General features: G+C 44.6%; 1 protein-coding gene across 2 annotated transcripts; it reads left to right on the top strand.

Moving 5' to 3' along the window:
- Positions 1 to 66,216: 66,216 nt before the first annotated feature.
- Positions 66,217 to 235,699, top strand: LOC141117017 (SLAM family member 9-like). 2 transcript variants are annotated; one of them, XR_012237082.1, is made up of 7 exons: positions 66,217 to 66,371; positions 74,915 to 75,223; positions 119,815 to 120,123; positions 142,810 to 143,115; positions 147,826 to 148,043; positions 221,570 to 221,674; positions 234,792 to 235,699. XR_012237082.1 is itself a non-coding variant. In XM_073609587.1 (6 exons), the coding sequence occupies exons 1-5, from the start codon at positions 66,308 to 66,310 to the stop codon at positions 221,671 to 221,673; spliced, it is 1,092 nt and encodes a 363-aa protein (XP_073465688.1). In that variant the 5' UTR covers positions 66,223 to 66,307; the 3' UTR covers position 221,674; positions 234,792 to 235,699. The 2 variants fall into 2 exon arrangements, 1 of the variants encoding a protein (XP_073465688.1); XM_073609587.1 differs by lacking the exon at positions 147,826 to 148,043 and having other exon boundaries at positions 66,223 to 66,371.
- The last annotated feature ends 7,100 nt before the right edge of the window (positions 235,700 to 242,799 follow it).

A 242,799-nucleotide genomic window follows, 5' to 3' on the forward strand; every position in this document is an offset into this window, starting at 1 on the left:
GGAAAACGAAATAAAAAATGATAATATAATAAATAACTGTAAATAATTATAACAAATAATAATATAATAATAATACAAATTATTCAATAATGTAATCAAATCAAAAACACTGAAATTTGCTCAGTTGCAGAATTGTCGCTGTCATTACTTTTAGTGTTTGATGACGAATTTCCCATCGATTCACTATCGCTCAATTCTGCAAGTGATTCTAATTTATTATCGCTGTTTTCTAGCTGGTCTAAAAGCACTTTTGACGTAAACGGACATTTTTTGGTTGCTATGGACAATCTCCAGTTTCCTGGCAGAAAGAATAGTATTTATAATATAAAACTGCATGCAGGACACTGGACAAACCACTAGGGACAAAGGGGGTGTGTAATTATTTGATACAGTACTGTAATCTGTAAGATTACAGTATACTGTATCTATACTGTGTTTTTTTTTAATTTGGCGCCGAACTCCGTCCCCGTGCGTCGCAACGCTCGCAGGAAACGGAGCTCGGCACTGTGAATCGAGCAAGACACGGCGGCTCGCAGATCACAGCGGGGAGACATCGCAGGATCCAGGGGACAAGGTAAGCAACCTCTACATGGATCCTGCGATGTGATCCCGAGTCTGGCTCGGGGTTACTGCTTTTGGTACTGAAACCCCCCCCCCGAGCCAGACTCAGAAATACCGCCAGGGAGGTTAATGTGCACACAGCACCCCATATTGACAGAAAAACACAGAATTGTTGACATTTTTGCAGATTTATTAAAAAAGAAAAACTGAAATATCACATGGTCCTAAGTATTCAGACCCTTTGCTGTGACACTCATATATTTAACTCAGGTGCTGTCCATTTCTTCTGATCATCCTTGAGATTGTTCTACACCTTCATTTGAGTCCAGCTGTGTTTGATTATACTGACTGGACTTGTTTAGGAAAGCCACACACCTGTCTATATAAGACCTTACAGCTCACAGTGCATGTCAGAGCAAATGAGAATCATACGGTCAAAGGAACTGCCTAAAGACCTCAGAGACAGAATTGTGGCAAGGCACAGATCTGGCCAAGGTTACAAAAAAAATTCTGCTGCACGTCCGGCCAAACCGAGCTATCGGGGGAGAAGAGCCTTGGTGAGTGAGATAAGAACTCAAGGATCACTGTGGCTGAGCTCCAGAGATGTAGTCGGGAGATGGGAGAAAGTTGTAGGAAGTCAACCATCACTGCAGCCCACCACCAGTCGGGGCTTTATGGCAGAGTGGCCCGACGGAAGCCTCTCCTCAGTGCAAGACACATGAAAGCCTGCATGGAGTTTTCATCACCTGTCCAATACAGTCCCAACAGTGAAGCATGGTGGTGGCAGCATCATGCTGTGGGGGTGTTTTTCAGCTGCAGGGACAGGACGACTGGTTGCAATCGAGGGAAAGATGAATGCGGCCAAGTACAGGGATATCCTGGACGAAAACCTTCTCCAGAGTGCTCAGGACCTCAGACTGGGCCGAAGGTTTACTTTCCAACAAGACAATGACCCTAAGCACACAGCTAAAATAACGAAGGAGTGGCTTTACAACATGACTGTTCTTGAATGGCCCAGACAGAGCCCTGACTTAAACCCAATTGAGGATCTCTGGAGAGACCTAAAAATGCCTGTCCAAAAACGTTTACCATCCAACCTGACAGAACTGGAGAGGATCTGCAAGAAGGAATGGCAGAGGATCCCCAAATCCAGGTGTGAAAAACTTGTTGCATCTTTCCCAAAAAGACTCATGGCTGTATTAGATCAAAAGGGTGCTTCTACTAAATACTGAGCAAAGGGTCTGAATACTCAGGACCATGTGATATTTCAGTTTTTCTTTTTTAATAAATCTGCAAAAATGTCAACAATTCTGTGTTTTTCTGTCAATATGGGGTGCTGTGTGTACATTAATGAGGAAAAAAAAAATAGCAAATGACTGCAATATAACAAAGAGTGAAAAATTTAAGGGGGTCTGAATACTTTCCGTCCCCACTGTACATTTAAAAATCAGTATTTTTATTTTTTTTACTAGAAAATTACTTAGAACCTCCAAACATTATCATTGCAATTTTTTATGTAACGTGGTGTTTGCGCAGCGGTTTTCCAAAGGAACTTTTTTTGAAAAAATTACACTTTAACCACTTCAGTCCTGGAAGGATTTACCCACTTCTTGACCAGGCCATTTTTTGCCATACGGCACTGCGTCACTTTAACTGACAATTGCGGGGCCATGCGATGCTATACCCAACAAAATTGACATCCTTTTTTTCCCCCACAAATAGAGCTTTCCTTTGGTGGTATTTGATCACCTTTGCGGTTATTTTTTGCGCTATAAACAAAAAAAGAGTGACAATTGTGAAAAAAAATTATTTTTTACTTTCTGCTATAATACATATCCAAAAAAAAAAATGTATTCATCAGTTCAGGCCTACATATTTTTGGTAAAAAAAAATCACGATAGACGTATATTGATTGTTTTGCACAAAAGTTATTTCTACACACTATGGGGTAGATTTAGGGACTTTTATTTTTTTTATTGTTTTTATTGGTAATGGCGGCTATCTGCGATTTTTAGCAGAACTTGGACATTGCGGCGGACAAATCTGACCCCAAATGACACTTTTTGGGGACCAATGCCATTATTACATTGATCAGTGCTAAAAAAATGCACTGATTAATGTATAAATGACACTGGAAAGGGAAGGGGTTAACAGTAGGGGGCGATTAAGGGGTTAACTGTGTTCTCTAGGTGTATTCTAACTGTAGGGGGGATGGGCTGCCTGGAACACCACAGAGATCGCTGTTCCTGATGACTGGAAACAGCAGATCTCCATCATGTTCCCTGTCAGAACGGGGATCCACATTGTTTACATAAGCAGGTCCCCATTCTGCCTCTGTATACCGCGATCGCGGGTCATGGCGGACATCGAGTCCGCCGGAGCCGCAGGTGTCCTCCTGCAGTGCGCAGCAGGTCTATTAGACCCCAGATGTCTCCTCTGCCCTTAAAAGCATTTGATCACACCAAGATCAAATGCTTTTGTAGCACCCTCTAGTGTGCAACAAGTGTAGATAAATGTATTTTGTGACTTATGGTAATTGTATGAGTTTGTTAAATGGGTCAGGGTTCAGATTCAGGTCAGGCTGGAAGCCTCTGCAGACCAGTTCTCTATTGCCTCCCCCTGTTTCTGGAGGTCCCTGGAAAGTTCTAGAAGCTAGTGGGGCGGAGGTAAAGAGGCTTGGTCTGAATGTTGATGAGAGTTTGGCACAGTCCCCAGACAGGAGGCCTGGCAGGGTGGCTGAACCAGCCAATAAATAGTGATTGGCTGAACACGCCCCCCCCCCCCCCCCCCCCCCCCGTTTGGTTTGCACCAGTATTCCCGAACATGGAAAAAGTTTCGGACCCGAACCGCAAAACCCTTTTAAAATCTATGGGAACCTAACTTATAAAGTCAAAAGTCCCAATTTTGAAGGCTTACAGTATATGCAAGTTATTGGCCATAAAAAGGGTATGGGGGCCCGGGAACTGCTCTGGGGGACATGTATCAATGCAAACATTTTTTTAAAAAAGATCGTTTTTGAAGAAACAGTGATTTTAATGATGCTTAAACTGAAACAATAAAAATGAAAAATTCCTTTAAATATAGTGCCTGGGGAGTCCCCTTAGTCTGCCTGTAAAGTGACCTGCTGCAGCAAAACTGACATTTGTAAAGAAAAAAAAGGTTGTAAACAGACATTTAAGACATTGATTTTTCCCGCTGCAAGCTTTCTTGGAAAAAAAAAACAAAAAAACATTGCCGGCAATACAAAAATGTGAAAAAAAAAAATGGTGAAAAAAACCCTGATATGGTTTTTGAGGGAAACCCTCACGCCAAAATGTAAAAAAAATGGTGTGGGCCCTCCCTAAAACCCATACCATACCCTTATCCGAGCATGCAGCGGGCAGGGGGCTTATCGGAATCTAGAAGCCCCTTTTAACAAGGGGGCCCCCAGATCCCACCCCCGCCCCCTATTATGTGAATGATTATGTACCTCTACTCATTCACCAAAAAAAGTGTCAAAATGAAATAAAAGCACACACAGTTTTTGACAATTCCTTTATTAAAAATTTAAAAAGTGGGAGTACCCATTCCAATATCTCGTAGCAACTAGAGACAGATTGAACACTTCACACAAAATGACGTACCCATACATCAGTACTTTGGCGCTAAATACCGGGGTAGCTGCTGCCATAACCCTGGTATTTTTGGGAATGCCGTGCGTTTCTCTTTAAGATAAATCCGCTGCGGATTTGTCGCAAGATCACTTTTATCGGCGGCAGGAGAGATGCCCCCCCCTCCCGCCGCTTACTGGTCATCTCCGCCGCTTACCGAACCCACTGGTAGCGGCGGAGACGATTGCGTCCTCTCCCGTGGATGCCTGGCTGCCGACTGAGGGGAAGATGGCCCCTGCTCGGCTCCATGGCATGGGAGGTCGGAAGCAACATCAAACGTCACCTCCACCCATCGCTCCTAAAGGAGAATTTTTTTTTAGTGTAAATATGAGATCTGAGATCTTTTTGACCCCAGATCTCATTTAAGAGGTCCTGTCATGCTTTTTTCCTATTACAAGGGATGTTTACATTCCTTGTAATAGGAATAAAAGTGACCCAAATTTTTTTTTTTTTAAAACTGTGTCAAAAAAAAAAAGTAAAAGTAAAATAAATAAGAAAAAAAAAATGTTTTAAAGCGTCCCGTCCCAAAGAGCTCGCGCGCAGAAGCAAACGCATATGTGAGTAGCGCCCACATATGAAAACGATGTTCAAATCACACATGTGAGGTATAGCCACGATCGTTAGAGTGAGAGCAATAATTCTAGCCCTAGACCTCCTCTGTAACTCAAAATTGGTAACCTGCAAAAATTTTTAAACATCGCCTATTCAGATTTTGAAGGACAAATGTTTGTCGCCATTCCACGAGCGGGTGCAATTTTGAAGCGTGATATGTTTGGTATCAATTTACTCAGTGTAACATTATCTTTCACAATATAAAAAAAAAAATTGGGCTAACTTTACTGATGTCTTATTTTTTAATTCAAAAAGGTGTATTTTTTCCAAAAAAAGTGCGCTTGTAAGACCGCTGCCCAAATACGATGTGACAGAAAGTATTGCAACAACCGCTATTTTATTCTCTAGGGTGTTAGGGGAAAAAAATATAATGTTTCGGGTTCTAAGTAATTTTCTAGCAAAAAAAAAAATGATTTTAACTTGTAAACAACAAGCGTAAAAAAAGAGGCTCGGGACTGAAGTGGTTAATTAAATTCAAAATACTACATAGAAGTTATTTTAAACCACAAAGGCTACATCGCATTTACCCTACTACCCCCTCTTGCTGTTGGGGATGCCCCACTGACCTTGCAGGTTTTTTCCATGTATTCAGCAAATGCCCGTTGATTTAATCCTATTGCAGAGGAGGTGACCCAATTTGTAATCACTCTGACAACAATACCATTAAAACTCGGGGTATGTCTACTAGTCATAGTTGACCCTCTGGCTTTTGCCAGGGCCACCCGCATCCTATTGGGTATTCTGATATATTATGCCAGGAAGGCTATTGTCCTCAAATGGAAGTCAGACAGGCCTCCTAACTTATCCTTTTGGAAACATCTAGTTAACTCAGTTGTTCCTCTTTATAATTTATAAATTACTTTTCCTGGGGCTGCCCCAAAAAATTTGAGAAGGTTTGAGACCTATGGATAAATTCAGAATCCACTGTCGATGATCAAACTACTGATAGCTAAACCCTCTTAACGTATGGTGGTCATAAATTGATCCCTGGCATACGCAGCCTATTGCATTAGGGTGTGCACCCGAAAGCTCAAGCACACATATGTGTGTATATGTATGTATATATATATAAATTTATATATATATATATATATATATATATATATATATATATATATATATATATATATAGTAAGTAAGTATTGGGACACCTGCCTTTACACGCACATTAACTTTAATGCCATCTCAGTCTTAGTCCGTAGGGTTCAATATTGAGTTGGTCGACCCTTTGCAGCTATCAAAGCTTCAACTCTTCTGGGAAGGCCGTCCACAAGGTTTAGGAGTGTGTCTGTGGGAATGTTTGACCATTCTTCCAGAAGGGCATTTGTGAGGTCAGGCGCTGATGTTGGATAAGAAGGCCTGGCTCGCAGTCTCCACTCAAATTCATCCCAAAGGTGTTCTATCGGGTTGAGGTCAGGACTCTGTGCAGGTCAGTCAAGTTCCTCCACCCCAAACTCGCTCATCCATGTCTTTATGGACCTTGCTTTGTGCACTGGTCCAAATCATTTGATGGAGGGGCGATTATGGTGTGGGGTTGTTTTTCAGGGGTTGGGCTTGGCCCCTTATTTCCAGTGAAGGGAACTCTTAAGGCATCAGCATACCAAGACATTTTGGGCAATTTCATGCTCCCAACTTTGTGGGAACAGTTTGGGGATGGCCCCTTTCTGTTCCAACATGACTGCACACCAGTGCACAAAGCAAGGTCCATAAGGGCATGGACTTAGCAGGGGTGGTGGTAAATTAACTTCAAGTGCAATAATTCACATTATAGCCGTAACTAAAACATATACAATTAAGTGTAAATAAAAATTCCAAAGTTCTATAATGGTGTGAACCTCCCAACTAAAAAGTTGTTGCACTTGAAGGTAATTTGTATTGCAATTATCTGTAGAGGGGTTTCCACCATCCCTTCTAAGGCAGCACTGATGGGCACTAATAAGCTGCACTGATTGACAGCGTTGATGGGCACTAATTGGTAGCACTGATGTGCACTGATAGGCAGCACTGATTGGCACTGATAGGTGGCACTGATGGGCGGCACTGATGAGTACTGATTGTCAGCACCGATTGGCACTGATAGGTGGCACTGATGGGCACTGATATGCATCACTGATGGGCTCTGATTGGTAGCACTTAAGGGCACTGATAGGCTTTGATTCGCAGCACTGATTGGCAGCACTGATGGACACTGATTGGAAGCACTGATGGGCACTGATAGGCAGCAGTGATGGGCACTGATTGGCACTGATAGGTGGCGCTGATAGGCAGCACTGATGGGCACTAATTGTCAGCACTCATAGGCAGCACTGGTGGGCACTAATATGCAGCACTGGTGGGCACTGATATGCAGCACTGATGGGCACTGATTGGCAGCACTGATGGGCACTGATATGCAGCACTGATAGGCAGCATTGGTTGGCACTGATTGACAGCATTGGCTGGCACTGATTTACAGCATTGGTTGGCACTGATACGCAGCACTGACTGGCACTGGTTGGCACTGATAGGCAGCATTGGTTGGCACTGATAAACAGCAATGGCACTGATAGGCAGCATTGGCTGGCACTGATAAGCAGCACTGGCACTGATAGGCAGCATTGGTTGGCACTGATAGGCAGCACTGGTTTGTACTGATAGGCATCACTGGTTGGCACTGATAGGCAGAATTGGTTGGCACTGATAAGCAGCACTGGCACTGATAGGCAGCATTGGTTGGCACTGATAGGCAGCATTGGTTGGCACTGATAGGCAGTATTGGGTGGCACAGATAGGGGAGAGGGGGAGTTTCACATTCAGGAGATCGTGAGAATTGCCAGAGCTGTTCAGTGTATGAAACTGTCAGATAATGACCCTGCATGCAAGGAGAGAGACCAGCTGTTAAAAGTCAGTGGTGATGTCGGTGGTGCGTGGCACTGAACAGTTACCAAACACCAGCCAATAGGATGGGTCTGGGCAGGCCGCTACATTTCTCTGGCTCCGCCCCCTCTCTGAAGCAGCCCAATCATTGGCTGGTGTTGGCGCTGGGTCCCGCCCACCCCCAACATCGCGGCTGAGTTGTTATGACTTACAACTCAGCCGCGATGTTGGGGGTGGGCGGAACCAAGCGCTATAAACACCAGCCAATGTTTGAGCTGCTTCAGAGAGGGGGCGGAGCTACATAAATGTAGCGGCCCGCCCAGACCCCATCCCATTGGCTGGTGTTTAATGGCCGTTCAGTCCCACCCACCCCCGACATCACCACTGACTTTTGACATCTAGTGTCTCTCCCTACATGCAGTGTCATTATCTGACAGTTTCATACACTGAACAGCTCTAGCAATTCTCACGATCTGCCTGTGAAACTGTTTCACAGGCAGCGTGGACCACACACTCTCTTGGATGCAGCAATGCAGCATTTTGGAGCAAATCTCTGGAGACAGCACGGGGTGATTAGGATGTGCCCAGGCACACCCGGCACACCCTGTGCGCACGCCTATGATCCCTGGTTCATTGTAGATGTTCACTGAACACTGTAGCGTGCTTTAGTAGATATGAAAATGGTTGGGGAATTAACAATATTATTGCCAATTGCCCTGGCACATCAGGAGGAGCACCACGCTGTTAAATCGAATTAAGCTTGTGATTCGCTCCTTTTCAACTGGACCCTGAGCAATAAGTGTTGGTTTTTAGGTTAGAAACGTTGTACATAGTTTTTTTGTATACCTGTTAGCTGGAGTATGCCCCAAGGCTATGTTTTGTACTACACTCTCGAAAACTCTTCAATAAAGAGAGGGTGGGTTCAGGGCACAGTGCCCACCCTTTTTGAAGCCAATTAGAGCCTCCACATTGAAATACATGCGCCTGGCACCCTGCATGTAGATTAGGGGCCGGGCCCATGGATTAGGGGGTGCGGCACCCCCGCGCCCCTAATGGATGGGCCTCCACTACAAGTTATTACCCCTAATAAGACAACAAAACCAAGCTCAGAGACTGATTTCTTGTGTCCGGATGCGGGAGTCAGTTACCAGCAGCCCTTGCGGTGGTAGTGCTACACTTTTAAGATTTAAAAATGGCACTATTTACATCAGGGAAAACTGAAAGTGACAATAGCACTCGTTGCTTCCAGTTTCCTAAATCACAGAGCCCATCGGACACCTTCCAGTCCTCCATGGGCACTGCAATAAACCGGTGGAAACACTGGCTTCAGTTCCCGGAATCTCCGGTGGCAGAGAGATCCCAGGAGGCACCAGCAGGCGGCGGAAGGGGGAAGCGACCCCTCCTGCCGCCTATAAAAACAATCCAGCAGCTAAGTAGCCGCTCAGATGGCTACCGGCAGAAAAGTTGCAGCTGCAGGCATCATCCCGGTTTACCGTTTGATAATCGCAACATAAATGTATGTTCAGCTGTCTTCAAGTGGTTCAGCTAGTACATGCTAGGTACATGAAAACAAAAAGGTGTGCAAAGTCCCGTTTGTTTCTTTAGAAAGCCTTGTACCTGCCTGCATGATACAGAGAAGGACCCTCGCTCTGTGTGTGGAAATAGTAGTTTCTCTGCAGAAGTCTGACACTTCTGAGTCAGAGCTAGAGTCATCAGCAATGCTCTCTCTCTCTCTTTGCTCATTGGAGTGCTTTAGCTTTGACTTACAGGGTGTTGTACCCCTGGCATATTGGACCTCTACTGAGAGACCACTGCTTCCACAGAGAGCAAGGGTTTTTCTTTGCATTGTGCTGCCAATGAACAGGCTTTTCTACATAGGCTGTGGCTGCTATTTAAAGAAAATCAACCGTAATGCTGACCACACACTATACAATTTGACTGTACAATCTCCTTTTGATATACCATCTACTATGTAGTGCAAGGACCTGGCTGATTGAATACAAATTAAATGGATTGTTTAGGTCTGTTCTCATAGTCCATAGTTTTGGTAAATCTAAAGTATTGGGAAAACAGATTGGGGTTGATTTACTAAAGGCAAATTGACTGTACACTTTGCAAAGTGCAGTTGCATGCAAGAGCAAGTGCTTCAGAGCTTAGTAAATGAGCAAAAGTTTCTCCTGACTTCCATCATCCAATCATGTGCAGGCAAAAATGCTGTTTTTTTAAATTTTTCTTGCATGTGATTGGGCATTCTTTGCAAAGTGAAGCCTTACCTCATTTACTAAGCTCTGGAGCAATTGCACTTGCAGAGTGCAACTGCACTTTGCAAAGTGCACAGTCTAGTTGCCTTTAGTAAATCAACCCCATTGTGTACTTTTTGGCTAGCTTCGACTTTGCATACCTTTTGCTGTGGTGCACTTGGAATGTTTTACATTGATTTGAACTAAAAGTACATAGAAACCTAGAAGAGTCATGGCAGAAAAGAACCAAATGGCCCATTGAGTCCTCCCTTTTTTTGGAGCTTTCAATTATTTAAAGCCAGACTCAGGTCAAGTAGCTAGATGCACCAGTGAAATACATATGCCACCTTTCTTATGTAGCACGGTCCCTTTGAGGACTGCTTGGATTTACCTGTTCATCGGCATCACCATGACCCTGTGAACCTTCCAACCCACCTGACACTCTGGGTTCAGACATCTTTCCACAAGCACCTTTAAATTATACGTCACACAAGTCAATATATTTATGGTATCTCAGCTTTTACTGGAGTAACAAAATAATATTGGTTTGTAAAGGAGGGCAATAGATCAACTGAGTCCTGAATAACAGCACGGACTCAGTAGAGGAATTTCCTCAAAGACAGCTTAAGAACAGTAACAGCAAAAAGTTACAATATACATATATCTACAATGGTATACCACTTGTAGCATGTCCTGAAGGACAATGAAAGGTGAAGTGCTTAATGCAAGTAGTTACACTCTAAGGGGAACCCCAGGCTGGCCTATTCAACCTTAATCCTAATGAGAGATCAGACAGAATATGGATAGTGTAGGGCCCTTTAATTAGTGACAACAGCAATGTCCTTGGTGCAGGCCTGATAGTCTTCACCGGCAGTTGGAGCTCCTTAGACTATATCCAATAATGCACAGTGATGAATGAACGGACTGACTGACTTAAACAGGCTAATGGTATTCCTTGAAGTTGTTGTAGGTAAGAGTGTCTTTGTAAAGTGTTCAAATAGAAGTGCAGTAAAGTGTTCCCAAGGTAAAGGTATCTGTATACAGTGTTCCAATAAAGTAACCAAGAAAATAATGCAGGAGGTGGGCGGTTGCCCTCTCAGCAACTACTGACCTGAACTAGATGGCTTGATGTCAGCGTTTGAAGTCAGTGTGAACAGGGTTTCCAGCTGCTGAGTTGGTGCCGTGGAGATGTCTGGCTCACAGCCGCAAAGATGGGCCCTACAAGGCCAGGCTGGAGTTTCTTGACACCGCACAGTAGGCCACAGCCTCTCTCTCCCCTTCACGGAGAGGTGTGCATTACACAAGGCCCAGGAAGAATAGAGCGTGAGGCGAAACTCCTGGATTATAGTCTCTCCCAGAAGCCTCTTGGATGGTAGCAAGGATCCCTGGGATATGTAGTCCTGTTGTAAAGTTATGCAATGGGACCACCAGTCACAAAGACTACTAGTCCCACAATCCAGTGGGTTGGCTCACAAATATGATGACAGTCACTAGCGTTCAGCATTAAAGGGGATACAACTATAGATGATGAATGATGGTAAGAGCACTCTGTTACACTTATAGTCCACCATCGCTACATCTACTTCTACATCATATTAAAATATTTAAACATTTGTCGGCACAATGTATGGAGAGGAAAGTGACACCACTATTATGTGCCGCAGGTTTGCAACTTTCTACCTTACATCAAATGAACCCTTCACACTGTTGAGGTCCTCCTTGTGCTTCCCCCTCCTTGAAGCTGCCTGCTTTTAATGCTTTGAAAATATTATAGGCTGGCCTCAGATGTAATAGGACCCTGCCGCTTAACCATGAAACAGGAAGCTAATATAAAGACAGATTTTGTACAATTATACTAGCTATTTTTTAAAATATCAGAAAATAAAGAAAAATAAATTCAGCGCTGACACAGAAGGACACACCTAAAAAAATAAACTGCTAGCTAGCACTCAAGGCTAATTCAAACAGAGAAAGCACGAATCGCTACTGGATGCGGTGACACACAAAAAATGTTGAAAAGTCCGGTGATTGTCATCCCTCCACCACATATATAGATGGCCTCTCACCTCCAGAACTCGACCTGAAACAGGTCACCAAGCGATACACAAATCCCCAGGTAAACACTTCCCAAGTCTCCACTCCGGTATTTAGCCTCAGATCCACACTCAATAGGGAAATCAGACATGTATATAAAAAAGAACAAAGCAATCTAGTGCTCTCTGTAAACCACGTTTATTAGTACAATAAAGGATATAAAATGTGCACTTACATGGGGCCGCACTCGGATCTGAGTGGCGGCACATAAGCGTGTGGTATTATCAAACGATCGAGATGGGCGTGGGTGACGTCATGCGTGACACCTGACCCCCATACGCGCTACGTCTGTAGGCGGGACTTTCTCAGCGTGGGGCAGGTTACACGCAGACAGCCCGCTTTGTATATATATATATATATATATATATATATATATATATATATATATATTGTCATGGTAACCTATAATCAGCGAATCAATGCCAGGAAACAGCGGTCGAATCACCACTTGTATCACAAAAGCTGCCTCTAATGGCAGCTATCAAGGATACCAAGAAAAATGCAAAGTGTCCACATAAATGCATAGAAATAGCACTATTCATTTAAAAAAATATTACATGAAGGGAACCATCATTCCTCACATGTGTATAGAACAATTAAAAAAGAAAAAAGAAAAAGAAAACAATTGAGCCTCCATCTACATTCAGATATGGACAGGGGGAAAATATCCCATAATAAAACACTCCACTAATAATTACCAGGATGTATCTAAAAATCTAAAAAATATTGACATCAATCCGCAAGCATCTCGGTAATCAAAGACCACACATACAAAGTTAAAACTTACATACTAAAAAGCCATAAAGATAAAATAGCACCAAAATACCAAAAATATAAATAAGAAAAATATAAATAAGAGAATTAAAAAAAAAAAAAAGGGGGAGGAAAAATAAAAATAAAATTAAAAAATAAAAAGAAAGAATAATGACGGAAAAAGTATTAACAGAAAAAATATTAAGACCACCTATCTATTGGAGATAAAACAGTTAAGGCCAAAGTCCACATTCATCCCTGCAGGAGACATCACCTTGGTCTCATAAATCCAGAAAGATTCTCTCCGACTCAACTGTCGAATATAATAGCCCCCTCTCCAATGTCGAGGGACCTTATCAACACCCCAAAACTTCAAACATTCGGGGTCCCTCTGATGACACATTCTAAAATGTCTGGATACACTATGAGTCTTAACTCCCCTTTTAATATTACTGATATGCTCGCCCACCCGTACATGAAGTGCTCTCAAAGTGCGACCAACATTCAAAAATGGTTTACACTCCTTAATTAAAGATGGCAAAATGAAAGGGATTTTGAATCCTAAAGAGGCATCTTATTTGGATCCTTTTTATTGCAGGACTCCGATCATTTATTTTCTACCTAAAATGCATAAAAATCCTGATCAACTCACCTGTTTATCCAATTGTGAACGGAATTGCTTCTGTGACGTCAAGGTTAGGCCAATATTTGGATTTTTTTCTGCAACCTCTAGCAGCCACAGATCTCTTTAGAGATCATATAGTATTTTTGTTAGAGAGTCTCAAGTTTTGTTTACTGAATAATTATTTTTGGTTCAATAGGAACTATTTTTTACAGATACGTGGCGTAGCCATGGGCGCGCGTTTTGCTCCCAGTGTGGCCAACTTTTTTATGGCCCACTGGGAGGAGGATGTTATATTTCACAATATTTCACCCCAACTGTTATGTTACAAGAGGTACCTTGACGATTTAATAATGATTTGGGAAGGAGACATGTCTAGTCTTCAGTGCTTTATGGACAAATTGAACAGTAATAATAAAAATATACAGCTTACCTGAAACATAGAACAACAGCAGATTACTTTTTTAGACCTAGAAATTTTTAAGAGTGATGTTGGTTTTCAAATTAGAAACCATTTTAAAGCCAGTGACCTTAATGCATATATTCCATTAAACAGTTGTCATCATAGGTCATGGTTGTGCAATATTCCCAGAGGTCAATTCATCCGGCTACGACGTAATTGTAAGTCGGAGGATGAGTTTTTATACCAATCCCAGATTTTAGCGAACCGGTTCAAACAGAAAGGATATGCACAATCCATGATCGATTCAGAAATTGAGAAAGTTAGGCTTACTGATAGAAGTATTATTGTGGCTGATAAAACTGTGAAAAGTATAATTCTGCTGGTTTTAGAATTGTGTTGGATTACAGCATTCAGTATAAGAAGTTTGAGAGAATTATAGCCAAACATTGGCCGATTTTGAAGAATGATCAGACTTTGGGCCCAGTACTTCCTGATCGTCCTGAGTTCATCTACCGCAAAGCACCCTCACTTCGTGATCGTTTGGCACCTGGAGTGGTGGATCCACCCAAAACGATGAATAACACTCTATTTAAGTTTTTGTTGGGTTTTTATGCATGTGGCAATTGTGCCACTTGCAGGAAGGCCAGCAAAAATATTAGAAGGTGGAAAGATTTTATTTCTACTGTCACACGAAAACGTTATCAGATAGAGGGTCTCATCACATGCACATCAGTAGGAGTAGTGTACATGCTCGAGTGCGACTGTAGTTTACAGTATGTTGGACGCACTTCGAGAGCACTTCATGTACGGGTGGGCGAGCATATCAGTAATATTAAAAGGGGAGTTAAGACTCATAGTGTATCCAGAGTTTTTAGAATGTGTCAGTAGAGGGACCCCAAATGTTTGAAGTTTTGGGGTGTTAAGAAGGTCCCTTGACAATGGAGAGGGGGCCATTTATATCCGACAGTTGAGTCGGAGAGAATCTTTCTGGATTTTTGAGACCAAGGTGATGTCTCCTGCGGGGATGAATGTGGACTTTGACCTTAACTCTTTTATCTCCAATAGATAGGTGGTCTTAAAATGTTTTCTGTTAATACTTTTTCCGTCATTATTCTTTCTTTTTTTTTTCTTATTTCTCTTATTTTTATTATTCTTATTTATATTTTTGGTATTTTTGTGCTATTTTAACTTTATGGCTTTTTAGTATGTAATTTTTAACTTTGTATGTGTGGTCTTTGATTATCAAGATGGTTGCATGGTTGCGGATTGACGTCAATATTTTTTAGAATTTTAGATACATCCTGGTAATTATTAGTGAAGTGTTTTATTATGGGATATTTTCCCCTTGTTCATATCTGAATGTAGATGGAGGCGCACATTTTTTCTTTTTCTTTTTTTTTTTTTCATTGTTATATACACATATGAGGAATGATGGTTCCCTTCATGTAATATTTTTTAAATAAATAACACCATGTCTATGCATTTATGTGGACACTTTGCATTTTTCTTGGTATCCTTGATAGCTGCCGTTAGAGGCAGCTTTTGTGATACATGTGGTGATTCGACCGCTGTTTCCTGGCATCCGATTCGCTGATTATAGGTTACCATGACAATATATATACAAAGCGGGCCGTCTGCATGTAACCTGCCCCGCGCTGAGGAAGTCCCGCCTACGGACGTAACGCGTACGGGGGTCAGGTGTCACACATGACGTCACCCGCGGCCATCTCGATCGTTTAATAATACCACAAGCTTATGTGCCGGCACTCGGATATGAGTGCGGCCCCATGTAAGTGCACATTTTATATTCTTGTACTAATAAACGTGGTTTACAGAGAGCACTAGATTGCTTTGTTCTTTTTTATATACATGTCTGATTTCCCTATTGAGTGTGGTTCTGAGGATAAATACAGGAGTGGAGACTTGGGAAGTGTTTACCTGGGGATTTGTGTATCGCTTTGTGACCTGTTTCAGGTCGAGTTCTGGAGGTGAGAGGCCATCTACTGTATATATGTGGTGGAGGGATCACAATCATTTTTTGTGTGTCACCGCACCCAGTAGCGATTCATGCTGTCTCCACATGCACCTGTTGGGACTTTTCTGATATATTTTTATATATAATTTTATATATATATTTATTTATGGACATTTATGAATTGCACAGCACTATTTCTCTATGATGTATTTTAAAAATATTCTGAGACTTGTATATTTTAATTTAATAGATTTTTTGGGGTGATTTTAAATGACATAAATAGGGTATCTTACATTTTCCAGAGTGATGCTTTAATTGTTCAATACATTAACAATACCTGAAATCAGAGTTTTAGTGGTTGATGTCTTCACACCTGATGTATGTAATCACTCAGCATCCCAGGAAGTGGTTGCTGCAGACTCAGAGACACCGACTTACTATCTCTTTGTGTATGGTTTTACTCTCACTTGAACTTCTGTCATACTTTCTTGCGGGAGCACTCAGCCTAATCGATGTGCCAATTACTCCTGTGTTATCAAGAGAGATAGAGCAGCAGCTTCCAGTCTTGTTTTTTTTGGCTCTTTTTGATTTTCAATACCAAGGAGGATTTTATAGTTAAATACAGTTCCACAACAGTGAGCCAAACATTGACCTAAATGGGTGAGTTTGAAAGGTGGTACTGCCAGTCAGATTTGGCAAGCCAAGTTAAATTTGCTGCAACCATGTCATATGTAGAGACCCATTTGGCTGCCATGTCCACTTTGGAGGTGTGTGGGGGGGGGGGGTAAAAAAGGTGGAACAACTGTCTGTTTTTACTTTCCCCTGGCCACCCATGGGAAAAAGGCCTAATGGTTTTTGGGTAATATATATTTTATATTTTGTTAAGTTCAAGTATTGGTATGTAGTTCTATCTGATCTGCTTGGATACATGCTTCCCTGGCTGTATCAGCCAGGAAAAGACCACTCTGAAATCAGAAGTGACAAAATCATTGTTTCTGGTTTCATTTCGGGAACAGATCGAAGAACAGGTGTTCGGCAGTCTACTCCCTTCTGCCATGTTGAAGCCCTCTGATACAGTCTCAGGCTCCTGGAAAGAGTGGTAGAGCCCCAGAACAACGCAGGGGAGGTCTCGCAGGGGGGACTAAGCCGCCTACATTGTGAAAATGATCAACGGCTATATAGCCGCCGGATCACTTTCACTTTACAGCCGAGAGTTGGCTGGGGAAAATGGAAACAATTGCAGGCATCAACTTGTGCTTAACCCTTCACTCTTTGGACATATGTAGTACATCAAAAGAGCTGAACTGGATATGGCTGTTTTTAATGTTCATAGAGTAATTCTAGGGTGAACTTCCACTTTTAGGGCCTAAGTTAGCACAAGGAATATTTAAGTGTCCCTCGTGCTAGTGCCAGCTGACCTAGTCTCTTCTCCCCCTTCCCAAAGCCATAATCCTATGGCGCTGTGGGGTTTAATACAATTGCTGGACCTGTCATAGGCACTCAGCAATAGTGCTGATAATTCCTGTCCTTTTCTGCCCCCTGCTCCATGCATAGAAGTTGTACTATATCTTCCATGAATGAAAAGCACGATATGAGTGGAGAAGGCAGACCTTTACCCAACAGTGAAGGTCATACAAGCATTTTATGTGAGGATCAATGAGCACTCCACTTTTACTCCTGCAGCTCAAGTCTTCAACTTCTCAGCCCAGAGACACAGCATAGGAACATATATATGTGAGGCAAAAAGAAGATCCAATAGTGTAGATCGCTCAAGATATACATTTATTGAAGTAAAAACAGACTCACATTTCAGCAGTATCAAAACAGCATGTCAATAGCATCGAGACACAGCGTCCTTAGCTCCACCTAGCGTGATACCATCATCGCCCACCTCACATGTTGTGCCTCCCAGGCTTCCTCAAAGGTGTAGGCTCCTACACCCCTACAGAGTGATCTACATGATTGGATCTTCTTTTTCCCTTCCATATATATGTTCCTATGCTGTGTCCCTGGGCTGAGGAGTTGAAGACTTGAGCTGCAGGAGTAAAAGTGGAGTGCTCATTGATCCTCACATAAAATGCCTGTATGACCTTTCCTGTTTTATGTGAGATCCAAGATCCATTCTAAAGCCTCGTACGCTAATGCCCCGTACACACGGTCGGATTTTCCGATGGAAAATGTCAGATCGGAGCGCGTTGTCGGAAATTCCGACCGTGTGTGGGCTCCATCGGACATTTTCCATCGGATTTTCCGACACACAAAGTTGGAGAGCAGGAGATAAAATTTTCCGACAACAAAATCCGTTGTCGGAAATTCCGATCGTGTGTACACAAATCTGACGGACAAAGTGCCACGCATGCTCAGAATAAATAAAGAGATGAAAGCTATTGGCCACTGCCCCGTTTATAGCCCCGACGTACGTGTTTTACGTCACCGCGTTTAGAACGATCGGATTTTCCGACAACTTTGTGCGACCGTGTGTATGCAAGACAAGTTTGAGCCAACATCCGTCGGAAAAAATCCTAGGATTTTGTTGTCGGAATGTCCGAACAAAGTCCGACCGTGTGTACGCCCTATTAGATTTTCGGACGACCGAACATCCATTTTTTGTGGCATGCTAGTCTCATGTCGAAAGAGGTTACTCACAATACGAAAATTTTTGTACAACAGAATACAATTTCAGAAGTGATGTAATGTATTGAATAGTTTTGTATGTATTCTTTTGTTTCTGAGCATGCGTAGTCTTGCTCTTATGATTTTTTTCATACGAAAACCGTATTATTGAAACAAAAAAGACGTTGAGTTCACATCCGACACAATTTTATAGCCTGCACATCCAGCTTTTGTCTGATGAAAAAGAAACAAAATCGTCTGTCGAAAGCACCGTACTAACAATCTGAAAATCGCCAGACAGCTCGTCGTACTAATTTTTCCATCTGATTTTCGGATCGTGTGTACAGGCCTTAACTTAACGGGTGAGAGGACACCCAAAAGGGGATTGTTGAGCACCGAGGTGGATTAATGAAGAGGCTGTGTGGTGTCTGGGATTATACAAACAACTACCATTTCTGATGGGAATTTAAATGAACACACCTTATAAATTTATTGCATGAACTGGACTGTATATGGATGCACTTTATATGTTCTTTGCATGAATTGGACTTTTTTTGCACTCTATATACATATATTGATCTTGCACTGGATTGATTGATTATATATAATTTTTATTTATTTGCTTTGTTGCACATATTATTTGTTTACATATTTGTATATTTGCACAAATTGATACACTGAGGTTATGTGTTCATAATAATTAGTGATAGCTGTGGGTTATGCACTAGTTTTAATATATTTGAAGAATTTTGATTTATGTACCTTATTAATAGGTAGCGCTTTACCAATTTTTGGTTTATAAAGTCGTACCAAAGTTGCACTCCAAAGTTGGCGCAACTTTGGAGTCATACAAGTGTGAATGGAGCCTAAACAAGCAAATCAAAGCCCAACTCCAGCTAATATTTTGTAGGTAGTTACAGCAAGAGGTTTTCCATTACTTTTGGGATAAAAAAATGTTTAAACCGTATGAACAAAATGAAATAAATAAAACAGGCTTTAGAGGGGTGGTCAGCGGTATTCAGTAGCACAGACAGCGGGAAAGGTTGGTATATACAGTCTTCTTTTACAGGTATATATTTGCTGGGTAACTTTGCTATAGTGACAGTTGTATAGTGATAGTGACTTGTGTATATGCATTAAGCATATTTTTTGTGGTGTAAGACTTTTGCAGAGCACTGAATAATTGTATTTTATAGAAATGTTTTATGTAGCTTGTATCGATTATTAGCATTATTCATACATTGATTATCAATTTTTTTTGCATGGCATGAAGAAAAATGATGGTGCTATACAAGTAAATAATAGTGGCACACATACTCAGGTACAGACTATTATAGAAAAAAAGAAAAGAACAGTAAATGCACTGTGGTTTTAATGTACCTTAAATGCTGATTGTGTTACATATACTAACATTGCCACAATGAAGACCTTACTTTGTCATAAGCCTGCTGTTAACAGAACAGTATTTTGCCTTTTTGTAACTTGGTTAACACCTACAAACCCAGAATGATGTAGGAGGTGTGGGTGATAGAGAAGCTGACCGTAACTTAGCTGTGCAAAGAAGTTTTTTTTAAAAATATGGTTAGACCACAACTCATTTTTGCAGAGGCGTGTAAGGTAGCTGTTCCATGTGGGCTAGGAAACTTTTACACAATAAAGTATGTCACATGTGTGGTCAGGGCCCGAAGTTAAAGAAAAGGTTGAATACTTAAAAAAAATCTTTTTCATTTTTAAATACTTTTGCAGCTATTGTCAAGAAATTAGCAGTGGTGGTTTTGGCATTTTAATTTAAAGTGTTACTCCAACCAAAATGGTTTCTCTTTAATTGTGGATAGAATAGGGAAGCATTAGAACCTCTGTCAGGCTTTTATAGATGTCGGATTGCTACTTATTACTCACCTGAGCAGTGTATACATTATCGACTTGTAGCTGCTAAGCATAGACTCCCTGCTTTTTAAAATCACTGTCAATCATGGACTCTGTCTCTACTGGCCTTCAAGGACTCTGCTGTTATTCAGGTATGATTACCTTATGGGCACTAGAACACCTCTGTACAGGAATCTATGTAATAAGCTGCTTTACAAGAACTGTTCATGTATGTTTGCCTTTCTTCGGTAAAGTAAAGCTCTAGGCTCCCCCCAAAAAATTAAAAGAAAGTAGGTGCAAATACTTTAGCTGCTGACGTTTAAGGACTGGTTCTTCAATTGGCTTTGGGTCCATGCACCAGCATAGCAAGTAAGGGAAACAGGAAGTGAATTCTTGCCGCTTTACAGCCGGTTTCCTACTGCGCATGCGCGAGCTGCGCTGCGCCTTGTGAATGGTCCCGTAGTCTTCTGGCACATGTGATGTGTCCCAGAATAGTGCAGGGGAAGGAGGGGGGCTGCACTGAGCTGGAAGTGGGAGCAGGTACCTGTCAAAACCAAGTAAACAAGCCTTTTGGGTGAAGCTCTGCTTTAACTGCTAATTGCCTGTTCTCAAGTATGTCAAAGGGGTGCATGCACAGTGTATCTAAAGAACAGGGCTTGCAACACAACAAGGGGAATGAGCTAAAGGAAGATACAGTGTGTAAGCTGGTTGAAATGCTGGTTAGTAAGATAGCTGCTGCCCCAGCCAGGAAGTAAACATTTAACCTGTTTCCTGCACTTTTTGCTCACCTCTGCCTCTGCCCAGAGACACAGTCTGCAGCATGGGAGAGAAGACACAGCCAAGCCACAGCATGTAATCACCAGCTGCTTATAGAGAAAAGAGGAGGAACAGTTTCACCTCACAGAGCAAGCCTGTCTGCTGTCACATCCACCATGTAGGGGGGCTTGAGAATGAGAGAAAGAGGTTGCTGCTATTGGCTGTCATTGCTATGTTTCTGTGCACAGTATATTGAAGAGGAAGAGTTAAGCCCCGGTTCACACAGGGGCGGCACGACTTGCAGGTCGCCTCACTGAGGCGACCTGCACACGACTTCCACGGCGACTTGCAAAACGACTTCTGTCTCCTCAAGTCGCCCCCAAAGTAGTACAGGAACCTTTTCCTAAGTCGGAGCGACTCGCGTCGCTCCTATTAGAATGGTTCCGTAGTACAGAACGGGAGGCGACTTGTCAGGCGGCTAGGTCGCCTGACAAGTCGCCCCTGTGTGAACCGGCACTTAGGAGTGAATGCAGGGATTCCACTTTCTTGGTGCACCGCAGGACCCCATATTGTCACTGAGCGGAGATATGCTGGAGAGGTGGAGAGGGCAAGGGCTCTGCTGTGTCCCACCTATAAGCAACAGTGACTGTGGTGGTGTATATTGGATCAAAAGAGTTTACTAGAGTTTAGTTGTCTGTTCAAGTAAAGGTACCCCATGTGTAATGCAGTGACCCAATTCGAAAGCCTAGCGTAGCCCAGAAGAATCCACCAGGGGTAGGTCTCTTATGTGACCCTTGCTTGGTGCCCAATGAGGTAGGAAACATGGAGGATGTGACAACCACCCCATCCCCCTACCACAATACAAGTACATGTGTTTAATACACAGAGTGCTATCCAGAAGATTATGTGTTGCTGTAAAGGACTATAGTGTCTGTTTCACATGCGAGGCAGCCAATCGACCAGAAGATGGATGACATGGCAAAGGTGGTGGTCACTCTGGTAGTGGAGGGGGTTAAGTGCTTGGCATCTCCACTAGCAGCTGGTTCCCCACTCTTTGAGACCGAACTCACAGTATAGAGTGTCTAGGGACCCAGCCTGGAGTTATGGAAGAAAGTGATGTAGAGGGGCCCCAGGAGAAGAGAGCAAGCCTGGAGGTTGGAGAAAGAGGGAGAGAGCTTTCCCTGTATCCCATAGCAATCATGGAATGGGTCACTAGGAGAGAGGTAACCTGTATTGCTGGATTGGTGGAGCCTGGCACAGGCTCAGCTGTACTGGCCTCAAAATGTTGCACACCTGGGAAGTGGCGTCCTCTATACCAGCCCTCATAATTTCCACTTGTCTGCCTTTTGGTGAGTGGAAACTAGCTGAGGGTGAGTGTGGAGCCACATTGGCAGATGAGGTTGAATGGGAGCCAATTCTCCTCCCAGTAACTGGCCAGGAAACAGTGGGGAAGGGAGAGGAAAGGAAGAGGAGCGCCGACCAGATCACACAGAGAGGGGAACTCCTGTGACACAGCTTGGGTCTGAAACACTGGCCACTGTCAAACAAAGACCTGCCTTCTGGACGGGCTCCTATGATAGACAGCACACTGGTCCAATGCCATGAAACTGAAATAGTGTGCTGTCTATCATAGAAGCCGGTCCAGGAGGCGAGACATTGTTTGACATTGGCGTTACAGACCCAAGCTGTTCCTCTCTCTGAGTGATCCGGCCGGCTCTCCTTCCGATTCCTCTCTGTGATCCGTGTGCAGTAATAGGCAATGATAGGCTGCACTGATGGGCACAGTTGAGGCTGCACTGATGGGCACTGATGAGGCTGCATTGATGGGCACTGATGAGGCTGCAGTGATGGGCACTAATAGGCTGCACTAATGGGCAATGATGAGGCTGCATTGATGGGCACTAATAGGCTGCGCTGATGGACACTGGTGAGGCTGCACTGATGGCCACTGATGAGGCTGCACTGATGGCCACTGATGAGGCTGCACTGATGGGCACTGATAGGCTGCACTGACAGGCTGCATTGATGGTAAATAAAGAGGCTGCACTGATGGGCACTAATAAAGTTGTTGTTGTTAATATTTATTTTTGTAACTTAATTCTGCATAAAACATTTAAACCTCTGAAAATACTTAGGGCATCAAGCCTCTACACAATAAATCTCAGATGAATTAAACATAAAATACATAATAAACCACAATCCAGTAAATATACATATCTAGTAAGGACATAAATGACAGTGAATACACACACATATATATATATATATATATATATATATATACACAGTTTAAACTATATATATATATATATATATACTGTATATATATATATATATATATATATATATATATATACACACATATATATATGTACTGGATTGTGGTTTAGCCCTGCTCTATGCATTAAAGTGGAGGTCTACCGCTGCAAAAATTAAAAGCCAGCAGCTACACATACTGCAGCTTCTGACCTTTAATAAAGGACACTTACCTGTCCGGGAGTCCAGCGATGTTGGCAACGCAGCTAATGTTTTCATCAGATGTCGGGTGCTGCCACCACCATTGCGGGTAAGGGAACCCGTCAGTATAGCCTTACAGCTTCACACTGGGAACCCTACTGTGCATGCACGCAGTTCATTGGCCCGGTGGTGGGGAAAGGAGGAGGGAGCCAATCGGTGATGTCAGTGGCCATGGCCGTGGCTCCCGAGAGTGGGGACAGGATACCTGTCAAAGACAGGTATGCTCTCTTCCCTAACAGAAAAAAATAGATGGCCAAAGTGCCAAAGATAAATAATAATAACAATAATCCAGTTATCAGCTGCATTGAAAACTTGCTGTGCAAATGTACTAGTGAAAATCAATACGCTGTGCTAAGTGATAAAGTATACAATATTTTAGATAAATAAATTAATAAACAGATTTCATAACATTGTACAGTATTACTGCAACCGCATTTATAACAGTCCCATCTTTTGTGATGAACAGTGCTCCTGCTCAAAAGTAACAAATCATGCTGCTTGGTGCTCAGACAAGGTGCCCCAACATGGGTGTAAACTTACCCCTCCGTATGGACCAACTATCTCTAGTATGGTCAAACAGGCATCGTTTCACCCTCCCGCAGGGCATCATCAAGGAGGACCTAATTTCTGGTTAACTGAGACATCTTTAAATAGAGAGGGAGCGACACCTCCCTCTTGTTACACCAATCAGATTTGCATTGTGGCCATTTTGTCGGTGGGACAAATATGTCGCTTCTATGGTCAGAGCAAAAACCACAGAAGGGACAAGACCCCCATATTATTGGTTAAATAAAATTTGTTATGAATCCTATAACACATTTTTTCATTTATTTTTATATTTATTTTTACTTTATTTTATTTTTATTTTTTATTTGTATTTTTATTTGTATTTTATTTTCATTTTATTTTCATTTTATTATTTTTTTGGTTATGTTAGTCATTATTTTGAATACTTTTATCATTTATTATTTAAATTTAAGTTTTTAGAATGATTGAATTTGTTACATGTTCTATGGCGATAGAACCTGGACTGACGTCAATTATTTTAGTGTTATAGGATTCATAACAAATTTTATCTAACCAATAATATGGCAGTCTTGTCCCTTCTGTGGTTTTTGCTTTGACCATAGAGGCGACATATTTGTCCCACCGACAAAATGGCCACAATGCAAATCTTATTGGTGTAACAAGAGGGAGGTGTCGCTCCCTCTCTATTTAAAGACGGCTCAGTTAACCGGAAATGAGGTCCTTCATGACGCCCTGTGGGAGGGTGAAACGCGTAGATGTAATTTCCGGTTCCTATTGACGTCACTGCCGGCATCGTGGAACGCACGCCATGAACGGCGTTTTTGTACTCACAGCTCCATGTTTTTAATGCCTGGTTTTATCTTGCTTCTTGTAAGTATTCATTTTTATGCGCAATAAATCCTTTACCTAAGCGGTACTTCACTATCAGTCCCTTCCTTTCATTTTGGGTACCTTTTATCCTGGCTGAATATACTTAATAAGGGAGGTTTACTTGATGATCTGATGTTCAAGCTGCCATTTCTGGCCACCACTATTAAGCCTGAAGTGACCCCTAGTGTCATGGACATACTACTTCCAGACCTGCAACAGGGCTCAGGCGCATCCCCTCCAACAGATCCCCAGTAGCGAACAGGCGTGCGCCAATGCGCATGCGCGTGCTCCGATCGCGGAGATTGTGCGCGCGTGCACAGTGACGCTGCTTTGGTGCCCAGTGGCCTTTAGGAGGGGCTCCCACCGTTCAGCTCTTGCTGTCTGATCTGCAGCTTCACCTGTGACTTGTTCCTGTAAACCTGCATCCGATCACCTTCTGACCTGGCTCCCTGACTATGCTGCTGTCTCCAATCCTGAACCTTGGCTTTCCTTGACCTTGATCCTGTTTACCTGCCTGCCTGATCTCCTGTTACCGGAAACAGCCTGAACTTGACCATTCCTTGCTGCGGATTCTGTTGAACTGATCCGCTGTGTATTACCCGGCTTGTCTGACCTTGCTTCTGCCTGCTGTGCGCACCCACGTGCGCTTGTTGATGTTGTTGCTGACCAGCATCCAGCTTACCTGCACCCTGTTGATCTGCATCCAGCTCACCTGCAGCCCGCTGACCTGCATCCAGCTTACCTGCACCCTGCTGACCTGCATCTAGCTTGCCTGCACCCTGCTGACCTGCATCCAGTTTACCTGCACCTGGCACTCCTGCCGGTTCCGTTACCTCCCAGTGGTCATCGTCTCCAGTTCCATAGAATCCACCAGGCACTCTTACCCCACTGTGCTCCTACAGTCACTGTCCTCAACTCCAGTGACCCAGGAACCAGGGCTGTACGAGAGGTCTCCCTCTGCACGTCAGGCTCACATACGAGGTACGTGTCACCTAGACTGAGAAGCTGGGGGTCCATTACATCCGGTGAGTGGGGACACAGGAGGGGGTGTTGTGGTACACCTTGAAAACTCTGGAGTACTTTTGCACTTTTGTTGGATTGGAGCACATCAGTCACTTTATATGGACTTTCACTTTTCTAATGAATTGTTTCCATTTTTACTAATGTCGTGTTTGCTAGCACTGTAATTCATATATTTATTATATTTGGTCAAGTGATTAGCACATTGTGTACAGCTGCTGCACCTGATATTTTATTTTCACTTTATTTAATGTTTTGATATATTTTCTTACACTATCATTTGTTACACCATCAGCGTGACTTTATATATTTAGAATATATTTGTATTGTGTAAAACTTGGCACAAAATCTCCCAAGATGGTGCGCAGGACCCAAGGCACAAGACACATTGGTTTTATGCTGGCCTTCCCCTAGTACCAGTAGTAAACGGCAGTCCTATGACCACTTTGCTTAAGACTGAAAGAACAAAGAGATTTAGCGATTGTAGGATTACTATCCCTAATGACACTGGTATTTGTCCCCATCTACAGTGCCTGCCTGTCCCTAACAAACATGTGGGCAGGGTCATGGGATGGTTGTCATGTGCTAAATGTTTCCTTCCTTGTTGGGTGCCAAGCAAGGGTCACATCAGAGGCCTACCCTGAGTGTGTCTTCTGGCTATGCTAGGCACCTTGTACAGGGTCACTGTTATACACATGGGCTACTTTGCTTTGTGCTATTTTCATCAATACACTGAAACAAGGGGTTTTTGCCTTCCTCTGGATCAACTGTGGATATAGGATTGTGTATATAGAATTGAGTACATGTTTTCCCCTTTTTTTGGTTGAACTGGATGGACTTGTGTCTTTTTTCAACCAGACTAACTATGTAAAAAGGCAGAGGTTGCCGTGGAGGAATACTCGACCTTATGGCAGGCCTCTACTCTTAGAGATGAATGTACACCATGTACACTTGCACTGCAACTGTTCTCCAGTTAACTCTTGATTTCCTGTGACAATGTACACCTTCACAGTAACTTGTATTTATAGGGGGCACCCTGAAACTTGCCCACATCCACCTGTCCAATGTTTTCCACTACCATTCCCCAGTAGTGAAGTGGGCCCCGCCGTGCACCATGCATGGGCTCCACAAGTGCACTTAACTCTTGAACTAGCATACCTCTATACAGGATGGGAACCTCTGCAGTGCGAATCTGCTTTCATTGCACAGGGAGATAAACCGCTGGCAGAAGGAGTGCCAACAACATCTCCCTCGCTGCTAGAGGCCATTCCACCTATAACAGGTACATGCTACCAACAGGCTGATGTAAAACTTACATTACCACAGGTAACTACTTGTGTCTGCACACTTCATACTGATGTCTTCATACCCCAGTGAATTTAAGACCCACTCAGTAGACTATGTGTGCCGGTTACTTGCATTACTTGCATTACACCCCTTGAGTATTTTCAGATCAGGCAGGGACAACTTTTTATAAGGCTTTACTCAGAAAAGTACAAAAGGCAATTACAAAGGCCAACGTTCAAAGACATAATTTTTCCCTTCTTCCCCAATCCTAACTACAGGCTGTGTGCTGCCCCAGCGTACCTGCAGAGCTAGTGTCCATGCAAGGCAGAGTCTATCAGAGGCATTCTTCCAGTGACTGGTGTCTTTGGGGCAAACCCCAGGTTCTGATGACTTTACCTCCAGGTAGTGATAAGTGACATCCTTCTGCTCCTCGCGTGTGTTGTTCTCCATCTCAGTCCCTTACAGGCATCAAGCTTCTGCTTGAGGGACCCTTCTTAGCTCTTCACTAGGCCTCTTTTGGGAACCTTCTGTTAAAGGGAACCCCCTCTGTTAAGGACCACTGACCCTATTTATATCACAGGATTAGTGGGCTGGGCCCCCCTATTTATATCACAGGATTAGTGGGCTGGGCCCAGAGAAGAACCCTTCAAAATACCAAACAACTGGGAAATTCATTAACTATTGAAATATGAAGGAACTTAGTAATTGTAGGATTTCGGAATCACTTCCTAGCACCACTAACCTGAAGGAGTGGCAGCAACCCTCTTTGGTTAAACCATGGCTGCTGCAAACCACATACATGGGATAGATGGAAAAGAACTTTCCACTTTCTAGGCAAACAGGAGCAGTACAGTGGCCCACACTGGTCTTCCAGGACACGGGAAGTTCTCTTCCATCTACCCAAGAATAATGCAGAGGAAGCTGTGGATTCCATTGTAGCCATGTTACTTTGCTTTTTTGATCCAATTGGCTCTTTATCAGCTTGGCCATTGACATGCTTAGTACCCCTTTTATTACATGTGTGAACAATTGTTTTAAGTAATGAAGTGCTTTTTAGTGATAATGCCCTAGACTGGTCCTCTTACTTTTTGTTTTTCAGTTCTGGATTAAGTACACCCTAGGCTTTCGGAGAGATGCAAAACCTGAGTTACACTGGACACAGACTGAATGCAGTTGTCTCCAAAAATATCATGCTTTTATTTAATTATTGTAAATGTATAAAATGCAGGTACCATTTTATAACAATACATTGAATCCCACATCTATTTAGTGATTGAAATCTTGTACAAGGCACCTAGTGTCACTAAAACGTAGGCTTCATTTACACTTATGTTGGCTACTGAAGAGTGACCTGTGTGTCATTTTGCCTCCTCACTGCCTGTTTTAACCCCCTACAACCCCACATTAGTGTGCAGCAACTGCGTGAATTACATCTGGCCACCCCCATAACTTTTTTCATGTTGCAGGTGCGGCATACAGTGGGGAAAACAATTATTTGACCCCTTGCAGATTTTGTAAGTTTGCCCTCTTACAAAAAAAGAAGGGTCTATAATTTTTATCATAGATGTATTTTAAATGATAGAGACAGAAAATCAACCAAATATAAAAAAAACACAAAACAAATGCTATAAATTGCAGTTCTGTAAATAAAAAAAAAGTATTTGATCCCCAAGCAAAACATGACTTAGTACTTGGTGGAAAAACTCTTGTTGGCAAGCACAGAGGTAAGACGTTTCTTGTAATTAGTGACCAGGTTTGCACACATCTCAGGAGGGATTTGGTCCACTCTTCTTTACAGATCTTCTATAAATCCCTAAGGTTTCTTGGCTGTCTCTTGGCAACTCGAAGTTTCAGCTCCCTCCATACATTTTCTATAGGATTAAGTTCTGGAGACTGACTAGGCAACTCCATCACCTTAAAGTGTTTGTAAAGGTACGTTCTTCTTTTTTGTCAAATAACAAACATGTTATACTTACCTTGCTCTGTGCAAGGGTTTAGCACAGAGCAGCCCCGATCCTCCTCTTCTGGGTGCCCCCAGGGAGAGCGGCCTTCCATGGGGGTACCCATGTGGGCATGCTCACGAGTCCGGCTGCTGCGTCTATTGAAAACAGGCAATGTCACAGACATGTCACTGGATTTGATTGACACCAATGGGAGCCAATGGCTCCAGCTGCTATCAATCTATTCAATGAGGACAGAGACAGCTCGTGTCTCTGGGCTCGTGCTGGGCGCTGGAACCATCGGGTTTAGGTAACAAAAAGGGGGGGCTCTGGGGGGCAGCTGCAGCACAGAAGGTTTTTCACCTTGATCAATAGAATGCGTTAAGGTGAAAAACCTTGAGACCTTACAACCCCTTTAATGTGTTTCTTCTTGAGCTACTCCTTTGTTGCCTTGGTGGTATGTTTTGGGTCATTGTCATGCTGGAAGACCCATTCACGACCCATCTTCAGTGTTCTGGCTGATGGAAGAAGGTTCACTTCTCATCCAAGATTTCACAATAGTGTAAACACGGCCTTATGCCCCATACACACGGTCAGATTTTCCGACGGAAAATGTGTGATAGGACCTTGTAGTCGGAAATTCCGACCGTGTGTGGGCTCCATCACACATTTTCCATCGGATTTTCCGACACACAAAGTTTGAGAGCAGGCTATAAAATTTTCCGACAACAAAATCCGTTGTCGGAATTTCCGATTGTGTGTACACAAATCCGACGCACAAAGTGCCACGCATGCTCAGAATAAATAAAGAGATGAAAGCTATTGGCTACTGCCCCGTTTATAATCCCGACGTACGTGTTTTACGTCACCGCGTTCAGAATGATCGGATTTTCCGACAACGTTGTGTGACCGTGTGTATGCAAGACAAGTTTGAGCCAACATCCGTCGGAAAAAATCCTAGGATTTAGTTGTCGGAATGTCTGATCAATGTCCGACCGTGTGTACGGGGCATAACAGTATAAGACAGCTCAACAAACCACAATTGCTGTTATGACTATTCTCCTTACATTCACTACAAGTTACTCCAAATAACATGTGTGGGTGGGGTCTAACCAGTGTACCAAAGAATTGAGTAAACAATTTCAATGCTTAAACTTTGTTTATATTATAGAAATTGTTCACAGAAATAAGGCAATTTACAGCATTAGAACCACATATGTTACAGGTAATACACATCTTCAGGCAGTAGAGGGCATTGTTCATCGACAAGAGATATGTTGCAGGTCATACAGTTCAGGCAGAAGGGGGCAGTGTTTATCCACAATGCACTTTCCAATAGTAATATTGACCCTTGAAGTTCATACTGCGGCATGGTGCTGTTCATCCATTGTCTATGCAAATATATGACATCTGGACGTCTCTGTGGTCATTGTCTTTTTAATGTTATTTACAGGGTGGGTAATTAGGTGGAACTAAAGTACTGGATACATCTATATCACACAAATTTGTATTTATGTGGATGTGCTTTAGACATTTTAACCCCTTCACAATAACGCAAATATGCGGCCTTCGGCTTGAAGTGGTTGTACCGGGGGGTGATGCCTGCAGCTGCAGACATCACTCACTTTTTTTAGTGCCAGCTTTCTTGTAATAACAACGCTCAGCTGTTATCCCAAGCATCGGCAGGGGACTCCCCCCTCCCCGCCTTCCGCAGCTCGCCCGGGCTCTCCCGTCCCACCGGGAGGCACTGTTATCCCAAGCAGCGGAAGGGGACGTCCCCCCCCTTCCCGTCTCTTTTCCACGGCTTGTCTGGGCTCTCCCATCCCACTGGGAGGCCCGAGCAACCAGTCCGCACGTCCGCCAGCTGGCCAGAGACCTGGAATCTGCTTCGATGGGGTCTCGGATCTAGTAACCTGGAAGTGACATCACTTCTGATTTACTGAAGACTTAAAGGCACCAAATTTTAAAAAATTACAGCATTCAAAACTGCCAAACTTAGCGTTTTGAATGCTTTTAAGTGCAAACAAGGAATTTGAGGTCTTAGACCCCCGATCCCTCTATAAACAGTAGCTGTCACTGCCTATTACTGTCACAAGGGATGTTTACATTACTTGTGACAGCAATAAATTTGATCAGATTTTTTTTTTTTTAAAGGGACAGTGTAAAAATAAAAAAATAAATTAAATAAGAAAAAAATGAATAAATTTAAAGCACCCCATCCCTCCACGTTTGTGCGCAGAAGCGAACACATACGTAAGTCGCGCCCGCAAAATGTTAACAGTGTTCAAACCACACATGTGATGTATCGCTGCGATTGTTAGAGCTAAAGCAATAATTTTAGCACAAGATCTCCTCTGTAACTCTAAACTCTTACTTGACATAACATCATCTTTCACATTGTAAAAAAAACATTGGGCTAACTTTACTGTTTGTGTTTTTTTTTTTTTTAATTCATGAAAGTATTACTTCCAAAAAAAGTGCATTTGAAAGACCACTGTGCAAATACAGTGTGACATAAAATATTGCAACGATCGCCACTTTATTCTCTAGTGTCTCTGCTAAAAAAATATATATAATGTTTGGTGGTTCTAAGTAATTTTCTAGCAAAAAATAAGGATTTTAACCACTTCAATACCAGGCACTTATACACCTTCCTGCCCAGACCAATTTTCAGCTTTCAGCACTGTCGCAGTTTGAATGACAATTGCGCGGTCATCCAACACTGTACCCAAATGAAATTTTTATCATTTTGTTCCCACAAACAGAGCTTTCTTTTGGTGGTATTTGATCACCTCTGCGATTTTTATTTTTTGCTAAACAAATAAAAAAAGACCGAAAATGTTGAAAAAAATTAAAATTTTGCTTTTGTTTCTGTTAAATTTTTTTGTAAATAAGTAAGTTTTCTCTTTCACTGATGGGCACTGATAAGGCGGCACTGACAGGCACTGATAAGGCGGCACCGATGAGGTGGCACCAATGAGCGGGCACTGACGGGCACTGACGATGGGCACTGATATGCGGCACTGATGGGCACTGGTAGGCGGCACTGATGGATGGCACTGATATGCAGCACTGATGGGCATTGATAGGCGGCACTAAAGGGGACTCATGGGTGGCACTGGGTGGCATTGGTGGGCACTGATAGGCGACACTGATGGGCACTGAAAGGCTACAAAGATGGGTTCTTATGGGTGGCACTGATAGGCGACACTGATGGGCACTGATAGGCAGCACTAATGGGCACTGATAGGCAGCACTAATGGGCACTGATACATGGCACTGATGGGCACTGATACGTGGCACTGATATGAGGCACTGATAGGCATCCCTGGTGGCACTGGCAGTGGTAGGCATTGTGAGTCGGCACTGATTGGCAGCTGCCTGGGCATTGATTGGCAGCTGCCTGGGCACAGATTAGTATTTCCCTGGGGGTCTAGGGGGGCATACCTGGTGGTCCAGTGTGGATGGCCATCCTGGTGGTCCCCTTGGTGGTCCTGGGCGGTTTCCCTGGTGGTCCTGGGTGGGATCTGAGGGGGGGGCTGTGCAGATAAACAATCAACACAGACCCCCCCTGTCAGGAGAGCAGCCGATCGGCTCTCCTCTACTCGCGTCTGTCAGACGCGAGTGAGGAAAAGCCGATCACCGGCTCTTCTTATTTACATCGTGATCAGCCGTGATTGGACACAGCTGATCATGTGGTAAAGAGTCTCCGTCAGAGACTCTTTACCTAGATCAGAGTTGCGGTGTGACAGAGTGACACACCGCAACAACGATCGCCGCGATGTGCACCCCCGGGAGCGCGCAGCGGCTTAATATCCTGATCACGTCATATGACGTCCGGTCAGGATATTGAAACCACTTTGCAACCGTCATTTTGCTATATGGCGGGCGGCAAGTGGTTAACTTCTAAGCAAAATGTGTCACGAAAGGCTTAGACATGAAGGGGTTAAAGCATTTGTTAACCCCCCAAAAAATGTAGATTCTGGTCCCTTAAAGCAGATTACACAGCACAGCACTTGTGCTGTGTAATATGCCCCCCTCTAAACTGTAAAAAAAAAAAAAATACTAAACCTACCACTTCCTGTATGCCCTCTCCAAACAGACCACAATAACCAGGGCTGCTCCGCCCTGATCACCGTGGTCAAAGTGCCTCCCTCTGTGATTGGCTGCCTGCTCCGCTCTCCTCTCTCCCTCCTCCTTCCTGCCTGTCATTCCCCTCTGTGTTTTTCTTGGCCCGCCCTCCGCCGCTATTCTTGTAAAATAAATTAGCAAAATTGTCACTGCCAGCCTCTCTATATTAGAGGCTGGCATAGCACACTGTGTCATTTGTTTTAAAAAATGAGCGCTGTAAATACCTAATTTCAGGCCGGTCATGAAACTCGCGGACGCTTTACAGCTACGATACAGAGCTTCTGCAGAGGAGACGTGATCTCCCCAGCTGACGTCAGAGGGAGATCATGGCCCCTCCCTCAGAATCAATGTATCAAAGCTGGAAAGCGGCTACGAGTGATGTGACCGGCCTAAAGACCTGCCTGCCCATTCCTCAGGCTTTGCTGGTGGCCATCGTTGTTAAGGGAACCTATACCATAAGGCAGGGTAGGGAGTGTGAGTTGGCCTTATGTCAATATTTGTGAGCCCCATACATATTTTGTTTAGCTATCTTGGAGAAGACAGCAATCCTATTGGATACTGAAAGCCTGTGAGATTTGGGTGGCCATCTTGATTAGGAATTCCATAAACAGTGGGATTCTGTATCATTTTGGGTGCTTACCATTTGGGAGTAAGATAGGGATGGAGCCCCCTGCTGGGTAGGGAGAGAATAGGAACAGTATTGGGGAGGCCAACCATCTCTCTCCTCCGTGTGTGTACTTTGGCTGCATTTATGGATATATTTTGCTACAAATGCAGACGATGTTCTGAAGATTGTAGGAGTGCAGCTGTCCAGATTTTTCATTTGTGTAATGTAGTGACTGGCTGGGCTAGCACAGTTTCATGCTGGTAATAGGAGTCCTGTAGTTCGGGCTTACCTGGATCAGCGGGTATATGTTTATATTGGGGGTACAGGTCAAGGAGGGTAAAGCCTCGTACACACGATCCAATTGTTGGCCAACCGAGTGTCAGATTTTTGTCTTAAGGGCGTGTGCATACTAACGGTACACAACTGACAGCCAACAAACATGAACGTAGTGACGTACTATGAGGAATTTCAGCTCTTGAGCGCCACCCTTTGGGCCCCTTCTGCTAATTTTGTGTATGGTGAGCATTGATTCCGAGCATGCGTGTTTGTACTTTCAACTTTTGTGTGACGGACTTGTATACTGACCATCAGAAGATCTGACAACCAACCAATGTCCACCGAAAATTTACTAGCATGTTATCCAACATTTGTTGGCAGAAAGTTGGACAACAATTGTCAAAAGGACAATGGTTAGATTTTAGGACAACAGTCTGTCAACAGACAATCCCCTGCCAACAATTGGATCGTGTGTATGAGGCTTAAGAGTACGTCCCCCTTACAAGGTGTCTCCTCTGTCAGCCTTCTGGAACAGTCTCCCACTGGCAGCTGAATATCTGCATGGACATTTGCCCTGGGTTCACACTGATGCGATGCGGGAACCAGCGCGATTACAGCGCCTGTTCCCGCATCGCTCCTTTCCCGCAGGCAGTTCACACTGCCTTGTGCGAACCGCTGCGAGTGTCATTAACAAAGTTAATGACAAAGTTAATGACACCCCCAGTTTTGTTCACAGATCGCAGTGCAAACTGTGAACTCGCACAGGAATCGGATCGCATAGGTGAGAACACCAATGCGATTTGATTCTAGCGCGGGGAAAAACAAGTCCCTGCACTATTTTCTGTGCAGATGAATGTGAGTTCAGCAATACAACTGTATGGCTGAACTTGCATTGCTCAGAGATTGCATGTGATCGGCGCCTGCAGTGCGGGTCTGAATCACATGCGATCTCTGAGATCGCAGAAGTGTGAACCCAGGCTCGAGGATCTTAGTGTGAACTAGATATATCATACCCCCCTCCTAGGGAAGTGCTCCCAGGCATTCTGTGATATGTAAGTGCTTGATATATTACTATTTGAAAGTCCCTTATGGATGAACAGTGCCCTCTTCTGTCTTAAGAATTGTATGACCTGCAACCTAGGCAGTACTAGTGCTGTAATAGCATTGGAAAATCCCTTGGGGGTACACAGTGCCCTCTACTGCCTGAAGAAGTGTATGCAGGGGCATGAACGTTGTAAATGGGCTACTGGATATCCATGAGAATGTAATCTTCTCTTGGATATGATCCATCAATAGGTGACTTATTCCAATTTTTTATGATGTTTTTTTAGAACATGTCATTTCTGGAAAATTCTTTTTTTAAACATGAGAGACAATTGCGGTTTTGGTCCGTTGTTAAGCTAAGTACCCTTATCAATTACAGGTATACCAGCTGCTTTGTATAAAACAGAAGCAGTGTGTATTTTATACCTTTATGACACTTCATACAATGAACTCCTGTAAGTAGTAGGATATTTTTTTACATGCTTATCTAGGAAGCAGTTAATATTTTTTCTCCAGAAATCTGAGGACTGAATGAGATAAGAATTCACATCTGAACACGTGTTTGACTATAAGGGGATTTCCATGTAAACTGAAAATAACCCCAAGAAAAGACTGCATGAGCACACCACAGGTCAAATAAAGTGCAATACATTAAATTCATTACATTCAGTGTTGCACTCTGAGCAATGGTGCCAATCAAAGGCCCCTCTACCTGTAATCCAAACACTAAACTCTCCTGGAGCCTCAGTCCGAACGCTAAGCCTTAATTTAGGTCTCCGTGTAATTCTCACACTAACCTTTCCTGTAATACTAACTCACACATTTAATTTCCTAATAACCAACACTAACCCTCCCTGTACACCTAACACTAACTTTCCTTGTAACCCTAATGCAAACCCTCACACGAACCCTCCCTGTGCTATTAAAACTAACACTTCCTATAACACTTTCACTATCCTTTACATTAATTCACTCTGTGAACAAAACCTCCCTGTAACCCCAACCCTCACACTAACCGTTCCTGTCACCCTAACATTAGCCATTTCCTGTTACTCTAATGCCGCGTACATGCGATCGGACTTTCCGCCAACAAAACCGTGGATTTTTGTTCGGGGGTTGTTGGCTCAAACTTGGGTTGCATACACACGGTCACACAAATGTTGGACAACAATTACGAACGTGGGAACGCGGTGACGTACAACATGTACGACGAGCAGAGAAAAAGGAAGTTCAATAGCCAGTGCGGCTCCTTCTGCTTGATTCCGAGCATGCGTGAACTTTTGTGCGACGGACTTGTGTACACACGATCGGACTTTCCGACAATAACGTTTTGTTGGCGGAAAATTTGAGAACCTGCTATCAAACATTTGTTGGTGGAAAGTCCGACAGCAAATGTTCGATGGAACATACACACGGTCGGACTTTCCGACAACATGCTCACATCCAACATTTGCCGTCGGAAAATCCGATCATGTGTACGCGGCATAACACTAACCCTGTCTGTATCCTTAACAAAAACCCTTCCTGTAACCCCAATACAGCCTCCCTACAACTCAAACATTAAGTTCCTTGCAAATCCCACTCTAACCTATCTTTCAAACTTAGCAATAAGCCAACCTGTGTCCCTTACACTTGTCCTAATTTTAACCACCACTTTAACCCCAAAGCTGCATGTAGTCCCCAACACTAATCTTCCCTGTAACCCTAAAACGAAACCCTCCTATAACCAAAACACTAAGTTCCCTGCAACTAGGGATGAGCCGAACACCCCTCGGTTGGGTTCGCATCCAGAACATGCGAACGGACCGAAAGTTTGTGCAAATTTTCAAACACCATTAAAGTCTATGGGACTTGAACATGAGAAATCAAAAGTGCAAATTTTAAAGGCTAATTTGCAAGTCATTGTCCTAAAAAGGGTTTGGGGACCCGGGTCCTGCCCCAGGGGACATGTATCAATGCAAAAAAAGTTTTAAAAACTGACATTTTTCCGGGAGCAGTGATTTTAATAATGCTTCAAGTAAAAAAATAAAAGTGAAATATTCCTTTAAATATCGTACCTGGGGGGTGTCTACAGTATGCCTGTAAAGTGGCGCATGTTTCCCGTGTTTAGAACAGTCCCTGCACAAAATTTCATTTCTAAAGGAATAAAAGTCATTTAAAACTGCTTGCTGGTTTAATGTAATGTCCGGTCCCGGCAATATGGATGAAAATTATTGAGAAAAACGGCATGGGTGCCCCCCAGTCCATTTGGGTCTTGTATGGATATTAAGGGGAACCCCGCACCCAAATTAAAAAAAGAAAAGGCGTGGGGCCCCCAGGCCCTATATACTCTGAACAGCAGTATACAGGCGGTCCCAAGAAAGACAGGGACTGTAGGTTTGTTCTTAAGTTGAATCTGGTTGTAATTTGGGACAGGTACATTTTGTAAGTGTAGCTCCAGCCAAAAAATGTATTTTTAAGCTTTTTGGAAAATATAGGAAATGGTTATCACCCCTGTAAAATTTGTTTTGCTGTCTGTGCACCTCTTCAGAAGATTTTACCTCAGTTTTTAGGGAAACGAGGATTGGTGATAAACCATCAGTGGAGGAGACACCTTTTTCCCATATTAACACTTACAGGAGAGAATTTCCCTTCCTAGGGGTAGATTTCATCTCACTTCCTGTTGTTCCCTTCCGTTTGCAAGTAGGAGTCGTTTGTAAGTCGGATGTTTGAAAGTAGGGGCCTGCCCTATATACTCTGCAGAAATTTGGGCCTTGGGTCATGCCCAGATTTACTCCCTTTGCCGCCCCAAGGCCGGGTCCTTCAATGCCGCCCCCCCACACACACCACCATTCTCATCCTTTATCGATGACTGCTACAATAGATCAATTAAAAACATATCTCCACACACGAGAACACTGAAAGTAACCAACTTTAATTGTACAGACTGAAAATACTTCAGGGTAGGCGAGCAGGGTAAGGATTTTTCGTGGGCAATTTTTCAGGGCAATGGCTGGTGTTAGTGCTTGAATCATCCCCGGCACCATGGTTGGTATGGTGTCAGGATGATTGAAACACATTATTTCTATTTCTTATTTGTACGTCACTATTTCATTTTATCATTACATTGTAATGTAAAATGAAATAGTTCAACTCACCATAATGCAGAATCATTGGGAGCCCTGAGCGTGTCACTTGCCACCATCGCTTGTCACTTGCCACTATGCCTGCCACCAGATGGAGATGTCACTTGCCACGCTGCCTGCCACCAGATGGAGATGTCACTTGCAATGCTGCCACCAGATGGGGATGTCAATTGCCACGCTGCCACCAGATGGAGATGTCACTTGCCACTCTGCCACCAGATGGAGATGTCACTTGCCACGCTGCCAGCCACCAGATGGAGATGTCACTTGTCACGCTGCCTGCCACCAGATGGGGATGTCACTTGCCATGCTGCCACCAGATGGGGATGTCACTTGCCACGCTGCCACCAGATGGAAATGTCACTTGCCACGCTGCCACCAGATGGAGATGTCACTTGCCACGCTGCCTGCCACCAGATGGAGATGTCACTTGCCACACTGCCTGGCTGCCACCAGATGGAGATGTCACTTGCCACGCTGCCACCAGATGGAGATGTCACGCTACTGCGCATGCGCCGCCTGGCCGAGCACGTACGAGCCTTCCCAAGCCCGGCCGCTTTGGAACGGCGCATGCGCAGTAGTGGGTGGCTTGCGGCCATCTTTTCTAAGGGCACCGGTGCCCTTAATCGACTTTAACGGGCAGCCCGAAAGGGGGGGGCAGCTGCGAAGTCGCCGCAGGAGCGGCGCCGCCCCTGCACCACTGCCGCCCCGAGGCCTGGCCTCGGTGGCCTTGTGGCAAATCCAGCCCTGCTTTGGGTGTTGGTGGTACCAGAACACTGTAAGCCCTCACAGTTACTCTTGGTGGGCGCTGGAACAGGCCCTGCTGTGAAATATTATATCAAGAATTGTAATTACATGCCCCTGTTGAACAGGGTCAGAAAAATTGGGCCTTTGGTGGTGGTGTGGGGGTGTTGCCACAACACTGTAAGCCCTCACAGTTACTCTTGGTGGGCGCAGGAACGTGCCCTGCTGTGAAATATTAGATCAAAAATTGTAATTGTACGCCCCTGTTGAACAGGGGCAGAAAAATTGGGCCTTAGGCACTGGTGGTGGTGCCACAATACTGCAACCCCTCACAGATACTCTAGTTGAGTGCAGGAACAAGCCCTGCTGCAAAATATTACAGCAAAAATTGTAATCACACGTCCCTGTTGAACAGGGGCAGAAAAATTGGGCTTTAGGCACTGGTGCTGGTGCCACAACACTGCAACCCCTCACAGATACTCTAGTTGAGCGCTGGAACAAGCCCCCAGGGGCAGAAAAATTGGGCTTTAGCCACTGGTGATGGTGCCCAGAAACAAAAATGTTCTTACAAGCTATCAACATGAACATTGAGGAGGAGTAGGATAGTCACTCAGCATAACAGGATAGTCACTCAGCATCAGCATAGGCAGTCTTCAAGGGATCTCACATTCATAAAAAAAAAAATTAATTGGTTACATCAGCATCAGGTGCTTGGTAGCTGGTGATCCAAGACTGATTAATTTTTATGAAGGTGAGCCGATCAACCAAGTCGGTGGACAGGCGCACTCTGTGATCAGTTACAAAGCCTCCAGCAGCACTGAATGTGTGTTTCGAAAGAACGCTGGATGCAGGACAGGCCAGTATAGTGATTCATCCTCAAGACCCAGTAACCCAGAGGATTTTCAGTTGGAAAGGTCTCCAAATCTGATCTTGCCCCTAGGTACTTCTGCACCATGTAAATCAGACGCTGGCGATGGTTGCTGGAACTGATCAGACCTTGGGGCTGCGGACTAAAAAATTGAACGCATTTGTCAGACGGCCACCTTCTCCACCACTCCTTCTATGACTGACCGAAGCCTCAGCAACACGTTGTCCAGGACCAGGAATTTGTAACCTCCCAGGCCCTGGAAATGCATTGCACAAACCTTTCTGCAAGACCTCCTCTTCCTCCCTCTGTTCTGCCTCAAGTGTCCTGTCCATTATTCGATGCAGCGTGTGCTCCAACAGGTAGACAAGTGGGACAGTATTATTGATACATGCACTGTCACTGCTCACCATCCTCTTGGCCTCCTCAAATGGTGACAGGACAGTGCATGCATCCTTGATCATGAGTCACTGGCGTGGCGAAAAAAAGCCAAGCTTTCCTGACCCTGTCCTGGTGCCATAGTCACACAGGTACTCATTGATGGCCCTCTGCTGTGTGTGCAGCCACTCCAGCATGGCCAACGTTGAGTTCCATCTGGTGGGCATGTCACAGATTAGGCGGTTCTTGGGCAGGTTGTATTCCTTTTGGAGGTCAGCCAGCCGAGCACTGGCATTATATGACCAGCGGAAATGCACACAGACTTTCCTGGCCTGCCTCAGGAGATCCTGTAAGCCTGGGTACCTGAACAAGAACCGCTGCACCACCAAATTAAGGATGTGAGCCAAACAGGGAACACGGGTGAAGTGTACCTGTTGGAGGGCGGAGAGGAGGTTGGTGCCATTGTCGCAAACCACCATTCCTGCCTGAAGCTGGCATGGCATCAATCACCTCTGAGCCTGCCCCTTCAGAGCTGAGAGAATCTCTGCCTCAGTGTGGCTCCTGTCCCCTAAGCACACCAGCTCAAGCACCGCATGGCATATTTTTGCCTGAGTGCTTGCATAGCCCCTTGAATGCCTACGGAGCACCGCTGGTTCCGAGGACAAATCTATAGAGGAAGAGGCCATGGAGGAAGAAGAAGAGGAGGGGGTGGAGGAGAGAGGTGTGTCAGAATCACCACTAGTAGCATTTTGGAGACGTGGTGGCGGAACAAGCTTCAACAATACTGCACCCTGTCCTGCATCCTTCTCAGCTGCCAGCAGGGTCACCCAGTGTGCCGTGAAAGATAGATAACATCCCTGTCCATGCCTGCTGGACCATGAGTTACCGGTAATATGCACCTTATCGCTGACCAACCCTTTCCAGCGAGGCCAAGACATTGCCTTCCACATGCCGGTAGAGAGCCGTGGCGTTTGGGAACCTGCCACTGAGGTACCGCACATTCCACAAATTCACGAAAGGGGGCAGAGTCTACCAGCTGAAAAGGCAGCAGTTGGAGTGCTAGCAATTAAGCCAAGCTAGCATTCAGCTGGGCATGTGGATGGCTGGGACCGAATTTCTTTCGCAACTGGGGGTAGGGGTTTCTTTGTTTAGCAACTGGGGTAGGGAAATTTGCCTGCTACAATTGGACGTTGGTGTAGCAATAGCAGATTGCCCACAAGTACTTGGCACATCTAATTCTACACCTTCATTCCTCATTGCAGGTTTCTGAGAGAACTGAAGGTACAGTGGGGTTGGAGTTCCCAGCTGATGAGTAGCAAGGAGAGGTCTGCCTTATTTTTTGGTGTGGGTCTTTTAAGTACGCTTGCCAATGGACTTCATGGGAGTTCGACATATGTCTGGTCAAGCATGTGGTGCCCAAGCAGCTGCTGTTTTGGCCACGCTTGATATGCTTCAGACATATGTTGCAAACAGCAATGGTGCGATCTGCTGCACACGTCTCAAAAAAGGCCCACACCAAAGTACTTTTGGAAAAACGTGCAGCACCCAGTACATGCGGAGCTCTGCGGTGTGATGCAGTCAGTTGGCTGCCCTTAAGCTGGCCCCTGGAGGGCATCCTGCCTCATTGGAGATGTGCCTCCTCCTCTCTCCTATCAGGCACCCACGTAGAGTCAGTGACCTCATCATCCCCTCCCTCCTCGTCACTGGAGCAAACCTGACAGTTTGCTGCAGCTGGCGGAACATGACTGCCAGTTTGTTGTCCTTCTTGGGCACCCTCTCTCTCTGGGCTCATGTTACTGCCTTCCTCAATCTGGGTACTATCATCGGAGCCTTAAAAATGCTGCGCATCCTCCTGCAGCATGTACCCAACACTTATGGTAGAACAGTTCGTGGGACTCCTCAGGGCATGATGGTGGGGCTAGGGAAGGAGTGACTGATGACATTGAGCCGATGAGTACTCTGAGCCTGGGTGACAGAGGATGAGGAGGATGAAGACGGCTTGGTCATCCACTCTACCAACTCTTCTGCATGTTGTGGCTCAACACGGCCAGCTGACGAAAAAAGGGACAAGCGTGCCCCACAGTCCACGACCAGCAATGTTGGCTGTAGACACAGAGCCTGCTTGCCCTTATTTAGTGGCCTGTGAGCGTCTGCCTATCCTTGTTGGCCTTCCAGACATACTGTATTTGATGTATTTGTAATGTATTTGAATAGGTACACCAGGAAAGGCCTGCAGTGAGATGTAGCTGCACAAAGCTGGGATGTATATATATATATATATATATATATATATATATATATATATATACACTGAATATACTGCAGCTAACTGAATGAACTGCCTGCCTGAGTATATTAGGAAGAGAATAACAGGAACGGTCTGCAGCGAGAACTAGCTGCACAGGATACAGTACTGAATATACTGCAGCTAACTAAATGAACTGCCTGTCTGTAGTATATTAGGAAGAGAACAACAGGAACGGTCTGCAGCGAGATCTAGCTGCACAGGATACAGTACTGAATATACTGCAGCTAACTGAATGAACTGCCTGCCTGTAGTATATTAGGAACAGAACAGTGAGATGTGCAGTGAGATCTAGCTAAACTGGATACACAATATATATATATATCTATATATATATATATATATATATAGATATATATATATAGATATATATATATAGATATATAGATATAGATACAAAGCCTGGAATGTGTGTGTATATATATATAAATATATATATATATATATATATATATATATATATATATATATATATATATATATATATATACTAAATATACTGGAGCTAACTAAATCAACTGTCTGCTCAATCTATCTAAATGGAATTATATGACACACTCTATCTCTCTCTCTCTCTCTCTCTGAACGCCGGAACACACTACACACGGCCGACGTTCAGGCGGCCTTATATAGTGTGGGGTGGTGTACTTGCTGTAATCCCCTGAGCCATAATTGGTCAAAGGCGCCCTACCTTTGGCCAATTATGGCTCTGTTTGCTTACGGCACTGTGATTGGCCAAAGCATGCGGGTCATAGTGCATGCTTGGCCAGTCATCAGCCAGCAAACCACAGCGATGACGCAGTGCATTATGGGCCGTGATGCCCAATTGGGCGTCACGGCCCATAATGTTCGATCTTCGTCAAACGATTGAACAGCCAACGTTCGAGTCGAATTCATGTTCCACTCGAACTCGAAGCTCATCCCTACCTGCAACCCTCAAACTAACCCTACATGCAACCCTAACACTAATCCTTACACTAACCATCCCTTATGTAAACTCCTTGTTTGCATACTCACCTGTCCTGCTTTAGGTTCCTCTTCCCCTAAAAAACACCCCTTCCCACCATTGGGATCCTGGCACCAGATTCTCCTGTTTCCAATAAAGTCATATGTTTTCATTTGGCTGAATCCTAAAACACAAGCTTTATCTGTAGTTTAACCTTAAAGCCCAAATCTGGGCAAATTTTGTTTCCCACACAGTGGGGCTGTACCCACACTGCATGGGTTACCTGCTCATTTTGTCTAGGGGTGAACGCAGTGCTTATACTTACCTGATCCTTTGGAAAACAATGCTCCCCCATGTCAAGCAGTGGACTATTTCTGAGGTTTTCACATCCAGAGCTGATCTATGGGCGTGATGACGTCAGAAACAGTCCACTGCACAAGACCTCTAGACCCGGGGGGGGGGGGGGGGGGCAGGAGCCACAAGGACTGGTCTTGTGCTGGGAGGATCAGAGGATTAGGTGAGTATATCTCAGCTCTCCAATCCCGTAGACAAAAACAAGCAGTTAACCCATGCAGAGTGGGTACAGCCCCACCGTATGGCAGGAAAAAATTCTGTTTAGCTTTAAAAGAGATGAAAATATACATTAAGCAGACACTGGATATTGGAGTATTGGCTCCTGTTAGGTCTGCTAGATATTAGATGTGTTATAAGGGGCCATGACTGCAACATTTCAGTTGCACTTCCACCTAAGGACCTCCTAGGTTGGGTTCACAGAGAAATCTAGAACATAGACGAGATTCTACCTGAGCAAGTTGGGTGGTGTGCAATCCATCAAGCTGTGGGTTACCAAAGAAACCTGGTGTGTATAAATTTTTTTCTCCCTCCATACTTTACTAGACTTACCAATGATATGAGTATAATACTACTATAGACTGACTAGTACTAGTGGGTACCTTCCATTCATATGTTTAGCATCTAGGTGCATTACCTAACATTTTTCAATATTAAACCTCATCTGCCATCTGCCCACTTCTCTAATTTATCAAGGATTTATTGTAAAGTTGCTATATCTTATTCTGAAGTTATATTTGTATCATCAGCAAGCACTGAGAGTGAAGTAAAGTTAAACAGAATTGGTCCCAGGACAGAACCCTGGGGTACCCTACTCACCACTCCAGACCACTCAGAAAATATACCATTAATCAGCAACCCCTGGACGCGCTCCTGCAACCAGTTTTCTATACATGCAATATCATTAATGCCAAAAGACCTTAATGTGTAAATGAAGTGTTTATGAGATACTGTATGAAATGCCTTAGCAAAATCTAGATACACTGTGTCCACAGACCTTTCTTTATTCAAATTACAGCTCACCTCTTAATAGAATGTTAGGATTGTTTGGCAAGATAGGTTTTCCATAAATCCATGTCGGGTACTACTAATGATACTATTCTCATCAGCAAATTCTTGCTGTTAGAGTGACTGGCCTGTAGTTCCTAGTTATACATCTTAGCCTTTTTTTGAATATCGGTACCATGTTTGCTTTCCTCCAATCAGCTGGTACCATTCCAGTCAGTAAGCTGTCCTTAAAAATTAGGAACAGTGGTCTGGTTATAACATAGCTAAGTTCTATGAGAACTCTCGGGTGTAAGCCATCGAGTCCTGGAGATGAATTCATTATGTTTTTCCAGTCTTTTTCAACACTGGTTTCTGTCGGCCACAAGGGTACATTCAATATTAGGGATGAGCCTGATGTTCGAGTCGAATGTAAGTTCAACTCGAACATCGGGTGTTCCCCTGTTCGCCGAATAGCGAACAATTTGGGGTGTTCGCGGCAAATTCAAAAGCCGCAGAACACCCTTTAAAAGTCTATGGGTGAAATCAAAAGTGCTAATTTTAAAGGCTTATATGCATGGTATTGTCATAAAAAGTGTTTGGGGACCTGGGTTCTGCCCCAGGGGACATGTATCAATGCAAAAAAAGTTTTAAAAACGGATGTTTTTTCGAGAGCAGTGATTTTAATAATACTTAAAGTGAAACAATAAAAGTGAAATATTCCTTTAAATTTTGTACCTGGGGTGTGTTTATAGTATGCCTGTAAAGTGGCACATGTTTCACCGTGTTTAGAACAGTCCGAGAGCAAATGACATTTCTAAAGGAAAAAAGTCATTTAAAAGTACTTGCGGGGGGGCGTGTCCAAGATGTCGGCCTGAGCAGACGTGCTTCCCGGAGCTCTGCTGGAGAGGAATCCTTATATATCATCCTGCCTGGAGTAATCACCCCTGTTTTGGGCGTCTGGACTCCCGAATGCCGTCCAGATCATCTGCCGGTTCGAAGAGCGGCAGGAGGCTCCGTTTCCCCCTGAATATACCGGAGGCTACTGTGCCCGCAGTGCCTGGGGAGAAAAGCCAGCGCAGCCATTCCAATATGGCCACTCAGACGGCGGTGGAGGAGAGCCCCTCGGCCTCCCTTCCCGGAATACCTGAGGTGATGGCGGCGATCTCGGCATGCCAGGCCACTTTAGCAGGGAAAATGGAGGCTGTTCAGACCGATGTGGGACTGATTAGACAAGACCTGGAGAAATTTCGGAGCCGTCTCGGGGTGGTGGAGCAGGTGGAGGATGTAGCAGAGGAACACTCGGTGGCCATTCGGACCTTGCAAAATAAGGTAAAGGTCCTGGAATACCGTGCCGAGGACGCCGAGAATCGCAGCAGGCGAAATAATTTGCGAATAGTAGGCCTCGCAGAGGGAGCAGAGGGACAGAACCCGACCACCTTTGTGGAAGACCTCCTGAGATCCTTGTTCCCTGGGGCCCAGCTGTCCCCCTACTTTACTGTGGAGAGAGCGCATAGGGTTCCACCGCAGCGAGGCCCGCCTGGCTCCCCACCTCGTACGCTGATCCTGCGCCTGTTAAACTTTAGGGACAGAGATGAACTTCTGCGGGCTGCAAGAACGACGAAGGACATTTCTTACCAGAATAATAAGCTACTACTCTTCCCGGATTATACCATAGAGACCCAGAAGCAGCGTAGGTCTTTCGACGCGGTCAAGGCTGCCATGAGGGCAAAGGGAATTAAATATAGTATTCTCTTTCCTGCGAAGCTGAGAGTGGTAGATGGCGAGACGATCCGTTTCTTTACCAACCCCAGGGATGCTTCCTCGTGGCTGGAATCGCTGCCTGCTCTGAAGTGAATGGATCGGTAACTGTATACATATTTCAACCCCTTTTTTGTTGACTACACTGATCTTAATCGTTTTTTGAGATAAGGAGCAGCTTTACAGATGTTGGACCTTACAGTTGATGGGCTTTTGGTGATCCCTCCTGGGGTCAGTTGCCGCCCTTTCTTGTCTCGCTTGGCTAAGGCCCTAAGAGATCAGTCCTGTTAAATCTGCTGGATGGGGGATTTGGGCTCTGCACCTTGGTCCTGGGACTGTGTTTATCCCAATCCTGAAGGAGAGACTCCGATTACCTGACATTCTTACAAATATGGAAGATTTCCTTATCTTAAGTGTTGTGCCCCTGGATACTCCAGGTGAACTATGAGTGATCGTATCAGTTTTGAACTCTATGACTCTCTAGCATCTCTTGTTGGGAAGTAAGAAGGCCCCCTGGTTGGTTCGGAGTGTGGTTACCCCTCTGTATAATTAAGGTGGAGGGGTGATTAACTCTCTGTGTGTTTGACTGGGGCGCGCCTCCCTGAGTAAGTTACTCTGAAGGACTCGGGGTGTTTTTTGGGGAAATATGCATGATTGCAGTTTCCGGGGTCTGCGGGGCGGGGGGTGGGGAGGGCAGCCGTTGCTGACCCTAGTTTTTTTTAGTTTGTTGTTTTTTTTGTTTTTCACGGTACTTTTATCTCACAAGAATCTGACAATTATAAAATGATACCTTAGGTATGGTGCAAAAATTAATGATAAGTTAACCTGGTGGTTCATGTGGCGGTGGTTGCTGATGCCTGTCTCTCCGCCTGGGTGGTCGATCCTGTTCCCGGAGACTGATTGTGGACACGGACTCCGAGGGCCCATTAATTTTTATCACACAAATTATGGCTAGTCTCTCCATTCTCTCCTGGAATGTCCGGGGAATGAACTCGGCGATTAAGCGCTCGCTGGTTTTCAAATATCTAAAAACCTATGCCCCTCACATTTGTATACTACAAGAGACCCACCTGGTGGGCTCGAGGATTCTTAGCCTAAAAAGGGCCTGGGTGGGATCTCAATATCATGCCACTTATTCCAGCTATTCTCGTGGAGTAAGCATTTTAGTCCACCGGTCCCTTCCGTTTCAGCTTCAAGAGATTAGAACTGACCCAGGCGGAAGATATGTAATTATTTACGCGACAATCGCCAATATGACATTTGCGATTGTGGAACTTTACCTCCCCCCTCCTGCAGATGTGTCCCTGCTGTATGATATCATGCGAATGGTTGTGCAGTTCAGTACTCCGAATGTCATGTTGCTGGGGGATTATAATTTGGTTCCATGTCCGCAGGTCGACAGGTTCCACCAGTCTACTAGGGGGTCTCCTGGTCTCATGCAGTGGGCTGACACATTTGAACTTATTGATGTGTGGCGACATTTCAATCCATCTGAGAGAATGTTTACGTGTCATTCATCCACCTTCCGTACCCTTTCCCGCATTGACCTGGGGTTTGTTACGCGGGCGATGCTGCAGAGGGTTGCGAAGGTGCAGATCCTCCCTAGAGGAGTCTCAGACCACGCCCCCCTTATGCTGTCGCTACGGATGGGGCCCGCTGCTGGTAGGAGACTGTGGAGATTATCGGGATACTGGATCGCAGACCCTAAAATCCAAGAAGATATGTCAGAGGCCCTATGTCACTATTGGATAGAAAACAATGACTCAGTGGGAGCTTTGGTGGGCTGGGACGCATTTAAGAGCTGGTTGAGGGGTGAATATATTTCCTGCATTGCCCATACCCAGAGACAGTCTGTGCGATCGCTGAGGGATCTGGAGGAGGAACTGAGGGACAAAGAGGCTTGTTATGTGGCTGATCCTACACCCCTTAACCACGGAAATTGGCAGTTTGCGCTGCGGGCGGTTGAACTTTTCAGGTTGGAGATGACAAAGAAGTCAATGCTTGATACTGCTCAAAGGGTTTTTGAATACGGTGACAAAAACGGCAAAATGTTGTCGTGGCTGTCCCGGGGTCAAAATCCCAGCACTCATATTGGGAGTATCAGAGATGAGGGTGGAGTTCCTCTTAAGAACCCTGATGAAATCCTTGCTAGATTTATGAGATATTACAAATTACTTTACTCGACCAAAGTGAATTATGTTTGGTCCGAACTTGAGACTTATCTGGATAGAGTGGACTTTCCTGCCCTGTCTAGGGAAGCCAGAGACATGCTGGAAAGGGATATTACCCTGGAGGAGGTCCAGATCGCTATGACCCAAATGCAGCCTGGGAAAACTCCTGGTGCAGATGGCATCCCGATCGAGTTCTACTCTACCTATCAGGAATTCCTGGCCCCTAGGCTTACAAAATTATTTGCCCAGTTTGCCGAACTTGGCTCCCTACCGGAGTCCATGTCGGAGGCTGTGATTGTGTTGGTGCCCAAAGCGGATAAGGACCCCGAAGAGTGTGCGTCGTATCGACCGATTTCCTTAATAAATGTCGATGCAAAGTTGTTGGCAAAGATACTGGCCAATCGCCTGACGCAGGTCCTGGATGAACTGATTCACGAGGATCAGACGGGGTTCATGCCCGGCAAGGGCACCGACATCAATTTGCGTAGACTGCAGCTTAACCTGTCTGCCTCTCATGACAATGCTGGTTCCAGAGTCATTGCCTCACTCGACGCCGAGAAGGCGTTCGACTCGGTCGAGTGGGGCTATCTTTGGGAAGTTTTGGGTAGGTTTGGGTTTGGCCCTCACTTTTTGCGCTGGCTACAGTTGCTCTATGCCAAGCCCTCGGCCTGTGTTAGGACCAGTGGTGGGATCTCTGAAGGTTTTTTGTTACAGCGGGGTACGAGGCAGGGTTGCCCCCTTTCCCCTTCCCTGTTCGCCTTGGCGTTGGAGCCTCTGGCCATCCTCCTCAGGGCGTCCCGGGAGGTGGAGGGGCTGCGGATCGGTCCTTTGGAAGAGAAGGTGTCGTTGTACGCCGACGATGCGCTTTTATATTTACGGAATGCGGGTTCCTCCCTGCGGGCTGCCCTGGAGTTATTCAACGAATTTGGCCGGTTCTCGGGGGTCCGGATAAATTGGTCCAAATCAGTACTGTTCCCTCTTGACCCCTTGGCGCGGGTGACGGCGGCTCCCACTCAGTTGCAATGGGTCTCGGGCTTTAAATATCTTGGCATTCGAATAAGTCATGATCCCTTGGAGTTTCATGAACTCAATATCCGCCCGGTTTTGTCACAACTTAGAGCTCGTTGTGCCGCCTGGGGTAACCTTCCACTTAATCTGCTAGGGCGTATTAATTTGATAAAGATGGTTTTTCTCCCAAAATTCAATTATCTGTTTAGGAACTCCCCGGTGTGCTTACCGAATATATTTTTTAAAGAGCTGGACAGTTGTATTGGATCCTTTATTTGGAGGGGGTCTACCCCTCGGCTAGCGCGGTTTACCCTATCTCTTCCTCCTCGGTGCGGGGGCTTGGCGTTGCCCAATTTTCGGGTCTATTACTGGGCGGTCATATTGGTCTCGGTCCGTTGGTGGTTTCTCCGATCTAGAGCTAATGCGGCGGTGTGCCTGGAGGCGACTCTTCTGGGTTCCCTAGGGGATCTCGCAAATCTGGTATATCGAGGATTGGGGCCTATGCTGATCTCCCGCTCCCAACTAGAACGACACTTAGGGTGTGGGCGGTAGCCAGGAAGAGGTTTCTTAAAATAGGTCACTGGTCACCATTCCAACCTCTGTGGGGTAATACTAATTTCCCGCATTTTAGTACGATTCCTGATCAGCAGGTTTGGGCAAAATTTGGAATAAAGCCCCTTCGGGATATTATGCCCGCAGGGCATTTACTGACATACAAAGATCTCTCTACTAAGTTTAAATTACCTGGGTGGATGTACTTCAGGTACCAACAGCTGCGCCATGCTGTGCGCGCGCAGTTTTCGGGCCCTGTGGTCCTGTCCATGGACCCAATAGAGGAACTACTGGCCCAGGAATCTCTTTCTAAACCTCTCTCTTCCCTTTATCTGGCATTGCTTAGTCTGGAATCTCCTGGTTTGGAGAAGCTGTGGGAATCCTGGAAAGCCGACATTCCCACCTTAGAGAGAGAGGAGTGGAATGACTGCTTTGAGGTGGGATTTGGGTTGGTCATTTCTTCCAGAGATAAGGTAATCCAGGCCAAGTTTCTTCAGAGTGTACTACACTCCGCAGCGATTGCACAGACTGTACCCCTCGAGGGACCCTATCTGTGGTAAATGTAGGAGAGATATAGGGACATATCTTCATATGTTCTGGACCTGCCCGGTGGTGACTGGGTTCTGGGCTGCGGTGTTTGAGGCCATTAATGAGCGCCTTGGGTTGTCACTGATACAGACACCGGAGTTGGCATTATTGGGAGTGCTAGGAGAAGAACAGATGCCAAGGTATACTAAACTTCTAATCGGCTTTTTATTGTATTATGCTAAAAAGACTATTCTGCTTAGATGGATGTCTGCGTCCCCCCCCCACCTTGACGTTATGGGAAGATACCATTAACAAAGCTCTACCACTGTATAAAATAACGTACCTAAATAGGAAGTGCCCCAAGAAATTTGAGGGTATTTGGTCACCTTGGACAGCGTAAGGTTAATAATGTTTGTCCATTGACCAGATGATGGTGCTAGTGCTCGCTGGTGATCTGGACTGCTTGGGCTTCCCTTCCCTCTCCTCCCCCCCCCCCCCCTCCCGTTGCCTCCTTCTGCCTCCCCCCCCCTCTCTCCCCTTTCCTCCCTTTTTCCCTCCCCCCCCATCCATCCATCTTGGTCATTTCAATTGTTCTGATTTGTGAAGCAATGTAATGGGGATTCCCTCCTAAGCTATCAATAAGCGTGTACTACTGCGGAGTTGCATTGATTTAATGTCATGATTTGATTGTAGTTTGAAGTTTTTGGTGTTTTTTTTTCACTATTACCTCTTGTAGATGAAACGTGTAAGATGCTTCATATTATATGTCTGATTTCTTTTCCCTTGACTGGATTGTAAAATGCTGATTCTCTATCAATAAAGTGAGATTTAAACCGTGAAAAGTACTTGCGGCTATAATGAATTGTCGGTCCCGGCAATACACATAAAAATCATTGAAAAAAACGGCATGGGATTCCCCCACAGTCCATTCATACCATTACCCTTTGGGTCTGGTATGAATATTAAGGGGAACCCCGAACCAAAATTTAAAAAAAAATGCATGGGGGTCCCCCAAATTCCATACCAGGCCCTTCAGGTCTGGTATGGATATTAAGGGGAACCCCGCGCCAAAATGTAAAAAAAAAATGGCGTGGGGTTCCCTGCAAAAATCCATACCAGACCCTTATCCGAGCACACAACCTGGTAGGCCGCAGGAAAAGAGGGGGGGACGAGAGCGCGCCCTCCCTCCTGAACCATACCAGGCCACATGCCCTCAACATGGGGAGGGTGCTTTGGGGTAGCGCCCCCCCCAAAGCACCTTGTCCCCATGTTGATGAGAACAAGGGCCTCATCCCAACAACCCTTGCCCGGTGGTTGTGGGGGTCAGCGGGCAGGGGGCTTATCGGTATCTGAAAGCCCCCTTTAACAAGGGGGCCCCCAGATCCCAGCCCCCCCTGTGTGAAATGGTAACGGGGTACAGATGTACCCCTACCATTTCACAAAAAATGTGTGAAAATGGTAAAAATAACACAAGACACGGCTTGGGACAAGTCCTTTATTAAAAAATAACAAAAATAAAAGTGTCCCACGAAGTCCATTCATCTTCTTCTCTCACTCTGATGGACCGAAAAAAAAAAAAGCCACACGCCGCCACCGATCTGCCTCCATGGGAGGCACCCACTGTAATGACCGGCCTCTCAGGTGACCGCTCTTTTATAACTTAGGGCCACACAATGACGTCGCCGGGTGACTACGCCCCCCTCTGATGCATGGGGACATCCCTATGGCTTTCCCATAGCGTCAGAGGGGGTGGGGCCACTCAGTTACGTAACCGAGTGACCCCGCCCCCTCTGACGCTACGGGAAAGCCATAGGGATGTCCCCGTGTGTCAGAGGGGGGCGGGGTCACTCGGTTATGTAACTGGGTGGCCCCGCCCCTCTCTGACGCTACAGGAAAGCCATAGGGATGTCCCCATGTGCCAGAGGGGGGTGGGATCACCCGGCGACGTCATCGTGTGGCCCCGCCCTCAGTTATAAAAGAGCTGTCACCTGAGAGGCCGGTCATTACGGAGAGTGCCTCCCATGGAGGCAGATCGGTGGCGGCGTGCAGCTTTTTTTTTTTCGGTCTGTGGGAGCGAGAGAAGAAGAAGATGAATGGACTTCGTGGGACACTTTTATTTTTTTTATTTTTTAATAAAGGACTTGTCTCAAGCCGTGTCTTGTGTTTTTTTACCATTTTCACACATTTTTTGTGAAATGGTAGGGATACATCTGTACCCCATTACCATTTCACACGGGGGGGTCGGGATCTGGGGGTCCCCTTGTTAAGGGGGGCTTCCAGATTCCGATAAGCCCCCTGCCCACAGACCCCCACAACCACCAGGCAAGGGTTGTGGGGATGAGGCCCTTGTCCCCATCAACATGGGGACAAGGTGCTTTGGGGGGCCGCTACCCCAAAGCACCCTCCCCATGTTACATAGTTACATAATTACATAGTTACATAGTTAGTCAGGTTGAAAAAAGACACAAGTCCATCCAGTTCAACCTTAAAAACAATAAATAAATAAAATAAAAAATATCGTACAATCCAGTATACCCAATTTTATACCCTCAGTTGATCCAGAGGAAGGCAAAAAACCCCAGCAGAGCATGCTCCAATTTGCTACAGCAGGGGAAAAAAATTCCTTCCTGATCCCCCAAAAGGGAATCGGATTTTCCCTGGATCAACTTTACCTATAAATGTTAGTACCCAGTTATATTATGTACATTTAGGAAAGTATCCAGGCCTTTCTTAAAGCAATCTACTGAGCTAGCCAGAACCACCTCTGGCGGGAGTCTATTCCACATTTTCACAGCTCTTACTGTGAAAAAACCTTTGCGTATTTGGAGATGAAATGAAATAGAAATAGACGTAAAGAGTGCCCCCTTGTCCTCTGGGTTAACCGTAAAGAGAATAACTCAACACCAAGTTCACTATATGGACCCCTTATACATTTGAACATGTTTATCATATCCCCCCTTATTCTCCTCTTCTCAAGAGTGAATAAATTCAGTTCCTCTAATCTTTCCTCATAGCTGAGCTCCTCCATGCCTCTCATCAGTTTGGTTGCCCTTCTCTGCACTTTCTCCAGTTCCCCGATATCCTTTTTGAGGTGCCCAAAACTGAACTGCATATTCCAGATGAGGTCTTACTAATGATTTGAACAGGGGCAAAATTATATCTCTCTCTCTAGAGTCCATACCTCTCTTAATACAAGAAAGGACTTTGCTTGCTTTGGAAACCGCAGCTTGGCATTGCATGCTATTTTTGAGCTTATGATCTACCAAAACCCCCAGATCCTTCTCCGCCACGGATTCCCCCAGTTGTACTCCCCCTAGCATGTATGATGCATGCATATTCTTAGCCCCCAAGTGCATAACTTTACATTTCTCAACATTAAACCTCATCTGCCACATAGTCGCCCGATTAGACAGTGCATTGAGGTTGGCTTGTAAATTGGAGACATCCTGTAAGGACGTTATTCCACTGCATAGCTTGGTGTCATCTGCAAAGACAGAAATGTTACTTTTGATCCCAGACCCAATAATATTTATAAAGATATTAAAAAGTAAGGGTCCCAGCCCTGAACCTTGGGGTACACCACTGATAACCTTAGACCAATCAGAGTAAGAATCATTAACCACAACTCTCTGAATTCTGTCTTTTAGCCAGTTTTCTATCCATTTACAAACTGATATTTCCAAGCCTGTAGACTTTACCTTACACATGAGCCGCGTGTGGGGAACTGTGTCGAACGCTTTTGCAAAATCCAAGTATACCACGTCCACAGCCACCCCTCTGTCCAAGATTTTACTTACCTCTTCATAAAAAGAAATCAGGTTTGTCTGACAACTTCTGTCTTTCATGAATCCATGCTGTCGGTTGCTTAAAATGTTTTTTTCCAGCAAGAACTCGTCTATGTGGTCTTTTATTAAATGCTCCAGTATCTTCCCGACTATAGAAGTTAAACTAACAGGTCTATAGTTACTTGGTAAAGACTTTGATCCCTTTTTAAATATAGGCACCACGTTCGCCAATCCAGTGGTACTATTCCCATCATTAATGAGTCCCTAAAAATTAGATACAATGGCTTTGAAACTACAGAGCTCAATTCTTTTAGGATCCGTGGCTGGATGCCATCAGGTCCAGGTGCTTTATCCACCTTTATTCTGTCTAAATAATTCTGGGCTGTATCACTTTTGAGCCATTGTGGATCATTCGGGGCTTTGTCACTACCACCCCCATTATGGACATGAACTCCCCCATGCTCTTTTGTATACACAGAGCTGAATAAAGTATTTAAGTATTTAATAAATGTTAAGGGCATTTGGCCTGGTACAGTTCAGGAAGGGGGGGGGGGCGTTCTCTCATCCCTCCTCTTTTCCTGCGGCCTGCCAGGTTGCGTGCTCGGATAAGGGTCTGGTATAGATTTTTGGGGGTACCCCACGCCATTTTTTGAAAAAATTTTGGCGTGGGATTCCCCTTAAAATCTATACCAGACCTGAAGGGTATGGTATGGATTTTAAGGGGGACCCCCGCGTCATTTTTTTTTTTTTATTTTGGTGTGGGGTTCCCCTTAATATCCATACCAGACCTGAAGGGCCTGGTATGGAATTTGGGGGGACCCCCACGCATTTTTTTTTACATTTTGGTTCGGGGTTCCCTTTGATATTCATACCAGACCCAAAGGGTCTGGTAATGGACTGTGGGGCAATCCCATGCCGTTTTTTTCAATGACTTTTATCTGTATTGCTGGGGCCCAACAATTCATTATAGCCATTCATTTTTGAAAAATTGGATTACGCTACGTGCAACCTTTTTTTCTGCTTGTAACGAGCAATATATAGATGGAAAGATGCAGTGATTGCTGATTATAGCCACCTGACATCCATACACCTACCTACCAATATTGGATGAAGATTCACAGAGCCTTGCTGACAACACACCCAAAGATATGCAGGATATCCAGTAATATCTGGTAAGTGAACTTCCTTTGGGGGATTTTCATACAAGTGTCGTGGAGATGGTTAATCGTCTGGATCAATGAATTATAACTTGCCTCTAATTCTTTTCTTCTGGAGTGGATCACCTTTAATCTCTTTTTTGCATTTTTGCATTTTATTTTATTAAAAGTGGACTTTGCATTTGCAAGTCTAAAAACTCTTTGATTTTATAAGCGCTATTAGTGTTTTAAATTTTTATATTTGGACACATTTTTTGATATACTGTTTTCCTATTATAGTAGCAACTTTGTAGATATTGTATGTTTACCATGAGTGCTGAGTAGGGATGAGCCGAACACCCCCCTGTTCGGTTCGCACCAGAACATGCGAACAGGAAAAAAGTTTGTTCGAACACGCGAACATCGTTAAAGTCTATGGGACACGAACATGAATAAACAAAAGTGCTAATTTTAAAGGCTTATATGCAAGTTATTGTCATAAAAAGTGTTTGGGGACCTGGGTCCTGCCCCAGGGGACATGGATCAATGCAAAAAAAAGTTTTAAAAACGGCCGTTTTTTCAGGAGCAGTGATTTTAATAATGCTTAAAGTCAAACAATAAAAGTGTAATATCCCTTTAAATTTCGTACCTGGGGGGTGTCTATAGTATGCCTGTAAAGGGGCGCATGTTTCCTGTGTTTAGAACAGTCTGACAGCAAAATGACATTTTGAAGGAAAAAACTTATTTAAAACTACCCGCGGCTATTGCATTGCCGACAATACACATAGAAGTTCATTGATAAAAACGGCATGGGAATTCCCCAAAGGGGAACCCCAAACCAAAATTAAAAAAAAAAAAATGATGTGGGAGTCCTCCTAAATTCCATACCAGGCCCTTCAGGTCTGGTATGGATATTAAGGGGAACCCCGGCCAAAATTAAAAAAAAAAAAATGACGTGGGGTTCCCCCTAAATTCCATACCAGACCCTTCAGGTCTGGTATGGATTTTAAGGGGAACCCCGCGCCAAAAAAAAAAAAAAAAACGGCGTGGGGTCCCCCCAAAAATCCATACCAGACCCTTATCCGAGCACGCAACCTGGCAGGCCGCAGGAAAAGAGGGGGGGACAAGAGTGCGGCCCCCCCTCCCTCCTGAACCGTACCAGGCCACATGCCCTCAACATTGGGAGGGTGCTTTGGGGTAGCCCCCCAAAACACCTTGTCCCCATGTTGATGAGGACAAGGGCCTCATCCCCACAACCCTGGCCGGTGGTTGTGGGGGTCTGCGGGCGGGGGGCTTATCGGAATCTGGAAGCCCCCTTTAACAAGGTGACCCCCAGATCCCGGCCCCCCCCTGTGTGAAATGGTAAGGGGGTACATAAGTACCCCTACCATTTCACGAAAACAGTGTCAAAAATGTTAAAAATGACGAGACAGTTTTTGACAATTCCTTTATTTAAATGCTTCTTCTTTCTTCTATCTTCCTTCATCTTCTGGTTCTTCTGTTTCTTCTGGCTCTTCTGCTTCTTCCTCCGGCGTTCTCGTCCAGCATCTCCTCCGCGGCGTCTTCTATCTTCTTCTCCTCGGGCCAATCCGCACCCATGGCATGGGGGGGAGGCTCCCGCTCTTCTCTTCTTCTTTTCTTCTCTTCTTCTCTTCTTCATTTTCTTCTCCGGGCCGCTCCGCAATCCATGCTGGCATGGAGGGAGGCTCCCGCTGTGTGACGGCGCTCCTCGTCTGACAGTTCTTAAATAACGGGGGGGCGGGGCCACCCGGTGACCCCGCCCCACTCTGACGCACGGTGACTTGACGGGACTTCCCTGTGACGTCACGGGGAATGCCACAGGGAAGTCCCATCATGTCCCGTGCGTCAGAGGGGGGCGGGGTCACCGGGTGGCCCCGCCCCCCCGTTATTTAAGAACTGTCAGACGAGGAGCGCCGTCACACAGCGGGAGCCTCCCTCCATGCCAGCATGGATTGCGGAGCGGTCCGGAGAAGAAAATGAAGAAGAGAAGAAGAGAAGAAAAGAAGAAGAGAAGAGCGGGAGCCTCCCCCCCATGCCATGGGTGCGGAGCGGCCCGAGGAGAAGAAGATAGAAGACGCCGCGGAGGAGATGCTGGACGAGAACGCCGGAGGAAGAACCAGAAGAGCCAGAAGAACCAGAAGATGAAGGAAGATAGAAGAAAGAAGAAGCATTTAAATAAAGGAATTGTCAAAAACTGTCTCTTGTCATTTTTAACATTTTTGACACTTTTTTCGTGAAATAGTAGGGGTATAAGTACCCCCTTACCATTTCACACAGGGGGGGGGCCGGGATCTGGGGGTCACCTTGTTAAAGGGGGCTTCCAGATTCTGATAAGCCCCCCGCCCGCAGACCCCCACAACCACCGGCCAGGGTTGTGGGGATGAGGCCCTTGTCCTCATCAACATGGGGACAAGGTGTTTTGGGGGGCTACCCCAAAGCACCCTCTCAATGTTGAGGGCATGTGGCCTGGTACGGTTCAGGAGGGAGGGGGGGCCGCACTCTCGTCCCCCCCTCTTTTCCTGCGGCCTGCCAGGTTTCGTGCTCGGATAAGGGTCTGGTATGGATTTTTGGGGGGACCCCACGCCGTTTTTTTTTTTTTTTGGCGCGGGGTTCCCCTTAAAATCCATACCAGACCTGAAGGGTCTGGTATGGAATTTAGGGGGAACCCCACGTCATTTTTTTTTTTAAATTTTGGCCGGGGTTCCCCTTAATATCCATATCAGACCTGAAGGGCCTGGTATGGAATTTAGGGGGACTCCCACGTCTTTTTTTTTTTTTTAATTTTGGTTCGGGGTTCCCCTTTGGGGAATTCCCATGCCGTTTTTATCAATGAACTTCTATGTGTATTGTCGGCAATGCAATAGCCGCGGGTAGTTTTAAATGAGTTTTTTCCTTCGAAATGTCATTTTGCTGTCAGATTGTTCTAAACACGGGAAACATGCGCCCCTTTACAGGCATACTATAGACACCCCCCAGGTACCAAAATTTAAAGGGATATTACACTTTTATTGATTGACTTTAAGCATTATTAAAATCACTGCTCCTGAAAAAATGGCCGTTTTTAAAACTTTTTTTTGCATTGATCCATGTCCCCTGGGGCAGGACCCAGGTCCCCAAACACTTTTTATGACAATAACTTGCATATTAGCCTTTAAAATTAGCACTTTTGATTTCTCCCATAGACTTTTAAAGGGTGTTCCGCGGCATTCGAATTTGCCGCGAACACCCCAAATTGTTCGCTGTTCGGCGATCTTGCGAACAGCCAATGTTCGAGTCGAACATGAGTTCGACTCGAACTCGAAGCTCATCCCTAGTGCTGAGGAAGAGATATCTACCATTGTTTGATCATTTCTCATTTGTTTGTCAACTTGTATATAAGCCTTTAAAATTAGCACTTTTGATTTTTATGTTCGTTTCCCATAGACTTTAACGGTGTTCGCGTGTTCGAACAAATTTTTTGCCTGTTCACATGTTCTGCTGCCGTGTTCGGCTCATCCCTATTCAATATACTGTTCTTAACATTATTGTCTTTTGTATTATACCCCTCCTTTTCTTTTGTAAAAACTGACCTTCTCCCTGTCACTTGTGATCAACTTTCCCTGGTCAACTTTTATGGGGTCAGTATCTTCTGACCTAGATTTGTTACTATAAATATATTTTTAAACACTTTTTCTTTTTTTTTTTGTTCTCCTCAGCAGTGTGTCTCTCATAATCTAATTTAGCTGCCCTGATTGCTTTCTTGCATTTCTTTCTTGTATTCTTTGTAGCTTAGAATGTTGATGGCGACCCATTGGTCTTATATTTTTTAAGTGTGTATATGAAGTGCAGTGCTAAATAATCAAAAAATAATTTCCATTATTGAAACAGTGGTATATAATAGTCAAATATATACTGAGAATCAATATTCCCAAATAGATAATTATTTCACACCCATCTTCCTCTTGACCAGTGTAAATTAATCCATCATATAGAAACCACACCACTGTGCACCTCCATCGCATGCTAAATAAACATGCTTACAAGATTGTTTTGACTCAGTTTTATAGAAGTCAAAAGACGCTTGCATATGTATGGGATTCCACCCAGCACAATACATCTATCCTCCCTTACAGGTCTCCTATTATTCCAAATATCAAATCTCCACTGTATCCATGTAAAGAGAAGCAAGGTAAAAAAAAAAATCAAGCCATGAAAGCCATAAATCATATGTAATCTAAAACATAACAACACGGAAGCATCAATTATCAAAAGTTTACTGGGCTGTGGATGTCCTAATGAAAAACAAAAAATTTGGTATGTATAAAAAAAAAGTTTTTTACATAGAGGCTTGGTTTCAGCATTAGCTGTTTATTGAGGCTTGGATCAGTGTTGGTTCTTGCCTTGCTTCCTTTTTCCCATATAGTTGAGATCAAGGCTTGGATCCCTGGTTGTTCATGTCTCATTTCATTTTTGGTTTCCTCCTGTTAATTTCCTGTATATATAGCATGATGACCAGATGTGGCCTCCATGCCCCGGAAGACGTCACATATGATGAAACGCGTAGGACAGAGCCTACGTCCATGACATCATCACGCATCCTGATACCTAGAAGTGGCCCACCTGAATACTGAGACCAGCTTTGTTACCATACATGCGCTATTGTTCGCTTTTATTATTATGAGTATTTCAACCATTTTAATAAAATTAGTAGTGTACATTGGTAGTTTACATAATTACACAATTATATACAGTGGATTCATTTACACTGGTCAAGAGGAAGGTTGATGTGAAATAATAAGTCTATTTGAGACTGTTGATTTTCATTATATTTTGGACTTGTACATACCACTTTTTCACTTAAACTAATCATGTTTTGATTATTTAGAGCTGCACTTTATATACACATTTTGTTCATCAACTTATATTGGTTGATGTGCTAGCAACTACATATATTCCTTAAAGCGTGATTTCTATTTTGTATCATATATTTTTTAAATACAGTTTTTTCTCAGTAATATGCCTTTAGCCACCCAGGTTTAACATTTGTTCATTAATATTTGTTGCCCAATGGAAGAATTCACAGACGAATGCCGTTGTTTAATATGTCCTTAAAACACTCCTACTTTTTTTCAGTATTCTTAGTTGCAAGAATTGTATCCTATTTAGTATCATGAAGCTTGGAGTGGAACTTTTTAATTTTTTTTTTTTAAATAACAAACATGTTATACTTACCTGCTCTGTGCAATGGTTTTGCACAGAGCAGCCCCGATCTTCCTCTTTTTGGGTCCTGTTGCTCCTGGCCCCTCCTCTTCTCCAAGTTGCTTGCTATGGGGACACTTATGCATGCTCGCTTTTGGGTTTGGACCCACTGTTCTGTTCTCCCCCCCACCCCGCTCCCTCCTCACTGGCTGTGAGCTGTGATTGACAGCAGCTTAGCTGCTGTCTCTCATCCAATCAGGAGGTATATTGTTGATGGTGATCAGGCTCAGGTAAGTAAGTATTAGAGGAGTTGTGGGGGGAGCTGCATACTGAAGGTTTTTTACTTTCATGGATAGAATGCATGAAGGTAAAAAAACCTTCAGCCCTTCACAAGCATTTGACCTTAAAATTTAAAATGTATTATATGTTTTATTTTCAGTTAATACACATTGTCGCTCCTGAAGAGTGGATATGAATACTCCACGAAACGCGTAGAGCTTCTGTATATACAATGTGTAGTACCAATGTAACACAGATATATTTATTATAGATGAACCACTAACCCTAGTACATGCAATGTGTAATACAGATATAATATAAATATATGTAATAAATGATGAATTTTTGTGACCCATGTACCTATCTGTATGGAATATTTATCATGTTTTATACAATAATATCCCTTTTTTGACCCTTCTCTATCGACTGCGCGCTTCATTTAAAGTCCTGCCTTCTCCCCTTTATCGAAAAAACCTTCAGCCTTTAGAACCACTTTAAGTGTACTTTTCCCTCCATCGTCTCCCTTTTCTATAATTTACAGCAAACTTAATAACTGTGATTGCTATTGCCTAAATTGCCCCTTATTTCCAAATTTGCAATCAGAATTGTTTGTAATTAGTAGGTCCAGCAGAGCATTATTTTCAGTAGGGGCTTTCACCATTTGACTCATAAAAATGTCCTGCATTATGTTATTGAAATGGCAACCCATACTTGAGTGTGCAGTTCCGTTTGCCCAATCAATATTAGGATAATTAAGGTCCCCCATAATTATAACATTGCCCTGCCTCCCAGCTATTTCTAACTGTGAAAGGAGATGGGCCGCCTCCTCCCAAAGGTTAGGGGGCCTATAACATAAAACACAATTCATTTACTATTTGTTTGGTCCCTTTGATGCTCCAACCACAAAGACTCCACCTTCTCATTAGCCCCTTTGGCAATGTCAACCCACATATTCACCATCAATTAACTCTTGACAAACAGACACACCCCTCCCCTCTTCTACCTACCCTGTCCCTCTGATACAGATATTAACCTTGTATATTTGCAAGCCAATCATGTGAATTATCAAACCAGTTTTTTCGATATTCCCACAAAGTCAAAGTCCTGCTCAGGTTTCAGAAGTTCTAGTTCTTCCATTTTAATAATCAGTCTTCTGGTATTTGTGTATATACCCTTTAAATGTCTAAAAGCATATATGACCTTTTTCTTCACTTTTGGATAACAGTTAGATTCAAAAAGCCTACTAGCATTGGTCTTGGATACTTTAGTTGTATCATCTGGTTTGAGACCTCCTTCCCCCCTAACTTTGCCCACATCTGCACACCTTGACCCTTGTTCACAGTGTAGCACCCTCTACCTTAGGTAGGTGCTAAGTATAAGGTTTTTTGGTGTAAGCTGCCAGCGCAGGTAAATTTAAGCAGGCCTATGCTGTGAGCTAGGCCTGTTTGTTTTGATCTGGGGGCAAGGGAGTGGTTTAGTGTAGCAGTAGGTGTCTGACATGTACTTCAACTCTTGGTCTCCTCCTCTGTTTCCAGGGAGAATGTTCTGGAAAAGGGGCAGGGCAGAGAGCTGGAGTGACATGGGGTACATGTGAGGAGCTCTGACCAATCCCCAACTAGGATTGCCAGGATGCAAGCCTCCTACATATGCCCATGGTCAGCCTGCTGGGGGAGGAGTTGTTGGCTGGGTGAACTGGATGATGGGGTGTTAGACTGTCGTGTCTGAGGGAACCCCCTTTCTGGGGGGGAGTGTACCTCAGGCGGGGAGCTCGGGAGCTAGGAAGGAGCCTCTCCTTACACAGTCATGGAGAGGTGTCCTGGAACAGGAGCTGGAGGAGACGGTTGGTATGCACTTCCGGAGTGAAGTCATTCAGGAAGGATCCAGGGCAGGTGTCGGTGAGTGGAAAGCACAGTGGAAAGCTCTGGAAGAGGCATGCCAGGGGAGCTGGATGTAGAGCCAGAGGGAGAGACTGTGGGAGTTTGTGTCAAATCGATGCAGCCATGAGGACGGGCCGGATTTGAAAGTCGGACTTGCTGGGATCAGTAGTCCATCAAGTACATTTATTCTTCTCAAGTAAATCGGTTGCTACCACAAAGGGGTACTGCAGGCCCTACAAAGGGCCATCAAGTAAAGACACTGGGACTTATTCAGAGTGAGGCCTAGTCATGTTTTGATGGTGTGACAGGATTACTAAAATTGGATAGCGAAGTAGTGTGCTGGAGTAAGGGAGCTGGAAGAAGTGTTCTGAGATCTATCAAGTTTAGGGTCAGTCATCTTGTTTTTCTTGAGAAGTGTGACTTTTATTCTACAAAGTACAATTTATCCTATGGGCATCCCATGTCCCTTTTCCCCAACCAACTTCAATCCCCTAATAAAACAACAAAAACAAGCAAAAGACTGTTCATTGACTGAGAAGTGTGTCTAATGGATGTCTGGCAGCAAGATGAAATGTGTGGATACTTGGATACTGTAACACGTAGCAACACCGTGGGGCCATCGCTACAACTGCATGGTATACCTCTCACTGATTCCACCCCCTCCTCATAGTTTAAAAAGTTCCTACAACCTTCTGGCCATCAGACCTGCACCCTCCACATTTGGGTCCAGCTTTGCTGTAGATCCGGTAGCCGACCGCAAAGTCAGCCCATTTCTGCATGAACCCAAAAACCTACTTCTTATACCAGTTTCTCAACCACTTTTGCACATTTGTTCAGTGCGTTTTTTTAATCCAGACATACAGTCGTATGCAAAAGTTTAGGAACCCCTGACAATTTCCATGATTGTCATTTATAAATATTTGGGTGTTTGGATCAGCAATTTCATTTTGATCTATCAAATAACTGAAGCACACAGTAATATTTCCGTAGTGAAATGAGGTTTATTGGATTAACAAAAAATGCGCAATATGCATCAAAACAAAATTAGATGGGTGCATACATTTGGGCACCCTTGTCATTCTGTTGATTTGAATACCTGTAGCTACTTAGCACTGATTAATTGGAACACACAATTGGTTTGGTGAGCTCATTAAGCCTTGAACTTCATAGACTGGTGCATCCAATCATGAGAAAAGGTATTTAAGGTGGCGAATTGCAAGTTGTTCTCTTTGACTCTCCTCTGAAGAGTTGCAACATGGGGGCCTCAAAACAAATCTTAAATGACCTGAAAACAAAGATTGTTCTACATTATGGTTTAGGGGAAAGCTACAAAAAGTTATCGCAGAGATATAAGCTGTCAGTGTCCACTGTGAGGAACATAGTGAGGAAATGGAAGACCGTAGGCACAGTTCTTCTTAAGGCCAGAAGTGGCAGGCCACATAAAATATTGGAGAGGTAAAGGTGAAGGATGGTGAGAATGGCTCAAAAACAGCCCACGGACCACCTCCAAAGACCTACAACATCCACTTACTGCAGATGGTGTCACTGTGCATCCTTCAACAACTCAGTGCACTTTGCACAGGGAGAAGCTGTATGGGAGAGTGATGCGAAAGAAGCCTTTTTGCACACACGCCACAAACGGAGTCACTTGAGGTATGCAAATGCACATTTGGACAAGCCAGCTTCATTTTGGAATAAGGTGCTATGGACTGATGAAACAAAGATTGAGTTATTTGGTCATAACAAGGGGCGTTATGCATGGCGGCAAAAGAACATAGCATTCCAAGAAAAACACTTGCTACCCACAGTAAAATTTGGTAGAGGTTCCATCATGCTGTGGGGCTGTGTGACCAGTGCTGGCACTGGGAATCTGGTTAAAGTTGAAGGTTGCATGGATTCCACTCAATATCAGCAGATTCTTGAGACTAATGTTGAAGAATCAGTCACAAAGTTGAAGTTACGCCGGGGCTGGATATTTCAACAAGACAACGACCCAAAACACTGTTTAAAATCTACTCAGGCATTTATGCAGAGGAACAAGTACAATGTTCTGGAATGGTCATCCCAGTCCCCAGGCCTGAATATCATTGAACATCTGTGGGGTGATTTGAAGCGGGCTGTCCATGCTCGGCAACCATCCAACTTAACTGAACTGGAGATGTTTTGTAAGGAGGAATTGTCCAAAATACATTCATTCAGAGTCCAAACACTCATTACAGGCTATAGGAAGCGTCTAGAGGCTGTTATTTCTGCTAAAGGAGGCTCTACTAAATATTGATGTGATTTTTCTGTTGGGGTGCCCAAATTTATGCACCTGTCTAATTTCGTTTTGATGCATATTGTGCATTTTCTGTTAATCCAATAAATCTCATTTCACTACTGAAATATTACTGTGTCCTTCAGTTATTTGATAGATAAAAATGAAATTGCTGATCCAAACACCAAAATATTTATAAATGACAATCATGGAAATTGTCAGGGGTTCCTAAACTTTTGCATACGACTGTACCTGTTGAACTATACAGCCAGGTTCTGACCTCTTTTGTCTACTGCATGTAAATCACTACAGCTTTGTCAAGAATGGCCCCAGCATTTTATTTAAATAGTGAAGGAGCAGCGACACGCTCCCCTATTATCGACCAGCCCCCTGTGTAATGGGGCCTGTTACTACTGGTTTGCAGTAGTAAAATTATTTTAAAAAATGTATTTAAGATTATTTTTTAATGAATACATAACTGGTGTTAAATGGCCATTTTCTTTGTTACTTTTTCTTTATTTTCTTACATTTATACTTTAAAAGCCCATCGCCAGCCAAACTTAGATTACAGTTGGCATTTTCAGACTATAAGAAAATGTTGAAATCTGAAGAATTAGAGACTGCATCTTGTCAAATGAGTTCTGTTGATTACTGATTAAAATATCTGTTTATAAAACATGCAGTCCACTCCTCTTAAGACATCAGGAGTTGTGGTTTCACACTTCTTCTAAAATAATTTCATCTGTGCAGAAGCTGCGGTTTCCATGCACGACTAAATTTTGCAGTCATTTCTTTTGTTTTCTGTCCTTCAGTATCACACTCCATTCTACAGACAATGATGAAACATCTACCTGAATGCTTCTTCGTCCTTTCGATATTTCCTTCCCTACTTCCTACAGGTCAGTACACCTTATAGAGCTCTTCACTCAACCCTGACCCCCCTTTCTCACTAAAGTTCACCTCCCCTTTAGTACAGAGCATCCCTTCCACCCCTCAGTACACAGAGTTTCCCCCACCTCCCTCTTCCCCCAGTACACAGAGCCCCCCTTCTATCCCCCCCCCCAGTACAGAGCTCCCCCTGTATATAGTGCCCCTAGTAGATAGAGCTCCCCCAGTACACAGAGTCCCCCTTCTACCTCCCCCCCAGTACAGAGCGCCCCCAGTAGATAGAGCTCCCCCAGTAGATAGAGCTCCCCCAGTACACAGAGCTCCTCCAGTACTCAAACCCACAGTACATAGATAAGTAAAAAGAATTGAAAGGACAAAGGAATGTCCGCAAAAAGATAGCAGTAAGAAGGATCAACAACGGTCTATCAAAAATTAGTAAATACTTTATTGAGAGTAGAAATATCAATTAATAGCTCCACCATAGGTATAATATTACCATGATAGTGGAACCCCCTCCAGTGCACCCAATTTAAAACACAAACAAAAAATGACAACGTTGTCACAATATGGCACCACACCACGGGCCCCACACATACACTTTCATACAAGGCCTACTAGGAAGGAATTGGTGGTGCTTTCCAAAATAAGTCCAGTGTGTAATACTAGTCATGAATCTTCCAAAGTACCACACTACATACCTTGCATGTCCATGGTTGGGACTTAAATAAATAGAGGTATTCGAGATTAATTATGCAGCATTCACATACCAGCATTTAGCAAACACAACTTGGAAAGTTAACTCCAGCAGTTCCTGTCCTCTATTCAGCGCTGCTCACTGTCTCTCTTCACTGCTGTGTCAATCCGGCGGCTGGCCCTGGGTGTCAGTCACCTGGGTACAGTCCACATCCGGGCACTCCCGCACACTGTCACAGCTCGCCAATCCCTGCCCTGTCACAGCACCGCTGCCTGAGCCTGGCGCCCCACTGTCACTGCTTCACCCACCTGCCTGACACCCCCCAATGTGTGGGACCCGGGGCGGAATGCCCCCCCCCCCCCGCCCCCCTGTTGATATGCCACTGGCTCTGTGTGTCTTATGGACACATAGAGCAGGGCTCCTTGTAATGAGGATCCCCTCACCCACCCCCCCTTTATACCAACTTGAGTCCAGCAATGTGAATGAGAGCAGCGTCTCTCTGTCCTCACTGGACTGAGAGGCAACAGCAGGAGCCATGGGCTCCTGCTGCTGTAAATCACAGCCAGTGAGAAAGGAGGGGGAGTGGGGCCAAGCCATGCTCTGTGTATCAATGGACACACAGAGGCGTCTCAGGAGCGAGCATGCATGCGTGCCCCCATACCAAGCGGCTTGCTTTGGGGGCACTCAGCAGGGAGGAGGATCAAGAAGCACCAGGGGGAGACCCCAGAAGAGGAGGATCAGGGCTGCTCTGTGCAAATCCATTACACAGAGTGGGTGAATATAACATGTTTGTTATTAAAAAAAATGTGAAGCTTTACAATCACTTCAATGCTGTAAAGGAAATGTGTTAATTCTGTATATTATTGACTTCTATTTTGTATGTATTGCAGACTGGACTAATAATGTTTTCATTACATGTTGCATTCTTTTGGGTCCTGATTAGAAATTAGCCTACCTATGTTACGCCCCTTGTTACCATAAAAGTACAATTGTAATAATAATGTGACAGTAATCTTGTGTATAAAAAAACTTCAACAGAACAGTTATTTTGGAAAGATGCTGTGTGGATCTTTTGTGTCTGTTCCCTACTGCAGCAAAAATGTCCAGTGCATATATAATATAATGCATTAGTGAAGCAAACTATTTATCTTCCACGCTTTCAACTCCACCATTAATCTTTAGTGATGTACTCCACCCAAAACTACAACTTCTTTATGCACCTCTCTGCTGATTTGCTCTCACAGGTAGGAATGGGACCTACTAACTGACTGGTCCAAAAAACACTCTTTCCCATCAGGGATTAATCTCAAATTCCCTTAATGCAACTTAATGTCATTGGTGCAAATGAGCCCCAAAATAAACATCAGAGATACTCATACCACTTTCTGTTTAAAAAAGTATTTATTAGGACACAAGATTAAAAGCACTTACATGATATTATATCTATCCAAGTTCAAAGGAAACATAACACTTCTGCTACTTGCTGTTATGGAAATGGGATCACTCATCGTTCTACTCTCTTCTCCTCTCACCTCTGGAGGCCGACACCACCGGTAGCGTTGTGACATCACCTGTTGCTCATCCCTACACTTTACATCATGTGACTTTGTCAGGGGCTTTGATGGACAGGCAGACAGGAGGAGAAAACCAAAGTAAAAAAACTTATTAGTATGTTGCTTCTTCTTCATTGTCCAGTCACCAGGCTGTAGGTGAGAAGGTGACCTTGGTGTATCCCAAAAGATACCCTTTAAACACTAATGTCCTGTACACACGGTCGGATTTTCAGACGGAAAATGTGTGATGGGACCTTGTTGTCGAAAATTCCGACCATGTGTAGGCTCCATCACACATTTTTCATTGGATTTTCCAACACACAAAGTTTGAGAGCAGGCTGTAAAATTTTTCGACCACAAAATCCTTTGTCGGAATTTCCGATCGTGTGTACACAAATCCGACGCACAAAGTGCCACGCATGCTCAGAATAAATAAAGAGATGAAAGCTATTGGCTACTGCCCTGTTTATAGTCCCGACGTACGTGTTTTATGTCACCGCGTTCAGAATGATCGGATTTTCCGACAACTTTGTGTGACCGTGTGTATGCAAGACAAGTTTGAGCCAACATCCGTCGGAAAAAATCCTAGGATTTTGTTGTCGGAATGTCCGAACAAAGTCCGACCGTGTGTACGGGGCATTACTCACATACAGTAAAAGAAACCCCTCCATATGTACCTTCCTATCAGCTTGTATCTGCAAATGCCTCCATTTTCACTGCTTCTCAGTCGCTGCAGACATTTAACTTATCCAGCTAGTTTAACCCCTTCATGCTTAAGCCTTTTTCTGACATTTGTTGCCATATTTTTTGCTAGAAAATGACCTAGAACCCCCACAAATGATATATATATATATATATATATATATATATATATATTTAGCAGAGATCGTAGAGAATAAAATGGTGGTCGTTGCAATATTTTATATCTCACTGTATTTGCGCAGCTGTCAAACACAATTTTTTGGGGAAAAAAAGACACTTTCATGCATAAAACAAAAAACAAAACAGTAAAGTTAGCCCAATTGTTTTGTATAGTGTGAAAGATATTATGCCGAGTAAATAGATACCTAACATTTTTTTTTTTTAAACAAAAAGCTTTTATTAATGTTTGAAAATAACATTAGTACAATCATATTAACATTTGTACATAAGTTTCATTTAACAGTGAATAATTGACTTCAATAATAGAGTACTTACTGGTAAGGCCACCAAGGTGGTTACGCATCCGACCTATTGTTATATTGATAAATTATTTGGAAATACTCTAGCTTTGTATAGAAAAAATCTGTTATTTATTTTAAAAGGGAGAATAAATTTGTGGACCCCTGAGAGGTGTCCTTAGATATAGATATAGTAATAGTAATGAGGAGTAAAGAGGAGAAAAGAAAATAAATAAAAATAAAATAAAATAAATATATTATAGGAAAAATATTGGTCTATGTATAAAAGGTTTATCTTTATGTGAAAGTGGTATATGAATCGGAATATTTAAAAGTAATCCACGGTTGCCATATTTTATTAAAATCTTCTATATTCCCTTGTGTTGTTGCTCTGATCTCTTCCATTCCTTAAAGGAGATGTATTTCTTCCAGCCATTCCTTAATTGTAGGGGCGGTGGTGCTTCTCCAGTGTCTTGGTATCACTGTTTTAGCTGATGTGATTAAGAATCTGGTCAAAAAGTTTTTGTATTTTCTCAGAGTGCAATTGGGGATATTTATGAGGCAGCAAGCATCGTCTAGATGAATTGTCGTTTTTGTGATATGTTTTATGATCTTTATTACTTGATTCCTTAGGCTCGGTTCACACAGGGACGACTTGTCAGGCGACCTAGTCGCCTGACAAGTCGCCTCCCGTTCTGTGCTATGGAACCGTTCTAAGGGGAGCGACGCAAGTCGCTCCGACTTAGAAAAAGGTTCCTGTACTACCTTGGGGGCGACTTTGGGCGACTTGCATAGACTTCTATACAGAAGTCGTTTTGCAAGTCGCCCGGGCAGTCGTGTGCAGGTCGCCTCGGTGAGGCGACCTGCAAGTCGTGCCGCCTCTGGTGTGAACCGAGGCTAAAGGGTTTTATCAGGCCACACTCCCACCAGATATGATATAGAGTACCCTCTTCTTGGTTGCAGTGCCAACAATGTCCAGGTACTGCCGGAAACCATTTGTGTATTTTATTTGGTGTTATGTACCAATTTGTTAAAATTTTAAATGATGTTTCTTGCAATCTTACACTGATTGCACATTTGTGTGCGAACACACATGCATGTAACCATTGGTCTTTTGTAAAGGATTTATTTAAAGTTGATTCCCAGAAAGTTTTGTGTCTATTTGGTTCCTGTGCATCGCTGGACTGCAACCATGTGTATGTTAAGGAAACACTCTTATGCCGCGTACACACGGTCGGACTTTTCGGCTACAAAAGTCCGACAGCCTGTCCAACAGCCTTTCGACGGACTTTTGTCAGACTTTTGGCGGACTTGCGGCAGACTTTCTTACGAACGGACTTGCCTACATACGATCACACAAAAGTCCGACGGATTCGTACGTGATGACGTACACCGGACTAAAATAAGGAAGTTGATAGCCAGTGGCCAATAGCTGCCCTAGCGTGGGTTTTTGTCCGTCGGACTAGCACACAGACGAGCGGATTTCTGGGTCCGGCGTAATTACCACGTAAAGATTTGAAGCATGTTTCAAATCTAAAGTCCGTCAGATTTGCGGCTGGAAAAGTCCGCTGAAAGTCTACTGAAAGTCCAGGGAAGCTCACACACGATCGGATTGTCAGCCAGCTTTAGTCCGTTGGCGTCCGTCGGACTTTTGTAGACGAAAAGTCCGACCGTGTGTACGCGGCATTAGTGGTTGTAGTAGCTGAAAGACAAATAGTTTTGAAGGGTGTTAGTGGTCTAAAGAAATGTTTTTGTTTTTGAGTGTTCATAATGGATTCATGTATTTGTTGATATTCTCTGGGTTGTAGAGTTGTTTTTCCTATTTCTTTTTGTAATTCTGATAGAGATTTGATTTTGTTTTTCTGTAAACAGTGTGCCACTAAAAGTGGTGTGTTTCTGTTGTAAAGCGATTGGATAGAACCATCCATTCCCGGTGAGAAATCAGGGTTTGTTGTCAGAGGTGTTAATGGTTCCAGTGATGAGGTGAGGAAATGCCTCTGATTGATTGTTTGTAAGTTTTTTAAAGTGGCCCCAATGAGAGGAAGTTGTTTTAATTGTTTTGGGCATAGGTTCCAGGGTATCCATGGTGTATGTGATGTCGGAATAGATCCCATATTGTTCTCCAATCCCACCTAATCTTTATTCTCTTTGTGGCATGTCCAATCTATGATTCTCGTTAGGTGTGCGGCTAGATAATAATTTTTAAAATTAGGAAAACCCATGCCTCCCTTTTGTTTATTCATAGTTAGTAGGTTTAAACTAATTCTGGGTTTTTTGGCGGCCCAAAGGATTTTTCTTAGTATAGTGTGTAAAGATTTAAAGAAGCTTGAAGGTAGTAATATGGGTATTGTTTGGAAAAAGTATAGTATTCTGGGTAAGACTGTCATTTTAATTATAGCTGCCCTACCGAACCATGAAAAATATTTCAATGTCCACTTCTCTAGGTCTTTGGTGATCTTTGATACCTAACATTTAATGCTTTGAAATTGCACACGCTCGTGGAATGGCGACAAACTACTTAAAAATCTCCATAGAAAAAAATTCTACAGGTTACTAGTTTAGAGTTACAGAGAAGGTCCTGTGCTAGAATTATTACTCTTGCTCTAACGATTGCGACAATACCTCATATGTGTGGTTTGAACACTGTTTACATTTTGCGGGCGCGACTTACGTATGTGTTCACTTCAGGTTTAAATTTTATTTTATTTTTTTCTTATTTATTTAATTTATTTTACACTGTCTCTTTAAAAAAAAAAAATTCGGATGATTTTTAGTGCTGTCACAAGGAATGTAAACATCCCTTGTGACAGTAATAGGCAGTGACAGGTACTCTTTATGGAGAGATCTGTGGTCTATAAGACCCCCCGATCCCTCCTTTGCACTTAAAAGCATTCAAAACGCCAAGTTTGGCTGTTTTGAATGCTGTAATCTTTTTAAATTTGGTGCCTTTATCCACTTCAGCCCCGGAAGATTTTACCCCCTTCCTGACCAAAGCACTTTTTGCAATTCAGCAGTGGGTCGCTTTAACTGACAATTGAACAGTCATGCGACGTTGTACCCAAACAAAATTGACGTCCTTTTTTCCCCACAAATAGAGCTTTCTTTTGGTGGTATTTGATCACCTCTGTGGTTTTTATTTTTTGCACTATGAACAAAAAAAGAGCGACAGTTTTGAAATAAAAGCAATACTTTGTACTTTTTGCTATAATAAATATCCCCATTTTTTTTTTAAAAAAGCTCATTTTTTCTCAGTTTAGGCCGATATGTATTCTTCTACATATTTTTGGTAAAAAAAAAACGCAATAAGCGTATATTGATTGGTTTGCGCAAAAGTTATAGTGTCTACAAAATATGGGATAGATTTATAGCATTTTTATTATTATTTTTTTCTTACTGGTAATGGCGGCGATCTGTGATTTTTATCATGACTGCGACATTATGGGGGACACATCGGATAATTTTGACACATTTTTGGGACCATTGGCATTAATACAGCGATCAGAGCTATAAAAATGCATTGATTACTGTAAAAATGTCACTGGCAGTGAAGGGGTTAACACTAGGGGGCGATCAAGGGGTTAACTGTGTTCCCTCTAGTATGTTCTAACTGAAGGGGGGAGGGGACTGACTAGGGGAGATGACAGATCGCTGTACATACTTTGTATAAACAGACGATCTGTCACTTCTCCCCTCAAAGAACTGGGATCTCTGTGTTTACACAGAGATCACACAGAGATTACACAGAGATTACACAGAGATCCCGGTTCTCGCTGTGTCACGAGCGATCGCGGGAGCTCGACGGTCATCGGGACCGCCAGGCACTCTCATCGGCTCTGGGGGCAAGCAGCGGGCGCACGCGCCCTTGGTGGTTGCCTAAGGAAGCGACGTAACATGACGTAGATTCGCCTGCCCGTGCCATTCTGCTGCAGTAAAATTGCAGTGGCTGGTCGGGAACAGGTTAAGTCACCTGTAAACCAGAAGTGATGTCATGTAATGGCTTCCAGGTTACTAGATCCGAGACCCAATCAAAACCGATTTTGGCTTCGTTCGGGTCCCCGGCTGGTCGCTCGGGCCTCCCAGTGGGGCGGGAGATTCCGGGCAAGCCGCGGAAGGTGGGAGGCTTTAAGCCGCATCGGTTGTTAGCCCAAGAAAGACGACCATTTGCTCTAAAATAACGCTACCAGGGTGATGTGTGCAGCTGCATGCATCACTCCAGTACAACCCCTTCAAGCTGAGGCCGCATATTTGCATTCGGTCGGCGTGAAGGGGTTAAATAACTGCTCCTCCTGCCTAATGTAAAGGTTATTCCCACCAGCTCATACATTCTGTAGTGATTGGCACTTTGTGCTGTTTCTCCCTCTCCCAGTTTGAGCTCTACTGTACCATGGATTATAAAAACCTGAAACCAAGTCCAATTCAGGTACCAACATTTCTTGCATTTAAAAAAAAATTATACTTCATGTGTTTATGAATAAAAAGCCACATTAATTTGTGTCTTTTATATCTGCCTGGAGTTCAGCTTAAAAAACGAGAAAGTATCCACACACCCAGTGGTTATCTGTGGTTGTGATGAATGAGCTACACTGGACAAAGACAGATGCATCCAGGCTACTACAAGTCTGTTATTTAGGCACTTCTGTGCCAAGATGGCATCCCAAATCTTACAGGATTTCTGCATCCAGTATTACACGCTGCCCTCCCCCACCATTATGGCTGCAGGGAGCCCATATTAGAGGACAGTTTAGTTTAATGGCACAATGCCACCTTCAGGTCGGCAGACAAACTGCAGCCCCAAACCTGCCTACATGTGTCCTCTTTGGGGAGCTTTCCCCTCACTTTCAGACAACAGTGTAGAAAGTGATGGGTAAAAGGAAAATCTACTAATGGGACATCAGAAAATTACACTCACATTAAGGAGATTTAATCTTGTCTACACTTTTGTTTCAAGAGCAGGAAGTGAGGGGAAATCTCAAAGGGGTCACACATAGCAATAGAAGCCTGACAGTGGTTCTTACACTCATGGGTTATGGCAGGGGATTTACGTTTTACATTTTCTAGTTTTAATTAGTGGAGCCTGTTGTCTTCTACCATCCAAGATCCAGGATAGAATGATCACCTTTACACTTCTACCCTTATTGTGTATACAGGAGGAGAGGATGTCCCTGTCATACTGAATGGTCTTATAAACCAATCCATCCCAATGTCACTAAGTGGAGGTCCATCAGGCCCTGTACATCTAGTAATCTGGAACTTCAAAACAAAACCATTTGTGACTTACACAAATAATCAGCTTAATGTTATAGAAGAAAATTTTAAAGGAAGACTGGAGATCCTGGATGATGGAAGAGTGCTGAAGATTGGATATCTGAGACTGGAGGACAGTGGACTGTATACTGGAACTATAACTGTTACCAACAACACAAACTATAAGAAAGTCTACAACCTCACTGTGTATGGTAAGTGGTCATCTGTGCATTCTTTAGTTTAACTGGCTGAAATATTATCACTGGTTTCCAATCTCTTTATGGAGAACACAGAACATCATCAACATATTTAAAAGCTCCCATCTGTTTAATAAGACCACAAGTATTTAAGATAGCCCCATTTAGTCTGTGTATTTACCCATTACCCTATAGGAAGATGGACAAATTATCAGGAACCAATGTTTCCTGAAAATTATTTGTATTCTTTACATTTTGCGGAAATTATTTGCAGTTTTTTTTTTGTTATTCTTTTTTTATTTATGGTAAACATCTACAGTATGTATTGATGTTTTTATTTCTTTTTCTTTAGTTTAATTTTTAATATTTTTTTATTTGTTTTTTAATTATATTTCCTAAAATTTCATTGACTATGGGTAATTTTTACTAAATTATTGCAATGGGCAACATTCTTAGTATATGTAAAATGTATTTGTTTTTACATATTATATTCATTTGTAATATTGACCAGAGGGTGTACATGTGTGTAGGTGAATTCTGTCCTTTCTCTCAACCCACTGCAAGTGAAACAAGCTTCTGTATTTTTTTTTTGATGCTATGCTTTTGGTTGTCTGCAATGTGGTTGATGCTAAACATGTATGTCTCACCAATAGTGTAAAAAAGTTCAGCTTGCAAAACCTCTACATATTTTGGGGAACAAATGTTCTACATTGCATACATTTTCATTTTTGCTTAACCATACTTATTTAATAGGAAGTTTGCTCCCCTCCCCCCCAAAAAAATAAATAAATCCTGAGCTCTCTACATATGGTACTGTTTCCATTCTGGATAAATATACTTATCAGCCCAGCAGATCCAGCTTTGTCCTCTTTTCCCACACTGCTCTCCTTGTGCAAGTCTGTTCCATCATCTTCCTTTTGTATGCCATCAGGGGGTCGGCTGTCACCAGTGGCGTACCAACTAGGGGGGCAGTCCGCCCTGGGTGCCACACATTGGAGGGGGTGTCAGGCCGGTGTTCCGTCAAAATAGCCAATTCATCAAGATCTCCAATTACGTCACTAAACCGCCAGTAATTGGAGGACACCGCCAACCGCATACACTCCAGTACACGGTATTATCAGAGGATATTGGTAGTTCGCTCGGATACTAACCAACAAAATGACCGCGTGTCAAAACAGAAAAGTCTTCGTGTACCGGAGTGTACACGCTTACCGGTGCTGTGTCAAAACTTTTACTGACGGTTTACAGTAACCGGAAGTGACGTAATTGGAGATCTTGATGAATTGGTTATTTTGACAGAACACCGGCGCCACTTAGGGGTGTCAGCGCCGCTCTGCCTCCAGCCTGATACACCGGCCAATCCTCCATTGACGTCCGACTCCAGCGATGCCCCAAAACCCGGACAGATCTGCCCAGCGGCCTCCCAAGCGCCCCCTGTAGCACGTCTAGTGCAGGACTTCACCCAGCAGGCAGGAATGTGTGTGAGAGGTGCTCGGAGGATCTGCCTGTGCCTAACCTGCCTCTTGCTGCTCCTACCCCTGGGACTGGCCTGGACCTACAGGGAGGAGGTGGAGAGTGACAAGTGAGTTCCTGATCTCTGACTGGCCACATTGTAGAAGCTCCAGGTGGGGGGGCCCTGTGGGCCTTACCCGTCATCTTCATCTTCACCTCCCCTGCTGATTATAACACAGGGCTGATGGCTTTATAGGTCTAGATGAGAGCTCCTTCACACAGTACAGATAATACAGAACACATTTCCAGGGTTCTACAGCTGTCCGATATCCATGATATCACCCCTACAGTGCAGGGATCTGTCATAGATGTAGATGAGGAACACACAATACAGAACTTCCAGAGGCTGTGATAGAACTGAAAAAGTGGTATCAGACAGCTGCAGAGCCCTGGGAATGTGTTCTGTGCTGTGTGCTCCTCATCTACACCTATGATAGAACTCCTACAGTGCAGGAACCTATCACAGCCCTTAGCTGCAGACAGGGTGGCTATAAATCAATGATTTAAAAAAAAAAAAAATCGGGTTTTTGTTATTTAAATCAGATTTTTTTTATTTTTATAAAATTTATTTTAATAAAATGCTTTTGGAGTAAAAGTCAATCTAAAAATAGTTTTCTATTTAAGATACATGAATAATTTAGTTTATTCAGCAGAAGGGATCCGAGACCCAATCACAGCCGATTCTGGCTTTGTTCGGGTCCCCGGCTTAGTTATGTAGCATGAGGCTGTATATTCTGCAATATTTACATTTTTTGGTAAACTCATTCAGTGAATCCAAGCTCTGCAAGCTGAGATAACATGCACTGTATTGAGGCATTCACACAATTTTTCAGTAACCATGAGATAAAACAAGGTTCAGGAATATCCCTTTATCCCATTGTTTTGCAAATTTATGTACACTACAAACTGTATGATTGAATTGGTTCGGATATCGCTGTTTTACTAACCTGACAGCCTATTATTCTAAAAAGGAAACCTTCATTTTGTTTGCAAATATTTAAGATTCTAACTATCAGTAAGATTGAGTCCTTACATTTAAAGAGCACCTGTCATTTCAGATCCATCATGGCACGCCTGTTAGCGGGCATTCACTCATCTGCTGCCGCCACATCCCTCACCTTGTTGTGTCACTGCCAGATTACCGGCTGTCCTATTAAAGTGAATGAGACTGTAGGTGAGCCAACAGCAGGTCAGAGGAGGAGCCGCTGTGGGACAGAGATGACAGTTGCTCTTAAAAAATTATGATTTAAAATTGAGTTGATTTAAATCAAGCCTTTTACTAGTGATTTAAATCATGATTTATATCGACTTGATTTAAATCAAATCCACCCCGGCTGCAGACCCCTGGAAATGTTTTCTGTATTATCTGTACTGTGTGTTCCTCACCTACACCTATAGAAGGTTCCTCAAAATCGTGCAACTTCATCTGAAATTGCACAATTTCAAATCCACATGTCAGTGCGACTTCAAAGACATCTGTGCGGCTTCATGCACAGATGTCTATGCAAGTCTCACCCAAAATCGGCAAAAGTAGTGCAGGAACTACTTTTTCAAATCGGTGCAGCACCGCAAAGTCGGCGTTGCACCAATTTGAGCAACAGGATGGGACTTATCATGTGATTTGACCTGTTCAACCCGCTCCAATATGAACGAGGGCTGAAAGCTTCATTCGCAGGACTGTAAAATATTTACTGATGGTATTACAAATGTGTTTTCTAGTAGAAATGTTCCTGGGTAATGAGAATGATGATAATGAGGAGAATGGAGTTATAGGTAGCTGCTGCAGGGCGTCCCCAGGTGGGGGCGCGCTGAGAGCGGAGTAGGGATGGAGGAGCTGCTAGGATGTATTCCTGGATAAAGATCTTCATCATGGAGTTGGTGTCGAGCTGCTGTGACCGGGAAACACAGAACTTGTACACAGGAGAAGATCGGTGAAGGAGAAGCAAAAGTAGGACTGAGGAGAGTAGCACAAAGTTCTGTGACCGAGGAATACAGAACTTGCACACAGGAGAAGGTCAGTGTGTAAGAAGCAAAAGGAGAATAGTTGTATAATAGCTGTGTAGTGCAGAATGCTGTGGCCGGGGAATGCAGCCTTTGCAGTTATGGACTGGCTGGGAACAGTAGTCCGACTATTACCATGTGCTAGGCCCTTGGGGAGAGGTACCGAGTATCTCTAGCCTGGTAAAGCACTCCGGTAATACCTTTCAAGAGACAGTGTAGCTACCAATTCACTAAGCCACCGGGGAGAGGTATTGCATGCCTCTGGCTTGCTGATTTTGTCATGGTAGTGCAATAGAGTTTGTGGATCGGCTTACCTGTCTCCATGTGTTCATCTCTAGAGACCAGCTGACCCTCACCTGACTGCTTTTGTAACCTCTCCTCTAAGCATGGCCCCACCCCAGGACCTATCAGGGAACCCTATATTAACCTGTGCACTGCAAGCCAGCAGGGCTGATCAACCATTGTGTGTTAGCCTCCGTGTGTACTTGCTGTGTTTCCTACGTCTGATTCCTGTTAGCGACTTTGGCCTGTTCTTACTATTCCTGTCTGCTCGTGACCCTGACCTTTGGCGTGTTCCCGACCATCCCTGTTTGCCTGTGACCCTGAACCTTGGCGTGAACTCTGTTGTCCTTGTCTGCTTGTGGCCCCGACCTTGGCTTGTCCCTTACTTTCCTTGTTGTTCCAGCCTGCTGCCTCCTTCCTCTTCTCCTGTAGTCTACCGTGAGCGTGAGCTGTGAGACCCTGGGGGCCGCGACCTGGAGCCAGACTGCAGCGCAGTTCATCCTTATCACTAAAGCCTCAAGGTGACCTGACAGATTTGCTGAAGCAACACCATTCAAGTACAGCCAGCAAACTGGGGTTATTCAGAGTGATCCCTTTTTGTATTACTGGAAGTGATGATACAGGAGTCGAACAGTTTTGCAGTAGAGGATTTGTACAAGAAGAGAGGAATAAAGAGGAGTGATAATCTGCAGGAGTGAGTGCCGAGGAATGGAGCAATAGTCTGCAGAGGAGATATGCAGAGTAATAGACTGTGAATGTTAGAAGTGCATCATTTTCAGGGCTAAAGCTGCTAATCAATGTTCTACAAATGTGATGACAATTCAATGAGTGCTATGGGCATCCCATATCTTCCTTTACCCCAACCAAGTTGTATCCCACAATAAACGCAACAAAACTACGCAAATGACTGCTCATTGTCTCAGAGGTGATAGATGGGGGTCTGGCAGCAGGGTGATTTGGTAGATGCTAGTAACTAGTGGTAACCAACCGCTACATCAGTAAAATACTTGCGTTTAAACACATAAAGACGCGTTTGTGCACAAATTTGTGCAATAAATATTCTTGAAAATATTACAAATTTTTGTGGGTGCTTTTACATTTTAAAGTTGGAGGGTGTGCCAGATATAGGATCTACCCCGGGTGCAAAGTGCTCTAGGTACACCCCTGGCTGTCACTTCTGGGTTCTTGCAGCCAGTTCCTTGATGATGTGGTGTCCCATGAATCATCTTGCCTGCAGCCTTCCGGGATATGTGAAGTCTGTAATAAATAAAACCATTTTTTCTAATTTTAGTTATTTAAAATTATTTAACCACTTTGCGCCCGCACTATGGCCGAAAGACAGCTACAGAGCGGGCTTAAAATGCCGGGAGGGCGTAAATAGACATCCTTCCGTTCTCGCGCTGCCCGTGTGTCCCATGGGGGCTGCGTGGCACGCTCTGTGATCGCCGAGTCCTTGGGACTCGTCTGATCACAGTGCAGGGTAAAGGGCCAATCAAGGCGGGCCCTTTATCATATGATCAGCTGTCAGCCAATGACAGCTGATCACAGAAGTAAACAGAAAGTAAACTCTGTCAGCATGAAGAAAAGAAGAAAGCCGTTAACCGGCTTCTGGTAGAGGGACATTGGTCCCTTAGTGATCACCAGTGCTACAAACCAGTGCCCTTCAGTGGGTACAGTGTTGCATGACTGCGCAATTGTCATTCAAAATGTCAGAATAGAACATGGGTTGAATCAGTTTGAGCTTCAGGCACTTCCTTGGTTAAACTTATCTTCCTGTGGTACTCAACAAGACATGCTCTCTTCTTTACCTTTTCTTACATCTCATTTATTGAGCATCTGGTATAAAATGATTTTGCGGTTAGGGCTTTCTTCGCAAGTAGGACCTATGACACTCTTATTTGGCAATCCTCAATTTCCACCTGCAGTAGATCGGTTACAGTTTTTATTATGGAACAAAGAGTCTCACCAAAGAGTGAGCCACATTCTCTGTCAGGGCAAACTTCCATCCATAACGAATGTAATTTCTACACAACAGCCCTCACTTATGCAATGGTTGGAATATCAGCAAGTAATGTCATTCCTACCCTCTACTCCCTTAAACCAATCTTTTAATAGAGATCTAAATTTGTTTGAGTCTATTTTGTTACAAAGTACTAAACCAAAACATGTTCTATCAGCAATATATAAGCTATGAGCGTGTTTCTCGTTGGTATTGATGTCCAGCATCCCTGCAGCGTATATACCCAGATGCATCTGACATATGTTGGCGGTGTCATTCTGCTAAGCGTTCGTTGATACACATTAGGTGGGAATGCCCCAAATTCCTAATTTTTGGGACAGGATCATGCAGCTGCACACTACTGTTACAGGAGAGCTAGTCCCCAATACACCACAAATTACTCTGCTATGCATTCTCCCAGGCTACTATAAAAAATATTAAAAAGGGTCTACTTAGACACTGGTTAACAGCGGCAAGATTGGTTATCCCGCGACATTGGCGATCAATACAATCGCCATCAGTGAAGGAATGGATAATGGAAATGGATTACATTGAGAGGACGGAGACCCTCCTGGCACACAAATTGGATACATATGAAAAATGCCGTCAGGTATGGGCCCCCTGGAGGACTTATAGGGAGTCATCAGGAAATTAGTATGATTTATGGGAATTTGAGCAGAATCTAAATAAGACATAATAATCTTTCAAAACATGATCTTTATGTGTTGCCATCATTTTCCCCCATCTTTTTTTTTGTTTTGTTTTGTTGTTGTTTTTTTTATTGTCATGTAAGCTTGTATAATGTATTCGTAAATTGACTGATGGTATGATTATGCCATTAACCGCTTGACATCCGGAGGACGTCATATGACGTCCTCGACTTTCAGGGCTTATATCTGAATGATGTCTGAGGCTACAGACATCATTCAGATACCGGCATTTTCAGCCGGCGATTCCGTACACCATAAGAATGATCATAGCGGCTGTTCCGCCGCTTGATCGTTCTTACGGGCGGCGGGAGGGGACGTCCCCCCCCTCCCGCCGCCCTCCGGTGCTACTACCGACTCACCTCAGCGATCGGTGAGTCGGATAGCGGATCCGCCGGCGCCGGATGTTCACCATAGAGATTTCCGGCGGACCAGATGGTCGCCGGAGTCTCTATGATCGTTCGGAAGCCGGGCGCGATGTTATGACGTCACGCCCGGCCTCTGCATTCAAAAAAACGGCGCCGCTTCGGCTGTGAAGCGGCGATCGTTTTATTTTTTTTTTTTATTTTAGGCTTCCCAGCCTAGAGGTGAGATGTGGGGTCTTATTGAGTACCAAAGTTTGGCGCCATTCCACGAGCGTGTGCAATTTTGAAGCGTGACATGTTAGGTATCTATTTACTCGGCGTAACTTCATCTTTCACACAATGCAAAAAAATTTGGCTAACTTTGCTGTTTTGTTTTTTTTTAAAGCATGAAACTGTTTTTTTTTTTTAAAAAAAACGCGTTTGAAAAATTGCTGCGCAAATACCGTGCAAGATAAAAAGTTGCAATGACTGCCATTGTATTCTCTAGGGTCTCTGCTAAAAAAACATATATAATGTTTGGGGGTTCTATCTAATTTTATAGCAAAGAAATGATGATTTTTGACATGTAGTAGCGAAGTGTCAGAAATGGCCTGGATGCCAAGTGGTTAATGTATGCATATTTGTCTATTTGTATAATTTTCTAATAAAATTAACCACTTCAATACAAGGCATTTTCACCCCCTTCCTGCCCAGACTAATTTTTAGTTTTCATCGCTGTCGCACATTGAATGACAATTGCGTGGCCGTGTGACGTTGTACCCAAACAAAATTGATGTCTTTTTTTCCCCTACAAATAGAGCTTTCTTTTGGTGGTATTTGATCACCTCTGTGGTTTTTATTTTTTGCGCTATAAACAAACGAAGAGCGTCAATTTTGAAAGAAAAACACAATATTTTTTACTTTTTGCTATAATAAATATCCCAATGTTTTTTAAAAAAACTAATTTTTTCCTCAGTTTAGGCAGATATGTATTCTTCTACATATTTTTGGTAAAAAAAAAAATCACAAAAAGGGTATATTGATTGGTTTGCGCAAAAGTTATAGCGTCTACAAAATACGGGATAGATTTATGGCATTTTTTTTTCTACTAGTAATGGCGGCGATCTGCGATTTTTTTTCGTGGCTGCGACATTATGGCAGACACATCGGACACTTTTGACACATTTTTGGGACCATTTACATTTATACAGCAATCAGTGCTATAAAAATGCACTGATTACTGTGTAAATGTGACAGGCAGGGAAGGGGTTAACACTAGGGGTGATCGAGGGGTTAAATAGGTTTCCTAGGGACTGATTCTAACTGTAGAGGGAGGGGACTCACAAGGGGAGGAGACCGATTGGTGTTCCTCTGTACTGGGAACACAGATCGGTCTCACTGTCACCTGACAGGACATGGATCTGTGTGTTTACACACACAGATCCACGGTCCTGCTGTGTTACTGGGCAATCGCGGGTACCCGGCGGACATCTCGCCAGTGCCCCCTAGGCGGCCGGGAAGCCCAGGACGTCATATGATGCCCACCCAGGATGGGAGATCCCATCTGCAGGCGTCATATTACTATGGGCGGGTACTGAAGTGGTTAAGATTGACAAAATGTGAGAATATTGGCAGGAAGGGGCTATAAGTGCCCAGTAAGCAAGTGGTTAAAGGGTACCTCCATTTTTGTGAGAAAAAAATTAGCAAATAAAAAAAGTAATATAGTGTATACAATTACTACATAAATCATATTGTAATTGAATCTTATTAAAAAATAAAACATTTTCAATCTGCAGTGCTGTAATTTTTTGTAAAATCCAGTGCAATATGGCTACCTGTAGGCGTTCTGTACACAAAATGTGTACAGAACGCCCCCCCAAAAAAATATAATTTCATGCTTGTGTGATTGGCTCACTGAGTTTCCCAGAAGTCTGCACTAAGATACAAGTCAGATTTTTGGCATCCCCTGCAACAAAAACGTCATTTTTGGCGAGATACTCTCAAAGGGAAATCACATCTAAATGGATGTAGACCCTGCCACTTTCCTCATCAGAACACTGCATGTGAAGCAGCTGATTGATATGTAATCATAAAAACACTCCCATACAGCCTTTCTCAACCTTTGAGAGGAACCTCATCAACTAACAATAGTGGATCTGACTGTAATAATGCTTTGAACAGCCTCCTAGCACAAAAGAAGTTCATTGTTTAGGAAGCACCGAGGTCAACTGATTTAGCTTCTTGACTTTGACCATCTCTTTGTCCAAAATGTAATTCCCAGAACTTCACCTGGCTTCTGAAGGAGAAAGTCTTTGAAAAGAGGTACTGTTTCAAAGAAGGATTAAACCTACTTATACTAACCCTATTACCCTAGTGTTATACACACACTGCTAAGGTGCACAAAGATCCAACCCAACCGCTGGGTAGAAAAAACATACTGGGGATTGGATCTTTGTTACAACTGGTACTTTATTTGACAGAGTTTTGTCCTCTTTCTTGCAGAACAATAAAGCTTACATTACAGATAGGGCTGATTGTTTTTAAAAAAAAAACAAAAACAAAAAAAAAACAAACCAAACTCTCCCTCATATATTCTGAAATCTGTTTAGTAAGTTGTGATGTAGTTAGCTTAAGCTTATATACCTCAATCACTCGCACTCACATGCTTGTAAACTACTGTTGTGGCTTGTATATAGAGTTACCACCTCGTCCCTTTAAACCCGGACACATATTAATTACACAGGTTCTGTGGCTGATTAAGGTGGTAATTAAACTCACTTGTTGCCTTATCTGCATTTATTTAGCCTCAGAACCTGTGTAATTCATATGTGTTTGGGTTTAAAGGGATGAGGTGGCAACCCTACTTGTATACCGAATTAGAAATTGACTTTCTTGTAAAACTCTCTTGGAGTTTAACTTACATAACAATTACTTCTCATTTAACCACATGCCGACCGGGCCATAGCCGAAAGACGGCTACAGCGCGGTCGGCTTATCCCGGGAGGGCGTCCATGGACGTCCTCCCAGAATCCTGCTCTCGCACGCCTCCTGGGGCGAGCACCCGAGAACATCCGTGACCGCCGGGTCCCGGACCCGACGGATCAGGGTAAACGGCCGTGATGCCGGAGCGATCACATTTAAACAAACCAACGTCATATCATGACGCCGGTTCCTCCCTCCCCTCTGTGTACCGGTCGGTACAGTGTGAGAGGAGAGGGGGAGGGATCGGATGGCAGCAGCGCTGTGGGCTGCATGTGTAGTGCCCACAGCGCTGCTCTGTGACAAATGCAGTCACATCCATCCATCCATCCATCCATGCTCAGCCATCCCTCCATACACCAATGCCCTGCACTACTCTGCAATACCCAGCAATACCGTGCAATACTCTGCAATGCCCTGCACTACTCTGCAATACCCCGCAATACTCTGCAATACTCTGCAATACCCCGCAATACCCTGCAATACTCTGTAATACCCCGCAATACCCCGCAATACCCCGCAATACCCTGCAATACCCTGCAATACCCTGCAATACTCTGCAATACTCCGCAATACCCCGCAATACCCAGCAATACCCCGCAATACCCCACAATACTCTGCAATACCCTACAATACTCTGCAATATTCTGCAATACCCCGCAATACTCCACAATACTCTGCAATACCCTGCACTACTCTGCAATACTCTGCAATACCCCGCCATACTCTGCAATACCCCGCCATACTCTGCAATACCCAGCAATACTCTGCAATACGCAACCATACTCTGCAATACCCCGCCATACTCTGCAATACCCAGCAATACTCTGCAATACGCAACCATACTCTGCAATACCCAGCCATACTCTGCAATACCCAGCCATACTCTGCAATACGCAACCATACTGTGCAATACCCAGCCATACTCGGCTATACTCGGCTATACTCTGCCATACTCGGCTATACTCTGCCATACCCAGCCATGCCCAGCTACGCTCGGCCATACTCTGCCATGCTCAGCCATACTCGGCTGTACTCGGCCTCTGTATGTGGCCAGGCTGTGGAAGTCTCACACATGTGGTATCGCCGTACTCAGGAGGAGTAGGAGAATAGGAGAATCTATTTTGGGGTGTAATTTTTGGTATGTACATGTTATGTGTTAGAAATATTGTATAAATGGACAACTTTGTGTAAAAAAAAAATGTGTTTTAACCACTTCCCGCCCACTGTCATATGACGTCCTTGACTTTGTGTGGGGATATCTGAATGATGCCTGCAGCTACAGGCATCATTCAGATATCAGCTTTCTCAGCCACCAATTCCCTACACCATAAGAATGATCATAGCGGCTGTTCCCCTGCTTGATCGTTCTTATGGGAGGCGAGAGGGGACGTCCCCCCTTCCTGCCGCCCTCCGGTGCTTCTACCGACTCACCGCTACGATCGAAGCCAGGATCATTTTTTTTTTAATTATTTCAGGCTTCCCAGCCTAAAGGTGAGATGTGGGGTCTTATTGACCCCATATCTCACTGTAAAGAGGACCTGTCATGCCATATTCCTATTACAAGGGATGTTTACATTCCTTGTAATAGGAATAAAAGTGATCAATTTTTTTTTTTTTTGGAAAAAAGTGTCAAACTAAAATAAATAAAGTAAAATGAACAATAAAAAAAAAAACAATTTTAAAGTGCCCCTGTCCCTGTGTGCTCGCATGCAGAAGCGAATGCACACGTAAGTCCCGCCCACATATGAAAACAGTGTTCAAAGCACACATGTGAGGTATTGTGCGAACGTTAGAGCGAGAGCAATAATTCTGGCCCTAGACCTCCTCTGTAACTCAAAACATGTAACCAGTAAAAAATTTTAAAGCGTCGCCTTTGGGGATTTTTAAGTAGTGAAGTTTGGCGCCATTCCACGAGCGTGTGCAATTTTGAAGGGTGACATGTTAGGTATCTATTTACTCGGCGTAACTTCATCTTTCACATTATGCAAAAACATTGGGCAAACTTTACTGTTTTGTTTTTTTTTAAAGCACAAAACAGTTTTTTTTTCCCAAAAAAAAGCGTTAAAAAAATTGCTGCACAAATACCGTGCGAGATAAAAAGTTGCAACAACTGCCATTATTCTCTAGGGTCTTTGCTAAAAAAATATATATGTTTTGGGGTTCTATGTAATATTCTAGCAAATAAATGATGATTTTTACATGTAGGAGAGAAATGTCAGAATTGGCCTGGGTGCTCCACCTGAAGCCTGAAGGTGCTCCCTTCATGTTGGGCCTCTGTATGTGGCCGCGCTGTGTAAAAGTCTCACACATGTGGTATCGCCATACTTGGGAGTAATAGCAGAATGTGTTTTGGGGTGTAATTTGTGGTATGCATATGCTGTGTGTGAGAAATAACCTGCTAATATGACAATTTTGTGAAAAAAAAAAAAGAAAAAAAAAATCTTGATTTTGCAAAGAATTGTGGGAAAAAATGACAACTGCAAAAAACTCATCATGCATCTTTCTAAATACCTTGGAATGTCTTCTTTCCAAAAAGGGGTCATTTGGGGGGTATTTGTACTTTTCTGGCATGTTAGGGTCTCAAGTAGGCCGTCAGTACTTCAGGTGTGATCAATTTTCAGATATTGGCACCATAGCTTTTGGACTCTAAAACTTTCACAAAGACCAAATAATATACACAAATTTGTACTTATTTTTACCAAAGATATGTAGCAGTATAAATTGTGGCCAAAATTTACGAAGAAAAATTACTAATTTGCTAAATTTTATAACAGAAACAAAGAATTTCATTTTTTTACCGAATGTTCAGTCTTTTTTCTTTTATAGCACAAAAAATAAAAAACCCAACGGTGATTAAATACCATCAAAAGAAAGCTCTATTTGTGTGAAACAAAGGACAAAAATTTCATATGGGTACAGTGTTGCATGACTGAGTAATTGCCATTCAAAATGTGAGAGCACCGAAAGCTGAAAACTGGTCTGGTTAGGAAGGGGGTTTAAGTGCCCAGTTGTCAAGTGGTTAAAGGAACCTATAAAGCACAATGGTGTGGTACAGCTATGGGTTCACTTGTTGCATCATCATGAACAAACTTGAAAAATTGTCTGTTTTTCCCACTATAGCGTTCACCCCATATTGTTTGGCATGGTGGTGTCCTCTGTGTGGTGGGGCAACACTGGATCCCTTCTGACCTTTAATGAGTACAATAATGAGGCTCACATACAAATACATTTTAATATTGTGCATAAGCATTTATTCTGGATTAGTGACAGATTTTTATGTGAAACCATCACTTTGTGATCAATTACTGGCTTTCAAAAGCTTTCACCCACCTTCTGTTTGTGGATCGATTGTAAAGTGTCAGCTCATCAGATTGGATAGGATTGTGTGGATGTCCTAGATAGTCTTGAGATGAGGAGACAGGAAATTAGAAAAAAAAATAGCTGGAGGTGATCCAGAATCCACCCCCCCCCCCCTTCCCTTCTTCCTTTTTCCCCCTATTTTTCTTTTTTACTCTTTAACCGGTTCCCAGCCAGCTCACGCAGATATATTGTGGCACTATGGCTCTCCTGGGTGAAAAACCGTACGGGGACCTGATGCGCATGGCCCGCGGTCACGACCGCTGCTGGCCACACATGATCTCGTGCACGAGAGCCGCCACAGGGATTTGTGTGTGTAAACACACAAATACCTGCTCTGTCAGGGGAGAGGAAGCATGTTGTTTGTTTCTACTAAGTAGGAACAATGATATGTCTCCTCCCCTAGTCAGTCCTATCCCCATACAGTTAGAACACACCCAGGGAACACACATTTAACCCCTTGATCGCCCCCTAGTGTTAACCCTTTCCCTGCCAGTGACATTTACACAGTAATCAGTGCATATTTTTTAGCACTGATCGCTGAAAAAGATTTGGTCCCAAAATAGTGTCAAAAGTGTCCGATCTGTCCATCGCAATGTCGCAGTACAACTAAAAATCGCAGATCACCGCCATTACTAGTAAAAAAAATAAATAATAAAAATGCCATAAATCTTTCCCATAGTTTGTAGACGCTATAACTTTTTGCACAAACCAATCAATATACGCTTATTGCAAATTTTTTTTTTTTTACCAACAATATGTAGAAGAATACATATTGGCCTAAACTGATGAAGAAATTTGTTTTTTTTTTTTTAATTGGGGATATTTATAATATAACAAAAAGTAAAAAATTTTTTTTTTCTTCAAAAATGTTGCTCTTTTTTTTGTTCATATCACAAAAAATAAAAACCGCAGAGGTGATCAAATACCATCAAAAGAAAGCTATATTTGTGGGAAAAAACGCAAATTTAGTTTGGGTACAACGTCGCACGACCGCGCGATTGTCAGTTAAAGCGACGCAGTGCCAAATTGTAAAAAGTGTTCTGGTCAGAAAGGTGGGAAAATCTTCCGGGGGGTGAAGTGGTTAATACTCTCTTTTGCTCATCCCTTGCCACTACTTGACCTCTTTCACCTAAGCAATGATTTATTACAGATAGTCATACTCTTACTCGCACTTTTTATTCTTCGCTTTTTTGGGTGGTGTACTAGTCCGCATGCCCACTCTATGCCCCCTGTGTCCGCCATGGGGGAGACTTGTAGGTGTTTCTGCCTCAGCCGTTCTTGAATACTGGTCCTCATTGGTAAGCAATTTTGTGACTACCCCCCTGTACCACTGTTGCTGTAACATCCATCAACTATGTATTTTCAGTAGACTGTTATTGTTTTTGTTACAGATAGTGTCACGGAACGTCCCACACTCCGCTTGAGTGCTTCCGTCATATACCACTTCCTCCCAGTCTGTATACAGATATCAGATATTCCAGCCTCTCTGAGCACAAAACAAGGCGACACTTGCTTGTTGCTACCATGAACTGTTTATTTAGAATCAAAGTTACAAGACTTTATATGCCGTTGGAACCTCCTCTAACAATACAACTGTAACCTAATTAACATAATTAACATGAGCTAATTAACTAAAAAATTTACCCAGACCAGATGACAGACTTGTGGGCACCGAGTTTCACACAGTAGTGTAAACACAATAGCTGCAGCTCCAATAGGACTCATCCGGTCTTCTACATTGTATAGAGGACAATGTGATCAGCTCATTCAATTAACATAAACACAGGTAGTTGGAGCTGATGACACCAGTATCTCCTCACAGGATGTGTCCCAACAGAATGAATCAGTCTTATCAGCAGGGGGCTGCTGGAGGAATCCCCCCTCCCTCTTCAGGGACACAAATCCACAGCAAAGAGTCCCCAACAGAATCAAACAACATACAATATATACATATATATACGACTGAGTCCGATTAGTACAGTTCAGACTGGATTTCTCATTCACCTCACAAAGAGTATTGTTCCATTGAAAATCCAGGGCCCATAATTAAAAGGCAACAGGCTTGCATTCAGTCCTCTCCAACAGCCTCTGTCCCGGCTAGGTCTGTCACAGATAGTATTTAATATTAATCCTCCTGAAGAAGCGGAATTGTCTGTGAAACATGTTCACTGAGGATTAACTACATCCTATACTCTCTGTATATCTCTGAAGGTATCACATTACCAGTGAAATATGTTTTTATATGCCTAACACATGGTTTGCATATGAGATCATTGTCTTTATTTCTTTATCCGGATACTTGATTTTTATATTTTTGTACCAATAAAAATAAAAATGTATGTTTTATTATAACTTTGTAATTGCTGGGTACCGAGATAGTCCATTTACTTCATCTTTATCTGGGGACACAGTGGGGGTTGTCTCCAGTTTCTTTTATTTATTATTGCTAGGATGATGGTACACCTTACTTTCTAATTAACTTTACCCATCAGAGGCCCATCTTTCTTTTTCTAAAAGAGTTTAGGATGTTGCCAATGAACATTGTTGGCAATCTCACAACTTGCAGCCAAGACTTCAACACAAAGTATAAAGTAGTTATTTATCTAGGTCATAGTTTATATTGTTGCACTTTGTCACTAGAGATGAGCCAATTAACATCCAAACATTTGCCTGTTTGCCCCCCTGTTCAGGGGGAGCTGAAAATCTCATATAGACGTGGTAATTCTACCACTTCTGTATAGAACCGTGTCAGGAATCAGCAACAGGGATGGCCAGATCTGCATGGCTACACTCAAGAAACTGGGACCAGATTTTGTATGCTAAAGCAGGGAATAGCAACCTTATTCCACTTAAGGGCTGGATTCAACGTATGTGACTGCATGGAGGGCCACATTCACCTGCTAATAAATGAAAATAATAATCTGGACCCCTTTACTTTACACAGCCCCCGCACCTTCTTTGGACCCCTTTACATTACACAGCCCACCTACTTCTGGACCCCTTTACATTACACAGCCCCCCAGCACATCACACAGCCCCCCTACCCAGCCCCCACTGCATATTACACAGCCCCTCCCCCAGGTTATGCTTTAAAATTGCGCACACTCGTAGAACGTACAAACTACGGCACTTTAAAATCTCCATATGCGACAAAATCTATAGGTTACCAATTTAGAGTTACAGAGAAGGTCTTGTGCTAGAATTATTACTCTCGCTCTAAGGATCGCTGTGATACCTAACATGTGTGGTGTGAACATTGTTTACATTTGCAGGTCGCAGCTTACGAATGCGTTCATTCTGCGCGCGAGCACGGAGGGATGGGGCCCTTTAAAAAAAATTTTTTTTTTATTTTTTACACTGTCTCTTTAAAAAATCCCTTTTATTGCTGTCAGAAGGAATGTAAACATCCCTTGTGATAGTAATAGGCAGTGTGATAGTAATAAGACCCCAAATCCCTCCTTTGCACTTAAAAGCATTCATGTTTTGAATACCGTAATTTTTTAAAAATTTGGCACCTTTAAGTCTTCTTTAAACCGGAAGTGATGTCATGACATCGCTTCCGGGATATTAGATCCAAGACCCCATCAAAGTAGATTCTGGCTTTGTTCAGGTCTCCGGCCAGCTTCTTAGCCACATCGGTTGTTATCCCAAAAAAGCTGACCGCCAGCTCTAAAAAAAACTGTACAGGTTGGCGTGAAAGAGTTAAAATGTCATCATGTGCACTGATGGGCCGGACATTTAGCGGTGGTGGGCACAGGTGCAGCCTGAAGCCATTAGGTTGCCAACCCCTGCTTTTACCGCTTGCCGACCAGCGCACGACGATGTACATCGGCCCAATGGCATGGCTGCGCAAATGGGCGTACCTGTACGTCCCCTTTAGGAAACGGCATTGTGAGAGCGTGTGCGCCCGCCGCATACTCAGTGACCGTGACTCGATATCCGCCGGTGTCCCGCGATCATGTCACAAAGGGGCAGAAAGGGGAGATGCCTATGTAAACAAGGCATTTCCCCGTTCTGCCTAGCAACATGAGAGAGATCTACTGCTCCCTGTCATCGGGAGCAGTGATCTCTGTCATGTTGTAGTGAGCCCATCCCCCCTACAGTTAGAATCACTCCCTAGAACACACTTAACCCCTTGATCATCCCCTAGTGTTTAACCCCTTCCCTGCCAGTGTCATTTACACAGTAATCAGTGCATTTTTATAGCATTGATCGCTGTATAAATGACAATGGTCCCAAAATAGTGTCCGATGTGTCCGCCATAATGTCGCAGTCACAATAAAAATCGCAGATCACCGCCATCACTGCCATTACTAAATGTCATAAATCTATCCCCTATTTTGTAGACACTAACTTTTGCACAAATCAATCAATATACGCTTATTGCGATTTTTTTTTTTTTTTACCAAAAATATGTAGAAGAATACATAATGGCCTAAACTGAGAAAGAAATTTGTTTTTTTATATATTATTTGGGGATTTTTATTATAGCAAAAAGTAAAAAATATAGCTTTTCTTTCAAAATGTTTTTGTTTATAGCGCAAAAAATAAAAACCGCAGAGGTGATCAAATACCACCAAAAGAAACTCTATTTGTGGGAAAAAAAAGGACGTCAATTTTGTTTGGGTGCAATGTCGCACGACCGCACAATTGTCAGTTAAAGCGACGCAGTGCCGAATCGGAAAAAGTGCTCTGGTCAGGAAGGGAGTAAATTCTTCCAGGGCTGAAGTGGTTAAAGGATAAGTTTACCGTTGGTCCTCTCCCCAGGCAGAAAGCTGCAGGACTTGTATACAGGAGCCTGATATAACCAACGCGATCCACTGATTGCAGGTGTGGTGCTTTGCAGGCGTCTTGGGTGGAAAAAAAATAAATGCAATGATTTTTCTGCAAAAATATGTGCATTTATTATTTTTTCCACAAGGGGGAACTTAGCCTTTAGGTGAGTTTTATATACAGTGAAGCAAAATCCATCCAAACACCAGCACACAACATATATGAAAATATAAGTGAACCAATAAAGCCAGTGACAGAATACTTGACTAATAACTAGCAAACAGCCTAACAACTAACTATATACAATATATACAAAATGGCAAACACGGTAAAGCAGGGGAAAACTGGAGGTGCAGGGAGCAGATGGGAAGGGGTAGAGCTGCACGATTAAAATATTGTGATCTTGATTCAACCCCCCTCACAATCTTAATCCAGCATTTCCACGATTAATGTATAGAGTGTAGAGCAGTTCCCTTCTCATAGCTGTCAAAAAAAAGCAGACAGTGTTCTATCGAATAGTGTCCTCTGTTGGAAAGTGCCCATGAATGCGCAGTATAGAAGGCCACTCCAGCTGATTTCCCAATCAGCTGGCGTGACGTCACCGTAGCGCATGCGCACATTGTAGGAGGCATTTTTCGATGGGAGATGCCATTTGACGGGCAGAATTGACAGTTATGCAAACAGCAGAGGGAGATCTCAGATTGTGCCTCGCTGTTGCAGGGCGGGTTTTGTCTGTGTTGCCAGCCGTCGTTCAACACATCAAATCCGCCCTGCAACACAGACAAAAGCCGACCTTGAGCATACTATAAACCCGCCCCGCAACAGCGAGGCACAATCTTACAACTACAGTCTCCCTCCGCTGTTTGCAAAGCTTTCAATTGTGCCCGTGAAATGGTATCTCCTGTCGAAAAATGCCTTCTACGATGTGCGCATGCGCTATGGTGACGTCACGCCAGCTGATTGGGAAATCTGCTGGAGTGGCCTTCCGTACTGCGCATGTGCGGGCATTTTTCGACGGAGGGCACTATTCAATAGAACACCGGCAATGTTTATCAACAACATTGCTCAACACTGAAAGAGAGATAAAAAGAAACATTGTATCTTTCTATTCATTTACAGATCAAAGGGATGAACTTCGGTCTGTAAATTAAGTCAGTTTAAAGCAACCTTTCAAGTAAAAAATACTTTTTTTTTTTTAAATTAAATTGTTCCTCTGTTTAATCCCTTATTAACCCTTAACTTACCCTAATCAGCCTTATGAACTCCTTATTCTCCTTCTCCATTTAATTATTGATTTCCTGCTGATTTTTTAATTTACTTCTATGTTATAAACTATTAATAATTAAAACTTTTTTTTGGTTGCTTTATTCATTAATATTTTTTCACCTCTAACATATATTTACACGTTTCACATTGAAAAAAGCACAACATTAAACAAAAAAGATGAATTTAATTTGTAAAATAACATTTTATAATGCTTTGTACCATTGCTGACAGTTGAAGTGTATACAAACAAGTTGTGATAGGTATCGGTAATCAGTCTCAGCGAGTACTAAAAAAAAAAAAAAGACCTTAATATAACTTAATGATAATTTTTCTTTACACATTACATTATTTGTCATTACATTTCTTTAAATTTGATTGACGCAAAGCGTATTATGTCTTATTTTATTGCCATCTTGTTTGATAACCTAATGTTCAGGGGTTGTAAATCTTTAAAATAAAAAAGTTCTTCATAATCGTGAGAAAATCGTGATCTTTGTTCTAAGCAAAAAAATTGCGATTCTCATTTTATCCAGAATTGTGCAGCTTTAGGAAGGGGGAAACAAAACTTGGATCAGGAACAAGGGGGAGCCGGTACAAGGCAGTAGGATACAGGGTACAGCCAAGAGAGCAGGAGCAAGATCAGGATCATGGCTACCAGAATCTGACAGCAAATAAAACACTGCAGCAAGCGGTACTTAGGTGAGAACCTAAATACCCTCCCGAGAGCCAGCATCACATGGAAACTGATTACTGAGGTCTGACAGGGTGCTTGGAGACTCTGCTGGTGGACAGTAGAATCACAACCCTCCACTCAGGGAACCACAGTGCCACCAACAGAAAATCCAGGTCCTGACAAACAGCTTTCCACTATTTTAAATGGTAGTTAAAGCGGAGCTCCACACAAAAATGGAACTTCTGCTTTTCGGACTCATCCCCCTCTGCGGTGTCACATTTGGCACCTTTCAGGTGGGAGGGGGGAGCAGATACCTGTATAATCCAGGTATTTGCTCCCACTTACGGGCAAAGATCGCCGCAGTATCCACGGCTATCTACGCAATGTCTGGCCCCTCCTCCCCCCCTGCTGTCTTCTGGGAGACACACAGGTCCCAGAAGACAGCAGGGACACTGAGACCGCGCAGAGCGACTCGCACATACGCAGTAGGGCAACAGGTTGTTAAGCCGCAAAGCTTCACTTCCTAATTCCCTTACCGAAAATGCCGGCGCCTCCACCTGGGAGCCGAGGGACAGGTCGGCTTCGGGTGAGGACATCCCGGGCGCCCTGGGCAGGTAAGTGTCCATATATTAAAAGTCAGCAGCTGCAGTATTTGTAGCTGCTGACTTTTAATTTTTTTTTTTTTCGGCGGAACTCCACTTTAACCAGTTCTAGGGGCAGCCATCACAGCCACATCCTGGTATTGACAAGAACACATGGAAAGGAGATTGACTCCCGTAAAAAGTAAGACTTTAGAGGATGTGATTTTAACCATGTTTGTACAATAATAAATACAATTCTTTAACCATACTTTTTGTGTACTCACCTCAGTGACAATCTCATATCCTCTAAAGTCCTACTTTAGTCAATCTCCTTTCCGTGTGTTCTAGACAGCTTCCCACTGTCACTTGTTTCTTAAGAAGCTGTAGGTGCTTCCACCCGCTGCATCCCTATAAACTACTGACATCACTTAAAATCACTGCCATGTAAGCAAAGGGGTGGGGATAGTAGTGACATCTCTGCCAAAATATGGCCACAGGCCATATTTGGTTATGTGATGTCACTACCATCCCTGCCCCTTCCGGAGAGCTATCATTTGGCTAGTGGTACTGTCAGAATCAGTTTTATGCACTAGGTTAAACTGTTTTTTTTTTGTTTGTTTTTTTTTGGGCAATTTGACGGGCAGTAGGCATCATGATTGATGATGGATTTACAATGAGGGCCTTTTTGGGGATTTGTATTTTTTATGAATGAATAGGGGTACTAGGTACACTCTTTCACGTAGGGGGGTGTTATCTGGGGCTCCCTTATTAAAGGGGGGCTTTCAGATTCTGATGACCCCCACCCACAGGCTCCCACAACCACTGGACCAGGGTTGTGGGGAAAAGGCCCTTGTCCTCTTCAACATAGGGATAAAGTTCTTTGCCAGGTGAGTCCCCCTGGCAATCCACCCCCCATGTTGAGGAAATGTGGTCTTGTATGGTTCAAGAGGGAAGGAGGTGCACACTCACCCTTCTCCCCTTTTCTGGACAGCCAGGCTACATGCTTGCATTAATAGTCTAGTATGGATTTTTTGGGGACCTCATGCATTTTTTTTTTTTTAGTTTGCATGAGGTACCTCTTAAAATCTATAACATACTAAAAAGATCTGGTATGCACTGAATGCAATTTGTTTTTCCATTCATGCTGTAGGATGTGCTACGGCAAAGGAGATATTTACAATGGAATAAAATAATAGTTTTAATTGCCTGTAAAGAAAAAAACAGCACTTCCTCCTCTAAAGGCCCCCAAAATACATGGACCTTTAAAAAATTTACATTTGCCAAGACTAATAAAACAGTGCTGCAGCACTTTCTGTACATCACAAAGATGCACCACTTCACAGGTAGCATTAAGGCACCCCCAGCAGGAGCGGCTGGTCCATAAGGGGCATAAGGCGCAGCGCCCCCCTAGTTTGCACGCAGGATTGCATGCGGGCACCGGACATTTTTTCTATGAGTTTTTTTTTTTTCAAGCACATGATTAATCTCTAATCTTTAATTGATAAAGGCTGGGCTCAGGGCACAGAGCACTGCAGCATGAAGCCACCCACTTGTGACACTAGCGAATCAATATTTGCTATTAGTTTCCAGCTTCTCCTCCCGGCCTTTCAGGACAGGAGGCAGATCTAAAGAAGACCGGGTTGGCCGGGAGAAGAAGCTGGGGAAGCCGGGGCACCGTGACCCTGGTGGGGTGATTGCAGACCTGGAGGGGTTTGTTTGCCGCCCCCGCAAAAAAGTTTATCATCAGCTGCCACTGACCCCCAGACATGTTTTTTTAACCACCTCAGCTCCAGAAGGTTTTACCCCCTTCGTGACAAGACCATTTTTGCTACTTAGCACTGTCCTATTTTAACTGATAATTGCAAAAATTGCACGGGCACCCAAATTAAATTCATATATTTTTATACAGACAAATAGAGCTTTTTTGGTGGTATGTGATCACCACTGGGTTTTTTTCTTTTTTTCAATATAAATGAAAAAAGACTCAAAAAAAAATTCTACTTTCTGCTATAGAACATATTTAAAAAAATTAGATTTCTTCACAACTTCATAGTATAGCCAGGTTCTGACCTATTTTTTCTACTAAAGTTAAATCACTACATCAAGGACTGCTCCAGCCTCTAATTTTAATAGTGAAAATGCAGTAACAAGTTCCCCTCTTATTGACCAGCTCTCTGTGTAATGTAACAAAATCCTGGCTGGCTTTCAGCAGTAAAATTATTTTTAAAAATTTATTTACGATTTATTTTATTTTTAATGAGTACATAATTGGTGTTAAATATGTGTACAGTTTCTATTCTTCTTACACTTTTAAAAGCCCATCTCCAGGCAAACTTTTAGTACAGCTGACATCTTCAGAACATATGAAAATAGTTGAATTCTGAAGAATTAAAGAGCTCATTTTGTTGTGATTAACAGATCTGTTTGAGATATGTACAGTCCTCTCCTCCTAGAATATCAGTAGTTGTGGTTTCACACTTCTTTTAAGATAATTACATCTGCGCAAGTGACTGCGGTTTACAAACACAACTGTAAATTTAGCAGTCATTGATTTTGCTTCTCTTGCTGTCTGTCCTTCAGTATCACACTCCATTCTACAGACAATGATGAAACATCTACCGGAATGCTTCTTGGTCCTTTCAATATTTCCTTCTCTATTTTTTACAGGTCAGTACACTGTATAGAGCGCTCTGTATTATTTCATAATTTGGAAATAACGTGATTATAGAATAGGGTCGAAACCAAACTTTCTGCATCAATTAAAATACATTTAGAGTTTTTAAAGTTAAAGTGTATCTAAACCCAAAAGTTAAAAAAATGTATTTCAACTTGCCAATCCATCTCCCTTTTTCAGGCATTTATTCCCATGATCCCACCAGTTACACACTTCCTATCCTAGGGTGACAACGATCACTATAATGTTTCTGTGGAGGAGCAGTGTTGTCACCCTAGGCTGTTTTTGGCTACAAACACCTCCCCTGCTTTGTAGTTCACAGAAGGTAGCCGGGAAAGCTGATAATGTTGCTTGATAGATCAGATCAGTGCACTGAGAGTTATAAGGACACAAGATTTCTGCAGAATAAACAAGTGTTATTTTGTACTTCCTGAAGATGTACTTGGATGTGGTGGCTGTATTAGTTTTCTTTTTCAGGTAAAGAACTACTAAGCTGCAATATATTACATTATTATTATTATCATTATTCAGGATTTATATAGCGCCAACAGTTTACGCAAAGCTTTACAATATAAAAGGGAGACAATACAGTTATAATACAATAAAATACAAGAGGATTAAGAAGCTCAGAAGAGCTTACAATCTAATAGGGTGGGGTAGGTGGTACAAAAGGTTGTAACTGTGGGGAATGAGCTGATGGAAGTGGTAAAAGATTAGTTGGAGACATGAAAGGCTTCCCTGAAGAGATGAGTTTTCAGGGATCGCCTGAAGGTAGCAAGAGTAGGGGATAGCTGGACAGGTTGAGGTAGCGAGTTCCAGAGGATGGGAGAGGCTCTGCAGAAATCCTGGAGACGAGCATGGGAGGAGGAGACAAGAGAGCTTGAGAGCAGGAGGTCTTGAGAAGAGCTGAGAGGACAATTTGGGTGATATTTGGAGACAAGATTGGTGATGTAGCTCGGGGCAGAGTTGTGAATGGCTTTGTATGTTGTGGTTAGTATTTTGATTTTAATCCGCTGGGTGATTGGGAGCCAGTGGAGAGCATAGTTACCAACTGTCCCGGATTTCCCGGGACTTGGACTCCATTCCCGAATTAGTGGTGTCCCGGGAAATGTCCCGAGAAATCCGGTTCTTCAAGATTTTTGCCGCCGCTAGAGGTCTGCGGCCAGCGGAGACATTGTCTCCACCGGCCCCCATCTTAAAGAAGTTCAGGAAGACTGGCAGCGGGGCGGGGGGCTAGATGGAGCTCCTGCGTCGCCGCCCACCCTACGCCCCTCTCCGCCTCGCCCCGCCTACCCCCCGTCCCGCTGTCAGTCTGCTATGGAAAGGGGCGGGGGTTCTAGCCATGCGGCCGGTGTTGTGCCGAGCATGGTTTTCCCGTCGAAATCTCTTCCCCCTGTCTCTCGGCTGAGATCGGAACTCCGCCTCTCCAGCCCTCTGCACTGCCGCTCCTCCCACTCTCCCCGGACACACTAGGACACCTCTGAGGTAGGGGGGGGCGCACCGCACTGCTGTGGGAATCTGATGTAAGGGGGGGCTCCACTGGGGACACCTGATGTAAGGGGGGCTCCACTGGGGACACCTGATGTGAGGGGGGGCTCCACTGGGGACACCTGATGTAAGGGGGGCTCCACTGGGGACACCTAATGTGAGGGGGGGCTCCACTGGGGACACGTAATGTGAGGGGGGCTCCACTGGGGACACCTAATGTGAGGGGGGCTCTGCCGGGGACACCTGATGTGAGGGGGGCTCTGCTGGGGACACCTGATGTGAGGGGGGGCTCCGCTGGGGACTCCTGATGTGAGGGGGGGCTCCACCGCAGACACCTAATGTGAGGGGGAGCTCCGCTGGGTACACCTGATGTGAGGGGGGGCTCCGCCGGGGACTCCTGATGTGAGGGGGGGCTCCGCCGGGGACACCTGATGTGAGGGGGGGCTCCGCCGGGGACTCCTGATGTGAGAGGGGGCTCCACTGGGGACACCTGATGTGAGGGGGGGCTCTGCCGGGGACACCTGATGTGAGGGGGGGCTCTGCCGGGGACACCTGATGTGAGGGGGCTCCACTGGGGACTCCTGATGTGAGGGGGGCTCCACTGGGGACTCCTGATGTGAGGGGGGCTCCACTGGGGACTCCTGATGTGAGGGGGGGCTCCATCAGGGACACCTGATGTGAGGGGGGGCTCCGCCGAGGACTCCTGATGTGAGGGGGGCTCCACTGGGGACACCTAATGTGAGGGGGAGCTCTGCTGGGAACACCTAATGTGAGAGGGGCTCCGCCGGGGACTCCTGGTGTGAGGGGGGGCTCCGCCGGGGACTCCTGGTGTGAGGGGGGCTCCGCTGGGGACATCTGATGTAAAGGGGGCTCCGCTGGGGGCACCTGATGCAAGGACGGACTCTGCTGGGACACCTGATGCAAGGACGGACTCTGCTGGGACATCTGACGGCTGGTGGCAGGTGACGTGGCTAGTGACACGCTCAGGGATCCCACTGATTCTGCATTATGGTGAGTTGAATGATTTCATTTTATATTACAATGTAATAATAGAAATAATGCACTTCAATCATCCTGACACCATAACAACCATGGTGCCGGGATGATTGAAGTGCTAACATCAAGTGTTTGGAGTATCTTTATCTGCTGATTGTTAAACTTTCTAGAATACACATTTTTATTGTGTAGGATCTGGGGCTGCTGTCCCGTCATTTCCCTCTCCCCCTCTCCCCCTTTCCCCCTTTCCCTCTCCATCCCTCATTCATCTCAGACTCTAACCACACCCTCTTGAGCCACGGCCATTTAAGCCACGCCCACTATGTCGCGTCGCGCGCCACGCGTGTATATTTTTCCTAAGCCACGCCTACAAGTGAATGCCCCGCCCCCTAATTATTGTACAGCTCCGCCTACAGCCACAAAAGTGTCCCACATTTTTTTTTTTACAATGTTGGCAACTATGGGAGAGGCAGGCCAATGAGAAGGGAGTTGCAATAGTCAAGGCGAGAGATAACAAGGGAGTGGATAAGGAGCTTGGTGGTTTCATTTGCTAAAAAGGGGCAAATTTTATAGATGTTACGGAGGTGAATTCTACAAACATGTTACATGTTGGTTCTTGGGTATAGATATACTTTAATTGTATTGTAAATACCTGAATCTGTCTTGATATCAATCTCCTATCATCCTGCACACAGCAGTACTCAAACTGGGACATAGAGCGGCAACACTATCTGCCAATCAGGATATGGTGCATGCACATGTACTTACAGGGAGCAGTCAGACAGGAGGGGAAAGCAGAGCTGATCACTTATTGGTGTGTTGCTTCTTTTTGTCCAATGACCAGGCTGTGGGTGGTGTTCTGTCCTCGCAACACGTTTCCCTGTGTGTAACTCTACATGCAACTAAACCCTCCTATTTTGCAATAAGACAGACTGGATGTCATTTTGAAGCTTTATTCACAAAACAGGATGAGGTTAAACTATTAATAAAAAAACAAATAAAGATACATATAATCAGTATATGAAATATGCAGAAAATAATACAATGAATAAGCTAGGCTGTAGATGGCGATAAGGAATTCTCACCATGCTGCTTTAGGGGATTCAAACGGCAAGTTTTAGTCCAACCTGTGCTTTGATAGCTGGTTCCTTCTTTCAGTCTCTAAGATCTCTAAGTCCCAGAAAGCACCTGTTTCCTTTTCTTAGACTGAAGGATAATGGGAACTTTTGTTAAAGCTGAACAGTTTCTAGTTTCTGCAATACAGCAAATTCGCCACCTGCTCCATCTTGTGGTCAAATCTGATATTGCAGGCAAAACAACTCATTGGACATCCTGCTGGAGGCAGAACAGGTGGGGAGCTGACCTTGTTTTAGAGATCTAAATGTACCCTGTAAACACTGACTCACATATATTGTACTGGTGACCCCACAATAAGGATAAAACTTTTTCGCGAAAGCGAGTTTAACAAGACTCGTGGCCACTCATTAAAATTAGAAAAAAAGAGGTTTAACCTTAAACTACGTAGAGGGTTCTTTACTATAAGAGTAGCAAGGATGTGGAATTCCCTTCCACAGGCGGTGGTCTCAGCGGGGGGCATCGATAGTTTAAAAAAACTATTAGACAAGCACCTGAACGACCACAACATACAGGGATATACAATGTAATACTGACATATAATCACACACATAGGTTGAACTTGATGGAGTTGTGTCTTTTTTCAACTTCACCTACTATGTAACTATATAGAAGTAGCCAAGCCTGTAAAAGAAGGCCATCCATAGTTATCATTCCAGTGGCTCGTATTAACAAGTACCTCTTTTTCAATGCTCCCCAGTCGCTGCAGGCATTCAACTCATCCGGCTGGTTTAAATATCTTCTCCTCCCGCCTAATGTATTAGTTCCTCCAAACAGCTCATACACTCTGTAGTGACTGGCACCTTGTGCTGTTTTTCTCTCTTCCAGTCTGAGCTCTATTGTACCACATAACATAATTTACAGCATGCTGAGTTTGTTACAAGCTACAAGCTAAGGCTCCATGCACATTGTGCTTAAAAGAAAACCCAGTTCCCTTGGCAGAAAAAAAAACACTTATATAGAGCGTGTTTGTACAGGAGTTTAGGAGAGCTTAGGAGTGTTTAGCGTTTTTCCTGCCAGAAAACACCAATCAAAAACACAGAAGGGTTTTTTCTCCTGCCTCTAAATGCTGAATTTAAAATATGCCTGTAATCGTCCTAATGGGCATGGACACATAGGATAGCACTGAGATGCTTCTACAGGCAAAACACACAACTCCTGTAAAAGTAGCGATTTTAAAGCCAGTGTGCATGGAGCCTTACAGTAACATTCCAATTCCCAATGATGTTACATTTATTGGGACCTAGGGATTAGTAGGGAGAGCGGATATTTTGGTGATTCCATTATATTTGGTTTTATTTTCTTCATAGTAACACTACACATGTGTATCATAACTACATCATAACATCTGCCCCTGCATTTTTCAAACATACAGTACCAACATGTGTACATGTAGCTATTACTGTTCATATAATTTACACATCATAGAAATAAGCCATATGATTTTTCTCATATTGACATAGAACAATTATGATTATTATTATTATTTTCATATACTAAATATTTCTTTATTGTCGACTTAATGTAAGTAAATGTTTCATTATGTGTTAAAACGATAGTAAACTCGTAAAAAAATGCATCGCATACTGGCACATTATGTGAAACTTACCTTAAAGGAGAAGTACAGCCAAAGCTTGTTTGTTTTGCACTCCTGTGACCCATTTTCAGCAGACAGCGGGCTGAAGTCCACTGTCTGCTTACGTTACAGTACTGGTCCAGGCTGGGGCAAGATCACAACACTAAGTTTGGGGTCTGCCCACATGCCTGGATTGGCACCCAGCTCATCCTCTCAGCGCGCTGCTGAGAGCCTGAGCTGGCTGATCCTACCTCCTCCACAGCCCAGCGCTCCAGTGAACCAGGAGGGAACAGAGCAGAGAGAGGTGACTAACAGTCACCAGCTCTCTGCTTGGAAAGCTGTGAGAACCGAGCAATCAGCGGTGTTAGATCGCTCGGTTCTCAGTGTTAGAGGCGGCGGGGGACAGATGCAGCATCCACCTAGGTAAGTATAAATCTGCAAAAAAAAACATACTTCTCTTTTAAAACAAAGCCCTCCAGCTGTCAGCTCTGACAAGGTTTCCATCTTCACCCGCTCTTCCTTCTGGGTTTGCAGGCTCCAGTCCTCTGAATGGACCAGCCACAATGACATCACTCCCGGGCATGCATGCAGGAGTCGCTGTTTACGGCACAGGGCTCTGAAGGAACGGCAGAGGCGGCTCTCTAATTGGGCGGTCGCCTAAGGCCTCACACTCACAGGGGCCTCGCGGCCGCCGAATTTGCCTACTGTGTGTGGGAGTGAATGACCCCTCTACCAGCTTCCTACCACCCCTGTCACGTTCATCCCCCCTGCCAGCTTCCTACCACCCCACCCCATCATCTTCATCCCCTCCGCGCCCTTCTGCCAGCTTCCTACCACCCCACCCCTGTCATCTTAATCTCCCTGTACCCCTCTGCAAGTTTCCTACCACCCAACCTCCTGTCATCATCATCCCCCTGCACCCTTCTGCCAGCTTCCTACCACCTCACCCCGTGTCATCTTCATCCCCCTGCACACCTCTGCCAGCTTCCTACGACCCCCTATCATCTTCATACCCCCTGCACCCCTCTGCCAGCTTCCTACCACCCACCATGTCATCTTCATCCCCTCTGCACCCTTCTTCCAGCTTCCTATCACCCCACCCCTGTCATCTTCATCCCTCTGTACCCCTCTACCATCTTCCTACCACCCCACCCCTGTCATCTTCATCCCCCTGCACCCCTCTGCCAGCTTCCTACCCCCCCACCCCCTGTCATCTTCATCCCCTCTACACCCTTCTGCCAGCTTCCTACCACCCCACCCCCTGTCATCTTCATCCCCCCTGCACCCCCCTGTCATCTTCATCCCCCTGTACCCCTCTGCCAGCTTCCTACCAACCCACCCCTTTCATCTTCATCCCCCTGTACCCCTCTGCCAGTTTCCTACCACCCAACTCCCTGTCATCATCATCCCCCTCCTCATCACAATCCCCCTGTCCCTGGTATCCTACCACCCCACCCGCATGTCATCTTCAACCCCCCTTTACCCTACCTCTGACATCCTAACAACCTCCCTCCTGTCATTAACATCCCCATGCGACCCACCTCTAACCCTACCCCCGTTATCTTCATCCTTATCTTCACCCCCCTGTACCCCTCTGCCAGCTTCTTACTACCCCACCCCCTGTCATCATGACCCCCCTCCTCATCACAATCCCCCTGTCCCTGGTATTATCAGGATATCTAATTGACCAGACTGTGTGGACTACACAGAGGAAACCCAAAACACATATAAGTGAAATAATGGTGTTTATTAACAAGTGATAAGTGAAAGGAATATAAACAGTGCAAACCCACACAACAACCCACTACAAACAACAATATATATATGTAAATGGAGATACCGTAATCAAAGCCAAGCCAAGGTCATACACAGGGAAGTCAGCAGAAGGGTAAGGACGGGAAACTGAACAGGACAAGGAGAGGATGGATGGATGGGGTTCAGGGCAGGGATCCAAGGGAGCCAGGAACAGAAGGGACAGGACTAGGAAGGCCTCAGGATAGGGATGGGATCAGATCAGGACAAGGCAGATAGCAGGCTCAAGGTCAAACAGGCAGCAAGGTCAGAACGCAGGGAGAGAGAGAGATACCAAGGCAAGCCTATGAGGGCTTGCCGGGTATTTGTAAGGCTGTGGTAATTGACCTCATGTCACAGCTGAGCGCAGTGTGAGCTGTTTGCTCCACACTGCCAGAGTGCACCCGCTGGTTGACGCCGGTACTACGGCCCGAGGATGCAACAGTGCCACCAGCAGGAAAGACCTCTTACTGCAGGTCCTAGGTGTTGGAAGACACCTGCTGATGGACACTGGTACTGCGATCCAAGAGACCGATAGCGCCACCAATGGGTAGACCTTCTCATGACAGTACCCCCCCCTAAAGGAGCGGCCTCCGGACGCTCCAACAAGGTGCATCTGTTCAAAGTTCATGGCCTCCAACTGAACAGATGAGGGCACATCAGGCCGGGCATCGGGTACATCAACCTGGACAGTGGGTACTGCTGGCATGTCAGAGTCATTGAGCTGGGCAGCAGACGACAGGAACCACTTGAGCTGGGCAGCAGACGGCAGGAACCACTTGAGCTGGGCAGCAGACGGCAGGAACCACTTGAGCTGGGCAGCAGACGACAGGAACCACTTGAGCTGGGCAGCAGACGACAGGAACCACTTGAGCTGGGCAGCAGACGACAGGAACCACTTGAGCTGGGCAGCAGACGACAGGAACCACTTGAGCTGGGCAGCAGACGACAGGAACCACTTGAGCTGGGCAGCAGACGACAGGAACCACTTGAGCTGGGCAGCAGACGACAGGAACCACTTGAGCTGGGCAGCAGACGACAGGAACCACTTGAGCTGGGCAGCAGACGACAGGAACCACTTGAGCTGGGCAGCAGACGACAGGAACCACTTGAGCTGGGCAGCAGACGACAGGAACCGCTTGAGCTGGGCAGCAGACGACAGGAACCGCTTGAGCTGGGCAGCAGACGACAGGAACCGCTTGAGCTGGGCAGCAGACGACAGGAACCGCTTGAGCTGGGCAGCAGACGACAGGAACCGCTTGAGCTGGGCAGCAGACGACAGGAACCGCTTGAGCTGGGCAGCAGACGACAGGAACCGCTTGAGCTGGGCAGCAGACGACAGGAACCGCTTGAGCTGGGCAGCAGACGACAGGAACCGCTTGAGCTGGGCAGCAGACGACAGGAACCGCTTGAGCTGGGCAGCAGACGACAGGAACCGCTTGAGCTGGGCAGCAGACGACAGGAACCGCTTGAGCTGGGCAGCAGACGACAGGAACCGCTTGAGCTGGGCAGCAGACGACAGGAACCGCTTGAGCTGGGCAGCAGACGACAGGAACCGCTTGAGCTGGGCAGCAGACGACAGGAACCGCTTGAGCTGGGCAGCAGACGACAGAAACCGCTTGAGCTGGGCAGCAGACGACAGGAACCGCTTGAGCTGGGCAGCAGACGGCAGGAACCGCTTGAGCTGGGCAGCAGACGACAGGAACCGCTTGAGCTGGGCAGCAGACGACAGGAACCGCTTGAGCTGGGCAGCAGACAGGAACCACTTGAGCTGGAGGGCAGACACTCGAACATCAGGCTGGAGGGCTGGAACATCAGACTGGAAAGCTGGAACATCCGACTTGGAAGCTGGCACATCAGACTGAGAAGCAATCTTCGAGACATCAGGCTGGAAGGCAAGCTGCAAGACATCAGGCTGGGGAGCTGGTACAGCAAACTGGGAAGCTGGCACATCAATCTGGGAAGCTGGCACATCAATCTGGGAAGCTGGCACATCAATCTGGGAAGCTGGCACATCAATCTGGGAAGCTGGCACATCAATCTGGGAAGCTGGCACATCAATCTGGGAAGCTGGCACATCAGACTGGGAAGCTGGCACATCAGACTGGGAAGCTGGCACATCAGACTGGGAAGCTGGCACATCAGACTGGGAAGCTGGCACATCAGACTGGTAGGTAGGCATCAAGACATCAGGCTGGAAGACAAGCTGCAAGGCATCAGGCTGGGAAGCTGGCACATCAATCTGGGAAGCTGGCACATCAATCTGGGAGGCTGGCACATCAATCTGGGAGGCTGGCACATCAGACTGGGAAGCTGGCACATCAGACTGGGAAGCTGGCACATCAGACTGGGAAGCTGGCACATCAGACTGGGAAGCTGGCACATCAGACTGGTAGGTAGGCATCAAGACATCAGGCTGGAAGACAAGCTGCAAGACATCAGGCTGGGAAGCTGGTACAGCAAACTGGGAAGCTGGCACATCAATCTGGGAAGCTGGCACATCAATCTGGGAAGCTGGCACATCAATCTGGGAAGCTGGCACATCAGACTGGTAGGTAGGCATCAAGACATCAGGCTGGAAGGCAAGCTGCAAGACATCAGGCTGGGAAGCTGGCACATCAGACTGGGAAGCTGGCACATCAGACTGGGAAGCTGGCACATCAGACTGGTAGGTAGGCATCAAGACATCAGGCTGGAAGGCAAGCTGCAAGACATCAGGCTGGGGAGCTGGTACAGCAAACTGGGAAGCTGGCACATCAATCTGGGAAGCTGGCACATCAATCTGGGAAGCTGGCACATCAGACTGGGAAGCTGGCACATCAGACTGGGAAGCTGGCACATCAGACTGGGAAGCTGGCACATCAGACTGGTAGGTAGGCATCAAGACATCAGGCTGGAAGACAAGCTGCAAGGCATCAGGCTGGGAAGCTGGCACATCAATCTGGGAGGCTGGCACATCAATCTGGGAGGCTGGCACATCAATCTGGGAGGCTGGCACATCAATCTGGGAGGCTGGCACATCAGACTGGGAAGCTGGCACATCAGACTGGTAGGTAGGCATCAAGACATCAGGCTGGAAGGCAAGCTGCAAGACATCAGGCTGGGAAGCTGGCACAGCAAACTGGGAAGCTGGCACATCAATCTGGGAAGCTGGCACATCAATCTGGGAAGCTGGCACATCAATCTGGGAAGCTGGCACATCAGACTGGTAGGTAGGCATCAAGACATCAGGCTGGAAGGCAAGCTGCAAGACATCAGGCTGGGAAGCTGGTACAGCAAACTGGGAAGCTGGCACATCAATCTGGGAAGCTGGCACATCAATCTGGGAAGCTGGCACATCAATCTGGGAAGCTGGCACATCAGACTGGTAGGTAGGCATCAAGACATCGGGCTGGAAGGCAAGCTGCAAGACATCCGGCTGGAAGGCAGGGACATCGAGCTGGAAGGCAGGCATCGGGACGACAGACTGGGAGGCAGGCACATCAGACTGTAAGGCTGGAACATCAGACTGCAAAGCTGGAACATCAGACTGCAAAGCTGGAACATCAGACTGCAAAGCTGGAACATCAGACTGCAAAGCTGGAACATCAGACTGCAAAGCTGGAACATCAGACTGCAAAGCTGGAACATCAGACTGCAAGGCTGGAACATCAGACTGCAAGGCTGGAACATCAGACTGCAAGGCTGGAACATCAGACTGCAAGGCTGGAACATCAGACTGCAAGGCTGGAACATCAGACTGCAAGGCTGGAACTTCAGACTGCAAAGCTGGAACATCAGACTGCAAAGCTGGAACATCAGACTGCAAAGCTGGAACATCAGACTGCAAAGCTGGAACATCAGACTGGAAGGCTGGAACATCAGACTGGAAGGCTGGAACATCAGACTGGAAGGTTGGAACATCAGACTGGAAGGTTGGAACATCAGACTGGAAGGCTGAAACATCAGACTGGAAGGCTGGAACATCAGACTGGAAGGCTGGAACATCAGACTGGAAGGCTGGAACAGGTTGGGTTACTGGCAAGATGGTGTGGGTCGGGAAGAATTTTTGCTTCTTCTTTGGTTTAGCCCGTGCAGTTTTGTATGTAGGTGCAGGGCTGTAAGAAAATAAAGTAGCTGGGCAGAAGGAAGACCAAGGAACTGTAGCTAGAGAGGGGTTTTGTGGGACTGTTACAGGTGGAGGAGAAGAGACAGGTGAATTGAAGGCAGGATGGGTGCGACACTTGGAGACTGGGTGGTAGTATTTGGTAGGGAGCTGATTAAACTGGGTTGTAGCTGAGGTTGCCATAGGTGACGGGGAAATAGGTCTTTTGGAAAGCAGATGATTAATGGCAGGGCTGGAATAGTGTGGCTTAGCTAAAGACAGGAGGTCTGACCATGCCTGCAGCAAAGGTTGAACAAACGCTGATTCACATACAGCCTGACTAACCAAAGATTGTACTGAATAAATGCAATCGGATAACACCTGCTGGGAACAAGCGGAATAGTGTTCATCAAAGGAAGCCGGATCATCCTCTAACAACCATACCAGGGATTCAACCTGGTCACAACTGAAAGGAGGGGAGAAATCGTCTCTACCTTCGGGAATGCATGACAAGGCTGACTTTGTACATAATTGGATCAAAGGCTGAACATCCTCAAATAACACATGACCTTGATCTACAAGTAAATGGGCGGTTTGTATCGTTTCCAGCAGTTGGTCTCGGGTCCAATCTTTAAGAGTCTGACAACAATATTCATTATCCTCTGCCGCCAGCAGAGAATAATAGACAATTTCATCAAAGTCCATTTTGCGCGCCCACCGTAACAGGACGGTTTCTCAGTGCAGCCACGTCTGGTCAGGGATGGCCTTGGTATGCTATCAGGATATCTAATTGACAAGACTGTGTGGACTACACAGAGGAAACCCAAAACACATATAAGTGAAATAATGGTGTTTATTAACAAGTGATAAGTGAAAGGAATATAAACAGTGCAAACCCACACAACAACCCACTACAAACAACAATATATATATGTAAATGGAGATACCGTAATCGTAATCAAAGCCAAGCCAAGGTCATACACAGGGAAGTCAGCAGAAGGGTAAGGACGGGAAACTGAACAGGACAAGGAGAGGATGGATGGATGGGGTTCAGGGCAGGGATCCAAGGGAGCCAGGAACAGAAGGGACAGGACTAGGAAGGCCTCAGGATAGGGATGGGATCAGATCAGGACAAGGCAGATAGCAGGCTCAAGGTCAAACAGGCAGCAAGGTCAGAACGCAGGGAGAGAGAGAGATACCAAGGCAAGCCTATGAGGGCTTGCCGGGTATTTGTAAGGCTGTGGTAATTGACCTCATGTCACAGCTGAGCGCAGTGTGAGCTGTTTGCTCCACACTGCCAGAGTGCACCCGCTGGTTGACGCCGGTACTACGGCCCGAGGATGCAACAGTGCCACCAGCAGGAAAGACCTCTTACTGCAGGTCCTAGGTGTTGGAAGACACCTGCTGATGGACACTGGTACTGCGATCCAAGAGACCGATAGCGCCACCAACGGGTAGACCTTCTCATGACAGGTATCCTACCACTCCACCCCCTGTCATCTTCAACCTCCCCCAGTACCCCTATGCTAGCTTCCTACCACCCCACCCCCTGTCATCTTCATCCCCCTGTACTCCTCTTCCAGCTTCCTGCCACCCCACCTACTATAATCATCATCATCCCCATACCCAACCTCTGACATCCTACCACCCTGCCCCTGTCATCCACATCCCCATCACCCTGTACCCCACCTCTAGCATCCAACCATCCTATCCCCATCATCATCATCCTTATCTTCATCCCCCTGTTCCCCACTGCCACCTTCTTACCACCACATCCACTGTCATCATCATCCCCATCTGCTGACATCCTACCACCCCACCCCCTGTTATCATCATCCCCCTGCACCCCACCTCTGGCATCTTACCACCCTGCCTCCTGTCATTATCATCCACATCCCTCCTGTACCCCACCTCTGGCATCCTATCACCCTACTCCCTATCATTATAGGGGAGATATGATCTCAGCCTCTCACCCCAATGTTGCCACCATCACCCTAAACGGTATCCTGTCATCCAACCAACAGTAGCATCACACACCACAATACTGCTCTGCCACCCAGTAAGCGGTAATGATGTGCTGTAACCCCTAGCAAACAATCAGTGAGCAGTAATAATGAGCAGTAACCTCTAGCAACCAATCAGAGAGTGATAATGATAAGCAGTAACCTATAGCAACCTATAGCAACCAATCAGTGAGCAGTAATGATGTGCAGTAACCTATACCAACCAATGGGTAAGCAGTAATGATGCAGTAACCTCTAGCAACCAACCATTGAGTGGTAATATTGTGCAGTAACCTCTAGCAACCAGTGAGCATGAAGCAATCAGTGAGTGTGAACCAGATCTTTATGTTTACATTATAAACTTTTTTTAAAAATAATTTTATGTGTGTGTTTTTTGGGATGTTGGGGTGGATAGCGAAATTGCTGTTGTGGGGGGCCCAGGAAAATGTTTGCCCAGGGTTCAATCAATAATAAAGATGGCCCACACTTGGGTAAAGCCATGGAGGTTCCAGCCAGCTGTAACACCCCCCCCCCCCCTCACACAGAGAACATCTCATCAGCTGCAGGCAATAGCAGGCTCTACCGCTATCCTAGCCTTCACCCAAAGCCGGTGTTGTGTCGATATGTGCCCGCTGTCGAAATGTGCCTGCGCATACGCAGAACAGAAGGGCGCTCCTGCTGAGTTGCCGATCAGCTGGAGTGACGTCCCATAGCGCAGGCGCACATCGTAGAAGCCTTTTTTCGACGGGCGATACCATTTCTCGGCCACAATTTAATGCTATGCAAACAGCGGAGGGACACCGTATTTGTCATATTGTGCCTTGCTGTTGCGCCGCGGGTTTACAGTGAGGCACAATCTCCACTGTTTGTATAGCATTAAATTGTGGCCGACAAATGGTATCGCCCGTCGAAAAAAACCTCCTACGATGTGTGAATGCGTCAAGTCCCCATGCGTCAAAGGGGGGCAGGGTCACCGGGTGGCCCCGCCCTCCGTTATTTAAGAACCGTCAGAAGACGAGAAGCGTCACACAGCGGGAGCCTCCCATTATGGATGTGGAGCGGCCCGAGATTGAAGAAGGGAAGAAGACGCCGCGGAGGAAGATGCCGGACGAGAACACCGGAGCAAGAAGCAGAGGCGCAGAGGAAAAACCAGAGGAAGAAGAAGATGGAGGAAGAAACCAAAGTAAGATAGAAGAATGAAGCTAGAAGAAAGAAGATGGAAAGAAGAAGCATTTAAATATAGGAATTGTCAAAAACTGTCTCTTGTCATTTTTAACATTTTTGACAGTTTTTTAGTGAAATGGTAGGGGTACAAAAGTACCCCCTTACCATTTTACACAGGGGGGCCGGGATCTGGGGGTCCCCTTGTTAAAGGGGGCTTCCGAATTCCGATAAGCCCCCCGCCCGCCGACCCCCACAACCACTGGGCAAGGGTTGTGGGGATGAGGCCCTTGTCCCCATCAACATGGGGACAAGGTGCTTTGGGGGGGACCCCAAAGCACCCTCCCAAAGTTGAGGGCATGTGGCCTGGTACGGTTCAGGAGGGGGGGTGCTCTCTCATCCCCCCATCTTTTCCTGCGGCCTGCCAGGTTGCGTGCTTGGATAAGGTTCTGGTATGTAGTTTTAGGGGGACCCCACGCCATTTTTTAAAAAATTTTGGCATGGGGTTCCCCTTAAAATCCATACCAGACCTGAAGGGTCTGGTGTGGATTTTGAGGGGGACCCCCACACCTTTTTTTTAAAAAAATGTTGGCGCGGGGTTCCCCTTAATATCCATACCAGACCTGAAGGGCCTGGTATGGAATTTAGGGGGACCCCCACGCAATTTTTTAAAAATTTTGGTTTCGGGTTTCCCTGTGGGGAAATCCCATGCCGTTTTTTTTTTTCAATGAACTTTTATGTGTATTGTCGGACCGACAATTCATTAATAGCGGCGAGTAGTTTTAAATGACTTTTTTTCCTTTGAAATGTCATTTTGCTCTCAGACTGTTCTAAACACGGGAAACATGCGCCCCTTTACAGGCATACTATAGACACCCCCCAGGTACAAAATTTAAAGGAATATTACACTTTTATTGTTTCACTTTAAGCATTATTAAAATCACTGCTCCCGAAAAAAACGGCCGTTTTTAAAACTTTTTTTTGCATTGATCCATGTCCCCTGGGGCAGGACCCAGGTCCCCGAACACTTTTTATGACAATAACTTGCATATAAGCCTTTAAAATTAGTACTTTTGATTATTCATGTTCGAGTCCTATAGACTTTAACGGTGTTCGCGTGTTCGAACAAATTTTTTGCCAGTTCGCATGTCTGGTGCGAACCAAACAGGGGGGTGTTCGGCTCATAGTAATGAACAAACATGGATGTTGTAACGAAACGTCCCACACTCCGCTTGAGTACTTTCATCATATACCGCTTCCTCCCAGTCTGAATATAGATATCACATATTCCAACCGCTGACAACCATAAACAAGACTGTGACGAACGCGGGTGTCAGATCCCTGCCCTCCTCGCTAACTTGCAATGAAGGACCTGCCAACCTCACACCACGCTGTCACTTACGTAACAATGCCACTCTCAGCTGCGCCCAGCACAAAGATTTTCCAGCTTGCGGGACCACAATCTAGATGCGAACAGCCTGAGAGTGATTGTCACTGGGCTAATTACACAATTAACCCTTTAACTGCCACCACCCCCGTTTAAAAGACCGAGCCGGGGGAGACTCGTAATTTTAGCAATACCAATTATAATTTTAGAATAAGCGTCTGCCACACACACTGCCACCACAGACAGGTCTGCTCAGAGTCTTACTCTACAACAGTAGCGCCCTTCAAGAGGCAGGTTCATTTACAGCTTGCATTAAGAGCTTTAGAGACAAGGTTAACACTTTTCAACATAAGGGTTTATTATGAAAAGGTCAAAGTTGATGCAAATAAAACATTTACAGAAAAAAAAGATGTTTCAAAAAGATAAAGACAATATACAGCCACAAAGCAATAAGGTAGAATTGGGATGAAAGAATACTTGCAATTAATGTCCGAGGGTTCATCAGAGTTCAATCGATGAGCTAGGTAATCGGTTCTCGACTTGGCAGATGTTTCTTCTTGGATGGTAAAAGGAGAACTCCCCATTGTCTTGGCATCTCCTCTTTTCTGTCAAATCAAAGGGGGTGTTGACAGCGACCAGTAACCAATCGTCTGGTCATCTTGTTCAGGGGTTGGTTGCTGGGAGGTGTCTACACTCATGACCACGTCCCAGGTAGATTTTTTGATACATATTCATATATCTGCATCTATAGTGTTTACAGACTGCAAATATCCATATTATTATTCAACGTGAGATTTCCTTCAAAACAAGTATAAACATGCTATGTCCATAATGTATAGTCTGCTCAGGAGGAATAAGTGGTACCAGTGGTTTCCCATATGACCTGACATAGGGGTGTCTGGACTTGAAACGTTACATATTATCTGAGGAAACTAAATATGTCCATATTATGGCTGTGCTATTACTAAGTCAGAAGTTATGAAACATGCTGAAATGTCATACTTATCCCACTGAGGTGTATTCAGACATTTTACAACCGGGGCCTGTTGGGTCTCTGAATAGAGAGGGTGACCGTTTTACGACAGGCCTGAACACTCTGCCCTTTCAACAAGCTGTTTTTTTACTGACCTAGCCTGGTTCTGTTTTCTCTGTTGAGATAACCTTTTCTGTTGAACTTAAAAAGCTTTGAATTCTTAAGACAAGGGAGGAGGGAGGAGGGAGTTCAGATTTCTCTGTAATGTTACATGGTTAGCCAACTGTCATGGCTTCTTCCACACAACATGGCAGCTAGCTACAGCTTTTCATGTCCAGTACATGATATCGTTACAAGGACTATACTGGTTTGGTTGCTCAACATGAACTGATTTATTTGAGTGGACACACAAATATATACAGCAGGATGACAATGCAAACTGTAACCAGAAACCTAAGTAACATGAGCTAGTTTACTAATCATTTACCCAGACTTGGTGACTCAGAGATATGACCTTTCAGGGCAGCCTTGCCGTTTCCTTACTCAAAACTTACAATACACATAAGTAGAAACACATCCCCCAATAGTTTGCTAGGAGACAAAGGTAAGTTAATGAGCATAATAAACTATTGGGTGAAAGACTCAGGCTTTCCAGATCTCATTAGTCAGCATTCCTTTCACATACATCTGTCCACTGAGTCCAAGCTGGCAGAGACCATCATGGCCTCCTTAATAATGTCCTTTTGCATTACATAACAGAATATCTTCCTAAATGCTTGTAGCTCCCTCAAATGCCAGGGCCCATAGTCGGTAGGCAAGAGGCCAGCACCCAGTCCCCTCCAAAAGCCTCCGCCCCAGGTGAGTCTGTCACAGATATTCCCATGTATATACTTTCACCGGCCACTTTTTTAAGAACACCTATTCAATTGCTTGGTAACACAAATTGCTAATCAACCAATCACATGGCAGCAACTCAATGCATTTAGGCATCTAAACGTGATGAAGACGACTTGCTAAAGCTCAAACCAAGCATCAGAATGGGGAAGAAAGAAGATTTAAGTGACTTTGGACGTGGCATGGTTGTTGGAGCCAGATGGGCTGGTCTGAGTAGTTCAAAAACTGCTAATCTACCTGGATTTTCATGCACAACTATCTCCCAGGTTTACAGAGAATGGTCCGAAAAAGAGAAAATATCCAGTGAGCGGTAGTTGTATGGATGAAAATGCTTCGTTAAAGTCAGAGGAGAATGGGCAGACTGGTTTGAGATTTAAAAAAAGGCAGCAGTAACTCAAATAATCACTCGTTACATTCAAGGTATGCAGAACACCATCTCTGAATGTCGAACCTTGAAGCAGATGGGCTACAGCAGCAGAAGACCCCACGGGTGCCACTCCTGTCAGCTAATAACAAACAACTGAGGCTACAATTCACACAAAAATTGCACAATAGATGATTGGAAAAACATTTCAGCTGCGACATTCAGATGGAAGCATGGATCCATCCTGCCTTGTATCAACGGTTCAGGCTGGTGGTGGTGTTGTAATGGTGTGGGGGATATTTTCTTGCCATACTTTGGGCCCCTTAGTACCAATTAGGCATTGTATGCCACGAAGAATGAAGGCAGTTCTGAATGCAAAAGGGGGTCCAACCCGGTACTACCAAGGTGTACCTAATAAAGTGGCGGGTGAGTGGATATATTTACAAGCTACATTCAGATATAATGTTAAGGACTCGTTTAGACTTGCTGTTGAGGGGGATGTTAAAAACACACAGCTGAGCCACATTTTTAACACTCCCCAGCTGCCCCCCTTATGCTGCACAGGCAGCAGAGAGGGGTGTACATATGCTGTGGTTGAGATAATAAGCTTTTTTCTTAACAGTTACGTTTTTATTCATCTCCAAAGGAGAAAAGTTTCAATACAAAGATAAAAAAGACGTACATTCACAAATATATATATATAGATGTACATATATCTATACATAGAGATATAAAAGGGCACAATAAGAGAGGGTTACATAAGAGAGGCAAAGACAAACCATTTCCAGAAGGAAGGTGACAATCTAGGTTAAATAATCTCAAGCATTATATCAAAAAGCAAGGCACATCAGTTCAGATCTTAGTTATAAGTATTCATATCACTGCAAGGTTGTATTTTAGGAGCAATACCTCCTCCTCAAAAAAAAAAAAAAGGGGGGGGGGGAGGTATATTTTAGTGGTAATTTTGAGTGTAATTCTAAATATTTCTTAGTCGGTCCAGTGGTATATATGTTCAGCGAGTTCTCCTGGGGGGATCCGCATCAGTGGCCATTTACTTAGAAACCCATGGACCCCAAATTTTTTCAAACTTTTGGGGACACTTCCGGCTCATAAATGTGAGCTTATATAGGGGGAGGGTCTTATCAATGAGTGTTTTCCACTGTCCCACTGTTGGGGGATCTGTCTGTTTCCATTTAAATAGAATGTTTTTCCTTGCATAAAATAGAGCATAGAAAACGAATAGCCTCTTATGGGTGTTCGCGATGAGGGTGTCACAGATCCCCAGGAGAAGGACCCGGGGATCCAGTGTAAGTGTCAGGTTCCCAATTAAGTTGATGTACTGTACCACCTCCCTCCAGTACTGTTGAAGAAGGGGGCACGACCACACCACATGTAGGAAAGTACCTATGTCCGTATTGCATTTTGGGCACCTATCAGAGTGAGAGGGATATATTTTAGCAAGCCGTTGGGGTGTGTAGTATGCCTGGTGAAGGAATTTTAACTGGATGTACCTGTCCCTGGCGGATATCATCAAAGGAATATATTGTTGGACTCCCTCTTCCCAATCGTCATCCGTCAGGGAGGGCACAACCAGCTTCCATTTGTTAAATAGCCTAGTCCTCTGGTTATCAGTTCCCAGGGACACCCGGAGATACAAAGAGGAGAGGACACGGTCCACATGCCTGGAAATAAGGAAGCGCTCCACCATATGTGATTGTAGTTGAATTTCTGAAGGGAATTGAGCCTGAATTGCGTGTCTCAGTTGCAAATAGCGGAAGAACATTTTAGTAGGGAGTTGGAAGGTATTACGTAGTTCGTCAAATGTAAGAAGTTTACCCTCTGGCATTATATGCTGTAAGATTTTAATTTCATATTTAGCCCAGACTGCTGGGTCTGGGATCATTAACAGATGTGGTAGTTTAGGGTTACCCCAGAGTGGTGTATATGGTGAATAAGTTTGTGGTGGGTTGAGCTTAGCTGTCAGTTGTTCCCAAATTTTGGCGGTTGTGCGCATGGGGATGGTCATACTACCTTGTGCTTTTGGTCCCCTGAATACCAGGTTGCTCAATGCTGAATATGACCCCAGTATGGCTGCTTCTAAATTGACCGCTGGGTTATGTCGAGACTGAACAAACCACCAACGCACCGTCACCAGCACCGCCGCCCAATAATATTTCCTGAAGCACGGCAATGCCAGCCCACCCGCCGATAGGGGAAGCTGTAGGCTCGTTTTGGCCACCCTGGGAGTCCGTCCCGCCCAAATAAAGTTAGTAATCACCCGATCTAGTTGCTTAAAAAATGATTCAGGGATAGGTACTGGAGTGTTTCTAAATACATATAGGAATTTGGGGAGGAATATCATTTTGAGGAGGTTAATCCTACCCACTGGTGTCAGGGGAAGAGACTTCCATGTTAAGCAGCATTTTATTAGTTGTTGTAGAATGGGGTATACATTATCAGTCAGGTAACAAGAGAGATCCCTTTGTATTTCAATGCCCAGATACCGAAACTTAGTGACCGTTTGCAGGGGTATATGGTGGGGAGGGAGTAGGGGCGGTTGGGAGATCGGGAAAAGCATGGATTTGTTCCAATTTATGCGTATACCTGAGAAGGAACCAAATAAGTCTATGATCCTTAGGGTCTCCTCGAGGGAGTGGGAAGCATCTGGGAGATAAAGAAGAGCGTCATCCGCGTAGAGGGAGATCTGTTCCCGTAGAGGGCCCACCTCCATCCCCCCTGCCGCCACGGAGGACCTAATAAGGATAGCAAGAGGTTCAATAGCTAGGGCAAACAGACCCGGGGATAACGGACATCCCTGTCTAGTACCCCTTTGTAATTTGAAGGGGGGTGAGAGGGACCCATTGGTTTTGACTCTGGCGGTGGGGTTAGCATACATCTGTTTTATCCAAGAGATAAACCTAGGCCCAATATTGAATTTTTCCAAGACATGCCAAAGATATTCCCATTCGACCGAGTCGAACGCCTTTTCGGCGTCTAGGGAGGCTACTACTCCGGGGGAACCTCTAGCAAGGGCATGGGATATATTTGTATACAATCGTCGCAAATTGATGTCGGTTCCCTTTCCTGGCATGAAACCCGTCTGGTCTCCATGAACCAGAGAAAGGATAACAGTATTAAGCCGATTCGCTAGAATTTTTGTGATGATCTTAGCGTCGACGTTTAATAGCGAAATGGGCCGGTATGACTCACATAGCTCGGGGTCCTTGCGGGGCGAGATAATAAGCTTTTTGCCTACAGCAAGAATGATCACTCCTGTCCCATTCCTCAGGCAGTGCCGCTCCTGAACATGACCCATTCAAGCAAATCGGATCACTGACTGCGCAAATGCCCCACAACTACGTGCAATGTACACAGTTGCAAAGCATTGGTGCAGCATTTATGGAGTTAAAACAGGTAGCGAGGAGACACTGAATCACCTCCTCACCGCCTGTCAATTGCAATTTTGCTGTATATCTAAGCATAGCCTAACATGGATTGATAATTTACATGATTTCTTGCACGGGTATTTTTAAAAAAGAGTTAAAAGGCCATATGATCACTATAAAGACTGACCATTTCCTGCACTTTGTGTTGTATACAGGAGGAGAAGAAGTTCCGGACACACTGAATGGCCTTATAAACCAATCCATCCTCATGTCACTGGCTAATTATTCCCCACCTTCTATACAACAAGTCATTTGGAATTTTGGAAGAAACCCATTGGCGACTTACTCAAATAATCAGATTATTTATATAGAGGATTCATTTGAAGGAAGACTGGAGATCCTGAATGATGGAAGATCACTGAAGATTGGAAATCTAAGACTGGAGGACAGTGCATTGTATACTGCAACTATAACTTTTACTGATAAAACAAAAGATCGGAAGACCTACAATCTCACTGTGTATGGTATGTAACCATCTGTGCATTTTATCCATTTAATTTTAACCCCATGTTTTTAAAAGCATTTAGCCCTAGTCTTTACAATCCAGGCAAACCAAATATTCACCCTGAGGAGTGAGTAATGGACACCAATCTGTCAAATTAAAATCTAGCTGGTATTTCATTCCTGGCTCTATACACTCATTTGTTGTATTCTGTTTATCACTGGGCAGAGCTCTGTGATTTCACCTATGTGCCCCTGTGAATGAATACATGTAATAAATTGAGGGGCCTGCTAGGGGATTTATTTGATATCAGATCATATTCTATAGCCTGCTGCAGTAAGGGACTGCTGTATTAACAAAAATAAAGTAAAAAACAATGACTATATTTATCATTTATATATAAATGTATAACCCTATGACAAATTTGCCAACCTAAAACATTTTTTACAATGTTTTGTAGGACATAAAGGGCTTTGGGTGAGTGTACTCGTTTAATAAATGGCACAACAAACCAGAGTAAATCCTGGTACACGCTAAGGGCTGGTTCACACTGGCATGGCTTCAAAGTCGCGCAACTTTAAAGCCGCGCCACACAGCGCGACTTAATCGCAGCTTGCATGTCACTTCTTTAACAGAAGTCAATGCAATTTGCTCTGAAGTCGCCCCCAAGTAGTGCAGGAACCTTTTTTCTAAGTTGGAGCGACTTGAGTCACACCGATAGAACAGATCTGTTGCTGTTTATGGGGCGTGACCTGTCAGGCGATAAAGTCACCTGCCAAGCCACGGCAGTGAGAACCAGTGAACCACTGGGTTGAGGGAAAAAAACCTGATAATTTCCAGTTGGGAGTCGCTGTACTAACAGTCTGATGTTAGTACATCAATCTCCCCTGCTGAGCTGTTGTGTTCTGACAGGGGGAAAGCCCCTCTGCCAGAACACTCCAGTCAGCGCTCTCAGCCATTGGCTGAGAGCTAGGGTTGCCACCTTTGGCTTCTGTCGGACCGGCTGACATACACGCGGGCAGAATGCCGGATGGTTTTCATTGAACTGGCCGATGTCTCCCAACATTTGGCTCGTGTGTACTAAGCATTAATGGGACTTTAGTTATACCACTGGTGACCACTATAAACAATGATGTCCAACATTTATAAAAAATATATACATTTTATTTAAAATCCTAGCATAACATTTTGAAGTGTATATAAAAATACTGTTCCAAATGGGCCTATTAAACATTGGTTTAACCACTTGCCGACCAGCTGCCGTCATTATACTGCAGCAGGTCGGCTCATTCCCGCAAACCGCCATAGGTGTACGTCGGCTCCTTTAACCTCTTCAAAACCGGCCACTGTATATAAACGTCCTGGACTTTGGGGGGGATATCTGAATAATGCCTGTAGCTACAGATAACATTCTTTTCATCCGGCGATTCTGTGCACGATAAGAACGATCATAGCGGCAGTTCCGCCGCTTGATCTTTCTGTTAGGCGACGGGAGGGGACGTCCCCCCCCCCTCCCGCCGCCATCCGGTGCTATTCCGGGCTCTCCCATGCCATCGGGTGCCCGGAGAAACGAATCTGCCGGATGAGGACGATAGAGATGACTGGTGACCAGATGGTCACCAGTCATCTCTATGACCGTTGGAGGATCCCGGAAATTAACGAAGCCGCGATCGCGACTGTCAGCATGAAATCTGTGAATTTTTTTTTCCCGATCTCATGCTTTCCAGCCTGGAGGAGAGATGTGAGGTCTTATTGACCCCGCTTCTCTCCATAAAGGGGACCTGTCACATAGATTCCTATTACAAGGGATGTTTACATTCCTTGTAATAGGAATAAAAGTGATCAAAAAAAAAAAAGTAAAAACAAGTGTAAAAATAAAAAAAATTAAGTAAAATAAAAAAAAATAATAATAAAAAAAAATTTTAAACGCCCCTGTCCCCGGTAGCTCGCGATCAGAAGTGAACGCACACGTAAGCCCCGCCCACATATGTAAACGCCGTCCAAACCACACATGTGAGATATTGCCGCATGCGGTAGAGCGTGTGCAACAATTCTAGAACTAGACCTCCTCTGTAATGCTAAACTGGTAACCTGTAAAAAAAATTTAAAGCGTCGCCTATGAAGATTTTTAAGTTATGAAGTTTGGCGCCATTCTATGATTGTGCGCAATTTTTAAGCATGACATGTTAGATATCTATTTACTCGGCGTAACATCATCTTTCACATTATACAAAAAAATTGGGCTAACTTTACTGTTTTGTTATTTTTTAATTCATGAAACCGTTTTTTAAAAAAAAAAAAAGGCGTTTGAAAAATGATTGCGCAAATACCGTGCGAGATAAAATGTTGCAATGAGCGCCATTTTATTCCCTAGGGTATCTGCTAAAAAAAATATATAATGTTTGGGGGTTCTGAGTAATTTTCTAGCAAAAAAATTATGATATTTACATGTAGGAGAGAAGTGCCAGAATAGGCCCGGTATTGAGGTGGTTAAAAGCCTTAGCAGGCATGCCCGCACCCCCACTGCACGGAGGGGGAGCCGATGCGTGTGGCCGGTGGCAGCAATGTCTGCTGGCCACCTGCAATTACTCCACAGAAAGACAGAACGGGGATGTGTCAATGTACACAGACTGTGATAATAAAAAAGAAACGAACTCCGCGCCAAACAAAGTGGAAAATGTCAAAAAGGTTATGTGGCTAGACCAGGCTGCTCCCCAACTTGAACATATAATGATCAGATTGTAGGTAGGTGAAATATGGGGGAGCTAATGGTTAAATGAAGTAAAATTGTAAAAATTATTGAATATGAAAAAGGAAAAATTGTACTAAAATTTCTCACACAAAATTAAAAAATAAAAATAAAAAATGAAAGCCACTGATAAATTACATGTGGCAACATTAAAAAATAATAAAACGTGACATTCAATATTTAGTGACAGTAACACAATCTCAATAGTGGACTATCTCAATAGAAAGTGACACACAAAGAAAAATGCTTATCCCAGATTGAGTTATTTGCTTGTTCACAAATAAAGATTCCTTCACCAAGAGAGAAAGAGAGTACACCTTGCGGTAGAAGGTAGATATCTGCTTTCCAGATACCAATGACTCCTTTACTTAAAAAGAGAGTCATTAGTGCTTGTGCAAGGTTGTGCCTGCTCACATAGGACGGATGGATGCTGGATAGTACTTAGGCAAAAAACCCTTCCAGCCCCGATAGTTCAGGCATGGGATATGTGAAAGACAATAATAGCTTCCATAGTGTAAAACCGTTTATTAAAAAGATAAATAACAGATAAAAAAGGCCAAATGGCCGCTTACATTTGTGGGTGCCTACCCGGCACTGGGGCTGCTCGCTTGTCTAGGTATGGTTGGGATTAAATTCCCGTCGCATCACCTCGAGGTGATGTTGCGTGGTGAGATTTTTTGATGTTGCCACATCTAATTTATCAGTGGCTTTCATTTTTTTTTTTTTTTTTTTTATTTTGTGTGAGAAATTTTAGTACAATTTTTTCCTTTTTCATATTCAATCATTTTTAAAATTTTACTTAATTTAACCATTAGCGCCCCCATATTTCACTTACCTACAATGTAAACAGACTGTCAGGGGAATAAAGAGAAATCTGCTGTTCCTAGTGATCAGGAACAGCGATCTCTCTCTACTCCCTGTCAGTCCCATCCCCCCACAGTTAGAAACACCTCCCTAGGGAACATATAACCCCTTGATCGCCACCTATTGTAAACCCCTTCCCCGCCAGTGTCATTTATACTATAATCAGTGCATTTGTATAGCTTTGATCGCTGTATAAATGTCACGGGTCCCAAAAAAGTGTCAAAAGTGTCCGATCTGTCCGCCGCAATCCCACTAAAAATCGCTGATCACCGCCATTACTAGTAAAAAAAAAAATTCTAATAAAAATACCATAAATCTATCCCTTATTTTGTAGATGCTATAACTTTTGCGCAAACCAATCAATATTTTTATTCTAAATTTTTTTTTTACCAAAAATATGTAGAAGAATACATATTTGCCTAAACCAATGAAGAAATGTGTTTTTTTACTTTTTTTTTTTTTGGATATTTATTATAGCAAAAAGTAAAAAATATTGTTTTTTTTTTTTCAAAATTGTCAGTCTTTTTTTGTTTATAGCACAAAAAATAAAAACCGCAGAGATGATCAAATACCACCAAATAAAAGCTCTATTTGTGGGAAAACAAGGACATCAATTTTGTTTGGGTACAGCATTGCACGGCTGCGCAATTGTCAGTTAAAGCGACACAGTTCCGTATAGCAAAAAATGGCAGGGTCATTTTTAATATAAGCTGACAAATGGACCTAATTTTTATGTATTTTGGTTCTTTTAGGCTTTAGGATCCAGTGACAGCTAGATCCAACAGGTTTGTTTGTAAACATAGCTTTTGTGATCACCATTATTGGCTCTCATGCTAATTGTATCATTTGGATCCTTGCTTTATTGGTCACCAAATCTCTTGAATCTCGGTCACCTCCCCAATCTACGGCACAGTCACTGTCACAGGTGTGCACTCCTAGCTCTAAAATGAGAACCGGGCACCATGCCCAAAAACATTCATCTACAAATCTACAGATTGTGTTTGGGAAAGGGTTAAATGAAACGTTTATGCCTTTGCTGACTTCCTTTTTGAGAGTGCTAATTGATTTGCTGTCTTTAGCTTCAATCCTTTTGGACTCCCTGATCTGGAACAAGAAGGAAGATTAGAAAATCAGAATGAGGTCACAACCCCTAATCTGCAGACTTGTTTCAGGTCAATGAATCAGACTGTACTGAATCCAATGGATCTGCATGACAGCCTAGAAACTAACTTTCTCTAGGGAGAGAACAGCAATGACAGGCTCCTTGCTCCCTCAATAAAAGCTTCCTCGATGCAGCACCCTGCCCTAGTCAGGCAAAATTTCGTTTTTGGCCCTGCTGTATTCAGTGGAGCAGCAATCTATTTTCTAGGTCTGGCTTTTGCCATGTACATATGACCGGACTTTCGACGGACTGAATAACGTCGGACTTTTGATGGACTTTCAACGGACTTCCGTCGATTGGACTTGTCTACACACAATCACACCAAAGTCCGACGGATTCGACTATGATGACGTATGACCGGACTAGAATAAGGAAGTTCATAGCCAGTAGCCAATAGCTGCCCTAGCGTCGGTTTTCGTCCATTGAACTAGCATACAGACGAACGGATTTTTCGACCGGACTCGAATCCATCGGAAAGATTTAAAACATGTTCTAAATCTAAACTCCGTCACATTTTCGATAGAAAAGTTCCGCTGCAGGTCCGATGAAGCCCACACATGGCGAATTGTCCGACGGATTTGTTCCGTCGGACAAGTTTGGTCGAAAAGTCCGGCCGTGTGTACACGGCATAAGTTTCCCTATGCTTGGTGGTTGATTGCTCCTGTCTGTCTCTGGAAGAAGATTCCAGAAAGAGAATAGGAAGGTCTGCAACTGAAGTTATGAATATTTATCTTACCTCAGCCAATCCCTGGCTTAGGGGGTGGCCAGAAAGTGGCTGGAGAGAAGATAAATGTTTGGGGAGCTTATTCAGCAGAGTAAGTCTCCTGGGGTTGCTGCCACTGGAAGGTAGCCAGGGTACCAAGAGCTGTTGTCAGAGCTCAGCCTGTGCTTGGCTGAGGGCCTGGAGGAATTTGGACTGAAAGATATTAGCTGAAGGGCATCACCTGTGGAAGCTGGGCTGGGGAAGGACCTCCTTTCTCACTGAATACTGCTGCATGGAAGCTAAGTGGATGACAGCTGTTCTTGGACCTTGTGAGTGGGACCTTTGCCTAAGACTCCAGGTGTGCATGTGCTTTGAGGGTTAAAAGCCAGAGGTTGCTGTAAGGACTGAGACTGCTCATAAAGAGTCTCAGATTAGCTGTCTATCTCCTCTACTTCCAGTAAAGGCTGCTGCTAGAGGATTTGTGATTGAGAGACTATTCTCTTGTATCTGATTTGCGGTTCTGAGTATCCTGCACCCTCATCCCTCTCTCCTGCTTAAAGTACTGCAATAAATCCACAAAAAGGCATCCCCTAGACCGAGCCTGTGTTTGTTGGTGTGCTTGGAATTGGTGTCTGGGTACCAAGGTAGCCATTAAACAGGTAAGGGAGACCTGGGCATTTTCCCAGTGCCCCCTTCGGAGGTGAGCACTACATCAATATAATTACTGGTGAATCTGTAATTTGTAAAACTGTAATACATTCAAAATGCAGTTCTACATACTGAACTAATGACCTCCAATTTTCCAGACATACAGTATATTCACAATCAGTTCAACTGGGAAATGGCTTTAGTAGGAGAGCCCTCTCTCTATCTCCCCCACCCCATCCAAAACCAGAGGTCAGATGGAGGTGGGGTCCACTCTCCAGGATGGAGTGTAGGCTTCTCTATTATGGTGACAACAAAAAACAGTAAGGTGTACTCAGGTTTATCTGGTGGCAAATTGGCACACTCCTGACATGGATTGCCCAATCTGGTGTGGATTCTAGTTCAATGAAAGCAAAACATAGCACAATTCTGGTACATCGGGTTTCTTCAATTTAACAATTAAATAATATAAGAACATACTCTACAGGTCCTTCCAAAGTCCTAATACATTAAGCTTCAACAGTTTGTATACTTTTCAAACTTCAGTAAAGTTCAACACATATCTTCCAGAGTTCTTTGGCCGTGTAGCTTACTCTTCCTCTCCCCAGAAGTACCACATACAAGGTCTTTTTGGGTAAAACGTGATGGAACTCTGCCCTGCACTTCCCTCTCCACGCTGACCTGTCATTGGTAAACCCAGAATGCTAAAAAGGAAGTTTTCTGCACCACTCAGTCCCTCTGCTTACACCTGTATTAACCAATAAAGTTGGCCTCTTCGAGTAGCTCAGGTGAGCTTAGAGGCACCAGCCTCACTGCTCCCCCTGCAGACTTCACCCTAGCACTCTCAGGTGAGTGGTGGGAGAGCTTTGTACTGTGCGAGGTAGGAGCTCTTTTACTGTGGAGGGATTCTCCTACTATGGCCACCATTGGCTCCAGCTGAAGTAAATCCCAGCCACTGAGCCAATTAGGAGAGAGATTGGTGGGGCTGAGTCACAGCTCTGTGTGTGAATGGACACACAGAGCCGCAGCTTAGAAGGGAGCATGCTTAGGTGTCTCCTTTGCGAGCTGCTTGCTGTGGGGGCACTCGGCAGGAGGGAGGGGCCATGAGAGGGAGGATCGGGGCTGCTCTGTGCAAAACCACTACACAGAGCAGGTAGCTATAACATGTTTTTTTGTTTTTTAAAGAGAGTTTAATATCTTAACTTTAAGATATTGTTGTTGATGTAGGTGATCTGGTTCCCAGGGAGATAGCTTCTACATCCCAGAGGATCTCCATTGTCCCCTGATCTTGTAGTGGAGCCTTTTTAAACCAGGGTGCGTTCTGGGTTCCTTAGGGGTGCCTTGGCAAAATGCCTAAAAATTGCCCACAAATTGTCAACAAGCCAATGAGTGGATCAATCCTGCCTTGTGCCTCCTGTGCCTGTGAATCAATGTTGTGCCTCCATGGCCACAGGTTTTTATTGTGCAGCATTAAAACCTTGGGCATCATCCGAGCCAGCTACTGGCTTAATGTCATTGATTGATAAGGACATTGCACCTGCACAGCATCTCTCACAATCTCACTCAGAAGGGACAGGGAGGGGGCAGGACGAGTGCCGTCAGATTACATACAGGAGAATCTCCTGTTTACTCGGCGGCCTCTGTAATAGAAAGTCCCGATAAATACGGTATATCCAAATAACATACCCAAGCTCATCCTTAAGGCCCGTACACACGATCTGACTTTTTGACAACAAACATGCAAATTAGCTGTTTTGGAGCAACATCCGACCGTGTGTACGCTCCATCGGACAAACTTTTTCTGTTTCCATCAGACTTTTGTTGGCTGTGCGAACGCACAAACTTTTCGGCAACAAAAGTCCGATAGAGAAAAGTCCAATCGTGTGTACACAAAACCATCGGACTTTTGTACAAACTACAGTACGCAGCTACGAGAATCTGGTTCTCGGCGACAGGGTACTGTACATCTCATGCTGGCTGCAATAGGAGAAACACATTTTCCTACTGCGGCGGGCGTGAGAGGGAATTCCCCTCTGGGGGAATACCAGGCCCTTCGGTCTGGTATGGAGTTTAAGGGGAACCCGCTAGGCCGAAAAAACAGCGTGGGGGCCCCCCAAAATCCATACCAGACCCTTATCCGAGCACGCAGCCCGGCCGGTCAGGAAAGGGGGTGGGGACGAGCAAGCGCTCCCCCCTCCTGAACCGTACCAGGCCGCATGCCCTCAACATGGAGGGTGGGTGCTTTGGGGGAGGGGGGCCCTGTGGGCCCCCCAAAGCACCTTGTCCCCATGCTGATGAGGACAAGGGCCTCTTCCCAACAACCCTGGCCGTTGGTTGTCGGGGTCTGCGGGCGAGGGGCTTATCAGAATCTGGGAGCCCCCTTTAATAAGGGGGCCCCCAGATCCCGGCCCCCCACCCTATGTGAATGAGTATGGGGTACATGGTACCCCTACCCATTCACCTAGGGAAAAAAAGTGTTAACAAAAAAACACACTAAACAGGTTTTTAAAGTAATTTATTAGGCAGCTCCGAGGTCTTCTTCTGACTTCGGGGGTCTTTTTCCGACTTTGGGGGTTGGGGGTTCTTCTTCGCTCTCTCTGGTGTCTTCTCCCGGTGTCCGGTTCATCTCCGCTCTCTCTGGCCTCTTCTCCCGGTGTTCGGTTCTTCTGCCGGCTCCTCCGCTATCTTCTGCTGCTCTTTTGCTAGCGGTGGCCCGGTCTTCTATGTTGTCTTCTTCCCTCTTCTTTTCTTCCGATGTTGACACGACTCTCTCTCTCACTGTAATGCTGTCTGAGCGCTCCGCAATGACTTATATAGGCGGTGACCCCACCCCCTTATGACGTCACAGTCCCGGGGTCGAACACCGGGGGAAGAGGCCAGAGAGCGGGAGAAGAACCGGACACGGAGAGAAGAGGCCGGAGAGAGCGGCAAAGTCGGAAGAAGACCCCCGAAGCCGGAAGAAGACCCCCGGAGCTGTCTAATAAATTACTATAAAAACCTGTTTAGTGTGTTTTTTTATTATTGACACTTTTTTCCCTAGGTGAATGGGTAGGGGTACGATGTACCCCATACTCATTCACATAGGGTGGGGGGCCGGGATCTGGGGGCCCCCTTATTAAAGGGGGCTCCCGGATTCCGTTAAGCCCCTGCCCGCAGACCCCGACAACCAACGGCCAGGGTTGTCGGGAAGAGGCCCTTGTCCTCATCAACATTGGGACAAGGTGCCTTGGGGGGGCCACAGGGCGCCCCCCTCCTCCAAAGCACCCACCCCCCATGTTGAGGGCATGCGGCCTGGTACAGTTCAGGGGGGGGCACTCGCTCGTCCCCACCCCCTTTCCTGACCGGCCAGGCTGCGTGCTCAGATAAGGGTCTGGTATGGATTTTGGGGGGGCCCCCCACACCGTTTTTTTGGCATAGGGGTTCCCCTTAAAATCCATACCAGACCTAAGGGCCTGGTATGCTCCTGGAGGAGAACCCATGCTGTTTTTTTATTTAAAATTTGGCGTGGAGTTCCCCCTCAAGATTCATACCAAACACAGTGCCTGGCATTGGCGGGGATCCAAGTCGAACCCCTGCACCAGTGTGAACCCGGCTCGCGAAGTGTCAATCTCGCCGATAAAAGCGGCGAGATTGACACAATATTAGACAATACAGAAGTTGACCAAAGGGTGGTGGTAAAGAGCTGAAAAACCATGTGATTTGGTGAAAGTTGGCTGAAAAAGTTCTGCCGTGTGTATACAATACAAACTTATGGCCAACGTCCTTTGTACAAAAATCCAAGGGAAAGTTTGTACAAAGTCCTATCGTGTGTATGAGGCTTAAGACTCTTTGTCACACACAGCCACAAAGGCAAGAGAATTCTTGTTGGGCAGTGTATTAGTTCATTTGCATTTAATTTTAATGGTTCAAAGAATGTCAGGCAAAATGGTCGGCATGTTCACTTCATCAAATCTGGCCCTCTTTGAAAAAAGTTTGGACACCCCTGATCTATGGTACTTATCATATTATCCATGTAATTTGTCTAATCCATCCACACGTATGAGCATAAGTTATTATTTATTGTGGAATTATTTATTCCACAATAAAGCTAAGTCTTTTAAAAATATGACTGTGTTTAAATGATCCTGTGACTTGTGTAGTCTGCTGGTAACAGATATCATTCCTGGAGAAGATATATTTGGATTTTCCTGAATACTATCTTACTATATTTTCCATTGTATATTTGTGAATGCTTACCTAGTTAAGCAGTTTCCAATTATGTATCATGAGTTAGTCCATAACCAATGATGTTTTTCAGAAATCTGTATGTAGTAAGATCCCAGGCCTCCTTTAGTCTAATGAGAACCTCCAGAGCCAAGAACTGCTGACATCCTTCCATATAGAGTGTGTTGTAAGGCATAGTGGGTGTAGTGCAAGGTAGGTTCATTGGTCGCCAGACACTTCTTGAACGCAAAGAGATTTTATTTCTCTTGAACAGAACTGTGGGAGAGAGGGTTTAGGGCCAGGACACCCTTAGGTAGTTGCAATGTTAATTGGTGGACTCCGAGACTTCTACAGGTAGACATCCATGCAGGGAAAGGCATCCAGCAAGACACCACATCTGCATGTGTAGGAATTCTGCCCCTATGGCAAAAGACTAATGCCCTGTACACACGAGCGGAATGTCCAACAGAAAAAGTCAGACGGAAGCTTTTCATCATCTATTCCGATCGTGTAGGCCTCATCTGACTTCTTTTTTCGAAAAATTCTGACAGACCTAGAAATGGAACATGTTCTAAATATTTCCGACGGAACCAATTCCTATCGAGAAAATCGATCGTCTGTATGCTGTTCCGATGGACCAAAAACGACGCATGCTGTGAAGCAAGTACGAGACGGAAATTATTGGCTACTGGCTATTGAACTTCCTTTTTCTAGACCCGTTGTAAGTGTTGTACGTCACTTTGGGTTGACCGTGTGTAGTCAAGACCTCTTGAATGGAATTCCGTCGGAGTTCCGTCAGAGAAACCTTCGGAGTTTATTCCGACGGCCAAACCAGTCGTGTGTACAGGGCATTAGAATAGTTTCTAACTCAATTTGTAACAAACTCCTTTACTTTCTCTACGATCACTTCTGGTAGGTTCTCAACCCACTAAGCTCCCAGTCTCTCTCACTAGACTTGCTGATTCACTGCCACCGAATCCCTTGAGCTCTTCCAATCTTCACTTAAGTATCCTCCTCAAGTGTCACCCCCGCTTCTCTGCTGGGTCCCTAGCTTGGCACTCCAGATACTTCTCAAGCTTCACCCCACTGGCCTGCTCGGTCCCAGGCTTGACACACAAGGCTACTCTGCAAGCATCACCTCCACTGGCTGGGTCCCTGGCTTGACACCTGCTGACGTTTCCTAATTCTTTACCATCTGCGGTTTGTGAGAATACTGCTCTGGAAATTGCTTTAGCTACTCACTGTGGTCCCTCACTGCTACTCACTGTGGTCCACTAAGGGACCAACAAGGTGGTTGGCCCCTTAGTGGCGACAGCTTCTCCTTTTACCTCTGACCGTGGCAGAACCATCACTTTTGGTTGGACTGCAAGCCGCAATCTCAACCCTGCGCTGCTCTCATGCTTCTTGATTGGCCCTCAGACAGCCTAGCAGCCAGATGTGCCCAGGATAGGCCCAAACTCCGGCCTAGCAGCCTGGGCAGTACAACACACGTCCACCCAGACAGCCATCCAGGTGGCACAAAACACTGATCACCTGACTCCACCCAAATTTATAGGTTCTCCCAGCAGACCAAGGGATTTAAGAAAACCCCTGCCAATTGGCTGAGATACCCCATATACTCCTAATCTGTCCTTGCTTTGCCCTTGTTCTGCCACCTAGTGGCAGAAGAGAGAAGTGCAGCAATTCTAGACTTAGGGTGAAATCAATTGATCTCTAACAATGAGCCAAGGTAACTACACCTGGCAGGTAAATTTAGGAGCAACCCTGCCTAAACATCAGGGTGCTACTGATGTGTTCTTTAGAGCGACAATGTGCCGTCTACGGGCTGTCATGAAAAATGTAGATTTTATTTTATTTTTTACCCTTTTTGGCCTGTCCAACAATGACTTTTATTTAACCCCATTAAACCCCTTAGGAAGTACCTGATTGAAGTGGCTGCATGGGGATCATGACTGCAGCTGCAGCCATGATCCTGGTACCAAAATTCCCAGCCAGTGATGTAGACGTGTAGAGGTAATTTGTGTGGCTCTACAGCCGCCCGATCATTTGTACATGATGTGCAAGGGGACCCCCTCCCACCACTGCCCACTGTGTGATCTGAGAGCCTGGTACTGCCTCCTCTTGGTTTAGTGGTTCACTGAGAGGGGAGGAAGGTACATCCGTAATTGCCTCCACCCTGTACTGTAAGAAACTGGAAGGATCTTGTCACGTCCAGTTCCAGTTTATTGATCACAAACCATTATCGGCTTGTAAACCATCTGATCAATCCAATCTTGGTTTGATCAGATGCTTTGAAGGGCAGGGGAGATATATGGAGTCTAGTAGGCCCCAGATCTCTCCATAAAAAGGACCTGCCATGGCCCATGCTATCACTATGGATGTTGTTCATCCCTTGTGATAGCAATAACGTTTATTAAATAAAAAATTAAAGGGACATTGTACAGAAAGTTTAAATAATAATAAATAAATAAATTATATAGTAAAAAAAAAAAATTACCATGCCCCTGACCCCCTGTGTTCATGCCTAATTGTGAATGCATATGTTAGTCCCACACGCATATGTAAATGGTGATTGCACCACACATGTGAGGTATCGGCGCAAACTTCAGATTGAGAGCAATAATTCTAGTGCCAGACCTTATGTGTAACTCGAAAATGATAAACTGTAAAGGCTTTTAACCACTTCAGCCCTGGAAAAATTTACCCCCTTCCTGACCAGAGCACTTTTTGCGATTCGGCACTGCGTCGCTTTAACTGACAATTGCGCGGTCGTGCGACGTGGCTCCCAAATAATATTGACGTCCTTTTTTTCCCACAAATAGAGCTTTTTTTTGGTGGTATTTGATCACCTCTGCAACAATTTTGTAAATTATTATTTTTTACTTTTTGCTATAATAAATATCCCCCAAAAATATCTAAAAAAAACATTTTTTTTCCTCAGTTTGGGCTGATACGTATTCTTCGACATATTTTTGGTAAAAAAAAATTGCAATAAGCGTTTATTGATTGGTTTGCGCAAAAGTTATAGCGTATGCAAAATAGGGGATAGTTTTATGGCATTTTTATTAATAATTTACTTTTACTAGTAATGGCGGCGATCAGTGATTTTTATCGTGACTGCGACATTATTGCGGACACATCGGACAATTTTGACACATTTTTGGGACCATTGGCATTAATACAGCGATCAATGCTATAAAATTGCATTGATTACTGTAAAAATGTCACTGGCAGTGAAGGGGTTAACCACTAGGGGGCGGGGAGGGGTTAAGTGTGTCCTGGGCAGTGATCGTAACTGTGGGGGGGATGGGCTAGCAGTGACATGACACTGATCGCTGCTCCCGATGACAGCTTACTCACGTCACCAACACGTACACTCACTTGTTGGTATAATTTACTTTTTTGATTGCACGTATTTCTTACATGATTATTTACAACGTATTTGTACCTCTGCTTTTTACACTATGTGACGTTTGATATTTATGGTATGCACCTGATTTTGTTTTACATCCATTTATAGTTTTTCTCACATTATTATCATAATATTATCACTATACACTCCCTACTAACACACACTTTATGAACAGCGCCACATTCCCCACTAGAGTTCTTCAATATTTCTTTTGGATTACACTTCGGTGGTTTTCCAATTTTTGGGGGGGCTGCAGTTCTCTTTTACATACCCTCCTAAGCGCGGAATATTTTAGTCTAGATCAGTGTCCTGTCACTAGGCAGAACGGGGAGATGCTGTTTACATCGGCAACTCCCCGTTCTTTAGCTCCGTGACACGATCGTGGGTATCCCAGCGGTGATCGAGTCCGCAGGTCCTGTGGGCACAGTCACGAAGCCCGCGGCAGGCGCGCGTGCACGGCGGGAGAGTCAAAGTAACGTACAGGTACGTTACTTTGCCCAGCCGTGCCATTCTGCCGAGGTATATGTGCTGACAGCGGTCGGCAAGTGGTTAAAGCATTACCTATGGAGATTTTTAGGTACCATAATTTGTCCCCATTCCACAAGTTTACGCAATTTTAAAACATGACATATTAGATATCTAGCTATTTGGCTTAACAACATCTTTTATATTTTACCAAAAATGGGTATTATATTGTGTTTGTGTGCAGTAAAATTCATTAAAGTGTATTAAAATTTCATTTTAAAAATGGCTGTGCAAATATTGTACGACATAAAATATTCCAACAACAATCGTTTTAATCTCTAGGGTCCTTGCTTTTAAAAAATATATCATATTTGGAGGTTTTAAATAATTTTCTAGCAAAAAAATGCTGACTTTTTACATGTGAGTGAGAAGTGTAAAAAAAAAAATGGCCTGGGGGTCTAGTGGTTAAATGTCTAATTTCTCCTCAACACATATAATCTTTGTTTTATAAATAGAAATGGATTAATGACTAAGGATTTCCAAAGTACTATGGGCTAACTGAAGAGACATCACACCAGTAAAAGCTTGCTTTGCAGCTTCCTTGTCTGACTGAAAACTGTAACTGAGCCGTCTCATTAGGGATAATTCAATTCTGTAATGTCTTATTATAAACAAGGGTCTGCTTTCAACATAATTAAAGGGGATACAATGCTTAATATCGGAGACTATAGCTTTATTAGCTGTCTTCAAAGAACACTGCATATTAATTAATAGAAACACTGTTGGATTGCTAAGGATTTAAAACCAACAATCACCCTCATTAGAAGACATATAATCTACTCATCTTTCCATTATACCATTTTTCTTACCTCATGTCTTCTCTCACCAAAAGCATCTGATACCTGCGACCCTCCACCATGCACCATTGTTCCTGTTTCTGAACCCAGTGTAGCACCCTCTACCTTAGGTAGGTAGGTGCTAGAGTAGTGTTTGTGTTTTTACTGCCAGTGCAGGTAAATTTAGGCAGGTCTAGCTCACAGCTAGTTTGTTTTTGATCCGGGGGCAGTGGAGTGGTTTAGTGTAGCAGCAGGTGACTGACATGTTCCTCAGCTCTCTGGCGCCTCCTCTGTTTCCAGTGAGAAGGTTCTGGAAAAGAGGCAGGGCAGAGTGCTGGAGTGACATGGGGTGTATTTGGGAGCCCTGACCAATCCCCAACTAGGATTGGCAGGTGGCAGGCCTCCTGTATATACCAATGGTCAGTCTGTTGTGGGAGGAGTTGTTGGGTGGAAGAACTGAACGATGGCGTGTTAGGATGTGGTGTCCCTTTAGGGACCCCCTTTCTGGGGGGGGTGACCATGGGCCTGGAGCCTGGGAGCTGGGAGGGAGCCTCTCTTTACACGATCATTGAGAGGTGTCCTGGAACAGGATCAGGAAGAAGACAATTGGGAACATTGCCGGGAAAGTCATTCAGGAGGGATCCATGCCGGGGTCGGTGAGTGAGAAACACAGTGGGAAGCTCTGGGAGAGACATGCCAGGATTGCATGTGGAGCCAGAGGGAAAGACTGTGGTGTTGTTGAAGTCAAGTCGCCGCAGCCAGGAGGGTTGGCAGGATTTGCATCGGACGTGCTGGGAGCAGTAGTCCACCTAGTATCAGTTAGCACAATTATCTTTTTCATCTAAAATGGTTGCTACCACAGAGGGGACTGCAGACCCACATCTGCAAATGGCTACTAGGAAAATGTTAGGACTTATTCAGAGTGAGGCCTAGCCATGTGCTAACGGTGACAGGAATCTAGAATTGGACAGTGAAAGAAAGCAAGTGATCTCAAGGAGTGTGCTGGAGGAGATGTGCAGCAGAAGAGACTGTCAGCTTGGATTCAATCACCTTTATTTCAACTAGAAGTATTCATCATTTGGGCATCCCATGTCCCTTTTCCCCATCCAAATTTAATCCCCTAATAAAAACAACAAAAACAAGCAAGAGACTGTTCACTGACTGGAGAAGTGTGCCTAAAATGGATGTCTGACCAAGCAGGGTGATGTGTGGATGTTGAAACGGGCAGCGACCCCACGGGGGGCACCGCTACACCTACTGTACATCACTGCTGAGTCCTGTAGTGTAGCACTGATTTACCTAACTCTCAATTTCCCTTATATCAGGCAGATTCGCAGATACCCAGTTATCTGCAAAATTTGCTACATCCCATAGTCTGACCGATTAGTTCCCCTTCAAATGATAAAGAAAAGCCCGGAGCAAAGCAAATGAAATGACATAGGCGGAGCGCTTACATGACTGGGGAAATAGGGTAATAGTATCAGGAGAAGGAGTGTATCAGGTTGGTGCTGGGGGGAGGGGTTGGAGAGGAGATAAAAGGGAGGCCCCTCCCTATGAGTCATCACAGTTTTGGGAAAAGTTCAGCAGAAGCATGTCAGAGGTGGAGCAGCTCTTGGCCCAGCTCAGGGAGGAAGCAGCGTTTCAGGGTCTCCTGTTGGATGCAGGACACTTTGGGGCTTATTCTAACACGAACAGCAGCAGGTGACATTACAGGGGGGGGTAGGGCAATCGGGCGTGTAGGCCCAGGCCGCTGGAGCGATTTTCTCACCGGACTGTCACTCTAGGCCACAGCGTCAGTCGGGGGGTACCCTGTCAGGGACTCCCGACGGGACCCCCGGCCTAGTGGGCAGCAGCGCGGGATGGGGGGAGTCCTGTGCGGTCTCCCCTCCAGCACAGGAGGTAACCAGGAGGACAGTCTGGGGGCTCCGGGGCGGCATTTCGGCCTACTAGGCGGTGGAAACAGGAGGGCACGGGCCCCGCCCCTAGCGCTACGTCAGTCGGCCTGAGGCCTACCATTGAGGAAGAAAGCAAAAGGGGTTCCCGGGCTTTCTTATGCACCGCCAAGGGACCTTAGGAGGAGCAGTGGGGGACAGCCGGGGAGGACTTCCAGGCAAGCGGAGGCCAGCAGGACTGAGGCCCCACACACTGGTCCTGGTAAGGCCGTCCAGAAGCCGGTGAGCGGGTACGCAATGCGGGGGGGTTCGGAGGTCAGCGGAACCATCGGCAGATGGTGCTGTTATGCCTGGCGGGCTCTCATCAGAAGAGGAAGAGGGTCTGGACAGAGGTCGGCAGGAGAACTGGGAGTCGGAAGAAGAGGCTGCTCCCCCCTCCAGCAGTGCAGTGCAACGTCGTTGGAAAGCAGATGGTCGGCTGATGGGGCAACTCCTGTGCAGCCCAGTAAGTCACCTTTACACTTATATCATGAGGGATTGTCTGTTAGCATAGGGCAAGAGGGCAGGACAGATGGGTCCGGCGGGAAGGACGGCAGTGGCTGAGGCAGCTGGGGGGGCTGCGGGGTTACTGGGTTTTCTTGATGGGACATAGGAATTGATGCAAAAGTTGGGGCATGCGGATAGAGCCCCCGCTGGGCCGGTGTCAGCCTGGGTCCCACCAGCAAGAGTAGTCGGCCAAGCCATCTTGCTGGGGGGTGCGGTAGCTCCGGTAGTTCTGGCCTTGACAACATGCCCGTCACAGGTAACACAGGTGGGGTTACGCAGGGGACGACCAAGGTGGTGGTGGCGGGGGAAGCTGCGGGCAGACAGGAAGTCATCAGACTAGCTGGTTCTGCAAAATGCGAGGTCTATGTTTACTATGAGGGGCCATTGGGTGCACACTTGAAGCCTGAAGTATGAGAAAAGATGTGGTAGGGTGAGTATGTGGAGATTTTTTCCCTGCTGCAGTTAGCAAAAATTTAACCTGGATAGGGTTAAACCGGATCATTCAAAGGAGGACGGAGAGAAGAGGGGATACCGGTTGATCCCGACGACATTTGCCAACTGGCTGCAGGAGTTTTACCATCAGTGCAAGGGTGAGTGGGGAAAAAGAACCCCGAATACTGTTCGGCACTCTTTTGTTACTAGGATTTGATAGGGGAGGCGGATAGAGCTTACGGGGGCACGGAGTGGCTGAGGTATGTTGAGCATTTTCGTCAGTGGAGAGTTATCTGGCCGGCGTTGAGATGGGACCATAAGGACATCAGCCTGTGACTGTGCTTGAGGACGGCTGCGTGGGCTCCGCACCAGTTAATTTTCAGGGGAGGCCGGTGGACTTTCGGCTCAGGGACAGGCGGCCGGCAACAAAAAAGGGGTATGCTGGCAGTACAATGCTAGGACCTGCACGTTCAGAGGGATGTGCCAGTACAAGCACTAGTGTTCAGGGGTAGATGGTCTCATCAGTCGTCCAGAGGTTGCAAGCAAGGAATAGGTTGTGCTGGAGAGGCTGGACACAAGAGGGAGGACCACAGTGATGGTGAAAAGGATGTGGCCGTTTTCTCGGTAGGTATCCGGATTGGAAAGTGGCTCAGTTGCGGGATTCAGGTTTCACAGCTGGCGTTAGGATTCCATGTATTTTAGAGGTGATTCCACGGTGTCTTGCACTTTGTGATCGGCCATGCGACAGCCAGATGTAGTTTCTGAGGAACTTAGTAGGGAAGTCGCATGGAGGGCCCCTTTCCGTCTGCACTGTTTCGCTGATTTGGTAGTTTCCTCTTTGGAGTAGTGCCAAAGTAGGAGCCCAACAAATTTAGGTTGATTCACCACTTTCTTTTCCAAAAGGGGGTCGGTTAATGATGCCATTGACCAGGAGACATGTTCGGTGAGTAGTATATCGTTCGCTGCTGCGGTGGGTTGGGTGCGTCATTACGGCAAGGGGGCATTGATGGCGAAGGTGGAGGTGGAATCAGTTTTTCGGCTACCCCCAGTTCACCCGGATAGCTTCCGGTTGCTGGGGGTGTCATTGGAATGAGTAATTTTGCGTCGTCCAATGCCCACCGATGTGTTGCTATGTATTCCTGTGCACTATTTGAGCAATTTAGCTCAGTTGTGGGAGGGGTGGTAAGGGATGTGTCGGGCGGGAATTCGATCATCCATTACCTGGACGATTTCATTTGCATGGTACCAGCTTCTTCCAGAATCTGCGCGGGGCTCCTGGCTACGTGGGAACACAGAGCGGACCGGTTTGGAATTCCGGTGGCACCTGAGAAGACGGGGGAGCCTAGCACGGTCATCACGTTCCTGGGCGTTGTCTTGGACTCTGGTGCAATGGAACGCAGGTTGTCGGTAGATAAGCTGGCGAATTTAAAAGGGGATATTGCAGGTGTGATTGGTTTAAGCGTGGTCATCACGTTCCTGGGCGTTGTCTTGGACTCGGGTGCAATGGAACGCAGGTTGTCGGTAGATAAGCTGGCGAATTTAAAAGGGGAAATTGCAGGTGTGATTAGTTTACGCAAAGTCAGCTGCGAGTACTGCAATCGTTCGGGGGTAAGCGGAATTTGGCATGTCACATTCGGCCAATGGGGGCGGGTTTTTCTATCATTGGTTTTTGGCAAGTACAGCCGGGATCAGGTCTCCCACGAGCGTTGTGCACTTGGTTAAAGCGCACAGGGAGAACTTGAGGGTATGGCATGCCTTTTTTTGTTTGGGAATCCTTTCACGGACAGGCTCTATGGATTTTAGGGCCCGTTAGCAATTTTGACATGGGAATTATTACAGATACTGTTGGCTCTACGGGTTTTGGGGTTTTTTATTCCAGGGTCAGTGGAGTGCTGGATCATGGCCGTGGTCATGGCTTGAAGCGGGAGTTAAGAAGAATTTAGTGTTGCTGGAATTGTTTCCGGTGGGGCTGGCGGTGAAATTGTGGGGTGCTTCGTTCAGGGATCTGAAGGGGATGGAAGGAAGGGCTGGCGTTCGTTCAAAAGGCGGGTGAAGGGTCAGCTGGCCTGGCAGTTCGTTTACTGGTGTTGTATTTCAGGTGAGGCATAGGGAAGAGGGGGTGTCCACTCCTGCTGTGAATATGAAGTTAGCTGGTTTAGCTTTCCTATTCAAATTGCAAGGTCAACCTGATTTCACACAAGATTTTGGGGTGAGACGGGCGATTAAGAGTTACCGGCGATCGGTGGCCCGCAGGGATGCCAGGAGACCAGTAACCTTTGTCATGATGCGGGGTATGGTAGCATATTTGGGGGAGTGTGTTGATCTGAATACCAGGCCATCTTGTTCAAGGTGGCCCTTTTTGTTAGCGTTCTTTGGGGTGTTTCGGATAGAGGAGTTGGTCAGTCCTTAAAAAGGTTCATGGGGGAATTGGGGGTCACGAGTTTATATGTGGAGATGATGGGTTGGCTTTATTTTTGCGTAGATCGAAGACCGATCAAATGGGTAAAAGGGAGGTCAGTACAGGTGCTCCAGTGCCAGGATCACTGCTGTGCCTCATGTAGATGGATCTACTGTATCGCGCTTTCATATTGTTGATGATTTTTGTAAGAAAATGTTTACGGGCATTGGGGTGGGTAGAGAAGGAGTTTTCCTCTCATTCATTTTGGATAGGGGCTGCTACGGAGGCAGCCAGAAGTGGACTGGATGTGGATTCGGTAAAAGCGTATTGGGTGGTGGGAATCAAGGATGTCCCAGACAGCAGTTCGGCCTCAACTTGTGGTTGGGTTGTGAAGTATTAGGGTGGGGAGGAGTTTGATGTTAGGCCCTGCGTGGTATGGAATACTATTTGGTCATGGTGTTGGGTTTGCTCTCTTATAATTTCAGAATCGGTGGCAGGAATGGTCTGGATAATGGTTCAATCCTAGGTGTTCTGGGGGGCCAGGAGGGGTGAGGTTGGGTAAGAAGGCAGGCATATGGGTTTTTATAGACGGTAGGCTGTATTTGTGGTTGGGAGTCCCTGGGATGTTATGGGGTAGGATTGTTACTGAAGTGTATCGGTATGCAAAAAAGGGACAGGCTGCCCGACGTTTTTGCACGTGGGCGGCAACGGTTTGGGGGTTAGGTCCATGTTGGACATTACGCGGGACATCAAATTCGATGTGCGGCGGTTATTGAGGGACTTTCCTGGCATGGTCATTGTTTTGGTTGGACATGGTGGCTCGTACAACATGGCGGATGGCCAGGTTGGTGGAAAGGGTTAGTAGGGCCAGGAGAAAGATTAATAGGGATGTGAGCAAGTTCATGGTTAGGCATGGGGGATTGGCTATTAGGCACGTGGAATTGGAGTTTGAGAAATGGAGATACCTGAGGGCAGATGGGGTGTATTTGCATGAGGTGGGTATTGACATGTGGGTGTTCGGATTACAAGAGGGTATTTAGAGAGCACTTCGGGTGTGGAGGGGCACCCATAGGTAAGGTGTTTCCTTTGGGTGCTGTGGCGGGTGTTGGTCTTTGCAGGGGAAGGAAGATATTTCAGAAGGAAGAGTTCAGGAACTATCGTTGCTATGGGTCCTGATGGTGGTTTCCAGCTAATGGAGATTAGCTGGAAAGTGTTAATGGGGGCACTGCGGTTAGTGGTTGTCTCTGAGCCAGCATGTCGGCTTGAGGCCTATTAATACACTTGGAGAGGTACCGCAGTGCAGTATTGTTTTTCCACAGATGGTTATGAAGTTCCTGCAAAGACCAACGCTAGGAGATTGATGGGTTGATTAACAGATGTTTCAATGTTTTATGTTAATTTGAATATATATATTTGTTTAAATAAATTAGGCTGCTACGGCCTTGTTAACTCCAACCTTGGTGTGGTCTCAATTAATAAGGTAAGGTTAAGAGGTTGGGGTATATAAGTGGTGGTAGAGTTACCTCTGTTATACAACAGTCAAGAAAAGCCCGGAGCAAAGCAAATGAAATGACATAGGCGGAGGGCTTACATGACTGGGGAAACAGGGTAATAGTATCAGGAGAGGGAGTGTATCAGGTTGGTGCTGGGGGGAGGGGTTGGAGAGGAGATAAAAGGGAGGCCCCTCCCTATGAGTCATCACAGTTTTGGGAAAAGTTCCCGCCCACCCTCCCTTTGGCTTCATTGTTTTTGGCTGTTTTGTATTTCTTGCTTTTCATTTCGGACAGGTTCGTTGAATCCTGCAATGTCGTGGCAGTGGCGGGTGTTGGTCTTTGCAGGGGAAGGAAGATATTTCAGAAGGAAGAGTTCAGGAACTATCGTTGCTATGGGTCCTGATGGTGGTTTCCAGCTAATGGAGATTAGCTGGAAAGTGTTAATGGGGGCACTGCGGTTAGTGGTTGTCTCTGAGCCAGCATGTCGGCTTGAGGCCTATTAATACACTTGGAGAGGTACCGCAGTGCAGTATTGTTTTTCCACAGATGGTTATGAAGTTCCTGCAAAGACCAACGCTAGGAGATTGATGGGTTGATTAACAGATGTTTCAATGTTTTATGTTAATTTGAATATATATATTTGTTTAAATAAATTAGGCTGCTACGGCCTTGTTAACTCCAACCTTGGTGTGGTCTCAATTAATAAGGTAAGGTTAAGAGGTTGGGGTATATAAGTGGTGGTAGAGTTACCTCTGTTATACAACAGTCAAGGACTCATTTAAGTTCTTAGATGGCAGGCAAATGTACTAATTGCTTATATTTTTCTATTCCAAAACATGTTCATTTCTCTACTTTATCATTAAAATGGAGGTTAGAGCCTTCTAATGTATGTTTTTTCTTCTCTACAGAACCCGTTCCTACCCCATCTATAAAAATTGCAGAAAAGAAGACCGATGACTGGTGCAACGCAACCCTGTATTGTTCTGCCCCAAAAAACAAATCATCGTTGTCATATACCTGGAATTACAAAATGTATAGAAACTCTACCTACCAACAGTATAATAGTTCTGGAGACACAATCGAGATAACATTGCAGAAAGGCTCCTGGGATATGGAGTTCATGTGTATAGTACAGAACCCTGCTGACCGGAAGAATGTCTCTGTGCAGAACATCTGTTTGTATAATGATAGAAGACAAGAGAATGCTCCAAACGGTAGGAGACAAATCAGGATTTTAAAGAACACCGGTCATTTATTAATATAATAGTTGAAGTAGAAGCCATGGGTAGGATCCACAGTGATTGTAATCAGAAGTCTGGGTAGGTACGCACGCAGGGCCGTCTTACTGAGTGGGCACCCCTGGGCACTGATCAGGGGCCCCAGGTTCACCTGGGACCCCATCAGAGCCAGACAAATAGAAGTAGCAGTGGAGCAAGTGAGTCGGGCTTAGCGGGCACAGGCAGTCCGGTGGGCAGGGCCACCATCAGGGGGGTACAGCTCATACATTAGTAAGGGCCCGAGCGAGCGTCTAGAAGGGCCCGGCTGTCTGGCGGGGATGGGGGGAGGCAAGGGCGGGTGCAGGAGAGCTCAGTGGCTGCGCTGGCTTTTGGAATGTGTGTGAGTGTCATTGAGTTGACATCGGGCTCTTTGCTGCCCCCTCTGGTAAATTCCTGCATGTGCACCCCTCGTGTGTCCTGGACAAGAGATGGGAGTGGGACAAGTAACACCACCTAACAAGTAAGGGCTGTTCTACAAGTAAGGGGGGGGGGGTGTGTCTGTGTACATGTGTGTCTGTGTACATGTGTACATGTGTGTGCCTGTGTACATATGTGTGTCTGTGTACATGTGTGTGTGTCTGTGTACATGTGTGTGTGTGCCTGTGTACATATGTGTGTGTGCGTCTGTGTACGTGTGTGTGTCTGCGTACATGTGTGTGTGTCTGTGTACATGTGTGTGTGTGCCTGTGTACATATGTGTGTGTGCGTCTGTGTACATGTGTGTGTCTGTGTACATGTGTGTGACTGTGTCTGTGTACATGTATGTGTGTGTGTGCCTGTGTACATGTGTGTGTGCCTGTGTACATGTGTGTGTGCCTGTGTACATGTGTGTGTGTGCCTGTGTACATATGTGTGTGTGTGTGTACGTGTGTGTGTCTGTGTACATGTGTGTTACTGTGTCTGTGTACATGTATGTGTGTGTCTGTGTACATGTGTATGTGTGTCTGTGTACATGTGTGTGTGTGTCATATATACACATGTGAGGGGGGCTGAGAGCATACAGGTGTAAGGAAGGCTGCAAGCGTACAGGTGTAAGAGGGGTCTGAGAGTGTACAGGTTTGAGGGGGGCTGAGAGCATACAGTTGTGTGGGGGGCTGAGAGCATACAGGTGTGAGGGGGCTGTGAGCGTACAGGTGTGAGGGGGCTGAGAGCATACAGGTGTGAGGGGGCTGTGAGCGTACAGGTATGAGGAGGCTGCGAGCATACAGGTGTGAGGGGGCTGAGAGCATACAGGTGTGAGGGGGGCTGCGAGCATACAGGTGTGAAGGTGGGATGTGAGCGTGCAGTTGTGAAGGGGGGCTCCAAGCGTACAGGTGTGAGGGGGGCTCCAAGTGTACAGGTGTGTGTGGGGCTGACAGCGTACAGGTGTGAGGGGGGCTGAGAGCGTACAGGTGTGAGGGGGGCTGAGAGCGTACAGGTGTGAGGGGGGCTGCGAGCGTACAGGTGTGAGGGGGCTGAGAGTGTACAGGTGTGAGGGAGGGCCTGTGAGCGTACAGGTGTGGGGGGCCTGCGAGTGTTCAGGTGTGGGGGGGCTGCGAGCATACAGGTGTGAGGGGAGCCTGCGAGCGTACAGGTGTAAGGGAGGGGCTGCGAGCGTACAGGTGTGGGGGGCCTGCGAGTGTTCAGGTGTCGGGGGGCTGCGAGCATACAGGTGTGAGGGGAGCCTGCGAGCGTACAGGTGTGAGGGAGGGGCTGCGAGCGTACAGGTGTGAGGGGGCCTGCGAGCGTACAAGTGTGAGAGTACAGCTCTCTCAGGGATTTTTTATACCAAAGACATGTAGCAGAATACATTTTGGCCTACATTTATGAAGACATGTTTTACATTTTTGTAATTTGATATGTTTCATAGCAGAAAGTAGAAAATATTGTACTTTAATTCTTAGGAATAGGTGTGTAAATTGGGCAGGCTTGTAGGGGCCCCATAGCATTACTTTTTCCAGGGGCCCATGATGCTATTAAGATGGCCCTGGTCTCACGTTGTTTCCTTCTAGCGAGATTTCTGGTGTGGTGTAGTTCTCACTTTCTACTACTAGATGTTTGTCCCTGTTCCTAGTTCGTTAATTGAAATTATGTTTAGGAGAATTACTGTTCTTCTGTTTTGTTCTGTCTGCCAGGGAGAAGTCAGGCATGGCACCCGTGTGTCCTCTGTTGTGAACTCTGGGAGCCATTGTGGGAGAGCCTGTGATTGATTGGTTCTCTGTGATTTGGTCAACCATTGGAACAGAAAGGTCCTATATAGCCCCTGCATGTGTATTCTCACTTGAATGTTTGTGAACTTTGTGTATTTCTTCCAGATCTGTGCAGTAATCCAATGTGAAACTTTTCCTCCATGAATGAGCTTCTAATAATAAAGACTGGTCACTGCTGCTCTCTCTGCTAGCTCATGGTGACTGGTCTTGTGTCTGCCTCTCCTATAGTTTTCATCAGGCAGCTTATAGTGGGTGGGGTCTATTGGGTCCCTCCCACATCTCTGCGATCTGCTCAGGCTATGTACAGCACAGTGATTATGTCAGTGGGACTTTTACAAGGCAATATCTGGGTCTGCAAAGGCATTTGGTGCACACAAAATGGATTTATATTCATTGTGGCTATTGAGGAATATATGTAAATGAGAGTTTTTGTGCGTACTTCCATTGTGCAATGCAGCTTCTGAACTGTAGGTGGTGCTATTTCGAAGTTCTGCTACAGGAGGAAAATGGAGGATAAGAGAAACTTTGTTCCTCTGAAGTCTTCATAAGTGTTATCAAGTTAGCAGCTGTCTGATTGGATGTTGCAAGTCTGGATGACCCTGGCGGCCATCTTTAGTGAGGCAGTGCTTGTAAGCAGCATTCGCTCACTGCATTTGGCACGCATTGTGCGAGTGGTTAGGTTAGGGACAGGATCCTGCTTGTGGGGGACAGCGTGCCTAGCATAGGGAGAGGTTCCTGTGGATGAGGGACAGAATTGGTAACTTCTGCTGCTTCGGGTGCTATTACTGCAACAAAAAGAATGAAGGGCGCAAAGAACCCTACCAAATTACAGCGCCCCCCCCTCAATAAAGCTCTCCCCTGCTCCCGATGGTCTGTAATGATGATGTTAGCAATAAAAATAGATGGAAGAGTAGCAATTACTATCTAACCAATGTCGTTTGAGACAGAATACATTGTACATTGGGTAGTAAAACAAATATAAATGCTGTAGATTCAGTATTGACAACAAATAGTACAAATAGATTAGTAGCCCAAAATGCTACAGTATACTAACAAAATTCTGCTCTAACTATGGAGGTGCAGCTTTATATCAGTGTGGGTAGGTAGGCACTACATGCCTGTATGAAAACAAGGGAGGGAGAGAAGCGCAAACTTAGCATGTAGCCTCTGGCCTGGGACCACCCAGGAACCCCTGCCTTGGCCACCGGCAGGGGGATGAGGAGCGCTGTAAGGACTGGATGCCGCTCTAACCTGAACAGGAAGACTTCGCTTATAAGCACAAGAGTATGGATAGGAACATGTTTTAAAGCAACCTCCCCGTGCCGCTGGCCAAGGCAAGGGTTCCTGGGTGGTCCCAGTCCAGAGGCTTTCACCTAGCACAAGTTTATCTATTTTGAGTGCATTTTTTTACCTTGAATAAATCACCTTTCTATGCATGCTACACTATGGATTTTGTGCTTTACTGCCCCCTTCTTGTTTTCATAGGTGCTATTACTGCCACACTGCTCTTCAGCCTCCTCCTTTATCAGATGCTGCTGGGTACAATGAACCACCTATTGTGTCTTCTACAGTAGAGAGAGAGAGAGACCATTGTATATGTCCTGTTGTAAAACACTGCTTTAACTGGTTCGGCTGCATTGTTTAAGCTCATTTGCCCACTTGTTGGAACTTTGTGCTGCATTCTCATCAGTCTCCATGTGCACTCACTCCCCCTTGAGGTGCCGTATAACAAGCCCCCATCTACAGTTGTAGTCCAAGGAAAAAAAATAAACTGATTGGATGTACACTCACCAGCCACTTTATTAGGTACACCTGTTCAATTGCTTGGTAACACAAACTGCTAATCAGACAATCACATGGCAGCAACTCAATGCATTTAGGCATTGCAAGTTAGGCGCGCGCCCCTAGTGGCTACAGGACGAAGCAACGTAACATAACGTTGTTTCGCCTAGCCGTGCCATTCTGCCGCAGTAAAACTGCGGCGGCTGGTCGGCAAGTGGTTAAGCTGTAAGGCTACACTGCCCTGTTCACTTACCCGCAATGGCAGAGGCAGCAGCCGACAGCTGATGCGGTGCCGACATCACTGGACTCCCGGACAGGTAAGTCTCCTATTAATAAAAGTCAGCAGCTGCAGTATGTGTAGCTGCTGGCTTCTAATTTTTGCAGCGGATGGCGGACCAACACTTTAAGTTGCTTTTCGGTATATGTGGTTTGCATTGGAATACTTTTATTTTTAGATTTTCCTTGTCAAAATATTTTATTGTATATTCAAAGATAATTTTTACAGATGTACAATGTAATCAATTATTAATCAAATTAATGCAGCTCAATTACATAAATTCAAAGAATAGTTTAAGTTAATACTATATATTATTAGATAAAAGTAATAGAACTACAAGCAACTGTTGATCTGTATTTAAATAGAATATTCAAACTTCTATAATTATGATTTGAACAGAACCAATTACATCTGTAAAAACTCTATATGAGAATAAATAGCGTGTGTGGGAGCTTCAAAAATCACAAAAAAAATGGATAAAGTAAAGATAAGAAGGGAAGAAGGAAAGAAAGGAATGGATAAAGAAAAGGGTAATGAAATCCGAGTTCAGTCGGGAGCCACCATAACGTCATTGAACAACAATATTTGAAACAAATCCTATCAAAGAAATTACCATGGTAATAGTACTTTTTTATCAAATGTTGATGTCATAAAATTATCTATCCACGGTTGCCATATTTTTTCATAAGAGAGGTAGCATTTTCGCTTGTATCATAGTATTATTCATTCTCTGCATTGTTTCGTTGACTGCCAAAGTCGGGGATTTCCAAGCTTTCACTAGCGTTTGTTTCCTGCTGTAAAAAGCTGTATCAGTAATTTAAATCATGTATGCGATAAAAAATTCTGGTTTTAAGTTAAGTAGAGCCATTGTAGGGTCCAAAGGTAATTTTATTTTGAGTAATTTAGATGCAATGTGAAATATTTCCTTCCAGAAGGCTTGTGCAATAGGGCAAGTCCACCAAATATGAAAATATGTACCCAAATCTGTACAACCACGATAACAATGAGCCGAATAGTTCTGTGTATATTTAGCCACCCTGACCGGTATGAGGTACCATCTTGTTAATACCTTGTAGTTGGCCTCCACCGCAATCACATTAGGAGAGGCTGATTTGGTTACTGACCATATTAGCTTCCAGTCTGCATTCTCAAGTGTTTTCTCTAGATCCTCTTCCCATTTCTGGACATAAGATGGATTTTCTGAGTTGGGTTGAGTTAATATTTGAGAGTACAGAAGGGATATTATTCCTCTGGCATGTGGTTCATCTTTACAAATAGCTTCAAAATTAGTTAATTTGTTTAGGGGAGTGTTTGTGATTAAAAAGGGTGAGAAAAAGTTTTTAATTTGGACATATCTAAATATCTCTGAATGGAGTAAGCCATAAATTTCACAGAGTGTGGAAAAGGGGATGAAGGATGAGGGGTCCACAAACTTATGCATGGTCAGAATATTTAATGATACTCATTCTTTAAAAGATTTAGGAGAGACCCATGCACGATAAAATGCTGGGTTTCTATAGAATGACAATAGAGGATTGTGTGTAGATTGCAAACGATTTCCTATCTTAAACCTATCCCAGAGAGATATATAGTGTTTAGTGATAGGATTTCCTAAATTTCTGTGATCTTTAGGAGAGATCCAAAGAAGGTTTGATATTGAAATAGGGTCACACTCAGCCGCCTCAATAGATACCCACAATGGGATTTCTTTCTGTGCATGGTATTTAGCAAGACTAGCTAAGTGTGCTGCCCTATAATAACATGCAAAATTAGGACATCCTAATCCTCCATTAAGTTTGGGAAGAAATAAAGTACGTTGTTGTATTCGCGGCTTAGAGGAACCCCATATGAATGATATTACTCTCTTCTGTACGTCTTAGGAAATAGGCAGGAACAGGGATTGGTAAAACACGAAATAAATACAATATCTTTGGTAAGATCGCCATTTTTATGACATTGATCTTTCCAAACCATGACAACGAGAGGTGGGACCAGGACTTTAGTATATTAGAAATATTTTTCAGAATGGATGGGTAGTTATCTGAGAACAAGTTTGATAAGGAAGCCAACAAATTAATCTCTAAATAAGGGATCGATCTGTCCGTCCAAGCAAAAGGTAGACCTATCTTTGCTGAACTTAATTCCACAGTTGAGAGGGATATGTTTAAGACATGACACTTTTTGGGGTTAATATGAAGACCTGAAAAAAATGCAAATTGATTAAGTAATGGGATAAGGTTGGGGCCAGATATTTGTGGGGAAGAAAGAAAAAGAAGGATATCATCCGCAAATAGACATAATTTATGTTGATATCCGCCAATTTCAATTCCAGTTATAGTGGGATCCGATCTAATCAGTTGAGCAAGTGGTTCAATTAAGAGGGCAAATAATAGGGGAGAGAGTGGACATCCCTGACGTGTACCTCTATTTATATTAAAGAAGTTAGATTTATAACCTGCATACTTGACATATGCTTTTGGGTTATTATAAAGTGCCATAATCCAATTTATAAAGTTGGGGCCAAAACCCCATTTTTGTAAAGTATAATGTAAATAAGGCCAAGAAATGGAATCGAATGCTTTCTTAAGGTCTAATGAAAGGAAGCAAGCTGGAATATGACGTGACGTGACTCTACGTATGTTATCGCTTGCTTGACGTGTAGGCATAAAGCCAACCTGATCTCGATGAATGAATGCTCCTATGGTATCTTTTAGACGAGTTGCTAGAATTTTCGCTAAAATTTTAATATCTATATTTAGCAGAGAGTTGGGGCGGAAATTTGTGCATGATGTTTCATCTGAGTGTGGTTTTGAAATCATACAAATGATAACCATTAGTGATTCATGTCTAAAAGATTTGTTATCCAGGATATTATTAAATGCTTTAGTCAATAAAGGGGAAATGATATCAGTAAAAGTGCGGCATTATAGGGCAGAGAAGCCGTCTGGGCCCGGTCATTTATTTAATTTTAGCTCTTTAATAGCTGCTATTACTTCATTCACCGCTATGGGCTTTTCTAAATTGGTTTTATGAGAAGGGGATATTTGGGGTAGAGTTATCTTCGAGAAGAAGGAATTCACTTAGAATCAAAAGTGTTGGCTTCTGAATATAGGTTATTAAAATGAGAGCTGAATTGTTTAACTATTTTTAAAGAATTGCTTGTATATGTATTTTTAGCCAATTTAAGTTTAATTGGTTTGGGGGGCGTGACCGGATGTTGAGATGAGAGAGGACGCCGTGACTGAATCCAGCCCTCTCCCCTCGCTCCGTCTCCGGCATCTGTCACAGCGAGCTCCAGGTGACTGAACGCCCGGAGCATCGAGAGAAGCCGCCGCGGACGTGACTGCCGCACTGAGCCACACCAGCTGCGCCCGGAGCATTGAGAGAAGCCGCCGCGGACATGACTGCCGCACTGAGCCGCACCAGCTGCACGGTACTCTCCCGGGGATAACATTGGCGGCGCCTGTCCCTGTGAGAGAGGAGGGCGCCGACACCTGGGATCGAGCAAGCAGCAGTTAGCGCTGGAAACCCCCTGAAGGTCTGAGCAGCAAAGGATCCCGCCCGGAGTACTGGAGGGGTGAGTCGCTGGCTGTGTGTATATCTATAGCACAAAAGCTCAGCTGGAAAAGACTTTATTATTGAAATCTCGACGGGGGGGGTGGCTATACAGGCCCAGGTCTCAGGGCAAGGGACTAGTACTGTGCATTGAAAAGGCAGCATACTGTTGGACATGTCAAAGAAGAAGGGGATGGAAGATGGGCCAGCCCAACAAGGGACAGGGGGTCTCAGAACCCGCAGCGCCAAGGAGAAGGGGAACCAAGCAGCCACTAAACTAGAGCGCTTTGTGCACACCCCAAATCAAACCCCTAACAAATCTAGTAGTCTAGGGGGGGGCCAACAACAGGCAGGCCATCCTGGGAGGAGAAGTCAGACCCAGGAAAATGGGACTTTGGCAGCTATACCATCAGCTATACCATTGGCAGTCGTAAGAGGGTCCCTGGATAAACAACAGGTCCTGGGCCTGGAAGGGGCGGCAGGGGGAGGCCAGGGCAGCTTGGGTGAGAGGGAGCCATCCCTGCATGATATTCTTACAGCTGTTAACACTTGCAAGCAATCAATCACCGAGCTGTCTGAACAATTCAAAAGCATTAGAGATGAACTGCTTATTGTTAAGGGGGAAGTGCGCACCCACACAACAGCACTTGAGGAGAGATTCAGCCAAATGGAGGATGATGTGTACCCACTAAAACAAGAGGTGGTGCTTATGAAAATCCAACTAAAGGATTGTTTACAGAAAATGGACAGTATGGAGAACAGGCTGCGTAGAGAGAACTTGGGCTCCCAGAGGGCTGTGAGGGGAACAACCCCATTCAATTCATGGAGGACTGGCTGAGGGAAAAGTTTGGCAGGGATTCATTTTCCAACACCTTTGCTATTGAGTGTGCGCATAGAATAGGTCCTAAAACCCTAGCTCCGGGAGGCCACCCTAGACCCTTTATTTTTAAGCTTTTATGTTTTCGGGACAAAGTCACTATTTTACAGAAGGCAAGAGAGTCATGGAATATCCAGCACAATGGAGCCAGGATCTCAATTTACCCAGACTTCTTCCCTGAGCTGCAGAGACAAAGAGCTAAATTTGGAGACTATAAACGAAAGCTTCAACAACTCAGAATCAACTATGCGCTCTTGTTTCCGGCACGACTGCGTGTCTCAGCTCTGGGAGAGGTTAGGTTTTTTTCTACCCCCAATGAAGTGTCAACCTGGCTAGAGAGCAACGAAGAGAGAATTAAGAGAGGAGAGGGAAGTTAGGTGTCGTCTGGAACTTTCTCCTGTTTTTTCTTTGAATTTTTTTTTTTGTGTATTATTTCTGTTTTTTTTTCACTGGATTTTTGCCTTTTGATGTGGTAAATTGGGAGTGGAGCGGGGGAGGGGGGAAGGGGGGGTTAAGTAAATAGTAGTATAATACACCTATAGAGAAAAATGCACAAATTATACACATGGTAATAGTACAAAATTTTTTTTTTTCTCTTTTCTCTTAAGGGGGAAAGTCCCCTCCTACTGGATTTGATTCACGGTTTTTTTCTTTTCTTAAACCTCAAAAAGTTTTTTGAAGGTCACAACTGAAGCCCGAGGGTTAGGCCCAAAAGTGGGCATGGGGGTACGATGGGGGTGGGGGGGAATATGCACGAATATAATCAGAGGTGGAAGGTAGGGAGTGGTGTTATGAGTGGATATGAGTGGAGTCAGGTTGTTAGATCAGAGGGATGGATTAAGGATAGGGAGATACACTATATATCCCCTTACTGCACCTGCAATGGGAGATGGCTAGATTTGATAGGAGACCAAAATATTGTAACGGCACTAGATGGAACGGCCCATGAGCATTGAAAGAAGGGGTGGTAAAATCCCGGACACGGGAAAAAGGATTAATATATGCTCATGGAACGTAAGAGGGGTAAAGGATAAGCTTAAAAAACAAATAATTTTCTCAATAGCCAAAAGGGGGAATGTCAAGATACTCTGCCTCCAGGAGACCCATCTGGTAAAAGATACAATTGAAACTTTAAGTAATAAGCAGTTCCGGACACAGTTTCATTCCACTCACTCATCATATTCAAGAGGGGTGAGTGTATTGATAAGCACGGATTTGGTTTTCTCCTGCGGGCAGAGCAGATTGGATGAAAAGGGAAGGTATATTTTCCTCTCTTGCTTAATAGAGAACAAAAGATATATACTGGCCAATGTGTATATCCCCCCCATTTTGTACAGAGGTAATGGAGGACCTAGCCAGGTTCATAGCAGACTTCCCTGGGACCCCGGTAATAGCACTGGGAGATTTTAATATGACGATGAACAGGAGCATAGACAGGTTTCCGGTAAGGCATGGAGCTGGAGAGGCCAACAGGAGTCCCCTTCTGCAGTACTATGATGAAATAGGGCTGGTGGATATCTGGAGAAGGAGGCATCCTGGAGAGAGGCAGTATTCATGTCACTCCAGGACTCATGCCACCCTGTCCAGAAATGACCTTGTATTGGGTAATGAGGAGGTATTAAATGTAGTGGAGGAAATAACCTACGAACCGAGAGGCGTCTCAGACCACACGCCAGTTATTGCCTCCGTGAAGGTAGGGGGGCGATATAGCAAGGGGAGCTGGAAGATTAATCCCTTTTGGCTCGAACTCATAGGAGAGGAGGAGAAAATGATGGAGGGGCTGTCTGAATTTATTAGTATAAACTTAGGATTGGCTCCATTGAGGGTGGTCTGGGACTCCTTGAAGGCATATCTTCGAGGAGCTTTAATTCAGAGAATTGCTTATATTAAGAAACAGTCACAAGCCGAGGAACTGGGAGCTAAAGAAAATGCAAGACTGTCGGAGGCGCACTTCGTAGTAACACCGTCCCAAGCTAATTATGAGTGCTGGGTGAGGAGGCAGGAGGAGTATAGTAGGGTACTCCGAGAGAAGACAGAAAAGATTAGATCTTTTCAGAGACTGAGCTTTTTTGGAGAAGGAGAGAGAATTGGGAAAGCTCTATCTCTGATAATTAAGGCAAATGGCCCCCCGAGTGCAGTGCCGGCAATCAAAGGGAGGGAAGGAGAAATAAGAAAAAACACCCCAGATATAGTAGACGAATTCAAGACATACTTCGAGAAGTTATATAGCTCCTCTAGGGTAAATGTAGAGGGGGAAATGCAGGGCTTTTTTGAGGGGCTGGGGATAATCCCGGTATCAGAGGAGGACAGGGAAATGTTAGATGCCCCATTGACCCTCAAGGAATTGCAGAGGGCTGTTGGAGATATGGCGGCCCAAAAGTCCCCGGGCCCGGATGGCCTGCCCATAGAATTATATAAAAAATACGGGGGGTACTGTTACCCTTACTACTGGAGGTATTCAATGGGGCTAGGGAGGAAGGGGCTTTGCCCCCCTCTATGGCAGAAGCTATAGTAATACTTTTGTTGAAAGAAGGGAAGAATCCAATAGATATGTCTTCATATAGGCCCATCTCGCTCTTGTGTTCGGACGTAAAGATCCTGGCCAAAGTACTAGCTGCAAGGCTGAATAAGATAATCCCCAAGTTAATACACACAGACCAGACCGGGTTCATCCCGGACAGATCTACAAGCACGAATATAAGACGGGTATACCTTAATATGCAGATCCCCATAGAAAATAGCGGTAGGAGAGCAATTCTTTCGCTAGACGCAGCCAAGGCCTTCGATTCCTTGGAATGGCATTACTTATGGAAGGTGTTGGCGGAATATCAGCTTGGCCCCGGGTTCGCTCGGTGGCTAAGATTGCTATATAGTGAGCCGAGGGCCAAGGTGAAAATCAACGGGCAGTGCTCAGAGTGGTTTCAGCTTAGCAGAGGCACGAGACAGGGGTGTCCCTTGTCCCCCCTGCTCTTCGCCCTGGCAATTGAGCCCTTGGCGGTTGCTCTGAGGAAGGCACAGGGCATACAAGGGTTTAAGAGAAAGAGAGGGGTGGACAAAGTGGCCTTGTATGCGACGATATTTTGCTGTTTCTGGCGGATACGCAGGATTCACTGGAAACAGCTATGGGGATAGTGAGGGAGTTTGGTGTCTTCTCTGGGTTACTGATCAATTGGGAGAAATCAGTGATCCTGCCTATTGACGCCTTGAGCGAGCCTCTCCCTCACCAGGCATCCCAAGTCCAAGTGGTCAGGCAAATTAAATACTTGGGGATTAATATATCTAGAGACCCAGGCCAGTATATATCCGGAAATCTAGTTCCATTGATGAAAAAGCTGACGCAGAAATGTCATGTGTGGAGACGCCTGCCCCTCTCGGTCGCCGGGCGCTGCAATCTGATTAAAATGGTCTGGCTACCCCAAATATTATACGTCCTGCAGAACTCTCCTGTTTGGATCCCCAAGCATTGGTTCAAAAAAATGGACAGTATGTTCAGAGAGCTTATTTGGAAGAATGGAGTGGCCAGGATCGGGTTGGGGACGCTACGGCGACCAGAGGTGAAGGGCGGCTTGGCGGTACCAGATCCACGAGGCTACTTCCTGGCAGCTCAATTGCAACAAGTTGGAGGTAGTAATAGGCCAAGAGAAGTGGGAGCAGGGGGTAGCATCTTATTGAACGACACCGGACATGACACAGTGGCAGAGGGATTAGAGGCAGATTCATTTCGTACTAAATGCCCCACTACCCGGATGATGAGTAAAGTCTGGGTACAAGCTAAAAGAACCCTGGGATATACCGGTTTTGCGGAATTTTCGCCACTTTGGGACAACAATTGCCTCAATGAGCTTAAAAAAATGGGGCGCGTTGAGGAATGGGACCGACAGGGTATCCACTACCTGGCACAGGTATATAGGGCGGGGAGGTTGAAGTCCTTTCAGGAGCTGGTAGAGGAGTATGCGATCTCCAACAGGTTATTTTACAGATATCTGCAAGTCAGGCATGCCCTGGAGGTACAATTTGGGAAGGAAGCGCCAGTGTGGTGCGAAATGACCTCTTTGAGAAAGCTGATTGACGCAGGATCCACAAAGGGATTGATCTCAGACATGTACGGATGCCTGAATGCAGCAGCCCAGGAAGGCCCGGTTGAAAATAAAAACAGGGCTAAATGGGAAAAAGATGTGGGAGCACTGTCTGACGATCAATGGGACCAAGTCTTGGCGTCTGGTCCCAGGGTCACTCTCTCTCCTTCACAAGCGATGTCTCACCTGTACTTATCTTATAGAGCATACTATACTCCCCTGAAATTATTTAAGTGGGGTAAGAGACCCGACTCGAAATGTCAAAGATGTAGAGGGGGACATGGGGATTTGATCCACATGTTCTGGCGATGCCCCAAGCTGCACAGATATTGGAAAGGGGTAGTGGGGAAAATAAATTTAGTGTTTGGGACATCGCTGAGGTTGGAGGCGAGGGAGTGCCTGCTGGGATTGACGGGGGAGGGGGGGACCTCAAGGGACATACAGACGGCAAGAGCCAGATGCTTGTTTCAGGGAAGAAAGCTTATCGCACAACACTGGCAAAGGAAGGAGGCTCCGACAGTGATAGAATGGGAATATGCAGTAAGGGAGGTGATTTGCAGGGAAAAGTATATCTATAAGAAAAGGGGCAATTATAAGAAATTTGAGAAAATATGGAAAGCATGGTTGGATCGGGATAGAGTCGGATCAGAGGGGGAGGTGGGGTGAGGATGATATGGGAGAAGAGTGGTGTAGGGTATATGTGAGGATGCATGGCGGGTGAGGGGAAGAGGGGGGGGGGGATGAAAAAGAGGGGAAAAATGAAGAAACTATTCTTATCTTACCCTCTTTGAAGGTTACAGCTTATGGGTATTTTGAATTGACACATATTAGATGCAAAAGAACATGTGGGAATAATGGATGATTTTAATGAGTTGGCGACCTTAGTGACAGTCCCTATTTTTGTACTTTTTTTTTTTTTCCTTTGTGATTTGATTATGCTGTGTATGCTGTAATTGATAACTTTTTCAAATAAAGAGATTATAAAAAAAAAAAAAAAAAAAAAAACAACAAAAGTTTAATTGGTTTAGAGGATTTATTTATAGAATTAAGTTCCCGCGCTAGGTAAGTACCAGGTTTATTAGATTTTATGTAAAATGCATGTCTGGTATTGCTGCAATGTTTTTTCGGCAGAATCCGTGAGGAATAAATCATATTCTAATCTTGCTTTTTCTAGTTTATTTTTTCCCGATAGAGTGGGATTAATTTGAAAAGCTGTAAAAGATGAGTTAAATTAATTTTCCAATTTCCGCGCCAGATTTCTGAGTTCCTATTTGTTGTTGGAATATCCCTCTCAAGACAGGTTTGTGCGCTTCCCAGAGGGTTAATGGGGAAACTTCTGGGCATGTATTATGTTTTAAATAATCTTTTAGAGCCTGTTCTATGTTTGTACGGTAAGAAGGGTGTTTCAATAATATATTTGGTAAATACCATGTTGTATCATGTGCTTTGGCTATGAGTGATGCAATAGAGGTGAAGACTACGTTGTGATCTGACCATGGGATAGGGATAATATTAGATGTAATTATTTCTGGTAACATTCCTGCCGTCAGAAATATGTGGTCAATTCGACTGAATGATTGATGTGGATGTGAGAAATATGTATATTTTCTTTTTGCTGGGTTGTTTTCTCTCCGGGAATCAACTAATTTATAGTTAGAGAGGAGATGAGAAAGAGATTGTTTGGTTTGGTAACGAGATGGAATAAAAGGGGATCTGTCTAGAAATGGGAGTATGACCTGATTAGAATCTCCACATACAATGAGTATACCCATTTTATGAGTGTGCACTACCTGAAAAAGGTATGATAAAAAGTGTAAAAAGAGAAAAAGAAGTGGGAAAGGTCCAGGGTTATCTAGATTGGGGAAAAAATAAAAATCATAAGAGATCATATTACACAAGTGTAAAATAGAGGCACAAAGAGATCCAAAGTTTACTCGTGATGAAGGATACAATCCTCCATCAGGGGAAAAGAGATTTGTCGAATCCCTACATAATAGCTGTAGGGGTTCGATGAAGGTAAAGTGCGGCACACAGAGTTTTTTGCGGGAGGAACACCTGCCCTAAAAAATTCTAAAGTGAACATCATAGTGATGTGTGATTATAAGCCCTAATAATAAGCTAACACCATCTATGTTTAAATCTACTATGTAAAATTTCTAGAGGTATAGTATATTGAGAAGTATATACTATTTAAATAGAAAAAAAATTGAAGCAAAAAGAAAACATTTCCTAATTTTACCTAATAACAGGGATACAAAAAAAAAACGGTTGATAAAATCTTATCCGCCCAACAAATCTGAGACGATCGATCAATATAAGTTAAAGGCAACCATAAAAAGAATAAATAAATCCATTCTCAGACAGATAAGTGCCACTATTGTTATGTGACCTCTCCAAAGAGTTGTCATTAAATTATAAAGACATTAAATTTTGAATCATGGGGTCCAAGTGGAAAAGTATGTAGAAATGGATAAAAAAAATACTTTGAGTATAACCAGGATTGAAATTTCCAATTGTAGGGAATTTAAATGTAAATTAAATCAGTTAACATAAATATCCATATATCTGGATAAAAAAAATAAAAATAGGAGATTTTATATAGGTTCCAAAAGACTCTGTTGTTTTAGACAGTCTCTGGAGATGCAAAAATGAAATTAAGTCAATTAAGTCTTCGATATTTTCATTCCATATTGTCTTCTTGGTCTTGAGGTGGAGATTCATGTTGACTCCTCTTGTGCAGATGATGATTTCTATTTTTGTCTAAGTCTGGGGATGAGTTCTTTACAGATGTATTAGCAGCCGTTCTTCTTCTGGATGTGTTTGTTGTATGAGAGATTTCTATCAGGTTAAGATCTTGAAGTGCCTGTTGTAGTTCTTCCACTGATCTGCAGACAAATCTAGTTCCTTGGTGAGAGAAGCATAGAGAAAATGGAAATCCCCATTGATATTTAATATCGTGGCATTGTAATTCCAGCAGCTGGGGTTTCATAGCTCCTCTTTTGGAAACGGTAGTTTGGGAGAAGTCTGCAAATAATTGGAAAGTATGTCCTTGGAAGCTTAAATTGTTTTTCCCTCTGGCTGCAACAAGAAGCTGTTCTGTAGTTTTATAGTAGTGGAATTTTGCTATAATGTCTCTTGGAGGTCCATCTGTTTTCTTAGGCATAAGAGCATGGTGCACGCTGTCCATTTCCTGGCGCTCTATTGGTATCCCTGGGAGTCTTGACATGCAGTTATAGAAGATTGTATATCTAAGACATTTTCTGGTATACCTCTAAATCTGAGGTTAGATCTTCTTGCTCTGTTTTCATAATCCTCCAATTTATTTTGTAAAAGAAAGTTTTCTTCTTTTAGAGTATCAATTTCAGTCATGTGTGCGCCTGAGTGGTGTTATCAATTTCTTCCACCTTTAGTTCAAGTGCTGCTGTGCGCTGACCAAGTTCCCTGATTTCTTCTGTGAGGTTATTAGTTATCTGTTCCGAGGTTTGTTTCAGTGCTTTATGAAGAATTTTTTCAAACTGTTTTAAAATACTGTGAGGGGTTGTAGATTCATGTGAGGAAGACAATGATATGTTGAATTCTGTATCAGAATCTATTTAGGAGATATCCTGTATAGTTTTAGGCTGTATAGAGCACTCTGAGGTAATTGGTGCTGATGCTGAGGGGACCGGCGCCATTTTGGATGATATCCGTGCCTGAGTGCCGCCGTTAGATTTGATTTTTGTCTTAGCACGGGCTCCTCCCAACTCCATTTTCTTTTCAAAACTTCCTCTCACCTCTCCGGCGTTTAAAGAAGGTATTCCACTGTTTTAATTTAGTCCAGGCTAAAATTGTATTGCGGGTCTTCCTTCTCACGAAGCGGAGCTCTAGTCAAACATGACCGTCACGCTGGACTCCGCGCATGCGCCCCCCTTATATTTAGACTCTAATTAGTTTGCATGTTTATGTTCTGTTGAAATTGAGTAAGCAGTTTTTTTTTCCTTTTGGTGTTTTTGATTCTACCTGTAAAGCCCAACTGTAGCCAAAATTGCAAAACTTTTTTTTTTAACGCACCCTGGCTGCATTACTGTAATGAATCATAAGGGTTTAATTAAGCTTCAAGCTATCTGTGCTACCATTTCGTTTTCCTCTCATTTCCTATTCTGACACCAATCACCTGGACATTTGGGTAAAATCTCAAAAAAAGGGCCACAACAGCAAGTATTATTGCTGTTTGTTTCGTTACTGGGGAGTTTTTTTTCTTACTTGTTGTCATAGGCGTGCGCACAGGGTGTTCCGGGTGTGCCTGGGCACAGACTAATTACCCCCTGTTGTGCAGATTCCCCCTGCTGCCTGGGCTTCCTCCTCTCCTCTCCATACTGCTGTGGGGGATGTTTTATGATAGAAAGTGGGGGAAGGGGCAAGAAAATATGTCATTTGCTGGCTCTTTCCTTTTCTGAATGAGCACAGTGACTGATCTGTACTGTGTTTACTATGTATGCTTCAGTTTGTGAATGAACAGGAAGCCTCTCAGCACAGGGGACTTCCCATTCATTCACTATCCAGTGCAGCTGAGGCTGCAGAGAAAGGGACTAGGGAATCCTTGTCCTCAGTTCCTTTTCTGTTTTAAAAGTGAGACATCAGGGGTCTGTTTAGACTTCTGATATTTCACCAAAACCTCCCCAACGGGAGTCCTAAAAAAAGAAAGTAAAATAATAAAAATAATAAAATAATAAAAATAAAATACTGACACCTTCTTCTGCTATACAGATACCATCCACTGCTCTACAGACACCATCCACTGCTCTACAGACACCATCCACTGCTCTATTGACACCATCCACTGCTCTACTGACACCTTACAGTGCTCTACTGACACCGTCAACTGCTCTACTGATACTGGTCGACTGGCCTACTGACACCATCCATTGCCCTACTGACACTGTCAATGTTTTAATACATTTTAAACTGTTTGTTTACGTTTATTTTTAAGAGTGTGTGTGTAGATAGATAGATAGATAGATAGATAGATAGATAGATAGATAGATAGATAGATAGATAGATAGATAGATAGATAGAGATAGATATATATCTATATATATAGATATATATATACACAATAAGCAGTATATTTATGTATATATATATATATATATATATATATATATATATATATATATATATATACAGTATCTCACAAAAGTCAAGACACGCTTGTCTTTGTACTCCTCACCTGGTTGCCACCACACACTCTTGACACCTTCTGAACCAAATAAGTTTATTTTGGTCTCATCAGACCACAGGACATGGTTCCAGTAATTCATGTCCTTAGTCTGTTTGTCTTCAGCAAACTGTTTGCGGACTTACTTGTGCATCATGTTTAGAAGAGGCTTCCTTCTGGGACAACAGCCATGCCGACCAATTTAAAGCAGTGTGCTGCGTTTGGTCTGAGCACTGACAGGCTGACCCCCCCACCCCTTCAACCTCTGCAGCAATGCTGGCAGCACTCATGCATCTATTTCCCAAAGACAACCTCTGGATATGATGCTGAGCACGGGCACTCAACTTCTTTGGTCGACCATGGCGAGGCCTGTTGTGAGTGGAACCTGTCCTGTTAAACCGCTGTATGGTCTTAGCCACCATGCTGCAGCTCAGTTTCAGGGTCTTGGCAATCTTCTTATAGCCTTTATGTAGAACAACAATTCTTTTTTTCAGATCCTCAGAGAGTTCTTTGCCATGAGGTGCCATGTTGAACTTCCAGTGACCAGTATGAGTAAGGGAGAACAATAACACCAAATTTAAACACACCTGTTCCCCATTCACACCTGAGACCTTGTAACACTAACGAGTCACATGACACCAGGGAGGGAAAATGGCTATTTGGGCACAATTTGGACATTTTCGCTTAGGGGTGCACTCACTTTTGTTGCCAGCGGTTTAGACAAAGTGTATTGAGTTATTTTGAGGGGACAGTAAATTTACACTGTTATACAAGCTGTACACTGACTACTTTACACTGTACGTGAAGTAATCTTGAAAGCTTCCGTTAGGAAGTACGCATATAAATGCAAAAACATTAAAGAATATTAAAAATTGAAATATAGAAAAATATACGGGTCTACACGTATCTATGGATCAAATAGTGTCCATATATAATATCTGTGAATCAAAATAAGTGTCCATATATAGTAGAGGAAAATAAATTGTAAGGTAATGATCTGAAATCAATCCAAAAGAGACCCTTGGATGAACCCAACCAGAGTCAATGGTGAAAAATATGAGTGACACCCCATACAGTATCCGGAAACACACAGTAATTGCGCTTACCACAAGGCAAGCGAACACCAGCCTGTATCACGTCTTGGTATAGAGAATCCAGATGGTACACTTAAGCTGCATACATCATGGCTGAAAGGATGTAATAAGGACACCAGACTTCCATCTCAGACATGTAAATAAAAAGAAACTGGCCATAGTGTAATACTGCTAAACTGGTTAGAAGTGGAAGAAGGTAGAAAACTTACACAAGTGCATAAGGATACAGCAAAAGGAAAAACCCTAAAGTGAACGCTATCAAACTCCGTAGTGAAGATGAGACACCACACTCCATGCAAAAAATGCGCTTACCACAAGGCAAGCCAACAACAGCTTGTGTTCAGTATGAGTATACCACACCACACTCCGTGATCCACCACCAGGCAAATAATGCGCTTACCGCAAGGCAAGCTAACAACAGCTTGTGTTCAATACAGTATGAGAGATCCCACTGACGTTCTGGACCGCTTACAGCATGAACCGAAGGATATAGCAAGGACTCCAAATTGACATCTCACAAGCATGTAGATAAAAAGAAACTGGCCATAGTGTGATACTGATAAAAAACGATTTAATGGAATAAGGTAGAAAACTCACATGAATAAAATAAAGTACAGCAAACAGCTGGCCGGCATAGCGAGCACCCGTCTACACTGAAAATGGTGATGACGTCAGAGCGTCAACCTCCCGACGTACGTTTCACCACAAATGGCGTCGTCTGGGGAACGGGCGACGCTCTGAATCATCGCTCTAAATAGTACACAGCCAAACCACGCCTCGTTCTGAGATCTCAGCAGCGGAAGGAAGACATACGAGCCGCCTCTCTAATCACAGCTCATATTGAAAAAAACAAGACTAAATCTTGTACTTATATTACAAAGCCTCTACAATAAAAATAAATTGTTTATTATGGGAAAATAAAATAATTATAAAAATGATTAAAAAATATAATTATAAAAAAATGCCCAATCAAAAAATCTAACATTCATGAAGGGTCAGACAGACTGGGCATTCAATAGAAGCACTAAGCGAATTAACTAACGACACTCTGCCCTCTTGTGGCAACAGAAGAGAAGGCAGAACTATATGAAAAAAGGAGAATAAATAATCTCAAATGAAAAATAATGAAAAATAATGAAATGATCTCTATAAATTCAGAAATTATATATTTAATTATGGATACAAATTCAGCATAGAGATTATATTATTTAATAGTATCTATGGATAATCAGGGCCATTACTCCCAAAAGCTGTATTGGAGATAAATATCATATGCCAATGAAATTGGTATATAAATAGAAAACAAAATACGTTGAGTTATAGAAAATATGGGCATGTGTAGGAATTGTTAAAAATATTAAAAATAAATTAAATAGGAAAACAAGAAAAAAGACAGGTCCTTCATTAACGCTGAGATATCACATCGAATTAACATTGGAACTAAATATTAGGCATTATCAATAAAAGCATTTAGGTCTACTTCAACGTTCATCCCAAATGGTGTGTAACATTTAATTTTAAAAATTCATGCCATTTCTAAACGAGAAATTCCTTGCACCAAAGATCCCCCTCTCCTGGAGTGTGTGTATTTGTCAATGCCCAAAAAGACAGTTTTATCCGGATTTCTGTAGTGAACTTCCGAATAATGTCTGGACACCGGGTGTTTGGGGAAACCATTAAGGATGTTAGTCACGTGCTCATTTAATCTAACCCTGAGGGGGCGTTTAGTCCTGCCCACATACTGAAGCCCACAGGGGCATTGGAGCAGGTATACAACCCCCTCAGTGGAGCACGTGATAAAAGGTTTAATAGCAAACTCTTCATGTGTGCTAGAAGACCTAAAACTCAAAGTTCTCCTGTGTGTACAGCCATTTAATGAACATACCCTGCATCTCCTGCATTGATAAAATCCAGAAAGATTATTGAAAAAACTATTTTTGATGTTAGGGGGGTCAATGATGTTACTAGCAATGGTGCCCCTTAAAGAGGGCACACCGCTGTAAACCACTTGGGGTTTAACAGGGAGAAAAGTGTTAAGGGTCGTATCGTTGGTGAGGATATGCCAATGTTTATTGATTATATTCCTCACTGATCTGTGTTGAATAGAGTAGGCCGTAATGAACGGGATGGAAGGCATCCTACTGTTATTAGGTGGTTTCTCAATAAGCAGATCTTTCCTATCTGTGGCTAACACTTCCTTTAAGATATTATATTTTGGGCATAGACGACATCCTCCTCCCAGAGGGCCATGAAGAGGTTCACCAGGCTGGGGGCATACTTAGCCCCCATGGCGACCCCTCTATCCGGTTTGTAGAATTGCCCTCCAAACCAAAAATAACTGCGAGAAGCAGCAAAATAGAGCAATTCAAGAATGAAAAAAATTTGATCAGTAAGGAGGTTGGAGTCACGCCTTAAAAAATATTCGACTGCATGGAGGCCGAGACTATGTGGTATGACGGTATAAAGCGAAGTAACATCGGCTGTCACCATCCATAGTCCAGGTCTAGGTGTAATTCCAGCAAGTGAATTGATTACATGTCGTGAATTCTTAATATAAGAAGGTGCCTTTACAACTATAGTCCCTAACTAATGGGACTAACTACCATCATGAGTATGATTCCCATATGGGGTATAGGCCTGATAACTCTGACAGATATGAAATGGAATATCGTCATTTTGATCATTATGGAACTTCAGATAGGAGAGAGGTACCAGAATATAATGTGAGTACTCACAATAATTTCTACCCATTGAGAGATTTAGATGGCCCCAGTGAGAACCCTGAACCTAGAGGTGCATCTGGCATATCAAATCCATTACCACATTCTGGGTTTGATATTTGTGAAGACTTGGCTAGTCCTGGCCCTTCCAATGCCAATCAGCATTGGGGTTTTCACAAATCCACCCAGGGCAAGAAAAGACCCATGGATGCAAAAGAGGGACCCGAGGAGGGAGAAGGGTACGATCAAAAAAGAAAGAAGTCATAACCGAAGATGGAATATTTAATCTAAGCACTGTTGTCCTAACCCCTCTTCCCTCCGATCCAAAAATCAAATATAAGAAGGAATTGGAAGTTTTAGTCCAGAGGGGTTTTGAACTAGGTGTCCTTAATAAAAAAGAGATCTACCCAGTCGGCTGGGACACGCTGTCTCTCTCTCTCCACGGGCTCCTGTACCCAGGGCGCCGAGGACACCAGTGATATATTATCTTCCAAAGATTCATAAGCACCCTACCTGCCCCCCGGGACGCCCAATCGTGAGTGGTATAGATTCCATCACGTCCCGGGTGGGCAGGTACATAGACTTCTTCTTACAACCCATAGTTGTAAAGGCACCTTCTTATATTAAAGATTCACGACATGTAATCAATTCACTTGCTGGAATTACACCTAGACCTGGACTATGGATGGTGACAGCCGATGTTACGTCGCTTTATACCGTCATACCACATAGTCTCGGCCTCCATGCAGTCGAATATTTTTTAAGGCGTGACTCCAACCTCCTTACTGATCCAATTTCTTTCATTCTTGAATTGCTCCATTTTGCTGCTTCTCACAGTTATTTTTGATTTGGAGGGCAATTCTACGAACAGGATAGAGGGGTCGCCATGGGGGCTAAGTATGCCCCCAGCCTGGCGAACCTCTTCATGGCCCTCTGGGAGGAGAATGTCTATGCCCAAAATAGACCCCAGATATTCTTGTGGGCTAGATATATAGACGACAGCCTCCTCCTATGGGATGGTGATAGGGATGATCTGGATTTATTCCTCGAGGAACTTAACGTTAATGAGAGGGGCATCTTTCTCAACTATGAGGCTAGCCAACAAAAGATTTGTTTCTTGGATTTAACCATTAGAATAGAGGGTGGTCGGTTTATTACAGCCACTCATTTCAAGAGCACCGACCGCAACTCGTATATTCCTACCAATAGTTGCCATCATGAATCCTGGATTAAGTCGGTTCCCAAAAGTCAGTATGTGTGCCTAAGGCGAAATTGTTCAGACATTGGGGAATTCCTTTCGCAGGCCGAGATATTGTCTAAAAGATTTTTAGAGAAGGGATATTCATATACACCTCTTGCTAATATCTTAAAGGAAGTGTTAGCCACAGATAGGAAAGATCTGCTTATTGAGAAGCCACCTAATAACAGTAGGATGCCTTCCATCCTGTTCATTACGGCCTACTCTATTCAACACAGATCAGTGAGGAATATAATCAATAAACATTGGGATATCCTCACCAACGATACGACCCTTAACACTTTTCTCCCTGTTATACCCCAAGTGGTTTACAGGGGTGTGCCCTCTTTAAGGGGCACCATTGCTAGTAACATCATTGACCCCCCTAACATCAAAAATAGTTTTTTCAATAATCTTTCTGGATTTTATCAATGCAGGAGATGCAGGGTATGTTCATTAAATGGCTGTACACACAGGAGATCTTTGAGTTTTAGGTCTTCTAGCACACATGAAGAGTTTGCTATTAAACCTTTTATCACGTGCTCCACTGAGGGGGTTGTATACCTGCTCCAATGCCCCTGTGGGCTTCAGTATGTGGGCAGGACTAAACGCCCCCTCAGGGTTAGATTAAATGAGCACGTGACTAACATCCTTAACGGTTTCCCCAAACACCCGGTGTCCAGACATTATTCGGAAGTTCACGACAGAAATCCGGATAAAACTGTCTTTTTGGGCATTGACAAATACACACGCCCCTGGAGAGGGGGATCTTTGGTGCGAGGAATTTCTCGTTTAGAAATGGCATGGATTTTTAAAATTAAATGTTACACACCATTTGGGATGAACGTTGAAGTAGACCTAAATGCTTTTATTGATAATGCCTAATATTTAGTTCCAATGTTAACTCGATGTGATATCTCAGCGTTAATGAAGGACCTGTCTTTTTTCTTGTTTTCCTATTTAATTTATTTTTAATATTTTTAACAATTCCTACACATGCCCATATTTTCTATAACTCAACATATTTTGTTTTCTATTTATATACCAATTTCATTGGCATATGATTTTTATCTCCAATACAGCTTTTGGGAGTAATGGCCCTTATTATCCATAGATACTATTAAATAATATAATCTCTATGCTGAATTTGTATCCATAATTAAATATATAATTTCTGAATTTATAGAGATCATTTCATTATTTTTCATTATTTTTCATTTGAGATTATTTATTCTCCTTTTTTCATATAGTTCTGCCTTCTCTTCTGTTGCCACAAGAGGGCAGAGTGTCGTTAGTTAATTCGCTTAGTGCTTCTATTGAATGCCCAGTCTGTCTGACCCTTCATGAATGTTAGATTTTTTGATTGGGCATTTTTTTATAATTATATTTTTTAATCATTTTTATAATTATTTTATTTCCCCATAATAAACAATTTATTTTTATTGTAGAGGCTTTGTAATATAAGTACAAGATTTAGTCTTGTTTTTTTCAATATGAGCTGTGATTAGAGAGGCGGCTCGTATGTCTTCCTTCCGCTGCTGAGATCTCAGAACGAGGCGTGGTTTGGCTGTGTACTATTTAGAGCGATGATTCAGAGCGTCCCCCGTTCCCCAGGCGACGCCAATTGTGGTGAAACGTACGTCGGGAGGTTGACGCTAGGGTTGCCACCTTTTCTTCAAGCCAAACCCGAACACTTTAGCGATGCACGGCAATTTTTTTTTTTTGGTAGTAAATACTATAGGATTGTAAAAAACCTGGGACACCTTTGGGCGCCCCAAGGAGAGTAGTAATGCGGCGTGTGTAACGCGCTTTGGAGAACGGTGGATGTGGCCAAATTGCGTTAGAAGTGGGAGGAGCTTAAAGGAGCATGGTTAAATAAAACAAAAGCATTCTTGTACCCATAAAACAGTCTTAGATTGCTGTGCCACAAGTAAGAGTCTCACAGACATGTACAATACCCAGCACAATCATTAAAAAATAAAAATAAAACTCATTACGTATGATTTTGCATACACTGAAAATAGTCAGAAAGCTGACGCTTTGTTTGAGCCGACCTCAAAGAAGACCTTCACTAGAAAAGTTACCGACTGCTTAGCAACCAGCAACTCTTAAGACAATGACCACTTTGGTGAGGAGTAATGTGTAATGTACTATATAGTGCAGGACTTTGTTAAGCTGGCCTTACACAAGTAGTTTTCTCTCATTGAGCAAGTGGCCTGAATGAAAACAAAAAAAATGAGGTGGATGGAGGAATTCCTTTCGCCTTAAAGGGGTTGTAAAGATTCATGTTTTTTCACCTTAATGCATCCTATGCATTAAGGTGAAAAAACACCTGGCAGTCTCCGGCCCCCTAGCCCCCCGTTTTACTTACCTGAACCCCTTTATTCAGTCGGCTGGGACACGCTGTCTCTCTCTCTCCACGGGCTCCTGATTGGATAGATTGATAGCAGCACAGCCATTGATTCCCGCTGCTGCCAATCAAATCCAATGACACGGGCATCGGAGGGGCGGGGCCGAGTCCAGCATTCTGTGTCTATAGATGCAAATGCTGGACTCGGGAGCGTGCCTGCAAGGTAACCCCCTCGGGGAAGCGCTTCGCCTAGGGGGTTATCTGATGGGGGGAGGAGCTGGGAGAGCCGCCGAGGGACCCCAGAAGAGGATATTCGGGGCCACTCTGTGCAAAAACGAGCTTCACAGTGGAGGTAAGTATGATATGTTTGTTATTTAAAAAAATAAGTAAAAAACGTACCCTTACAATCACTTTAAGGGCTGGTTCACACCATAAAGGGTGTGTTTTTGCATGTTCACATGTGGTGCACTGGAACACACAAAAAGTAAGGCAGGCATGATTTTTAAAATTGTGTCACACTAATATGCATGATAATGCGGAACCATGTATTTTGGTGGCCACAAAGACACCCACATTTGTCAGATGTGTGAGGATGCTGTCAAGTATTATTGGCACCTGTGCATGTCTGCAGAGGTCCGCACATTTCTGTGTGGTGTGGGAAATGTGTGCGGAAATGTACGTTTTCCACACTGTGTGGAACTGTGTGAACCAGCGCTCAGAAAAAGAAAATAAAGGATTTTGAGTTCTGCTGTTAAAAAAAAAAAAAAACACACACACACATCAACGCACCACATTAAAATAACACATCAACTCAATTGCATTTAAACAAAAATCAACTGGTGCTATACACAGCGCATGTGATGTGAATAAGCCCTTAATAGTCCTAGTTAGTGAAAATGTCATTCCTTCCAAAAATATGACTTTCCTGGCTGTCACTCTGATCAGCCGGCTTCAATACCTTCGGGACATGAGGATCTGCATGACAGCCAGGTGGAGGGGAGGCCAGCTTTCATGTAGTCAGTATGATTTGCTCAGGCATGAGATCTACTCTGATCCCCTCATCTTAGCACTGTCAGAGGAAGGTGTGATGTGCCATGCATAGCCCTGTATGGAGGAGGGGCGGGGAAAGGGTTAAATCCCAGGAATGAGGAAGGTGACATCAGAGGGGGCAGGGCTGGGTGTCCCTGGATGCAGGCTGTATTGACATAATCCAAGAATCACCTGGGATGGGATGAGCAGCTGATCATTACCTGGGGAAGAGGTGGGTGGCAATCCTGTACTGTCCAACCGCCTGCATGCAGAATTATCTGACCGGGAATATGATGGAGGCATCCAGGCCAGGACCTCACACCAGGCTCCACTCCAGGATCAGCGCCGCGGCTCTGCCCCAGCACACACAGCAACCACACACAGGGCCAGGATGAGGAGGAGGGGGGCCCTGGAGAGACAGTCATCCTGGAACATGCCAAGTATGCCTCAAACTTTGCCGTAATCCGCTCCGCCAGGGAAACTTCTAAGGAGGAGGAGCTAGAGAATCTGGTCACTTCTGATTGGTGCTTCGTGCGGCAACATTTGGCCTGGCTCTGCAGAAGGGACAGACTGACTCCTGCTGAATGCAGGGGGGGGGTGGCAGGGAGTGTTCCTCCATCGCTTCAGTGTGTCAGGCACAGTGAGCCACACAGCCCGCTCTGAATAATGTGCCCGGGTTTCAGGCGGTCTGAAACCCGGGCACATGATTCCAAACCCGAACTGTCCGGGTGAATCCCGGACAGGTGGCAACCCTAGTTGATGCTCTGACGTCATCGCCATTTTCAGTGTGGACGGGTGCTCGCAATGCCGGCCGGCTGTTTGCTGTACTTTATTTTATTCATGTGCGTTTTCTACCTTATTCCATTAAATCGTTTTTTATCAGTATCACACTATGGCCAGTTTCTTTTTATCTACATGCTTGTGAGATGTCAATTTGGAGTCCTTGCTATATCCTTCGGTTCATGCTGTAAGTGGTCCAGAACGCCAGTTGGATCTCTCATACTGTATTGAACACAAGCTGTTGTTGGCTTGCCTTGTGGTAAGCGCATTATTTGCCTGGTGGTGGATCACGGAGTGTGGTGTGGTACACTGATACTGAACACAAGCTGTTGTTGGCTTGCCTTGTGGTAAGCGCATTTTTTGCAGGGAGTGTGGTGTCTCATCTTCACTACGGAGTTTGATAGCGTTCACTTTAGGGTTTTTCCTTTTGCTGTATGCTTATGCACTTGTGTAAGTTTTCTACCTTCTTCCACTTCTAACCAGTTTAGCAGTATTACACTATGGCCAGTTTCTTTTTATTTACATGTCTATGAGATGGAAGTCTGGTGTCCTTATTACATCCTTTCAGCCACGATGTATGCAGCTTAAGTGTACCATCTGGATTCTCTATACCAAGACATGATACAGGCTGGTGTTCGCTTGCCTTGTGGTAAGCGCAATTACTGTGTGTTTGCGGATACTGTATGGGGTCAGAGGCGGCTCTAGGCTTTGAGAGGCCTTAGGCAAAACTTGGACATGAGGCCCCACTCATGCCCATAATGGGAAAAATACTAAAAATGAACTGGGGCATGGGTAAGGAAATAATTGGGAGTTCAGGAGTGGGGCTAACAATTTAGGTGTGCTGTAACCTGTAGTGTTCAGATCTACAGCTCACGGAACATTGGCATGATCAGCGACCTGTGATATAAAAACATTTTAAAAAATAGCATTAAAGTGGTTGTAAAATCCTGTTTTAAAAAAAAAAAAAAAATAACAAACATATACTTACCTCCACAGTGCAGTTCGTTTTTGAACAAACATCCTCTTCTGGGTTCCCCTAACGCCGTTTGCGGCTCCTCCCCGCATTGGGAAACCACCTAGGAGAAGTGTTCCCCCTGGGGGTTACCTTGCGGGCGCACTCCCTTTTCCAGCATTTGCGTCCAAAGACACAGAATTCCGGACTCAGCCCCGCCCCCCACGTCATTGGATTTGATTGACAGCAGCGGGAGCCAATGGCTGGGCTGTAAAATGGGGGGGCTGGGGGGCTGCTGAGTGACAGAAGTTTTTTCACACTAATGCATAGGATGCATTAAGGTGGAAAAACATGAGGGTTTACAACCCCTTTAAAAAATAGAAACAAATCTTATAGCTTACCTATTTTATGTGAAACTTGTGCTTTTTTTTCCCACAGCTCAGTTCTGGGTTTAACTTGAGATAAGCAGTGTACAGGGGACAGCAGGGTAGAGCACAGGAGGTCAGGAGACAATACGGGGGGGGGGCAGCAGGGAACATTATGGGGCACACAGCAGAACATGGGGCACACAGCAGAACATTGGGCACACAGCAGCACATTGGGCACATCATGGGGCACACAGCAAAACATGGGGCACATCATGGGGCACACAGCAAAACATGGGGCACATCATGGGGCACACAGCAAAACATGGGGCACATCATGGGGCACACAGCAAAACATGGGGCACATCATGGGGCACACAGCAGAACACGGGGCACATCATGGGGCACACAGCAGAACACGGGGCACATCATGGGGCACACAGCAGAACACTGGGCACATCATGGGGCACACAGCAGAACATGGGGCACATCATGGGTCTCACAGCAGAGTATAGGACAAACAGCAGGGCATGGGACACATCACAGGGCACACAGCAAAACATTAGGTACATCATGGGGCTCACAGCAGAACATGGGGCACTTTAAGGGGCTCACGGCTGGGCATGGGGCACACCATGGGGCAAGCAGCATAACATGGGGTACACAGCAAGGCTTATCAGAAGGCACACAGCAGGCCATGGGGCGCACAGCAGGGTACAGGGCACACAGTATGGTACAGGGCACACAGCAGGGTACAGGGCACACAGCAGGGTACAGTAGGGTGCATGGTACAGGGCACAGCAGGGTACTGGGCACAGGGTATGGGGCACAGCAGGGCATGGGCACAGAGCATGGGGCACAGCAGGGCACATCAGGGTACGGGCACAGCAGGGCGCAGGGTATGGGGCACATCAGGGAATGGGGTACAGCAGGGCACATCAGGGTTTGGGCACAGGGTATGGGGCACAGCAGGGTGCAGGGTATTGGTCACATCAGGGTATGGGTCACAGAAGGACACATCAGGGTACTGGCACAGGGTATGTGGCACTGGGCACAGCAGAGCACATCAGGGTACTGGGCACAGGGTATGGGGCACATTAGGGTACTGGACATGGCAGGGCACAGGGTACAGGGCACATCAGGGTACTGGACATGGCAGGGTACTGGGCACATCAGGGTACTGGGCACAGGGTACTGGAAACATCAGGGTACTGGGCACATCAGGGTACTGGGCACATCAGGGTACTGGGCACAGGGTACTGGGCACATCAGGGTACTGGGCACATCAGGGTACTGGACATGGCAGGGCACAGGGTACAGGGCACATCAGGGTACTGGACACATCAGGGTACAGGGCACATCAGGGTACTGGGTATATCAGGGTACTGGGCACATCAGGGTACTGGGTACAGGGTACTGGACATGGCAGGGCACAGGGCACATCAGGGTACTGGGCACAGGGTATGGGGCACATCAGGGTACTGGACATGGCAGGGCACAGGGTACAGGGCACAGGGTATGGGGCACATCAGGGTACTGGACATGGCAGGGCACATCAGGGTACTGGACATGGCAGGGTACAGGGCACATCAGGGTACTGGGCATAGGGTATGGTGTACATCAGAATACTGGGCACAGCAGGGTACACTTTCCTTTCGGTTTCCTTTAAATGCAGAGTAGCGCGGTAAGCGGCTGTATTATAATAAGTCCTTTCTGTCCTCTCTCATGTCGCGCTGCTCCCCGGCCCCTCCCCTCCTCTCATTGTATGCTTGTGACATCACCTGGAATGGACGAGAGAAGAGGAGGGGAGGGGCCGCCGGGGAGCAGCGCGATATGAGAGAGGACAGAAAGGACTACAGCCGCTTCCCGCGCTACTCTGCATGTCGGCCGATACTCAATCTACCCGTCAGCTGCCTGTGATTGACGGGTAGATCGCCGCAGAGCTGGTGACTTTGCGGCATAACAGACTGGGAAAGCACCACTGTTAAACACTGCAACAGGCAAATTAGGTGGCCGCGAGGCCCCTGTGAGGGCGAGGCCTTAGGCGACCGCCTAACTTGCCTAATTATAGAGCCGCCTCTGTATGGGGTGTAACTCATATTTTTCACCATTGACTCTGGTTGGGTTCACTCAAGGGTCTCTTTTGGACTGATTTCAGATCATTACCTTACAATTTATTTTCCTCTACTATATATGGACACTCATTTTGATTCACAGATATTATATATGGACACTCATGTTTGACCCATAGATACATGTGTAGACCCGTATATTTTTCTATATTTAAATTTTTAATATTTCTTAACGTTTTTGCATTTATATAAGTACTTCCTAACGGAAGCTTTCAAGATTACTTCACGTGTTTCACTAGTAATTTAGCGCGGCTATTTCTTTCTTATTTGTTATCTTGGTGCACATCTCACTGTTTAACTGCTGCTTTTTGGGGGGGGGGGGGTTAGTTTTTATGGGTAGCGCAGTATTTTTTTGTTTTTTATATTTTACATTGTAGCAAAGTGTAATTTCTTCAGTGTTGTCACATGAAAAGATATAATAAAACATTTACAAAAATGTGAGGGGTGTACTCACTTTTGTGATGCTGTGTGTACATATATATATATACACACACACACACGTGTGTTTAAGCTTTGGGGTGCACATCCTAATGCAATAGGCTGCACACACCTATGCTTACTGTTCTAACACTCAACAGGAAGTGAGGGGAAATCTCCCAAATAGACACAACAGGAATAAAAAGTTGACAGAGGTTTCAATCCTTTACCACTCTAATCTCAAACTATTAAAAAAACAAAGTTTTGGGTAGTGTAAGGCTTTAATAATATACTTTTACTCACAGATCAGTTATTTTTTCCTGCACGATTCTCTGTAAATTTTAGAGACTTTAGATCAGGGTGGGCAATCTGTGGCCCTCTAGTCGTTGTGTAGCAAGGTCCCAGGTCTCCTTTAGTCTAATGAGGACCTCCAGAGCTGACATCCTTCTGTGTAGATTACAAGGCATGGTGGGTATAAATGCAAGACAGATTCATGGGTGCCAGACACTTCTTGAATGCAAAGAGATTTATTTTCTCTTGAACAGAACTGTGGGAGAGAGGGTTTAAGGCCAGGACACCCTTTAGAAGTTGCAATGTTAATTAGCAGACTCCGATAGATAGACAGCCATGCAGGGAAAGGCACCCAGCAGGACACCACATTTGCATGTGTAGGATCACTGTCTCCAATGACACAGTCTTATAACAGTTTCTAACACAATGTGTAAGGATTGACCAAATCAAAAAATTGGCGGACTTTGTGGGCACACAATAAGAGGAAAAATCAATAAAAAAGGTATCATTTTTTTTACAGCATAATTAAAATTAAAAAAAAAAAATATATAACCAACATACAAACAACACCCTGTATGGACACAGTTACCAGTTACCCATAATGCATAAACAGAAACTAAAGGCTGTTTACCCTAAAGAGGGGGGGGAGGGGAAAAGATCTTCCCCAGGGACTTTTAAGGTGCTATTTAATAGACAGTATATTCAAAAATTCTGTACAATCATATTGAGTAAAATTAGTATTTTTATTAAATCACATTTAAAATATCCATGCCTCACTTGAAGAGTGAGACATGTTTGTAAGAACAATACGACATGAACAATGTCACCCAAAATTATTCACATTAGACAGTGCAACAAAAAGCAACTACTTAAAGGTGCCAAGACAATCTGCCGCTCGACATGTTTCGCTCTAATACGAGCTTCTTCAGGAGTTTAAAGGCAATGATTGTGGTGGACTCTAAATGATGGGAAAATAGACAAAAATCAATACATACATTTGAACATGTATAGAAAACATCTAATGAATTTTTAAATTTTTTTTAAATTCCATTAACAGGGTAAAGATTGATACAGAGCATTTAAATGCATACATGTAGGTTTAGGTACTGGACACTTCAACCAAACATATGTAAAAAATCAAGATTTGTACATCTTACCAGGCTGTAGCACACCAATCCGACATAGATACTTCAATAGAATGACAAACTGCTGCTAGTTTCAAACCGGGGGGTTCTCATATGTGAGGGGTATCGCTGCCATACTGTGACCACAGGGGAACATAAAGTTTAAAAATCATGGGATGTGGTGCTTTCAGTTGACTATCTCTGTCCTCCCTATATTTTATTACCCATAATGCAGTTGCAGAGGGCTGGATCTAAGGTACAAAGATTGATTTCATAATGTATCAAAGTAAGAGAAGAATTTCTGATCCAGTAATGCCTCCAAAAACTTGCTCATCGATGTGTTTCACTAAAATATTAGCTTCCTCGGGACAAATACTGGGTAGGTGCTGGTATATTTAAAAACAAAAAAGTACATGTATAAGTATTTAGTGTAGTATATATCTAAATATCTAAATAAGTATAACTATGGTTGTTACAACGTTTTTCCAGGAGGAATACATATACAAAGACCAATTACATATAGACATGACAACATGTGTGCTTGCCAGGTAAACTCAGTGGCTCAGGGTATGGGAGAACCTCACAGAACTAACAGACAACCAAAAAGGCGAAATGTCAAGTTTTCCTATGTGTGTATGGTAGTAAGATACACACATATCATGCGGTCTATGATAGGTACCACTAGATAAAACAGAGACATATGCATTATGGACTAGGGTGCCACTATAAAAAAAAATCCCCAGATCAAAAAAACAGTTTATACTAGAATGGCTCTCACCTGATATGCAACGGTCATGTAGAAATATTCAGAATATAAATCACACACAGCGGTAAGTGGTCACAGATTCCCACTATAAATGTATTCAAAACAGTATCTAAAAGTAGACAAAGTCCATGATTAGGTGTTAACCCTTTGAACAGGATATATATAGTAGAATAGAGTACAAAAGAGATACAAAAGATATATATTGATAGTACCTACCAATAGTACAGAGAAATGACCCATAAGTACAGATTAAATGGAGTGTTCAATCCCCTTAGTTATGGAGACTGATAGCATGTCTAAAAGAGGGGGCATAGCAACCTATTAAGTATTTAGCATAAATATGGAAAACGCCTAAATGCAGGCACAACTGGCAAGAAAAAGACAGGTAAGAAGACGTGAGAACCCACCTGAATATGTAAATACTGCACTTATCCCATAGGGGGGGACCTTTTGTTAGGGCTCAGGTCAGTGTTGCCGCATAAGCAGGGGAAAATATGCCCCTATAATAAAAGCAGTTATATAGATGGAATCAATGTTCAATTTCCAAGAGAGATGTCACATAGTGGTTTGCTAGAGTGGCTAAACAACAATAAGCCTTACCCTTCGACACTGCACCACTGTGGATGGCTTTCCTCGCTGTGTGTGGCACCCAAACCCATGTGCGTTCCATCTTATATAGAGACATGGAAGTGACAGAGGGAGGGGAGCTTGGCAGCGTGAAAATGGTGCCAAAATTTGAATCACGTGACGTATAATAGCGGCATATGATCAAAGTAATGTGACCATATACATCCCCTCATGTAATAGGGCATGGAAGTAGCAGAGGGGGGAGCGTGGCGGCGCAAATATGGCGCCAAAAAGTAACCGGTCACAAGACGTATAACAATGCCATGTGATCGTGGTCATGTGAGCGTGGTCAGGTGACCGCAAATGCTTCTTAAGTGATTGGGAACAAAAAAGGAAGTGAGGAGGTACACAGGACGGTGCGACAACCCATATCCACGCGACCACACCCACCATCAAAACTCCACCCCCAAATAAATGGACAGACAAAAAAAGCCATCCTTGGTAAATAATATGCGACAGACAACGCAGTGATATATTTCACAATCATGATGCATATGATCAGCCCACAACGGCGCAACCATACGATGCAAAATTGCAAACCGGGAACATGTCAACATCAAAGTGTAACGCAGCATCTACAAACACCCATATCTCACATCATACCCTAAACAGCAGCCAAGAAAAAAATGAAAAAAATTATTTACGGCACAAATGAGGGGGTGGCTCCTCTACCAAAAGAAAAGAAAGTGAGCAGCAACCTGGACCCATTCGTAGTCAAAACTCCACAAGAAATGACATCTTGAATGTAATCAACCTGTCAGATTACAATTTGTCCACTGCAGAAATAGAAGTACTAGGTCTGGGTCTAACCTTCTGCCCCACTCAGGAAATAGACCAATTTGAGACCATTAAGGATCTAAATTTGTTTGCCCATAAGCTGACTTACAAGTACCTATTTGACCAAGAGAGAAAGAGAAGGAATAAAGATAAAAAGCTTAGAGATAAATGGAAAACTTCTCCAGTGAGGGATTTTCGAGCACTAAGAGACCTGACGGATCTCTTGGAAGAGAATGAAAAATTTGAGCAGCAATCATAGAACTCCCTAGTTTTAGAGTGAGATGTTGTTCCCAATGTCCCTACTGATAATATTATACAAGTTATTATGAAAAATACATCAGAGAAATCCCCCCCACTACAAACTAGTCCAAATGTCTTGGCTTTTGTTACACAGGTCACAGAAAATTGAAAACCTATAAATATATCCCCATAACGTGGACAATTCAGAAACAGGCTTTACGGAAACTTTGTGCACAAGAGAGAATTTTTAAACCCTCAGACAAAGGGGGCAATATTGTCCTCATGGACAGAGTCCAGTATGTGGCCATGTGTAACAGGATCTTAGATCATGAGGAATGGTATAAAAAAAATTCTGAAGAGCATGCCAGTAAGATTCAAAATTAATTTTAATTACTTCTTTTAGACGCTTTCCACCAAGGAGTCATTATCAAAGATCTACACGAGGGTCTTCTCGTTAAACATCCCACTATGCCCACTTTTTATTCTCTTCCTAAGACACATAAAGATCTGGTGTGTCCCCCTGGAAGACCAGTTTGTCAGAAGCCATGAAATCAGACCGAGACAGAAGTACAGTTAAATCACACTTGTTTAATAATAAAAGTAAAAAGAACAAACGTAGTCAAAACATAGCCAAAGTTCAGTAACCGGAACGGATACTCAGCCAAGACAGAAGTCAGGGATCAAAGCAGTGGAACAGCAAGCAGGATCCAGAGCCAGAAGGGACGTCAGCAAAGCCAGTCTTTAAACAGGAATGCAGGAGATGTTTCTTGTGATGTTGACCAAGGCAAAGGCAGAGCTCCTCTGGACTGGACGGCTTAAGTAGACAGGACTGGCGAGCAGGATATCAACAACAGCTGAGTAACTGTGGAGAGAGATGGGAGCTGTCAATTAGCCAACAGCTGAGCGGCCAGCTCAAAAAAGGAAGGGCTGAGCCCAGCCCTGACAGTACCCCCTCCTTAACGACCCCTCCCCCTCGGAGGAACATCAGGCTTGAGGGGAAAACATCTATGGAAATTATGGAGGAGGACAGGGGCATGTACGTCCGAGGATGAGACCCAAGAGCGTTCCTCCGGACCGTACCCTTTCCAATGCACCAGATACTGTATGTGCCCACGGAACCTACGGGAGTCAACAATAGACTGTACTTCATACTCCTCATGGTTCTCAACCTGTACAGGGTGAGGACGTGGCACAGAGGTGATAAAGCGGTTGCAGACCAAAGGTTTTAATAAGGAGACATGAAATACATTCGAAATACGCATATTAGAAGGAAGGTCTAATGCGTAAGCCACTGGGTTAATCCTGCAAAGAATACGGAAAGGCCCAATAAGTCGGAGATTGCGAGATGACAGCCAGACCCTGTCCCCAACCTGGTAGGAAGGCGAAGGCAGGCGTCTGCGGTCGGCATGGAGTCTGTACCTATCATCAGCATGACGCAAAGCCTCCTGGACTTGTGTCCAAGTGGAACGAAGACCACGAAGATGCTCCTCTAATGCAGGAATACGCTGCGGAACAAATGAGTCAGCCAACATGGCAGGTTGGAAACCTTAATTCGCCATAAACAGGGACAATCGGGAAGCAGAATTCAAGGCACTGTTGTTAGCAAACACTGCCCACGGTAATAGATCTGACCAGTTGTTATGATGGTCAGAAATATAGCAACGTAGGAATTGCTCCAAGGACTAATTGGCTCATTCTGCGGCCCCATTACACTGCGGGTGATACGCAGAGGAAAAAGCAAGCTGAATTCCCAACCGTGCACAAAAGGCTCGCCAGAACCGGGACACAAACTGGCTACCCCTGTCCGAGACAATCACCTTGGGCAGCCCATGTAAGCGAAAGATCTCCCGAGCAAAAATGCAAGCCAGTTCCTTAGAAGTGGGCAACTTCTTAAGTGGAATACAATGACATATCTTTGAGAACTGGTCAGCCACCATAAGGATAACTGTGTTGCCCTGGGAGTTGGGTAACTGCACAATGAAATCCACAGACAGGTGGGTCCAAGGCCTCTCTCCATTGGGTATGGGTTGTAGGAGGTCCACTGGTAGATGTCGTGAAGTCTTACTCTGAGCACACACAGAACAGGCAGCTACGAAGGCAGTTACATCAGCAGGTAGACTAGGCCACCAGAATTGTTGGGAAATGGCCCAAACAAGTTGATTCTTCCCAAGGTGGCCAGCTGCTTTGGGAGAATGGTAAGTCTGGAGCACGACAGTACAGAGAGTCTCTGGGACAAAGCAGCGGTCACAAGGTTTCTCTGGAGGAGCATGGACCTGAGCAGCAAGAATTTTGTCACCCAAAGGAGAAGTGAGACTGTTGCGAACCGTAGCCAGACTACGATCAGGAGGAATCACATGAACCGGAACCGACTCCAACTTGGAAGTGGAGGAAAATTGTTGTGATAAGGCGTCAGCCCTTATATTCTTAGTACCGGGTAAAAATGAGACAATGTAATTGAAACTTGACAAGAAAAGAGCCCATGGTGCCCTTCTGGGAGAGAGGCGTTTAGCCTCAGACAAGAATGTGAGATTCTTATAGTCAGTAAGAATGAGAACCGGCACAGTGGTACCTTCGAGGAGATGTCTCCATTCTTTCAGGGCTAAAATGATCTGAAGCACACAACAGATATCTGTGTGGTGGCTCTCCAGGGACTTGGAAAATATGAGAATATCATCGAGATAAACCACCACACATACCTGCAACAAATCTCAGAGGACATCGTTATTAAATTCCTGGAAAACTGCCAGGGCGTTACAAAGGCCAAAAGGCATTACAAGGTACTCATAATGGCCTGTTCTGGTATTAAACACAGTTTTCCACTCGTCGCCCTCCTTAATCCTCACAAGATTGTATGCCCCTCTCAAATCAAGCTTCGTGAAAACCGTTGCTCCCTTGAGGTGGTCAAATAATTCCGTAATCAATGGAATCCCCTAAACAGGACTTTAACAGACCACCAACTCAATGATAAAAAATATCTTTAATAATAGGAATAAAAAGACATATGTCGTCTACACATTGCATAAATATATGAAATACATCACATAAAAAACAAAACAAAAAAGTATACACAAATACAGATCATCATACGTACTCTCCTAGGGGTAGTGTACCCTGATGCCCGACTCGTTTGCAATATTCTGATACCTTCATCAGGGGATGAGAGTTGGGTATATTTACATATGTTTTAGTTTTAATTGAATGATTCCATGTTTGATGAGCACCAAAGGCTTATAAGTCCAAACAACATGTTAAATGAACGACAGACCACAATGACCGAATCCCAATTGCACTACATCTGCAACATCAGTAAAGATTGATAGAAGGGGCATAGGACGAACCGTCATACAAGCCTGAAATATGGGCTGAGTGACAAGTGGATAATATTCAAGCGTCCCTGGGTAGAAGTATCCTATAAATGTCTGATTCCGGTGTGTGGCCTGCCCCCTGTGTGTCAGTGCCTGCAGGAAAATATTCAGGTACCGACCGGTGGATACTATCTTAGTAGCTATTGATATCGAAGCCCTGCACAGCAGTATTCCACACTCTTTGGGCCTGTCCGTTACACAGGAATTTCTACGTGAGAGAACTCAGGACTCATGGTCCTTTAGTAAATTTATCCTTTCTATTTTAGAGCACATTTTGACAGGCAATGTCTTTACCTTCAATGATTCCCACTACCTCCAGGTGCAGAGGGTTGTGATGGGAACTTTGTGTGCCCCATCGTATGCCAACCTGTACCTGGGGGGGTGGGAACGTATGCCCTTCTCTGACGACAGGTATGCCAAATTTTGGGATTCTATCCAGATGTGGAATAGGTATATAGATGACGTTTTGATGTTGTGAACTGGTTCCACTACTGATCTAGCTGAATTCATGAATTGAATGCATTCAAGTTAAAATCTATCCCCTTCCTGGATATCACAGTTGTGATTGACGGTGATGGAAATAATAACACCACTCTATATCGAAATCAGACAGCAGGGAACACTCTCTTACATGCTAGTAGCTTTCATCCTCTTATCAACAGTATCCCTATGGGGATCAGCTCCAATGATACTCTATTTTTAGCAGGAAGCAGACGCACTACGAATGAGATTGTCCAATAGGGGATACTCAAAGATAGCACTTAAAAAGCTTATAAAAGAGCATTTAGGCAAATTAGACAGGAAGCTTTATGCAAGAGACCCGACAAAGTCAGGAAGATACTACCAGGATGATTATCACCTATAATCGCCAACACTCATGCGTATGGGAAATACTTAAGAAACATTGGTACCTTCTTACCAATGATCCCATTCTCTGTAAATATACAGGTCCCAAACCCAATATCACCTTCAGGAGGGCAAGATCACTCAGGGACAGATTGACACAAAGCCATTTCTCTGAGACAGCTAACGAGGATACAACCTCGAGAGGAACTTGGCAATGTGGCTCATGCGCCTTTTGCCCATGGATATATGAAAACCATGCAATGTATCTGCCAAACGGCAGCTTACACTCTGCTGTACACCATGTCAGCTGTCAGACGGAGGGCGTGGCAAACATCATGTTTTACGAATATGGCAGTTTCTACATGGGCAAAACCAAACAAGCTTTTTGGCGTCGAATTAAGGATCATATATACTACATTAACAATAATCAACTGCTGGTGACAGCAGTGTAGTAAAATTTGCAGCATTAGAACACATTCCAACGATCTCTCAAGGTGGTAATCATGACAAAAAAATCCTACAAAGAGAAATGAGATGGATTCATACCCTGGCTGCTACTACTGCTCCTGGTCTTAATGATGCAATTAGTTATAACCCTTTTCTGTAAAAATATTCATATCTTTTTCTCTATGGGAAGCAATGTATACCTGTTAATTTTGCTATCTGAAATGGTGTACCTAAACCTAAAGTATATAATATAAGATAGCCCCATTTAGTCTGTGTATTTACCCATTACCCTTAAAGAAGATGGACAAATTCTCAAGAACCAATGTTTCCTGAAAATTATTTGTATTCTTTACATTTTGTGGAAATGATTTGCATTTTTTATGCTATTCTTTTTTTTATTAATGGTAAAAATCTACAGCATGTATTGATGTTTTTATTCATTTTTATTTAGTTTAATTTTTATTATTTTTTAAATTTATTTTTAAATTATATTTCCTGAAATTTCATTGAGCATGGGTAATTTTTACTGAATTATTGCAATGGGCAACATTCTTAGTATATGTAAAATATATTTGTATTTACATATTATATTCATTTTTAATATTGACCAGAGGGTGTACATCTCTGACTGGCCACATTGTAGAAGCTCCAGGTGGGGGGTGCCCTGTGGCCCTTACCTGTCATCTTTATCTTCACCTCCCCTGCTGATTATAACACAGGGCTGATGGTTTTATAGGTCTAGATCTCCTTCACACAGTACAGATAATACAGAACACATTGCCAGGGTTCTACATCTGTCAGAGGAAAATAAATAACCCCTCAGGAAATGGTGGGACTTTAAAGGCAACGGAGTAAATAAAAGCAATTTTATTGGTACAAATATACAAAAATATACATTTAAGGAAAAATCTACTACTTTCGCAATCGAGTGTGAGCTCAGCATCCAAGATGGAGGTGGGCCAAAGCCGATTTTTTCCTCAGGACACGATTCCCAAATTAAAAACTTAAAAAGCATACAGTTAAATACCATCAATGTTGATGATAGAAACATCATCAACTTATCTAATTACATTTTATCAGATGAAGAAAAATCCCTCCTGTCAAAGGGTCTGAGCTTTTGTCCCAACTCCAATCTTGACACCTTTGAGGCTATCAAAGACCTAAACCTTTTCGCCCGCAAGTTGTTGTTGAAGAGCATGTACTCTAAGGCCAAAACTAAATCAGAAACTGCCGATGAACAACATGACAAGGACTTAGATGTCCTTTTGTCGCTATTGGAGGATGAGGACTCTTCTGACCCTATTGACTCAATTGATCCAGACTCCCTCCTTCTTGATAAACCCACTGAACCAACCACTCCATCTTATGCTAATAAGAAGTTGAAGAACAAATCGGATAAATTCCCTCCCCTTGGGTCTAACCCCAATCTGTTGTCTTTCGTGACTACGGTCACGTCTGAAATCAAGAAACTTAAAATACACAAAAAGACCGGTAATGTATCTCCTTCTGAATTGCTCGCCTTAAACAACCTTAAAAAATGCCACTCCCTCGTCATTAGGCCCTCTGATAAGGGCGGCAACATTGTGATCATGTCGAACGAGCAATATAAAACCATGTGCCACAAAGTTCTGTCCAACCGGGACTGGTACAGACCTATTTCTAGGGCCAGTATTGCCAAATTCGAGATTCAATTTTATGCTCTGATTGACGGTGCCTTTTCACAAGGAATCATCAATCAGGACATCTGGGAATTTTTACGAATAAAGTTTCCCAAAATTCCAACTTTCTATTGTCTACCCAAAGTTCATAAAAACTGTCTAACTCCTCCAGGTAGACCTATAGTCTCTGGGAATGGGGCTATTACGGAACACCTGAGCCTTTTTGTAGACTCCCACCTAAAACCATTCGTCGAAAACTTGCCTTCATATGTGCGCGATACTATCCACCTATTACAATCCCTGGAGGGTCTACATGTCTCATCACAGTCACTGTTGGTAGCCATCGATGTCGAGGCCCTTTATAGCTCGATTCCCCATCATTTGGGGCTGACTGTGGTCAGACATTTCATCACCCCAAACACACAGAGACGATAAACTCTGTGAGTTTGTCATTATGGCCCTGGAGATATCAAGAGACTAGAAAATTTTTTGGGACTTTAAAGGCACAACTGTAGTGAGCTACACAACGTATATAAAAAGGTTGAATTTTATTAATAATATACAAAAAAGCACAAAAAGAATAGACAAAGCATCATTAAAAACACATCAGATCTAGACATACAACGCATATCCTAACACCATTAAGGATCCTATCCTGCAGTTGGGTATGTATCCCTATGTATTCGTATATAATTCAATCATAATCCAAATAAAGGAAAAAGGTAAACTTTCCCTAATAAGGTTGAAATTGGGGGAGCACTGCAGGTCTGGTATTCCCAGAATGGTGTATTCTCCAATTGCTCATTGCTCTACATGTTTCACGTTGACAAGGAACGCTTCTTCAGGAGCTAGAGGTTCTATTAAAATTACATACAAAGGAAGAAAAAATATGTGTCAAAATTGCAATATTTAAAAGCTATTCTCAGTGAGTATATTATAAAGAAAAAATATTACATAAATGAGTAGTAGCTTGGTAGAAAAACAAGGGGAGGGAGTAAAGGCGCCCCCGAGTGGCAAGGCATGGTGAAGGTTCTATAAAAGATAAAGGTCTCAAGTGGAAGGACAGCACAAGGCAGTGGTCTAGGACAAACCGTACAGAGGGACACCCATAGCCCACCAAGAGACATAAAAAATTGGTAGAATAAAGAGTATGGGTAAAGGTAATAATAATATAAGATATGAAAAATCATCTCACTCAAACGCCCAGCTGGGATAGGGAAAGGGAAGGGAAAGAGAGGGGGGGAAAAGGGGGGGGGAGGAGAAAGGGGGGAAAAACCGGGGGAAGAGGGGGCAGGGCAGAGGGTGGACTGAATTTAAAAAAAAAAAATATGTAAGTCAAAATATTGCTTACCAAATAAATATGAAAAAGAAAAAAAAAAAGGAAAAAAAAAGGTGTATTCACATAGATGAATTTGGTCAGTGAGTCGCAGAAAGCGATCGAGGTAGAGATATATTGGTAAAGGTCAGGCAGGCAGCAAACGGACACCGGGGCCTCCCAGATATGTCACATCAGGTAGTTGTAGATAGGGAGAGCTTGTGTGTGCTACAGTTCTGGGGCACAAACATAAGCAAAGGTGTGGATCAGTTATACTTGTGGGTGCTGGAATCACTAATGGTATATGTATTAGGTACTCTGCCTGAAAAAGCAGCCAAAGATAACTTACCCCACAGTGAAGACAAACGGGAGAATCTGGGAGCGCACCGTCCTGCTAAGTTGCTGCCTGTTGTATGTCTCAGTGGTGAGCGACGAGGCAGCCCCATATATGGGATATCCAGGACGGAAGCAGCCGTTCTAATCAAAACGGCGTCTTCCGGCCCCATAGCAGGCAGACCGGACCAACGGCGCACGCGCGAGGGAATTTGTTATGCACGTGCGTCGAATCTAGGACCGGGGAGACGGAGCCCGAGCGATACGCCGACTCCAGAGGCGGGGAAGAAGGGAACCACAACGGGTCCCCCAAACCCCCGTCAATCGCCGCACATCCGGCCAGAGAGTCGGACCGGACGTGCGGCGCTGTGCGATGGGTACCACTGATAGTGTTGGCCAACCTAACCCCAAATGAGACCAGAAAAACTAAGGACGCTAAACCATGCATTGCCACAAGAGGGAGACACAATCAAAAAAACAATAAAGAATATATATATAATAACCAAGCATTATAAGGCTGTACATACAATGATTTAAACAAGACAGTCAAGAAATATATGGCAGACAGACAAACTGCCAGGATATTATGAGTACAAAAAAAAGGGGGGAAAAAGGGAAGGAATAGGGGGGCACTTTAAGGTGTAAACACATTGATCTGAAAAACAAAGCAGTGAGTGAAATGATTAATTTATATGCATATTGGCAAACACATTCTTTGATGTCTGAATGTTTTGATCTTTTCTTGCAAAGGCGAAGCCAAACTATAATCGGGTAGAAGGGGGGGGGAAGGGGGGGCCTCAAAGGGGAAGGGGGGGGAAAGGGAAAAGAGGGGGGGAAGAGAGGATTATAGAATAGGGTTTAATGGGGGGGCCCTTGATTAGATTCAGAGGAACGGTTTGTATGAGAGAGACTCATTCAAGCCAGGCGCTTTGATAGCATCTAAACGTTCTATCCAGAGTGATTCTTTTTGTAAAATAAATTTGTCCCATTCGCCCCCTCTGGGATTTTTGGGGATGACGGCCAGGACAGTAAACGAAATACTAGATGTATCAAACCGGTGGTAAAGATCAAGGTGTCTGCTCACAGGTGTGAGCATCTTTCCATTTCCGGAATAATAAACATGATCGTTAATTCTTTGTCTAAGTTGTCTAGCCGTCTTCCCCACATAAAAAACCCCGCAGGTACAGGTCATAAGGTAAACCACCCCTTGTGTGTGACATGTTGCTGAGAATTTTGGATAGAGGGTTTCGCCGTTTGGAAGCAAAATTGGAAATTCAGGGGATATCCAAGGGCAAAAAGGAACAGTTGCCACAAGGTAGTGTACCCCTAGGTTCTACAGAAGAAATTGGGTTGGAGGTCTTGTATTGGCTGGATACAAGGCGGTCCTTGAGAGACGCCGTGCGTCTATAAATTACTCCTGGATGTGGGTTAACATATTTTTGCAGGATAGGGTCTTCTATTAGAAAGTGCCAGTGCCTTTTAAGAATGTTATGAATGTCTTGATAATGAGTGGAAAAACGAGTAATTAATTTGACGGTGGAGTTTTGTGGTCGGACTTTATTGGTATAGAGTAACTCATTGCGTTGTCTGTTTTTGGCTTTATTGAAGGCCTTTCGTAAGAGTGATCGGCTGTAGCCTCTAGCTAGTAGGCGGGATCTGAGTAGATTTGCCTGGTTTTGGAAATCTGTCATATGGGTACAATTTCGCCTTAGGCGAATATATTGCGCATATGGTATGCTTTTTATGAGGGTGGGCGGATGTGCACTTGTGGCGTGTAGCAGTGTATTTCCTGCTGTTGTTTTCCGGTATAAGTTGGTTGACAGGGTATTGTTGGCGTCCCTGTATATCTCGAGATCCAAAAAAGTAATACTTTGTGTGTCACATTGGTGAGTGAATTTCAAGTTGAAATGGTTTACACTTAATATTTGCATAAATTGCTGTAGGGCGTTCTTGGTACCCGTCCAGATCATAGAAATGTCGTCTATGTAGCGTTTCCAGATCAAAATATGATCTAGATAGTTCGCCAGTTGATCTCGAGAAAACAGGTGACGTTCCCACCCCCCCAGGTACAGATTGGCGTAGCCAGGGGCACAAGAGGTAGTGGGAACCCATAAATTCAAAGGTATTATGAGTCAGGATAAAATGAAGTAGCTTCAGAATGAATTCATTGTAATTCCACAAGTGGTGATCCTCCTCATGTAGGAAGGTACGGACCATCTCGACTCCCCGCTCGTGGGGGATGCTGGAGTAGAGAGCCTCCACATCCAAGGTCACGAGCAGGGAGTCGGGAGGGACCGGTAACCCCTCAATCTGTTTTAAAAGGTCTAGAGTATCCTTAGTGTACGACGGTAGGGCCGTAACATGGGGCATGAGTGTGGCGTCTACGAGTTTGCTAGCATGGTCTGTTAGACTTCCAATACCTGAAATTATCGGTCTCCCAGGGGGCGATACGGGGTCCTTATGCACTTTGGGAAGTTTTTTTTTTTTTTTCCTTTTTTTTTTCCTTTTTCATTCTTATTTGGTAAGCAATATTTTGACTTACATATTTTTTTTTTTTAATTCAGTCCACCCTCTGCCCTGCCCCCTCTTCCTCCGGTTTTTCCCCCCTTTCTCCCCCCCCCCCTTTTCCCCCCCTCTCTTTCCCTTCCCTTTCCCTATCCCAGCCGGGCGTTTGAGTGAGATGATTTTTCATATCTTATATTATTATTACCTTTACCCATACTCTTTATTCTACCAATTTTTTATGTCTCTTGGTGGGCTATGGGTGTCCCTCTGTACGGTTTGTCCTAGACCACTGCCTTGTGCTGTCCTTCCACTTGAGACCTTTATCTTTTATAGAACCTTCACCATGCCTTGCCACTCGGGGGCGCCTTTACTCCCTCCCCTTGTTTTTCTACCAAGCTACTACTCATTTATGTAATATTTTTTCTTTATAATATACTCACTGAGAATAGCTTTTAAATATTGCAATTTTGACACATATTTTTTCTTCCTTTGTATGTAATTTTAATAGAACCTCTAGCTCCTGAAGAAGCGTTCCTTGTCAACGTGAAACATGTAGAGCAATGAGCAATTGGAGAATACACCATTCTGGGAATACCAGACCTGCAGTGCTCCCCCAATTTCAACCTTATTAGGGGAAGTTTACCTTTTTCCTTTATTTGGATTATGATTGAATTATATACGAATACATAGGGATACATACCCAACTGCAGGATAGGATCCTTAATGGTGTTAGGATATGCGTTGTATGTCTAGATCTGATGTGTTTTTAATGATGCTTTGTCTATTCTTTTTGTGCTTTTTTGTATATTATTAATAAAATTCAACCTTTTTTTATACGTTGTGTAGCTGACTACAGTTGTGCCTTTAAAGTCCCAAAACATTTTCTAGTCTCTTGATATCTCCAACCTATTATCAGGGACGTTGGCACAAATGACTTCTAAGTACCTACAGAGTCACCCTGTATATTAGGTACTTCAATACTAGGACCCTCCCTTTTATTATGGCCCTGGAGTTCATCCTTCATCATACTATCTTTTCTTTTGATGGCTCCCATTTCCTCCAGGTACAGGGCGTCCCGATGGGGACCTCTTGTGCCCCGTCCTACGCAAACCTGTACCTGGGGGAATGGGAGCAGTCCTTTCTCTCTGACGAGGCCTTTAGATCTCATACTCAATATATAGCCGCGTGGTATCGTTATATAGACGACATTTTGGTGTTGTGGGAGGGTTCCGAAAGTCAACTAAACGAATGCATCAAAATGATGCAGCATAACACCTTTAATTTAAAGTTCACTGTGACCCACAGTCCACATAGTATTACATTTTTGGATACGACCATCAGCAAGAACTCTGAGGGGACCCTCTCCAGCAGCCTCTTTCGGAAACCCACCGCTGGCAATACCATCTTACATGCCTCTAGCTCTCACCCTCAACCATTGCTCCGTGCAATTCCCTACAGCCAATACTTGAGGCTGAGACGGAATTGCTCTGATCAACAGACATATCTGATCGAAGCTGCCGCACTCAGAGACAGACTTCGCTTGAGGGGTTACTCTTCTACGCTTTTAAAAAAAGCTTATAAACGCGCAAACAGACATACTCGACGGGAACTCCTCTTTGGTCCTCAAAAAAAGACTGCGATGGACCCCACTACTAGGATAATTATGAGGTTTACAAACCAACACAAATCGGTTAAATCTATTTTCAACAAACATTGGCACCTTCTACATTCTGACCCCACCCTACGTCCACACTTACCCGCATGACCAGCGATCACCTATCGACGTACCAGTTCCCTGCGTGACCACTTGGTCCGCAGTGAATTTGTCGGTGAATCTCGTGGGGATCCCCGTAAGAGGTTTGGAACATTCACATGTGGAGGATGCTCCATATGTAGATTTATGATTACACGACAGAACGTGACCCTCCCAAATGGGCGTCCATACAGACCATGTCATTTTTCAAACTGTAAGACTGAGGGTGTGATATATCTTTTAGTCTGCCAATGTCATCAATTCTATGTAGGTAAGACCAAACAAAAATTCTCTTTGCGAGCCTCACGGCACATCACCGCCATGAGGAAAGCGAATCCTGAGTTCCCACTGGGTAGACATGTGGCGAATGTGCATCATGGCATCTTTCCCAATATTTATTTTTTAATTTTGGACAGAGTTCATCCTAGCCCGAGGGGCGGGGACTGGAACAAAGCCTTGCTACAGCGGGAAGCCTGTTGGATCATGAACCTTGCTGCCACCTCACCCCCCGGCTTAAATGATCACTTGAGTTTTAGACCCTTTTTCCCCCTTGGTTACCCTTTTAGTATGTTTATTCTTTTTTGTTTTTACCTTCGTATATATAGGTTTTATCATCACTTGAGGCACACTGTCGGTGTTACTCGGGGAGCAATTTTCTACCACAATTCTGGCCCCTCTTTGTCCCACCCGGCGCACGGGGGCCTCCCGGGATTTGCTGTCCCTTGGGGGGCCTCTTTATGGGCGCCCGGAGCATGCTCGCGGGGTGGTTGGCGGCTATTTGCTGCCCTTCCGTGCCTGCGGATCCGGTCGCCCCTCTGTGCGTCGGTGGGCGGTTGCTGCGTGACCCCTCCCACAGTCCTCTGTGGGGGGTGCCGTGCAGTTCCCGCCCAGGGTCCCACTGCCCCGGCGGCGCCTATTCAGTGACCACCTGAGGGTACTATGTGGTCAGTGACTCCGTTGTATTTTCATTTAAGTAGTTGTGCTTACTCATTGCCTTCGCCCCCCCCCCTCTTCTATCTACCTACTTTCCCCCTTTTGTATACACATTTAAATTTTATGCAGCAATGCTTGTTCTGCGGCCCCCTTTGGGGATTGGGCTGCGGTGTTCGGGTTGTTGTATGCCCTGTCTGCATACTAATCGACTGGGCGGAGCGCCTTGGCGTAGGACGCTCTTTCCCTGCTGTCTGGGCTTTCGTCTTCCCCTCCCCTTTGGGCGGAGCGGCGTCGCAGCGTTGCCATGGATCCCCTCTCCCAGCGTCCGTAGGTGGATCGGCGTCGTGGGGTTTCCATGGTGTCCACATCCGCATTTGTTTCCCCTTCCCCTCTATATTTAACCACCGGACGCCGTGTCGGTGTCACTGTCCGGCTCGGCGGCGGTGGTCAGAGACTGTATAAACAGAACTATCGAGCATACTGCAACACAGCACCTACATCAGACACGGTAATGTTGTCCTCCATCACTTTGTGTAACTGTTATTTTTCTGGCAACCCCGAATCATGGTAGGCTTCTTATTGTGCCTTCTCTGATGGAGTTTCCTTGTTATGCACACTAGATATCACAATACACAGCTAATACTCTTGTCTTTATGTTGGTGAGTAAGCTCTTCCCTCTCCTGTATTATCCTACAGATCCTGTATTGTAGGAAGCTGCTACCTTTTACAACTCTTGGAGCTGCTCGTGCTCTTAAGGGACCTCCGTTCCCCCGCTCGCATATTGGGGTCATCTATCTACATCCAATTACCATATCCCTCACATACCAGCATTAGGGTAAGCTATGAACACTTAAACTGTCTCTTTTACACCCGGCCTGTACACAGACCTGCACGGTGCGCACCGTGCTCTGCGTCCATGCAGTGTTAATTCTTAACATATGGGTGCTTTTTGCTTCTTTAAGGTACCCCAGCCTATTCGGCCCTTTCTTTTGTTTTCAGATAATCCCCCCTCTGGTTCTTCGCTTTTTGGACCCCTCCGGGATAGTGCTGTCACTCCTGGGTTTCCTCTCCTGGGGTGGCACATTGGGACCAGTGTGGATAAGGCGGGGCCAGACGTACGCTCGTTTCCTAATCTGGATTCCTGGCGTCCTGTGCGTTTTTACCCCCGAGATTTACTCTGACAGTCAGCCTCCTTTCCTGAATATACTTGGGTATGTGCATTTGTTTGTTTTTTGTTTTTTTGTTTTTTCCTTTTTTTTGCTTCTGTCGTTTTTTATGTCAAACTGTACAGAATGATGTTAGATGCAGGAAATATGTACAATGCATTTGATTTCTAATTACGCTATTTCATATTTTGTTATGTAGTGTAAAATCCTCCTACAATTTGCCCTTGATGAAGGGACTCCTTTAGCAGTCCCAAAACGCGTAGGCTCAGGTGGAAGACTACATGAATACACATTTGGTTCGCTCATCAGTATATTCCTGATTTTATTGTTTATTGACTATTCTATGTGATTGTAGTAGATTTTTCCTTAAATGTATATTTTTGTATATTTGTACCAATAAAATTGCTTTTATTTACTCCGTTGCCTTTAAAGTCCCACCATTTCCTGAGGGGTTATTTCTTTTTCTCCTTACGTCAGGGATGGCGGCAACTCTTGTGACATAACTGGATGGTACCCCCTTCTTTGATCTACAGCTGTCAGATAACCATGATATCACCCCTACAGTGCAGGGATCTGTCATAGGTGTAGATGAGGAACACACAATACAGAAAATACAGAACACACTTCCAGAGGCTGTGATAGAACTGAAAAAGTTGTATCAGACAGCTGCAGAGCTCTGGGAATGTGCTGCGTGTCAGGGCCGTCTTTTCGCATGGGCACGCTGGGCAGTTGCCCGGGGGCCCCACTTGTCTGGGGGGCCCCACCTGCCCAGCAAACCCCAGCCAGGGCCGGACTGGCCTACCGGGATACTGGGAATTTTCCTGGTAGGTTGTCTGCCCTGGGGCTGCTCCGCTCTTCCCCTCTCTCCTCCTCCTCCTGTGTATCACGGAGCTGGCTGGGTCTGTGTTCGGCGGCCGCGCTGTAACAGGGTCCTGCCCCTCTAGACCAGCTCATATAATGGTAGATTGAATCAGTGTTCCGCCTATCACACGCGCCGGTTTAGGGGGACGGGACCTTGTTACAGAGCGGCCGCCGCCGAACACGCCGAGACCCAGCCAGCTCCGTGATACACAGGAAGAGATGCCCGCTGTGTGTGTGTTACCAGGCGATAGTGAGTCTGTATTAATTGTAACAGTGAAGCTGCATTCATGGGCGGGCACAGTGAGGGTACAATTGTGGGCACAGTGAGACTGCATTCATGGGCACAGTGAGGCTGTAATGGTGGGCACAGTGAGGGTGCAATGGTGGGCACAGTGAGGCTGCATTCATGCACACAGTGAGGCTGCATTTGATGGGCACAGCGAGGCTGTATTCACGGCCACAGTAAAGCTGCATTTGATGGGCAATCGTGCGTGATTGTGTAGACAGGGCTCCAGTGCACTGTATTGCCCGGGGGCCTAAAATGCTCTTAAGATGGCACTGCTGTCTGTTCCTCATTTAGACCTATGATAGGTTCCTGCACTGTAGGAGTGCTATCACAGCCCTCAGCTGCAGACCCCTGGAAATGTGTTCTTTATTATCTATACTGTATGTTCCTCATCTACACCTATGATAGGTTCCTGCACTTTAGGAGTGCTATCACAGCCCTTAGCTGCAGACAGGGTGGCTATAAATCAACGATTAAAAAAAAAAATCGGATTTTTTTCTATTTAATCGATTTTCTTTATTTTTATCAAATTTATTTTAACCACTTACGGACCGCCTGCCGTCATACTTCGGCACTTTGAGGAGGGATATCGTTATTATGGCAGCAGCTAGCTATGGCGGTCTGCTTTCAGATAAAAGTGGTCTCTGTGGCGCCTTCGCCGCGAGATCACTTTTATCGGCGGCGGGAGAGGCCCCCTCTCCGGTGCCCTCCGCTGCTTACCGGAGCCACCGGCAGCGGCGGATGCGATCGAGTCCTGTCTTCTGTTAGGTATGGAGATGAGTGAGGGGAAGATGGCCCCCACCCTTCTCTATACCATTGCAGGGCGGTATGCAACGTCAAAAGGTCACTTCCACCCATAGCTCTTAAAGCAACATTTTTTTTTTTTCAAATTACATGATTTTTTTTATTGCATTTTAGTGTAAATATGAGATCTGAGATCTTTTTGACCCCAGATCTCATATTTAAGATGTCCTGTCATGCTTTTTTTCTTTTTTAAGGGATGTTTACATTCCTTGTAATAGGAATAAAAGTGACACAATTTTTTTTTTTTAAAGAACAGTGTAAATTTGAAAAATAAAAGGTAAAATATATAAGAAAAGTTTTTTTTTTTAAACAAGTCCCGTCGCGACAAGCTCGCGTGCAGAAGCGAACACATACGTGCGTAACGCCCGCATATAAATACAGTGATCAAACCACACATGTGATGTATCGCCGCAATCTTTAGAGCAAGAGCAATAATTCTAGCTCTAGACCTCCTCTGTAACTCAAAACATGCAACCTGTACAATTTTTTAAACGTCGCATATGGAGATTTTTAAGGGTAAAAGTTTGTCGCCATCCCACGAATGAATCCAAGCTCTGCAGGCTGAGATAACATGCGCCGCATTGATGCTTTCACACAATTTCACAGTAACCATGAGATAAACCAAAGTTCAGCAATATTCCTTTATCCCATTGTTTTGCAAATCTATGTACACTACAAACTGTATGATTGAATCAGTTCGGATATTGCTGTTTTACTAGCCTGACAGCTTATTAATTTAAATAGGAAACCTTCATTTTGTTTGCAAATATTAAAGATCCTAACTACCAGTAAGAATGAGTCCTTACATTTAAAGAGCACCTGTCATTTCAGATCCATCATGGCACGCCTGTTAGCGGGCATCCACTCACCTGCTGTCGCCACATCCCTCACCTTGTTCTGTCACTGCCACATCACTAGCTGTCCAATTAAAGTGAATGGGACTGTCGGTTTGGGATGGGCCGAACACCCCCGGTTCGGTTCGCAGCAGAACATGCAAACAAAAAATTAGTTCGAACACGTGAACACCATTAAAGTCTATGTGACACGAAAGTGAAAAATCAAAAGTGCTAGTTTTAAGGGTTAATATGCAAGTTATTGTCATAAAAAGTGTTTGGGGACCTGGGTCCTGCCCCAGGGGACATGTATCAATGCAAAAATAAGTTTTAAAAACAGCCGTTTTTTCGGGAGCAGTGATTTTAATAATGCTTGTGAAATAATAAAAGTGAAATATTCCTTTAAATTTCGTTCCTGGGGGGTGTCTATAGTATGCCTGTAAAGTGGTGCATTTTTCCCATGTTTAGAACAGTCCCTGCACAAAATGACATTTCTAAAGGAAAAAAGTCATTTAAAAGTAATAGCGGCTATAGTGAATTGTTGGGCCTCGGCAATACAGATAAAAGTCATTGAAAAAAATGGCATGGGATCCCCCCAGTCCATTACCAGGCCCTTTGGGTCTTGTATGAATATTAAGGGGAACCCCGAACCAAAATTTAAAAACAAAAAATTGCGTTGGGATCCCCCCAAATTTCATACCAGGCCCTTCAGGTCTGGTATGGATATTAAGGGGAACCCTACGCCAAATTTAAAAAAAAAATGGCTTAGGGGTCCTCCTCAAAATCCATACCAGACCCTTCAGGACTGGTATGGATTTAATGGGGAGCCCCGTGCCAAAATTTTTTTATCTGAGAATGCAACCTGGCAGGCTGCAGGAAAAAAGAGGGAGACGAGAGAGCACCCCCTCCTCCTCAACCATACCAGGCCACATGCCCTCAACATGGGGAGGGTGCTTTGGGGTAGCCCCCAAAGCATCTTGTCCCCATGTTGATGGGGACAAGGGCCTCATCCCCACAACCCTTGCCCAGTGGTTGTGGGGGTCTGTCGGCGGGGGGCTCATCGGAATCTGGAAGCCCCCTTTAACAAGGGGACCCCGAGATCCCGGCCCCCCTGTTTGAAATGGTAATTGTACCTGTACCCATTCACAAAAAAAGTGTCACATTTTTAAAAAACCACAAGACACACTTTGGGACAAGTCCTTTATTAAAAAATAAAAAAATAAAAATGTCCTACAAAGTCCATTCATCTTCTTCTCTCGCTCTGCCGACGGACTGAAAAAAAGACAAAAAAAACCAGCAGGCCGCCACCGATTCGCCTTAATGGGAGGCACCCACCGTATGACGCGTCCTAGCAGGTGACAGTTCTTTTATAACTGAGGGCGGGGCCACTCGGTGATGTACCCGGGTGACCCCGCCCCCCTCTGATGCACTGGGATTTCCCAATGGCTTCCCCGTGGCGTCAGAGGGGGGTGGGCCACCCGTTTATGTAACCGGGTGGCCCCGCCCCCTCTGATGCCCCAGGAAAGCCATTGGGAAGTCCCCGTGTGTCAGAGGGAGGCGGGGTCACCTGGGTATGTCACCATGTGGCCCCGCTCTCAGTTATAAAAGAACTGTCACCTGCGAGGACGCGTCATACGGAGGGTGCCTCCAATGGAGGTGTATCGGTGGCGGCCTGCAGGGGGGGTTTTTTCGGCCCGTCGGCGGAGCAAGAGAAAATGAATGGACTTCGTGGGACATTTTTATTTTTTATTTTTTAATAAAGCACTTGTCCCAAAGTGTGTCTTGTGGTTTTTTTAAAAATGTTACACATTTTTTGTGAAATGGTACGGGTTCAATGTACCCGTTACCATCTCAAATGGGGGGGGCCAGGATCTGGGGGTCCCCTTGTTAAAAAGGGCTTCCAGATTCCGATAAGCCCCCCAACCGCAGACCCCCACAACCACCGGGCAAGGGTTGTGGGGATGAGGCCCTTGTCCCCATCAACATGGGGACAGGGTGTTTTGGGGGGCTACCCCAAAGCACCCTCCCATGTTGAGGGCATGGGCCTGTCAGAATACCCATTTTATTGGGCAAAAATGTACCAAGTTTACATCAACTAGTACGAATAAAAAATATGAAATTAGGGACTTTATATCGTGCAGAACTGAAGGAATAGTATATATTCTACAATGTTCATGCTCGCTACAATATATTGGGAGAACCAAAAGACCTATGTGGAAGCGTATTAGGGAGCATATCCAAAATATTAAGAATGCTTTCCCTAAGCATAGTGTCTCTAGACATTTTGCAACACATCACAATAGAGACCCCACGTGCTTAAAATTTTGGGGGATTCAGAGATATACTGTAAACCACGCTGGAGGGGCTCAAACAAAATAAGAGAATTGAGCAAAAATGAGTCTAGATGGATATTCGAGATGGGTACTCTTGTGTCGAAAGGCCTTAATATTGATTTTGATATTAATTGTTTCATATCAGATTATTAAATATATTTTAATTTTTTAATCATAATGATTTTAGCGATTTTAATTTTTTTTAAATAATTTTTATTGATCTTTCTGGTTTGGTTGTATATATGATATTTGTCATATGTCCCTATGCTTTACATACATATTTGTCTATACTGAGTTTATAATCAGTGCCCTGGTTTTGATTGATCGGTTTGTGCAATGCTATTTAAGTTTTAATTTATTAATACTTAATGGAGATTGTATGATTATTTTTGGCTAACTTCTGGATGATGCAATACTGATAAACCACCACATGATGGAGCTTTTATAGTTTTCGATTCAGGGTCGCACAGTACCGAATAGCCACCACTTGAGGGAGTCTGTGCAATTACCTGAATGTAGCTCGATTAAGGGTTGTTAATATGTGACACCAGTATTCGCCACTTGAGGGAGCTTACTTGATTATAAAGTATATCCATTCCCTATATATATTTTTTTCTTCTTTGTTTTAACTTTGTTATTGTTTTAATGTATTAATAAAACATTGTATCTTAATAATATACACGTTTAAGTATAAGAGGTAGCAGTATGATGAACCGATGATTACCCCGCTGTCACTATGGTAACCTGAATGCCATCTGACATAAATACGGAGACTCTGGCATCTCGGGTTTATCCTTGAGAAAGTCACGTGGTCAATGCTGTAACGCGTGGGAGGAGCCAGTGACGATCACTGCTGTTTGATACATCTGCTTCACAGCAGCGGCTCTCTGAAAGAGTATCGTTCACAGCAGCTGACTGCAACTTCTATGCCTCTATGCCTGAACAAACTGGGCGCTTGTTTGTGTATCACTGTGCTGTTAAAACCTTAGCTTTTATTGAGTTAGATTATTGCGCAATGATATCTTCTCTGCTTATTTTGCATAAATCTATCGCATGTTGAGACTACACATTGAATCAAAGCGAAACTCATCATCATTATTATTCATCTGGAAAAGTGTCTTTTGAATTTCAATGACTTAAGCTATAAACAGGATGGATAATCACCATAGTGTTTAACCCCTCATTTCTAAATGACGGATGGATTGCTGGGCTGATTATTTGATTAACTTATCATCCTAATTTTTGATTGATAGTGTTTTCCTTTTTTCCTTATTCCACTTAAGGACATTGCTCATTTAAATGTTTCAAATTGATAGTAGCATCTACATATTTGTATTATCTCACTACATGGTTTATTACTGATATTTATATCAGTAATTATTATTGGTTTCTTAATTGATATATTGGCACTATTCTTATGTTCACTTATTAGCATCATTGTATCAAGTTCACTACAGGGGATTTGTATGCACTTCAAGCACTTTGTATTAACCACATTACCCACTTCCACTTATATGGAGCGAGTCGTGTATTAACTGATTGGTGGAGCGCATTTATATTTATTGATTTAGTAGTACGGTTTTTTATTCACTCTCATATACTGTATGCACTTTTATTAATTACACTATTTATTTGCACCTATTTGCATTCTATATGAAGTGAGATGATGTGTATTGATTGAGAATTAATTAGAGCGCTTCAACTTTATATAATTTTATCAATGTACCCATTACCATTTCAAACAGGGGGGCCAGGATCTGGGGGTCCCCTTGTTAAAAAGGGCTTCCAGATTCCGATAAGCCCCCCGCCCGCAGACCCCCACAACCACCGGGCAAGGGTTGTGGGTACGAGGCCCTTGTCCCCATCAACATGGGGACAGGGTGTTTTGGGGGGCTACCCCAAAGCACCCTCCCATGTTGAGGGCATGGGCCTGTCAGAATACCCATTTTATTGGGCAAAAATGTACCAAGTTTACATCAACTAGTACGAATAAAAAATATGAAATTAGGAACTTTATATCGTGCATAACTGAAGGAGTAGTATATATACTACAATGTTCATGCTCGTTACAATATATTGGGAGAACCGGGCAAGAGTTGTGGGGATGAGGCCCTTGTCCCCATCAACATGGGGACAGGGTGCTTTGGGGGGCTACCCCAAAGCACCCTCCCCATTTTGAGGGCATGTGGCCTGGTACGGTTCAGGAGGGGGGGCGCTCTCTCGCCCCCCCCTCTTTTCCTGTGGCCTGCCAGGTTGTGTGCTCAAATAAGGGTCTGGTATGAATTTTTGGGGGGACCCCACGCCATTTTTTTTTATTTTGGCACGGGGTTCCCCTTAATATTCATACCAGACCCAAAGGGCCTGGTAATGGACTGGGGGGATCCCATGACTTTTATCTGTATTTCCGAGACCCGAAAATTCACTATAGCCGCTATTACTTTTAAATTACTTTTTTCCTTTAGAAATGTCATTTTGTGATGGGACTGTTCTAAACACGGGAAAAATGCGCCACTTTACAGGCATACTATAGACACCCCCCAGGTACGAAATTTAGAGGAATATTTCACTTTTATTGTTTCACTTTAAGCATTATTAAAATCACTGCTCCCAAAAAAATGTCCGTTTTTAAAAGAAAAATTTTCATTGATACATGTCCCCTGGGGCAGGACCCAGGTTACCAAACACTTTTTATGACAATAACTTGCATATAAGCCTTTAAAATGAACACTTTTGATTTGTCATGTTAATGTCCCATAGACTTTAACGGTGTTCCGGCGGCTTGCCCCGAACACCGCATATTGTTCGGTGTTTGCTAGAACATCCAAACAACCAAAGTTCGGCCTGAACTTATGCTCGGGCCGAACCGTTTGCCCATCCCTACTGTCGGTGAGTCAACAGGGTCAGAGGAGGAGCCGCTACGGGACAGAGATGACAGTTGCTCTTTAAAAATTATGATTTAAATCAAGTCTTTTTACTAGTGATTTAAATCGACATGATATATATCAAATCCACCCCGGCTGCAGACCCCTGGAAATGTTTTCTGTATTATCTGTACTGTGTGTTCCTCACCTACACCTATAGCAGGTTCCTCGAAATTGTGCAACTTCATCTGAAATTGCGCAATTTCAAAGCCGCATGTCAGTGTGACTTCAAAGACATCTGTGTGGCTTCATGCACAGATGTCTATGCAATTCGCACCCAAAATCGCCAAAAGTATGGCAGGAACTACTTTTTCAAATCTGTGCGGCACCGCAAAGTCGTTGTCGCACTAATTTGAGCAACAGGATGGGACTTGTCATGTGATTTGACCCGTTCAACCCGCTCCAATGTGAACAAGGGCTGAAGGCTTCATTCACAGGACTGTAAAATGTTTATTGATGGTATTTCACATGTGATTTCTAGTAGAAAAGTTCCTGGGTAATGATCAGTAAAATACTTGCGTTTAACCACTTCAATACCAGGCACTTACACCTCCTTCCTGCCCAGGCTAATTTTCAGCGCTGTCGCACTTTGAATGACAATTGTGCGGTCATGCTACACTGTACCCAAACAAAATTTTTAACATTTTGTTCCTGAAAATAGAGCTTTCTTTTGGTGGTATATGATCACTGCTGGGGTTTTTATTTTTTGTGCAACAAATAAAAAAAGTCTGAAAATTTTGAAAAAAAAATGTTTTTCTTTGTTTCTGTTATAAAATTTTGTAAATAAGTAAGTTTTCTCCTTTACTGATGGGCACTGATGAGGCTGCACTGACGGGCCCTGATAAGGCGGCATTGATAGGCACTGATAAGGTGGCACCAATGAAGTGGCACTGATGGGGTGGCAGTGATGAGATGGCACTGATGATGGGCACTGATAGGTGGCACTAATGGGCACTGATAGGTGGCACTGGTATGCAGCACTGATGGGCATTGATAGGCGGCACTGATGGGCACTGATAGGCGGTACTGACGGGCACTGATAGGTGGCTCTGATGGTTACTTATGGGTGACACTGATAGGTGAGCACAGATGGGCACTGATAGGTGGCACTGATGGACACTGATGGGTGGCACTGATGGATGGCACTGCTGGGCATCACTGATGAGGGGACATCTGGCAGGCATTAGTAGTGGGCACTGACTTTGCACCATTTATGGGCACTGATTGGCATATTTTGGGCACTGTGTGATATCCCTGGTGGCCACGGGGGTATACCTGGTCATCCATGTGTGGTGGGCATCCCTGGTGGTCCTGGTGGCACCCCTGGTGGTCTAGTGTGGGCATCTGCGAGGGGGGGGGCTGCGCTGATAAACAATCAGCGCAGACCACCCCTGTCAGGAAAGCCGCCGTTCGGCTCTCCTCTACTCGTGTCTGTCAGATAAACGCCTCTTCCTGTTTACACTGTGATCAGCCGTGATTAGACACGGCCGATCACGTGGTAAAGAGCCTCTGTCAGAGGCTCTTTACCGAGATCGGTGTAGCGGTCAGACTGACACGCCGCACCACCGATCATCACAATGCGCGCCCCCACGTGCGTGCGCCAGCAGTTATCCTACATATGACGCCCAGTCAGGATAACTGAACCACATTTGTGCACATACGCGTCTTTACCTGTTTAACTACTCCCCACCCACCCTATAGCAGAATGATGGCTGAGCGGGGAGTAGTTAAACAGGTAAAGACGCGTATGTGCACAAATTTGTGCAATAAATATTGTTGAAAATATTACAAATTTTTGTGGGTGTTTTAACATTTTAAAGTTGGAGGTTGTGCCAGATATAGGATCTGCCCCGGGTGCAAAGTGCTCTAGGTACGCCCCTGCTGTCACTCCTGGGTTCTTGCAGCCAGCTCCCTGATGATGTGGCATCCCATGAATCATCTTGCCTGCAGGCTTCCGGGATATGTAAAGTCTGTAATAAATAAAACAATTTTTTCTATTTTTTTTTTAACAGTCTGAATATCAGTTATTTCAAATTATTTAACCACTTTGCGCCTGCACTATAGCTGAAAGACGGCTACAGAGCAGGCTTAAAATGCCGGGAGGGCATAAATAGGTGTCCTTCCGTTTTCGTGCGGCCCACATGCCCCAGGGGGACATGCGCGTGGCACGCTCTGTGATCGCCGAGTCCTTGGTTCTCGGCTGATCACAGAGCAGGGTAAAGGGCCCTTTATCAAGTGATCAGCTGTCAGCCAATGACAGCTAATCACGGAAGTAATCAGAAAGTAAACACTGTCAGCATGAAGAAAAGAAGCAAGTCGTTAACCGGCTTCTGTTAGAGGGACATCGGTCCCTTAAGTGATCACCAGTGCTACAAATCAGTGCCCTTCAGTGCTGATAATCAGTGCCCACCAGTGCCACCTATCAGTGCCCACCAGTGCCACCTATCAGTGCCCATCAGTACTGCTAATTAGTGCCCACCAGTGCCACCTATCAGTGCCCACCAGTGCCACCTATTAGTGCCCATCAGTGTTGCCAAACAGTGCCCACCAGTGCCTCATCAGTGCCTCCTGATCAATGCCCACCAGTGCCATCTATCAGTGTCCATCAGTGCCACCTATCTGTGTCCATCAGTGCCACCTATCAGTGTCCATTGGTGCCGCCTATCAGTGCCACCTCTCTGTGCTGCCTATCAGTGCCCATTAGGGATGAGCCGAACACCCCCCTGTTCGGTTCGCACCAGAACATGCGAACAGGAAAAAAGTTAGTTTGAACACGCGAACACCGTTAAAGTCTATGGGACACGAACATGAATAATCAAAAGTGCTAATTTTAAAGGCTTATATGCAAGTTATTGTCATAAAAAGTGTTTGGGGACCTGGGTCCTGCCCCAGGGGACATGGATCAATGCAAAAAAAAGTTTTAAAAACAGCCGTTTTTTCAGGAGCAGTGATTTTAATAATGCTTAAAGTCAAACAATAAAAGTGTAACATCCCTTTAAATTTCGTTGCTGGGGGGTGTCTATAGTATGCCTGTAAAGGGGCGCATGTTTCCCGTGTTTAGAACAGTCTGACAGCAAAATGACATTTCGAAGGAAAAAACCCATTTAAAACTACTCGCGGCTATTGCATTGCCGGTCCGACAATACACATAGAAGTTCATTGATAAAAACGGCATGGGAATTCCCCACAGGGGAACCCCAAAACAAATTTTTTTAAAAAAATGACGTGGGGGTCCCCCTAAATTCCATACCAGGCCCTTCAGGTCTGGTATGGATATTAAGGGGAACCCTGGCCAAAATTAAAAAAAAATGACGTGGGGGTCCCCCTAAATTCCATACCAGACCCTTCAGGTCTAGTACGGATTTTAAGGGGAACCCGCGCCAAAAAAAAACAAAAAACGACGTGGGGTCCCCCCAAAAATCCGTACCAGACCCTTATCCGAGCACGCAACCTGGCAGGCCGCAGGAAAAGAGGGGGGGACGAGAGAGCGCCCCCCCCTCCTGAACCGTACCAGGCCACGTGCCCTCAACATTGGGAGGGTGCTTTGGGGTAGCCCCCCAAAACACCTTGTCCCCATGTTGATGAGGACAAGGGCCTCATCCCCACAACCCTTGCCGGTGGTTGTGGGGGTCTACGGGTGGGGGGCTTATCGGAATCTGGAAGTCCCCTTTAACAAAGGGAACCCCAGATCCCGGCCCTCCCCCCTGTGTGAAATGGTAAGGGGGTACTTACCCCTACCATTTCACTAAAAAACTGTCAAAAATGTTAAAAATGACAAGAGACAGTTTTTGACAATTCCTTTATTTAAATGCTTCTTCTTTCTTCTATCTTCCTTCATCTTCTTCTTCTGGTTCTTCTGGCTCTTCTGGTTCTTCTGGTTCTTCCTCCGGCGTTCTTGTCCAGCATCTCCTCCGCGGCATCTTCTATCTTCTTCTCCTCTGGCCGCTCCGCACCCGTGGCATGGGGGGGAGATGAAGGAAGATAGAAGAAAGAAGAAGCATTTAAATAAAGGAATTGTCAAAAACTGTCTCTTGTCATTTTTAACATTTTTGACAGTTTTTTAGTGAAATGGTAGGGGTAAGTACCCCCTTACCATTTCACACAGGGGGGGGCCGGGATCTGTGGGTCCCCTTGTTAAAGGGGGCTTCCAGATTCCGATAAGCCCCCTGCCCGCAGACCCCCACAACCACCGGCCAGGGTTGTGGGGATGAGGCCCTTGTCCCCATCAACATGGGGACAAGGTGTTTTGGGGGCTACCCCAAAGCACCCTTCCAATGTTGAGGGCATGTGGCCTGGTACGGTTCAGGAGGGGGGGGCGCACTCTCGTGCCCCCCTCTTTTCCTGTGGCCTGCCAGGTTGCGTGCTCGGATAAGGGTCTGGTATGGATTCTTGGGGGGACCCCACACCGTTTTTTTTTTTTTGGCGCGGGGTTCCCCTTAAAATCCATACCAGACCTGAAGGGTCTAGTATGGAATTTAGGGAGACCCCCACGTCATTTTTTTAAAAAATTTTGGCCAGGGTTCCCCTTAATATCCATACCAGACCTGAAGGGCCTGGTATGGAATTTAGGGGGACCCCCACGTTAATTTTGGTTCAGGGTTCCCCTGTGGGGAATTCCCATGCCGTTTTTATCAATGAACTTCTATGTGTATTGTCGACCGGCAATGCAATAGCCGCAAGTAGTTTTAAATGGGTTTTTTCCTTCAAAATGTCATTTTGCTGTCAGACTGTTCTAAACACAGGAAACATGCGCCCCTTTACAGGCATACTATAGACACCCCCCAGCTACGAAATTTAAAGGGATATTACACTTTTATTGTTTGACTTTAAGCATTATTAAAATCACTGCTCCTGAAAAAACGGCCGTTTTTAAAACTTTTTTTTGCATTGATCCATGTCCCCTGGGGCAGGACCCAGGTCCCCAAACACTTTTTATGACAATAACTTGCATATAAGCCTTTAAAATTAGCACTTTTGATTTCTCCCATAGACTTTTAAAGGGTGTTCCGCGGCATTCGAATTTGCCGCAAACACCCCAAATTATTCACTGTTCCGCGAACAGCCAATGTTCGAGTCGAACATGAGTTCGACTCGAACTCGAAGCTTATCCCTAGTGCCCATCAGTGTCACCTATCAGTGCCACCCATCAGTGCAGGCTTATGAGTGGCTCCTGATCAGTGCCCACTAGTGCCGCCTCATCAGTGCCCACCAGTGCCGCCTCATCAGTGCCCATCAGTGCCGCCTTTTAGTGACACTTCTCAATGCCACCTATCAGTGCCACCTCACCAGTGCCCATCAGTGAAGGAGAAAATTGCTAAATTTTATAACAAAATATGAAAAACTTTTTTTTTCTCAAAATTTTCGATCTTTTTTTGTTTGTTTAGCAAAAAATAAAAACGCCAGTGGTGATTAAATACCACCAAAATAAAGCTCTATTTGTGTGGAAAAAATTATACAAATTTAATTTGGGTACAGTGTTGCATGACAGCGCAATTGTCATTCAAAGTTTGAGAAAATTGGCCTGGGCAGGAGGGGGGTATACGTGCCCAGTAAGCAAGTGGTTTAAAGGTAACTCCATTTTTGTGAGAAGAAAAATATCAAATAAAAAAAATATTATAGTGTATACAATTTCTACATAAATCATATTGTAATTGAATGCTATTAAAAATTACCTTTCCTTTTCAATCTGCAGTGCTGTAATTTTTTGTGAAATCCAGTGCAATATGGCTACCTGTAGGTGTTCTCTACACAGAATGTGTACAGAACGCCCCCCCCCCCAAAAAAAAAATATAATTTCCTGCTTGTGTAATTGGCTCACTGATTTTCCCAGAAGTCTTTACTAAGACACAAGTCAGATTTTTGGAATCCCCTACAACAAAAATGTAATTTTTGGTGAGGTACTCCCACAGAGAAATCACATCTAAATGAATGTAGACCCTGACACTTTCTTCATTGGAACACTGCAAGTCCAGCAGCTGATTGATACGTAATCATAAAAACACTCCCATACAGATTCACTCTGTACATGAACAGAGAAACAAACAGCTATTTCTTCAGAATAACAAAACGAAGAAATCTGCAACAAAATTTGTTAAAATCCCTGCAATGTACATTCCAGAGAGGAATGTTTTTTTTTTCTCAATAAAAGTGGAGTTACTATTTAAAAATGTACAATATTTAAAAAGCTATTTAGAAATTAAAGTTTAAATTCATTAAAAATGAATTTTGGTAGGTACTACAACTAGGTAAATGCATGAGAAACAAAGAGGCCTGATGCTACAAGGTGCTGACCAGCAGACAATACAAGGAGTCAGAGGTTAGGAAGGTTATATTACTTACTAAAATGTCCTGGTCTTGCCTGCTTTTGACCTCTATCTACAGGCATTGCCTCCCAACTTGCACTCTGGTGGCCAAAACAAATTGCTATTTTCCGAAAGCATGTTTTGGTTTAGAAATTGTGAATGATCTTCCCCACACCAAGCATATGACCAATGGAAATAAATGATGGTACTGTTTTTTGTATATTTAGAGATTTATCAGTAGTCCAGTGGGGGTATTATATACAGTGGGGACGGAAAGTATTCAGACCCCTTAAATTTTTCACTCTTTGTTATATTGCAGCCATTTGCTGAAATCATTTATGTTCATTTATTTTCCTCATTAATGTACACACAGCACCCCATATTGAAAGAAAAATACAGAATTGTTGACATTTTTCCAGATTTATTAAAAAAGAAAAACTGAAATATCACATGGTCCTAAGTATTCAGACGCTTTGCTCAGTATTTAGTAGAAGCACCCTTTTGATCTAATACAGCCATGAGTCTTTTTGGGAAAGATGCAACAAGTCTTTCACACCTGGATTTGGGGATCCTGCCATTCCTCCTTGCAGATCCCCTCCAGTTCTGTCAGGTTGGATGGTAAACATTGGTGGACAGCCATTTTTAGGTCTCTCCAGAGATGCTCAATGGGGTTTAAGTCAGGTCTCTGGCTGGGCCATTCAAGAACAGTCACGGAGTTGTTGTGAAGCCACTCCTTCATTGATTTAGCTGTATGCTTAGGGTCATTGTCTTGTTGGAAGGTAAATCTTCGGCCCAGTCTGAGGTCTTGAGCACTCTGGAGAAGGTTTTCGTCCAGGGTATCCCTGTACTTGGCCGCATTCATCTTTCCGTCGATTGCAACCAGTCGTCCTGTCCCTGCAGCTGAAAAACACCCCCACAGCATGATGCTGCCACCACCATGCTTCACTGTTGGGACTGTATTGGACAGGTGATGAGCAGTGCCTGGTTTTCTCCACACATACACATTAAGGCCAAAAAGTTCTATCTTGGTCTCAGACCAGAGAATCTTATTTCTCACCATCTTGGAGTCCTTCAGGTGTTTTTTTAGCAAACTCCATGTGGGCTTTCATGTGTCTTGCACTGAGGAGAGGCTTCCGTCGGGCCACTCTGCCATAAAGCCCGGACTGGACTGGTGGAGGGCTGGAGTGATGGTTGACTTTCTACAACTTTCTCCCATCTCCCAACTGCATCTCTGGAGCTCAGCCATAGTGATCTTTGGGTTCTTCTTTACCTCTCTCACCAAGGCTATTTTCCCCCGATAGCTCAGTTTGGCCGGACGGCCAGCTCTAGGAAGGTTTCTGTCGTCCCAAATGTCTTCCATTTAAGGATTATGGAGGCCACTGTGCTATTAGGAACCTTAAGTGCAGCAGAAATTTTTTTGTCAACCTTGGCCAGATCTGTGCCTTGCCACAATTCTGTCTCTGAGCTCTTCAGGCAGTTCCTTTGACCTCATGATTCTCATTTGCTCTGACATGCACTGTGAGCTGTAAGGTCTTATATAGACAGGTGTGTGGCTTTCCTAATCAAGTCCAATCAGTATAATCAAACACAGCTGGACTCAAATGAAGGTGTAGAACCATCTCAAGGATTATCAGAAGAAATGGACAGCACCTGAGTTAAATATATGAGTGTCACAGCAAAGGGTCTGAATAAACAGGACCATGTGATATTTCAGTTTTTCTTTTTTAATAAATCTGCAAAAATGTCAAAAATTCAGTGTTTCTCTGTCAATATGGGGTGCTGTGTGTACATTAATGAGGAAAAAAATTAACTTAAATGATTTTAGCAAATGGCTGCAATATAACAAAGAGTGAAAAATTGAAGGGGGTCTGAATACTTTCCATCCCCACTGTATGTCTCTGTGTACTAATGGTATGAGAATGTTGTGTATATTTTGTGTTTATGACCTTGATGCCTTCTCTGAGTGCTGACATTAGGGGTCAGGGTCTGACTTCCTCCACTTACAGGCACATGAGGCATTTTAACCCTTTCATTGCTATGACATACTGTATTACATATGTCATTAGCTATCTAAGAGATGGTGCATCTGCCATATATACTATGCAGTTAAAAGGCTTAAAGCGGTTGTAACCCTAAAAAAAAATCCAGTTTCTTTAAGGCATGATCTATAGAGCACAGTACTTGTGCTGTGTAATTTGTCCCTTCCTATGTTGTAATATACCCAGTTGATCCTGCCTGTTCCTGTGTCCCCCGTCTGTGCTGACCAATGTATCATGGCTGCTGGGCCATGATACCATGGTCAATTTGCATGCCTCTGTCATCCCGCTCTCAGCTGTGAGTCTCTCCCTTCTCCCCCTCCCTCCCCGCTCAGAGCAGAAAAATAATAAAAAGAAATAATAAAAAAAATATTGCTTTTTGCCAGGTAAATATGAACTATTGCAGATGAATATGTTAGACTAATAAATGCACCCAGCAGGTGGGGCTCTAGATTATCATTGTATACAAGTCTATTATTAGTTGTTCTGTTGAAAAGAAGAAGTTTGTCTACAGTGCTCAATATAGTTCAAGCTGGAACTTACACAGAGAGACCAATTTCCATCTCCCTGCCTGTATGTTTGGAAAATTTTAACCAGAGAGTCTGAAAGGAAACCTTTGCTGACATAGTGGCACTCTATTTCTAAAATTTTATCTGTAAAATAAATATTTTATATAAGTAGTAAAAAAAAATGTAATCTTTGAAATGCTTAAACGCTTTAATCAGATATCAGCTAAACTGACCAAAAACATTATAGTTTAAGAATGATAAATGAGGCCCGGTGATGTCTGTACAGCTGCATACAGTACATTCAGCAACAGTCAATGGTGGCCATACATACTACCAGAAAATGATTCAGCATAAATATAACTTCTGTCTCCCTTAAATCTTGGTAACTCAGGGGAGTGAAGGTCTACTTTAACCACTTCAGCCCCGGAAGGATTTGCCCCCTTAATGACCAGGTTATTTTTTGCTTCGCTTTAACAGACAATTGCACGGTCGTGCGACGTTGTACCCAAACAAAATGTATGTCCTTTTTTTCCCACAAATAGAGCTTTCTTTTGGTTGTATTTGATCACCTCTGCGGTTTTTATTTTTTGCGCTATAAACAGAGCGACAATTTCGAAAAAATAACTTTTTTTTACTTTTTGCTATAAATACATATCCAAAAAAAATATATAAAAAAATAATTTATTCATCAGTTTAGGCAGATATATATTCTACATATTTTTGGTAAAAAAGTGACATTATTACATTGATCAGTGCTAAAGAAATGCACTGATCAATGTAAAAATGTCACTGGCAGGGAAGGGGTTAACACTAGGGGCGATCAAGGGGTTAACTGTGTTCCCTCAGTGTGTTCTAACTATAGGGGGGATGGGCTACCAGTGACATGACAGATCGCTGTTCCCGATCACTGGGAACAGTAGATCTCTGACATGTCACTAGGCTGAATGGGGAAATGCTTTGTTTACATAGGCAGTTCCCTGTTCTGTCTGTGTACAAGGCAATTGTAGGTCAACGGCAAGGATTGAGTCCGACTCTGGCTGGTCGGCAAGTGGTTAATGTATAACTAAAGGCAAAAAACTTTTTTTACTTTTCGTTAGAGCCGGGAAGGATTTGAACACCTGTCAGGTTTTTATTACTAAAAGCAGTGTTGCACTAAACATAAATTTTACTTACAAAGTGTTGATAAAAAATAGTCCAATTGTAAAAACAAACTCAAATAACACAAATCTGTGAAATTGCAGATGAATCCAGAAGACCCTCCACCTCGTGCATATACCGCCACCTCAAGCAATATAGACTCTTACCAGAGAGCCTGGACCCTTTATTACAGAGGGTCAAGCAGGCTTGATGTAATAATCTTTGCAGGGGTCATCAGCTGGAGATGTGTCCTCAGAACAAATTAAGAACTTTCACTGGATAATCAGACCAGGCTTCATTCAACCCACGACCAGATTTAACCATGCAGTACATTGGTGGGGATTCCCGCAGATGAACATAGCATCGGTGGCCACTCAGGCTGCCCAGGTTCATTCGTACAAAGCACTGATCAATGTCCTGTTTAGAAATGGTCCGTACCCGAACAAGGGGTCTAATATTTTAAAGCTCTCATATAAAATATTTCATATATGTAATAGGATAATAAGGGGATCTAGTCTGGCAGTTTCTCCTAATGCTCCGTTGTGGCATAACCCTCAGCTCCCTGAGATAGCCAAGGTTCCGGACGGAGCCTGCTGGGCTGTTTATGGGATAAAATACGCACATCAGCTGTTTAGGAATGGAAATTTCAGAGCCTTCATAGATCTGAAAACTGAATATAATATACCCAACACTTTTTTTTTCAGATACCTCCAGTTGAGGCATGCCGTCAGGGCTCAATATGGGGGGGATGAGATCAATCTCTCCCCATCTGTAATGGAAAAACATATTGCTGAGGAAGACCACTCAAAACTGATTTCTAGATACTACTCAGTTCTGCTAACTCCCTCTTCCCCTGGGTTAGACAGGGTGGCCATACAATGGAAAAAGGATATCCCATCTCTTACATGGCAGGAGACATGGCAGGAGGTGTTGGACACCACGGTGTCATCAATGATCTCGGCCAGAGATAAAATGCTCCAGCTTAACTACTGCACAAAATGGGAGGGAGGGATTCCCCGGAGTGTCCCCGGTGCAAAGCGGAAGTGGGAGATTTCTTCCATATTGTGTTGCAATGTCCCCAGGTGGTGACATACTGGGGGGAAGTCCTCACATTTGTGGAGGAAAAGCTAGAGCTCCCAAATATATACTCTCCGGCCAGGTGCCTGCTTGGAGACCTGGAGGAGGAGGACCTACCCACATCAAGGAAGACCCTTCTACGTATACTATTCTGTTACGCTAAGAAGGCTTTGGCCCTCAAGTGGAGGGAGCAGAGCCCTCCCTCTCTTGGGGATTGGTTAAAATTGGTTAATAACGCTCTGCCAATGTATAAACTCACTTATCAAGCCAGAGGGAGTAACAAAAAGTTTGATAAAATTTGGGGAAAATGGATCGCAAAGGTATCCGGAGAGATTGAAATATAACAGTTATCAGGTTATTTAACAATGTATATGTGCAGGTGTGATGGACGCGAGGTGAGAAGTGGATTTACTGTTAGAAATAAAAGCTGGAGGAAATAGTGGGAACAAGATAAGGAAACAGTTAGATAAGAAACGAGTACATTGGTTATTCTGTATACTGACAGAGCTTTATTTTCATGCTAACAAATATTAAGTCTAAATGAGTGTTACCAGTATACAATGTTTCGCAATACAGGCTGTTGTAATGTGATAAAGAATTGTGCTATAGTATTGTAAAATAATCTTGTGAACTTCAATAAAATTTACCCTTTAAAAAAAAAAAAGATTTAACCATGCAAATGGAGACACCAGAAGGGGTAAAATCCCAAAAGACTCATTTAATAAAAGGTATTGCACTTACATTTGTTCAGATAAAAACCAGTGTTGTATATAACATAGGCAGCTGCCATTAAAAACATCCAGATACTGTAAACAGGAACGTGATAGCAGGAAACAGCTCCTTTACCCGACTGGTTTTGTCACTAACAGGTCTTCTTCTGGGGCATCATGCCCCGGAAGAAGTCCGGGACATGATGTCTAAAGGCTGAAAGCTGAAGGTTTTTTCCTTCATGGGTTATACACTGCACACATAAAGGTAAAAAACCTTCAGTGTGCAGATCCAGCCTCAGCCCCCTAATACTTACCTAAGCCCAATATGGATCCAGCAATGTGCACAAGAGCAGCGTCTCTCTCGGGTCTCTCCCTCCTCATTGGCTGACATGCAGTAGCAGGAGTCATTGCCTCCCGATGATGTCAACCACAGCCAGCGAGGAGGGATCGGGGCAGGGCTGGGCCACGTGCTCTGTGGCTTATGGCACTTAGCAAAGGGGAGGGGACCAGAGCTTCAGGAGGTGACCTAAAAAGAGGAGGATTAGATCTTCTTTGTGCAAAACATTTGCACAGAGCGGGTAAGTATGACATGTTACCTCTGCAGGGTTAGCCCCCCCATATCAAAATTTTTGAAAAAATCTTATGCAGTTTGTTAGATCTTTGTTAGATCAGGTTAGATCAACCATTGTTTGCATTAGATCTCACACAGAAGAAGCAATATTAACAGTTTTTTTGCGGGGGGGGGCTAACCCGTCATCAGCCCCCCCTTATCAAAAAATTGACCAAACAATTAGCTATTTTGGAAGCTATTTGTTAGATCCGGTAAGATCAAGTGGTTTTAACGTTAGATCTCACATAATTAGAGACTTATTAAGTGATTAGTGAGGGGGGGCTGGCCACCCTTATCAAGTTTTCTGGCCAAAAATCATTCAGGTTAATAGATATTCGTTAGATCCGGTAAGATCAAGTGATTTTAACGTTAGATCTCACATCATTTCAGAGATATTCCACATCAAAATAGAGATATTAGGTGGTACATATGGACAGGTTAGCCCCCCTTATCAAATTTTCTGGTCAAAAATCATTCAGGCTAATAGATATTCGTTAGATCCAGTAAGATCAAGTGGTTTTAACGTTAGATCTCACACAATTAGAGACTTATTAAGTGATTAATGAGAGGGGGCTGGCCCCCCCTTATCAAATTTTCTGGTCAAAAATCATTCAGGCTAATAGATATTCGTTAGAGCCGGTAAGATCAAGTGGTTTTAATATTAGATCTCACATCATTTTAGAGATATTCCACATCAAAATAGAGATATTAGGTGGTACATATGGACGGGTTAAGCCCCCCTTATCAAATTTTCTGGCCAAAAATCAATCAGGCTTATAGATATTCGTTAGATCCGGTAAGATCAAGTGGTTTTAATGTTAGATCTCACATCATTTCAGAGATATTCCACATCAAAATAGAGATATTAGGTGATACATATGGACAGGTTAGCCCCCCTTATCAAATTTCTGGCCAAAAATTATTCAGGCTAATAGAGATTCATTAGATCCGGTAAGATCAAGTAGTTTTAACGTTAGAGATCACATAATTTCGGAGATATTCCACATAATAATAGAGATATTAGGTGGTACATAAGGACGGGTTGGCCCCCCACATGCAATTTTCTGACTAAAAATCATTCAGGCTAATAGATATTCATTAGATCCGGTAAGATCAAGTGGTTTTAACTTTAGATCTCACATAATTTCATAGATATTCCATAAAAAATAGAGATATTAGGTGGTACAGAAGGTACATCCATCTTCAACCGTCTCTGGATGGTCTCTGGAACCTTCTTTGCATGGTTCTTCAGCGGGTGCTTGTAGTCTCTCCTCACACCTCTATTCACCTCCCTGCCTCATGATGATCTCTCCTCAGACCAACAAGCTTAAGTCTTTAGCTAGCCCCCCCTTCTTGCAAAGCAGGCTGGGCTTGGTAGTTCCACCCCCTGTAGAAATCAATGGGGCTGTATTGTGGGCCGTGGTCCTCTGCTGCTGCTTGATTGGCTCCCTCTCCCTGCCAATAGGAACACAGGAAGAGGAAATCCCCCACAGGGACTGACAGGTGTGCTCTCCCTCAGTGAGTGCCTGTGTAAGTGTTAATTCAGTCCGACGGTCGCTGGCAGGAATGGCGGGAGGTGCAGGACCATGGGTGATAGAGTAGCCCCCGCTACGCACTCCCCCCACCAAAGAACCTTTGGTCCGCCAAAGGAGGTAAAGAGTCTGACCTGTTACATGCTTTTGATATACACACGGAAAAAAAAAACAGGTTAGTGTGCACAGGAAACCATACAATTTACATCTGCATAAAACCCTGGCAGAGGAACATCCCACCAGATAGCATAGGAGGGGAGGTTGTCCTGCCTACAGGCCACCTTAACTGGATTGGCCCAGCTAGATGTGCCAGGGGGTGAGTGTCAGAAACCAAGAAATCAGGCCGAGACAGAAGTACAGTTAAATCACACTTGTTTAATAATAAAAGTAAAAAGAACAAACGTAGTCAAAACATAGCTAAAGTTCAGTAACCGGAACGGATAGTCAGCCAAGCCAGAAGTCAGGGATCAATGTAGTGGAACAGCAAGCAGGATCTGGAGCCAGAAGGGATGTCAGCAAAGCAAGTCTTGAACAGGATCGCAGGAGATTGTTTCTGTGATGTTGACCAAGGCAAAGGCAGAGATCCTCTGGACTGGACGGCTTAAGTAGGCAGGACTGATGAGCAGGATATCATCAACAGCTGAGTAACTGTGGAGAGATAGGAGCTGGCAATTATCCGACAGCTGAGTGGCCAGCTCAGAGAAGGAAGGACTGAGCCCAGCCCTGACAGTGAGTTGGGATTGTCCACCACCAAATCTGCGGTGGAAGGGCCAGTTTCTTCAAGAGTCCTTTTTGCAATGAGAATGACCTCCTCAGAGCTTTCACCCAAAGTATCATATGTTAGTCTTTTGGGCAGGTGAATAACCCTTTGCTCTCGCTGTTCTTTAGGTTCTGGGGTTACAGGCACACTGGTCTCTTCTTCATCCTGCATTTCAGCTTCCTCAATGAAGGATGGAAAGTCTTAGGGGTCTGTTGTCAGCAGGGAAGATTGAGGGTCTTCCAACTCTTCAAAAGGTGGACTTTGAGGTACAAACTCAGAAGCCTCTGGCCTGAGAGTCACCTAAGTCACCTTGGGAGAAAAAGAAAGGGGGGTTGGGTAGCAGGCCCTGGCATTTAAGATGGCCACAGACAATCTTTATCTTCATCCTCGCTGTTTTCATCTTCAGCAAGGGGTACAGAGTGAGGTCTAGTCACTGGCCAGGATCTTTGAGGCTGTGGGTGTGGACTGTAAATCTGGCTGTGGTGGCACATGAACTGCTTCTGACAGAGGCAACAGATGATTGTGATGCCAAGTCTTCAGCAGGCCTGTGCTTCCCTCTGGCTGGATTTGATATACTGGGTGTCAGATGCTTGCAAACGACATAGGGCTGTGACTTTCAGCGGTTAGCCAACTTGTGCTTTCCAGGGACACCCAGGTTTCTCAGCAGTACCTTGTCATCCGGCTGTAGGTCCTGCACTCGTACCCTGAGGTCAAAGTTTATTTTGTTTCTCTGTCCTCGGGCATATGAGGCAGCTTGAGCCTTATCACAGGTGGTTTTCAGACGTCTCTGCAGGCGATCCACATACCCTCTGTGGAAAGTTGCTAAGGTATGGTCGAGGGATGTGCCCAAGGCCAAGTCTACTGGCAGGCGGGCTTACGGTCCGAACATCAAACTATAGGGAGAGTAACCTGTGGCATCATTGGCGGTGCTGTTATAAGCATGCACAATAGCCACTATATGCTTGCTCCAGTGCTGCTTTTGTTCTGAACTTAGACTTCTAAGTATATCCAGGAGGGTTCAGTTGAATCTCTCTGGTTGAGGATCTCCTTGAGGATGATACGGGGTGGTTTTAGACTTCCTGATGCCCAACAGGTCTGAAAGTCTCTTGATGAGACTACTCTTGAAATCTCTCCCTTGATCAGAGTGGATGCGTTGAGACAGACCATAATGCACAAAGAATTTCTCAGCAAAGATCTTGGCCACAATGGATGGTTGTTGGTCCCTCGTGAAAAACGTCTGGGCATACCGAGTGAAATGGTCAGTCACTACCAGGATATTTCCCTGCCCGTTCAGATCAGGCTCCAAGCACAGAATGTCAATGCACACCAGCTCCATGGGTCCTTGACTCTGAAGATGGTCCATTGGGGCAGCTCGGTGAGGCAAAGTCTTCCTTTGGATACATCTGATGCAGGAGTGGCAATAGTCCTCAACTTCAGCCTGCATGCAGGGCCAGTAGAACCGGTCCCTCACCCGGAGAAAAGTCCTCTTGGGCCCTAGGTGGCCATGGTTGTCATGTAGGTGTCAGGGCTGGGCTCAGCCCTTCCTTCTCTGAGCTCCCATTTCTCTCCACAGTTACCCAGCTGTTGTTGATTCTGCTTGTCAGTCCTGCCTACTTAAAGTCGTCCAGCTCACTTGATCTCTGCCTTCACCTTTGTCAACATCACAGAGTCATTCTCCTGCGTTCCTGTTGAAGACTTGCTAGGCTGACGTTCCTTCTGGCTCCTGATCCTGCTTGCTGTACTACTACGTTTATCTCTGGCTCTCTGGCATTTGCTTGGCTGACTACCCGATCCGGTTGCTGAACTCTGGCTTGTTTTGACTACGATTACTCTGTTTACCTTATTATTATTATTATTATTATTATTATTATTATTATTATTAAACAAGTGGGATTTAACTATACTTCTGTCTCGGTCTGATTCATGGTGCCTGATAGTAGGGCAGTTAATACTGTCTCCGTATGTTTTTCAGGTAGGAATAGCTGCCATTTTTCTTCAGAATCGTCAGAGGGGCCATTTCGGTAGACCAACCCTCTGTGCACCTGAAACCGATCCCACTCTCGGTGCAACAGATGGGTTTCCTTCGGGGAGTCAGTGAGGAGCAAGTCAGGGTATTGGCTCTCCAAGGCCTTCAATGCCAAGCTACAGGGAGGGTCCTCCAACTGGTGCCTCCGCAGGTCTTTGACAGCTTGGGCAGACCTTCATCCCCGACTTGGGTGACATTGCAATAACATCTGGGGACACCTGACACTCCAACCTCTTCGGTCCTGGATCCTACTCCAGGCTGATGTTCTGCTCCTTGACATAAGGCTTGCACCCTTCAGGTGTCAGTTGGGCCTATTCTTCTGGAGGGTCAATGGGGCCTTCTTTACAAAGCATCAGCGTCTTGTTTCCTGACCCCGGTTGATACTTCAGGCTGAAAATAAACCCTGATAGAGCAGCCAACCATCTGTGACCCGTGGCGTCCAACTTGGTGGTAGTGAGGATGTAGGTGAGAGCATTGTTGTCGATCCGCTCCATACAGGTAATCCCTCAGTTTATCCACTCACTTCAAGGCCAGGAACTCAAGTTTGTGCATGGGATAGTTCTTCTCGGCGGGGGCCAAGTTCCGACTCAAGTAGGCAACAGGCCGTAAATGGCAGTCATGCTCTTTTTTTTTTTTTTTTTTTCTTCTTTGCCACATTAGCCAAGTAATATTCTTAGGAGGATGTTGTTTCAACTTTCAAGTCAAACTTATCCCTTAATACTTTCACATCATTGTGGCATTTTCTTTTTGCACTTTATCTTTTTATTCCATCCAAATGATAAATAATGATGGTTACATTTTACATTTCTGATATCCCTATACCAAAGCGCTATCCCCCCCCCCCCCCCGTACCCCCTGCCTCTCCCAATATCCAGTTGCCCACCCAGCCCCCCCCCGCAGCTCGTCCCATAAGAGTCCTGACCTGAGCCTCTCACTATCCTCCTCCTGTTCTTGATGTCTGTTTGAATGTATATCCTCTGGCTCGATTTTGAGTTTGAATTTTTATTAGGGTGAGTTATCTGACTCCTTATCCCACACCTCAGCCCCCTGGTTAGAGGACTTATACCTTGCCCATGCTTGCCCAAGGCAGTCATGCTGTTGATATAGCACCCGACCTAACCCATCTCGACTGACGTCAAAGTGTTGCTCATATGGCTTGGTTGGATCTGCATAGGCCACGACTGGAGCGGTTGTTAGGCTTCACTTCAGCTGCCTAAAACCTCTTCACACTGGAGAGTTTATTGTTCCTGAATAGACTCTCTGGGTTTTCTGGGCCCTCCAGCTGGTCTGACAGGCTTCGCCAGAACAGGGTCAGCATCTTAGCGAATCCCTTGACAAATCTTCTGTAATAAGAGCAGAATCCCAGAAATGACCTAAGCTCAGTCACGTTGGTAGGCCTCAGCCAGGAGGTCAGTGGCCACTTCATCAGCAGACACAATGTGACCAAGGTAGTTGACCAAGGGTTGATAAAACTGGCACTTTTCCAGAGACAGCTTCAACCCCCTCACCATGGAGTCTCTTAAGGACCTTCTGCAGAAACTCTTCGTGCCCTTCCAGGGTCTTGCTGAAAACGATGATGTTGTCTAAGTACACCAACACCTCGATCAGTTTCATGTCACCCACTGTCTTCTCCATTAGTCTTTGAAAGGTGGCTGGGGCACCAGACAGGCCTTGATGCATACGATCAAATACAAAGATCCCCTGCGTGGTAATGAAAATGGTCTTCTCCCGATCCTCAGGGTGCATGGGGATTTGGTAATACCTACTCTTCAAATCCAGCATGCTGAACCACTTCGCTCCTGACAGGCTCTGCAAGGCAGCTTCTATCCTTGAGGTGGTATATTGGTCGGGAATGGTCCTTCAGTTCAGCATCCAGTAGTCAATACCCAGCCTCAGTGACCCATTCTTCTTCCGTACCACCACTATTGGGGAAGGGTATAGACTCTGGGACTCTCGGATGATACCTGCCCTCTTCAACTCTGCCAGTTGTTCATGCAGATCCTCCAAGTCCCCTAAAGGAATCCATCAAACTCTTTCCCTGAACAGCTTATGCACTCGAAGAGATGGTATTGGGCACTTTTTGCACACTCCACATCAAATTCACTCTTGAAGAATGCAGCCTGCCATCTCAGCAGCTGAGTCTTGGCCCTTTCTTTCCATTCAGGCAAAATGGGAGTATTTTTTGGATAGAGCTCCTCCACAGAGATCCCATCCTTTTCTCCCCCCACCAAATCAGACAGCGGGACTGGGTTGGCCAGATTCATTTGTCCCAGCAACATCTGAGCCGGCATCTTCACTGGCGAGGCTGTTATGTTGCGGACACTAACCAAGATCTTCCCGTGACTTCTTTGCAACCCTTTGGTTGAAACCACCTCGGGAATTATGTCCACTCCCATGTCTTCACTCTGTCCGTCTGATTGAAGAACAATGAAAGGGCCTGCTTGCTTCCAATTTAGCTTGACAGATGCTCGTAAATAGGCCACTTTACCAGGCTGTAACACCTTCTCACACTGGTCCAAGTGCCAGATCATTCCCTTCTGTTTTTGTACCAGGTGCTGGTAGGCTTGTCTCAGCATGGAGTGCACACTTGTAGTTGAAGTGCCCGACTCCAGAACAAGAGGTGTCAACAGCCTTCTGACAAGATCAGTATTGGTCCCTATCATGAGAGAACTCTTACTGGCCCCCGGTGGGCGAGGACAGACCACTGCCTGGAGTTTCAAAAGTCTCGGCTTTCCCAGCCATGGAGGGATCGAAGGTCAGCTTGACCGGTAGATAGCCATCATAGGGGAAGTTGTGAGTCACAATGCCCCATATCTGCAGCTCTTCCAACTTCTGCAAAGGCAGGTGCTTGAGCTGCCTGTCATAGAAGTCTCTGTAGAGAAGGGTCACTTAAGCTCCAGTATCCAGAAGGGCCTTGGTGTAGACTCCCTTTACTTGGATGGGAACAACAGGAGAAGGTCCCACCAGCTTGTCAGGGAGCATGGAGGAAGTGGTGGCCCTGGCCTGTTCGGTGGTTTGTATCCACACTCCTCTCTGTGAGGTTCTGATCAGGCTTAAGTCTGTGCTAAGTTCTGGGAGTCTGGTGTGCATTGAATCTCCGACACCAGGCAGCATTTGTTAAAAGAAACAGGACATTGGGTTGCTTGGAGGCAACAACAGGGGGCCCTCTGCAAGGGTTTGGACTTTCGCTGCTGTCTCTTCGTGTCATTGGTTTTGAGCCGGCTACCGTAAATGGGCACCCGGTTGGCTCCTTCACCAGAGCCCTCCAAAGTTTCCCTCTGGCTTCTGGCACTGTGCTTCAGGCTTCACTGGGCTTGGACACACCTGTCGATTAATGTCCCACATAATTTCAGCATACCTCGGTATGCTCAATGGCACTCCTCACTGGTACACGTGAAAATGCTCATCACCGCCTCCGATATAGACACTAGTATGGATATACGTGCATCGCTACCAAATACCCATAATATCCCTGTGTTTATGGATAATCAAACATTAAAATCACTTGATCTTACCGGATCTAATGAATATCAATTAGCCTGAATGATTTTTGACCAGAAAATTTGATAAGGGGGGGCTAATCCGTCCATATGTACCACCTAATATCTCTATTGTGATGTAGAACATCTCTGAAATGATGTGAGATCTAACGTTAAAACCACTTGATCTTACCTAATCTAACGAATATCTATTAGTCTGAATGATTTTTGACCAGAAAATTTGATAAGGGGGGGCCAGCCCCCCAGCCCCCCCTCATTAATCACTTAATTAGTCTCTAATTATGTGAGATCTAACGGTAAAACCACTTGATCTTACTGGATCTAAGGAATATCTATTGGCCTGAATGATTTTTGGCCAGAAAATTTGATAAGGGGGGCTAACCCGTCCATATGTACCACCTAATATCTCTATTTTGATGTGGAATATCTCTGAAATGATGTGAGATCTAATGTTAAAACCACTTGATCTTACCGGATCTAACGAATATCTATTAGCCTGAATGATTTTTGGCCAGAAAATTTGATAAGGGGGGCCAGCCCCCCTCATTAATCACTTAATAAGTCTCTAATTATGTGAGATCTAATGTTAAAACCACTTGATCTTACCAGATCTAACAAATAGCTTCCAAAATAGCGAATTGTTTGATCAATATTTTGATAAGGGTGGGCTGATGATGGGTTAGCCCCCCCCCCCCCCCCCGCAAATAACTGTTAATATTGCTTCTTCTGTGTGAGGTCTAACGCAAACAATGGTTGATCTAACCTGATCTAACAAAGATCTAACAAACTGCATAAGATTTTTTCAAAAATTTTGATATGGGGGGGGGGGCTAACCTGGCAGAGGTTGACATGTTTGGTATTTTTTTGTTTGTTTGTTTTTTAAATTTTTCCTTTGCAAGCACTTTAAGTCTATATCAGTGTTCTTGGTTAAGTATATATCAAGTCTCATCCTTCAGAGAATCTTTTTGTGTTATTACAGATCTAACCTGTTGGACAAAATTGTACATCTACCTCCCCATTCTGACTGTTTTATCGTTGTCTCTGCCCCTTCTGTGTTTACTGAACAAGAGGAAACCAGAATAAAGTAAGTACTTATAAAATTATTTTTAGCACCTAATAGTAGATAAACAAACTGAAATTACTAAATATAACTGGGTTTATTCATAAAGACTAAGGCTAACCATACCCTGTACAATCTAATTTTACAATCACCTTTAGATCTACCATTAACTATGTAGCGCAAGGACCGGCCTGATTTGACACAAACTAAATGTATTGTTTACATTTATTCACATAGCATTTAGTCACATCAGCTTACATTTTTTTTGTCAAAGCTTAATTGAACAAGCTGAAGTTAAAAGCTTATTGGCTACCATGCTGCACAAGATTTTGCACGCTCCAGTTTTAGTAAATCAACCCCATGCCTTGTTTAAAAAAATGTATATACTTATCTGACGGTAATTTTCCTTTCCTGACACTAAAGCATGACAGCATATACGTGTGGGCAGACTCTGCCCCCACGCCCAATTCCAGGACCGTGTATATTATAAAAGAAGTCGCCTCCTACCATACTTACCAACTGTCCCGAATTTCCCAGGACACTCCCGGGATTTGGACCTTTTTCCAGATTTTAGCATTTCCCGGGCTCCCCACTGCCTCCGCTAGAGGTCCGCGGCCACCATTTTACTGAAGACAAAGAACAAGAGGCGTAGCTGACAATAGAAATTGAGCTGCGGCACCGCCCACCCCCCGCCCTGCTGTCAGTCTGTTTGTGACCTGTTGTGGAAAGGGGTGGGCGGCGCCACAGCTCAATTTCTATTGAAGCCACTCGGCCGGCTCCGCCTCTATCCTGATTACCTCGGCCTGTTTCTAATAATGTACGGTAATGGTGGCGGAAACCACACTGCAGGCACGTGGGATGTAAGGTGGGGCTCCGCTGGGGACGCCATATGTAAGGAGGGGCTCCGCTGGGAACACCAGATGTAAGGAGGGGCCCGCTGGGGACACCAGATGTATGGAGGGGCTCCACTGGGGACACCAGATGAAAAGAGGAGCTCTGCTGGGGACACAGATGTAAGGAGGGGCTCCGCTTGGGACACCTGATGTATGGAGGAGCTCTGCTGGGGACACCAGATGTAAGGAGGGGCTCCGCTGGGGACACCTGATGTATGGAGGGGATCCGCTGGGGACACCAGGTGAAAAGAGGAGCTCTGCTGGGGACACAGATGTAAGGAGGGGCTCCGCTGGGGACACCAGATGTAAGGAGGGGCTCCGCTGGGGACACCTGATGTATGGAGGAGCTCTGCTGGGGACACCAGATGTAAGGAGGGGCTCCGCTGGGGACACCTGATGTATGGAGGGGCTCCGCTGGGGACACCTGATGTATGGAGGGGCTCCGCTGGGGACAGAGATCTGTAAGTAGGGCCTCTGCTTCTGGGGGCACCTGATGTAAGGACGGACTCTGTTGGGGGCACCTGATGTAAGGACAGACTCTGCTGGGGGCACCTGATGCAAGGATGTACTCTGCTGAGGGCACCTGATGGCATCTAGTGGCGGGCGACGTGGCAGGTGACACGCTCTTTCTCCATCTCTCATTCATCTCAGACTCTAACCACACCCCCCATCTGAACCACACCCATATAAGCCACACCCACTATTTCACGTAAACCACACAATTTATTTATTTTTGCTATGCCACGCCTACAAACGCATGCACTGCCCCTGATTATAATAAGACTCCGCCTACAGCCAAAAAAGTGTTCCTATAATTTTTTTTACAATGTTGGCAACTATGCATATACTTGTGGGATGTAGCAAGCACCAAAAGAAACAAGGGTGGATAATCCTGAAGTGTTTAAATCGAGGATTAGGTCTATCCAACACTGAACGCCCAAAGTGTATTGTAGCAAAGGCCGCTGGGTCCACTTTAAAATGAGCCCAGATTGTGTTGAATGTAGACCAGGTCACAGTTTCCATTCTAATTCTGGAGATACTCTTAAGTTCTGTCCATGGATGCACAATCCATCTGGTAAAGAGATCTCTGCACTCAATTGATGGATTTGTCCTATCCCTCTAAGCCCTTTGAACTACCTTGACCAGCAACAGTGCAACTGCCTTAATAGACAGTAAGTGTTCCTCTCTGATGCCACTAGGCCTAGGTTTGTTTTATTTACATATTGGCTAATCTGCAGACCCATCTGGATGTCAGTAGACACACTACTTCCACCTTTGGGAAGTCATTGAGTTTACAGTCAGGTTGATCTCTTGATAGCGTTATTTGTTGTAGATCCTTTGAATTGCTTGTTGGTTTGGAGACCATCCCCTGACCTCTAACAGCCTTGCACCTTACAGCGTCTGCCAGGAAGTTCTAGGAAACCAGAACCCAAAGGATTAGCAAATCTGAATGGAAGATACCTCTGACAGAAGTGAACTAGTTTTGCATTGCTTCGTGACAGTGAAGATAGGACCTTACAATCTTGATGACTCTTTGGAGCATAGCTGCGGCTCTTTGTTGCATTTTTAGAGCAACTTTAGCCTGAGAAGGACTGCAACTTCTAATGTTAGACATTTTTCTCCTCCGTTGGTATAAGTACCCAATAAAGTAAACAGATTGTGATGATTGGGATGTCAGGAAGCTGATAAAGCTGAAAAGACTAACTGGTTTAGCCACCACCAAGGGGACTTTTCCTGGTACACAGGAAGCAAGCTTTCCGTTACTACAGACACTTGTTAATAAAAAGAGGGAAAAAAGGAAAAATAAAATAAAATTATTGAAATTATTGAATTATTCCCCCTCTTTTTTTTCCCTCTTTTTTTCTTTTTTTCTTTTTTTATAGGCATAGAAAGCAATATCTGTGTTCTGTTTATTTAATATTTATTTAAATTTCATTGCAGTGTTTATATACACTGGGTAGTATTATAATTATTTGCACAGTGACCACTTTTTACTTTCATAATTCTTTTTGATGCTGTAGGCACCTGGTTGTTGCCACTCTCATTCCTCTAGCGCGACTTTTTGAATTATATTGGATTTATGGTTTACTACCTTTAGTCGCAGCTCATCTTATTTTTTCTGTGTTAGCGCAGTATTTATTTTATACTTGTTAATAAAGTTCTCAACCTTCCATTGAACCCATTGGACCACATGGATTACTACAGACCACTTCTGTGCTATTAGGACCCTGGGATGCAACTGATGGAAAAGAGCTATGGCTTGTTCAAGTGAGATATGGTCGCTACCTTTGAGGTTACTCTACCATATTCTTCTGAGTTATCAGAACTGCTTCCAGGAGTGTCTTTACTGTAATGAGATTAGTTGGCCTTCTCCCAATGATGACTCATTCCAATCTCTTCCAAGCTTAATTAGAATATTGCCTGTGCCTGGAGGACATTGAGCCAGCAGGCTGTTGCCCAAACAAGGAATTCACGCAAGGCAGCCATTACTGGATGAATGCCCTGGAACATTCCCAGAGTATGTGGAAAGGTCAAAGTCTGTCAAAGGAACTTATAGTGAAACACACATCTGCTAGGTCTAAGACAACCTACAATCTTACCTGATAACTTGAGCAATTGATTGCAATGACTCCATATGAACTTCTTGGATCTTCATCCTTTCAGCCTCATGTCCTAGTCTGCTTTTCAACTAAGAACCAAGGGTAGCATAATCCTTGACATCTTCTTTGGACAGGTGGTTTATCATTGAACAAGATGTGGTAGCACTTGTTTCAAGCGTTAATTCCTCTAAGGAGTTATGGAGGGAATTAAATGAGTTGGAGAAGAGGAACGGAAATTCCAATGATTTCCTCAATGGACAGGACCCCGAACACAACGTCCAACTTTCCATATAATTCTGCCGGCTGACACTTACTGGGTGATTTGAGTGGAGAAAACTTTGTTGCTCCTAGAAAGGAGTATATTCGGCTTTAGGCCAATAGATAAAGAGGCTGATGGATTCTTTCGGTTTCTTCTGTAGTTTTTCCCAGGTTTAACCTGTCACTCACTCTTCGTTACTTTGCCTTTTGGCTATCCTCTGATCATTGGAAACTATCATAAGGGGTCAATCCCTCTTCTAGATATTACTGGATCCAATTTGGACTGTCACCAGTCGGACTTAGAAGCAGTATGTGTTGCCTGTGAGATGGACCATAAGGGTTGACTGACCACAAGGGACTACTAGAGAAACAGCATACAGTCTTGTATCCACAGTGGCTGAACTGGGATAATGGCCATTTCGTTTTCACTCTGGGATCAAATATCATAGTGAGTTCACTACTGGCCAAAGTTTTGCTTGACCAGGGTAGATAAGATGCACATCCCTTTAAATGACTGCCGCCATTTATTATACTCCAACCTTAAACTCCCCATTTAACCTTACCTATAATTGACGAGACCACACTTTATTTGGAGTATAACTAGCCATAGCAGCCTTTTATTTACAAAAATATATATATATATATATATATATATATATAACTTTTTTAACCATAACAAAACTCAAATATCAGTTGCTCCCCTCGGTGGCCTTTGACGGCACTTCCAAACATAACTTCTTCACTGTGGGCCTTTTACCGTACTAGGCCTATGGCCGTGATAACACCAACCCAGAGACAACACGTTACCTGCAGTGCCAACATTACCATCTTCAGTTAACTCATGTTAAATGCACACACCAAGGGGGCCCATACCACCAATGAGTCCCCCACACTTCCATCTCATGGGTTAGTTACCACCACCGCCAATTGTCCTCTGCCATGACATGTCCTGCTGCCTTGCACCTAAAATAAATAAAATTAACGAAAAACATGGAGGGCGGGTGGTAAACTTCTCCTTTCAACAATTCCCTGCAGTGTTGCCTGGGTCACCCCTCATACCCCTTAAATAAACGAAACCCCTCCTATCTCCAAACTTTTCCTCCAATCCGCTACTCCCCACTTCTTCTGACTAACTTTCACTCCTGTCATGCCGGCCCTCTGCTAGTTCCTTTCCAATCCTCTCGCTTCAGGCCTCTCTTGACCAGGGTAGATAAGATGTACACCCCCTTTAAATGACTGCCGCCATTTATCATACTCCAACCTTAAACTCCCCACTTAACCTTACCTATAATTGACGAGACCACACTTTAATTGGAGTATAACTGGCCATAGCAGCCTTTTATTTACAAATATAAAATATATAACATTTTTAACCATAACAAAACTCAAATATCAGTTGCTCCCCCCGGTGGTCTTTGATGGCACACACCAAGGGGGCCCATACCACCAATGAGTCCCCCACACTTCCATCTTATGGGTTAGTTACCACCATCAAAGACCACCACCGCCACAGCTAACAAGGGTGACCCCCTTACTCTTGGGAGCCCCTCCACACTCTCAGTGCCCTCTGTATCCCCTCCTCCAACCCCAGGGACCAGAGATCATTCCCCACCTCGGACATGTGAGCCCCGTCCCCTCGGAGGTAGAGCCCAACATCCTTCTCCAACTCCTTGTGGCGGATCACCAAACCTCCATTCCGAATCACGAATTGGCCCACCCTTTTGTTTACCTTAATACGGGCTTTATTTAAGCGGTCCACAGACCTTGTCAACCTCCAAGTTGTCCTGGCCACAATATCGGACCAAATGACCAACATACTAGGGAAGGAAGTCCCCAAGCGTAAGAAGTCAATCTTAACATCCTTGATGAGCACCCGGATGGGACGACCTCCCAAGTCGTTACCACCGACTTGAAGCACCAACACATCAGGCGGTGTGTACAGGCGTGCAAAATGCTGCATCTCAGGCAACACCCTAGCCCATTGCCTTCCTAACCAGCGGATACATGCCTCTTCCCTGGAAATCCTCAATTGCCTGCCATTAGGTCTCATGTCTGCCCGCCTGGCCCCCCAAAACACATAAGAGTGGCCCAATATCCAGATGAGACACATCTGGATTCCATCTGAAAGAAAGGAAGAACAACCACAGATAACCAAGGCAACATAACAGCTATTCACCCCACTCCACAACCCTTAAACAAGCCCATTAATCACCCTTCCTCCCCTTCAAGTTCCAAATCAGTGGGCCAAGCTCTACTCGACCACCAAGTGCGGTCGAACGTAGGTACGGAATCTCCGTCCAACCCACATCGCGTGGCCTCTGTGGCCGCCCCAATTTGGAAGGAGTGCGAAGCATACTGTGTGCAATCCAAACCCGCTGCCTTCAAGCATTTTCTGAAAACTGACACAAACTGAAATTTTGACAAGGGGGGCCCATCTTTGTGCATCAACAACACCCCGTCCGCTACCGGGCAAACTCCCAGGAAGTCCCTCACCACCCCCACCGGGCACACCAGAGAGTCTGGCAAAGAATATAGCCTCACCTTCACCACCCTGATCCATCTTGGACCGGCACAGCAATACCTCAACGCTAACCCCTTTGAACACAACATCCTATGCACGCAAACCCCCCGGAACCCTCTTGGAAGGGCTAACCAACTCGCTTATCCGGAAGGCACCAAACAAGGCCAGCGAAAACGCTGCCCGAAATAAGGACACCTCGTATGCCGATGTGCATACCATACCCAACTGACCCCATAAAGCCTTAAGATTGCCAAAAGTCACAGGCCTCCTGACAACCCTATGTTTTTGTGTCTGACGATAGCCTTTCATCACTTGTTGAACACAAAAATCTTTTGTATAATCTGCTGCACCCTGTAACTTAAACAAGATTGCCAGACCTGCGAGCTTGAGGTCCTTTGCTGAAAACGACACCCCTTGCTCCAGATTCCTGGAAACAAAATAGATGACTAGCAACCTTACCTCCTCAGCCCCTGGATCCACTCCAACCTGCCTGAACAACGCCCACCATTCGTTCCAAACCTTCTCGTAAGCCCCCCACGTGGACTCACTCACCGATCCCCTTATCCATCCCGCGAGGACTCCAAGACTATCGACCACAGCCATCGGGGACACGGAACACCCTGTCGCTCTGCCGTTGGAGCCAACTCCTGAAATTTGTCCCACTGAAAGCGAGACAACATATTGGCTGACGCCTTAACACCCGGGAGATGTAACGCGTACAAAAGGATATTCAGCTGTAGGCAACGCAGCACCAAGTGCCGCAGCAGCAGCTGAATGACAGGTTGTGACGACGCTGAGATGCGGTTAATGACCTGTACCACTCCCAGATTGTCACAATTCAATCTCACCTTTGAATCCCTGAACGACTCACCCCATATCTCAATTGCCAGCACCACTGGAAACAGCGCCAGGAGAACCAGATTTTTTCAGAAGCCGGCCTCCACCCAAGCACTGGGCCAGGGCTCAGCACTCCATTGCCCCTGATAGAACGCTCCGTACCCCGTAGACCCGGCCGCATCCGTGAACAGATCTAGATCCCAATTACTCACCGGGCTGGACATCCACAACGATCTACCATTGTAGTTCGAAAAGAAAGTATCTCACCCCTTCAAGTCCTCACGATGTTCCTGAGTGATGCGAATGAAATGGGTGGGGGACCTGACCCCAGCGGTGGCAGCCGACAGCTGTCGGCAGAACACCCTGCCCATGGGAATGATGCGACATGCAAAATTCAATTTTCCCAGTAAGGACTGTAGCTTCCTAAGCTGAATCTTTCATAGCCCCATGATCGCCTGAATCTCCCCTTTAAGAGCCACCAGCTTACCCTCTGGTAATCGACACTCCATAGCTTCTGAGTTGATGACTATGCCCAAGAAGCTAAGAGCGATAGTCGGGCCCTCGGTCTTATCGCCCGCCAGCGGAATACTGAATACACCCACCATATGCTGCAAGGTGGATAACAGTACCGCACACACATTCAACGATGGGGGACCTACGCAGAGGAAGTCATCCAGGTAATGAATTATGAAATTCAATCCGAAACGTCCCGGACCACCCACTCCACAAAGGAGCTGAAGGCTTTAAACAACGCGCATGAAATTGAGCAGTCCATAGACAAGCAGCGATCGACGTAGAACTCACCCTGCCAGCAGCACCCTAATAACCAAAAACTGTCAGGATGGACTGGGAGCAGGCGGAAAGCCGATTCGACGTCCGCTTTCGCCATTAGCGTGCCCTTACCACAGCGGCGCACCTATCCCACCACTGCATCAAAGGACGTGTACGACACTGTGCAGGCGCCCGGGTCGATTGCGTCATTGACCGAACCCCCTTTGAAAAAGACAAATGGTGTATGAGCCGAAACTTATTCGGCTCCTTCTTGGGTACCAATCCCAGGGGGGAAATCACCAACTCAGGCATAGGACGCTCCCGAAAAGGCCCGGCCTTGCGACCCAATGCTACTTCCTTCCCCAATTTTTCTCCCACCTCCCCAGGGTGAAGCAATGCCGAACGCAAATTCTTCGCAACTGGCGGGATGGCAGACAAGAAGCTAGGGATTCTGAAAGCTTCAGAGAATCCCTCCCACAAAAGCCAGGCGGCCGCCCGGTCCGGATACCTATTTAGGAAAGGTTGCATCCTTTCCCCCCTCACTGGTGTCCTCCCTTTTGTTACCAATCTCTCCGGGGCAACCTTTCCACTTTTCTAAAACAGCGGATTCCGGGATGAGATCCACCGCAACCGGAGGACTCATGTTTAAAGTGACAGGCGCCCCCAAACTTACAAGTTCCATCATTGTATTGCCAGCAGACACCCCATTTTTTGGCAGCTGGCTGTCCGGGGGAAGATGAACCACCAGCCCCCCTGGAAAAAAACTGGTTTGGGGCCCGTGCCGAGGACATGAGCTTCATCCAGAGGCTAATATCCTTATGGTCCCAGCGCAGGGAAGGACAGACCGCCCTGCGTTGCCAGAACTGCTCATCGTACCTGAGCCACGCTGTACCGCCGTACACTCTGTAGGCCACCCCTACCGTGTCCATATAGCAAAATAGCGCCGAACAATGTTCGGGATTCTTTTCACCTATCACACTTGCCGTAATGGCGAACGCTTGCAGCCAGTTTGAAAACGTGCGTGGAATTAGCCTGTAACGCCGTTTTTCCTCATCCTCCTTTTTGCGATCATCAGGCTTAACCCTGTCTAGGTTAAACTTTTCCAGGGGCAAGAGAGAAAAAATTTCCACATACTAACCCTTCACAATCTTCTCCCTGACCTCTGGCTTCAAGTGCGACCCCAGCGGCCCCTCAAAGCAGACGTACACTTCGCATTTCCCCGCATCTGCAATGCGAACCACATCCGTCTTACCCCAACCTTCCTGTCCTGTGCCCGTTTTTTCCCCCGCCACTGTCACCACTGTAGGAGGTGGGGGAAGACCCTGGCAGGGCCACTGCCCCAGCGGGCGCTGCCGCCACCATAACAGATGGGGTGGGCAACCCGGCAGCCCCCATCCCCCGCTCAAGGGTGGTCCGTCACTCATCGGCACCCACACCGCAGCTTGCGGCGCACGCCCGCTCGTACCTGGTGCAAACCACTGTACCAGGGCCCCAACAATGCCTGCAATTGTAGGTCGGGCCCTCCAGAGCTGGGCACCGGGCCCGCCTCTGGGGGTCCCCTGCTGCGGCCAAAAAAGACTAAAAGAGACTGCGGCCCACCTACTGTGGCCCCCGTCCCCCCCACATCATCTACCCCTAACATCCCCCGCAATGCATTTGTAAGTGGCACAGATGACACACAAGGTGACTTAACGAGCTGACCAGGGGGTGTCCCCGCTGCCGCTGATCCCGAATCCACTGGCGCCGGATGCTCCTGCCGCTCGTCTGCCTCTGATCCAGTCAGCTCCTCCTCGGACCGGTCACCGAGCGACTGCAGGGGCTCCGTGTCATCCATCCCCAGGGATGAGGGCCTGGACGCTGCCGTCTCCTGACCGCGCAGGCCACGCCTCCCGTCACTGGCCCCGCCCCCCGACTTCGCCGTCCTCTTACCAGGGGCTCTGGACACCGTACTGCTGGGCTGTGGCACCCCTGGCTAATCTGATGAAGACTGTTTGACAGGCTGCTTTTAAGGCAGAGGTACCCTTTAGACAGCTGGGGACCAATGGGACCATTAGCGACTATAGCATTTTGCAGTATCTGCCTCACCTTTTGCTGTCGCCTCTGGCATGCAACTTTGCATCACATTTTGGCAGGTAAGCCAGCTACCACCAGCCCAGCACAATTGTTGTAGTGGGATTTCCTTAGTCTGCCCCTCCTGGAAGTTGATTGCAGAGAGGCTCTTTCAGGGCTAAAGAGGGCCTGTCCCTGTTGAGGGAACAGGTTGCCTCTCCTCTGGAGAAGTGGTGCTAGTGTTGAGGGCTGGAGAGATTTGCAATCAATTACTTTCCTGCCCTCACCTTAGTGAACTGGTCATTAGAAAGGCTGATTGCTACTGGCTCACAGATGAGCTGAACGACTGGGGACACAATACCAGGGAGTATTTGGTAAAAACACCCACAGTAATCCACTACAAGCAGCAAACCACACATCTATGCAGTCTACTACAAGTAGTACACCACACATTCCTCTGCAGACGATTGCAGGGTCAGATCGCCATTCACAACTGTGAAAGGCACAGTTTGCAACCAGCCACCGTGACTCAAGGGCCTGCCACCTAGCTAGCCGCAGCCGGTCGCAGTGCCCAAGGAGTCCCAGATGACTAGCAGCAAATGGACCCCCCTGCATGTGTGAGTGAGGTCTAAGACACTTCAGGCAGAAGCAATTACAGATTGATAACAAACAGGTAAGGACTTAGGAATGCCACTAAGCAGGTCACTGAACTTCACTCAGGCCACAGACTCACCTGAAAATGCTTAGCAGTTAATAAATGCATAGCAGTCATTAATACTGAAGTGTCAACATAATCACAGGCAAGAAGACAGGGGTTAATAGACACCAGACAATTAGCACTAGCATGTTAACCTACCTTAGACAACTGTACTGCAAAGGTTAAAGTGGTTGTAAATCCTTTACAACAACTTTATGCTTCAGGTAAACCTATAATAAGGCTTACCTATAGCTATCCTGGGTATCGCCTAAATATGCACGGTTTAGGAGATATCCCCTGTCCCCTGCACATGCGCACTGCGGCAAACTGAAGCAATGTTAAGTTTTCTTTTTCAATGACGGGCACTTATATGGCTGCACTGACGGGCAGTGATAAGGCAGCACTTATGGGCACCAATGAGGTGGCACTGATGAGGTGGCACTGACGGGCACTGATGATGGGCACTGATAGGCGGCACTGATAGGTGGCACTGGTATGCGGCACTGATAGGCACTCATAGGCGGCACTGATGGGCACTTGTAGGTGGCATTGATGGGTACTTATGGGTGGCACTGATGGGTACTTATGGGTGGCACTGATAGGTGGCACAGATGGGCACTGGGCACTGATAGGTGGGCACTAATGGGCATGGATGGGCACTGACAGGTGGCACTGATGGACACTGATAGGTGGCATTGATGACACTGGTGGCACTGATTACACTAATGGGTGGCATTGCTGGGCACTGATTGGCACAGATCTGGCATAATTTGCACATATGGATGGCCATGGGGTACATAACTGGTCATCCACATATTGCCCCCTTCCTTGGTGGTCCTGGCAGCTTCCCTGGTGGTCTAGTGTGGGCATCCAAGGGGGGGGCTGCGCTGATAAACAATCAGCGCAGACCCCCCCTGTCAGGAGAGCCGCTGATCAGCTCTCCTCTACTCGCGTCTGTTAGACGTGAGTGAGGAAAAGCAGATCAATGGCTTTTCCTATTGACATCATGATCAGCCGTGATTGGACGCGGCTGACCACGTGGTAAAGAGCCTCCGCTGGAGGCTCTTTACCAAGATAGGTGGAGCGTGATGCGCGCCCCCATGTTATCCTGCTGGACATTATATGACGCCCAGTCAGGATAACTGAACCACCGCCCGGCCGTCAATCTGCTATAGGCCTGGCGGGAAGTGGTTAAGCATTATTAAAATCACTGCTCCCGAAAAAAGGGCCTTTTTTAAAACTTTTTTTGCACATTTTGATACATGTCCCCTGGGGCAGGACCCGGGTCCCCAAACCCTTTTTAGGACAATAACTTGCATATTAGCCTTTAAAATTAGCACTTTTGATTTCGAACGTTCGAGTTCCATAGACTTTAACGGGGTTCTAAAGTTTGTGCAAACTTTAGGTTCGTTTGCAGGTTCTGGTGCGAACCGAACTGGGGGGGGGGGTGTTCGGCTCATCCCTATTGATGATAGATGTTAAGGACCAAGATACTATAACTCTTCCTGGTATTAAGATGTTAAGATGTGTCCAATAGACATATGCACACTGAAATATTTTGTTTCGGAATTTCGTTTTCGTCCGAAAAATAAATTTATTTAGTTACTCCCGAAATTCGTTTTTATTTATTTTGTTTTTCGTTAAAAATTGCATTCGTCCGAAAATCCAAATTAAGGACGAATCTGTCATTGAAGGCTTAGGGTGTCTGTCGAATGTTCAAAGAAGATTAGACGGAGCAGCTAAACTGTACGACACCTTATAGTTTACCTGCTCCGTCGAATCTTCTTAGAACTTTCAACAGACACCATAAGCCAAAGTACGTGTGTACTTAATTCTAGCTATTTTACTGCTCCTCCTCTTTGGTTACCATCAGCCAATAACATTCATCATTATTTTTATTTATCTTTTCTCCCCTACGTCGAATCTTTCCTCCCCTACGTCGAATCTTTCCTCCCATACGTCGAATCTTTTCTCTCTACGTCGAATCTTTTCTCTCTATGTAGAATAATCTTGGACTAATAGAGCTAAGGTTAGGCACATTCGACCACAGGTTTGATAGACACAGATTGTTATTGTCATCATCATGTCGAATCTCCTATCTATATCGAACTGTTGTAGCAACGAAAACGAAAATAAAGCATTTGTTTATGTCGGATCTTTCGTTTTTCGGATTCTGCACTCTCGTTATCGTTTGTTAAAACGATAACGAAAATACCTGAAATTCGGACGAAAATGCATTCAGACGAAAACGAATGCACATGTCTAGTGTCCAACTCATTTTTCAAGACAAGTAACGAGAGCTGTTTAAAACAATAGTTTTATTGTTAAAAGACATGCTTCGGTATTGGCCTTAACTCTACACTAGTATTAGAATTAATTTATATTATATAGGCATAATGGTCCCTGCGGGGTGTTTTTATGTCAAATATCATATACACTGTAGGATTGTAGTGTTTATTAGGGATTTGAGATTTGTTGTTTTTTCGGAGATGTTTATATCACTTTTCTATTACAGTTTGAAAGAAGAAAGAAAAGAAAAAAGAAAAGAAAGAACGGAATAAAAAAGCATGCATTCTGAATGAATGATATATGGAAATCCTTACTACCAAAACTTGTGATACTATTGAATACACACACAGGGTCTTCTAAAGAGTAACTCACTAAAGATCTGCTTTACAGGTTGGTCATGTGAAGATGATATGACTTTTTCCTGAAGAAAAAAAAAATAATTCAGGGAACACATTAAGAAAAATAAAAAATTCCTGTTACACAGCTGGTCGGGCGAGAGAAATATCCTCAAATTCAAGCTCACTCCAATAATTAATTCTACAGAAGAGATCCCCAACAACATGCACACATGGTGAACTGGTTATGGACCTTCTTCTGGATAAATTACCTCTTACATTAGTATATTACAGATGGAGCAGCTATCTAATTTTTCCCAATTGGGGTGGATATGGCACACAAGCCCACCCCAAATGGCAGCATACTCCTTTTTTTGGAGCAACGGTTGTCCTGAAGAGCCCAAGTCTACGAAAACTAGGCCCAGTGCTTTGGTAGTAGATCCTTCTCAAAGCAAGCTCCAATATGGGCCAGTAATAAATGAATGTTGCTGCACGTTTGCTGCCCCTGTGCCACAGTGATACCAGTCAACATGTTGTGGTTCCAAGCTAGTATCTAGTTGGGGACACCAATTCATTTTTTCTTTTTAAACTCTTTGATGTTTTTCCATTTAAATAATTACATTCCAAAAGGTCAGGGAAAACAAGCATTATTCAGTGATACATTTAAAGTAGATCTGAGTAAGCAGTAACAAGGAGATGCTAAAGTTACGAAGACCCCTCATGTTATAAAAAATTGTAAATTGTTTGTATAATGAAAATATTAAAAAACCAATAAACTGAATCAGGATGATCTATATAACTGTATGAGTCTTACCTAAAATGGGGAGGTTTGAAAGATTGTAATGTTATGTCAGTGTAGGTTGCCTAGGGGTATACAAAAAGAAAGAAGAAAAGAAAGAGAGAAAAAGAAGGGGAGAGGGGGAGCTGTAGGGTGGGTAGGTGGTAGGGAAGGGGGCATAAGAACGAACCACCCATTCACATGCCCTAAAAGGCAGTGGGTTGCACAGAGCAGTCAGGTGAAGTTATTTTTTGGTTTGTCGTGAGAGACCCATATTCTGGGCTGGCTAGGAATTTGTATCTGCAGTGCCATGCCTATATTGATCTTATCTGTACTGGAGGAAGAGGGCAAGGTCCTGCATTTATTTAATTTCATCAATTTTAGCAAGCCACAGTGACAATGAGGCAATTTAGTCCCCTTAAGCAGGTGTATAAGTAGCTTTCTGTTGTAACAATATTTTGGAAAGCTCTGATGTTGTAGGAGATATTTTGCTGGATCTAAGCCTAGGTTGATGTCTGTGAATTTTAGGATTAGTTCTAATGCCCTGTACACACGATCGGACATTCCGACAACAAAATCCATGGATTTTTTCAGACGGATGTTGGCTCAAACTTGTCTTGCATACACACGGTCGCACAAAGTTGTTGGAAAATCCGATCGTTCTGAACGCGGTGATGTAAAACACATACGTCGGGACTATAAACGGGGCAGTAGCCAATAGCTTTCGTCTTTTAATTTATTCTGAGCATGCGTGGCACTTTATGCGTCAGATTTGTGTACACACGATCAGAATTTAACTGATCGGATTTTGTTGTCGGAAAATTTTATAGCCTGCTCTCAAACTTTGTGTGTCGGAAATTCAGACAGAAAAAGTCTGATGGAGCCCACACACGATTGGAATTTCCGACAACACAATCTGATCACACTTTTTCCGTCGGAAAATCCGACCGTGTGTACGGGGCATTAGACTTTGTCTCAAGATAAGCATAAGATTGAACTTTCCCAAAAATATCTTGAAAAAAATGTACCCTCCTCTTCTTTACATCTTCAAAATGTGGAAGGAAGGGTGGGAAAGGTTTTGTGTAGGTTTTAAGAGACCAGACACCACCAATCCTGACAATACATGCGCAACAAACTGGCAATCATATGCAATATTTGGGCAATAGTCAAATGTTGCAATATGTGGGCAACAAACAGGCAGTTGTACTACATAGATGACAACTGGCCATTTGATGCAATATGCAGGCAACAAAAGGGAAATCCTTATCTACACAGGAAACATAAAACGTTACCTACAGGCAATGAATGGGAAAATGTTAAAGTAGATGGACAATAGGGATGAGCTTCATGTTCGGGTCGAACATAAGTTCTGCAGGGGTGTATGCAGGGGCATGAACGTTGTACCTGGGCTACTGGATATCCACGAGAATGTAGGCTTCTCTGTGGGTGATCCATCACTCTGTGACTTTTTCAGTTTTTATATATGATGTTTTTTAGAACATGTCATTTCTGGTGAATTTTTTTTTTAAACATGAGAGACAATTGCGGGTTGGTCCGTTGTTAAGCTAAGTACTCAATACTTCTCAGTTACAGGTATACCAGCTGCTTTGTATAAAACATAGAAGCATTAGAAACATTTTATACCTTTATGACACTTCATACAATGAACTCCTGTAAGTTTTAGAATATTTCTTTACATTCTTATCTAGGAAGCAGTGTTAGAAAGTTTCTTTAATCTAATATCTAATATACATCAATTAACAAATATTAACAAATGAATGAATGGATTAGATCTTTACAGAATAATTGAGTTGTATACAGTATACAGTATCTCACAAAAGTGAGTACACCCCTCACATTTTTGTAAATTATTATTATATCTTTTCATGTGACAACACTGAGGAAATGACACTTTGCTACAATGTAAAATAGTGAGTGTACAGCTTGTATAACAGTGTACATTTTCTGTCCTCTCAAAATAACTCAACACACAGCCATTAATGTCTAAACCGCTGACAACAAAAGTGAGTACACCCCTAAGTGAAAATGTCGAAATTGGGCCCAATTAGCCATTTTCCCTCCCCGGTGTCATGTGACTTGTTAGTGTTACAAGGTCTCAGGTGTGAATGGGGAGCAGGTGCGTTAAATTTGATGTTATCACTCTCACTCTCTCATACTGGTTTCTGGAAGTTCAAAATGGCACCACATGGCAAAGAACTCTCTGAGGATATGAAGAAAAGAATTGTTGCTCTACATAAAGATGGCCTAGGCTATAAGAAGATTGCCAAGACCCTGAAACTGAGCTGCAGTACGGTGGCCAAGACCATACAGCGGTTTAACAGGACAGGTTTCACTAACAGGCAGTCACTGCCAAGATGACGCTCCGGGGGGCTGGCCTGCGTGCCGGGGATTCGGAGGGCACTCCCTCATTCCAGCCCCGCCATCCGTGCAGACGGAGCACTGTTATTGCAAGATCACAGGTAACAACCAGTTTTTTCTACATCAACTCTGCAAGGCTCTTTTGAACTATATGCTATCCACTACTTATGGATGTGCATTACTGCTCTCTATATTTACAATTTTCCTGCACATTATGCTGTACGGTTTATATTAATAATCATTAATTCCTTTACAGATGCTTGATGGGTCCTGTCCAGTCTTGTATACATATTTCACTCCTTGTCTGCTCATTATCAACATACCAGCTTGCCTTAAGGTGTGATGATCAGTCTTTTTCTATATTCATGTATATAGTTCTACTACAATACCTGCATGCACTTTGCAACAAATAGGCTCTCTTCCACTCTCTTTCCCCTTTCTCTCTTGTCTAGACCCTAGAAGTTTGAGGTGTTCTCTGCCCTAGCTGTGGCATCTGTGGAGCTGGGTGGACACAAAGTCCCCTCTGTGTTTGATCCTGAGTCTGGGCCTGCCGTGCCCTCCTCCTTCATTGGCTTTCTTCAATCTGGTTGACATACGGCAGCAGACTCTCTCCCTGTTTTTAAATTGGATGCAATATTGGGGACTCTCAAGAAATACATGGCCAGATTTTATACTACAATATTACAATATGTTTACTGTAAAATCTACCTATATATGTTTTTATGATGAATGCTTACTGCTTTTTTGCTTTGTATTAATTGTAGACAACCAATTATTGAACCACTTGTCAGGGCTGGGCTCAGCCGTTCCTTCTCTGAGCTGGCCGCTCAGCTGTCGGCTAATTACCAGCTCCCATCTCTCTCCACAGTTACCCAGCTGTTGTTGATTTTGCTCATCGGCCCTGCCTACTTAAAGTCGTCCAGCTCACTTGATCTCTGCCTTCGCCAACATCACAGAGACGTTCTCCTGCTTTCCTGTTGAAGACTTGCTCGGCTGACGTTCCTTCTGGCTCCCGATCCTGCTTGCTGTACTACTACGTTTATCTCTGGCTTTTATCTCTGACATTTGCTTGGCTGACTACCCGATCCGGTTACTGAACTCTGGCTTGTCTTGACTACGCTTACTCTGTTTACCTTATTATTTTTATTATTAAACAAGTGTGATTTAACTTTACTTCTGTCTCGGTCTGATTCATGGTTCCTGATACTACTAGTCCCTGAAGAAGAGGTTTACCGCTAGTACCCTTGAAACGCATCGGGCATTCTCTGTCTTAGTCTGCTACTCGACAGAGCCAAGTGGTTGTCTGTATATACACGTTTCTTTTGCTATTACACCTGTAATATGTATGCATCCAAACTTGTTTTTCATTAATGTTACACTCTCATTTTTAACTTTTCTAATAAAAATATAAATATATTTTTAATATAACTTGATTGTCAAGCAGTGTTAAATTTGGTCTTAGGACTAAAATGGCATTTTAGTTTTAGTCCCATTTTAGTCTTCTGTAATTGTTTTAGTTTTAGTCGACTAAATCTCCACTACATTTTAGTCGACTAAAATGTCCTACGTTTTAGTCGACTAAAATCGCCCAGAACATTTCAGTAATTGCAATTTAGTTTTAGTCATAGTCTTTTGACTAAAATGGCATTTTAGTTTTAGTCTCATTTTAGTCTTTTGACTAAAATGGCTTTTAGTTTTAGTCGTATTTTAGTCATCTCAATTGTTTTAGTTTTAGTCGTATTTTAGTCGACTAAAATAGTATTCATTTAGTCGACTAAAATATTTGAGTCAACTAAAATGTTTAAGTCGTTTTAGTCAACTAAATTAACACTGTTGTCAAGGAGTTTCTGCCTTTCAAAGTCCTATAAGAAAACCATTCTTTTTTGCTTAAAATGTCTAAAAGCATATATGACTTTTTTCTTCACTTTTGAATAACAGTTAGATTCAAAAAGCCTACTAGCATTGGTCTTGGATACTTTAGTTGTATCATCTGGTTTGAGACCTCCTTTCCCCCCAACTTTGCCCACATCTGCACACCTTGACCCTTGTTCAGTGTAGCACCCTCTACCTTAGGTAGGTGCTAAGTATAAGTTTGTTTGGTGTAAGCTGCCAGCGCAGGTAAATTTAAGCAGGCCTATGCTGTGAGCTAGGACTCCATTGTGCTTCCTGTATTTCTCTTCTAATACATTTATAAGACTGATAATATCTTTATTATACAACAAACTCATTTCTTCATTACAGATTATTTCATAGTTATAGGAGGCACATCCCACCATTTGGAATCTCCAAGAAACAGAGGAGGCCTACAGAAGACTCATCCCGATAAGCTCCACCTATAAATGAAAACCTGGCTTTTGCCAGGATGTACCCTATTATATAATTATATATTATCCTCCAGGTGTTCTATGGATTCAACTGTTTCACCGGATAAAGGCCATCGTACATTTGACGAAACGCCTCAGAAGGCGTCTTCTCTCCGATTAGACCTATGTGATCTGTACAACATTTACCACAGTCTGAAAGTTGTTTGGATGTTTTAAGCTGTGTCTAGTCATGTGCGTAAGAAGGGAGTGTTTCGCAGTGAAACATTTCCCGCACTCTGTACATAAATAGGGACGCTCACCCGAGTGAGTTCTCTGATGAGAAGCAAGGGCTCCTTTGGTAGCAAAATATTTCCCGCACTCCGAAGATGAATAAGGGCGCTCACCTGAGTGAATTTTCTGGAGGGAAACAAGGATAACATATGACTGTTTGTTTTGATCTGGGGGCAGGGGAGTGGTTTAGTGTAGCAGTAGGTGACTGACATGTACTTCAACTCCTTGGCGCCTCCTCTGTTTCCAGGGAGAATGTTCTGGAAAAGGGGCAGGGCAGAGAGCTAGAGTGATATGGGGTACATGTGAGGAGCTCTGACCAATCCCCAACTAGGATTGGCAGGGGGCAGGCCTCCTACATATGCCCATGGTCAGCCTGCTAGGGGAGGAGTTGTTGGCTAGGAGAACTGGATGAAGGGGTGTTAGACTGTCGTGTCTGAGGGAACCCCTTTTATGGGGGTGTGTACCTCAGTTGGGGAGCTTGGGAGCTGTGAAGGAGCCTCTCCTTACACGGTCATGGAGAGGTGTCCTGGAACAGGAGCTGGAGGAGACAGTTGGTCCTCACGTCCGGAGTAAAGTAATTCAGGAAGGATCCAGGGCAGGTATCGTGAGTGGAAAGCACAGTGGAAAGCTCTGGAAGAGACATGCCGGGGGAGCTGGATGTAGAGCCAGAGGGACAGACTGTGGGAGTTTGTGTCAAATCGATGCAGCCATGAGGGCGGGCAGGATTTGCAAGTCAGACTTACTGGTATCAACACTCCATCAAGTACATTTATTCTTCTCAAGTAAATCGGTTGCTACCATAAAGGGGTACTGCAGGCCCCGGCCTACAAGGGGCCTTCAAGTAAAGACACTGGGACTTATTCAGAGTGAGGCCTAGTCATGTTCTGATGGTGTGACAGGATTACTAAAATTGAACAGTGAAGTAGTGTGCTGCAGGAAGTGAGCTGGAAGAAGTGTTCTGAGGTAAAAGTCTGTCAAGTTTAGGGTCCGCCATCTTGTTCTTCTGAGAAGTGTGACGCAGTTACTTTTATTCTACAAAGTACAATTTATCCTATGGGCATCCCATGTCCCTTTTCCCCAACCAACTTCAATCCCCTAATAAAACAACAAAAACAAGCAAAAGACTGTTCATTGACTGAGAAGTGTGTCTAATGGATATCTGGCAGCAGGGTGAAATGTGGATGCTGTAACATGTAACAACCCCGCGGGGCCATCACTACAACTGCATGGTATACCCCTCACTGATCCCACCCCCTCCTCATAGTTTAAAGAGTTCCTACAACCTTCTGGCCATCAGACCTGCAGCCTCCACATTTAGGTCCATCTTTGCTGTAGAGCTGGTAGCCGACCGCAAAGTCAGCCCATTTCTCCATGAACCCAAAGACTTACTTCTTATACCAGTTTCTCAACCACTTTTGCACATTTGTTTAGTGTGTTTTTTTAATCCAGACATATCTGTTGAACTATACAGCCAGGTTCTGACCTCTTTTGTCTACTGCATGTACTGTAAATCACTACAGCTTTGTCAAGGATGGCCCCAGCATTTGATTTAAATAGTGAAGGAGCAGCGACATGTTCCCCTATTATCGAGCAGCCCCCTGTGTAATGGGGCCTGTTACTACTGGTTTGCAGTAGTAAAATTATTTTAAAAAAATGTATTTAAGATTATTTTTAATGAATACATAACTGGTGTTAAATGACCATTTGTTTTGTTTCGTTTTCTTTATTTACTTACATTTATACTTTTAGGGCCGTTTCACATGTGCAGACCGTTCAGATCCGCCTGTCAGTTTTTTCAGGTGGACCTGAACGGACGCTCCATACATCTCTATGGAGCGATGGATGTCAGCGGTGACATGTCCACTGACATCCGATCCGCCTCGAACCGATCCGCTCCGCTAAATCCAGACGGATGGATGTCCTATTTTCCATCCGTCCGATGGATCGGATCAGATGAAAACGGTGGTCTGTTTTCATCCGATCCCCCCATAGAGCAGAGCAGAGATCTGACAGGTCTGTCCCTGCACAGTGTGCAGAGACGGACTTGTCATCCACCGGCTCAGCGGGGATCAACGGATTGATCCCTGCTGAGCAAGCGGATGTCTGAATACGGATCCACACATGTGAAAGGGGCTTAAAGGCCCATCG

Source organism: Aquarana catesbeiana, linkage group LG13, assembly GCF_042186555.1.
Source record: "Aquarana catesbeiana isolate 2022-GZ linkage group LG13, ASM4218655v1, whole genome shotgun sequence".
NCBI lineage: Eukaryota > Metazoa > Chordata > Amphibia > Anura > Ranidae > Aquarana > Aquarana catesbeiana.

Excerpts from the sequence above, each read along its gene's own strand:
- LOC141117017 (XM_073609587.1), top strand. The coding sequence starts at position 66,308 with ATGATGAAACATCTACCTGAATGCTTCTTCGTCCTTTCGATATTTCCT. Across the intron at positions 75,224-119,814 it reads CTACAACCTCACTGTGTATG|GAGGAGAAGAAGTTCCGGAC; the intron begins GTAAGTGGTCAT and ends TGTTGTATACAG. Across the intron at positions 120,124-142,809 it reads CTACAATCTCACTGTGTATG|AACCCGTTCCTACCCCATCT; the intron begins GTATGTAACCAT and ends TCTTCTCTACAG.